This window comes from Carassius auratus, unplaced genomic scaffold (genome assembly GCF_003368295.1).
Source record: "Carassius auratus strain Wakin unplaced genomic scaffold, ASM336829v1 scaf_tig00019316, whole genome shotgun sequence".
Lineage (NCBI taxonomy): Eukaryota > Metazoa > Chordata > Actinopteri > Cypriniformes > Cyprinidae > Carassius > Carassius auratus.
In genome coordinates this window covers 124468-412825 of record NW_020524947.1, presented here as the reverse complement: position 1 = coordinate 412825, position 288358 = coordinate 124468, and the positions used below count along the sequence as shown (strand labels likewise).

At 38.5% G+C, this 288358-nt stretch overlaps 9 protein-coding genes and 5 long non-coding RNA genes across 22 annotated transcripts in view; 6 read left to right on the top strand and 8 right to left on the bottom strand.

The window, feature by feature from the left end:
• The window catches only part of LOC113076203 (uncharacterized), a 9262-nt gene extending 2751 nt beyond the window's left edge, over window positions 1-6511 (top strand). For 2 of the 3 annotated variants that reach the window (XR_003281136.1, XR_003281134.1), the window contains exons 5-9: window positions 173-346; window positions 2953-3037; window positions 3694-3851; window positions 4015-4100; window positions 5836-6511. This is a non-coding gene — a long non-coding RNA (uncharacterized LOC113076203). Of the gene's footprint in view, window positions 1-172; window positions 347-2952; window positions 3038-3693; window positions 3852-4014; window positions 4101-5390; window positions 5471-5835 lie in introns of all 3 variants that reach the window. The other variant, XR_003281135.1, reaches the window with a different exon arrangement.
• A 752-nt stretch (window positions 6512-7263) lies between these two features.
• On the top strand, window positions 7264-9015 carry LOC113076206 (formin-like protein 16). The gene is made up of 4 exons (XM_026248866.1): window positions 7264-7507; window positions 7621-7881; window positions 8011-8106; window positions 8545-9015. Exons 1-4 carry the CDS (start codon window positions 7378-7380, stop codon window positions 8826-8828), a joined length of 771 nt encoding a protein of 256 aa, XP_026104651.1. The 5' UTR covers window positions 7264-7377; the 3' UTR covers window positions 8829-9015.
• A 754-nt stretch (window positions 9016-9769) lies between these two features.
• LOC113076204 (protein ANTAGONIST OF LIKE HETEROCHROMATIN PROTEIN 1-like) lies at window positions 9770-11599 on the bottom strand. The gene is made up of 2 exons (XM_026248865.1): window positions 11127-11599; window positions 9770-10736 (listed from the first exon to the last, which is right to left on the bottom strand). Exons 1-2 carry the CDS (start codon window positions 11438-11440, stop codon window positions 10070-10072), a joined length of 981 nt encoding a protein of 326 aa, XP_026104650.1. The 5' UTR covers window positions 11441-11599; the 3' UTR covers window positions 9770-10069.
• Window positions 11600-13142: 1543 nt separating this feature from the next.
• Window positions 13143-15095, bottom strand: LOC113076205 (uncharacterized). Its single transcript, XR_003281137.1, has 3 exons — window positions 14550-15095; window positions 14219-14369; window positions 13143-13837 (listed from the first exon to the last, which is right to left on the bottom strand). It is a non-coding gene; the product is annotated as an uncharacterized LOC113076205 (long non-coding RNA).
• A 64598-nt stretch (window positions 15096-79693) lies between these two features.
• Window positions 79694-277554, top strand: LOC113076213 (zinc finger protein 271-like). Of its 4 annotated transcripts, XM_026248873.1 has the most exons (3): window positions 79694-80909; window positions 121351-121362; window positions 276581-277554. In XM_026248873.1, exons 1-3 carry the CDS (start codon window positions 79844-79846, stop codon window positions 276910-276912), a joined length of 1410 nt encoding a protein of 469 aa, XP_026104658.1. In that variant the 5' UTR covers window positions 79694-79843; the 3' UTR covers window positions 276913-277554. The 4 variants fall into 4 exon arrangements, with proteins under 4 accessions (XP_026104658.1, XP_026104659.1, XP_026104661.1 ...); XM_026248874.1 differs by lacking the exons at window positions 121351-121362; window positions 276581-277554 and having other exon boundaries at window positions 79694-80213; window positions 80289-81242; XM_026248876.1 differs by lacking the exons at window positions 121351-121362; window positions 276581-277554 and having other exon boundaries at window positions 79694-80520; window positions 80605-81242.
• Window positions 89814-95233, bottom strand: LOC113076218 (uncharacterized). Of its 2 annotated transcripts, none has more exons than XR_003281139.1 (7): window positions 95177-95233; window positions 94882-95024; window positions 94305-94475; window positions 94036-94103; window positions 91830-92041; window positions 91298-91378; window positions 89814-90023 (listed from the first exon to the last, which is right to left on the bottom strand). It is a non-coding gene; the product is annotated as an uncharacterized LOC113076218 (long non-coding RNA). The 2 variants fall into 2 exon arrangements; XR_003281140.1 differs by having other exon boundaries at window positions 91841-92041.
• Window positions 112006-116805, bottom strand: LOC113076211 (uncharacterized). Its single transcript, XM_026248871.1, has one exon. It carries the CDS (start codon window positions 115016-115018, stop codon window positions 113519-113521), a length of 1500 nt encoding a protein of 499 aa, XP_026104656.1. The 5' UTR covers window positions 115019-116805; the 3' UTR covers window positions 112006-113518.
• Window positions 155000-157878, bottom strand: LOC113076219 (uncharacterized). The gene is made up of 4 exons (XR_003281141.1): window positions 157686-157878; window positions 157143-157326; window positions 156675-156793; window positions 155000-155111 (listed from the first exon to the last, which is right to left on the bottom strand). It is a non-coding gene; the product is annotated as an uncharacterized LOC113076219 (long non-coding RNA).
• On the bottom strand, window positions 158460-159110 carry LOC113076220 (uncharacterized). Its single transcript, XR_003281142.1, has 2 exons — window positions 158942-159110; window positions 158460-158551 (listed from the first exon to the last, which is right to left on the bottom strand). It is a non-coding gene; the product is annotated as an uncharacterized LOC113076220 (long non-coding RNA).
• Window positions 178800-189735, top strand: LOC113076212 (uncharacterized). Its single transcript, XM_026248872.1, has 5 exons — window positions 178800-178960; window positions 185678-185731; window positions 185901-185966; window positions 186975-187049; window positions 187138-189735. The coding sequence occupies exons 2-5, from the start codon at window positions 185714-185716 to the stop codon at window positions 188449-188451; spliced, it is 1473 nt and encodes a 490-aa protein (XP_026104657.1). The 5' UTR covers window positions 178800-178960; window positions 185678-185713; the 3' UTR covers window positions 188452-189735.
• LOC113076214 (uncharacterized) lies at window positions 181943-184008 on the bottom strand. 2 transcript variants are annotated; one of them, XM_026248878.1, is made up of 5 exons: window positions 183569-184008; window positions 183278-183357; window positions 182667-183116; window positions 182205-182537; window positions 181943-182149 (listed from the first exon to the last, which is right to left on the bottom strand). In XM_026248878.1, exons 1-5 carry the CDS (start codon window positions 183728-183730, stop codon window positions 182068-182070), a joined length of 1107 nt encoding a protein of 368 aa, XP_026104663.1. In that variant the 5' UTR covers window positions 183731-184008; the 3' UTR covers window positions 181943-182067. The 2 variants fall into 2 exon arrangements, with proteins under 2 accessions (XP_026104663.1, XP_026104662.1); XM_026248877.1 differs by having other exon boundaries at window positions 181943-182537.
• LOC113076209 (protein ALP1-like) lies at window positions 239597-243112 on the top strand. 2 transcript variants are annotated; one of them, XR_003281138.1, is made up of 3 exons: window positions 239597-240131; window positions 240216-241789; window positions 241877-243112. XR_003281138.1 is itself a non-coding variant. In XM_026248869.1 (2 exons), the coding sequence occupies exons 1-2, from the start codon at window positions 241473-241475 to the stop codon at window positions 242796-242798; spliced, it is 1239 nt and encodes a 412-aa protein (XP_026104654.1). In that variant the 5' UTR covers window positions 239686-241472; the 3' UTR covers window positions 242799-243112. The 2 variants fall into 2 exon arrangements, 1 of the variants encoding a protein (XP_026104654.1); XM_026248869.1 differs by having other exon boundaries at window positions 239686-241789.
• On the bottom strand, window positions 243506-245102 carry LOC113076217 (uncharacterized). The gene is made up of 3 exons (XM_026248880.1): window positions 244628-245102; window positions 244392-244548; window positions 243506-244059 (listed from the first exon to the last, which is right to left on the bottom strand). The coding sequence occupies exons 1-3, from the start codon at window positions 244770-244772 to the stop codon at window positions 243552-243554; spliced, it is 810 nt and encodes a 269-aa protein (XP_026104665.1). The 5' UTR covers window positions 244773-245102; the 3' UTR covers window positions 243506-243551.
• LOC113076216 (uncharacterized) lies at window positions 256466-259418 on the top strand. The gene is made up of 3 exons (XM_026248879.1): window positions 256466-257931; window positions 258063-258198; window positions 258660-259418. The coding sequence occupies exons 1-3, from the start codon at window positions 257744-257746 to the stop codon at window positions 259389-259391; spliced, it is 1056 nt and encodes a 351-aa protein (XP_026104664.1). The 5' UTR covers window positions 256466-257743; the 3' UTR covers window positions 259392-259418.
• Window positions 277555-288358: the final 10804 nt, after the last annotated feature.

The following is a 288358-nucleotide window of genomic DNA, read 5'->3' as shown; positions in this document are numbered from 1 at the left end:
ATTTTTTGGAAATGTTGTCAAATGATGCTGAAATTATCAATATGTGAATTATCAGTATGTGAACTTAATTCATGAAAACCTTAAGCTGTGGAATATCATGTATTAGTAATTTTGTCATCTGTTTTAATGTTTATTTAAAGTGTATTTTAACTTGCTTACCCGACTCATGTAGAATTCTGGCCTGATGCTTGGTCCAACCCTTATCTGGCTGTGGTGCCTCCATCAACCTGACGCTCTTTAGTAACCGGTCCAAGTCTTTGTATGGAGGCCACCATGAGTGGCCATCTGAGTACCAGGACTTTGCTACAGGACCGGTACTCCCTTCTCCGACGAACTCCACTATCAGGTACATGTTCTTTTTGTTGTTGTTTTATTTTAGCTGGAACAACCTAAAGCCCCATAAAGTGTAACGATTCTTATTACATTTCAGTTGTTCATATGCATGATTCAGTTACCCAAAATAAAAGTAGCAAGTCCAAAAAAAAAATAAAAATTAGTGTGTGTGTAAAAGAGGGACTGAAACAAAATTACGGTCATAAGGAACTAAGAAAGCTTTCGCCTCAATGTTCTCAAACTTGCAGAAATGTGTTGGTCCTGAGATGCCATCAACTAGATGAATACCAAGTTCTGAGGATGGAAGGGGATAATCAAAAAAAGGTTCATGATTGTTGAAGGTAGTGTAGGCCACGTAAATGTCCTTCGCTGAAATTATATTTTGCAGCTTTGCAACTTTCCCATCAATGTAAACAAAACTGTTGGCCTGGTCCAGTTTAAGAGTGTAAGAGCAGGTTTTTATTTCTTTGTACTGTGAAGATCCATGAAAACATTCAGGTAGAGGGCCAGCCGTGTGTTGTTTCTTAATTTGTGTTTCGAAAATAGAAATGACGTGGAGGTTGAGTAATTAATGACAGATTTAACATTTTTGGGTGAACTATCCGTTTAAAAATGTGAATTCCTGGTATCAAAAATCAATTGTTATGATGAAACTGGCAAATCAGAGATCAGAGACTAGCAGGATGCTAGTATTTATGTATGTAAGAATCTCTTTAATGTCTTCATTAAGACATTACTAACATGCTGCATGATGTTGTAATTGATCTAAACCCAAATACTGAGTGGTCATTTAAAATATATACTTACAAAGTCAAAGATGTTCTCAAGATGTGGCTCTTAAAAGAGCCGTTGTGGTGTATGTAGCTGCTGTAGACAAAAAAGAAGAACGCATACGAGTAAGATATGTCTGTACACATTAAAATGTTTTCACTTTCATCAGTGGTTATTGATTAATTAGGATGTTATGATGAATCTGGCAAATCAGATGCACGATGCTAGTTTTGTTTCCATTTCATTCATACATGCATTTAATAATTTTTTTATTTTTATTCCTTTATGTATTCCTTTAGTGTCTTCATTAAGACATTACTAACATGCTGTATGATGTTGTTGTAATTGATCTAAACCCAAATACTGAGTGGTCATTTAAAATATATACTTACAAAGTCAAAGACGTTCTCAAGATGTGGCTCTTAAAAGAGCCGTTGTGGTGTATGTAGCTACTGTAGACAAACAAGAAAAGAGAGAAAAAGAACAACGCATACGAGTGAGATATATCTGTACACATTATGTTTTCACTTTCATCAGTGATTATTGATTAAACATGTTGTGATAAATCTGGCAAATAAGAAATGACGTTGACTCCACTTACAACAATAAGACGGCAATCGACACTGAAAAAGAGAGAGAAGATAATTAATTTCACTGTAGTCTATTAAATCCCAAAGTTTATAGTCTCTGATGGATATGTATAATATTATTTAATAAAGCATGATAAGAAGAAGAATGCAGAGCAATGTTTCTGATGAGACCTTACAGCCCACTAACAAATAAGCCAAAGTAAAAATGCATTTTCATTCTTGAGAATCACCGATTTCTATAAAGGTGTCAAGGCTTATGAGTTTTATCTCTCTCTCTCTCTCTGTCTGTCTCTCTCTCGCTCTCTCTCTAAGTGCACGCGCCAGCGTGTGTTAGAGAAAGGGTTTACGCGCTCGCGGTTAAACCTGACAAGTGACAACGCACTACTTTCCATACAATTGTGAATAATGAAGATATTATTAAGAATAATTGTATGATTGGTCTCTTTTAAAGTAATGTTAACATGACATAACTCTAAAATGAAAGAGCGTCTCTCAAACGGAGCGGATTGGCTCTATCAGCAATGACGTCACACGGATGTAACGGCATTTCGGTGTTTAACGGCGCTGATGAGCGGCCTGTAACTATATATTAAACGACGGAAAATCGTCTTCGTGAAATGTGATACAATTAACGGAAAAGAAAAATTTCTATAAGTCCAATTTTTACTACAATTTAACTGGTTTCATGAGTTAAAACGTCTGCTATTTATTTTAGTAGTATAACCCTCAGAAAAACGAACTGTTCCCTCAGACGGATTGTTATTATAATTACAATTTATTACTTTCTTTCTTCATAGTTTTAAATGTCATTTACTTTTGTTGTCGGTCCATACTTTTAAAAAGTCATTTCACTAAATAGGTTAAGTAAAAAGTAATTTACCTCAGGAAAAGGCACTGCTGGGGATGTCACTCAAAGTTGAGTCAGGCTGTGCGCGCTGGGCACAGACCCCTGCTTATATAGGACCGCTGCCCGGTTTCGCGGGCTTGGCACGCGAGTAAGAATTTAAGTTTTAAGAAAAATAATTATTTTCATTTTTTTATATTTTTTTTATGTACAATGATATAATGACACACAGCGTTAACTTTGCATTAAACATAATAATAATAATAATAATAATAGTGTTTTCCTATTATATTCAAAGCAATGGTGTTACCAAAAATATAAGCCATATAATTTTTTGTTTTGTTTTACTTCTTTATTTTCTTCCCAGACTGAGAGTTCCTTTTTTTTATTATTATAAATTGGGCAACCCCATAGGTGGCGATGTACGCGCGCGAGTCGCCAATGAGCCAAGGGATGAAGAAGTCCTCAGGGCAAGATGTGGTGGAGTTATGGTTGAGAGGTAAAGTATGAAAGGTGGAAATGTATAGATTTATGATAGTATGTTTGTCATTGGTGAGATTGTTGAAAGGTTTTTAATAGTGAACTAATTTTAAACCGTTTTAACCGACCATATGTTGAAGCAACGCGTTTTGGAACCAACCGCGGTGCATGTTCAGTTAGCAACAAACAAATTTGATCCCAAATCAACTGCGATACACGTCACGTTAAACGCATGGCAAAATAAAAAAAAACAAAGAATATTATTTTATGTTCTATAATTGTTAGAAATGTAAATGTATGCAATACTATAAATCCATAAAATTCCAAACCTTGTGACCTAAAGACATGCATGTGCACATTATGCACAGTTTTTCGCTCAGCCTTGTGCAATATAGAGAATAATCATAATAATAATGATATTTATTGCCTTTTGCTATAAAAGTGACATTTTCTTGAACATTTCTTAATGAAGACATTGAAGGGGTAATTTAAAAATAAAAACTAGCATCCTGCATCTCTGATTGCCAGATTTCTCATAACACGCATAAATATAAACAAAGAGACTCAAGTTATAGCTCTTAAAAAAACCTGTGTGTGTGATAATGTCATATAGTTAGTTCAAAATTGCTTTGATTTAGTGACTTTACCATTTGTTTTAATGATGTTTATTTACAGTGCAATCTATTCTGCTTACCCGACTCATGCAGACTTCTGTCCTGATGTTTGGCTGTAGTCCTTCCATCATCCTTTTGCAACCGGTCTATTTATGGAGACCACCATGATCTAATCTATACAGATCTAGTTGTCTCTTCTCCCACAAACTCCTCTTTCAGGTATATATTTTTTGTTGTTGTTGTTTGTTGTTGTTTCAACAATGTTGACTGTATTTTTGTATACCAAAACAACTTGGGGGTGTCAAACAAACTTCCATTGAGTACCATTAGACCACTCAAGAAGAATTACCTCATATAACCAAGATTTAATGTTGTAAAGCAGATTTTGAGCGGATCTCCTTCATTCTGCAGCCAGCTCACCAGAACCTCTGGGTGCACCAGCTGTGGATATTACAGGCCAAACTTTGGGTGAGGATCTTTCTCCCACTGTTCACCACCAAACCTCTTCCTATATGTAAACAGTTGTTTAGCACACTGTTGTCTATATTTGAATGGGTAATTTTTAGGCTGCAACCAATTATCTTAATTAAATAATGTTCTAGATTAATTTGATAAAATGCCACATTTTATTTTCTTTATTTTTATTTTCCGCATCTACTTACAGATGTGAGTCTCAATGTTCTCTGCACACAACTGCTTACAATAGTGTTTCGATTGCTGTCTGTGTGAAAAAGTAACTATATGAACAAGTAACTAAAGTCAAGCAGTATTTAAATTGTATTTATTTACAGAGGTATATGAAGTCACACTTGTCTGTTTGTGAATATGTTGTGCAGCACAAATCCATGAATGAATGTTCTTGAAGTGAGTTAAACTTCAACAGATATCCCCTGCTAAGGGAGTAGGGAGCAATGAACACTTTGTAGGGACCATGTCAATGGGAACACAGGTTATGCACAGAGCTCTCTTCTAACGAGCTGATTATCTGAATCAAAAAGAGAGACTTACAAAAATATGTAGAGCTGGTGGGCACGGGGACTGGAACTGAGAACCGCTGCTCTAATTAAAGGAAAGTAGTATAGTAAAGTATTATCAAAGATGGCGACATCCATACAATTAAAAGTCTTCTGTTAAATCTGAACCAGCTGCATCTTTTATAACTCGGAGTAGATAGGATTATTTGGGTCACATACAGAGTACAAAACTTGAAAGTAGCGGAGAAAATGCTTCAGTAAAGAAATATTATTTGCAGTTTGCTCTGACAGATGCTTTGACAGATGTGTGTGGACCTGAGTCATGTTTCTCCAGAGCACAACTTACATTTGATGGTAGAGTCCTTGTCTAATTTTGGAAATAATTGAAGAGAATAGGAGTGCAATGATTCTGACTACAATTTACGTTGTACTAAAATATTTATTTTAAATGTAGGTTTAATATTCTATGTTATATTTATGAGAGCATTAAATGTAAAGGAGTATACATGTAATTACTACAGTTACTACACGTAAAACAATTGCTATGTTAAATGTACTATTTTCAGAATATACGGGTATATTAACGTGAATACATGTTCCCCATAACAGTTAACATTTAATGGGTGTTTTGTTTTTAGGATTTTTTATGTTTTATGCTTTAAAATGGCAAGCAAAGAGTTTTTTTGTTTTACAATGTCATGTTTGTATTTTAACCCTTTTTTTGGCTAATGTGTAGCACAACTTACATAAATACATTCACTATATTTGTTTTCTTTGACTTCAGTTTTCACATTGTTTGGAGGACAAAATCGGGAAGGATGTAGGGGCACACAGTTTGGGCACACATACACAGTTCATCTTTGGGTTTGTTGCTCTGTGCTGTTTGATTGTATGGTAGTCAGAAGAACTTTGTTCAGTTTTATTCATTACTGTCAGCTTTCACAGCGATACTGCTTAATGAGCAATTATCTCTATCAAACATGGACCTTAAAGGGATGGTTCACCCAAAAACATTATTCAAATAAATATTGTGACAATCATGTTCATGAATCTGATTTCAGTGGCACAGCTGTGTAGTATCTAGTACAGAGGTCGTTGACAGTATTGTGTGCATTGTACATGATGTTCACTGCCCAGTATTGTATTATTGTTTACACAGTAAGTTTTCAGTAACATTATTTCCTTATAAAATGCTCTAACATTTTTTTTCCTCTTCTTTTCTCCACCAGACACCCTAGGACAACATCCTTAGCACAGATCCACCTATAGCCCTCCATCATTCCCACATCCATCTTGCAACAGTTTCATTAAGTGCAGTCCATAACCAGTTCACAGTCTACACCTTGTCCATTGCAAATGTTATGGATTATTCTAATAGAGATCTTTCTATTATTTTTTTTGAGACAGTTATTATGTACTCTGTTATGTTGTGAATAAAGTCAGCCCCCCCCCCCCCCACCACCTCGATGCTTTCAGCAGTTAATACATTAAAGTGTGTCCTTAATGTTTTATTATTTAAAGATTGTTTTAAAGTTTATTACAGGCTCAGTTTATTTTTTTTCACTAGAAAATAAAGTGGAGTATTAACTGTCATAATCAAGTATGAGACTTTTGTCAGTATCATTAATTCTATGAGGCAATATGAATCAAATTAACATTTGTATAGGGTTTTCATCCGAAGGCTTCTTCCTTGTTCAGTTAAACATCAAGGGTTTTCTATGCCTTTGTCACCTTTTACTTTCTCATTGGAAATTATGAGCATCATTATTTGGAAGAAAATAAGAATATGAAAATGGCTTTGATTTCAATGTATTGAATGGAATCAAAGAACCACACAAACCTTTGACCTTCACACAGACATTGTATAAATTAAAGTGTTACTCAAATTATCAAGCTTGTAATGTTTGTGTTTGTGTTTAATGTGTGTTTATAGTTGTGGTTGTATTTGTATTTTATTATAAATGCATGTGTCTAGTTGGACGCGAGTGGAGCGATGCAACGCAATAAGATAATCACTGATATCGCCTACACACACTGGAAGCGGGCGAATTGACAAATCCTCGTCAGAAAAAAATATTCCTCTTTATATTTCTGGAATAGCTCTTTGCAACAATGGTCGCGTCTGTGTGACATTGTAGTGCTTTAAAAACTCTAGTTTTCCGCATTTATCTGCTTGCTCCGATCGGCGCTGCGTGGCAGCATGTAATTTGAAATGTTGAAGATTCGTCGTATAGACGTCGTATAGAGGTAAAGGAGACGGCTCATTAACAGCTAAAAACATTCGATCGAATGCGATGTTCACCAGATGCTACGATCTTTCATAGACGTCTCCGCGACGTACCTGTGCTATCTGGGTATACAGTATTCACTTTCAACTTCAACTGTAACGTTATGCTGTATTCACACCAAACGCGAATAGAGCGTCTGGCGCGAATGATTTCAATGTTAAGTCAATGCAAATGCGCGTTTACGCGCGTCTGGAGGTCTCGCGGCGCGAATGGGGCGTTAAGCGCGGCGCGGAAGACGCGAATTCGCCTCATTCGCGCGTCTAGTTCGCGCGAATGACGCGAATTGACGCGCGAATAGGGCGTTTCGCGCAAAACGCGCGTTAAGCGCGAAGGTGCTTTTTGTGCATTTAGCGTTTGACGCGAATTCGCGTCTGCCGCCCGAGTTGAAAAATTTGAACTTTGGCGTAAATTCGCGCCGCGTTAACCAATCAGGAGCCTGCTTGCAGCTGTGGTGGCAGGCCCGTCCGGAGTCATTCATTCAACATGGAGGAACGACTGATATTATCAGTTAGCAGTCATCCAGAAATTTATGACACAAGTTCCTATTTCTATAGAGACAGGAATAAAAAGGACCTTGCTTGGAAGAGTGTCAGTGAGGAGATTGGGCAACCTGGTAAGTTGTAAATACACATTTCACTTTTGAGTCACACGTTTATCGACCCGCGGCCTTCCCGCCGTTTTTTACAACTATTTACTTTTCGCTAACAAGATAATGTGTTTATTCAGAGGACGTGTGCAGGAAAAAATGGAAAAGCCTCAGGGACACCTACCTGAAGGAGAAGAGGAAGGAGATGGAGAAGAGGAGTGGGTCAGCAGCAGGGTCAGTGAAGAAGTGGAAGTACTCACAGATCCTGGGATTCCTTGAGCCCTTCGTCACCCCACGGGAGACCACCAGTAACATGGGGGGGTTCGAGACCCAGGTCACAGAGTACAACTACCCCAGGGACCAGGGAGAGGGAGAGCCGGAAGCAGGGGATACGGAAACAGGTGAGTTTCAATTAAGCCAATTTACAAGGCATATATACTGTCATTGTTTAAAGATGAAGAGTATAATGTAATCTCTCTTTGACCATTGTTACCAATGTCTTGTATTAACATATAGTATTGTCTTTGCAGAGCCTACAGATAACGAAGAGGCTGATCCGAGATCCCCTGCTGCTTCTCCTGTCTCCCCAGTCCCTGGTTCTTCACCCCCTGCTGCTGTACCCACAGGTGTGTGAAGGCAATAGTACAAATAATATTTAAACATGTTATGGGCAGAAAACATCAGTACAGTATCCACTCATAGCTTTAACATTCACATAGTCAAAAAAATTGCGAATTAGTCCTTTACTAATAATCATTGTATTTGTCTATGCAGACTCAATTCTATTGCAATGTGTGCCACCAACCATCTGCATACATACTTTTTAACTAATGCTCATTTACATGTTTATCTTCCTGATGTTTATATGTCTGAAGTATAACTTTAATTATGTCAAATATGTTAAAGCAAGTTCAAAACAATTTCACCCTTGTATTTAAGCACTGGCTATGTATGTCACTCACATAGGCACAGATTATTCCCCCAATATCTAGACAATTTTGTTATTTCAATTATCACCTTTCTGTCTTCTCATTGCACTGTGTGTTGTATTTTTGATTTCACAGGCCAACAGAGGAGGAGAGGCACCCGGCGGCCCCGTGATGGTCCGTCGGAGGTGGAGCAGACGCTGCTCCAACTCTTGAGGCGTCCTCCAGCCCCACCACCACCACCACCACCACTACCACCACAGTGTGCTGACGAGCACTTCCTCCTCAGCCTTCTGCCTTTTCTGCAGAGCATGCAGCCTCATATTAAGGAAACTATCAAGTTTCAAATTTATAAATTAGCGATGGAAAACAGCACCGTTGTGCTAAATTTGGAACAATCAGACCCCAACAGCCCACAGTAGGCTTTAAAAAATATGAGGCAGCAGGCTCTGCAGAAAACACAGAATGCCCTCCTTCCTCTTCTCCTTCATTTTGTTCCCTGAGGCTCTTCCACGTTCCAAGCGAGCTCCTTTTTTTTCTGTCTCTATATAGTTAAATGGTTGTACATTGCTTGTATTTTTTTAAAATTTATATTCAGATTATTTTATGTTTGGCCTGAATAAATTATTTTTAAATATGACCAAATGCCTGGTGTGGATCTATTGCACAACAAATCAAGTGTTTTATCACATTAAAACTTGATTTCAATATATGACACATTCATTTTGTATTGAATGCTATTTATTCCATATCTAAATCTTGATTATATGAAACATGTATTATAATGTTAAGACAACCAATATACTTTAGTGTGTCTGGACAGTGTTGTGTGAGGAAAACAAAGAAATCACAGGAAGGGTCAATTAATTTTGGAGGCTAGCTCTGTTTATCATCAAAACAAAAATAAATGACATAATTTTACAGTAATAACCTGAACACAGACCTATAGAATTATACATAAAATGAGGAATGAACTTGTTCAGCTATGTTAACTATGAATTTTTTTATCATTTTACCTGCTTTTAGCATTTTACCTTATATACTAATGTGGAAAACCTACCATTTGAAAAAGCTAATGACTCAGGGTCTAAAATTATTAAATGTGCATTGTTGTTGTTCGCCTGACAGCCTGGAACTGGGCCAGCAGGAGTAGAGCAGACAGATCGACAGACCAGACACAGTGCAGCCATGACCTGCAAACAGAGGAAGCAGAACAAAACATACAAACCAATAATATAATGTTATATAATAATAATAATATAATATATATATACATACATACATATATATATATATATATATATATATATTTTTTTTTTTTTTTTTGTGTGTGTGTATATATATATTAGTAATGGATGTAAAACTCTTTTAAGATAGTCATGCTCTTTATAGGTTTGTGGGTGGTTCTTAAAAGAGCCGTTGTGGGGAAGTCATCAGTAGGACTTCAAACACTACTCCGTCGGCTGCCATGCTACTGCTCCCTCCGCTGAGAAGTGTGCCATGAAGACATCCCTCACCCGGACTGCCTCTCTGGAGGAGAAGTTTGCTGCAACCCGACCCAGACCTGGCAGTGGCTCCTCTCCAGCTTGTCCCGCGCCCCTCACAGCAGGTGCCTCTCTCCTCTCCGAACACCTCATGAAGTTGTGGAGAACACATGTCGCCTTCACACAGTTCTCCGCAACTTCAGGGTGGACCTCGATGAGCCGCCGGTACATCCTCCACTGGCATTCTCCACCACCAGTCGGGCTCTGGAGAGACGGTAATTGAAGACACGCCTCTCCAAAGGAAGGGTGCGTCCAGGGAAAGGCCGCATGAGGTTCCTCCGCAGCGGGAACGCCTCATCAGCCACAAAGACATGGGGCTGGGGTCCTCTTTCATCAGCACCAGGTAGAGGCTGGTCAGGAGGCAGATGAAGTGTGCCAGTCCGGAGAGCCTGCCCAAAGGCGGAGTTCGCCAGGATCCCACCGTCACTGGTCCTGCCGTACCCCCCAACATCGATCACCCGGAAGCGATACTTCGCATCCACAACTGCAAGGAGAACAATGGAGAAGGTTCCCTTGTAATTGTGGAACTGGGATCCTGAGTTGGGGGGTGCCTTCATCACCACATGCTTCCCATCCACCGCTCCACAGCACAAAGGGAAGTTCCACCGCTCCTGGAATCCCTCTGCGATGGACCTCCAGTCACCAGTGGTGGGCACAGCCATGTAGTCCTCCACAAGGCAGTCCCAGATGGCAGTCACTACCTGGGGGACAATCTGGCACACCGTGGAGACACCCACCCTGTAGCTGGACGCTATGGTCCTGAATGAGTCCCCAGTGGCAAGAAACCTAGAAAACATGGTTATAAATATTATTATAATGTTAGAACATTATTATAAGTAACACTGCAATAGTAACACTTTATTGAATTTAAAGGAAGCCTAAAATCACAAATTAACAAGGATTAAACTGTGACTGAAAGACCAGGTCTAAACCAGGACAAAAGTAGGTCTCAATCAGCTCTAACCCACGATTGTACCAGAACAAAATGAGGTCTAAATAAAATTAAATCAGGACTTAAAATACAAACACCTACTGAGTATCACTAGAAAGAGCACCAACAGTGGTAATGTTATCCGTAGTTTGAGAAACATTGATAGCATAGCGTATTTAATCATACTGTATTTAATATATGTAATATACTGCATTTAAAATACATAACGTTTCACATTTACTAACCGAAGACAGATGGACAGGCGCTCCGCAGCTGTTATAGAGCGCCTGTAGTTGGTGTCCTGGAGAGTGATCCTCGCTCCGACGCGGGACAACAGGGCATCAAATTGGGCGCGAGACAGGCGGAAGTACCGCTGAAAGCGGCCGTCATCCAGGCGCAGCTCCTGCAGCAAATGATGAAACTCACCAAACTGGGAACGCCTCCGGAGGGTCTGGTGGACCCAAGTACGGTGACGCTGACCCCTACGCCGCTGTTCTGCTCTCCAGAGCAAATATAAAGCGGTAACTTTCTCGATGAATACTCGATCAACATCAGCCATCTTGCAAACAGACAACCGCTAGCACTTGCCCCTCCCACTAGAAGCGGATTTCGCCTCGAACGCGCGTCAATTTCGCTTCAAGCGCTTGTTTTTCACGCGCGTCTATTTCGCTCTAGACGCGCGAATGCACTCAAAATGGTCAAGCGGCAAACTTATGGAACGCGCACGGGGCCAATATACTATAAACGAAACGCGTCATTTTTGACCGCGTCAACACGCACAGTTTGAACGCGTTTTTTTGGTCCGTGTAAACGCGAACGTTTTTTACGTCTAAACGCGAAGTTTTTTGTCATGTTATTTAAAGACACGATCGTTTGTATCGCCTTAACGCAAAATTTTTGGTCGTGTATTTTTTGTTACGTGTTTCTAGACGAACGTTTTCGTCGTGTAAACATGACATTTTGGAACATGTAATATTTCTGAGTCTTATTTGATGTGCGACATACACATTTTTCTGTTTTAGTTAAACTGGTGATAATTTAGAGTCAATGATTAAATACATTCAATGACTGCATGAATTAACATTATATTATTTTGTAACATTAAATGAATTTGTCCTGTAGGTAAAGTGAGTGGTCTCTGTTATCCAACGACCATATTTCCCCTCTGGTTAATACATTCGAGGTGTCTATTTGGACCACTGCAAATAGCCTACTTGTTGGCAGAACTAATTACACTAGGCCAGTCTACCCTATATGTGGAAAAAGTCACCTCTTTATTCAGCGGTTTCTGTGGCGTAACGTGTTCTAACGCGGGTTCTATTCCCACTGACAGTGCTTTTTTTAAATAACTTTACAGTTATTAAACGCATTTGTTTTCAATAAATATGATTTGACTTAAAATTCAATTTAATTCATAAAAGTTACATTTAGGGTAAGGTTAGGGGTGGCTCTAGGTCTTTAATATCTCAATATGTTGCCATGATTTTAATAGTTTTATAAATATAATGATTTACTGTCAGTTATATTGCAGGATGTTTAATGCACAACAATACTGATGAGCAAATAGTAATGTTATCTGTCACTATTTATAAGTAAATAGCATCTTAATGTCTACTGAATCCACAACTGTTGCTATTTACACTTGGACTGGCTGCCCCACAGTTTATGTGGTCCGCCTGCTGTAGTGATTCTGTAATGTTTATGTGTGGTATGATTGTGTCTGTGTTTAAATGTTGAATAAAGATTTGTAAATTGTCATAGGCTACTGATGCTTTGTTTTCTGCTTTTGTATTTGCCTTATTGTTATAATTGTTAAATTTGTGATTGTTACAATATATTGTTGTTATTAGATTATTTTTATCTGATATATACAGTATACATACAGTATATTGTGTATTATTTCCAGTCAAACTGACATCCCGACTTCAAGCAGCATTCCAGAGTCTCTCATACCAGATTGATGCTGGCCCACTCACAGATTACTCCAATCATTTTGAAAAAACAATAGCCACGGTATTTATTTAGCCTTTGCTAACTTTATTGTTCATTGTATTTATTAAAGTTGAATGATTTATGGCATTTATTGTCACTATTATGTATAATTATTGACACCCCACCGTAGACCTCACTAATTATCAAACCCTGGCTATGGCCGTATCCAGTGTTGTATGTTATATACATATGTTAACATATGTATACATATGTGTATATAGCCTATTACATCACTTATGTCTTATAAGTTTTAACATGGATTTTTAGATAAATGTTTTAAACTATACACATTTTTTACAGATCTTTAATAAAAAGGGTTTCAACTTTTCATGCTTGTTCAATGAAACCATTATAATATGCACATATGTGGACAAGGCTGTGTATAATGGAACAATTGAAGTCGTGGTTATGGGGCATTAAATAGACCCTTCTACTTACTCAGAAAGCAGATGAACAGCCCATAAACATCTTTCACCCTCATTAGCTTCAAAACTTTTAGCTTGCTTTGAAGAGAATATTAAAAACAAGAATAAATGTGTGGGGTTTATTATATATTTTTGCATGATATGGTGGTCAAAACTTTACAAACACCTTGCAGAATATAAAAATTTTTTCACACAAATAAGTGTATTTTTGAAGATTTGTTTTAATTTAGTACTGCCATGAACAAATCATTTCACATAACTGCTCCTGTGTAATGGAATATTGTGGTCGACCAGAGAAACCCCTCACCAATGGAGCAATGTAAGCCTGGGGAAGTTGACAGAAGAATAAAATGAATTATAACACAAAACATTATATTAAAATTACAGTCAATCTGACTATTTAGAGCATAACTTGCGGTTGAGGCAATGTTTCCAGAATATCCATGAATTCAGACAGACTATTCAGGATACTATTTTCTGTTTCTGGACCAAGTAGTCACACTCTAGACCATGTCATACTTCTGGCCATTGTCTGCATTCTGTAATTCATAAACATAACTAGTTGTAGTAAAACTTGCAATCTTTATGTTGGCTTGAGAGAGAGAGAGAGGGAGACAGAGACCACAACCAGGAAATAACCATGCAATAAAATGTATGTGTTTTAAACATGGTTTCTGAAGCTAAAGTGTTCTGTGACAGTATAAAATTACCATGCAGCAAGCAAATATACAGTAACGTTAATACAGTTTTTAAACGTGGCTTCTTGTCCCCAGTTTATGGTAACACAGAACTTTTAACATAATTTTGACATAAAAAACACTGTTGTTGTAAGGCATGGCATTTATCTTCTATTATTTCATTTAGCATTTCAAGTTACTAGAAGTCAGCCATCTTGTAAATGTAATATGTTTTGGACATACCTGGTTATGATGATATTCAAATCATACTCCGTGTTATAAGAGAATGCCAACTGAACGCAGTCTATAAAAGTTCTTTGACAGTTTAATAAAAAATTTCTAAGAGCCATCGTAGAGAGCAATCGACTTTTCCACGTTACCGGAGACAAAAAACCTGCATGAGTACAAACGGGATGAGATGCCGCAGCATGACACAGCACCGACATCACAACCAACGTATAAATGCATCATTGACTCTAAAGTTTTACGCTTGCCTATGTACATGGCAACGTAAAATTACGATCTCATTCACGAACAAATGTTACGTGTGACGTTTGCATAGGTATTTGCTTACCTAACAGCACATCATCCCTCACGGAAAGAAATGTCGTCTGATGTTTATATATGTATACAGCAACGTGCCATCGCATCACAAATGCAAATTAAATCCTAAATAGAGCAACGCTATTGGCTGTTGTGCGGTCTGACGCGACACCCGAACATATACTTCGTATTTACGCGTACAAACTGTGCGTGTTAATGCGTCCAAATTTCACGCGTTGTATATAATAGGAATTGTCCCCAACGGCGTTCCATACAAACTAAGCGCGGTAGACGCGAATTTGACGCTCTATTCGCGTTTGGTGTGAACACAGCATTAGTGGATTGTTTGACAGCCTCCCTCTTGCGCTTAATGCAGCTCATGCTAGCTGTTAGCCATAATTTTAATAAACCATTGTAGAACCTTTTATAGACCGAGGTTGCCGAAATTAAGTAGGATTTATAATTTGCGACTTTCTCCCTCAAGCGACAGGCCTGTAAATTGTCATCTGCTCGTTATTGGCATTTGTTTTCCTTTTTTACATACATGCTTTTTATGCTAGGGATGTTTCATTCACAAACCGACCTGATACTTTAGATTTAACAAATCTTAAATGAACAAATACATTTTTTACACAGTGGATTAAAATGCTGATAAAGACAAGAAAAGATGGGACATAAAAATAAAAATAAAACATGTTTATTCTGTGGCACCTAAAAAAATAAATAATTTGGTGCCTAATTTTGTTTCTTAAAGGAGCCAGTTGCTAGTTGAATATTTTGTCTGGAGCCCTGTAGATATTAATTAATAGTCTAATTCTAGAGCCTGCAAGTGATTTTGTTTTTCCCCATTCAGGTGTTTTGTTGAAATAGTTGATGCTCGTATGCTTGTGGTATGAAAAAGACGACAACAGTGCCTTACGACAGTGGTTTTCAAATCTGGACCTGGGGACCCACAGCACTGCACATTTCATACATCTCTCTTTACTGACACAAGCTTAGTTTAGTTCATGGAGCTCTTTCCTGAGGAGCTGATTATCTGAATCAAATGTGTTTAACTAGAGTTAATGTACAAAATGTGCAGTACTATGGGTCCCCAGGACCGCAATTGTAAACCACTGCATTTATGAGCACCTCCTGTGCTTCTAAGCATTTTAAATGTTTAAAAAATATAGGAGTCTACCTGATTTTGAGCAGTGTAAAGGCTCTCCCCTATTCATACACAACCACATCACTTTGTGTTTCCCACAGGATTTTCATTTGTTATTGTGACTGTGGAGGCTGGACCTTGTTCTGTTGGGGGATCTGGGGGTATGGCCTTGTGTAAGAAATGACATACATTTTAAAGGTAAATTTGTCTATATGGTACACTTTGAGAGTTCAGTATTAAAAGTAAGTAAAATGTATTTATATAGCACCTTTCACAATGCCACTAGATATCACAGAAATTTGCTTTCAGACCATACTGTTAGTTTAAAGCTTGTGTTTTTTAAATATTCTAAAGAACCCATAGTTCTCAATGATAAGGGAATAGAGTTCCAAAGCCTTGGAGCCACAACACAGAAGCCACTGTCACCCCTTTTCTTCAGACAAGTTCTAGCAATAGTTTAAAGGTCTAAGCTTACCAAAATCTACACAGACATTTTTAGAAAACAATATATTTGTTTCAGTACAGAAAATTTTTAAAGAATGATTGTAAACTTTTTTTTTTTGAGTGTACAATCACAAGAAAAACAAGCAGAACAAATCAAGCAACAAGGCATTCATGTCGATCAGTTATATATTCATAATGAAGTGCTATCAAAGCACATTGCATACTAGTCCTCTATACTAGTCCCCATTCCCCAAGTAATAGTTCAAACATCAAATAAAACACACCAATAAAACCTTTAATTTATGGGGATGAACACCGAAACAAGCTTCATTATGAAGCTTCTTATTAAATGGATGTCAAATCTATAATTTGTTATGGCTGGAATACACTACACGATTTTTGCCCTTTTACACTATGGAGAAGTTGATGCTAGTTGTCAAATATCAAATGCGGTTTGTAGATTTGAGTTGACAGAATCCATAGAAAATCGATTGACTAAACTTAAAGTGACAAGCATCAGTTAATATTTCAATAATGTTTATGAAGTATTTACATAGACGTTCAATGTGGAAGAGCTTAAAGAGAGCACACTGAGCTTAATTGGAGAAGCAACACTTTTTAATAAATGTTATGTAATATTAATTAAAATGACAGGGCTTTGCTAAATAAATATGTATTAAGTTCATATTTGAATTTAAACAGTTATTATTAACAATATCTATGAAATTATACTTCAAGTAGTTGTCTTCAGAAACATTTTTTGTTATGCTGCTTGAAAGTCTCTTCACACCCCAATAGCAATCATTAAGTTAAGTGGTCTAAATGTATATATATATATATATATTCTGTGGAAAGCATAGGACCAAGAATTATTTTTGCCTTTCCCACCTGCATGTCACGATACATCATTAGCGTGCACACGTATGTGGATCACGACAGAGCGTGAATGTCAGGAAAACATCAACAACCTGACCTTCCATCCTAGTATTGTACTTCTTGTACTAACTGTGCTATAAAGTTCTCTCACCGTTGAATGACACGATGAATTGTAGTAATGTTGTCTCTGGTTGTCTGGTCTGCGTGCATTCAGGGGCGTGGCTTTGGATTTGCAGGGAGGGTGACACGTTTGCTTTCAGTGCTATCAGGCTAAAGTTAGCATTTTCCATGATCTCCTCCTGCACCTTCAAGAGGTCCAACTCATGCTTCGTTTGGGATTTTAACAAAGAAAAAAAGTCTATGTATTGACTCACCCCCCTTTTTTTAGTTATTGTAAACTCATAAAAGTTTGTGAATAAGTTTTAAGCTAAATCTCCTAACTAGGACACATAAGATAAAAATACTCTGCCTTTCCTTTAGAAGCTGGAGAACCACTTAAAAAGGAAGATTCACAGTTTGTGGCCACCATCAAAAAAAAAAAAAGTCTTGGGTGACTTATCTAAATTGTATATACCAGTGGTTTTCAACCTGTGTGCCACAGGTGGTATTGCAGGTGGGCCGCAAATTACTATTAAAAGAAATGATAATATTGTTAATATATGTAAAAGTATGTCTAAGTAACATAATAACATCATTTCATATATATATAATTAATTAACCAAAAATAAATATTAAACTGTAACTAAGGAATAAACCACCAATTTATATTTATATTTTTGCTACAGAACAACAAATTCAAACATGCATAAATGGCTGTCAACGTGTTCCCTCCTGGCGCTTGCTCCACTGACTCCACTTTCCTGTTTTGCTGACCGGTGCCAGCCCAAGATATTTTCTGTTCATTGCCATTTCATTCTGGGGCTGTGCGATTAATTACATTTACATTTACATTTATTCATTTAGCAGACGCTTTTATCCAAAGCAACTTACAGATGAGGACAGTGGAAGCAATCAAAAACAACAAAAAGAGCAATGATATATAAGTGCTATAACAAGTATCAGTTAGGTTAACAAAGTACACGTAGCATGGGATTTTAAATAATATAATAAATAAAAAGAAAACAGATAGAATAAAAAAAAACAACATAAAAATATTCATACCATTTGAGCGAGCGCGATTTCTAAATGGCTTTATAGCATGATTTTCCACGGCCCTGACCTCCAGCAGAATCCAATCAGAATGCAACGCGCCTAGCGTGAGAAGAACAGAACTGGGCATATGCCTACGTAACTTCACACACTGTCTGTGATGCATCTTTTTTCCGAGCCCATGTTAAAGGATCAGAGCGCTCACAATGCACGCGGTAAAAGGCTAGAAATAAAAACGTGCAAAAATAATTAATAATTTATATCTAGCACATGAGCATAGAGAGAGTTGTGAGTGCACAGGACGCAGTTTAAGTGAGAGGAAACATGTTTTAAGTGTGGACAATCTCTCCGGATGAGAGCAGCGTGTATCTGAGCAAGCACGTCTGGTTTTGTGACAGAGCAAAGGAAATCTGCGTGTGAACAGAGAGATTCGCGCTCGTGCATTATTTTAATGTGCTTTCGGGCTACAATAACGTGCTCTCGCTGCTGCTTCTGCACCACATACACATGCTGTATACACCCTGCAAACGGAGTACATGTGAACCTGTATAATGTATAACAAATACATTTCAACACCTGAGGCACTGCTACAATTAATGAGCTCTAGAACAATGAAAATGCAAAAAAGACAAAAAGTAACTTGACACAGGATTTATTTATTTATATATATTTTTTTATTTATTTATATTAGTCTTTTGTTACACATTTACTATAGTGATTATTTTGACTTATGTCATTTACTTATGCCATTTTTTTGATAAAGCTCTAATTGGTTTTCTAATTGGAAATATGTTTCAAAATCATCCTGAACGCATTTATGACTGTAAAGCATATCCGTGTGTGTCAAAATTGTGATTAAAATCGAAATCTCAAAATTTATCAAAGAAATCGAAAATTGTTTTTTTTATTCGTCCATATCGCACAGCCCTAGTTCATTCAATAAAGACAGTTAACAATCTAGCTTCTGAGTGCTAAGTTATTGACCCAACAATAGCGGGGTCAGTTAATTTTTTTTTTTTGCGGTGGGCTGCGCAAACATATGTGTTTGGTTGTGTGGGCCGCGAGTTGAAAAAGGTTGGGAACCACTGGTTTAGGACCACTACAATTATTATTATTTTTTTTTTTTTTTTATGTTTGTCTATATTCAAGGGAAGGAAGAAAAATGAGGAAATCTGGGAAAGACTGAACAAAGCAGCAGTGAGGGAAGGAAGTTCTCATCAGAATGCAAGTATTTTGAGAATGTGTGCAATTATTACATGTTGTGTTTTTATTTAAATGTAGTAATGCACAATGCTGTTTTTTAAAGTGTAATTTATTCCTGTGATGCACAGCTGTATTTTCAGCATCATTACTCCAGTCTTCAGTAGAGTCAGTAAGTTTAATTTTTTTTTATTTTTTGGGGAAGACAGCAAGGAAGCATTAAATTGATCAAATGTTCAAATAGGTTTAACAAGATGATCCTCCCTTTCAGCTGCCAGAGAAGAATACTGACTCAGGATGAAGAAGAGGGGGAAGAACACATCTGACATCATTTTCTCATACCTTTGCCATGTGTTATAATAAAAACAATAAACCTGACTACAGTAATATGCTAAATTTGATTAAGTTTCCAGTTTGCAAGAAATCTGAGTCTCTGACTCTTTCCTGAAGAAGATCAGGTGCTGAGAAGAAGCCTTGTTCTACATCAAAACACTGCATCAAGCCTCCTGTCTTTCCCTCAGAAGAGCCTGTTGTCTGCTGCAGGGGTAAGAAAGACACTCTTCCTCTTCTCTATCGGCTGTCCAGCTCTTAAGTCTGCCTCCTCAGCACTGTCTGAAAGAGTCTTCTCCACAGTCAGTAATCAGAGATCACATTTACTCCTGAGAACGTCAATATGCTCATTTTTCTGAACAAAAACTGTTTATTTTTTGCAAATAATACAGGAGAGATGCTAGAAATCTTTTTATTGTTCATTTTTCATTTCTTTACTCCTTTAAGTTTTTTTTTTAATGTTCATAGAAGCTCATGAATGGGGGTTCTTTGGTATTTCTAATGTTTATTTTCTGATAATGAAGCAGTATTAAAGCACATCACCAGACATTTGCAGCAGGTGATTCGTATACAGGACACTCAGGAAACAGTTTAACTTATTTCTGCAAAAAAAAGTGATAACAAAGTAACTACTGAAACGTTTCACATCTTTTTATCATGTCTTCATTTTTTTCACCAAATTATGGGGAGTTAAATCAATAAGAGTACTGAAAATTATTAATAATTTTCACTGATAACATTATTAATTATACCCATCCTCAATGTGACACTTCAACTTTTCCAATTGATCTATGAATTTATGTGTTCAGTTTTCTGTGCTCATAACTTGGTAACACACTGCATGGTTCAAGAACTGTTGTAATGTTCAAAATGTTTTGGCTTAGTATTTGTTAAAAGTAGAATAAATGTTGATTCATTAATAAATGAAGTGTGTTTTGTCTGTTTTCAATTAGAATGTAATGTCTTTTAATTGGTTTGTATTGCATGCAATGAATGTATTTACTAAAAAACACCAATAATTAAATGTCCCTTTAAGTTTTAGAAGTTGGTTTTGTTTATTAGTTACATTTTGAGGTAAAAGTCGGAGCACATTCTCAGGACCCAGACTAAAGGTGACATGTAAATATTAAAAATAAAGGTGAATGTGGTATTTTGGTCATTAGAACATACTTGGTATGGTCTGGTTCCCCCGATGTAACTGTGTTAGTTGGGACTAAGCTAGGCTGGTTTTTTCCCCTGATGAGGGGAGAGGGCCTAGGTTCAAGAGTAACTTGGATCGCTACACATACATTTGTTTCTGTGAATTGTGGGGACTTTCACAAATTTAAACTTCTATTAATTTTATACTGATCAATGATATATTCTATACCTTAACCAACCCAACCTTAAACTTACCCCTACTTAGCAGTTTGCATTGTTAGACTTTTAGATATACATCTGCTATATATATATATATATATATATATTAGAGGTGGGCATAGATTAATTTTTTTAATCTAGATTAATCTCACTGTGATCTTGAAATTAATCTAGATTAATCTAGATTAAGATTAATCTAGATTAATCTAGATTAAGATTAATCTAGATTAAAATGGCTCATTCGAATTCTCCTGAAGGCATTCAGAATATGTGTGTTACCCAAATAAAATTGACAAACAGTAAGTCTTTGAGAAGGGGTTTATCAGTGGTGCATTAGAAAATAAGCTTGTCTTCTGTTTCCAAAATGCATCACAAAGTGCTTGAAAAAGCTGTAAACTAATTCCACATTGCACAAGGTACAAACAACATTACTCCTGTTTCACACCAATGTTTAAGTTTTTTTTTTTTTTCAAGTTTGTAGGTGTCAAGGTACAGAAACCAAATAATAGCACTGGATAGTCTTCAATGAAAAAAATGAAATATACAATCAAACCTACATTTATTCAGACACCTTCAACATTTCTCACATTATTACAGTTTTGCTATGTATATCAAAAATTATATCTGGTTTCTGAATAATTTTTGGTTTGACTGTTAAAACTACAAACTAATTCAGTCAAGAGCAGTGAGTGATTTTCATTTTCATTTTCTTGGATTAACATTACAGCAGCCAGTAGCTAAATTAGGCGCGGTCACTTTAAGAGACCATGAACGCATCCAATATAATACACATCCCATTTTTTTCCTCAACTGTTTACTTTTACTTAAGAAATAACTGAGTTTCCAAGGTGGATGCGAGCGCGAGCCCTGAACACCAGAACACCGTGGTTTGAATTGGGCTCTTTCACATCTTTTTGTTTGTTCAAACTGCGATTTGCATTTGTTCGTTCGGGTGCAGGAAGAACTTCGAGGTGAACTTCGCAGAAGAGAGCTCGGTTCAGTGTCGCTGTCCGTGATACGCGTCTCTCTCTCTCTCTCTCTCTCTCTCGTGCGCACCTAACGGCACGCGCTACTCTGTTCAGCTTTTCCGCGTCTAGTTTTTGGATGCTTTAATGTTTAAATCGACAAGCGGTACGGCTTAACAACACGTGAGAAAGATAAGCTTTCGTGACGATGCGCAGCAGTGGCCCGTCAACTGTCCTGAGCATCTTATTAGGCTGTCCTCAGCGAGTCAGTTATATAAAATATCAAGGTGAAAGTCATCATAGCTTGCTTAGTATAGACCCAGCTCTCAACCCAACTTCGAGAATAGATTAACGGCGATATTTTTTTTATCGCCCGATAAGAGTCTCGCGTTAACGCAGCACGTTAACGGCGATAACGGCCCACCACTAATATATATATATATATATATATATATATATATATATATATATATATATATACAGTCTTGTTCAAAATAATAGCAGTACAATGTGACTAACCAGAATAATCAAGGTTTTTAGTATATTTTTTATTGCTACGTGGCAAACAAGTTACCAGTAGGTTCAGTAGATTGTCAGAAAACAAACAAGACCCAGCATTCATGATATGCACGCTCTTAAGGCTGTGCAATTGGACAATTAGTTGAAAGGGGTGTGTTCAAAAAAATAGCAGTGTCTACCTTTGACTGTACAAACTCAAAACTATTTTGTACAAACATTTTTTTTTTCTTCTGGGATTTAGCAATCCTGTGAATCACTAAACTAATATTTAGTTGTATGACCACAGTTTTTTAAAACTGCTTGACATCTGTGTGGCATGGAGTCAACCAACTTGTGGCACCTCTCAGCTGTTATTCATGATTCTTTAACAACATTCCACAATTCATTCACATTTCTTGGTTTTGCTTCAGAAACAGCATTTTTGATATCACCCCACAAGTTCTCAATTGGATTAAGGTCTGGAGATTGGGCTGGCCACTCCATAACATTAATTTTGTTGGTTTGGAACCAAGACTTTGCCCGTTTACTAGTGTGTTTTGGGTCATTGTCTTGTTGAAACAACCATTTCAAGGGCATGTCCTCTTCAGCATAGGGCAACATGACCTCTTCAAGTATTTTAACATATGCAAACTGATCCATGATCCCTGGTATGCGATAAATAGGCCCAACACCATAGTAGGAGAAACATGCCCATATCATGATGCTTGCACCTCCATGCTTCACTGTCTTCACTGTGTACTGTGGCTTGAATTCAGAGTTTGGGGGTCGTCTCACAAACTGCCTGTGGCCCTTGGACCCAAAAAGAACAATTTTACTCTCATCAGTCCACAAAATGTTCCTCCATTTCTCTTTAGGCCAGTTGATGTGTTCTTTGGCAAATTGTAACCTCTTCTGCACATGCCTTTTTTTTAACAGAGGGACTTTGCGGGGGATTCTTGAAAATAGATTAGCTTCACACAGACGTCTTCTAACTGTCACAGTACTTACAGGTAACTCCAGACTGTCTTTGATCATCCTGGAGGTGATCATTGGCTGAGCCTTTGCCATTCTGGTTATTCTTCTATCCATTTTGATGGTTGTCTTCCGTTTTCTTCCACGTGTCTCTGGTTTTGCTCTCCATTTTAAGGCATTGGAGATCATTTTAGCTGAACAGCCTATCATTTTTTGCACCTCTTTATAGGTTTTCCCCTCTCTAATCAACTTTTTAATCAAAGTACGCTGTTCTTCTGAACAATGTCTTGAACGACCCATTTTCCTCAGCTTTCAAATGCATGTTCAACAAGTGTTGGCTTCATTCTTAAATAGGGGCCACCTGATTCACACCTGTTTCTTCACAAAATTGATGACCTCAGTGATTGAATGCCACACTGCTATTTTTTTGAACACACCCCTTTCAACTAATTCAACTAATTGCCCAATTGCACAGCCTTAAGAGCGTGCATATCATGAATGCTGGGTCTCATTTGTTTTCTGAGAATCTACTGAACCTACTGGTAACTTGTTTGCCACGTAGCAATAAAAAAAATATACGAAAAACCTTGATTATTCTGGTTAGTCACATTGTACTGCTATTATTTTGAACAATACTGTATATATATATATATATATATATATATATACACATACAAGGATTAAAAACACTTTGCATTTTTTATTATGTCTTTACTGTGTGACCAAAAATTTAGTAGTTCAGCTGTTTGATCGCGCTGGTGCCTCGTGCACATATTCATTGGAAAACAGCAGCCATTCACTGACCACACACCAATGTGTCCATGAGCAAGACACTTAACCTCTAGCTGCTCAGAGGAATGTGACCTCTGACATATATTGCAATTGTAAGTCACTTTGGATAGAACGGTCAGCTTAATGAATAAATGTAAATGAAATGTAAATTTCTCCGTTTCTTCCTCTGCAAGTCTATGGCAGCACATAGAACCGCTTGCAGGAAAGTTGTGAGATTTGGTACACTGATAGAGGACAGTCCCAACATTAACCATAGCAAATTTGAAGTCTCTAACTCCAACTCTCTAGCGCCACCACTTGTCCAAAGTTTCAATGTTTCTATGCTAATAACTTTTGAACCGTAAGCCAGAAAATGAAAATTCATTGGTTCATGCCAAGTCGAATGAACTCGGAATGGGCTTAGTTTTTTTTGCTATTTTCAATTGTATGAAAAATCTACTTTTACAAACTCGTACTAGACGGTTAGTGCTATTTTCACAAAAATTTGCTCAGATTATCTTCAGACAATGCTGAATTCAAGTTGATTCGTCCAACCGTTCTCAAATGACACGTGAACACATTTGACGAAAAGCACGCAAAAATGCACGTGAGTCTATATCTTGGCAACAGTTTGGCATATTGAGACCAAACTTGGTGTGTGTCCTAATAACCATGACCTGAGACTACCTGCAATGTTTTGACGGAGCACCCCCTAGTGGTCAGGAGATATGAAAAATGCATATTTTTTAATGGTTTGGCCATAAATCACACAACTGGTCTCTTTAGATTCAAAGAGTCATGTCGAGTCGAATTATATCCAATTTTCCTGTGTCGGCAATTTTGAATTATGTTTTAAAATGCTGTATTTTTTGAACGCATTATCGTTTCGTTACGAAAATAATTACAAAAATCTTCAGCTCCATGCCCTGAAGGTACTCAAAAAGTTATAATGAAACCTTCGAATAAATTAGACTATTGAAATCAAAATGGTCTCCCTATATTCTTTGGGCCATACAGAGAACATCAATACGAATTATGCCAAAATTGGCCATACTTCCTGATTTTGATTTATTTAAAACTTACTTTTTCAAACTCCTCCTAGACCGTCTAGTCAGATTTTCACCAAATTTTACGCGAATCATCTTCAGACCCCACTGGCAAATAGTTATGGATTTTGTGTCGATACAAGGCACGGTTCTCCTTTAGCGCATCATCGAATTTGCTGGAAGGATACCAAAATGCATTTGAGGCTGTATCTCAGCAAGGCTTTACATATTTGCACCAAACTTTGTATGTGTCATTGTCACCTCACACAGACCATGCCATATCAATTTTGTAACAGCGCCACCTATTGGTCAAGAGTAATAAACCAATCATTAACTATTCATTTTTACACTTATAAAAATGCTAATAACCTTTTATTGAATTATCCTATTGCAATAAAACTGGTCTCAAAATATTCCCTGGCTTATGCTGACAACAAAGATATCAAATATGCCGGAGTAAGCTGGAACTTCCTGTCCGCCATTTTGATTTATATTGAAAATCTACTTTTTTTAACTCCTCATCAACCGTTGGTCTGATTTTCACCAAAATTTAGTCAGATGATCTTCAGACAGTTCTGACAAAATGTATGGATCTTGTGTCGATAGACAAAATGGTTTTCGCATACCACAGCCACGAATTTGAGGCATGATGCCAAAATGACCCTTGAGGCTGTATCTCTGCAGTGCTTTGGCATATTGATACCAAACTTTGTGTGTGTCATTGACAAGTCACACAGAGTACACAAAATTGATTTGATAACAGCGACACCTATTGGTCAAACTTGATAAGCCAAGTAATCATGCTTTTAGAGATTGTATTTATGTTTTTTTAGCCATTTCAATTACAATAATCCTGAGAAAAACAAGAAAATCCCACTCACTATCAACTTGCAAAACAATAAAAAAAATACTTTAATGGCAACGTTTCGATTGTTTGATCTTCATCAGGACTATATCAGTCTTTTTGTCTAAGCATCTATCTATGACCTACAGGTGTGTGATGCTGATTGATCAATTACAATAATCCTAAAATTGCTGTTATTGCTTATTAATGCATTTGGTATGATGCTCCATGCCATGCTTAGCTCCTCAATTTGCCGGTGGAGTGCTTGGCCCTGTAATTGCTGCTTGCAGCTATATTTGTTATTACTATTTGTACTTACAATGCACAAACCAGAAGTAATAATATATATGCAGAGAGGGGTTTGCCTTTCTATAAAAATATAAATGTTATTTCAATTTTCGTTTTTTTGTGTTTCAGAGGAAAAATCGCCAAGGACTCTAACTTCTGAGAGAAAAGCTCCATCAAGTCCTTGATGGTTCCACTATAGATCTGTTTCACCATGTTGCCAAACATTCTCTCTCCATTTGTGGAAGTTACCCTCTTCCACTGCTCCCAGGTGACTTCTGAGCTGCTCTCTGTCTCAGGGAATTCTACCTCCTCAAAGCAGCACTTGGCACAAACACAGTCCATACATGCCTTATTTTTTGGATCACACACCATCATAACCAGCAGCTCAGAACCGCTTTTTGTTTTCAACAGCCCTCTGCTGTAGAGCTTGTTGGCCAGCAGGTGGACATTTTCTTGGTCCATGCATGCACATGTGACCCGATCCTTGGCTTTTGGCTCAGTGACATAGAAGGGGCGTCTTCTAGCAAACTGCCTGTAAGATAGGTGGAGGCTCTTCTTCATTTCACTATTGTACAGCCCATGGAGCTCTGTGAGTGGCTTTGTGAGAATTCTTCGCTGTTCTTTTATTTTGTTTTTTTGTGATGGTATCTTTTTTCCCTGGTAAATGTCGACTATTCTCATCTCTAGTCAGAAAACTAACAACAGCCAGCTTTCTCTCTTTTGCTAGTTTCTTCTCCCCTTTTGGCTTGAGCCTCTCACTGTGCTTCAACCATTCTTTAGCCCTCGTCTCACCTTTTCCGGCCTTTTCCTTTTCTTTTCTCATCTTTGCAAGTTGTTTCATCAGATTTATGTTTAGCTTTAATTCATGCTTCTCAGCCTGCAGTCTTTTCCAACGTTTCTCAGCTTTCTTTTCTCTATCTTTTCTCTCTGGTGTGGAGGACATCTGTGGATGGAAATCCTCATTTTGAGGTGGAGCATCCACCGCCGCACCCTCCCATGGGCTCTCTTGCTGCCCTTCCACTCCTTCTACACCTGCTGGATCTGACAGATTGTGCTCTATGGATTGAGGTGTCAGGTCCAACATTGCCTTCTCCATCTTTCTTCTCTCCCTGTATCCTCTGGATGCAGCCTTCCACTTGTTTCTCAGATTATTCCTCTCCCTCTCTGATAACTCATCTGACTTCAAATATGGAATCTTTCCCTCATGCTTTCTTTTTTGGTAGCTGAAACAATAGTGTACAGAGTTGTTCATCAACAACGAGATAAACATTCTACACCAGTGCTCTTTCCTCCTTATCCTGAACCTACTCTCTTTAGAGAACAGCTGTTTCGGTGACCAATTTAATAGCATTGTAGCTCATTGTAGCATACATCCAGTTTATTTGATCTACCCTGGTCTCCTACTTTCTGTAGCTCTAGTGACTCTAGCTCACTGCTACAGAAGCTCTTTTTTCTTTACTTCTCTTTTTTCCTTGCAAGATACTCTGCTCTTGCTGCAGGGTCGGAGTTGACTTTCTGTCTATGACGAGCAGTCTTCTCTTTGCTTGTTAATCTTGCTATCTAGGAAATAGGTAAAATAGGTTAAAACTTGTTTTAAATGACAAATACATGTTTAGTCACATAAATAGAATGTCATTGTCATTGTGTAGTTTATTTATTTAACATTTTTCCTGTAGGATTGTACTACAACAACAATTTTTTTTTATCCCTATAAAAGGAATGGAAAATGGCTGAATTAAAAAAAAAGAAGATAAAATATACAAATAATTATGCTTAGGGGGGGTGAAATGCTCGTTTTCACTCATTATCCTGTTAATCTTGAGTACCTACAGAGTAGTACTGCATCCTTCATAACTCCAAAAAGTCTTTAGTTTTATTATAACTATAAGAGAAAGATAGTCTGTACCGTTTTTTACTGGAAAAACACGAGCGCCTGGAGGTGTGATGTGTGGGCGGAGCTAAAGAATCACGAGCACCAGTAGGCTTTTGTGTTGAGAGCGTTTGGAAGCTGTGACATTACCGTGAGGAAAAAAACATCATCCAAAACAAACCATGGCTAACAGTCAGATTCAGTGTATATTTATGATCCAGAATCAGATCCAGAGGCTGAAATTGAACAAGAGCAGCAGCAGCAACGACGTCTCTATGTGGTATGTATTGAAACTGTATATATTTGCTTAGCGGTTCCACTTTATGTAGTCTTTTTTTTTTTTTTTTTTTTTAAGGTGTACATTCGGAAAGTGCAGTTTTATGCCAACATCGCATGTTGTTTACTTGATGTGCTTGATGTGCTCCATCCACTGGTCCCTTAATGCTGTTTTTTTTTGGGGGGGGGGGGGGGGGGGGGGTAATCTGTGCAGAGTTGTCTTGCCCTGGCAACCAAAAACACACTTCTTTTGTGACATTTCGCTCTCGCTCTGATCAGTGAAGTCTGTTGTGCTCTCAGTGCTCTGCTATACGGGAGCACGCACTCTTCCGGCAGACGTGCCCTTAGGACCCATATAAGGAATTTCCGCTCCATCTAACGTCACACAGACCCATACTCGAAAAAAACTTTCCGAAACTTGTGACATACCGGAAGGAGTATTTTTGGAACAAAAACAACTTAATTTTTGAAACTTTGTCCATGTTTAGCATGGGAATCCAACTCTTTAACAGTGTAAAAAACTCAGTATGCATGAAATAGCATTTCACCCCCCTTTAAGGAGCCGTAGTCTCTCCTCTCCATGTTATTCCAAGTCCAAGCGTAATCCACTCATTATTTCAGCTTCAAAAGTCCACTTGATGTCACGGTGACGGATGACAAATGCAGCTGTGCACATGTACATTCTGACTCCAGTTAACTCGCATAATAACTTCGACTCTTTGCCCTTTTGAACTATAATAACGCCCTGACGTTATTTATTTGCTATCATCTCTGTGCTCTCTGCTCTGTGTTTAGTCTGAATTTGACCAATAAAACTTTAAGATTAAACGGTTCATTTATATTATTATAAAAATGGGAGAAAATGTAAAGCGCGGTTTGGCGGTCGAAGTCATTGTGTCCCTCCCTTCACATTGACTGCACATGCGCGTGCTAGCTGTATCAACCTAAAATATGTTTAATGCAATTTGAGCGTCATAGAAAACATTCATGTTACAATTCACCTTAGATTGTGTTGCTGAATTGAAATATATTAAATATAAGTGTGTCAAGTCTGCAGTCATTATAACCGTGCGTGCACTCTGCTTCTAACGGCAGAGAGAGCGAGATCGCTTTTTTTGGCTCACACTTTCCTTTTCCTAATTTTACAAGTTGTAAGTTACAAAACACTCAAGCAGTGTTTGATCACGGCAGTGTTTGTTCTCCGAGTCCGATGACTCCGATCGCACAGGTATTAGACACAATCTTAAACAGACCCAGGACCCGAGGTAAGAGATTCGGACCCGACCCGTACCCAGCTGATGATTTAAAATATAGACCCGAACACGTACAGGTCCTGAGTCGTCGGGTCTCGGGTGCACTGTGAAGACCTCTGTCCAGCATAACGCAAAGTTTTCAGTGACAGTCTCGAGTGTACACCAGCGTAGTTTCGGTCAAAACACGGTGGAAGAGTTGGGAGGTTGTAAAAAGAGTGCCAAGGGAATAATTTAAATTAATATATTAATTAATTAATTACATGAATATAACTGTCTTCAGAAACGATTCGATGGCAGTGGTTCTCAATTCCAGTCCTCGAGGTTAAAGCATGTTATAAGTTGTACAGTTTGTCAATCTCCGCTCAATACTAGTTTGCTGCTACCTGCCGTGGCGCTACCTTTGGGCACGGCCCACCCATTTTAGGTCCAGGCCCACCCATTTTGGTCGAGCCCTATGAGTAGTGAGTGATTTTCATTCTAGCAGTTCATCCAATAAGCAGCCCGAGGAAAGCTTTGATTGAAAGCTCCTCAGCCAATCAACAGCTTCTACCCCATGTCTGGACTCTGCATCGTTGTGTTAATCCATGTTATAACTATTCTAGTATCTAGTATTCTGATCAGTGGAGTGAGGAGGAAAATGTTACCCCTCCACTCTGCTCACATACTCTGCTGCGAGAATGAATGTTTCAAAGTGAGGTAAACTTCAACAGAGTAGGGAGCAAGGAACACTGTGTAGGGACCATGTCAATGTGAACAGTTCATGCACGGAGCTGATGATCTGAATCAGGTGTGTTAAAGAGAGCCGTATGAAATCTGCAGGATTGAGAACTGCTGACCTAAAGGAAGTGTTCTTAATAGCAATGTTGTTGCGTTTATTTAACAATTAACTAACTAAAATAACTTGTATCTTGTCATTATTTAAAAGCTGAAATGTGATGTTAATCTTTTTATTAAACCTTTTCAAAGCTTTATTTGAACATTTACATTTGAAATCTTGAATGCTATTAAACTGTTGTCAGTCAAGTTGTCATTTAAAATCCGGACATCATTGGCAATGTTATTGTTTTAGTGATTATGCAAACAAAAAGTAATTTTATTTGTTGTTTGTTGATTTTTTTAAATATAAATCTAGGTTAAGTGATTCATGTGAATGTATTTTTTTTAACCTTTCCAGCACATTATAACAATACCATGATAATACTGATGACCGTGATCATTTTAGTCACTATAATCGTGATAAGAAATTTTCATAACATTACATCCCTAGTGCTCTTTATCCTAAAAGTGTCTGAATTCTGTGCATCATAACTGAAGGCAGCAGGGTTTGTGGACAAAAGGTTCAAACGTCTCGCTACCGAACTACCTACAGTAGCTTAATTTGCGAAAGAAGAAGAGAAAGCACCCATTTGATAAATGAGCCAGTAGTTTAGAAATACCGTATTTTTCGGACTATAAGTCGCACCTATGTATAAGTCGCATCAGTCCAAAAATACGTCACGACGAAGAAAAAAAAATTCGAAAAAAAAGTCGAATTTATTTAGAACCAAGAACCAAGAGAAAACATTACCGTGTACAGCCGCCAGAGGGAGCTCTATGCTCCTTAGTGTAGGCTACAGGAGCACTGAGCAGCATAGAGCGCCCTCTCGTTGCTAGAGACGGTAATATTTTATCTTGGTTCATTTCTCTCGGTTCATGTCAAATAAATTTTGATAAATAAGTCGCACCTGACTATAAGTCGTAGGACCAACCAAACTATAAAAAAGTGTGACTTATAATTACGGTAATAACTTTAAAGAAATATAGTTTTTGATAAACGTACCCAACACTGGCTATGTGCTTGCTGGAGTCTGATGTGATTTGTGTCATGTGCAGGTGCGACGGCATGTGTACAAACCAATAGGGTAAGCCGAAATGAAATAGCAGTAACAAACCTATTTTTAAAATGTAAGGAGTAGAAAATACAGATAATTGCATAAAAATGTGAGGAGTAGAAGTAAAAAGTCGGCTGAAAAATAATTAAGTAAGGTAACAAAGTATTTGTATTTCGTTACTTGACACCTCTGGAAGTTGCAGAAGTGGAAGAAACTATCTTCCTCATCCTCAGGCTCAGACAAATGTTGTGTGGCTGACAAACTGGTGTTTTGACTCCCGCCAGAGCTAGAGAGGGCTCCCAAATATTTCAGAAGTGCCCCTGGATTTGAATAGAATCAAACTATTAATAACCTTTTACGCTTGAAATAATATTGCTGGTGCTCTTTATTATTATTGTCTTTTTTATATACATGCAAAACTGTAACCTGTTGATCCAATTACTTAATGTCCATGTGAATTTAAATATACTACATTCATTGCAATTATGTATAAAATATATGCTGTAGTAAATTTGTATAAAAAAACTAAATAGCACAGGTTTATTTCTAGCAATAGCCAAAAATACATTGTACGCGTCAAAAATATAGATTTTTCTTCTATGCCAAAAATCATTAGGATATTAAGTAAAGTTCATGTTCTGTGAAGACATTTTCTACAATTTCTTCTGTAAATATAGCAAAACACATTTTTTTAAATTTGTGATACGCATTCCTATGAACTTCATTTGGACAACTTTAAGGACGATTATATCAGTATTCCTTCCCAGATAGCATCAAATCACATGCGGGCCTCTGTAGGCAAATATGTGGTGTTCACGGCAATGTGTAATCTGAATGTGACCCTAAAGTGGCCCATGTGGTAAATAGTGAATATGTCCCAAATAGTACCAACCTAATGTGGCAGCCTTGATCTGATGCAAGAAGTTAGTAATTTGTCATTTTAACAAGTGCAATTTCTGTACTATGGTGGGGCCTGAAACCTGACTACAATTCTTCATAAAGAAAATTATTTTTGCAGGAAGGAGCTCAACTGATCAGACACAACTTTTTCTAAGATTTTAGACAAATGGAAGATTTGAAATGGGCCTGTAATTTGCCAGTTCATTAGGATCTAGTTGTGGTTTCTTAATAAGAGCCTTAACCGCCAGCTTGAATGGTTTTGGGACATGACCTAAAGATAACGATGAGTTAATGATATTGAGAAGCGGTTCTTCGGCTACAGGTAACAACTCATTCAGTAATTTAGTGGGTACAGGATCTAATAAAGGTTGTTGGTTTAGATACAGTGATAAGTTTATTTAGCTCTTTCTGTCCTATAGTTGTTAAGCACTGTGTCAGGGTTTGGCAAGGAGGAACTCAAGTGCAGACAGGGATCACAAAACAAAGGGTTTATTAAATACAAAAAGGGCAAAACAAAACCCACGAGGGGGAAAACAACGACTAGGGTGGACACTAAATAACTTTACAGGGCACGATAAACAAAGACTCAAAACAGGAGAACACTGACTACAAATAACACTCACGGTTATCCGCTGCTGGCACGGGCACGCCAGCTCTCTCCGCTGCTGGCACGGGCACGTCTCAGGAAGCCTCGCCGACTCAGGAGGAGACAGGGTCACAGGACCGGCAGGCCCCTTCTTCTTCCTCTTCCTCCTTGTGCAGAGGTCACAGCCGGGTCTGAGACGGGTTGGGGGAGTCCGGTCTCAGGCAGGGCAGACTCTGACGATTCAGAGGCTGACTCCCACGAAACCAGTCTCCCTCGCTTCCTGGGGTGATCGATGGTTGTGGAAGGTGCCTCAGGACTCTGGGAGGGATCTGCCTGTTCCCCCAGGGTTGCCACGGCCAGGACATCACCCTCTGGGATCGCTGGCAGCTGGGCCGACGGTGGGGACCTCGAGGGGGGAACCTGCGGCTCTCCCTGGGAGATATTCTCCCATAGCCGGGCATAGTTCCGAAGAACCCACTCACCCTCGGATGAGTATGGGAGGGTGACCCACTTCCTGTCGGTGGGGGATGACATCCAGCATTGCCTCCGGAACTCCGACTGTCGCTGAAGCTCGGAGGCCCTCCTGTCTGCCGAGTTCCCTTTTGGTCGGTTCATTCTGTCAGGGTTTGGCAAGGAGGAACTCAAGTGCAGACAGGGATCACAAAACAAAGGGTTTATTTAATACAAAAAGGGGAAAACAAAACCCACGAGGGGGAAAACAACGACTAGGGTGGACACTAAATAACTTTACAGGGCACGATAAACAAGATAAACAAAGACTCAAAACAGGAGAACACTGACTACAAATAACACTCACGGTTATACAGGATACAATATCTCAAATGGGTTACCAGGGTATACACATATAGGAACACATATGAGGAACAATGAACCGACAAAAGACAGAGCACACTAGGGGATCTAAATAGGAGAACTAATTAAGACAAAACAGGTGGCACAGATAAGACAATCACGACAAGACTAGGATAACAAGGGGGGCGGGGCAAGGGAACGAGACAACACAAGCACATGGCCCAGAGACAAGGCCATGTGCTCGTACACAAAACACGGGTCTGTCATGATCCTGCCTCAAGACTAGAGGAAAAGTCAGGACATGAAGGCAGAATCATGACTCACTGCAGTTTATCTTTGAGTGCGATGGATGAAACTGAAGTATTAGACGCTGTAGAATCTACATTTGTTATTGTATTTCTGATGTTATCTATTTTATCAGTCAAGAAATTCATAATGTCATTACTTTTAAATGTTGAAGGAATATTTGAATCAGGTGGCGTCTGGTTATTTTGTTATTTGTGCTAAATAAAAACCTTGGATTGTTTTGGTTATTTTCAATGAATTTGTGTACACTAAGTAGACATCGAAAACGGCTCTTTTACTGCCGCGGGTACCGCCGCCGTGGCGTGTGTAAAGTGCATTTGCAGCTTTTGACTGCTGAGTGCCGCTTTAACAACAAGTTATCAAACAAGCGCATCAAAGCACATTTTCGCAAATAGACTTCAGTTTTGCCTCGCTGATGTGTTACATTTGACTGCTTCAGTCAGGGAAAATGAAAGAAAAACACTATAGTTTAAATATTTAATATATTTAATATTTAATATTCACAGATGAAAATTTGGTACTTATGAAGTTATGTGCATTTTTTAGAACGAATTCAAGCAGGATAAATGTCAAGCCTGTTCCCGGAGTCTGAGCTTATATTTTCTAAGCTACATGGTATTAAACCATATTTTAGATTTGACACATTTAAAAGGTATGCAGTATTATTAATATTATATTAATTATGCGTTATATTATTCAAAATAAATTGTGGTTTACTTTGCATCGGAGCATTAAAAGTGGTAGCCTATTTTAGGGGGGGAGGCTACATGGATTAATATGCAAAATGTCAATATTTTCATATGTTATGCCTATATTTTAATTTATATTTTAAATATAAATATATTTTTTCCTTTAATAAAACAACATGCATTTTTGTTACTCGTTACCTGTCCTTTATTTTGACATAACTTATTGGGAAAAAGACATTTGTCTGTAAACTGAATGTTTAAATGTGAAGCACCGTATACTTTCGTTCCCATTATTTAGACCTAATTTGCCTAAAACAATAAACGAATAAAATTAAACCGGCACAATTAAATCTTTGAAACTCAAAAAAATTAATAAAACGTCCTCACGATTAAACTCAAGTTCTTTCATTATAATCAACAACATTTACACGATGTAAAAAAAAAAAAAGGTTTAGTAATTGACAACTTAAGTGATTTTAAAGGGAACCTTCTTTACTTGCTTTTAAAGTAGGGTAATATCATATGGCCTAAAAAAAAATCCCAGTGTTTTTTTTTATTTAGAAAAAAAAAATATTATTTATGATTTAAACTGATTTTTAAATCAATATTCAAATGACGAAGAAATAAAAAAAAAAAACAAGTTTTAATATAGTTCTTTATCACTCATGTAGCAGTCAAATTTATAACTGCAACCAGATGATTTAAAAAAACAGTACTGTTATTACCTTAATGCTGGAAAGACCTTTATTTTAATTTTTATTTTATACTAGCCCATCATGCATCTAACCATCAACTCAGCGTTAAGAGCTGTTCAGATTAAAACTGGCAGCTCAGCAGTGAGTCAGTGTCATGGACGGAGGACCTGTTAATATATTTTCTAGTTTATATTTCCATCTCGTTATGCCACTGGTTTAGATTTTTTTTTTTAAGAGCTTATTTGTAAATAGAGCAGTCACTGTCTGTGTCTACACCGGACGCGAAAGTTGTCATCTGTGCCCCACAGCAAAAGTGTGTCTAAACTTGATGACATCACACTATAGTGTCAAATCATCTGAACACAGTGTCAGAACATTTTGTCATAAACAGAACGAGCATCAGTTCACTGATGGGGATCATGTCCAGTGTATCCATCACTGTGTTCTGTTGTCTTTTGTGTCCGGTGTAGACCTGGCGTGCGTTGTTTATTGTTTTATGTTACAGCCCTGCTGGTTTTAATGTTTTTATTAAATATCTGTATTGACTGCATGGTCATATTATCGAATTATTTACTGGCATGCGACCTACAAAAGTAAAGCTTGGCGAGTCGATCAACGAGCTTTGCTGCAGTTTGTTTTTTGTCGGATGTGCCATGCTTTTTCGTCGGGTGAAACGTCTCTCTCACTCGCAGCAGGAAAGGACTGGTAAATATAGGGGGGCTAATGAAAATTAAGTTAAAGCACCTGGTGCAATTAGCAGGAGTGCAATTACTGTGATGAAGGGACAAGACTAGTGGAATTCTAGTGCCTACGGGGAAGTGCTTAAGGGGAATTGAGCCCACTAGTGGACACCCAGGGAAACAGAGATTAGACAGCGTGACACATTGTAATATGGATCATAATTCCTTTGTTTACATTTCAGCTCTTCAGCGACAGAACTGTTTGTGTCCGTTATGGAATAACTCACGGTCAGAAACTGCGTCTTGGTAGTAAAAAAAACACCATCGTTTTGCAGCGTACAGTGTAACAAACAGAATGAGGCGATCCACCGGAAAAAAGAATGAATGAAAGATAGGCGAAAGATAGATATTTGAATTTGCCGCTCCCTCGTAACGCACTCTGATGCACGTGTCAGCTGATGGAGGCAGAACTTACAGCGATCGCCTTTTTCTTTCTTTTATTTTTCAACTGTTTTTATATATGAGAGTATATGTGAGAGTGTGTTTTATGTTGAATGTGAATGTATCTGCATGATTACCATCTGTTTGAGTGCAAATCAGCCCAAATCAGCTCGCTGTTACTGCATGATCACGGCTATCAAAGTGAACGCATCTATATGAATAGAGAGAGTGTATTAATTACTTTATGGTGCATTAGTGTTATTTCCATCTGTATAAGTGGCCATAAGCACTTATTTGCATCGTAATTCATTGTAAATGCTGCATTTTTAATTGGCAAACAAAGTTAAATCTTTTTTTATTTATCTCATTATTCTTATTTTTCTCACTCAAATTATTCTTAATGTATTTTTTTTCCTAGTGCTCAAATCACTTATATGATGTTTCTGTCTAGTGTTTTATAATCGAAAAAAACTATGTAGTGTTATGTTTACTGACTAAATAGTTTGTAGAAGCCTTCAATATTATTTTAGGCTATAAATATATCTTTTTTTATATATTTGGGGGTGTAGACATAGTCACATAAAAAATTTTTGCAGGAGTCTCATTTTTCATGATATTTTATTCAGATTTGAAATAGAAACTCATGAGACATGTGGCTTTCAACCCATTACTTTTCTAGATTGCTCTAGGACTCATTTAATGTATTTTTATATCAAATAAAAAAAATATTTCAGTTTTGTAAAAAAAAATTCAAGGCACTTCAATGTCTATAACTTTTACTATTTTTGAGCATTATCAAATCTGGTTGATAAAAAGTAAAGCCCAAAGGGTCTTCTTTCCAAAGACACCAAAATTATGTTTGTAACACGCTGAAGTAGGAAACTGTTACAATTATAATTTAGGTAGAGCACTTTCAGCTGTAAGTCCCATAATGGGGGGTGCTGGCTAACAGGTTAAAATGAATTACTATTTTAATTCTGCTTATAATCCAAAATGTTACTAAATGTAACTATTAACATATCTATTCCTGCTCCTGAAATGGAATACATGTACTTTGTATCCTGATTGCGTAACTCCCATACATCCTCCCCAAGCCTCAAGTCCAATTTCAATTTAACATCTGAAATGTCTGGCAGCAACGTGCATTCTGGGAAACGGTGTAAGTTTAAATAACGTTTAAATAACTTATTTTTTTCGGCGTCCATGTTAATCAATGAGTGCATTCACACGAGACCAGGAGCAGCGCGAGAGTGTCAAGCAGGAGCGTTGCGTGAACAGCAGTGCAGCGGGGGTTTCGGCGTCTGGTCTATTTTTGCTGTGCCTGTGCTGCTCACGCTCAATTAAAGTGAAAGCACACTTTTGATGGACAAAATAAATGTGATTTAACACAAAACGTGCTCAAAATGCACAGAATAAGCATGTCAAGAGTTTTAACAACAATGCCAATGTCTAGCGTTTTAACAATTATGCCAGAAAAGAAAATTAAGTATAACAAATATGTATTTAACCATTTAAACTTTTAAAATAAATCGTTTTGGGTGAAAGTATGGTGTATTGTTATAAAAAATAATGTTAAAAGAATTATACCCATTGTTTGAAATGGTTATACTGTCTGCCGAACACGCTTTGCAGCCGCTGCTGTGATGATGTACTTATACGCTTCCAGTGTGAATACTCGCGAGAGTCTGCTGCTGCAGTGACGATGTAGTTGCGCGGACGCGATACTCGCGCACTGCTCACGCTTGCGGTGTGAAATAGGGGATAGCTTACTGCTTTTTTTATATAAATTAGTTAACGTAAGCAACGAAATGTAGTTTGCAAGCTAAAAATGCAGACAAACAAAATAAAGGTAATAAACACAGTAACTATGTAACCGGAATATTACAAACTACTCACATGTGGCTGTGGTGGGATATTTAGGTGTTGCTGTTCTGATGACATTGTCTGTAACTGTGCTAGCGTTAGAATGCTTGAAAAGGACAAGTCAAACTAACTTTAGTCACAATAGGAGATATAATATTGTAAGTTAAACAGCACAACAGCATTATAACACACAAAACTATCAAGGCACTTTTAAGTTAATAATGAAAAAAAAACTTACCAAAAAATGTGTTTTAATCCATTAGTCTCGCTGTAGTCAGTTATTTTTTTAGATTTTTTTTTCAGTAAGCTTCCGGGATGCTGTAGATAGTTCTACCAGCTGGGCTTTGGTTCTACTAGAGGTTTGATTGAAGACCAACAGCCAATCACAATTGACCTTTAATTTTCTGATTGGTTGATTTTGTGGCACACTTGTAACGCTGCTGTAAGTTGAGCGAGCGTGTGTCAAGAGTTGAGACCAGAATTAAGAGGTTGAGAGAGAGAGAGACTTGACAGGAGCGCAGACAATAAGTTTGTGAGAAAGCACCTGAGTAAACTGCGTGAGATGGGTTGTTTCTGCACGTTAATATGGATAATAGCAAATAAGCAAATACATTTATTGAGCACGGAATTGTTTGTTCTTTGCTCAAACGATTTTTTTTTGCGATTGTTAATTTCTGTTCAAAATATAATGTAATGTGCAAAATATAGTTCTCTGTTCTCAAAACTTACAATTACTCGCCCAGGATTGAGGCACAAAAATAACGCCATACAGGTAAACCGAAGGCTTGAATCAAGGACCAAGGTGGCGTAACTTTGTGATTCCCATATCCATCATGGCGACGTTATAGTGGAATATTGCTGGAACGTGATGAGTACGTCCTAATGACCAAATTGGCGTGTTGTGAGGACTTTACTATAAAGTACCATATTGGTCACAGCGATGTACCATATAACGTTCCAGTGATCTAACTTTGTGATTCCCATATCCGTCGTGGCGACATTATATCGGAACGTTACTGGAACGTGATGAGTACGTCCTATTGACCAAACTGGCACGTTGTGAAGACTTTACTGTAAAGTACCATATTGGTCACAGCAACGTACCATATAATTATTTTTTCCCTTATTTTCTTAAAAAATTACCACTTATTTTCAACATGATAACATATTACTAATTCATAATAACTTGGTTAAATTCTGGGAATTAATGCAAATCGAACAGTGGTTTGTCCAGCAAACGGCCGTAAGATTAACTTATCATCTTTCAATAAAGTTATCACTTCTTATAATTTCAGGAAAAATTGTTTCTGGCCGTGAAACTATTCTCCTGTCCTTATAAAATTTAGGTTACTGAAAAGCAACAAATAAGCTGTGTAGCTAAGATCAAACATTTCATTGACTCCGTGATGTGAGCATTTTAGACAGAAGCAATCATGAATATATATTGGATTTTAATAATTGAACTAATAATACATCAAACTACAATTCACACAGAGTAAACTAGTGTATAACATTACAAAGTGTAAAAAAAAATACAAGACATAACGGATGCAGCAGAGAGAGAGAGAGAATGAGAGAGAAATAGTCACGATCACAGAATAATCACCTTGAAAAGGTAATAGACAACCTTTAAGCAGCATTTAAATCTATAGAAAATAATACTTGCAGTGGGTCTCTTTGTGGCTGTTAAAGACGAGCATGTGTGTGTCATCCTTTTGGAGCTGGGCATCTTCTCTCGTGTTTTTAGGGCTGCTGCGGACTTGCGCGAAGTTTGAAAGGTTCACCGAACGAAATGATTCAGAGTTCATCTCCCTCGTGGGGAGAGGCAAATATGAGAATAAACTTAGCACAAAAAAGAAAAAAAAACAGAGATGAAAGCTCCCTAAGGAGCCATGAGAACAGCCTGTTCTCTCAGACGCAGTGCTGAGACCAAGTACTGGATAGTGATGTGTCGTTTGTGAACGAATCGTTCTTTTTGAACGAATCTTTTAGGTGAACGAATCGTTCTCGTTCACGCTATCCACTGACTCATATTTCTCGTTCAGTGAAGTTCCTCCCTCCACAGCAGCGCGGCGCTATAAGCAGCGCATGCGCAGCTCAGTGAACGGGGTATTTCATCCTGTCAAAGAATTGCTCAACCTCGAGCCAATAGCCTTCGAGTATGAGATGTGACAGAGTATGTGATTTGTTGAATGTAGTGAACGAATACGCCCTTCAATGAACGAGTTTCATATGAGTCTGAACTATATTTAGAGATCGTTCGTGAACGAAATGACTGAACTGGTACCCATGTCGTTCGTGAATGAGTTGAATGAGCTGATACATCTCGTTCGTGAATGAAATGACTGAACTGATACACACATCTCGTTCGTGAATGAAATGACTGAACTGATACACACATCTCGTTCGTGAATGAAATGACTGAACTGATACACACATGTCGTTCGTGAACGAAATGAATGAGAGTAAACCGGGTTAATCTGCCTTTAGCATGTCAATCTCGCAAAAATGCAAAGCTGTACTTGTGCACATACGCTTGTTTTGATATTTAGCAACTACGTTTAATCCCCGATTTATTAATGTAAATATATAATATACAAACTGTCTGACCAAACAATTAAAATGCTAATTAGGCAAGAAAACCTTGTGCTTTGTTCATCTGAACAACTTAATTAGACTTTATATATTGAATACGAGTATACGCACATTTTAATAAAGCCAGATCAGTTTTTGTAACAAGTGAATACGTTCGTTGACTTAAGACATAACACATAATACACTCTATTTTGCCACCTGCTGGCTTATTTTGTGTAATACGAAGAAATGGTCACTGAACGAATCAGTGAACGATTCTGAACGAATCATTTTGGTGAACGAACTGAAAATGAACGAATCTCTAGAAAGAATAATAATTTCCACCACTAGTACTGGACGAAGTGCGAAGAAAAAGGGACGAGAACTTCCTGGGTCAGTTATGGATTGACTGGTTCACGCCTCTGTTTGTGCGAACAACCAATGAACATCCGCGATCTGAAGCGGGAAAAAGTTCCTTTGTCTCTGGGGAAACACCCACTCGCTTAACTCATGGTGTTGTCAGAATTCAGCAGTTATATTCCAGCAAACTGATAATTCCAGAATAAATACATTTTACAAACATTTCCTATATGTGAATTATCCAGTCACAACAAGATGGTTAAACAGATACCAAGAATGGCAGATATAAATGATAGAAACATGAAGTCACATTAATATGCAAAATTACACATATTTAAAGTTTGATTAACACACAATAAAATTGCAGGTACTCCAATTTTATATGGGAAGACATCTAAGCATAAAAAGGAGATACAGTTAAATACATTTACAATACATTTACGTTCCTTTTTCCTTTCAAGAACTCCTAACGAGCTGGGCTTTCTTGTCTGTTTCTCCCAGTAGGGTTCATAAAGTTGTATGAACTGCTCATACGTTACAAAATAAAAAAATTATAAAATGTCACAGTACATGTTAAATAGTCTAAATGAACTTGTTAACAATATAATTAGAACTAAAAATATACAAAAATTTTTTTAAATAAACAATTCCTGTATAAAATTTGGTTTTATATTGTAACGCTATATTGGTCTATGACCGTTTATCACTTTTAAACATCCGTAGCACGGTCACTTTCTGGCCTAACGTTAGGTGCGATGTTTGTGGACCGCGTTTCGAGCTTCCACCCTGTCCATCTCTCCCCCCTGCATACCTGTGCCAGCTCCAGGTCTATCTACCACGACGGAGACGCCGGAGAAGGTGCGGCAAACGCGGAGGCATCGCTGTACGACTCAGATCAGCCCTCTTGCCGATTCGCCATCCGCGGTTCGCCTTGTTTCGACAGGGATCTGAGTTTGCTCGCAGTTTTACTGCTGGCCACTCTTCCCTGGATGGCCCTCTTCGATGGCTGCGCTCTATTATACCCGGATTCCTCTCTGTACCTGCTCGGATTTACAGTTTCCCTGGCCGTGGTGGAGCTAATCTTCACAACCTTCGTTCGCTGTGCCGAGAAACATAGCCAGCATCTGTTTCATCGCGGCTGAAGTTCGCTCTCATTAGCGCCCGGTCTCTGGTAAACAAAACTTTCATTTTAAATGACTTTTTTGCCTCTCAAACCCTGGATTTTTTGTGTGTTACTGGGACTTGGACAAAGCCCGTTAAATTATCTCAGTTTTCGGCTCTAATTCATCGTCCTCCTCAACAAAATAAGGACTTTCTAAGTGAGCTTGCTGCTCTAATGGGTGATCTAGTTATCAAACATGACAAAATATTACTGCTGGGTGATTTCAACATTCATGTTTGCTGTGCTTCCAAACCATATTCAGCTGAATTTCTAAATATGATTGAGTCTTTTGACTTTACTCAGTGGGTTTCTGGTCCAACACATCCTTGATTTGATTTTAACCCATGGTTTCTCTATTTCGAATATAGAAATCAACAGCACATCTTTCTCTGACCACATGCCTGTACTTTTTACTGTTCCTCTCACTGGACGCACACTTAAAAACCCATCGCTGGCACGTTTAACTCCATTGTCTTACCCAACGCTCTAGTGAAGATTTTTCCACAGCCTATCACGATGTATGTAACTGCCTGGAATCTGTCTCTACCCTGCATAACCTGGATGCTGATGCACATCTTAATCTTTTTAATTTCACCTGCGCAGATATCATGAATTCTATTGCACCTTTGAGGTACAAAAAAATCACAAGCCTGCACCAGTGCCCTGGCACACTGACACTACACGTACCCTTAGACGGGTATGTAGACAGGCGGAGCACCAATGGAAAAAGGACCATCGGCAGGTTTCGTATGAAATCTTGAAAAATGCCTATAAGGTGTCTCAGAAAGCTGCAAAGTCTGCAAAATGCAAACATTTTTCTGAACTTATTTCTAATAATTGCCATAAACCTCAAGTTCTCTTTGCTACTATTAACTCTGTTTTAAATCCCTCTGTGCATCCCATCTTAGAGCCCTCTACTGCTCTCTGTGACAATTTTGCAAAGTTATTTGTTGATAAGATCACAATTTTAAGATCTCAATTTTCTAACTCAGTGTATACACATGATGTTCCATTATGTTCTTCCATCTGGTCTGAGTTTGAGTCGATTAATAATAATTAATAATAATTCCTTACATTTATATAGCGCTTTTCTAGGCACTCAAAGCGCTTAACATAGTCAGGGGGTACCTCCTCATCCACCACCAGTGTCCAGCATCCACCTGGATGATGCGACGGCAGCCATATTGCACCAGAACGCCCACCACACACCAGCTTACTGATGGAGAGGAGACAGAGTGATGAAGCCAATCAGCGGATATGGGGATTGTTAGGAGGCCATGATGGTCGGAGGCCAATGGGCGAATTTAGCCAGGATGCCGTGGTCACACCTCCACTGTTTTCGAAAGACATCCTGGGATTTTTTTTTTTTAATGACCACAGAGAGTCAGGACCTCGGTTTAACGTCTCATCCGAAGTACGGTGCTTGTTGACAGTATAGTGTCCCCATCACTACACTGGGGCGCTAGGACCCACACAGACCACAGGGTGAGTATCCCCTGCTGGCCTCACTAGCACCTCTTCCAGCAGCAACCTAGTTTTCTCAGGAGGTCTCCCATCCAGGTACTGACCAGGCTCAGCCCTGCTTAGCTTCAGTGGGCAACCGGTCTTGGGCTCCAGGGTGATATGGCTGCCGATTGACCTGGACACATGTAATGAAATTGTTGGTCACTTAAAACCCCCTATCTGTCCACAGGATATTATTCCACCTTCTTTCCTTAGGCAAATTATGGACCGGGCCTGTTACTTTTCAGTGCAATGTGTTACAAAAAAAAAAAAAAGGTTTAACAGCAAAAGCCAATTCAATTATCAAAATATTAAATGATTTATTTGTGTGAGTGATGAATAGTGTCATGTTTACCATTCCAAAAGGGTGAACCTGATTACACGTCTGGAGCATTTGTATAATGTGAACAGCTCAGAGTAGTGTCCGGTTTAAAGTCATTGTATGACCACACCGCCATGTTCATAAACAAAGCTTCAAATACTTTCACTGAGCTGAGCCAGGGCTCTCCAAACTCGGTCACATTTCATGGTTAGACATTTATTGATTATTTAGCTTTTGCAATTAGTTAAAATATACATATTCTAACAAACAAAGGTAATTACTTCCGCTTTTGAAAGTCATTATGTATTACTAGTATACAATTTATGCAAATAAATATTTTGCACACAAAATGAGATAAGAGAGAAACTCCTATTCGCCATTTGATTAGTTATATGAGGAAGTAGCTGAATGACAAATCATTCTGCTTCTTAACATCTCTTATTGTAAGCCATATGTATAATAAAAGTAAAGGTAAGTGATAGGACGTTTTATTTTTGGATAAACATTTAACTAATAAATACAATCTCTCTTAAAATACCTTATTGGGTTATGATATTTAAAACAGTTTGGTTTGATCTAGCGCAGAACTAAAACTTAAATGAAATATTTCCCCCAATTATAAAATACATTTATGATTAGCTAGCTCCACACTGGAGAGCTGCTTTATAACAGGAAATCAAGTTATAATTCTAGCGACACTGACTCTGTATTTTCATGCTTAATATTGAAAAGCTATCTATTGCATAAGGACTGTTATATAAATATACGTGACTGGACTTTTCTTTACTGGAGTGCCTGGAGAACCTCAGAGTTCGTGCAAAAATCCACATCGCTGTAATCAAATGTGTTCTTAAGAGCTGATTTTACATCGCGGTCAGTTTTTGTTGAGTTTATGTAGTTATTGAGAGGAAGGCGTACATATTCATCCAAGGTTCGGATCGGCTCGGTTTGCTCAAACTGAAGTGCTATCTTCTTCTTTTGAATTGAATCAGGTATTTCATAAGTGTATTACAATCTTCCGCTACAGCGCCACACTGGTCAAACTGCATTATTGGAGGCTTTCACATTAGGCATACGAGATCAAACCACTAACGTTACTCAAAAACATTTGCCGACAATTTTTTTTTTCTTGTTGACGTTGTCGATAATGTCGACTAATTGTTTCAGCCCTAGTGTAACGTTTTATATATATATATATATATATATATATATATATATATATATATATATATATATATATATATATATATATATATATACTCAAGTCAATACGTTACAGAGAGTCGTGCGCTTTCACATCTACCAACCGCTCAAAATCATCTATAAACGGTGCAGTGAACAGATTACACAATACTAGACTGCAAAACAAAAGCACCCCAAAACAGAAACTCTAAGAGCAATTAAAGAATTTGACTTAACACAAGAAAAACTTTAGATTTTCTTACCTGACTGGTACCTCTTGCTCTCCTTCGCGCTGTCATCAAATGCATTGGAAATCATCACTTCCGGGTTTTTTTTTTATTACGAAATTAAACAATTTACGTTAGTTTAACGATTGATAATTAAGTAAAATTTAAAATTAAACCGTTTAAGTTGATTAAGTACAATACAATTGTGTTTTGGCGGAAAACTAAATATATTTGTGTTGTTTTAACAAAACATATCTGTGTAAAACGAACAATGCCACAAATCCAATTTTTTGAGTGTACAGATTTGACTGCTAAATAAAGAATGATGTACGGCTCCCATGAAAAAAAAATAGTGAAGACCTCTGACAGTCTTACAAAAATGTGTTATGTAGTAGAATTAGTAGAATAAAATGTTAAACTTTATGTTATGTAACATTATCACTGTTTACAATGTATCACTTGTATTTTTGGCTTGTTGTTTCTGATTGCACACCTAAAGGGAGAGGAAATCCAGATCAAATCCCAGAAAGTAAAATTACAACAAAATTAAGTTAAAACTAGTTTTGAACAATTTCTTTGTCATCTGAATATAGATTTTTAAGTTGTGAGGGGGGAGGGGGGGGGGGGGGGGGGGTTTAGATCCTTTATTGAAAAAAAAAAATTGCCCAGCCCTACTAGGTTATTAAAAAGCTGACTTTTCACAGCTCCTAAACCGGGGGGGGGGGGGGGGGGGGGGGGCAAACGTCGGTCCTGAAGAGCCGCATCCCTGCACACCTGAACAAGCTATTCAAGGTCTGAAGGGTTACTAGAAATCAGGTTAGTTTTAATTAGGGTTGGAGCTGAATTCTGCTGCAGCTGTCCTGAACCCTTCTTACCCAGCTATTCATAGTAGATAACCATTTTATCATGTGTCCATTTGTGTCATTTCAGATTACAACACCATTTTAGCGATCAAATGTAACTTACTCTGTGTTTTTCCTTGGTAGTCACCTGAGGGTCTCAAGACAGTAAAGGTGTGCTCTACGGATTAAACACAAAATATTATTCTGTTTTAGATTGTGTGAAGGGTTGTGAATGCTGCGGTCACACTAGACTTTGAGCTTGCAAAGTTTCCTTGGACGCAGCAACAATTATGATATGTCATACTCTGCAGTGTTGTTAAAAAAAAAAATCAACACACAACGCATAATAATCCATTTAAAAGGTAAAAACACACAATCTACTCCACTTTCTCTCAGCGCTGCAGTTTTACATTTTTTGCTGTGATGTATCAAACATACAGTTTCACGTGATGTGAATTCCCAAGTCAAGAGTCACCAAGATTGGAACTTTGGAATGCAGCGAAATGCGGAACTTTTCACACAACTTGCGCTTCCGGTTTGATGCATTCGCATCCATATTAATGGAAGTCAATGGAAAGAATATTAATCTTTATTCTATTTAATGTTCTTTTACCTTGTGTGTCACGTGGATGAGCACTCCAGCTGTCGCTATGATGGTCCGCCTGAGAGATGCCCACTGGAGCTGAGAAAGATGGAGTGGGTGAGATTTGCTTGTTACATTAAGCAAATTAACAAACTAAGGCCTGCCACACTCAGTAGCCAGAATCACGTTTTCTTTTATTGGTTAAAAAATCATGAGCCATGTGAAATCATGCAGATCAGTATAAAAAAAAATTGAGGGGCATGGGGTTGGTGGTCATGATGTTTGAAGTCCAGGGTTTTTCCTGGGTCAAAAACGTCTTCGGTGGAGGCTGACGATCAACAGTATTTCTGTTTCGTATGTCTCACTGTGCAGACGCAATTGACGTCACTTCCTCAAGCCCCACTCGCGGAATTGTTTAGATACTTGATCTATGTTTCTATCCATGTATGTATCTACTTTGCAGTTATTTTAATGTACACTGATACATTGCAATTGCAGTTTGAACTGTGATCTGTCATGCCATGTTAATGCCACAAAATTCACATTTACATTTACTTTTTTGGAAAACTTTTGTGTCTGCAGTATGTATATAGAGTGCCCAAAATGGTAAAAAAAAAATTAATAATAATGAGCCACTCCTTTTCTATTAAATAATAGAAGGATCTGTGAAGGGTGTCAAATTAAAAAAATTACTTGAGTGGATTTGTGTAATGACCTTACTCTGGCCTCTTCCTTGGTGGTTCCCTGAGGGTCTCGGGACAGCAAACGTGTGCTTTATGGATTGAACATGTGGTATATTTTGCCAGTTCTCCAAAGAATCGAACTCAGTCAGGGGTTTTTCTCTCAGAAGAAAAGACTTTATTTTAAGCAAAACAAAGCCGAGATCTCGTTGCAAGGAAATCTCTCGTATGCTATTTGGTTTTTCCCTTATATACACTATATGGGGCGGTTCCACATAGTCAACAACTTTATCTTTAGTCTACACATTTCATACATCCCTAGAGGAGAGGCCCTCTGCTTGATTTACGCAGGCCCTCAATGTATATCTGACCCTGTGTTTCTTATCAGTTTGGTACATTCCAGGGCGTAGGCAACTTTCTATTAGATTTTAATAGAATAATAACTTAAAGCAAAAATGGCTAGATTCACATTGATTATATACTTGATTAATTAAAACCTTACTACAAAAAATCTTCCACATATTCTCCCCTTTGAGACTTAATAAGTCTCACATTTGATTATTCTTATCCAGAGTGCTACTCCATAATCCAGTCATATTAGTTACACTACCTAGTGACTAAATAAGTCACATTGTATTATCACCAGTGACTAGATTATGAAATTCCACTCTGAGGGATTACTGGACCAAACATCTCTCTCCTAATTTGACAAGGAGCGAGTAAAAGATCCAGTCTCCCTAATTCCTTCTTTAATAGTACACAATGTTAAAAGCGTGAGCGTGCAATTGGTTCAGCACTTGCCTGTGGTTATCACAGTTATGTATAAAAGACATAAAATACATACATTACATCAATAATTGAATATCACAAGATTATAAAAGTTGATCTTCCGCTCAGATACCTTATGTATCGTAGAGAGCCTCCCTGGGCCAAAGTTCAACTGGCACTTATATCCAAGTTATGGTTCACCCTTAGACATCTTCAGCATCCTCAGAGTCAATAGAACTATCGTCAAAAGTTTGCTCATTCAAGTTCAGTTTGTTTAGCCATCCTTCACAATATTCCTCCGGACTCTTTTCAATGATCCTTTGTTGATTAATTGGGACTTTTATCACTCCCATTTGCTTAACAGTAGCATTGATGATTAATGATCTTAATAAAGGTAATACACAGCAAAATAATAATCCTCCTATTAATATGGCAACTCCTAAAAACATTCCTAGTTTAACAAACCATGCTCCCCATGCTCCAAATTTCACATCAATCCAATCCCAAATGTGTTGGTCTCTTCCGGCATTTGTTGTAATTTCATTTCTTAATTTTTTAATTTTTGTCATAACTTCACTGAAAGCTCCTCCAGGTGCGGTGTTATTTGGGATGAATGTACAACATTGATCTCCAAACATAACACAAACTCCTCCCTTGTCTGCCAAGAGCCAATTAAGAGCCTGTCTATTTTGCCATGTCATTTTACTTGTTGCATGCACTTGCATGCACTTGGTCGCCTAATAAGGTTAAGGCCTCATCAGTATAATTAATGAATCTTTGTTGATTATAATAGATATAATTAATCCACTCTGTATTTTTGTTTGGTGTGATCCAAACCAGGATTGACTCAAAACCTCCTTTTATTTCATTTCTTGCCTTGAATTTATTAGGAATTCCTCTTGGCTGTCCAATTGAGTCTAAATATACTTCGGGGTCTGGCTCGTATCCTCTTTTAATTCTATTGTCTTCCTTGTTCGTGCTCTGTTCTGTTCCCCATTGTGCCATGCTAACTCCTTGAAGTAATCCGTACTCTTACACATATACCTTTCCATCCAACTGGTAAAGAAGGCAATAATATTTCACCTCCACAGATCCAAAAGAAATCTGCTATTACTAATGATTGATCCACATAAATTTCTATTGGAGGTAAGGCTATAGTTTGATTTTCACATTTTTCAGGTGCTATCTTACTTCCTTTAGTTGTTCCGAATGCTAAAAGTTCTGGAGCTCTAGAAGGAACTCCTGATTTCCAAGAATTTTACTTATCTATATACCAAATAATAGCACATCTTCCTTTAAATTTACCCACATCTTGGGTTCCTTTTGGTTTATGGAAACACTCATATTCTTGTTTATAATCTATGCTATACCATTTTGGAATCTCTACTTTTTGTTTTTCAATTTTTATACTTTGACCGATATCTGAATACTGACACCAGGATCCCCAGAGTGGTCTAAAGAAATAATCTGTTAATTTAGGATTTCCTAAAAATCCAAGGCATTCAGCAATACAATATGGCCTGGTAAAATCTGTTAAATGACAAAAGTTTCTCCCAAATTGGGCACATTTTCGGTAGTCATATGGATTTGGTATGGCTATTACTTTGTTTAACGGAGATTTAAAAAGGCTAAAGGCTGCCCATTTATACCATTCATTATTTTGGGCTGTATCCCATAATGCATCAATTTGATTAACGTCTTCATCACCTTGAACATCATAATCAATGTCTCTACGATTTTTGATTAGCATTGGTTCTGTTGAGTTGATCACATTGTCACTTTTGTTCAAAGGTTGTAAAGTCAATTGAAGGGAAGTCAGGTTGCTTTCTATCGGTTGAGTTTGAGTCTGCATTATGACATTCATTAGGCATAGGATGGTCTTCAGACAGGTTGTCAGATTTATTCTCTGTCCTCTCCAGTTTGTCTGACAGGAGGAAAGAGCTCTCGTCAGTTTGCACTTCATCATGTGTCTCTGATTCTTCCTCATTGCTCTCTCCTGCATTGTCTGGTTGTCTGTTTTCCTTTCTTTCTGCCTTTCCTGTGGGAACTCTAGTACAGTGGTTTAGATGATACCAGGTTGTGCTTCCCTCCACTTGGACTGCTGTTGGAGTAGCTCTCACCACTGTGTAGGGTCCTTCTCTCCTGGGCTCATTCCACTTTCTCCGGAATACCCTCAGATAAACTTGGTCCCCTGGAACAACTGGACAGGCAGTCTCCGATCCCTCACTGGGCTCTTTTCTTTTTTCCTGTAAATAGATAGCTTTATGTATGGCAGTTATTTTCTTCATATAAGAGCGAAGTTCCATTTGTAATTGTTCTAGAGGCGGTCCTTTGTAGGGACCTCTACAATATGGCACAGGCATGGGTCGACCCGTAAGCATTTCATGCGGTGTTAAGTGCGTGTTCCTGTTAGTTTGCATGCGATAGCTCATTAGTGCGAGCGGTAATGCATCAATCCAATTAAGTTTAGTACTTTCACATATTTTGTTTATTTTGGCCTTGATAACTCCATTAACCCTCTCCACTATCCCTTGTGACTGAGGTCTATAAACGCATCCTAATCTCTGTTTTATTCTTAATTGTTGCAACACTTGTTTCACAGTTTTTTGTATGAATGCTGACCCATTATCTGAACTTATTTCTGATGGAATTCCAAATCTAGGAATTACCTCTCTTGTTAGGAATTTAATTACAGTTCCTGCTCCTAGATCCGCGGATGGTACCGCTTCCACCCATCTGCTAAACCTGTCTATGATAACAAGCATGTATCTTTTGCCTTGTACACGCTTTATCATATCCACATAATCACATACAAGATGTTTAAAGGGGCCTTCAGGTGTTGGAATATGGCCTATTGGTGTCACCATGCCTTTTCTTACATTGTATTTAGCACATACTTCACATGTGGACAAAAATTCATCCACCATTGCATATAAATAAGGAGATCAATATCCTTGCTGTTTAATTTTTCTTACTACTTCTCCCCTTGCACAATGGTCAAAACCATGTTCATCTGTAATAAGAATATTCAACAGTGAAGTAGGTGCAACAATGTGTCCTTCATGTGTACGCCAGATCTCCTGTGAGTCTTTTTTAGCTCCCCTTTGTTGCCACATTGATTGTTCATAGGGGCCTGCTTGTTGTTGTATTCGAATAATGTCATCCAATTGAGGATGAGGTTCGATAAGTACAACAGGTGCTAATACTGCTACTTGACACCCTGAAGCTTTTTTAGCTTCTAAATCTGCTGCATTATTTCCTTTGATGACATAGTCATTTCCCTTCTTGTGTGCTTGACATTTGATTATTGCTAGTCGTTTTGGTAGCATCATAGCAGAAATCAATTGCCCTATTTGTTCACTATGTTGGATGGGAGTCCCATCACTCTTTTTGAAACCTCTTTGTTTCCACACTGCTCCGAATAGATGACATACACCATGAGCATACGCTGAATCTGTAAAAATGTTAGCAGTTTGTCCTTTTGCTAACTGACATGCAGTTGTGAGAGCTTTTAATTCTGCTAATTGAGCAGAGCAGGGCTGTACACAATGTTGTGATATCACAGATTCAAATTCTTTTTTGTTTTTCTTCACTACTGAATATCCTGTATGATTTCCTTCGTGATCCCTAAAGCTAGAACCATCTACAAAGTAAGTTACTTCTGCTTCAGTAATAGGTGTTGATTCTAGATCTGGTCGTAATCTAGTAAATGCTAAGGACTCATTCACACACTCATGAGGTTTTCCTTCGAAAGCCAAAGGAATTAATTCAGCTGGATTAACTGTATGGCATCTTTTAATGGTAACATCTGGATATGTGAGTAAGGAGGAATAGGCTAAAATTCGAGCTTGTGTCAGAACAAATTTCCCTTGTTCTATTAATTCCATAACTTTGTGATGGGTATATATTGTTACTGGATACCCCATAGTTATTGTGGATGCTTTTTCATAAGCATAATACATTGCGGCTAAACCCTGTTGGTAACATGGTGGGTATCCCTGAGCTACATTGTCTAACTTTGTGCTGTAGTATGCTATAGGCTGTTTTTTCCTCCCACTACAGGTCTCTTGCATTAATACAGCTGATGCATAACCATCAACTCTATTTGCCACATATAGATGAAACATTTTATCATATTCTGCCATTCCCAGGGCAGGGGCCTGTTGTAATTCTTTTTTTATTGAATCAAATGCTAGTAAGGCATCTGTGTTCCATTTTAATGGATTTCTTAAACGTTGTAATCCTGCTTGTTTCATCATTTCTCTCAAAGGCCCTGTCTTTACTGCATAGTCCTCTATCCAATCGGCACCAAAGCCCGTCATTCCTAGAAACGTCATCATTTGTCCTACTGTCTGAGGTAACGGTGTTTTACTTATACCTTCTAACTGAGCTGGTGCTATAGCTCGTGTACCAAATGCAATTAATCTTCCCAAGTATTCCACTTGAGGCTGGCAATACTGCAATTTGTTTTTAGACACCTTGTGTCCTCCTTCTGCTAATTTTGTCAACACCTTAATTGAGTCTTTGTGACATTGTTCTAGTGAGGTAGAACAGATAATTAAATCATCCATGTATTGTAATAGTGTACCGTCTATTGCAAGGTCTTCTAAATCAGCCTTCAGAATCTTGTTGAATATATGTGGTGAATGTTTATATCCCTGAGGAAGTCTGGTATATGTATATTGCTTATTTGCATGTGTAAATGCAAATAAATATTTACTCTCTTCTGCAAGCGGTACACTGAAGTATGCAGAGCAAAGATCAATTACAGTAAAGTATTTGGCATCAGGAGGGACATTTGTCAGTAAAGTCTGCGGATTTGGTACCTCAGCTGGCATATCTTCCGTTATTTCATTTATTGTTCGTAAATCATGAACAAGTCGCCATCTGTTTTTGTCTGATTTGATTACAGGCATAATTGGAGTGTTACAGTAACTAGTAGTTTCTATCAATACCCCTGCCTTCACTAAGCCTTCGATTGTCTCCTTTATTCCTGCTTCCGCATCTGCCCGTAAAGGATATTGTGCTTTTCTAGGCAGACGTGCATTTGGCTTAAGTTGAACTCTTACTGGATTTGCTGATTTTATTAATCCAATATCTGTGTCATGTTGAGACCATAGTTCAGTTGGTACCTGACACTCCATTTCCTTAAATAATTCAGTCTCATTTGTGTTTATTAAATCAGATGCTGTAGTCATCTGTGTTACTTTCTTTTGGCTGATAACTACTTCCTGTGGAATTCCCAGCAAACTGGTTGCACACAGAATTTTGATGTAATTTTTGTCAGCTGAATGAAAAATCAATGGGTTTTCTGTGGATTCCCATTTGCTTTGTTCTGCCCTTTTCATCATTGGTCCTAAATCTTTTGCTTCCCAATTTCTTCCTACATATACTGCGATATGTGGGACAGAGTTATTTACATTGAACCATTTTTTGACGAATTCACTTTCTGGTATGTTTAAAGCTGCTCCCTCCTTCCCTATGATGATGTACTGGGAGACTATCTCAATCTGCTGTCCTTTTGTTTCTTTTTGCCATTTCTGTTCTATGTCTTCATCCCTTTCTTGATCTTACATCAATGTGCAATGAAATTCAGACTTTGATAGCTGTGCTTCAGGTATCTGTGCTACAATAAACTTTCCCCATTTATTGAAGGTCTGTCTTACATCTTGTTCTATCTGTCCTATCCAAAAAACATGTGCTTTTGGCTCTGCAACCGTCATTTGTATTTCTGTTCCTATTGAATCAATATATATCCCTTCTGAAGAACACCAAATTTGTAGTCCTATTTTACATAATGCATCTCTTCCTAACAGATTAATAGGAGTTTGATTTGATACCAGAATGGGCCTTGTTATACTTTGATCTTTTGTTTGTAGACACACTGGAGCTGTTATGGGAATCAATTGGATTTTTCCCGAGAATCCTATTGTCTTTGCAAATTTTCCCGACAAGGGGAGATGTGAAGCATATTTCAAATTAATGCACGTTAAATTTGCCCCCGTATCTACCAAAAATGGAAATGGTTCTCCCTCTATTTTAATCTGCATAATAGGCTCTTGATCAGCTTTTGTTGATAAAATTGGAAGCTGACTCTCCCCTTTAGGATTCTCTGGGCACCCCTAATAGCCTGGATTGGGACCTCCCCAAGGGTTTACGGGGCCCTGCACTGGACCCTGAGTAGGCTGTTGCCAGCTCATCTCCCTTCTACCCTGAGGTTGCTGTGGCCATTGTTGAGTTGGACAGTCAGCTCTGATGTGTCCGGGCTGTCCACAGCCCCAGCACAATGGGGGAGGCCTGTTTCTGCCTCTGCCTCTACCTCTGCCTCTTTGCGGTATGGGGTTTTTTCTCCATCCCATTTGTCCTGGCTGTTGAGTATAAACATTTATTATGGGCACAGAGTTCAAGTGTTCATTTGGAGGGACTGTTGTAAGTGGGCTTGACTGAATAGTAGGTTGTGGAGCAATTGCTGGAGGCATTAGAGTCATTTGTTCTGCTGTTGCATTTGTTACTGAAGCTTGAATATTTTTCTTATTTTTCTTTGTGAGTTCTTCAAGCTGTAATTGAGTTAGTTTACGTTGTAACTCTTTCTCTTGACTTTTAAGTTTTAGTTCATTTTTTCTTTGCTGTTCCACTGCATGAGACACATGGTCACAAAACTCTTTGTGTGTTTTAGAAGTTAAACCGACCACATCCTCCAGCTTGCTTTTTACCGCTGGCGGCATAGCATCAATCACAGCTTGTCTAAACAATGTTGACATTAATGGGTCTCCCTCGGGATCCCCCTCAGTCTCTTGTTTCCACCTTTTCAGTTGATTTTGTACATAAGTGGTTGGATTCTCTGAATCTCCAATTCCTTCTCCCTTCAGTGATTTAGGATTCAGTCTGATCGGATACTCCGCACGCAATGCCTGCCATACTGCTGGGCGGAATGCATCAAAAACAATCCTATCCATATTGTGAGAGTTCACTGCTCTGTTTAGAGTCGTTGTAAGAAGAATTTCATCCATCTTTGTCCCTCCAATAATTTTAGCCAGCAGAGCTTTAACATCTCCCACTGCCAATAGCTTTCCCATTGTTTCCTCTTCAAACACTTTAATGAATTTCCCTGCCCCCTCATGAATATCAGGAAGGCGAGTGACAAGCCCCTCGAGGTCCTGTGAAGCCCAGGGGACATACTGTCCCTGCTCACCCTTGATTAAAATTGGGAGCTGTGCGGCCAGTGGTCTAAGTGTCCCTTTATCTCTGCCCTGTTCCCATTTACCGTTATCAAATAACTCCTCTGCCTGATTCTCATCCTCACTACCATAGAACAACTTACTCTTTCCTCTTTCCAACTTATTTACCTCTCTGATCTTTTTCCCTGATTCTCTAATTTGAAATTTCAACTTTCTATTAGATTTTAATAGAATAATAACTTAAAGCAAAAATGGCTAGATTCACATTGATTATATACTTGATTAATTAAAACCTTACTACTAAAAATCTTCCACAAACACAATGTTGTTGCATTTTTTAGATGTATTTAAATGTTGTGAAATGTTTCCGATTTCCTTTATCCCTGATTATGCTTTTACCTTGTGTGTTAAGGTGAGCAATAATATCTTAATTTGTGCTCCAAAGATGAACGGAGGTCTTGATGTTTTGGAATGACATGAGGGTGAGACATTTTTGGGTGAACGCTCCCTTTAAGGCCTCCCTTAAAACAGTTTATACTACTGGGGTGTTGAATGCTTGAATCTGATTGGCTGTCGAACATTCTGAGGTGTGTAATTATTTTCTGTTAAATGCACGGCGAACGTAGTTCCAGGCAGCTCTCTCCTGTAACAAATTACAGGACTAGCAAAAACCAATCAGCTAATCAGATTCAAGCATTCAACGGCCTCGTAGTATTAAACAGATGACACATGAAGGCAAATGATGCCATTTTCATTTGTTAAATCATTTCTTTTGTCTTTTTGCGAGGACCTACTTGGGAATCCTTTTTCCAGCAATTTCAGGTTCTGAGTTTATGTCAGAAGTATAGCTGGCCTTCTTCCAATTGTTGGCTACATTCTGAAATGATGCTGAAAACAAGAAATGCAGGTACGGCTTCATTTTTGTTTATTAAAGCTATATGAGATCATGTTTTACAGTGTATATATATATTTTTTTTTTTTTTTGACTGCCGATATCTCAAGATATCAGGATGGCCTATATAAAGTGTATATATATTGTATATATGTGTGTGTATATATATATATATATATATATATATATATATATATATATATATATATATATATATATATATATATATATATGTATGTGTGTATATTAGTGCTGTCAAAATTAGCGCGTTAACGCATTCGATTAATTTGAAATATTTAACGCGTTAAAATAAAATAACGCAATTAACGCGGTTGCAGTTTTTTTTATTTCCAGTTGTGGCCTATGTATGTTCAACGTGCAAAGAAATATGGATAAGACCAAGGAAGGACTTTTAGACGGAAAGTTTCAGTATAAAACTCTGCCGGATTACTCTTCAGTCTGCCACAAGAAACATTATGACTGTATGACTGTAACAGTGCGTAAATCAGACCTTTCTGTAACGCTAACGTTAATAAGCTTAAACGAAAATAAAGAAATAATTGTGTAGCGGAGTATTTTTTGTACACAGTGCCGCGAACTGTCAATCACTCCTGTACGCGTGCATCACTGTCCTCCTCGCAGCTGCAGCTGCTTGCGCTCTCTCTCTTCATCAAGCTTTAAAACAAAAAGGGGACAAAAAGATCATATTGTCTTTGTGCACAGGCTATAGATTAATTAGATAAATGAATATCTAAATTTGTGCCTTGCCGTCTACGGTATTTTTTTAGAACTTAGAAAAAAGATGCTGCAGCCAATGAGCAGCCAGCGGGGGCTGCAGGACGACTCAACCTCCGCAGACAGTTTTTAATGTTTATCAGACAATACATACTCAAGATTTTGCTTTAGTATAACTCGCAACGAGTTTCACACACCTTCTCCGGCCACGTTGAGTTGTTTACACTTAACAGTGGGAAAAACGACACATGCGCTATTCACTTGTATAACTTAAGGGTGAATGGGTAATGTAGTTTCTGCTCTGGGTGGGATGAATTAGGAAGCTTGCATTGTGAAGGGCGCTCTGAAAATCGGCAGTGCAGGTAAAAGATTAAAACCTCTATTAAAACAGATGTCCAAATGAGCGTACCGGTACGCTACAAGCACGTTCTGGGCGCACGGAGAGGTGGCGGTACGCTCAAGAGCTATATTTGGAAGTGGCGGTACTGAGTACCGGTGCGTACTGGCCCACTTAAAGCACTGGCAATGACTATACTTTGGAATTTTTTTGCAGTCCACTTAGAATTCAACATGGAAATCATTTTTGTTTTTTATTGGCATTGATTGTTTTGAAATTCAAATGGTACTTACATGCCTGTGTTTTTATTTCTGTAATAAATATGGCTTTCAAGCCAACAGTTAATTTGGAGGATATTGATGGTTTATTGCAGGTATGTTGTTTACATGAGAAAATCTGTGTTACAAGTTAAAAAAAAATTCCAATAAACAATCATATTTTGAATTTAAATAGTTTCTTTGTCTTGAGTTTACATTAATTATTTACATTTTACATTTACATATCCAAAAAGTTTCAGTCTTTTAATTGCGATTAATCGCGATTAATTTAAAAAAATTGTGTGATTAATTAGTTAATTTTTTTTAATCGATTGACATCACTAGTGTATATATATATATATATATATATATATGTATTAGTGGTGGGCCGTTATCAGCGTTAACGTGCTGCGTTAACGCGAGACTCTTATCAGGCGATAAAAAAAATATCGCCGTTAATCTATTCTCAAAGTAGGGTTGAGAGCTGGGTCTATACTAAGCAAGCTATGATGACTTTCACCTTGATATTTTATATAACCTACTGAGGCCAGCCTAAAAAGATGCTCAGGACAGTTGACGGGCCACTGCTGCGCATCGTCACGAAAGCTAATCTTTTTCACATGTTTTTAACCCTTACCGCTTGTCGATTTAAACATTAAAGCATCCAAACACAAGACACAGAAAAGCTGAACAGAGTACCTGGTTACTGGTGTTCGGTGCACACGAGAGAGAGAGAGAGAGAGAGAGAGAGAGACGCGTATCTCGGACAGCGACACTGAACCGAGCTCTCTTCTGCGAAGAGAAAGGCGTCTCAAAACACTTGAACATCGAATTTGCGCATTTTCGCTCTAGTGCCGACAAATACATACAAAATATGTCAAAATATCCACCTTGGAAATTATTCTCGAAAAAACTGTCAGTTATTTCTTATGTGAAAGTAAACAGTTGAGGAAAAAATGGGATGTGTATTATATTGGATGCATTTCTCATCTCTTAAAGTGACCGTGCATAATTTAGCGACTGGCTGCTGTAATGTTAATCCAAGAAAATGAAAATGAAAATCACTCACTGCTCTTGACTGAATTAGTTTCTAGTTTTAACAGTCAAACCAAAAATTATTCAGACACCAGATATAATTTTTGATATATATAGCAAAACCGTAATAATGTGAGAAATGTTGAAGGCGTCTGAATAAATGTAGGTTTGTTTGCACCACCTAGCTTGATAAACCCCTTCTCAAAGATTTACTGTTTGTCAATCTTGTTTGGGTAACACACATATTCTGAATGCCTTCGGCAGAATTCGAATGAGCCATTTTCCATCCATCCATCCATCATCTTCCGCTTATCCGGGGCCGGGTCGCGGGGGCAACAGTCTAAGCAGAGACGCTCAGACTTCCCTCTCCCTAGCCACTTCTTCCAGCTCTTCCGGGGGGACCCCTCCAGCGTGTCCTAGGTCTTCCCCGGGGCCTCCTCCCGGTGAGACGTGCCTGGAACACCTCCCTGGGAAGGCCTTCAGGAGGCATTCGAAATAGATGCCCGAGCCACCTCAGCTGGCTCCTCTCGATGTGGAGGATCAACGGCTCTACTCTGAGCTCCTCCCTAGTGACCGAGCTTCTCACCCTATCTCTAAGGGAGCGCCCAGCAACCTGACGGAGAAAGCTCATTTCAGCCGCCTGTATCCGGGATCTTGTCCTTTCGGTCATGACCCACAGCTCATGACCATAGGTGAGAGTAGGAACGTAGATTGACCGGTAAATCGAGACCTTTGCCTTTCAGCTCAGCTCCTTCTTCACCACGACAGACCGGTACAGCGACCGCATTACTGCAGAAGCTGCACCGATCCGTCATATGTCATATGTCATATATCATATGTCAATCTCACGTTCCATCCTTCCCTCAGTCGTGAACAAGACCCCAAGATACCTGACCTCCTCCACTTAAGGCAGGAACTCTCCACCAACCTGAAGTGGGCAATCCACCCTTTTCCGACTGAGAACCATGGCCTCGGACTTGGAGGTGCTGATTCTCATCCCAGCCCCAGTGCACGCTGAAGGTCCTGGTCTGAGGATACCAACACGACAACATCATCCGCAAAAAGCAGTGACGAAATCGTATGGTCCCCAAACCGGACACTCTCCGGCCCTTGGCTGCGCCTAGAAATTCTGTCCATAAAAATTATGAACAGAACCGGTGACAAAGGGCAGCCCTGCCGGAGTCCAACATGCACCGGGAACAGGTCTGACTTACTGCCGGCAATGCGAACCAAGCTCTTGCTCCGGTCGTACAGGGACCGAACAGCCCTAAGTAGGGAGCCGCCGACCCCATACTCCCGGAGCACCCTCTACAGGATGTCGCGAGGAACACGGTCGAATGCCTTCTCCAAGTCCACAAAACACATGTGGACTGGTTGGGCAAACTCCCATGAGCCCTCCAGCACCCTGGAAAGGGTATAGAGCTGGTCCAGTGCTCCACGATCGAGACGAAAACCACACTGTTCCTCCTGAATCCGAGGTTCCACTATCGGCCGAATTCTCCTCTCCAGTACCCTGGCATAGACTTTCCCAGGGAGGCTGAGAAGTGTGATCCCCCTATAGTTGGAACACACTCTCCGGTCCCCCTTCTTGAAAAGAGGGACCACCACTCCGGTCTGCCAGTCTAGAGGTACTGTCCCCAACCGCCATGCGATGTTGCAGAGGCGTGTCAGCCAAGACAGCCCCACAACATCCAGAGACTTGAGGTACTCGGGGCGGATCTCATCCACCCCCGGTGCCTTGCCACCAAGGAGCTTTTTAACTACCTCGATGACTTCAGCCCGGGTGATGGACGAGTGCTCCTCCGAGTCCCCAGCCACTGCTTCCTCAATGGAACACAAGTCGGTGGGATTGAGGAGATCCTCGAAGTATTCCTTCCACCGCCCGACGATATCCCCAGTTGAGGTCAACAGGTGCCCATCTCTACTGTAAACAGTGTTGGTAGGGCACTGCTTCCCCCTCCTGAGGCGTCGAACAGTTTGCCAGAATCTCTTCGAGGCCAACCGATAGTCTTTCTCCATGGCCTCACCGCAACCGATAGTCTTTCTCCATGGCCTCACCGAACTCCTCCCAGGCCCGAGTTTTTGCCTTCACGACTACCCGGGCTGCAGTCCGCTTGGCCTGCCGGTACCTGTCAGCTGCCTCCGGAGTCCCACAAGCCATCCAGGCCCGATAGGACTCCTTCTTCAGCTTGACAGCATCCCTTACTTCTGGTGTCCACCACCGGGTTCGGGGATTGCCGCCTCGACAGGCACCAGAGACCTTACGACCACAGCTTCGAGCAGCCGCAGCGACAATGGAGGTGGAGAATATGGTCCACTCGGACTCAATATCTCCAGACTCCCTCGGGATCCGGTCAAAGCTCTGCCGGAGGTGGGAGTTGAAGATCTCTCTGATAGAGGGCTCGGCCAAACGTTCCCAACAGACCATCACAGTACGTTTGGGTCTGCCGAGTCTGTCCAGCTTCCTCCCCCGCCATCGGATCCAACTCACCACCAGGTGGTGATCAGTTGACAGCTCCGCCCCTCTCTTCACCTCAGTGTCCAGGACATATGGCCAAAGGTCTGATGTCACGACCACAAAGTCGATCATCGACCTCCGGCCTAGGGTGTCCTGGTGCCACGTGCACTGATGGACACCCTTATGCTTGAACATGGTGTTCGTTATTGACAAACCGTGGTTAGCACAGAAATCCAATAACAGAACACCGTTTGGGTTCAGGTCAGGGGGGCCGTTCCTCCCAATCACGCCCCTCCAGGTGTCACTGTCACTGCCCACGTGAGCGTTGAAGTCCCCCAGTAGAACGACGGAGTCTCCAGTTGGAGCACTTTCCAGCACCCCTCCCAGAGACTCCAAGAAGGTCGGGTAGTCCGCACTGCCGTTCGGCCCGTAGGCAAAAACGACAGTGAGAGACCTATCCCCGACTCGAAAGCGCAGGGAAGCGACCCTCTCGTTCACCGGGGTAAACTCCAACACATGGCGGCTGAGCTGGGGGGCTATTTAGCAAACCCACTCCAGCCCTCCGCCTCTCACCATGGGCAACTCCAGAGTGGTAGAGAGTCCAGCCTCTCTCAAGAAGTGTGGTTCCAGAGCCCAAGCTGTGCGTTGAGGTGAGCCCGACTATCTCTAGTCGGTACCTCTCGACCTCCCGCACAAGCTCAGGCTCCTTCCCCGCCAACGAGGTGACATTCCACGTCCCTAAAGCCAGATTCCGTGTCCAGAGATCGGGTCGTCGGGGGTCTCGCCTACGACTGTCGCCCGATCCACTATGCACCGGCCCCTTATACTCCCTCCTGCAGGTGGTGAGCCCACAGGAGGCGAATGAGCCATTTTAATCTAGATTAATCTAGATTCATTTCAAGATCACAGTGATATTAATCTAGATTAAAATTTTTTTATCAATGCTCACCACTAATATGTATATATATATATATATATATATATATGTGTGTGTGTGTGTGTGTGTATGTGTGTGTGTTTATATGTATGTGTACGTGTGTGTATATATATATATATTTATGTTTGAGAAACTTGAAATGATTTGAAAATTAATTGTATTAAAAATAAAAGTGTAAAATAAATATACTTTAGATGATAACTTCCTGATTCTGTAATTCTATTTCAGTATTTTTCTCAAATAAAGAAATTATTAAAAATATAGAAACAAAGAAAGTAAACATTGGTAATCTGGAAAGTTTGTGGAGATGGTCCTCACTGAAGAACACAAGTTCCTGATAATGTCCGGGTTTCAGACACACTGTCTCTGTTTAAATCTAGATTAAAAATGCACCTCTTTGGCCAAGCATTCAAATAATGCATCTTATAATTTTGGACTGCATTTATATCGGAGCAAATGCGTATTATTATTTTTTAGCTTGGGATAAATTAATTTTACTTGGCTTGAACAGCAGATATGCTAATGATGTCTCTGTTTCTGCTGGGATCTTCATCCCGTGGTAACTAGGATTTACACAAGCTCCAGTCTGGATCCAGAACACCTGAGAAGAGATGATGCTGACCCTCAGAGGACTGCAGATGATGCTAACCCAGAGACAACATACAGAACTACCACATTTTGGTATAAGTTTGATTGCATAATTGCTGTTAATAGTGTTAATCATCTGTTTGTTTATGTCTTCTATTGATTTTTCCGATTTTTCTACCGTATGCACATAAAATGACAGTCATCACTGAAAAGCTACTACTAAATATTAGTGATGCACCGAAATGAAAATTCTTGGCCGAAACCGAAAACCGAAAAAGAGAAAACCAAGGCCGAAAACCGAAACCGAAACACCGAAAGAAAATATACCAATTATTAGTACCATTGCATTTATTGCTATGACCGTGTAATAACTTTACTAAAATTAAGACATTGCAATTGCATAAATTAATATTAAAGTTTCAAAGATAATTACAATTACATAACTTATTTAAAAAAAAACATAAAAATACATAATTACAAATGATGCAAATATTTATTAAGCACATTGCAACAATGCACAGTAGAAAATAAAATTCAAACTAAAAATGTATCCCACTCATGTGTATATTTAATAATAATGTACAGGGCTACTGGCCTGCAGAAAGGTTTTAAAATGAACAGTTCTCTCATAAAAACAAAGTGCATTTAGGTGAAGTGCATTTGAAATTTTTCTATGTAGGACTAGAAAGTGCATTATTTCTCCAGTTGGCAAGACTCTTATCACTTCTGGGGATGGGGACTTCAGACAGATAATCATCTAGCTGTTGAGCAGTTGAGCTTGTCATCTGCCTGACATTTGAGAAATATTTGAGAGAGTGTATTTAAATAGGGCCAGGGCATAAATGAACATTTTTATCAAATTAAAGCAGAAATCTAGCAGAAAATCTAGCAGAAATATGGCTACAATCTGATATTATGTATGTATATATGTTTGTGTGTGTGTGTGTGTGTGTGTATATATATATATAGTAGCCTAAGAACAAAATAGCCAACGTATTATTATTATTTGAGGCACTTTCTTGCAGAATTCCACTGAACATATCAGGCAACGATGGTGCATGCCCCTCATCTGGTGCAGAGACGAGTCTTTTTTTCTGCGCTCTGATCTGTCTCCTGCGCTTGGCGCTTCTCCGTCTCCACGTGGGTCCTCCGCATCCAGCGCGGCCTGGATCATTTCTCGTGCGCGCTGCCTTATTTCCGCATCCAAGTAATGTTCTTTATAATGCGGATCAAGCACATTCGCGATGAAGTGCAGAGGATCCGAAAAGATCTCAGTGAGACGTGTGCTAACAGACTCTATAAGACTGTACTTTTCTTTGTTTTTACTTCGTGGTTCGTCTTAATCTCTTTGTTAGGAGACGTTTTAGTGCTGCGAATAAAGGAATACGAAGAGAGAGAATGTTCTCACTGGTGTTAAGTGAATGTCGCGTGGAGCTCGTGGTCTGCGCTATGCAGGTGCACGTGCAGGTTGCGGTTTCTGTTTGCGTCATCACAACATTTCGGCCGTGTTGTTTCGGTGATAAAAGTCTATCGGCCGAAAATCGAAAAGGCCATTTTCGGCCGAAAATTTTCGGTGGCCGAAATTTCGGTGCATCCCTACTAAATATTTTAGAAAACTTAATTTTCCGTAAAGTTGCTTTGCAATGATTTGAATCGTAAAAAGCGCTGTACAAATAAACTTGAATTGAATTGTGCTCTGGTGCTCTCATTCTCAGTGCCATCAAAATAAAAGTCCCGCCTCGAACACATCAGCCAAGCAGAATAACTTATCAGCTGATGCCGATATTTGAAAAATTGGCCTTGGTGATATATCGGTCGATCACTACAGGTAATCTGGGGAAAATCATTGTTTAATTTACAGCATCATTTACTCTTACCAGACTCGTGCAGGATTCTTGCTCTATGTCTGGTCCACCCTTTTTCTGGCTGTGGTGCCTCCATTGTCCTAACTCTCTTCAGCAACCTGTCAAGATCTTTATATGGTGGCCACCAGGACTTGGCAGCTGGTCCAGTCGTCCCTTCTCCCTCAAACTCCACGATTAGGTAAAAAAAAATTTTTTTTTTGCAATCCTGAAACTCATATTTTTTATTAACTCTTAAATGAAACTTAATTTTGAACAATGTATTTGAAATGCATGAACTATGAAACAAAAAGTGCTGATAAAGAATTACTCCGTATGTAAAAGAGGAATTGAAACGAATTGATTGTGATAGGGGACAAGAAAAATTTTACTCTCTATTTCCTCAAACTTGCAGAATCAATCAATCGATCAATCACCTTTATTTATATAGTGCTTTAAACAAAATACATTGCGTCAAAGCACTGAACAACATTCATTAGGAAAACAGTGTCTCAATAATGCAAAATGATAGTTAAAGGCAGTTCATCATTGAATGCAGTGATGTCATCTTTGTTCAGTTTAAATAGTGTCTGTGCATTTATTTGCAATCAATTCAATGATATCGCTGTAGATGAAGTGACCCCAACTAAGCAAGCCAGAGGCGACAGCGGCAAGGAACCGAAACTCCATCGGTGACAGAATGGAGAAAAAAACCTTGGGAGAAACCAGGCTCAGTTGGGGGGCCAGTTCTCCTCTGACCAGACGAAACCAGTAGTTCAATTCCAGGCTGCAGCAAAGTCAGATTGTGCAGAAGAATCATCTGTTTCCTGTGGTCTTGTCCTGGTGATCCTCTGAGACAAGGTCTTTACAGGGGATCTGTATCTGGGGCTTTAGTTGTCCTGGTCTCCGCTGTCTTTCAGGGCAGTAGAGGTCCTTTCTAGGTGCTGATCCACCATCTGGTCTGGATACGTACTGGATCCGGGTGACTGCAGGGACCCTCTGATCTGGATACAGACTGGATCTGGTGGCCACGGTGACCTCGCAACAAGAGAGAAACAGACAAATATTAGCGTTATTCTTCTAATGATGTAGAAAGTACGGTGTTATGTGAAGTGTTTCCGGTTCCGGTTTACCTAATTAATGCAGCCTAAAAATCCTTTAACGGATTTGGATATTAAAAGCATATTAGTATGTTATGTGTATGCCAGGTTAAAGAGATGGGTCTTTAATCTAGATTTAAACTGCAAGAGTGTGTCTGTCTCCCGAACAATGTTAGGTAGGTTATTCCAGAGTTTAGGCGCCAAATAGGAAAAGGATCTGCTGCCCGCAGTTGATTTTGATATTCTAGGTATTATCAAATTGCCTGAGTTTTGAGAACGTAGCGGACGTAGAGGAGTATAATATAAAAGGAGCTCATTCAAATATTGAGGTGCTAAACCGTTCAGGGCTTTATAAGTAATAAGCAATATTTTAAAATCTATACGATGTTTGATAGGGAGCCAGTGCAGTGTGGACAGGACCGGGCTAATATGGTCATACTTCCTGGTTCTAGTAAGAACTCTTGCTGCTGCATTTTGGACTAGCTGTAGTTTGTTTACCAAGCGTGCAGAACAACCACCCAATAAAGCATTACAATAGTCTAACCTTGAAGTCATAAATGCATGGATTAACATTTCTGCATTTGACATTGAGAGCATAGGCCGTAATTTAGATATAATTTTGAGATGGAAAAATGCAGTTTTACAAATGCTAGAAACGTGGCTTTCTAAGGAAAGATTGCGATCAATTAGCACACCTAGGTACCTAACTGATGACGAAGAATTGACAGAGCAACCATCAAGTCTTAGACAGTGTTCTAGGTTATTACAAGCAGAGTTTTTAGGCCCTATGATTAACACCTCTGTTTTTTCTGAATTTAGCAGTAAGAAATTACTCGTCATCCAATTTTTTATATCGACTATGCATTCCATTCGTTTTTCAAATTGGTGTGTTTCACCGGGCTGCGAGGAAATATAGAGCTGAGTATCATCAGCATAACAGTGAAAGCTAACACCATGTTTCCTGATGATATCTCCCAAGGGTAACATATAAAGCGTGAAGAGTAGCGGCCCTAGTACTGAGCCTTGAGGTACTCCATACTGCACTTGTGATCGATATGATACATCTTCATTCACTGCTACGAACTGATGGCGGTCATATAAGTACGATTCAAACCATGCTAATGCACTTCCACTGATGCCAACAAAGTGTTCAAGTCTATGCAAAAGAATGTTGTGGTCAATTGTGTCAAATGCAGCACTAAGATCCAATAAAACTAATAGAGAGATACACCCACGATCAGATGATAAGAGCAGATCATTTGTAACTCTAAGGAGAGCAGTCTCAGTACTATGATACGGTCTAAATCCTGACTGGAAATCCTCACATATACCATTTTTCTCTAAGAAGGAATATAATTGTGAGGATACCACCTTTTCTAGTAATCAACCTTTTTTCAGAAATCAACTGTTGTTGAGAGGTCATCCACTAAATGAATGGTATACAGTAAAAACTGCCTAAACTCTGTTGCCTTCCACCTATCAATTTCTCTCAGTGCCATTGGTTTCCTTGCAAACTCCATGGGCACACTTCTCCGAGCATTTAACAGTCTTTCTGACAATGTGTTTATTTGAAATCCTGACAGCCTACAAGTCAGAGGACCCATCTTCAGCCACAAGAGAAGAAGCCGTCTCATGATGGTGCATGTAGTCGAGGGGGAAACCAAAGACCATGTTTAGGGATGTTTCTTCAAGAGGTGATGGACCGTGATGATGATCAGCATCTGTCTTATTTCTGAAGCTCTCATTAGTTCTTAAAGGCATGTCAGTTCTTGGAAATGTCATTCTGTTTTCTATGTACAAACCATCCTGTGTGCATTTTTCACATTCGTGATAGCCTGTGTGACCTTTAACATTTTTCAGGAATGCATGGGCAGGTGCATCACAGACCATCGAAGAGAGTATTAAATTGAACATCACTCCATCGAATTCAAATCCTTTAGCTAATTCATTTACTTCAGAGATGAATTCTTGAAGGTACTCAGCTAGGGATGTAGGTTTACTTGTGCCACAAAATAAACCTATTGTCACTGTCCTCTTGTTTGATGTTTTGCAGTGTCCCTAGGATGGGCCAGAACTGTGTTGCTGAGCTCTTATAGAGTGGCAAACCATCAATGCTGACCTGAAGCTCAAACGTGTGAATGTTGCGCAGAATGTCAACAAATGTTGAGCAATGAATTCAATGCCACATGTGTAATTTTGTGTTCAGTAGCCCATGATGCCAAATCATCATTTAATGAATTTGGATCTGATTCTGATTCTGTGTCTGATTCACTGTCATCAGGAACACATCTTCAGTCTCATCAACATGAGAGAGACAGTCCATGAATGTATCTCCATCATCATTTTGACCTTGAACGGTTTTACTGTGCATCCAACCCAATTCTTTCCCCCAAGTTGTTGCCTGTATTGTCTGCAGTTGCTGATCCACCTTGTCCTTTGCTTTCCGTCTCAGTGTCCAATAGGATGGTTCATTTGAAGCCATAGTATTAAGACCTTAATACAAACAACCCTATTTTTTGTTGTTTGTTTACTGGCCTACCAAGTCATACGCATTAACATAATGTACATACCTTTAGTTGGTTGACGGATGGTAATGGATAACTTTCTGTAGTCAAATTAAACAAAGGAAATAGTTAAATGCAAAAATTTAAAATAACTACATAAAAATAAACAATTACATATATAAATTTTCAATTGAACTGATGCATTTTGTGTGTGCTTATATAAATAGTTTACAGTACAATATAGTATATCTGATTTAAATCAGAGATTGACAATCTGTAATGGAGGTTTAAACAGATTTAATTCTTAATCTTTCCCTGGAAGAGATAATAGGTGTGTTTGACTTGAAGCAGAGCTGTGCAGACCGATCGGAATATGACATCACAGTACCAGCTTCATATACTTTTGAATCGCTCTCACGATACTTTGTCATAGTTTAAGCGGTGCTGCGCAGACCAATTGAAGTTGAACATATCTGAAGTGTAAACTCTCACGGTCAGTTCTGGGTCTTGTGCAGTAATATGATGAGCAGGTGTTTAGTGTCATCACCTTACATTATTGAAATGCTATATTGACCTGGATTCAAGTTTAAAACTGGGAAAGAAGAAATTAAGGGTCATTAATGTTGTGAAGCTGCATAACATCTGTTCAGATGAACATTTGTGTAGTCTGTTTCCTCCTGAGGTTTATACCTTGTAGAGTTAAATATCTAAAAATGAGTGTCTGTGTAACCATTCTCAATAGATACTGAAACCATTTTAATGGTGCTTTTAAATAAAATATTAAATGTAATATGTGAGGTAAGCCATGGCTAGGTGTACATTCCACATTTTTAATATATGCTGTGGAGGTAAAGAACTACATGAACTGAAGCCATGAATCACCCCTTAATTATAATAATCGGGGTGATCAATATAATTGTCAAATTCAACACTGATCCAACAGCCCTGTCTGTAATTAACCACAAATAGCAGGTTCAGCGGTGTTTGAGAAGGCTTGAAGCTGAACTTTCCAGGAAGTTATATAGTTACGTAGACAGGTAAGTGTTGGTGTGACTAATTATTGAGTTGTCTGTTGCTCATAATTATGCTGTAGTTAACTTATAGGCAGGATGTACAGTAATTGCATTAAATACTGTATAGACTATTGAACATTTGTCTAAAACAATAGTGAATTTAACAAACATCTCAAGTTTAACATTTACAAGAGTGTAAATAGTACAGTAATGTTATTACATTTGAAGTACTGTACAAAATAATCATACTGTAGTTACTTTATTTGGAGTAACTTGCTCAACATCATATATATATATATATATATATATATATATATATATATATATATATATATATATATGTTTACATTTAATCGTTAAGTACAATCACTAATCTTGTAATGTTGAACACTTAAAACCTACAAGTAGTCAATTATCTTATACGCGTTTATCTCCATTAACAGGGATAGTTGGACAAACCGATTTAAAAGTGTATGATGGATTACGTGGTTAAAACCCTTTTTTGTGCTTTTGTTCTCGTTTGTTTCCAGTAAAGTATGTCACCTTTTGTCTGATCATTTAGAGCAATATTAATGTTAACGTAAAGCGCACAGTGTCATTCTGTGCACATAAGTAAAGAAAAAGTGTTTGTGTCTCCTTGAAAACATCAATGGAATATAATACATTTAATAAATAAATGTATGTCTACAAAATAATGTGATGTTTGCTTTTAAACATGCTATATACGTTCCTGTACAAAGAACAAATCACAGAATATGGATTTTAAATGATCGTTATTTCTTCAAGTATTTCCCTTTAAATTAATCAAGTAGCAGCTTCCCGTTCTCGACGGACATGCCGGCATATTTCCGGTGATAAAGATACGTTGTATAGATGTCATTTAGAGGTAGGGAAGACGTTTCATTTAACAGCTCAAAGAGACGATCTACAGACGATCAATACGACTATAAAAAAGGAATCCGATTTTTATCAGATGATGCGCTCTTCAGCTATCTGGGGTTAAAAATAAATAAAATAGAAATAAGTGTATTTCTGTGTGATTAATTTTGAGTCCTGATAAATTGAATCATTATGATCAATGTATCACTTATTCTATAGTTAAAACATCGATGCTTTTGAGCTTGAATATTTAACAAAGCATGCAAACAAACAGCCGCTTTTATCATGTGCGTGTGTGATCGCGCATGTTCCGGTGATTTATTTCTTATTAGTTTTCTGATAACTTCTCTTTGTTGGTGAAATGATGAGGTTGCATGACGTTGTTCATGAGAACGTAAAGTGCGTGTTTTAGTGACGCGCAGCAGAGCTTCTGGCCCTGACTGTGGAAACCCAGTGCTATTCTGGCCTCGGTGCTACTGGCCCGAGGCTATGAGCCCCGTCCGGCTTTAAAACCTGGCTCGCACTGGCCCGACAGTCGAAATGCGGCTACTGCCTTAGGCAGTGTGACAGTGGTTGGTGGGTGCCACCTCTGGGGACCACTGCAGCTCCGAGATCCCCTGTAGATTAGCCTGGGGCTGTGATATCCCCAGTTACTATGTGCAGCCGCGAAGAGGGCTGACAGGAGTCTTGGTGATGGAGACGCTGTGCACTGGAAGGGGAAAACAGGGTTTTCTGGTCTTTAAATAGTCTTTATTCATCCAAGGATGCATTTTTCTGCAGGTGGATAAAGGCGGACAGTGTAAATGAGCTGTTCTTCAGCACCCTGGCATCGTGCACACACCCAGGATACCTGACAAAGATGTCGATGAACTTCCCCTTGTGGTCAGTGATAGCCTGCAGCTGGACTGAGTGGAACAGCTTTCTGTTGAAGTAGCATGGGGCTTCACTTGCTGTGGCTTGATCCAGATGTGGCATCCGTCTATTGCACCAGCCACCATGCAAAAAGCTGAGCAAAAACCTGCCCCCACGTCCTCCAGGTCGTTCAGGGTCGGGAATACAAAATACTGACCACTTCCCTGCTGATTCTGTGCACAATGTCATGCACTGTGGCCTTTGGGATGTCGAAGGCCAGAGATACAACCCGATATGATGCTGCATGAGCCAGCCAGTACAGGAACACCAGCACCTCAATATCCTTTTCCGAGCCATGGTCAGAGTCTGTCTTCAAAGCAGCGATGATGGACATGATGGACTGTCGTGAAAGCCGGAGGCTGAGGCGATGGTCAGATCCATCTTCGAAGTATAGTCGTAGGACTGGCACAGCAGCATTCAGGTGGCAGTAGGTTATAGGGCTCACGATCTGTAAATGTGTATATACATTTATTTTTTTTGAATATTATGTATATATTATTTTTTTTGTATATATTATGTATATATTGTATCTATTTGTTATATTTATTTAGCGTATGTATATATTGTATTCATTCTCTTTTTCTCTTTCTTGCGCTCTCTCTCTCTTTCAATATATATATATATATATATATATATATATATATATATATATGCATTAATTCAAGTTTATTTTTTCATGTGTCTTGTTTGTCCTGTGTATTTTTAGTAATTCATAACAATAAACTACTTAATTTTGTTGATCTAAATCAACCTCTGTCACGGTGTTCATAGACATCTCTTCTTATTCTGAGGTAAAATTTGCAAGCTAAATAGGTGATTATACTTTATGCTATTTTATAAACATTGTATAAGCTGTCGACGAAGGCGTGATCTACAAGCAGCTGACCTATTCCTCCTCTGAGCTGTTGATCCTATCAACGTTAAAACGCAGATGAAAGCAGTAACAACTACAATAATTAATATTAATTAATTAAACAATTGCTGATGTTCGCGCAGTCGAGTGGGCTCTTTACATTTTCGCGCTGTTGTGAAGACGCACGTCATGTGACGACACCAACATTGAGGATGTAGTACGCCGAGTTCCATTCATACTACCCACATTCATACTATATAGAACGTACTGTTCTAACGGTCGAGTAGAACATTCAAATTCAAATGTAGTACCCAGTACGCAGTATACGATTTCGGAAGCAGCACAGGTCATTCTTCCTTTCGTCGCTTCGCTCCAGTCCAGTGGGAGGCGCTAAACACACACGTTTGTTTGACAAACACAATTAAACCTCAGAGGAAGAAGTTCAGTTTCACCGCGCTCTCTGTTGTTGTTATGTCGGTGTGCTGCCTTAATACAAACGGTTAGACAAGTTTCTAAGAATAAAAAAATACCGATTTTGAATCAGTTCAGTAAATACCTGTAATATCCTCGTCCTCACAGTCGTGACTGAGTTTTGAAGCGAGCAGCAATATATGGAGGAGTTTATCATCTGAACTGAGATCTGCTGCTGTGAAGATGGAGTTTGTGAAAGAAGAGAGAGAAGAGAACACGAGTGAACCAGAAACCAGCACAATAAAACACGAGGAACCAGAAATAAAACACGAGGAACCAGAAATAAAACAAGAGGAACCAGAAACCTGGAGAATAAAACACAAGGAAACAGAAATAAAACACGAGGAACAAGGAGGTTGGTGTTTATTCTTCATTCATTTTTAATGAATGTTTGTGGTACATAAGGTTTTTTTCTGGGTATTTTTGAGCCCTGGAGAAATTTTTTGTAGATATTTGTATGTGTGTGTGTGTGTATTCTTATTTTTTTTAGTTAGTTATTAAGCATGTCTGATAACACTGTAATCGGCACAATCTGTGCAACAATAAATATGCTGTGCTGCATGGACGTAGCCTACATGTTTGTGTTTTGGAAAAAACAAAGTTTATTTGTGGTTAGAGAAAAATGTATTTTAAGTCACTGAAATAAGGCCATGATACACATAAAGAACATTTGTTCACAAAACATAATAATATTCTGATCTCATGATAAATGTTATTTTGAATAATGTGTATTACCAGACAGTTGAACATTATTTTTTCTACTATCAAATGTGCACCAGCTACTGTTTGGTTACCCACATTCATCAAAATATATTTTTTCTTTTGTGTTCACCACAAGAAAGATATTAAAGGGTTAGTTCACCCAAAAATGAAAATTAGGCCATGTTTTATTAACTCTCAAGAACTCTTTAGGTGTATATGACTGATTTATTCCAGATTAATTCAATCTGACTTATATAAATAATTATCCCGGCTCTTCCAAGCGTTAGAATTGGAGTAAGAGGGTGTTTTTGTTCAATAGTCCAAAAGTAGTCAAATAAAGCATGCGCATCTGTAATAAAAAGAGATGAATAAAGGCTTCCTGTAGGGAATCGGTGTGTTTTTGTAAGAAAAGCATCCATATTTTAAATGGTATAAACACTTTTTCCTCACTTCTCCTGACTGTCATATATTCAAGCCGTTCTGGGCAGATGACGTAGGACACACATGCACTTGTGATTAGTGACTAACATGGAAGCGTGGATGAGAGCAGTGATGGAGTACACTTTTCTTTGGACTCGAGTCCGACTCGAGACTCCATTCTCTACACTCGTTACTCGACTTGGACTCGTGGACTGATGACTCGTACTTGGACTCGGATGAAGCTGATTTGTTAGTTCTTGTCACATGACCTGAGGTGCGCTTGCGGTATTCTGAAAAGTTTAAATGTTTTTTAACTCAATGCGGTGCGGACGCGCCTGGATGCTGCCGTTATGAGCGCGCATACGCTTCTATTATGAGAATGCATACCACGCGCCTACAGTACATTGGACATAACGAACTTGAGCGTGCAAAAGACGCGATATTTGAACGGCCCTTATACGTTGCTTTCTGACCATGCGCGTGCCGTCACACACACACATTCACTTGAAAACATACAAACGCACTCACGCTAAATCACTCGGTCCCTCACACACAAATGCTCTCTCTCTCTCTCACACACACACACACACACACTCACACTCATTGTAATATGCACGTTTCTTTTTTTCGCCAAGTGTATTTCTGTAATACAGTGTTAAAGGATTAATTCACACAAAAATGAAAATTTCCTAATCATTTACTCCTCCCAATGCCATCCAGGATATCCATGGCGTTTTTTCTTAAATTATGTTTTTTTAAGGAAAACATTTCATGATGTTTTTTTTCATATAATGGACTTCAATGCCTACCAACTCAGTTGGTTGCTATTGTTTCCTCCAAAAAAAAAAAAAAAAAAAAATTCCTATTGGGGACTCGAGACTCGACTCGGACTCTAACTCTGGTAATGGTGACTCTACTTGGACTCTTCTTTGGTGACTCGGACTCGAACACTGAGACTCGAGACTCGACTCGGACTCGACAGTTGGTGACTCGACTACAACACTGGATGAGAGACACCAAAACAAATCGCTGGTCACTAACTAGAAGCATTAGCCTAATTAGGAGGATTTCAATGTAAGCCAAGTAGAGACTGGTTTTCCTTTGCTAAAGTAAGGAAACTTTGTTCTTGTAAACAATATGTGTGAGAGTCTCATATCTCAGAGGCATGTGCTCGATGCCTACGTCTTACGTCAACCTCCATAACGGCTTGCACATATGACAGTAGAGCCGCGTTTCCACCACAGGAACTTTAGCCAGGAACTAGAGACTTTGGGCTGTACTTGTACTCGGTGTGTTTCCACCGCAGGAACCAGGAACTAAATAAAGTTCTGGTAAAAAAAATTGCCCCTCAGAAAGTCGCTGCTGGTGAGGTAGTACTTTTTCAAAGTTCTGGAGAAAACTGAAGATGAACAACGAGCCAAGCCAGACAACGAACAAAAGATTGACTCATTCACGAGTCAAGAACCGGTTGCATCGGTTTTCGGATCACCAGTAGTTCTTTCAGACAGTTCGATTCAATAAACCAGTTGAAGAAAACGGTTCACTGGTTCTTTTGCGCTCTACGTCATGGCGTCATTTGCGATGATTGCCCATGATTCAAGCCTTCGGTTTACCCGCGCTCATAACACTAGCACAGAATCAGTTCAGAATCAATCACCAAAAGAATCAGTTCAGAATCAATCACCAAAAGAATCAGTTCAGTTTAGACGCTCTGTGTGTCGGTTTGCTTCACGCTGAATCACACATGCGCAGTATCATCAGCTCCTCGGTTCTTTTTATCTGGCTCGGCTCGGTGTTCATCTTCAGTTCTCTCTTCACAGCAGTTCAGTCAGTGTACTGTTTGAGTGCATGCATTACTCCGGGATATTGGTTTGTTTGAACTCGTAGGGCGTGTCAGCCACATTAAAAAATTTACAGCTTAAGTCATTTGTGGATTAATGCGTATTAGAGATGCGAACCATTTGAAAGGATTCGGTTTGATTTGGTGAACTGAATGATTCGTTCGCAAACCGGATATCCAGACTGCTTTGTTTTGAACTCTCTCTCACAACAGTCACTGTGGAGAAGACAATGCTGAATAAAGTCATCGTTTTTGCTATTTTTGGACCAAAATGTATTTTCGATGCTTCAAAAAATTCTAACCGACCCTCTGATGTCACATGGACTACTTTGAAGATGTTTTTCTTACCTTTCTGGACATGGACAGTATACCATACACACAGCTTCAATGGAGGGACTGAGAGCTTTTGGACTTAATCTAAAATATCTTAAACTGTGTTCCAGAGATAAACAGAGGTCTTACGGGTTTGAAACAACATGAGGGTAATTTATTAATTACATAATTTTGCTATCTCTGTGAACTAACCCTTGAAGCCGCAAAAGTTATGAATAAAAAAGAAATATGAATCCTGCATGTTCTGTGCGTCTTTGAATGATCGAATGGTAGAGACGTGGGGGTTTGTTTACTACATAGACTGAAGCGTGTGACGCTTGCATTAATTTCAGCATCTGAGCTTCAGAGTTCTCTCTCTATTAAGCGAACGGAACTTTTCGATTCATGTCAATGTACGCACAGCGCACCTGTATTTGACGCTCTGTAAACTCTATGTGAAGGCGCACGTCTCACCGTCGCTTTGTCACACATGCAAAGAGAGAGAGAGAGCAAGAGTCTTACCACGCTGAATCAACATGCTACATGTAAACTATATTCTTTGTTGTCTTCTCCTGTCAAAATAATGGAGTTCATTTAGAATTATTTATATTTTTCGAACAAAAAGAAGATATGACGTTTTTCCAGTAGTGGGCGGAGCTAATGCGCAAATGGCAATTTCATTGGCTGGCATTTATCTATTACCGCCCCTGTTTTGATTTCAGCAAATCAGTTTGACCAAACGCATACAACATGATTAATATTCATGAACCCAGCAGCTCATCAATTCATAGTGCATTGTATATTGTTAGTATGGTAGTAGAATTATTAGCAGTATTATCTTTTAATAATAAATCATATGATCTATTACTTTTTTTTTTTACAGAAACCCTCAATGACCAAAAATATCTTAAGCATCACCACCAGTCTTAAGTTCAGTTAAAATGACAAATATGCGTTCATTAAAAGTTCATTTTTACATAAAGGCATTGTGCTACTAAATATTATTATTATTTAGTCAAATGTATATGATACTGCTACTACTGTTGAAAAAATTCATAACTTTATTTTTTTTAAAGAAATAAATCACAAAATATTTCTTCCATGTTTTAGTTTTAATAGTAAATCCCCTTTATTTACCAAAAATAAAATGTTTAAATTTCATAAATTAAAAGACAAATTAAATTTGGGTGAAACTTGTTTACTGATTTTTTTATAATTATATAACTTGTAGAAAAACTTTAAACACAATTGTAAATAAGTTTAAAGAATGGCATTGGTTTTATTTTTAGTGATAAAAAGTTTTAATTTTAATAATTGTTTTTGGTACCGAGAACCGTGGAAAAAATTAAGATAACAAACCTGGAACAACCTAAGCAAGCAACTTAGCTAAGGAGCTCACCCTTAATTGTTGTCATTTTTGGCTGAACTACCCTTTAAGTAAAAGTATTATCTTGCATAATCTAATATACATAAGGTATTGAGAGTAAAAGTAAAGGTATGTACGGTCTTATTCTGAAAAATAATTTTGAGAAGCAACAGGGCAGGATTTGTTGTGAAAACCTGGCAACCCTGATCTGAACACACGTGCTGGAGACAATACTTCTAATTAAAGGAGCGTCTTTACTGACGAGATGTGCAGGAAAATCGCATTCACTGATCATTATAACGCACACTAGAAGGACTACGTGAGAACCACTATGGATCATAAGTTTGCTCTGCAGCCTTTTTTTATTATTTTCATGCACACCGTACTATAATGTGATGCATGGAAAATACAGAGTTTTGGCCGTTACAAAGTCTCCATCCACAAACAGACGTACATCGTCTGCAGATATTGAAGGTATTTCATTGCACTTTAACAAGTAATCTGAACGGCCTATATATGTGCACTACTTTAAACGAGCCCTCACTAACTGAGTTTAATGCCACATTTATGTTAGAATGCATCTCATTCTTGTTTCTGTGGCGGTGCGTCAAGCTCGTCATGAGGCGCGTGGTCCAGAGCGCTGTATGACTGATGCAGCAGTTCAATTCAACTTTACTCCAAACATATGAACTTACCTGTTTTAAATACTTTATATTTAACGTGTTCGTTTATGCCCGATATTAGTGTTAAACTGTTGGACTTTAAATTAAATCAACTATTGATTTTCACCGTTGATTGATTTTTCCGAACATTAACCTCCGTGTGCAGATGCGGCAGATTTGTCACAGGACGAGTGATATGACAGTTGTGTCTGACTATATATATGAGCTTAGCTGTTTTAAATACAGTATTTTTATATTTAACGTTAGTTTCAGTATATTTTTTAAAGGGGGGGTGAAATGCTCGTTTTCACTCAATATCCTGTTAATCTTGAGTACATATAGAGTAGTACTGCATCCTTCATAACTCCAAAAAGTCTTTAGTTTTATTATATTCATAAGAAAGATAGTCTGTGCCGATTTTTCCCGGAAAAACACGACCGGCTGGAGGTGTGACGTGTGGGCGGAGCTAAAGAATCACGAGCGCCAGTAGGCTTTTGAGTTGAGAGGATGTGGAAGCTGTGACATTACCGTGAGGGAAAACCCATCATCCAAAACAAAGCACCACAACACACTTCTTTTGTGACTTTTCGCGACGCTCTCGCTCTGATCAGTGAATCGCTCTGATCAGTGAAATGTCTGTGCTGCTCAGCCTCGCTATACTGGAGCGCGCACTCTTCCGGCAGAAGTGCCTTAGGACCCATATAAGGAAATTCCGCTCCATCTAACGTCACACAGAGCCATACTCGAAAAAAACTTTCCGAAACTTGTGACAAAACGGAAGGAGTATTTTGGGAACAAAATACTCCTTCAAACGTACAACTTAATTTTTGAAACTTTATCCATGTTTAGCATGGGAAACCAAATTATTGGTGATTCCATAGGCTCTCTCGCACGCACCTGCGTGGTTTAAAACACCAGAAAAAAAGAGTTTCTCTCTTGCTCCACCCAAGCACGATAAGATCGTGTATTGTCGATCTCACAGAAAAATGACCATATTGCCCAACACTAATAAATATATATATATATATATATATATATATAGTGACGAAAGTGAGTATATAAATATATATATATATATATATGCCTTCAAATTAAGACGGTGTTTCAGATTAAGATGGTGTCATCTGGCGCAGCACCCCATCACTCTTCTTCTTGGTCAAATAGCCCTTGATACCTTCAGTGTGACTCTACAATTTTCATAGACATGAAAATAAAGAAAACTCTTTGAATGAGAAGGTGTGTCCAAACTTTTGGTCTATACTTTATATGTGTGTGTGTATTTATATATATATATATAGAGAGAGAGAGAGAGAGAGAGAGACCCGGTAAACATTTTAAAGCATCATTGTCTTTTCGGTCTGTATAAAACAAGAAATAAATAAATTTTACTAGGGCTGTGATGGTGGCAGATTTTTACCACTTTACCATCATCACAGCCCTAGACAAGACTGTTCAGCTTTTAATAATATACCAAAAATATATAATTTTTACTTTTTTATTTTAGAGTTCATTGAAGAAAAAGAGGAAAATGAAGAATCGAGTGAAGTTGAGGAGAAAAATAATGTCAAAACTGGTGGGAAAACTTTGACTTGCTCTCAAACCAAACAGAAAGATTTAAAGAAAAAAAGAGTTAAGGTATCTTTCACCTGCACTCAGTGTGGAAAGAGTTTCGCATGTAAATCAAATCTTAAGCATCACATGAGAGTTCATACTGGAGAGAAACCATTCACTTGCAATCAGTGCGGGAAGATTTTTACACAATCATCAAACCTTAAGGATCACATGAACATCCACACTGGAGAGAAACCTTACAAGTGTTCAAACTGTGACAAGAGATTCAGTGTGTCATTCAATCTGAAAACACATGAGAGGATCCACACTGGAGAGAAACCTTACAAGTGTTCACACTGTGACAAGAGATTCAGTCAGTCATCAAGTCTGAAAACACATGAGAGGATCCACACTGGAGAGAAACCTTACAAGTGTTCACACTGTGACAAGAGATTCAGTCAGTCATCAAGTCTGAAAACACATGAGAGGATCCACACTGGAGAGAAACCTTACAAGTGTTCACAATGTGACAAGAGATTCAGTCACCCAATAAGTCTGAAAACACATGAGATGTTTCACACTGGAGAGAAAGCTTACAAGTGTTCTCACTGTGACAAGAGATTCAGTCAGTCATCAAGTCTGAAAACACATGAGAGGATCCACACTGGAGAGAAACCTTACAAGTGTTCGCACTGTGACAAGAGATTCAGTGATTTATCAAGTCTGAAAACACATGAGAGGATCCACACTGGAGAGAAACCTTACAAGTGTTCACACTGTGACAAGAGATTCAGTCAGCCAATAAATCTGAAAACACATGAGAGGTTTCACACTGGAGAGAAACCTTACAAGTGTTCACACTGTGACAAGAGATTCAGTCAGTCAGCTGGTCTGAAAAAACATGAGAGGATCCACACTGGAGAGAAACCTTACAAGTGTTCACAATGTGACAAGAGATTCAGTGATTCGACACATCTGAAAACACATGAGAGGTTTCACACTGGAGAGAAACCTTACAAGTGTTCACACTGTGACAAGAGATTCAGTCAGTCAGCAGGTCTGAAAAAACATGAGAGGATCCACACTGAAGAGAAACCTTACAAGTGTTCACACTGTGACAAGAGATTCGGTGATTCATCAAGTCTGAAAACACATGAGAGGATACACACTGGAGAGAAACCTTACAAGTGTTCACACTGTGACAAGAGATTCGGTGATTCATCAAGTCTGAAAAGACATGAGAGGAGTCACACTGGAGATAAACCATACAAGTGTTCACACTGTGACAAGAGATTCAATCAATCATCGAGTCTGAAAACACATGAGAGGATTCACACTGGAGAGAAAGCACATCACCGCAATGTACGTGGGAAGCGTTCCATTAAGTCATCTGTTATACACAGTCACACAAAAACCAACCACAGTAAGGCCCCGTACACACGGAGACGCATTTAGCTGTATATGTAAATATTTTGTACGGTATATGCGTTTCGTCCAGACTGATCCAGCATTCGGGGGAGTGAAAACCCTATTTAAAAAAAAAAAACACATTCCCAGAGTTGATAAAACTGAAAATGACACCTTTGTGTTTTTCTGTACTGCCAATCCATATGTTTTGTAAAACAATGATGTCATCACCCCACGTCTTTACCATATTCAGACATCGCTAGGTCATTTAACACCAACAACAATGGAGGACTACATGTTTGTGCTCATGCTGCAGAAGCTACTGAGTCTGTAAGCTTGACTTAACTTACTAGTAGAGCAGCACGATATTGGAAAACAATTCACATCGCGATGATTTTTCTGATTATTTGGAACACCATAGTAATACTGTGTTTGACCCCCTTTCGCTTTCAGAACTGCCTTAATTCTACATGGCATTGATTCAACAAGGTGCTGAAAGCATTCTTTAGAAATGTTGGCCCATATTGATGGGATAGTTGATGGAGATTTGTGGGATGCACATCCAGGGCACGCAGCTCCCGTTCCACCACATCCCAAAGATGCTCTGTTGGGTTGAGATCTGGTGACTGTGGGGGCCATTTTAGTACAGCGAACTCATTGTCATGTTTAAGAAACCAATTTGAAATGATTCGAACTTTGTGACATGGTGCATTATCCTGCTGGAAGTAGAAAACATCCCCCACACCATAACACCACCACCACCAGCCTGCACAGTGGAAACAAGGCATGATGGATCTATGTTCTCATTCCGTTTACGCCAAATTCTGACTCTACCATCCGAATGTCTCAACAGAAATCGAGACTCATCAGACCAGGCAACATTTTTCCAGTCTTCAACTGTCCAATTTTGGTGAGCTTGTGCAAATTGTAGCCTCTTTTTCCCATTTGTAGTGGAGATGAGTGGTACCCGGAGGGGTCTTCTGCTGTTGTAGCCCATCCGCCTCAAGGTTGTGCGTGTTGTGGCTTCACAAATGTTTTGCTGCATACCTTGTTTGTAACGAGTGGTTATTTAGGTCAAAGTTGCTCTTCTATCAGCTTGAATCAGTCGGCCCATTCTCCTCTGACCTCTAGCATCAACAAGGCATTTTTGCCCACAGGACTGCGCATACTGGATGTTTTTCCCTTTTCACACCATTCTTTGTAAACCCTAGAAATGGTTGTGCGTTAAAATCCCAGCAACTGAGCAGATTGTGAAATACTCAGACCGACCCGACTGGCACCAACAACCATGCCACACTCAAAATTGCTTAAATCACCTTTCTTTCCCATTCTGACATTCAGTTTGGAGTTCAGGAGATTCTCTTGACCAGGACCACACCCTTAAATGCATTGAAGCAACTGCCATGTGATTGTGGATTACAGACTTGCTCCCACTAGACCCGATGCAACAGAGAGCTGCGCTGGACAAGACTTCTGTGTGTGTGGGAGTGTGTGTGTGTGCAGGATACAGGAAAACAAAATGATTCATGGGACTCCACAAATTAGAAATATCTAAACATAAAATTTTTTAAAAAAGGTTAAATTTCTTCCTTTTAATATTCCTTTGAATAAAGCAAGTTTGTCATTATTGTTGCTGTTTTCATTTCAAATAAATAAAACATTGAACCACAAACTAAGCGTTTGTTTTAAAAGAGAGAAAATACCTTATTTATTTTGGTTACAATATCAATTTTATTAACTTTGGTCAAGAAAAGTAAAAAGCCTTTAAATGTCAATGAGAATTTGTACCATTGTACTATTTTATTGCTTGTGTTTTAATTAATGGGCTAACAATGAACCACAAGCTACTATAGTTTTAAAGAAAGGGGAAATCAAAAGTCAAAAAAATGTTTGTGTTACAATGCGGATAAAACATATTCTCCTTATTAATTTTGTTAAAAGTGCAGAGTGTAATATAAGAGAATTTGTCATCCCACTGTTTTAGCCTGTTTCGTTATTAATAATAATAGGCTAATAATTAGCCACAAACTAAGCATTCGTTTGAAGTAAGAGGAAAATGTAGATTCATTATTCATATTTTTATTGTGTGTTAACAGATTTGTGAGATTCGGATGAACTGAGATGTATTTTAGAGATTATAAATGCAGTGCTCTTTGCTGGCCTTCCACCAAACCATATAAACCATGCACACAGCAGCCACTTGCTTTAGTTAAGAATAACTGTTCTGTGAATGTTGATGCTGTAATAAAAAACATTTTATTAGGAGTGTGTGCTGGGATTTCATAAATTTAATGGATAAAAAAGTAATGTACAGTAGGTAGACAACCAAAATGGGTCATCATTCGCGAAACTACTGCTAGACATGGAATAGTCTTAGGCTACAGTCTACAGTGTGTGTGTGTGTGTGTGTGTGTGTGTATATAAGGATTAAAAGCTAAATGTTTTCATGTTGGTTCATTCTTGGTTTAAAAAAATAAATAAAAAAATCTTCAGGATCCATATGCAGAGCGAAATCAGAATGGTCCAGCATTTAGAAATAATTCGTATTAACTCTGTTATTATTCTTGATTTTTCAAACTGATAACACTTTGCATTTTTTAATTATGTCTTTACTGTGGGACCAAAAATTTTGCAGTTCAGCTTTTTGATCGTGCTGGTGCCTTGTGAATTTGCCTACAAAAAACGACCCGTTTGGACTACAGCCCTCTAGTTCCTGCAGTAATGACGTCACTAGAACAGTTTTTTGACTAACCTCCGCCCATATGAATTCACAAAAAGGGGGGCTTGGCCTTGTTGCGCTCCGACGGAGAAGAAGGAAGAGCTGCTGTTTGTGTTTGCCGTGTCGTTGAAACGCTGTTTTCATCTCGGAGTCCAATCAGGGCCGGCAATGACCAATTTGCTGCCCTGGCAAGATTTTACCTGGCGCCCCATGCATCAAAGCCCATTTCACCCTGTCATTGTGTTCATGATTTAGCATATATATATATATATATATATATATATATATATATATATATATATATATATATATTAGTGATCGACCGATGTATCGGTTTACCGATATTTTTCCCAATATTTAAGCATTTTTCCATAATCGGGTATTGGTTTTGTAATATCGGATTCGCCGATTTACGGCGCCATCTTGTGGCCGTTTTGAGATTTCCGCCATTGCAGCCCGGGCGTCTGAGGTGATCAGTCAACAACAACTCAGTGCACAGGTAAAGTATATGTTCTACTTGGTTTGCTTTAATTAATCAACTTTATTTAACATAACAGACATGCACAAATGAGACCTGAGACATAAATTCCTGATATAGTTAATTTATGCAGCTTGTTTCTAAACAATTGAGACGAACTCATCGAGTTACGTAGTGTTCGTCATGTCCTGCTCCAATAAAGACGTATCTTTAAATGAATTAAATAAAACAGACATGAATGAGTGCATGTTGAAAATAAAAAAAATGTTTTTTTTATTCTTTTATTATGTGTTTTATGTTCTGTCGCTGTTATTCTGTTGTACTGCGGAGCTTCTGTCACGAAAACAAATTCCTCGTACGCTATGTGTAAACATACCTGGCAATAAAGCTCATTCTGATTCTGATTCTGAAAAGCGTTGAATTTAATTCTCTATCTGTTGTATTTGCTCACCATTAGTCTAGAAGAGAACGTTTGTTCTTGCTTAGCAACTGACGGATGATCTGGAGGCTTAAGCACGGCCACTGAATGAAACTTTTGACAAGATTATCTTGTTTAAACACCCTAGATTATATTTTAATTTACTACATAACAAATATTTCGCTAATACACATATAAATATAGCCTACCGCTTTGTGGAAATTAATTATTTATTATCTCCATGCGCGATCGCGGTTGATTAAGTTATAATCAAACAGCACTTTGTCAGTTGGCATTTCACGATTAAACATTAGATTAAATTTAGATCATAAAATGCCAACTGACAAGTGCTGTTTAACTTTATATAGTCTCGGGAAAAAAAGTTCGTTCATATTGCTCAGCACCTGGGTTGATGATCAGGAAGCCTCAAGCAATGCCACTGAATGAAACTTTTGACAAGATTATCTTGTTTAAACACACTAGATTATATTATCATTTACTACATAACAATTATTTCGCTAATACACATATACATATACCATATAACCATATACATATAAATTAATTATTTATTATCTCCATGCGCGATCGCGGTTGATTAAATTATAGTCAACCCAGACAGCACACATACGTTGTGCCAATGTCGAGCCGACCTACAAAATTCCATCGGGACGATATCGCTCAGGGAGCGTTTGCTAATACCCAGCCGGCATTTCAACGTTGATTCAACGTTGAAACAACGTCAGGTACCATGGTTGAATCAACGTTGAAAAACCTTTCGATTTTGCAAATTGGATCAACGTTGAAATCACGACGTTGATTCACCGTTGAAATCGTGACGTTGATGTACGGTTGAAATCACAACGCTGATTCACTGTTGAACTCCCGACGTTGAATCAACGTTGAAAAACCTTTCGATTTTGCAAATTGGATCAACGTTGAAATCACGACGTGGATTCACCGTTGAAATCGCGACGCTGTTTCACCGTCTTACCTGCATTATGGGTGAATTAGGGTCGTGCTGCAGCCCTGGGATGAAAGCTGAATGAGGTGTTGATTTTGAAAAGTTAATCAGCGTTGATAACACGACGTTGTTTCCCCGTCGTACCTTGCACCGTGTGTAAATACACCTAGATCCTAGTTGGCATTTAGATCAACAATGTACATGCAAGGCTAAAAATCAAATGACTGGCAGCAATGGCTTTACAAACAACTTCAATAAACTACCACATGCTCAAAATTGTCAAACAGCAGTTAAATTTTGGAAACAGATGAAAATAATCCCACACTTTATTATGCAGAGTATGCATGGAGGTAATGCTAAAAACAGGTAGTAGAACAATCCAAATACAATAATATTTAAAGGTTTTTGTGAAATAATTTGGCACATAAATGCATATTTTTTGCAGCACTTACAAGACAAACCCTTGTACCTTTATGACTGAAACCAGTGGATCTTTTATTTTGGTGGAAACCTACAGTTTCTGTCAAAAACATGTTTTAGTAATTTGTCTCATTACAAGAGTTGTGCACATTTGTGCCGTGAAAATGTGTTGCACAGTACGAGCAGGGAACCTTCCACCAGTTGATTTCTAATGGGAACCCCCCCGGACTGTGTCTTCTTTACCGTGGGGAATGCAGAATGAGATTTCTATCGCAGGGCACTCTAAAATGTTAGAACCAGCAGCCTTAGTGTATACAGTGTGGTTGTGCTTCGGGTGATCCTTGAAAGTGTCCCAGCGCTAGGTCCATTCTGACGCCGTCCCCTCCACTCTCTCCCACTTGTGCACTTTCTGTACCGTCCTGTATAAAAATTTACATTTAATCATTTAACAGACGATTTTATCCAAAGCGACTTACAAATAAGAACAACAGAAGCAGTCAGGTGTACAAGCGAACAACAACAGTATACAAGTGCCATGACAAGTCTCAGTTAGTCTAGTACAGAACGCATAGCCAGGTTTTTTTTTTTATATATATATATATAAAAAAGACAAGAAAAGAAGGAAAAGTGCTAGCATTAGTTGGTTAAGTTCTGGTGAAAAAGATGAGTCTTAAGATGTTTCTTGAAAATGAGTAAACGCTCAGTTCGGATTGAGATTGGGAGGTCATTCCACCAGCTGGGCACAGTCCAGGAAAAGGTCCTTGAGAGTGATTTTGGATGGCACCACAAGGCGTCGTTCACTTGCAGAGTGCAAACTTCTGGAGGGCACATAAGATTTAACCAGTGAGTTTAGGTATGTTCACAATGTTTGACAATAACTTTGATATTGTGAAATATATTTAACTGAAAACTGAATGCAAAATAAATCACACAATATTTTCACTTTACAGTTCAGTAACAGTGAGGTTGGAAACAAAGTGGACAACACTATTCATTAAACACTTATTTAATGTATTCAGATGAAAATGTACAATATTAACAAATTATTCACAAGCAGTGTTTTCAGAGCCCCCAGTTACACCGTTTTAATCAGAACACTAGTAATACAGTGTAGTAAAACAAGTCAAATCAAATTCAGTACATTTTTATTAAACTAAGCACAACCAAAACCTATCACAAAAGGTCAAAGCATCTCTAGCAGAAGTGACAGTGCAATGTAGCAGAAGAACAATTTCTTACCAATGTTTCAAGAACAAGCTGGATCCTCGATGACTCTACAAGGGGAAAGAAGAAATGTTTTACTGAAAAGTTCTTAAAAAGCAGGATTTCATATTATACCATTTCTTTAAACCACTGGTTCTCAAACTTTTTATACCAAGTACCACTTCAGAAAATATTTGTTATTAAATATTAAGTTGCACCATAATGACCAACATTACATTTCAGCAGCGTAGTAGGCCAAACTATTCAGCTACAGCTCTACAGTTAAAAAATGAGGCAGTTTTATTCTAATAAGAATATTAATTGTTGTCAGACACTTTACCATGGTAAATACAGTTTGAACATTAACACTACAACTGTGCTTACATACACAGGTAAATGAAAAAAAAAAGTTTAAATTAAAATGTAATTTTAAATGTAATTATGTAACAAAAGTTACAAAACTGTACTGTACTTTAACTGTAACATACTTAAATGTGCAAAAAAAAAAAACTTACTCAAAGATTAAGTTAAAATATATTAACATTAATTAGTTTAATTTAGTGATTCACCTGCATAACAACTAGAGGGGGCCTGACACTTTGAGAACCATGGCTTTAAACAATCCTTTTTTTTTTTTCATTTTCATTAATTCATTAAAATTATATTATTTAAATACCGACATTTGCACTTATATGTTGCAGAAAACACTTTGAAACTAATATAAGAATACAAACATATATAACACACCTAATGCATGGGATTCATATCAGGAAAATATGGGAAAATCTCTAAAAGACAGACATTAACACATAACTCACCAGCAACACATTAGGTGAGCATCTAACTTGATCAGCTGTGATAAAGCAATGCAAAAATAGACACACGGGTATTTATTTATCTGCAGGTTACATGTCCTTTAAACTACCCATTTGTAAACTCTGGTAATACTTTACTATTTTCAAAAGATAATAAAGATAAAGTTAGCGATTTTCTTACCTCATTTTGACAGGATGTTTTCAGGACCTCGCAGAACACCTGACCCTTCTTGTGTTCACAGTTTTTGTTCTCCATTGACATGTCACGACTCAAATTCGCTCGAAATAAATAAAAAATATACAGGCAAATATGAAATAATTCGGGACCGACCGAGCAGTCAGTTATAACGAGCAGCAGCTCACAGTTAGCCGCCTCACTCACAGAAAGACGACAATAACGGTCATATTTTTAAATGTAGAAAAGCGCGAACCGATTCGTTATCCAGTTTCCTGAATGACAGCCAGATTAACCAATCATGATAGAAGTAATAAAATAAAACTACCAATGGGAGTTGTTTCAGTGTGATAAAGCAGCGAAATGTATAGTTTTATTGTTGTTAATGATGATAATATTTAACATTTTAGAATAGGTATCATGACTAAAATATTTTTAAATGCTATTAAAATAATAATTAATTTAAATAATTTAATATAAATAATTTAAAAGCTTGTTAACCTTTTTCTACCATTTAGCATTAAACATTTTTAACGTTGTTTCATTAAAACAACTGACCTTATTTCAACCATATTTCAACGTTGAAAGTTGGTCATGTGCTGGATGTTTTTCAACCATTCAGCTTTAAACGTTGAATCAACGTTGTTTCAACGTTGAAACCACAACTGACCTTATTTCAACCATATTTCAACATTGAAAGTTGGTCATGTGCTGGATGTTTTTCAACCATTCAGCTTTAAACGTTGAATCAACGTTGTTTCAACGTTGAAACCACAACTGACCTTATTTCAACCATATTTCAACGTTGAAGGTCGGTCGTGTGCCGGCTGGGTAGGCAAGATGTCTCGGCGACGTCGGCCTCTGATCGGAAATGCTCTCCGGCCGATGCTGGGACGATACATCCCGGCCGCTCTGCAAGAACTTTTTAAAAAGTTACATAAACACAAAATAAAACCAGGTTAACAATAATTAAGGGTAACACTTTAGAATAAGGTTCCATTAGTTAATGTTAGTTAACTACTTTCGTTAACATGAACTAAGCAAGAACAATCCTTCTACAGCATTTATAAGTCTTAGTTCATGTTAATTTCAACATTTACTAATGCATTATTTAAATCAAAAGTTGTGCTTGTTAACATTAGTTAATGCACTGTGAATTACCATGAACTAACAATGAATAACTGTATTTTCATTAACTAACATTAACGAAGATGAATAAATACAGTAATAAATGTATTATTCATTGTTTGTTCATGTTAATTAATACATTAACTAACATTAACTAATGGAACCTTATTCTAAAGTGTTTCCTAATTAAGCAATTAAAATGTTTTAAATTGCATGATAAAAGTTCAAAAATATTTTCTGATAAAATCTTACTAAACAAGTCTAGTTTTGTATTCAGTTAACATTAACATTATCTTTCAACATTTTTAAAGTGATGCTTACAAATAAAAGGGGGCATGTAGGTCCACATAACTCAGAGAGTAAATATTGTTCATTTACAGATATAAGAGACGTTACAATAAAGCAGTTTGAAAATCATCAAATTTACCCTTATAGGCAAAATAAGGATAATAATTGTTTTGTGTGTCCAATGTTTTGTGTGTTCATGTACAGTTGTCGTCTGTAGTCTTTGTGAGCGTTGGTGTCATCTGAAGTCTTCACAAGTGAGTTTGGATTCAGTCTGGAGCTGCTGTAATCTCTAGAAACCTTGGGATGGCGATCCTGAGATAGAAACAGGAAATAAAAAGGAGAAAGTTTAGAATAGCTGCTGCTGTTCATATTATTTCAGACAAAATATTATTTATTTAATCACATATAACTGGAGTGCATGGTTATTAGATGTGTTGTGTGAATACTAAACTATGTATTTTAATTTAATTTAAACAACAACAAAAAAAAGTGTGTCCGAGCCCCAAATATTATTTGGAAGGCTATTTTCAAAGTAAAATACCAAAAGGTTTTGCTTCCTTTAGTGGACTTTGATAAATTCTTGGTATTAGAATTTAGTGACCTCACTACAGGCCATGCACCATAGATGCTGCTGCCTCAATTTGAGCTTATTTTGCTATATATATATATCTGATTTAATCACAAGTAGGTTTAATAAACGCACATCCACTTCCAATTCACCAATCAATAAACAAAAATCGACACACTGCCACTAATGCTCTCAAAAATCAGTTTATTGATGAAGTGTTTCACGTGATCCCTGTAAATGTATTATTTGTGGAACAGGCATCTCTTTAGAATGGAATATACATTTCAGTAGGTGGAACATTATATTTGTAATTTATAATTTATACTACCGTTAAAAAGTTTGGGGTCAGTACAATTTTTTTTTTTTACATCTTGGAGAAAAATTTCTGCTCACCAAGGCTGCCTTTATTTGATCAAAAGCAAGTAAAACAACTGTAATATTGTGAAATATTACAATTTAACACAACAGTTTCTACGTGAATATATTGTGAAATGTAATTTATTTCTGTGATCTAAGCTCATTTTTATTACTCCAGTCTACAGTGTCACATGATCCTTCAGAAATCTTTCTGATTTGCTGCTCAATAAACATTTTCAATTATTATCACTGTCTTATCAATTATCAAAAGTTAAAACAGACATTTCTGTTTCAAACACTGTACTGTTTTAAAACTTTATTCATCAAAGAATCCTGAAAAAATGAAGGAACACAGCGGTTTTCAACACTGATAATAGTCAGAAATGTTTCTTCAGAAGCAAATCAGAATATAAGAATGATTTCTGAAGATCACGTGACACTGAAGACTGGAGTAATGATGGCTGAAAATCCAGCTTTACCATCACAGGAATAAATGACTTCTCTAAATATATTCAAATAGAAAACTTATTTTAAATTGTAGTGAACTGTTTTCATTTCATATATTAAACTGTGGTTGCCATAAAAGACTTTCAAAAACACAAAAAAAACCATACCTTCCCAAACTTATGAAACAGTTGTGCATGTTCAAGTTTGTACTTACTAGTCCTGCAGTTTATAGCATCTTTGAGATGTTGTCTGACAGCAGCGGTGGGCCGTCAGGGTGAGCAGGGCTCTGCTGGCCCTATAAAAAAACAAAATTGTGTGAAAAATGCTTTTACAGACTATTTAGTTATCATTTACATTTGTGTAATGTTCACACATTGCTTGTGATTAGTTTAGTTGAGGTTGACCTGGAATATCCTACATTACAAAAAGTCTATGGCCAGCACTACAGATTGTGTTACCCTTTTGATGAAAGAAGTCACATCTGATTTGTTACAAGCATTAGTGACAGAATCATCAGCCAATCAAATTTTGACATTCAATGACAGCACACCCTCTATAAATCGGTATCGGCCAGTGTGGTCCAAACTAGCTATCAGTATTGGAAAAATCCACTATCGGTTGATCTCTAGTTGATAATAATGTAGTTGATAATACAAGACCAAATCAATACCGGTGGCTACTAGTGATACATTGAGGTCTAATGAAGCGAAATGATCGGTATTTAGGAGAAAATGAACACTACTTACAACAGTATTACCTTTAATCCATAGCCTGGGCAACCAGCTGTCAGCACGTTCACAACTGTCTGTAGAAACTCTCTATAGAACGTGACTTCTCTGTCGCATGACAACAGATGCACGGGCGAGATACTGGAGCTGATGACGCTGTTTGCCAGCGCAGCATCGTGATGTCTATCAGCTATCGGCGATGGACGATGGCATCGTCAATCAGGCCAACCCTAACCAGGATGACATAATTAAACAATTGTACACAACTGTTGTACACAGTTTTTATAATTTATTAGCTAAACAAATGCACAGCTTCCACCAATAAAAAAAAAGTTAAAGCAAGAGTACAGCGCCAACTGCTGTTACCCGGATGAGCCTGTGTTATTACATTTTACAGGTTTTTATCCTGGGATAACATGCATCGGAATGTCGCAACTGACCAATCAGAATCAAGTACCCACAGAGCCATGTAATAAAAGTAATTAGCTAATGGTAAACTAATCATTTACAAAACATGACTATGTGTTCATAAATGATTAATAAGTGATGTTAATATTTTTATCTATGTTCTGTAGATTAAGTTATAAATAACTTACAAAGCTTTCTGCACCCACAATCTAAAGTGTAAACTACTCATCAGTTGTAAATGTAAACTTTCCGGTTACAGGTTGGTTGATTTTGTGTGTGTTGGTGTGTGTGTGTGTGTGTGTGTGTGTGTATATATATATATATGTGTGTTTATGTATGTATATATATATATACACGCACACACAACTGGAAACCACAAAGTTTGTAAAACATTTACAACTGATGAGTAGTTTACACCTTAGATTGGGGGGTGCAGAAAGCTTTGTAAATGATTTATAATGTTCAGTGAGATAATAGTACAATGTTGACATTTCAATGATTTATAAGTGATTCATAATATATTAACTACTAACTATTAACCATTAAGGATCTGTTTGATTTTTTTCATGATGTTATTTTTTTTAAGATTGCTTATGAAAGATGTGTAAATCATAGCATATTACTTAATCATTAGTGAATGTATATTCATGTCACTTGTAAATTATTTATAACTTAATCTACAGAACATAGATAAAAATATTAACATTTATTTTATTTCTATTTTCTATTTTTATTTTATTTTATTTTTATTTTATTTATTTCTATGAACACAGTCATGTTTTGTAAATAATTAGTTAATCATAATCTAATTACTTGTAAATGACTTTTAAAATGAATTTACAAAAAGTACACAAATTATTAGTATATCACTTATTAGGCGCTTATGAATGTTTTGTAAATGATTAGTTCATCATTAACTACTCACTTAAAAGTGACTTACAACTGAACTTTATTATAAATTGTTACCAAAAAGTCACCCACACCTTGGAAGACCTGAGGGAAAGTAAATTAACAGCAAATTTTCATTTTGGGGTGAACTATCCCTTTAACCCACACTAATCTAGCCTACTGCTGAAGTTGTTGATCAGCCCCGTCATTGTTGTTGAGAGCCTGTGTGGGGCATAATATGTGCATTAAGGGGCGGTCACACTGCACTTTTCGTTCCACTGACTTCCATTCATACACATGCGAATGCGTCAGACCGGAAACCCAGGCTCATGCGAAAATTTTCGCATTTCGCTGCGTTCGAAAGTTCAAGTTTGGTGAACTTTGACCTGCGAATTCGCATCACGTGAAGTCGTGGGACCAGTAGATGATCAATACGTCACTGCGTGAGCTCTCTGTACAGAAATTAAAAAATGAAGTGCTAATTTTAGCCGTAGTGCAGCATCCTATTTTATATAATACATATTTAAAAGATAATTTAAAAAGAAGCTGTATGGTTCGCAGTGTCAATGGAAACAGGAACAGATGGCACATTTGAATGAGGACACGTTCTATATTTTTTTATTGTTTAGTGTGTATATTTATAGAGAGAGAGAGAGACAGAGTGCAATATAATAAGACGCTTTCGACACCATCGCCAAAGACACAGTAAAAGCACAGATTAACCCATGTTGTGATGAGGGGAAACCGTTATATCTTGCTCCCGCCCATATTCGCAGTGGCGTCCAAAATAATTTTGCACGTTCAAAGGCTAGTGTGACCGCACCTTTACACATATGGCTGCGTTAGCTGTAACAGAGATGTGTAAGATGTGTACAAGTATCTAACAGTTGTTTACTGAAGGCCCTGACTGAAACCCCACGGTACTCACTGTCTGACAGCAGGTTCACTCAGACTCTGATCGTCATCACTGAAGAGTCCAGGAACAAAACAAGCAATCTGACACAGAGTCAACAATATTTACTCTGCAGTTCCAGGTTCATTAGAAGGAAACAAGCTAGAGTAGAGGTGAAATGGAGATAAAAGACAGAATAATATATAACAATTATAATAATATGTAATATACATATTCTACTACTAAAAATATAATCTTAAAATAACACAATCTATATTTTTAGTTTTAGCTTGAGTGTGACTTACGTCATGATGTCAGGGACTTCTTAAAATTGGTGAAATGTATTCTGAAAAAGGCATATTCATGTATTTCATGAGCTTCTTCAGTTCACCTGTATTTCTAAGTCAGTATCTCCCTTCATAAATGTTGAAATCTTGGAGCTTCACTTCTGTTCTGTAGAGTTTCTTTCTGTCCTCCTGTAATCACAGAACCATTTGTATTAATATCTGTTTATCATGAAATATCGAAACTAATGTGAACTTGATTTCAGCCGATTACACTCTCACTGTAAGTGACGTCATCGATTCAGTAAATCAGCCTTTTCCAATAACATACTGACAAATCACCAGCAAAACATTCACAGAGCCATCAAAATATCTCATACACACACGAAGATTTGATTAAAAGCCCAGAGTTTCATCAACAAGAGCTCAATCTATAGAGTTAGCCTACCTGAAAACTGCTAAAATGCTAACGGACTTTTCCGAAGAAAATAAACCGTTTCTATAAAATAAATTTAATTGAAACATGTCAATAACAAGCAAGAAACGTGTCAGGAACATTTGTATGTAATATTTGTGTGATTTTAGCGACTAAACTTACCTAAAACAGTGTAAACCGCAGCGAGAGAAGGAGATTACTGTTTGCCAGTAACGGTTTTTGTGTTGACGCCCCGTTTCCATGGCAACTCTGCTCCCCGCTCGCGCAGGACTCAACGCGCACACAGCATTTACACAAACAAACATCTAGAGTTAAAACATTACATTTATAATGTACAGTCTCGTTCAATAATCATTCAATAATTAATTTAAAAATCATTTTGTTTTAATCAAATCGAAGATTTGATTAAAAGCCCAGAGTTTCATCAACAAGAGCTCAATCTATAGAGTTAGCCTACCTGAAAACTGCTAAAATGATAACGGACTTTTCCAAAGACACTAAACCGTTTCTATAAAATAAATTTAATTGAAACATGTCAATAACAAGTAAGAAACGTGTCAGGAACATTTGTATGTAATATTTGTGTGATTTTAGACACTAAACTTACCTAAAACAGTGTAAACCGCAGCGAGAGACGGAGATTACTGTTTGCCAGTAACGGTTTTTGTGTTGATGCCCCGTTTCCATGGCAACTATGCTCCCCGCTCGCGCAGGACTCACCGCACACACAGCATTCACACAAACAAACATCTAGAGTTAAAGCATTACATTTATAATGTACAGTCTCATTCAATAATACATTTAAAAATCATTTTGTAGTTCAGAAGCAACAGCAACAATAGCTCACCATATTATTTCACCGGATTATTTCTGGAAGCCTGTAAAAGAGTGAAAAATACGGTGAAAAAGCAGTCAGGACTTCTCTTTAATAATCCGCTTTTACATTTTCCCTCCGAGAAACTTCTGAAAACGCATTAAGGCGTTAACATTAATGTTAAAAAATCGCTGAAAATGAGCCAGACTCTTTAGCTGCCCATAGACTGTATAAACGCAGTACCTTTTCAGTGTCACAGAATTAACAAAGTAGTATTTTTTGTCTAATTGAGCTGAAGTGAAATCGTAACGTTACCTCAGAGCCACAGATGTCGCTGGGATTATCCTCTTCTCTCTCTCTGGGTGGCTAAAAGAGACGAATACTGGGCACGCGCACACAGATAAGCGCGGCATCGGCCCGCGGTCGTGAACCAACTCAGGGCCGACGACTGATGAGCTGGAGAACAGAGCACTGACCAAATGATATCGGCCTCCGCCAGGCCGATGTTTTATAGATGTTTTAGGTATAGAGGCCGACGTTTCGACATTGGGCCGACGTCGGCCAGACGTACATGTGCTGTCTGGGAAACAGCACTTTGTCAGTTGGCATTTCATGATCTAACGTTAGATTGAATCTAGATCATAAAAAGCCAACTGACAAGTGCTGTTTAATTTTATATAGTCTCGGGATAAAAGTTCGTTCATATTGCTCAGCACCTGACTGGGTTGATGATCAGGAAGCCTCATGCACGGCCACTGCATGAAATTTTTGAAGGAAGCAGGCTTACAGGGCAGAATGCTGAAAGACTCTGTTTTCTACACTAAAACCTAGTTCTGCTTAACTGGGAGTATTAAGTTACACTACTAAATAGCTATGCACTCCTAAATAGCCCTCCCGCCCCCACCAATATGTTAGAATCATTTTTGTGCTTTATTTTTTTACCCGTTTTTATTTTTTTACCTCATCAAAGCTTTTATTTTAAAACAAAGACACTTACACTTGCACAGTGCACTTAATTTTTTTGGACTCAGACCCCTCTATTTATTTGTGTATAAATATAAAGTTTTTTTTGTATGCAAGGAAGGAGTGATTGTTATAAATAAAATGTTTTTTTTTTCAGCTCATTTGTGTTGTAATAATTGTCAGAAACAGAAGTATAACAGTAAATAAATATCGGTTCTGCATATCGGTTATCGGGTACATAAACATGCAAATAATCGGTATCGGTATCGGTTATAAAAAATCAATATCGGTCGATCACTAATATATATATATATATACATACATACATACACACACACACACACATTACAGCAGAACTGTTTCCAACACTCATAATAAATCATCATATTAGAATGATTTCTAAAGGATCATGTGATAGACTGGATGTCACATGTGACACTGAAGAATGGAGTAATGATGCTGAAAATTCAGCTTTGCATCACATAAATAAATGATAATTTAAAGTCTAATAAATTGAAAACAAATTATTTTAAATTGTAATAATATATCACAATATTACATTTTTTCTGTATTTTTGATCAAATTTTTGAGTTTCCAAACTTTTGGCCTGTACTGTATCCCCCCCAAAACTGCACAACTGTAGAGTAAAACATTAATAAAAAAGTGATAATAAAAAATGCGTCTTAAAACTGACATGATTGTACAAAATCACAGTCTGGGCACTCAGAACTCAGAACAACTGCTAACAATAAGTTTAAGGTAAAAATAACTGCCATGAAATTATAGTATCTTACTCCTATGCAATAAATTGTTCTTTACCTCTGTCTTTATCCTCTTCTCTTCTTTTTGGCTCTGTATCTATCGCAGACTATGCTCATTTATAATGTGTCATGTAAATTCGGCCTTCCGTCACAATCAGGAAACTTTCACCCTGTGTAGAACTGGCGCGAGCTGCCAGGCCCGTTTCTACGAGCTGTGTGTTAACAAAAAGCAGTGCTGTCTATATTGGATGCGGCGTCGGGCACGCTACACAACAAATTACCAACAACTGATCGTGCGTGCGCTCTGTTTCTGACGCACTTCAAGCACTCGATGGGCAGGGGAAGATTGAAGAGCCGGCCTTTTTTTTTTTTTTTCTTTATTTGGTAGTATTTCGAATTAATGGTTTTTAAAAAGTAGCCTATTGTAAAAAAATATGTAAAAAATAAAATAAAAAATTCACTCGTTCACTCATTCTGGCGCCCCTATGGATGAGTGGCGCCCTTAGCATTTGCCTATACCGCCTATGCCGCGGGCCGGCCCTGAGTCCAATCATCTTTGTTTGGGCTTACCAGGGATGCTGTACTTGGAGATTAATGTTTAACTCGGTTCCCGAAAATTACAATCCACATGTAAAACTATGTGCAGCAAATTTTGCTGAGGACAGCTTGCTGAGGACAACTTTCTCAATCTCAATCAGTTTAATGCCGGATTCACACAAAGATTATTCTTGAAAGATGGAGCAGTTCCCTCTTTGTCTGGAGAAGGTGTTGTTTATGGACCACAACCGGTAAGTGTATTTTATTATTTAAGTTGGTGCGTTTAACAGTTTCTGTAACTTATTACACAAAGGGCAACGCTGTTTAGCTTTGTTAACTAGATGTTAGGGCTGTGCAAAAAAACCAATGCGATTTTCATGTGCATCTCGTTAGTAAAAACGCTCCTGTGACTATAAATACATCTCCTGCACACTTGCTTCTCAAAACTACTCCAAAACTAGTCCAATCGCGTTTGCAGGAGGTCAGCCTGCTCTAAGCTGGTGTCGAATCACAACACAGGAACCGCTGGCCCAATCAGAACACGTTAAGTATTTCTTAAGGAGGGACTTTATAGAACAAGGAAGACATCAGCCCGTTTTTATGACAGTGAAAACAGAGGTATACAGATAGGTGAATTGTGTGAAAAATACTGTTTTTTACACGTGAAACATAAACGCATGTTATATTGCACACTGTAAACGCAATCAAAGCTTGAAAAAAAGCGCGTACAATGGGACCTTTAATTATGACTTTACTGTGTGACCAAAAATATAGTAGTTCAGCTGTTTGATCGTGCTGGTGCCTCGTGCACATATTCATTGGAAACAGCAGCCATTCACTGACCACACACCAATGTGTCCCTGAGCGAGACACTTAACCCCTAGCTACTCAGAGGGATGCGACCTCTGACATATATTGCAATTGTAAGTCGCTTTGGATAAAACCATCAGCTAAATGAATAAATGTAAATGTCTTCTTCCGTTTCTTCCTCCGCAAGTCTATGGCAGCTCATAGAACCGATTGCAGGAATGTTGTGAGATTTGGCACACTGGTAGAGGTCCCAACATTAACCATAGCAAATTTGAAGTCTCTAACTCCCAACTCTAGTGCCACCACTTGTCCAAAGTTTCAATGTTTCTATGCTAATAACTTTTGAACCGTAAGCCAGAAAATAAAATTACTTTTTTCCTCTGGATCCTTGTCTCAACCCCACAATTCAAAAATCACAAGGTTTAGTTTTTTCGCTATTTTCAATTTTTCAAAAAAGATTCATTGGCTCATGCCAAGTCGAATGAACTCGGAATGGGCTTAGTTTTTTTTTGCTATTTTCAATTTTATGAAAAATCAACTTTTTCAAACTTGTCCTAGACCAGGGGAGCCCAACCTTTTTTGAACAAAGATCTACTTTTAGATTTATCAGTGTGCCGAGATCTACCACTCCAAACAGAAAGCCAGTCGCTACTCACAGTGCATCTGCAGATTTTAATATACTCAAAACAAACAGAAAAGTATCTCTAATCCATATATAATAAATCTGTTGTGAATCAGAAGGCAGAGACAGATCCATTTGCAGCAATGTATTAAACAGAAACTCTAGGCAAAGGTAAATATCTGCATAGATAGACAGTTTCAGGGATCAAACAGAGGCGAGTCGAGAACCAGGCTTGGGTCAGTAAGCAGGCAGCAGAACAATCAGAATCCAGAAACAGGCTAGGGTAAATTGGTAGTCTGCAGACAGAGAAAGTTAGAGATAGCAAGGGTCAGAGACACGGGCAGGCAACGATAACCAGAAACGTTCAGACATGTATAAAAACAAAAACATATAATAAAGTTATTTCTCTACCTTAGTGGAACCTCTGGCACTGGGAGGAGGCAGCTAGTTTCTCGTAGTCAGGGCAGTAAGAGCTGGTTGCAAGCCTTAAGCAGGCCAGAAGGTGGTCATCAGTCATTGTAGATCTGTACTTTGACTTGATGATTTTCATGTGAGAGAAAGCACACTCACACAAGTAGGTTGACCCGAAAAGTGCTGTCAAGTTGAAAGCACATTTTCTGAGGTTGTGATACTTTTGTTCAGTCAGTAAGTTCCAGAACTCTCCATTCATGTCAGATGTTGCCCTGGATTTGATCTCAATGTCATTTTGCAGTGTGAGAATCTCATTCTCAACAGCAGTGTTATCTAAGTGAAACAGTGATACAATTTTGGAGGCAATACAATCCACATCAATACTTGGACCAAATGGAAAACACAGATAGCTGGCAACAGGCTCAATGGATCCAAAATCTGTAAAGTGCCTCTCAAATTCTAACAAGATGCTCTGAACTTGCTCTTCAAAACGTGCACTTTCAAGCTGCACAAAGTCTTTGCCCTGACGCTGAAGTTCTGCCTGCATGTGAGGAAAGTTCCGTAGGTCATAACGTTGCAGCCTATTTGAAAGCAGTTGTAGCTTGCTTTAAAATGTGTTTACTGCACTGATCATGTTGATTACATGTTTGTCTTTACCCTGCAGCTCTAAATTAAAATCATTCAGCAGGTCAGTGAGATCTGTCAGGAACGCTAAATCCAATAGCCACTGGTAGTCCTCTAGCTGGGCATATTCTGCATGTTTCGATAGCTTCAGAAAATCTTTGATTTCTGGCAACAGCTCTGAGAAAAAATGTACGTCTACTCAGCCATCTAACATCTGTGTGCAGCAACAGGTCTGTGTGCTCTGCACCGGTATCCTCCAAATGAGCACGGAATAACCTTCTCTGTAGACTCCTGGCGCGAACGGAGCACACAATCTTCATTGCAACATCCATCACTACTTTCATGTTTAAAATCTTACCACATAATGCCTGCTGGTGGATTATACAGTGGTAATTAAGGAAGTCCGGTAAATATTCCCTCTGTTTGCACAATGCAATGAATCTGCTGGTACGCCCCACCATTGCTGGAGCACCGTCCGTTGTGATAGAGATGAGTTTGAAGAGGGGCAACTGGGTCTTGACAAATTCCATGAAAGCTTGGAAAATATCTTCGCCTCTTGTGTGTCCTTTCAATGGTAAAATGGTGAGCAGCTCTTCTTTTGCACCCATGTCTCCAAAAACCATTCTAATGAAAACACATAGTTGTGCCACATCAACAACATTAGTTGACTCGTCGAATTGGAGAGAAAAACATTCGCACTGTTCAACATCCTTCCTTAATTGCTCCTCGACATCCTCTGCCATTCCCTCACATCGCCGTGTAACAGTGCCACGGGATAATTGCACGTCCTTAATGGCACCTATGATGTCACTTTTATTCTTATAGTCACCAAAAAGTGCGTCTGAAGCCTCGACAAATGCTTCTTTCACAACTTCGCCGTCCTTGAAAGACTTCTTGTGTTTTGCAAGAACATGACTGACACGATAAGAGGCTATAGTTGCAGCCTTACCCTTGGTGTTTGGCCTGGTAAAAATGGACTGCTGTGCTGTTAACTGCCCCTTCAATTCCCGGACTTTTCGGGTGCGTAGAGCTGATTTAGCCAGAAAATCTGCGTCATAGCTTTTGTGCACGGTCTTGAAATGCCGCTCCAAATTGCCCTTCTTCGGTAAGGCCACGCTTGAATTGCAAATAAGACAGATGGACTTCGAATTTGAATAAACAAAAAAGTAATTCTCTTCCCAGTCAGAATGAAAATGATATGTTTTCTTTTTTTTGGCTTCTGCCATAGTTGTGTTTTATTTTGCTGACGTCGCGACTCGCAGCTCTCTCAACGTCTCCATAGTAACAGTGAGTAGTGGCGCGAATGAGGTGAACGTCGGGAGCTCACATATCTAAACACCCGACTATTTAAAAAAAAATGTATAGCCTATAGAAATTTAATAATTATGTAATAATGAAATTTTTAATAATTTTATTTAAAATAATAGTGTGTGTTCATGCAAGTTATAATGCTAGAGTGCTGGTTATAACATGACAATAAAGAAGAGATAAAAAGAGGGACCAGTTAAATCCTTTCATTTATTTATTTTTCTGAATATTTTTTTCTTTAATATGGGTTCTATTATATTATTGTTTTGAATGTTGATTCTATACATTAAAAATAAGTAATTTAAATTAACGTAGTGCACGGATAGTCCAACATTCGAACATTAATTCTGCTCAAATTATTCGATAAATAAAAATGATATTCGAATTTTCGCTATATTTTTACTTGCCATAAAAAAATAAAATAAAAAGTCCACTATAAAACCTAATTCGGTCACTTTCTGTGATTTTCCACGGCATATGTGAAGATGTATGCAAGCAAAACAATTATGAATAAGAACTGCGGTTTTCTACAGTATTTCAGATATTTTGTGTAGAATCACAGAAAGTGACAGAATTGAAGAACATTGTTGTGGCATCTCTCAAGCAACGAATAAACACTGCTAACTTGGAGAATGCAGTGAAAACTCCTCTTCTCGTGTCTGCCCTAGCACAAACATATCACGTTTCTCAATGAAAACATGAGAGAAGAAAACATTTTTTTTGTTGAACATCAAACATTATTTTCCTTGATGCGAGTGGAGCGGATGCAGTCGCCGACACAAACGATGAAGAGGATGCAATGCCCAATCGTCGGAAAAGGCTGAGACAGTTCTTCAGCGATGATTACAGAGAGTCCAGCTGAGACAAGTGGGAACAGTTCTTGCAGGAGCCATTTATTCCACCAGATGAGGATCCCATTCAGTGGTGAAACGAAAACAAGAAGCGCTTCACAAAACTTATTCACATAGCACACAGTTATTTGTGAGTCCCGACAACGTCTGTGCCGTCAGAGCGTGTTTTATCCGAGGCCTTATTGTTAACAGACTAAGGAGCCGACTTTCCCCCGATCATGTTTACATGCCTGTATATCTTAACAAGAACATAATGTAAAACAATAGAAAAAAAAAAAAAAAAAAGATTTGCTGACAGTTTCAAAGTTAAGTGTAAGCATTCTGTAGCCTTGCTGCAGGCTGCTTTAGGTTTTTTTTTTGTTCACTTTTTTTTTGTTCACTTTTTTTTTCTTTGCTTTTAATCTGTACTTTTGTTTGTTTGCACGCATTGTTAAAGGTTTCCAGCTACAAGACACGATGTGTAATGTTCAAGCTTATTGTGTGTAAGCTTGTTCAATAATGACGGAAACAATAAATGTTGCTGAAAAATAACGTCTGTCTCATTAAACTTAATTTAAATAAACGTTTTTTTGTGAGCTCAGATATTCGAATGTGATATTTGCGGAAAACGCCCATACTTAATTTGAATGGAAAGGTTATTTTCTTAATAACAAATCAAGCCATGTGTATTTGAAATAGTATGAGTAAGTTAGTATGCAATATCGAATTCAGCCCATAATTTCTTCGCTGTTATTTTTTCATAAATGGTCAAACTTTATGTATGTCAGTGAATTTTACAAATATTTAACAACCAATGAAAACCATTAAAACAGCTTGTGTTAAATCTTGACTTAACCTCACAGCTCAAAGCTCCTCGTAGCTCCGCCCCTCCTCCTCCGGCCAGCTGAACGTAATCAGTGATCTTGTAAGATTAAATAAAGAACTGTTTTTTTTTTTTTTTTTTATAAGTACAGCATTTTCTTTACTCAAGAAATACTATGTCTATACTATGTCCAGAAAAAGGGTAAACCAGAGTAGAATTTACTCTCGTGCGATCAACTGGAGAGCAGTCCGCGTTGGGCACCCTTGTCCTAGACGGTTTGTCCGATTTTCACAAAAATTGGCTCAGATCATTTTCAGACAATGCTAGCAAAAATTTTTGGAATTCAAGCTGATTCGTCCAACCGTTCTTGAATGACACGTGAACACATTTGACGAAAAGCACGCAAAAATGCACGTGAGTCTATATCTCGGCAACGGTTTGGCATATTGAGACAAAACTTGGTGTGTGTCCTAATAACCATGACCTGAGACTACCTGCAATGTTTTGTCGGAGCGCCACCTAGTGGTCAGGAGATATGAAAAATGCATATTTTTGAATGGTTTGGCCATAAATCACACATCTAGTCTCTTTAGATTCAAAGAGTCATGTCGAGTCGAATGATATCCAATTTTCCTGTGTCGGCAATTTTGAATTATGTTTTAAAATGCTGTATTCTTTGAACGCATTATCGTTTCATTACGAAAATAATTACAAAAATCTTCGGCTCTATGCCCTGAAGGTACTCAAAAAGTTGAAACCTTTGAATAAATTAGACTATTGAAATCAAAATGGTCTCCCTATATTCTTTGGGCCATACAGAGAACATCAATACCAATTATGCCAAAATTGGCCATACTTCCTGTCCGCCATTTTGATTTGTTGAAAACTTACTTTTTCAAACTCCTCCTAGACCGTTAGTCAGATTTTCACCAAATTTGACACGGATCATCTTCAGACCACACTGGCAAAAAGTTATGGATTTTTTGTCGATACACGGCACGGTTCTCATTTAGCGCATCATCGAATTTGCTGGAAGGATACCAAAATGCATTTGAGGCCGTTTCTCAGCAAAGCTTTGACATATTTGCACCAAACTTTGTATCTGTCATTGTCACCTCACACAGACCATGCCACATCAATTTTGTAACAGCGCCACCTATTGGTCAAGAGTAATAAACCAATCATTAACTAATAATTTTACACTTATAAAAATGCTAATAACCTTTTATTGCATTATCCTATTGCAATAAAACTGGTCTCAAAATATTCCCTGGCTTATGCCGACAACAACAATTCCCTGGCTTAACTCCTCATCAACAGTTGGTCTGATTTTCACCAAAGTTTAGTCAGATTATCTTCAGACAGTTTTGACAAAATTTATAGATTTTGTGTCGATAGACAAAACTGTTTTTCGCATACCACAGCCACGAATTTGAGGCATTATGCCAAAATGACACTTGAGGCTGTATCTCTGCAATGCTTTGGCATATCGATACCAAACTCTACACAAAATTGATTTGATAACAGCGATACCTATTGGTCAAACTTGATAAGCCAAGTAATCATGCTTTTAGAGATTGTATTTATGGTTTTTTAGCCATTTCAATTACAATAATCCTGAGAAAAACAAAATCCCGCACACTATCAACTTGCAAAACAAAAAAAATACTTTAATGGCAACGTTTCGATCGTTTGATCTTCATCAGGACTATATCAGTCTTTTAGTCTAAGCATCTATCTATGACCTACAGGTGTGTGACGCTGATTGATCAATTACAATAATCCTAAAATTGCAGTTATCGCTTATTAATGCATTTGGTATGATGCTCCATGCCATGCTTAGCTCCTCAATTTGCTGGTGGAGTGCTTGGCCGTGAAATTGCTGCTTGAAGCTATATTTGTTATTACTATTTGTACTTACAATGCACAAACCAGAAGCAATCATATATATGCAAGAGAGGGGTTGGCCTTTCTATAAAAATATACATTTTATTTCAATTTTCGTTTTTGTGTTTCAGAGGAAAAATCAGTGCTAAGACATTTCTTTGTTCCAGACCATTCTGAAAGAAGAATTTATGCAAATGCGTATAAAATGCTTTAAAAAATTGAACAGAGATGTCTTGAGGGTATTTAATAGGTCAGGCCCCAAAAAAGATTTTTCAAGTTACTAGTTGTTCATTTTGCTTTTGGACAGTGTTTTCTCTACTTCCTGTTGGCCTTCTGTAGCTAATCGTAGCTCCGTGTAGCTGTCTTTATTTTTTCTCTAGAATCTTTTAGATAACTATCACTATCTGTTTTTTTTTTTGTTTTTTTTTTAAGTGGTAAAATATAACTTAATTCACACCATATTTCTGATATTATCGATCAATCTTATCAGATTAACTTTGATCGTTCACTTTTATTTTATATCCGTGGGTGCAGTTAACCCGCAAAGTGTTAGCACTTGTTAGCTTGTCATTAAAGTGGGGGTGAAATGCTTGTTTTCACTCAATATCCTGTTAATCTTTAGTACCTATAGAGTAGTACTGCATCCTTCATAACTCCAAAAAGTCTTTGGTTTTATTATATTCATAAGAGATAGTCTGTACCGATTTTTCCCGGAAAAAAAACGACCGGCTGGAGGCGTGACGTGTGGGGGGAGCTAAAGAATCACGAGCGCGAGTAAGCTTTTGCGTTGAGAGCGTTTGGAAGCTGTGACATTACCGTGAGGAAAAAAACATCATCCAAAACAAACCATGGCTAACAGTCAGATTCAGCCGTTTATTTATGATCCAGAATCAGATCCCGAGGCTGAAACTGAACGAGAGCAGCAGCAGCAACAACTTGCTCCGAGCGGGGCTCGAACCCGGGTCTCCGATGGGAGGCGGACGCACTAACAAGGAGGCAGAGATATTTTAAGCAGTTTTACTCACCGCCTGTGGTTCCAACACACAATCGTGACCCTTTTTCGTTGGGATTGCATCATCCTTAAGAAATAAACGATACGCAAATCCGTCGTCAAACTGGGCCTTGTTTGTAAAACAAGCATTTTCGAAATGCAGGGAACAAACACAAACACTTGCACAACTCAGTTTATGCTCTGTAAAAATAAACTACAACCAAAAACACACTCCTTTTGTGACATTTCGCGATGCTCTCGCTCTGATCAGTGATTGTCTGTGCTCAGCCTCTCATTGCTCTGCTATACAGGAGCGCGCGCTCTTCCGGCAGACATGCCCTCAGGACCCACATAAGGAAATTCCGCTCCATCTAACGTCACACAGAGCCATACTCAAAAAAAACCTTTCCGAAACTTGTGACAAACCAGAAGGAGTATTTTTGGAAAATAAATACTCCTTCAAACGTACAACTTAATTTTTGAAACTTTGTCCATGTTTAGCATGGGAATCCAACTCTTTAACAGTGTAAAAAAACTCAGTATGCATGAAATAGCATTTCACCCCCCCCCCCCCCCCCCTTTAACGTTTTCCTTTCTCCTCTCTTCTCTCTCGCTCCAGTTTTTCACAAGTTCATCAAACAACTGCAGTAAGAATATTTCATCAAGTACGGTGAGTAATGGCTTCTCCTGCTATCGTTATTTGCACCTCTTGCCACATGTACAGTTTATCTATCTCTGCCGCTGATGAGAGATTCACATGTGATAAGGCAGCGTAGTCGTGGGTCAAAACACCGCTCTTCTGTTCCGATCAAAACATTAAACAGGTTCTCCCAACTCAGTGATGCACCCACTAAGAAACCTGATGATAGGCTAATGCTAAACGTACATACAGTAAGATTGTTATTCATGCCGGCGCTAATGATGTTTGACTTCGCAAGTCGGAGATCACTAGAAATAACTTTAAAGAGGTGTGTGAACTTGCAAGCACAATGTCAGACACTGTAATATGCTCTGGTCCCCTCCCTGCTTACCGTGGTGACGAGATGCATAGCAGATTGTCATCACTCAATGGCTGGATGTCTAAGTGGTGCCCACAGAATAACATAGGTTTCGTAGACAATTGGACGAGCTTTTGGGGCAGACCTGACCTGTTGAAAAGAGATGGTCTTCATCCCTCCTGGGGTGGCGCCACTCTTCTCTCTAGAAATATGGCAAATAGTCTTACTGTTTATACTTGACGAACTGGGGCCCATGTCAAGAAGCAGAGAGACTGGCTAAACCGACCGTCTGCTAGCTGCCTCACATCACAGAGGTCAGTTAATTCTCAGCACATATTTGTTTACAAAATCACTTTTGGTAAATAATTTGATCACTGATCATAATCTTGATGTGCTCTGTTTGACAGAAACCTGGCTAAAACCTGATGATTACATTTATTTTAAATGAGTCCACCCCCCAAGATTACTGTTATAAACATGAGCCACGTCTAAAAGGCAAAGGTGGAGGTGTTGCTTCAATTTATAACAATGTTTTCAGGATTTCTCAGAGGGCAGGCTTCAAGTATAACTCATTTGAAGTCATGGTGCTTCATTTAACATTATCCAGAGAAACAAATGTTAATGATAAATCACCTGTTATGTTTATACTGGCTACTGTATACAGGCCACCAGGGCACCATACAGACTTTATTAAAGAGTTTGGTGATTTAACATCCGAGTTAGTTCTGACTGCAGATAAAGTTTTAATAGTTGGTGATTTTAATATCCATGTTGATAATGAAAAAGATGCATTGGGATCAGCATTTATAGACATTCTGAACTCTATTGGTGTTAGACAGCACGTTTCAGGACCTACTCTTTGCCAAAATTGTAAATTCTACTTCTTGTTACAAGTATGGAAGAACCATCACTTCTACCACAAAAGATTGCTTTTTAAGTTATCTTCCTGATGTATCCAAATTCCTTAGCATATCCAAAACCTCAGAACAACTTGATGATGTAACAGAAACTATGGACTCTCTCTTTTCTAGCACTTTAAATAAAGTTGCTCCTTTACGCTTAAAGAAGGTTAAGGAAAACAGTTTGACACCATGGTATAATGAGCATACTCGCACCCTAAAGAGAGCAGCCCGAAAAAATGGAGCGCAGCTGGAGGAAAACAAAACTAGAAGTATTTCATATTGCTTGGCGGGAAAGTAACATATCCTATAGAAAAGCATTAAAAACTGCTAGAACCGATTACTTTTCTTTTCTTTTAGAAGAAAACAAACAACCCAAGATATTTATTCAATACACTGGCTAAATTAACGAAAAATAAAGCCTCAAGTCTTGACATTTCCCAACACCACAGCAGTAATGACTTTATGAACTACTTTACTTCTAAAATCGATACTATTAGAGATAAAATTGCAACCATTCAGCCGTCAGTTACAGTATCACATCAGACAGTGCACTATAGACCCCCTGAGGAACAGTTCCACTCATTCTCTATCATAGGAGAGGAAGAATTGTATAAACTTGTTAAATCATCTAAACCAACAACATGTATGTTAGACCCTATAACATCTAAGCTCCTAAAAGAGGTGCTTCCAGAAGTCATAGATCCTCTTCTGACCATTATTAATTCCTCATTGTCATTAGGATATGTCCCCAAAACCTTTAAACTGGCTGTTATTAAGCCTCTCATCAAAAAACCACAACTTGACCCCAAAGAACTAGTTAATTATAGACCAATCTCGAATCTCCCTTTTCTGTCCAAGATACTAGAAAAGGTGGTATCCTCACAATTATATTCCTTCTTAGAGAAAAATGGTATATGTGAGGATTTCCAGTCAGGATTTAGACCGTATCATAGTACTGAGACTGCTCTCCTTAGAGTTACAAATGATCTGCTCTTATCATCTGATCGTGGGTGTATCTCTCTATTAGTTTTATTGGATCTTAGTGCTGCATTTGACACAACTGACCACAACATTCTTTTGCATAGACTTGAACACTTTGTTGGCATCAGTGGAAGTGCATTAGCATGGTTTAAATCTGTGTGCTATTTGATCGCAATATTTCCTTAGAAAGCCACGTTTCTAGCATTTGTAAAACTGCATTTTTCCATCTCAAAAATATATCTAAATTAAGGCCTATGCTCTCAATGTCAAATGCAGAAATGTTAATCCATGCATTTATGACCTCAAGGTTAGATTATTGTAATGCTTTATTGGGTGGTTGTTCTGCACGCTTCGTAAACAAACTACAGCTAGTCCAAAATGCAGCAGCAAGTGTTCTTACTAGAACCAGGAAGTATGACCATATTAGCCCGGTCCTGTCAACACTGCACTGGCTCCCTATCAAACTTCGTATAGATTTTAAAATATTGCTTATTACTTCTTAAGCCCTGAATGGTTTAGCACCTCAGTATTTGAATGAGGTCCTTTTTACATTATGATCCTCTACGTCCGCTACGTTCCCAAAACTCAGGCAATTTGATAATACCTAGAATATCAAAATCAACTGGGGCGGCAGATCCTTTTCCTACTTGGTGCCTTAATTCTGGATTAACCTACCTAACATTGTTCGGGAGGCAGACACACTCTTGCAGTTTAAATCTAGATTAAAGACCCATCTCTTTAACCTGGCTTACACATAACATACTAATATGCTTTTAATATCCAAATCCGTTAAAGGATTTTTAGGCTGCATTAATTAGGTAAACCGGAAACACTTCCCATAACACCCTATGTACTTGCTACATCATTAGAAGAATGGCATCTACGCTAATATTTGTCTGTTTCTCTCTTATTCCGAGGTCACCGTAGCCACCAGATCCAGTCTGTATCCAGATCAGAGGGTCACTGCAGTCACCCGGATCCAGTACATATCCAGACCAGATGGTGGATCAGCACCTAGAAAGGACCTCTACAGCCCTGAAAGACAGCGGAGACCAGGACAACTAGAGCTCCAGATACAGATCCCCTGTAAAGACCTTGTCTCAGAGGAGCACCAGGACAAGACCACAGGAAACAGATGACTCTTCTGCACAATTCTGACTTTGCTGCAGCCTGGAATTGAACTACTGGTTTCGTCTGGTCAGAGGAGAACTGGCCCCCCAACTGAGCCTGGTTTCTCCCAAGGTTTTTTTCTCCATTCTGTCACCGATGGAGTTTCGGTTCCTTGCCGCTGTCGCCTCTGGCTTGCTTAGTTGGGGTCACTTCATCTACAGCGATATCATTGACTTGATTGCAAATAAATGCACAGACACTATTTAACTGAACAGAGATGACATCACTGAATTCAATGATGAACTGCCTTAACTATCATTTTGCATTATTGACACACTGTTTTCCTAATGAATGTTGTTCAGTTGCTTTGACGCAATGTATTTTGATTAAAGCGCTATATAAATAAAGGTGACTTTGACTTTGACTTTGTCATTATTCAACTAATCACAGGTTTATATTAAATTTCCATCTACAATCCATAATGTGTCTCAATATATTCTGCGCTAAAGCACATGCATTAAGTTTGCCGCAAAGCACAGACAGAAGTAGCCTAATAATTGTGAAAAAGAAGACCTTTTTAATTATTTATTAATAAACGAATGTTTTCTTGTCGGCTTCAAGATGAAATTCCCAGTGCTGTCTCTCTCCACATGGAAGCGTCTTTAGAGAGAAATGCAACCTTCACAGATTGCATTAGGCTTTCGTTTTGAATTGATTTCGTTCATAAGACATTTCAAGCTTTCTATAGATATATTTCTCATGTATGTGAGACACCCCAATTTTCATTTAATTATCAGGAAAAATTTCAAGTGATCGAGAGGGCGCCTCCCTGTCATGCATGTGCATTAATAATTTGAATATGAATAATTATTCACATATTGCATATGCATTATAAAGTACAGTATTGTTCAAAATAATAGCAGTACAATGTGACTAACCAGAATAATCAAGGTTTTTCATATATTTTTTTATTGCTACGTGGCAAACAAGTTACCAGTAGGTTCAGTAGATTCTCAGAAAACAAATGAGACCCAGCATTCATGATATGCACGCTCTTAAGGCTGTGCAATTGGGCAATTAGTTTAATTAGTTGAAAGGGGTGTGTTCAAAAAAATAGCAGTGTGGCATTCAATCACTGAGGTCATCAATTTTGTGAAGAAACAGGTGTGAATCAGGTGGCCCCTATTTAAGGATGAAGCCAACACTTGTTGAACATGCATTTGAAAGCTGAGGAAAATGGGTCTATCAAGACATTGTTCAGAAGAACAGCGTACTTTGATTAAAAAGTTGATTAGAGAGGGGAAAACCTATAAAGAGGTGCAAAAAATGATAGGCTGTTCAGCTAAAATGATCTCCAATGCCTTAAAATGGAGAGCAAAACCAGAGAGACGTGGAAGAAAACGGAAGACAACCATCAAAATGGATAGAAGAATAACCAGAATGGTAAAGGCTCAGCCAATGATCACCTCCAGGATGATCAAAGACAGTCTGGAGTTACCTGTAAGTACTGTGACAGTTAGAAGACGTCTGTGTGAAGCTAATCTATTTTCAAGAATCCCCCGCAAAGTCCCTCTGTTAAAAAAAAGGCATGTGCAGAAGAGGTTACAATTTGCCAAAGAACACATCAACTGGCCTAAAGAGAAATGGAGGAACATTTTGTGGACTGATGAGAGTAAAATTGTTCTTTTTGGGTCCAAGGGCCACAGGCAGTTTGTGAGACGACCCCCCAAACTCTGAATTCAAGCCACAGTACACAGTGAAGACAGTGAAGCATGGAGGTGCAAGCATCATGATATGGGCATGTTTCTCCTACTATGTTAGATTTTGCTGTATTTGGCTGAGCAGTAGTTTGGGTGGCTCGCCAATGTACTAGATTTCTCTAATACATAAAATAAGTAAGCTTGATCAAAGTTCTTGTGGGGAGAAGAATTTATTGAAGGTAGCAGTGTAGCAGTTCTTCAGCAGTGATGTTAGCATGTCATCCTTCATACAATCTTAACCCAAAGTACTGTCTGTGAGAACAGACCTTTATACCTGTTAACAAATGTGCTACAAACAATACAATAACACCCCATGGAGAGACAATGATAGTGTAACCTTTTGGTGACTTGAAAGGATCTCTCCCATGGAGAGCCCATTCAATGACTTGATGTTGACCTAAGAGGTGTGAACAAAGTACAGTTGCCTACAGTTGATTCCAAATACATCCAACCAAAGTTAATTAAAAACAAATAATCTTTCAATCCCCCCTTTGATCATTTTTGATCACACATAATAGAAAGAACATACAAAACAGTTATAATTTTAGTAGTCATGTACACATGCTGTATACAGGTTCCTTCTTGCAATACTTTTCAGTAATCATGAATACAGAATGCTGCATACAGGCTCCCTTACTTAAGATGACAGAATAAGAGTTCATGGTGAGGTTTGCATTATCTTTAATGCCTAAGTTATTTTTTTTATTTTAATGTTGCGATCTTGTGGAAGTGACGAATGTTGTTGTGTTCTGTGGATGTTAAGGCATGTTTATCTAGGTGGCCAGTGCAGTTTGGTCCAAGCGTTGGATATCTTTGCTCATCCTCTGAAACGCTGGGACACCTACAATCACACCAGAGAAAAGGGAAACAAATCTTTCCAAAGAAATAGTTTAAACAAAATATGCCTAATTACCAATATAACTGTCCCTATTTAATGTTGGCAGGACACTACAGTGTTTATCAGTGGTGAAATGTTCATGTCTTCATCCTCAGGCGACAAGCTAGAGCCTAAAAACTCTAGTCCCACCATATTTGGACTCTGAAAAACACTACTGCCATCTATCCCTCATCTCTAGGCAAATTCACATCAATCCACTCATTGTTTCCCTGTGCCTTAACTGCTGTGTCAGTTACTAAAAGATCCTCAATTGGTCTTTCCCATCTGTATTCTTGTTGCGACACATCAGTTTTTTTAATCTTTACCCATTTGTTGGGCACTAAACCATGGCTCCCTTTTGGAGGTGCCAAAACTTGATTCTTGGCATTGTGTACTGCCAGACTGAGTCTTTCATCAGTTTGGACAAGGCTGTCAGATGTTAGATTTTCAGTGGACATGGGCCGGCCTGTGACATGTTCAAAAGGGCATAGTCCATTTTCCTTGTGGTTTTCCTTAAGGCATCGGTTGTCATCATGTTTTTTTACATCTCCCATTAACAATGATGATTGTTTCCTGGCCAATTCAATTTGAATCTGTTTACTATGTAGAACAGTTTGTGAGTTTTGCTGAAGTTGTCTTAATGCCGCTGCATGTTTACCTCTCTCCTTTACGGCTTGTTTAGCAGCACCGTCTACTAGGACATCCTCTGTGGCTTCAGTTGTTGAGGTTTCATGGAGTCCATCAGCTTTTGGATAAGATGTCACTAGCTGGTGCTGCAGAGAGAGGTTCTTCAGTTTCCCTGTGGCTCCACAGCATTTAGCAGAGTCTGTTTTTGTTTGGCTGTCAACTGCTGAAACCTCTTCAACAGGTGGTCGTCATCACTTTGTCTCAAACTCAGCTTACAATCACGAATCCAGTGTCCTTCCTCGTTGCAATGTCTAAATCTTTCCTGAGTTTTCTCTCTTGAGTGTCTCTGATATTCACTTTTTTCGTATCCCATTGTCCTGTTGTTGTATGACAAGGTTTTGGATTGTAAAACTCTGAGATCGACTTCCTGTGTTCTTTCAATCTTTGCTGACCATTCTACAATCTGCATAAATGTTGTTCCAGTGCTGTCCCAGTCATCATACCTGATTTTAAGAGTTTTAGAAACCTCGGGTTTCAGTCCATTCACAAATATGGTTTTAAAAGGGATGCTAGTGTCTTCACAGAGTTCTTCAATGTTGTTGTTCAAACCAGCATGTTCCATCCAAGTTTGTCTGAAGCGTTCTTCAAATTCTGCAACACTTTCTCCTGTCTTCTGCACACAAGAGGTAATTTTAGCCCAATTAACCTCTGCAGGTTTCAGTTCAAATAAGAAGGTTTGAACCGCTTCCCATCCAGCTTCAATGTTTTCTTGAGATTCACCAATCCTTCTTTCAACACTTTCTGTAAGTCGTTGTTGGTCATTGTCTCTTAAGTTCACATTAACAATCATCACACTGTCCAGTGGATGTAAATTGTAGATTTTCTGCAAGCGTTGAAGAAATTGCCATACTTTCCGTGGTTGCTTGTACACATCTGGCAATTCTTTTGACCATTTGTCAACTTGCTCTGGAGTAGCTGGCTGGTATGTTCTGTATGGAACATATTTCTTTATTACCTTTTTTACTGTGCGAGTTCGTCGTTCACCATCTTCCTCATACTCCTCTTCATTTTCAGTTTCAGTTCTTCTGTTCTTAATAATTACAGGAGCAAGTCTAACCTTCAGTTTGTCCTTTGTAATTTCAGTATGTGTGTTGATATCTGCATCACTGTTATCAGAGCTGCTTGAAGCTTTTGATTCCAGTCGTTTGGAGAGCAAAGTTAACAACTTGTCATTCTGATGTAACAGTCTTTCTTTGTCCTTCTTTACAGTCTGTAATTGTTCAGCCAGTGCTCGAACCTTTGCTTTCTCTGCTTTTTTCTCATGTTGTAATTTGTCAGTTTCACATCTCTGTAGATGCTGTCGAATTTGTTTGAGCAAAATTACAGACAAGCCATCTCTGTTGGTGTATGTCCTTAAGCGCTGCATCTTTCCATAAGCCCTTTTAATGTCCGGCAAAGCCCATAGTCCACTCTCTGAGTACTTGATGCTGTACTTCTGGCAGATGTCATCATGGCACTTCCTCAGTCCCAGCCTTTTGTCCAGATATGCATTCAGATTCTCCAACATCTGATCAATGGTAACATTTGGAGGTTCTGTTCCATGTCTTTCTGTTGTTGGCCTCAATGCATGACTATTGCCTTTGTTTTGTGCAGACTCAGCCATGGCGAATACAGGAAAAGTGCCCTCAGAGGTGTGAAAACAGAACAAAAGGTGTTAGAACTGTTAAAGGTACTTATTCAGATTTAAATTCACAGCAGTCTGTTAGACTGACCATTTTCAGTTACACAGACAAATCATTAGTTTAAAAGCTCAGCTTAGTTTTCAATCTTCCATTTAAAACGAAACATTTACATTCAGGCTAATTTTCCTTGTTTAATGTCTGAATTGAGTTCTAGCTCAGAAGGCTGAATGCCTTTTTCAAATTTGTCCCTTAGACAATTTACATTATATATATATATTTTTTTTTTCTGTATTTTTATGGAAGGCAAACAAACTTATAGTTTCATGGTTTTATGCCATCATCTTCTAATTCGGTTTGAACATTAATTTAAATCTACATTAGTGGCTACTGAATTAGCACCCAGTCAAGAATTCCCAATTCTTGCAGCAACATCAGTCCCAATTCTATCTATGACTCCTACAGTCTCTGGAGAAATGGACTAAATTGTTTTTTTTTTTTGTTTTTTTTTTACACAATTCCTACAAACAAAAAGAGAAAGGACCAAGCTTATGCTTCTACAATCTCTTGATTACTGGTCTAAATTGTTTCTTTCACACAATTCCTACAGACAAAAAGAGAACGGACCAAGCCTCTGCTTCTACAATCTCTTTATGAACGGACTAAATTGTTTCTTAAACAATTCCTACAGATACAAGCAGAAAGTACCAAGCCCTTGCTTCTACAGTCTCTTGATTACTGGTCTAAATTGTTTCTTTCACACAATTCCTACAGACAAAAAGAGAACGGACCAAGCCTCTGCTTCTACAATCTCTTTATGAACGGACTAAATTGTTTCTTAAACAATTCCTACAGACATAAAGAGAAAGGACCAAGCCTCTGCTACTACAGTCTCTTGATGAACGGACTAAATTGTTTCTTAAACAATTCCTACAGACTCCAGAGAACAGGATTAAGCCTATAATTACACATCTATGGCTCCTACAGTCTCACGAGAACGGACTAAACCTCTTTCTTGAATGATTCTTATAGACTCAAGAGGACTGGACCAAGCTATAAACACTTTTTCTATAGCTCCTACAGTCTCAGGAGAATTAACTAAATCATTTAAAAGGTTCCTACAGACTCAAGAGAAAGGCCTAAGCCAAACATTTCTTAAACAGTGCTACACTGGTTATTATGGTTACACTACACACATCAAATGATCTGCTTACTTATGAAAAAGTGTTCTTTTAAGTTCTTTTAGAGAGCTGATAGTTTCACTCACCAAATTAGAATCTTTGAGAAAGGTTCAAGTTGATTCAAATAACTTATGTCCACAGATGCGGTCTGTTGATCTTCAACACAAAAACTGTAGAATTTCCAAAACTCTTTTGTTCACTTCTTGTTGCAATTGGTGAGTTCTCTTCTTGTCAGTCTCTCCTGGCTGGCTCGCCAAATTGTTAGATTTTGCTGTATTTGGCTGAGCAGTAGTTTGGGTGGCTCGCCAATGTACTAGATTTCTCTAATACATAAAATAAGTAAGCTTGATCAAAGTTCTTGTGGGGAGAAGAATTTATTGAAGGTAGCAGTGTAGCAGTTCTTCAGCAGTGATGTTAGCATGTCATCCTTCATACAATCTTAACCCAAAGTACTGTCTGTGAGAACAGACCTTTATACCTGTTAACAAATGTGCTACAAACAATACAATAACACCCCATGGAGAGACAATGATAGTGTAACCTTTTGGTGACTTGAAAGGATCTCTCCCATGGAGAGCCCATTCAATGACTTGATGTTGACCTAAGAGGTGTGAACAAAGTACAGTTGCCTACAGTTGATTCCAAATACATCCAACCAAAGTTAATTAAAAACAAATAATCTTTCAGTGTTGGGCCTATTTATCGCATACCAGGGATCATGGATCAGTTTGCATATGTTAAAATACTTGAAGAGGTCATGTTGCCCTATGCTGAAGAGGACATGCCCTTGAAATGGTTGTTTCAACAAGACAATGACCCAAAACACACTAGTAAACGGGCAAAGTCTTGGTTCCAAACCAACAAAATTAATGTTATGGAGTGGCCAGCCCAATCTCCAGACCTTAATCCAATTGAGAACTTGTGGGGTGATATCAAAAATGCTGTTTCTGAAGCAAAACCAAGAAATGTGAATGAATTGTGGAATGTTGTTAAAGAATCATGGAGTGGAATAACAGCTGAGAGGTGCCACAAGTTGGTTGACTCCATGCCACACAGATGTCAAGCAGTTTTAAAAAACTGTGGTCATACAACTAAATATTAGTTGTTGTTTGTACAAAATAGTTTTGAGTTTGTACAGTCAAAGGTAGACACTGCTATTTTTTTTGAACACACCCCTTTCAACTAATTGCCCAATTGCACAGCCTTAAGAGCGTGCATATCATGAATGCTGGGTCTTGTTTGTTTTCTGACAATCTACTGAACCTACTGGTAACTTGTTTGCCACGTAGCAATAAAAAATATACTAAAAACCTTGATTATTCTGGTTAGTCACATTGTACTGCTATTATTTTGAACAAGACTGTATATATATAAAAAAAAATCGTTTTACAGAAAGCTCTGCAAGATTCACATCGGGTCATATTGGTTTCCAGATTGACAAACTCTAAAGTATGAAATTGTGGACACAGGTACTGAATTGTAATATCTGTGTCCACAATTTCTCCTACAATCCTCTCTCGTTCACCTGGTTCTACCTCTGCTGAAGTACCACAGTCATCAACAAGAGAAAAAGTGGTTTCCACAGTTGTGCTCAAGACAAATCTGTGAGCTCGTACCAGCTACCTATTACCAAAGTATGGTTACCCCACACGGTTAAGGAGATGGTTTTAGCCTGGTCTGCAACCGTATATGTTGTCTGTGTCAGCCTCTGCCAGCTCCTAGTGACAGTTTGTTTCTGGGAAAGGAACTGCAACACCTTCACCTTCACAGACACCTTAAAAAAATAATAATTGTAAAAATTAAAGTAATATGCTTACAACCCTTCAAAAACAAAACATACAACTGCAATATTCATCATTATTTTTGCGATTACAATTTATAAATACACCTAACTAAATTATATATTTTTATTTTACACAATAAGTCTTACATCCAAAAACATACACAAGATAAAAATTTACAAACACCTATTTATACCCTTTTCACACATTACAAACCACATACAAGTTTTTATTTGAGAAACAGACAATGTTGCTAAAAAAGTAACAATTTCCTAGTGACTTTAGCACCAAAAATACTATAAAAACTAACCTACACCCACACTAATTCTGAAGACCATCATGGTCTTAATGAAGTGTACGGACTTCACATTTGAGCTAAAATCTGCAAAACATAGGTCCAAGACCAACATTGACTATTGTAGACTATTCATCATACACTTTTTTTTTATTGCAGTACTTATCTTATTACTCAGCACTATTGCTGCAAACACTATAAAACCCAAATGAATCCCAAAACCAACTTTACATACAAGATACAATTAACTCTAACCATAAGCAGATAACTAGAACTTTAACATTTTATTGTGTTGTACACATGAATTTAACATCTTTAAGTCAAAACATACTTTAGATTTAAAAAAAAAAAAAAAAAAACTTACTCTCTGGTACTCCTTGACATCTTGAAAAATTTCTTCCAGTGTCCTCTTCTGATCATCAGCAGTCAATTGATCAAAAGCAAAGGAAAGCTTCTGAACAACAGACAATTTGGACCTTGTATTAAACTTAATATCAACCTTATCTTTTCCTTGGGAGGACTTGCTCAAAACCACACCACTCAATTTCACTGGACTTCTGCAAAAAAGCAGCAATAAACACTACATATATACACATATACACACACACCACATTGCACAAATGTTCTGACATGTAAAAAATAAATGATAAAATATGAACGCTTTCATCACAATAAATATTCTATTAATAAATAAATCTATCAAATTACCAAAAAATAAGCTCAAATGCACAATACAGGGTCATTACCATCCATCTGTAATTATAATAAAAAAAAAATAATTAGACAAACTTTTAAATTATAAAAGACTTACTTGTCTTTTTCCACAAACTGAAATTGATTGTGTCGCTGAACATCAAACACTACAACTCTGCTGTTACGAGTCGCCTCCTGGACTAATGCCGTGAAGTAATTCACGTCACTTGAACGTGACTTCAAAACTGGAGAAACGTTGTGGATGAATCCTTCTACTTCACAACGCGGCTGTTTCCATTTTGACACCTACAACATCATAAACAAATTAAAGTATAGCATCTTTGTTGAAATCCATATTAAATGTAAAACTTGCCTCCAACATCCACAAAAAAATAAAAAAAAATAAAAAAAATTGCTACACCTAGTTTTCAAAACCAGTTAGCCTGTTACAGAGCAAATTAATTCACGAGTTTACACTTACATATAATTAGCTGAAGTATTATAATGCATATTTGGCGTGCTGTCCGGGAACGACTCCGAGCTCGGGAATGGCCCGAACCTAGAGTAATGTTTTCTCTTGGTTCTAAATAAATGCGACATATAGTCCAGTGTGACTTATATATGTTTTTTTCCTCGTCATGACGTAAACGTAGCAAGACGTTTTAACTTTTTTCCACAAACCCTGCTGCCTTCACTCATGATGCACAGAATCCAGACACTTTTAGGTTACAGAGGACTAGGGATGTAATGGTATGAAAATTTCTTATCACGATTATAGTGACTAAAATGACCACGGTCATCAGTATTATCATGGTATTGTTATAATGTGCTGGAAAGGTTAAAAAAGTACATTCACATAAATCACTTAACCAAGTTTTATATTTAAAAAAAACAACAAACAACAAATAAAATGACTTTTTGTTTGCATAATCACTAAAACAATAACATAACCAATGATTTCCGGATTTTAAATGACAACTTGACTGGCAACAGTTTAATAGCATTCAAGATTTCAAGATTGAGATATCTAATGTAAATGTTCAAATAAAGCTTTGAAAAGGTTCACATTTCAGTTTTTTACACTGTTAAAGAGTTGGATTCCCATGCTAAACATGGACAAAGTTTCAAAAATTAAGTTGTTTTTGTTCCAAAAATACTCCTTCTGGTTTGTCACAAGTTTCGGAAAGTTTTTTTCGAGTATGGCTCTGTGTGACGTTAGATGGAGCGGAATTTCCTTATATGGGTCCTAAGGGCACGTCTGCCGGAAGAGCATGCGCTCCTGTATAGCAGAGCACTGAGAGCACAACAGACTTCACTGATCAGAGCGAGAGCGAAATGTCACAAAAGAAGTGTGTTTTTGGTAAGTTTTGGCAAGACAACCCTGCACAGATTACCCCCCCCCCCCCCAAAAAAAAACAGCATTAAGGGACCAGTGGATGGAGCACATCAAGCACATCAAGTAAACAACATGCGATGTTGGCATAAAACTGCACTTTACGAATGTACACCTTAAAAAAAAAAACACACATAAAGTGGAACTTAGTCATAGACGTCGTTGCTGCTGCTGCTCTTGTTAAATTTCAGCCTCGGGATCTGATTCTGGATCATAAATAAACGGCTGAATCTGACTGTTAGCCATGGTTTGTTTTGGATGATGGTTTTTTTCCTCAAGGTAATGTCACAGCTTCCAAACGCTCTCAACGCAAAAGCTTACTGGTGCTCGTGATTCTTTAGCTCCGCCCACACATCACACCTCCAGCCGCTCGTGTTTTTCCCGGAAAAAACGGTACAGACTATCTTTTTCTTATAAATATAATAAAACTAAAGACTTTTTGGAGTTATGAAGGATGCAGTACTACTCTATAGGTACTCAAGATTAACAGGATATTGAGTGAAAACGAGCATTTCACCCCCCCTTTAAATTAGGTTAGACAAAAAGCTGTATTTTTGCAACAAGTTTATTGACTTGTAATAGCAATAGCGATAATCGGGTCCAGTCGGGTCTGTGTCTTCCTGGCGGGTTCGTGTCCAGCTTTCAAATAATATACGGGTCCGGGTCCCGGTAGGAATTTCTCAGATCTTCACGGGTCCGGGTCCAGCTTTTGAAATAATAGACGGGTCCGGGTCGGTTCTGTGTAGTACATTACGTGTCTCTTTCGGGTTCGAGCACAAATTTTTGGACCCCTTGAAGACCTCTACTGGACAGTATTCAAATATCTCCAGTTGTTCATATCGCGGTAATCTAATATGGTTTTAAAGACAAAAAGATTAAACATAACCGGGGGGAATATTATCATTATTTATCGTCAAACCGGTAATCGTTACATCCCAACTTGAAAAATAAACATTATCTAAAGTTTTTACAGTGAATAAAGGTAATCTTCAAAACCAGCAGATGATAAACACAAATATGTAGTTACTCCTCAAAGAACAATGTCACAGTTGTATTCTTGTATATCATTTTGTTTCATTATATAAATTATAGAATTGGGTTTCTTATGAGCTTCCTAAGTTTTATAAGTCTTACAATGCATATGTACTGTGAGATTCAGATCAACTCAAAAGCAGTAAATGTTACAGTGGTCTTTTGGGACCTCCCCGTTAGGACTGCATGATACATTGTTTCAGCATCGATGGTGCTCAGGATTTATTAATCATTCGTCAGCATCCTCAGTCATCTCTCCTTACCGTTTATATGGCAAGTAAAATCTTACTGTACTGTAATGTAACGGGCTACTGCTAGCAAGCGGCTAACCATGTCCCTTTAGTGGCTTTCGTTATTTTATTTGAATGCATTATTTGTTTTCTGTTCCTTTCTGAATAGACACCAACTCATCTATGCATATCACATCCCCTCCACAGCCTGGAATATAACATTTATTTCCATGATTATCCACGCTATCCATTTCTTCACAATATATCTGCAGAACTTCTGATGATTTGGCTGACATAAGCAAATGTTGGGGGTGTAACTATTAGTGATCCAGACTGTAACGTCACAGTCGGTGTCTGATTCTGATTCAACTATTCTTCAGTGGTCTTTTGCATGCACAAGATTTACACAAGGAGAAAACAATGGTGTTTGAGCCTCATATAATGTCACTTCCATTTATTTTTTCCATTTATCAATTAAAACAAGAAACGAATAAATTAAACCTGCACGATTTAACTAAATCCTTGAAACTCTAAAGAATGGACTGATTAATAAAACATCCTAACATTTAAACTCAAGATTTCTTATTATATTTAGCAAAATGCACAAAATTAAAAAAAAAGCTTCATAAATTGACAACTTCAGTGATTTTAAAGGGAGCCTTCTTTAATTGCTTTCACATAATTCAAGTAAAAAAAAAATTCAGCTGCTTTTAAATGCAGGTGTGTATCATATTCCTTGCTGTGTGCCCGATGCTGAGTGCGAAGAACAGCAATTATTCTTATTTGTTTACTTATTATTATTATGTATTAATGTTGGATAATTGGATATAAAATATTATTTACTTTGTAATGCATATGCAAAATGTGAATAATTATTCATATTCAAATTATTAATGCACATGCATGACTGGGAGGAGCCCTCTCGATCACTTGAAATTTTTCCTGATAATTCAATGAAAATTGGGGTGTCTCACATACATGAGAAATATATCTATAGAAAGCTTGAAATGTCTTATGAACTAAATCAATTCAAAACGAAAGCATAATGTAATCTGTGAAGGTTGCATTTCTCTCTAAAGACGCTTCCATGTGGAGAGAGACAGCACTGGGAATTTCATCTTGAAGCCGACAAGAAAACATTTGTTTATTAATAAATAATTAAAAAGGTCTTCTTTTTCACAATTATTAGGCTACTTCTGCCTGTGCTTTGCGGCAAACTTAATGCATGTGCTTGAGCGCAGAATATATTGAGACACATTATGGATTGTAGATGGAAATCTCTGTTCAGTTAAATAGTGTCTGTGCATTTATTTGCAATCAAGTCAATGATATTGGTGTAGATGAAGTGACCCCAACTAAGCAAGCCAGAGGCGACAGCGGCAAGGAACCGAAACTCCATCGGTGACAGAATGGAGAAAAAAAACCTTGGGAGAAACCAGGCTCAGTCGGGGGCCTGTTCTCCTCGGACCAGACGAAACCAGTAGTTCAATTCCAGGCTGCAGCAAAGTCAGAATTGTGCAGAAGAATCATCTTATTCCTGTGGTCTTGTCCTGGTGCAACTCTGAGACAAGGTCTTTACAGGGGATCTGTATCTGGGGCTTTAGTGGTCCTGGTCTCCGCTGTCTTTCAGGGCTGTAGAGGTCCTTTCTAGGTGCTGATCCACCATCTGGTCTGGATACGTACTGGATCCGGGCGACTGCAGTGACCCTATGATCTGGATACAGACTGGATCTGGTGGCTACGGTGACCTCGGAAAAAGAGAGAAACAGACAAATATTAGCGTAGATGCCATTCTTCTAATGATGTAGCAAGTACATAGGGTGTTATGGGAAGTGTTTCCGGTTTACCTAATTAATGCAGCCTAAAAATCCTTTAACGGATTTGGATATTAAAAGCATATTAGTATGTTATGTGTAAGCCAGGTTAAAGAGATGGGTCTTTAATCTAGATTTAAACTGCAAGAGTGTGTCTGCCTCCCGAACAATGTTAGGTAGGTTAATCCAGAGTTAAGGCACCAAGTAGGAAAAGGATCTGCCACCCGCAGTTGATTTTGATATTCTAGGTATTATCAAATTGCCTGAGTTTTGGGAACGTAGCGGACGTAGAGGATCATAATGTAAAAGGAGCTCATTCAAATACTGAGGTGCTAAACCATTCAGGGCTTAAGAAGTAATAAGCAATATTTTAAAATCTATACGAAGTTTGATAGGGAGCCAGTGCAGTGTTGACAGGACCGGCCTAATATGGTCATACTTCTTGGTTCTAGGAAGAACACTTGCTGCTGCATTTTGGACTAGCTGTAGTTTGTTTACTAAGCGTGCAGAACAACCACCCAATAAAGCATTACAATAATCTAACCTTGAGGTCATAAATGCATGGATTAACATTTCTGCCTTTGACATTGAGAGCATAGGCCGTAATTTAGATATATTTTTGAGATGGAAAAATGCCATTTTACAAATGCTAGAAACGTGGCTTTCTAAGGAAATATTGCGATCAAATAGCACACCTGGGTTCCTAACTGATGACGAAGAATTGACAGAGCAACCATCAAGTCTTAGACAGTGTTCTAGGTTATTACAAGCAGAGTTTATTATAGTCCTATAATTAACACCTGTTTTTTCAGAATTTAGCAGTAAGAAATTACTCGTCATCCAGTTTTTTATATCGACTATGCATTCCATTAGTTTTTCAAATTGGTGTGTTTCACCGGGCCGTGAAGAAATATAAAGCTGAGTATCATCAGCATAACAGTGAACGCTAACATGTTTCCTGATGATATCTCCCAAGGGTAACTTATAAAGCGTGAAGAGTAGCGGCCCTAGTACTGAGCCTTGAGGTACTCCATACTGCACTTGTGATCGATATGATACATCTTCATTCACTGCTACGAACTGATGGCAGTCATATAAGTACGATTTAAACCATGCTAATGCACTTCCACTGATGCCAACAAAGTGTTCAAGTCTATGCAAAAGAATGTTGTGGTCAATTGTGTCAAATGCAGCACTAAGATCCAATAAAACTAATAGAGAGATACACCCACGATCAGATGATAAGAGCAGATCATTTGTAACTCTAGGGAGAGCAGTCTCAGTACTATGATACGGTCTAAATCCTGACTGGAAATCCTCACATATACCATTTTTCTCTAAGGAGGAATATAATTGTGAGGATACCACCTTTTCTAGTATCTTGGACAGAAAAGGGAAATTCGAGATTGGTCTATAATTAACTAGTTCTTTGGGGTCAAGTTGTGGTTTTTTGATGAGAGGCTTAATAACAGCCAGTTTAAAGGTTTTGGGGACATATCCTAATGACAATGAGGAATTAATAATGGTCAGAAGAGGATCTATGACTTCTGGAAGCACCTCTTTTAGGAGCTTAGATGTTATAGGGTCTAACATACATGTTGTTGGTTTAGATGATTTAACAAGTTTATACAATTCTTTCTCTCCTATGATAGAGAATGAGTGGAACTCTTCCTCAGGGGGTCTATAGTGCACTGTCTGATGTGATACTGTAACTGACGGCTGAATGGTTGCAATTTTATCTCTAATAGTATCGATTTTAGAAGCAAAGTAGTTCATAAAGTCATTACTGCTGTGGTGTTTGGGAAATGTCAACACTTGAGGCTTTATTTTTCGTTAATTTAGCCAGTGTATTGAATAAATACCTTGGGTTATGTTTGTTTTCTTCTAAAAGAGAAGAAAAGTAATCGGTTCTAGCAGTTTTTAATGCTTTTCTGTAGGATATGTTACTTTCCCGCCAAGCAATATGAAATACCTCTAGTTTTGTTTTCCTCCAGCTGCGCTCCATTTTTCGGGCTGCTCTCTTTTGGGTGCGAGTATGCTCATTATACCATGGTGTCAAACTGTTTTCCTTAACCTTCTTTAAGCGTAAATGAGCAACTTTATTTAAAGTGCTAGAAAAGAGAGAGTCCATAGTTTCTGTAACATCATCAAGTTGTTCTGAGGTTTTGGATATGCTAAGGAATTTGGATACATCAGGAAGATAACTTAAAAAGCAATCTTTTGTGGTAGAAGTGATGGTTCTTCCATACTTGTAACAAGAAGTAGAATTTACAATTTTGGCAAAGAGTAGGTCCTGAAACGTGTTGTCTAACACCAATAGAGTTCAGAATGTCTATAAATGCTGATCCCAATGCATCTTTTTCATTATCAACATGGATATTAAAATCACCAACTATTAAAACTTTATCTGCAGCCAGAACTAACTCGGATGTTAAATCACCAAACTCTTTAATAAAGTCTGTATGGTGCCCTGGTGGCCTGTATACAGTAGCCAGTATAAACATAACAGGTGATTTATCATTAACATTTGTTTCTCTGGATAATGTTAAATGAAGCACCATGACTTCAGACGAGTTATACTTGAAGCCTGCCCTCTGAGAAATCCTGAAAACATTGTTATAAATTGAAGCAACACCTCCACCTTTGCCTTTTAGACGCAGCTCATGTTTATATCAGTAATCTTGGGGGGTGGACTCATTTAAAATAAATGTAATCATCAGGTTTTAGCCAGGTTTCTGTCAAACAGAGCACATCAAGATTATGATCAGTGATCAAATTATTTACCAAAAGTGATTTTGTAAACAAATATGTGCTGAGAATTAACTGACCTCTGTGATGTGAGGCAGCTAGCAGACGGTCGGTTTAGCCAGTCTCTCTGCTTCTTGACATGGGCCCCAGTTCGTCAAGTATAAACAGTAAGACTATTTGCCATATTTCTAGAGAGAAGAGTGGCGCCACCCCAGGAGGGATGAAGACCATCTCTTTTCAACAGGTCAGGTCTGCCCCAAAAGCTCGTCCAATTGCCTATGAAACCTATGTTATTCTGTGGGCACCACTTAGACATCCAGCCATTGAGTGATGACAATCTGCTATGCATCTCGTCACCACGGTAAGCAGGAAGGGGACCAGAGCATATTACAGTGTCTGACATTGTGCTTGCAAGTTCACACACCTCTTTAAAGTTATTTCTAGTGATCTCCGACTGGCGAAGTCAAACATCATTAGCGCCGGCATGAATAACAATCTTACTGTATGTACGTTTAGCATTAGCCTATCATCAGGTTTCTTAGTGGGTGCATCACTGAGTGGGGAGAACCTGTTAAATGTTTTGATCGGAACAGAAGAGCGGTGTTTTGACCCACGACTACGCTGCCTTATCACATCTGAATCCCTCATCAGCTGCAGAGATAGATAAACTGTACATGTGGCAAGAGCTGCAAATAACGATAGCAGGAGAAGCCATTACTAACCGTGCTTGATGAAATATTTTTACTGCGGTTGTTTGATGAATTTGTGAAAAACTGGAGCGAGAGAGAGGAGAGGTGAAAAGAAAACGTTAAAGGGGGGGGGGGTGAAATTCTATTTCATGCATACTGAGTTTTTTACACTGTTAAAGAGTTGGATTCCCATGCTAAACATGGACAAAGTTTCAAAAATTAAGTTGTACGTTTGAAGGAGTATTTCTGTTCCAAAAATACTCCTTCCGGTTTGTCACAAGTTTCGCAAAGTTTTTTTTCGAGTATGGCTCTGTGTGACGTTAGATGGAGCGGAATTTCCTTATGTGGGTCCTGAGGGCATGTCTGCCGGAAGAGCGCGCGCTCCCGTATAGCAGAGCAATGAGAGGCTGAGCACAGACAATCACTGATCAGAGCGAGAGCGTCGCGAAATGTCACAAAAGGAGTGTGTTTTTGGTTGCCAGGGCAAGACAACCCTGCACAGATTACCAAAGAATAAACAGCATTAAGGGACCAGTGGATGGAGTGGAGTTTATTTTTACAGAGCATCAACGGAGTTGTGCAAGTGTTTGTGTTTGTTCCCTGCATTTCGAAAATGCTTGTTTTACAAACAAAGCCCAGTTTGGCGACGGATTTGCGTATCGTTTATTTCTTAAGGATGATGCAATCCCAACGAAAAAGGGTCACGATTGTGTGTTGGAACCACAGGAGGTGAGTAAAACTGCTTAAAATATCTCTGCCTCCTTGTTAGTGCGTCCGCCTCCCATCGGAGACCCGGGTTCGAGCCCCGCTCGGAGCAAGTTGTTGCTGCTGCTGCTCTCGTTCAGTTTCAGCCTCGGGATCTGATTCTGGATCATAAATAAACGGCTGAATCTGACTGTTAGCCATGGTTTGTTTTGGATGATGGTTTTTTCCTCAAGGTAATGTCACAGCTCTCAACGCAAAAGCTTACTCGCGCTCGTGATTCTTTAGCTCCGCCCACACGTCACGCCTCCAGTCTGTCATGTTTTTCCGGGAAAAATCGGTACAGACTATCTTTCTCTTGTGAATATAATAAAACCAAAGACTTTTTGGAGTTATGAAGGATGCAGTACTACTCTATAGGTACTAAAGATTAACAGGATATTGAGTGAAAAAGAGCATTTCACCCCCCCTTTAATGACAAGCTAACGAGTGCTAACACTTTGCGGGTTAACTGCACCCACGGATATAAAATAAAAGTGAACGATCAGAGTTAATCTGATAAGATTGATCGATAATATCAGAAATATGGTGTGAATTAAGTTATATTTTACCACTTAAAAAAAAAAACAGAGTGATAGTGATCTAAAAGATTCTAGAGAAAAAATAAAGACAGCTACACAGAGCTACGATTAGCTACAGAAGGCCAACAGGAAGTAGAGAAAACACTGTCCAACAGCAAAATGAACAACTAGTAACTTGAAAAATCTTTTGTGGGGCCTGACCTATTAAATACCCTCAAGACATCTCTATTCAATTTTTCAATTTTCAAGCATTTTATACGCATTTGCATAAATTCTTCTTTCAGAATGGTCTGGAACAAAGAAATGTCTTAGCACTGATTTTTCCTCTTAAACACGAAAACGAAGATTGAAATAAAATGTATATTTTTATAGAAAGGCCAACCCCTCTCTTGCATATATATTATTGCTTCTGGTTTGTGCATTGTAAGTACAAATAGTAATAACAAATATAGCTGCAAGCAGCAATTTCACGGCCAAGCACTCCACCGGCAAATTGAGGAGCTAAGCATGGCATGGAGCATCATACCAAATGCATTAATAAGCGATAACTGCAATTTTAGGATTATTGTAATTGATCAATCAGCATCACACACCTGTAGGTCATAGATAGATGCTTAGACAAAAAGACTGATATAGTCCTGATGAAGATCAAACGATCGAAACGTTGCCATTAAAGTATTTTTTATTGTTTTGCAAGTTGATAGTGTGCAGGATTTTCTTGTTTTTCTCAGGATTATTGTAACTGAAATGGCTAAAAATCCATAAATACAATCTCTAAAAGCATGATTACTTGGCTTATCAAGTTTGACCAATAGTTGTCGCTGTTATCAAATCAATTTTGTGTACTCTGTGTGACTTGTCAATGACACACACAGAGTTTGGTATCAATATGCCAAAGCATTGCAGAGATACAGCCTCAAGTGTCATTTTGGCATAATGCCTCAAATTCGTGGCTGTGGTATGCGAAAAACTGTTTTGTCTATCGACACAAAATCTATAAATTTTGTCAAAACTGTCTGAAGATCATCTGACTAAACTTTGGTGAAAATCAGACCAACTGTTGATGAGGAGTTAAAAAAAAAGTATATTTTCAATATAAATCAAAATGGCGGACAGGAAGTTCCAGCTTACTCTGGCATATTAGGTATTCTTGTTGTCGGCATAAGCCAGGGAATATTTTGAGACCAGTTTTATTGCAATAGGATAATGCAATAAAAGGTTATTAGCATTTTTATAAGTGTAAAAATTATTAGTTAATGATTGGTTTATTACTCTTGACCAATAGGTGGCGCTGTTAAAAAGTTGATGTGGCATGGTCTGTGTGAGGTGACAATGACAGATACAAAGTTTGGAGCAAATATGTCAAAGCTTTGCTGAGAAACGGCCTCAAATGCATTTTGGTATCCTTCCAGCAAATTCGATGATGCGCTAAATGAGAACTGTGCTGTGTATCGACACAAAATCCATAACTTTTTGCCAGTGTGGTCTGAAGATGATCCGTGTCAAATTTGGTGAAAATCTGACTAGACGGTCTAGGAGGAGTTTTAAAAAGTTTTCAACAAATCAAAATGGCGGACAGGAAGTATGCCCAATTTTGGCATAATTGGTATTGATGTTCTCTGTATGGCCCAAAGAATATAGGGAGACTATTTTGATTTCAATAGTCTAATTTATTCAAAGGTTTCAACTTTTTGAGTACCTTCAGGGCATAGAGCCGAAGATTTTTGTAATTATTTTCCTAATGAAACGATAATGCTTTCAAAGAATACAGCATTTTAAAACATAATTCAAAATTGCCAACACAGGAAAATTGGATATCATTCGACTCGACATGACTCTTTGAATCTAAAGAGACCAGATGTGTGATTTATGGCCAAACCATTCAAAAATATGCATTTTTCATGTCTCCTGACCACTAAGTGGCGCTCCGTCAAAACATTGCAGGTAGTCTCAGGTCATGGTTATTAGGACACACACCAAGTTTTGTCTCAATATGCCAAACCGTGGCCGAAATATAGACTCACGTGCATTTTTGCGTGCTTTTCGTCAAATGTGTTCACGTGTCATTCGAGAACGGTTGGACGAATCAACTTGAATTCCACAAATTGTTGCTAGCATTGTCTGAAAATGATCTGAGCCAATTTTGGTGAAAATCGGACAAACCGTCTAGGACAAGGGTGCCCAACGCGGACTGCTCTCCAGTTGATCGCGCGAGAGTAAATTCTACTCTGGTTTACCCTTTTTCTGTCTTCACCGTTCCGGCGTCTCAGACATCAAAAATATAAAATGTTAACCTTTATAGACATAGTATTTCTTGAGTAAAGAAAACGCTGTGCTTATAAAAAAAAAAAAAAAACAGTTCTTTATTTAATCTTACAAGATCACTGATTACGTTCAGCTGGCCGGAGGAGGAGGGGCGGAGCTACGAGGAGCTTTGAGCTGTGAGGTTAAGTCAAGATTTAACACAAGCTGTTTTAATGCTTTTCATTGGTTGTTAAATATTTGTAAAATTCACTGACATACATAAAGTTTGACCATTTATGAAAAAAATAACAGCGACGAAATTATGGGCTGAATTCGATATTGCATACTAACTTACTCATACTATTTCAAATACATATATGTCAGAAATAGCAAGAGTAGTGTATTAGGACGCTAATCTGAATTCAGCCAGGATTTTATCTAGGCATGTTACATTATAAATATGGACTCGCTTGCATTCCGGCTTGTTGACTCAGCTCACTGGAAAGAGCCAGCTCTTTTGGGTCTCAAACTGCTCTTTTAAAAAAATAAATGTTTTAAATATGACTTTGACTATAGGTGTGAAAAAATTCGAATTAAATTATTTAACAAAATTATACTCACAATGTCTAACATGAAAAATGGCTTGATTTGTTATTAAGAAAATAACCTTTCCATTCAAATTAAGTATGGGCGTTTTCCGCAAATATCACATTTCAATATCTGAGCTCACAAAAAAAAGAATATTCGTTTATTTAAATTAAGTTTAATGAGACAGACGTTATTTTTCAGCAACATTTATTGTTTCCGTCATTTTTGAACAAGCTTACACACAATAAGCTTGAACATTACACATCGTGTCTTGTAGCTGAAAACCTTTAACAATGCGTGCAAACAAACAAAAGTACAGATTAAAAGCAAAGAAAAAAAAGTGAACAAAAAAAAAAACGTAAAGCAGCCTGCAGCAAGGCTACAGAATGCTTACACTTAACTTTGAAACTGTCAGCAAATCTTTTTTTTTCTTTTTTTTCTATCGTTTTACATTATGTTCTTGTTAAGAAATGCTCCTTATTCTGTTAACAATAAGGCCTCGGATAAAACACGCTCTGACGGCACAGACGTTGTCGGGACTCACAAATAACTGTGTGCTATGTGAATAAGTTTTGTGAAGCGCTTCGTGTTTTCGTTTCACCACTGAATGGGATCCTCATCTGGTGGAATAAATGGCTCCTGCAAGAACTGTTCCCACTTGTCTCAGCTGGACTCTCTGTAATCATCGCTGAAGAACTGTCTCAGCCTTTTCCGACGATTGGGCATTGCATCTTCATCGTTTGTGGCGGCGACTGCATCCGATCCACTCGCATCAAGGAAAATAATGTTTGATGTTCAACAAAAAATTGTTTTTTTCTCTCATGTTTTCATCAAGAAACCTGATATGTTTGTGCTAGGGCAGACACGAGAAGAGGAGTTTTCACTGCATTCTCCAAGTTAGCGGTGTTTATTCGTTGCTTGAGAGATGCCGCAACAATGTTCTTCAATTCTGTCACTTTCTGTGATTCTACACGAAATATCTGAAGTACTGTAGAAAACCGCAGTTCTTATTCATAATTGTTTTGCTTGCATACATCTTCACATATGCCGTGGAAAATCACAGAAAGTGACCGAATTAGGTTTTATTGTGGACTTTTTGTTTTATTTTATTTTTTTATGGCAAGCAAAAATATAGCGAAATTCGAATATCATTTTTATTTATCGAATAATTTGAGCAGAATGAATGTTCGAATGTTGGACTATCCGTGCACTACGTTAATTTAAGTTACTTATTTTTAATGTATAGAATCAACATTCAAAACAATAATATAATAGAACCCATATTAAAGAAAAAAATAATAAATATTCAGAAAAATAAATAGATGAAAGGATTAAACTGGTCCCTCTTTTTATCTCTTCTTGTCATGTTATAACCAGCACTCTAGCATTATAACTTGCATGAACACACACTATAATTTTAAATAAAATTATTAAAAATTTCATTATTACATAATTATTAAATTTCTATAGGCTATAAAAAAATTTTAAATAGAGTCGGGTGTTTAGATATGTGAGCTCCCGACGTTCACCTCATTCGCGCCACTACTCACTGTTACTATGGAGACGTTGAGAGAGCTGCGAGTCGCGACGTCAGCAAAATAAAACACAACTATGGCAGAAGCCAAAAAAAAGAAAACATATCATTTTCATTCTGACTGGGAAGAGAATTACTTTTTTGTTTATTCAAATTCGAAGTCCATCTGTCTTATTTGCAATTCAAGCGTGGCCTTACCGAAGAAGGGCAATTTGGAGCGGCATTTCAAGACCGTGCACAAAAGCTATGACGCAGATTTTCCGGCTAAATCAGCTCTATGCACCCGAAAAGTCCGGGATTTGAAGGGGCAGTTAGCAGCACAGCAGTCCATTTTTACCAGGCCAAACACCAAGGGTAAGGCTGCAACTATAGCCTCTTATCGTGTCAGTCATGTTCTTGCAAAACACAAGAAGTCTTTCAAGGACGGCGAAGTTGTGAAAGAAGCATTTGACGAGGCTTCAGACGCACTTTTTGGTGACTATAAGAATAAAAGTGACATCATAGCTGCCATTAAGGATGTGCAATTATCCCGTGGCACTGTTACACGGCGATGTGAGGGAATGGCAGAGGATGTCGAGGAGCAATTAAGGAAGGATGTTGAACAGTGCAAATGTTTTTCTCTCTTTTTCTGGATTCTGATTGTTCTGCTGCCTGCCTACTGACCCAAGCCTGGTTCTCGACTCGTCTCTGTTTGATCCCTGAAACGGTCTATCTATGCAGATATTTACCTTTGCCTAGAGTTTCTGTTTAATACATTGCTGCAAATGGATCTGTCTCTGCCTTCTGATTCACAACAGATTTATTATATATGGATTAGAGATACTTTTCTGTTTGTTTTGAGTATATTAAAATCTGCAGATGCACTGTGAGTAGCGACTGGCTTTCTGTTTGGAGTGGTAGATCTCGGCACATTGATAAATCTAAAAGTAGATCTTTGTTCAAAAAAGGTTGGGCTCCCCTGGTCTAGGACAAGTTTGAAAAAGTTGATTTTTCATAAAATTGAAAATAGCAAAAAAAAACTAAGCCCATTCCGAGTTCATTCGACTTGGCATGAGCCAATGATTTTTTTTTGAAAAATTGAAAATAGCGAAAAAACTAAACCTTGTGATTTTTGAATTGTGGGGTTGAGACAAGGATCCAGAGGAAAAAATTTATTTTATTTTCTGGCTTACGGTTCAAAAGTTATTAGAATAGAAACATTGAAACTTTGGACAAGTGGTGGCACTAGAGTTGGGAGTTAGAGACTTCAAATTTGCTATGGTTAATGTTGGGACTTCCCTCTATCAGTGTGTCAAATCTCACAACATTCCTGCAATCGGTTCTATGGGCTGCCATAGACTGGCAGAGGAAGAAACGGAAGAAGACATTTACATTCATTCATTTAGCTGATGGTTTTATCCAAAGCGACTTACAATTGCAATATATGTCAGAGGTCGCATCCCTCTGAGCAGCTAGGGGTTAAGTGTCTCGCTCAGGGACACATTAGCCGCATTTCCACTGTCGGGCCAGTGCGAGCCAGGGCTTAAAGTGGGCCGGGCGGGGCTCATAGCCTCGGGCCAGTAGCACGAGGCCAGAATAGCGCAGGGTTTCCACAGTGGAGCTTGAAGCACCGCTGTGCATCACTAAAACACGCCCTTTACACGCCTCTCAGAACAACGTCATGCAACCTCATTATTTCACCAACAAAGAGAAGTTATCAGAAAACTAAGAAATAAGTCACTGGAACATGTGCGATCACAAAACGAAGATGATAAAAGCGGCCGTTTGTTTGCATGCTTTGTTATATATTTAAATTCAAAAGCATCGATGTTTTAACTCTAAAATAAGTGATACATTGATCATATTGTTTTAATTTATCAGGACTCAAAATTATTCACACATAAACACACTTATTTCTATTTTATTTATTTATTTTTAACGCTTATGAAAATAGCCTGCTTATTCAGTCGAGTCTGTTTCTGTTTATTAGCCACAGTAGCCGTCATATTTAGAATGAATGATAATATCTCTATTTTTGTAAGCTCCCAAACAAAAAACATTATTAGGCTATATTCTTTTATGATAGGCAACGTGAGATAAACTCTCGAGACGAGGCTTGTGACAGATAATATAAGTTACTTAATAAATAGGCTACACGATTGTGATAGAGAATAAGAAGCTGACGTCTAATTTCTTCAAGTGGTCATATTTTACCATGTTTACTATGGTAACATGTTTAGCGTGCATATCTTTTTCATAGCTTATAAATATTTCTGCCTTGTTTAGTGATTATAATCCACATCAGATCAAGTTATTTCAAACACTCGCTGCTGACTGAAAGAGAGTTTTGAGCTCGACTTATTTAAAAAAAAAAAAGTGTTCAATGCTGATGTTAAAGCGGTTATCTTTCTGAAATGATCCGCAGTGCAGACTCGATATTTTTATAAAAGCTCCCAAACAAAAATAATTATTATATTTTGATGATATGCAACGTGGAGCTAAACTCTTGAAACCAGACGACAGATAAAATGTTACTTAATAAATACACAATTGTGATAGAGAATAAAAAGCTGACATCTGATTTATCCAAGCGGTCATTTTTACCATGTTTACTATGGTAACGTTACTGTTAAGCGTGCATAGTCTTTTACATCGCTTATAAATATTTCTGCCTTGTTTAATGATCATAATCCACATCGGATCAAGTTATTTCAAACATTTGCTGCTAACTACGAGTGAGTTTTGAGCTCAACTTATTTTAAAAAGTCTTTAATGCTGGTGTTAAAGCTGTTATCTTTCTGAAATTATCCGCGCTGACGCTCTCCAGACGCTGAGAAACTCCGCCTTTGTTCATAACCCCTCCTCTAGCCACAGCTGGCCCGCTTTGGCCCAAGGATTTCGTCGGGCCGAAAAAACCTGGCCGTTGGCCCCGCGGAAGCCCCAGCGAGGCACGATCAAGCCCCGGAAGTGACAGTGGAAACGCGACTGGCCCTGGCACGCACTAGCACGCCCGGTCCTAGCTCGATAGTGGAAACACGGCTATTGGTGTGTGGTCAGTGAATGGCTGCTGTTTCCAATGAATATGTGCACGAGGCACCAGCGCGATCAAACAGCTGAACTGCTAAATTTTTGGTCACACAGTAAAGACATAATTAAAGGTCCCATTGTACGCGCTTTTTTTTAAGCTTTGATTGTGTTTACAGTGTGCAATATAACATGCGTTTATGTTTCACGTGTAAAAAAACAGTATTTTTCACACAATTCACCTATCTGTATACCTCTGTTTTCACTGTCATAAAAACGGGCTGATGTCTTCCTTGTTCTATAAAGTCCCTCCTTAAGAAATACTTAACGTGTTCTGATTGGGCCAGCGGTTCCTGTGTTGTGATTCGACACCAGCTTAGAGCAGGCTGACCTCCTGCAAACGCGATTGGACTAGTTTTGGAGTAGTTTTGAGAAGCAAGTGTGCAGGGGATGTATTTATAGTCACAGGAGCGTTTTTACTAACGAGATGCACATGAAAATCGCATTCGTTTTTTTGCACAGCCCTAACGTCTAGTTAGAAAAGCTAAACAGCGTTGCCCTTTGTGTAATAAGTTACAGAAAATACACTTACCGGTTGTGGTCCATAAACAACACCTTCTCCAGACAAAGAGGGAACTGCTCCATCTTTCAAGAATAATCTTTGTGTGAATCCGGCGTTAAACTGATTGAGATTGAGAAAGTTGTCCTCAGCAAGCTGTCCTCAGCTAAATTTGCTGCACATAGTTTTACATGTGGATTATAATTTTCGGGAACCGAGTCAAACATAAATTGTAACCATTAATAAGAAGGTACAGCATCCCTGGTAAGCCCAAACAAAGATGATTGGACTCAGGGCCGGCCCGCGGCATAGGCGGTATAGGCAAATGCTAAGGGTGCCACTCATCCATAGGGGAGCCAGAATGAGTGAACGAGTGATTTTTTTTTATAATAGGCTACTATTTAAAAACCATTAATTCGAAATACTACCAAATAAAGCAAAAAAAAAAAAAAAGTCCGGCTCTTCAATCTTCCCCCGCCCATCGAGTGCTTGAAGTGCGTCAGAAACAGAGCGCACGCACGATCAGTTGTTGGTAATTTGTTGTGTAGCGTGCCCGACGCCGCATCCAATATAGACAGCACTGCTTTTGTTAACACACAGCTCATAGAAACGGGCCTGGCAGCTCGCGCCAGTTCTAGACACGGTGAAAGTTTCCTGATTGTGACGGAAGGCCGAATTTACATGACACATTATAAATGAGCATAGTCTGCGATAGATACAGAGCCAAAAAGAAGAGAAGAGGATAAAGACAGAGGTAAAGAACAATTTATTGCATAGGAGTAAGATACTATAATTTCATGGCAGTTATTTTTACCTTAAACTTATTGTTAGCAGTTGTTCTGAGTTCTGAGTGCCCAGACTGTGATTTTGTACAATCATGTCAGTTTTAAGACGCATTTTTTATTATCACTTTTTTATTAATGTTTTACTCTACTCTACAGTTGTGCAGTTTAATGTGTGTGTGTGTGTATGTATGTATTTATATATATATATATATATATATATATATATATATATATATATATATATATATATATATATATATATATGCTAAATCATGAACACAATGACAGGGTGAAATGGGCTTTGATGCATGGGGCGCCAGGTAAAATCTTGCCAGGGCAGCAAATTGGTCATTGCCGGCCCTGATTGGACTCCGAGATGAAAATAACAGCGTTTCAACGACACGGCAAACACAAACAGCAGCTCTTCCTTCTTCTCCGTCGGGGGGGAAAAAGGCCAAGCCCCCCTTTTTGTGAATTCATATGGGCGGAGGTTAGTCAAAAAACTGTTCTAGTGACGTCATTACTGCAGGAACTAGAGGGCTGTAGTCCAAACGGGTCGTTTTTTGTAGGCAAATTCACAAGGCACCAGCACGATCAAAAAGCTGAACTGCAAAATTTTTGGTCCCACAGTAAAGACATAATAAAAAAATGCAAAGTGTTATCAGTTTGAAAAATCAAGAATAATAACAGAGCTAATACGAATTATTTCTAAATGCTGGACCATTCTGATTTTGCTCTGCATATGGAACCTGAAGATTTTTTTATTTATTTTTTTAAACCAAGAATGAACCAACATGAAAACATTTAGCTTTTAATCCTTATATACACACACACACACACACACACACACACTGTAGACTGTAGCCTTAGACTATTTCTTTTTTTCTCCATTAAATTTATGAAATACCAGCACACACTCCTAATAAAATGTTTTTTATTACAGCATCAACATTCACAGAACAGTTATTCTTAACTAAAGCAAGTGGCTGCTGTGTGCATGGTTTATATGGTTTGGTGGAAGGCCAGCAAAGCACTGCATTTATAATCTCTAAAATACATCTCAGTTCATCCGAATCTCACAAATCTGTTAACACACAATAAAAATATGAATAATGAATCTACATTTTCCTCTTACTTCAAACGAATGCTTAGTTTGTGGCTAATTATTAGCCTATTATTATTAATAACGAAACAGGCTAAAACAGTGGGATGACAAATTCTCTTATATTACACTCTGCACTTTTAACAAAATTAATAAGGAGAATATGTTTTATCCGCATTGTAACACAAAAATGTTTTTAAAAGACTTTTGATTTCCCCTTTCTTTAAAACTATAGTAGCTTGTGGTTCATTGTTAGCCCATTAATTAAAACACAAGCAATAAAATAGTACAATGGTACAAATTCTCATTGACATTTAAAGGCTTTTTACTTTTCTTGACCAAAGTTAATAAAATTGATATTGTAACCAAAATAAATAAGGTATTAAAACAAACGCTTAGTTTGTGGTTCAATGTTTTATTTATTTGAAATGAAAACAGGGTAACACTTTAGAATAAGGTTCCATTAGTTAATGTTAGTTAATGTATTAATTAACATGAACAAACAATGAGTAATACATTTATTACTGTATTTATTCATCTTCGTTAATGTTACTTAATGAAAATAAAGTTATTCATTGTTAGTTCATGGTAATTCACAGTGCATTAACTAATGTTAACAAGCACAACTTTTGATTTAAATAATGCATTAGTAAATGTTGAAATTAACATGAACTAAGACTTATAAATGCTGTAGAAGGATTGTTCTTGCTTAGTTCATGTTAACGAAAGTAGTTAACTAACATTAACTAATGGAACCTTATTCTAAAGTGTTACCGAAAACAGCAACAATAATGACAAACTCGCTTTTTTAAAGGAATATTAAAAGGAAGAAATGTAACCTTTTTAAATTTTATGTTTAGATATTTCTAATTTGTGGAGTCCCATGAATCATTTTGTTTTCCTGTATCCTGCACACACACACACACACACACACACACACAGAAGTCTTGTCCAGCGCAGCTCTCTGTTGCATCGGGTCTAGTGGGAGCAAGTCTGTAATCCACAATCACATGGCAGTTGCTTCAATGCATTTAAGGGTGTGGTCCTGGTCAAGGGAATCTCCTGAACTCCAAACTGAATGTCAGAATGGGAAAGAAAGGTGATTTAAGCAATTTTGAGTGTGGCATGGTTGTTGGTGCCAGACGGGCCGGTCTGAGTATTTCACAATCTGCTCAGTTACTGGGATTTTAACGCACAACCATTTCTAGGGTTTACAAAGAATGGTGTGAAAAGGGAAAAACATCCAGTATGCGCAGTCCTGTGGGCGAAAATGCCTTGTTGATGCTAGAGGTCAGAGGAGAATGGGCCGACTGATTCAAGCTGATAGAAGAGCAACTTTGACCTAAATAACCACTCGTTACAAACAAGGTATGCAGCAAAACATTTGTGAAGCCACAACACGCACAACCTTGAGGCGGATGGGCTACAACAGCAGAAGACCCCTACGGGTACCACTCATCTCCACTACAAATGGGAAAAAGAGGCTACAATTTGCACAAGCTCACCAAAATTGGACAGTTGAAGACTGGAAAAATGTTGCCTGGTCTGATGAGTGTCGATTTCTGTTGAGACATTCAGATGGTAGAGTCAGAATTTGGCGTAAACAGAATGAGAACATGGATCCATCATGCCTTGTTTCCACTGTGCAGGCTGGTGGTGGTGGTGTAATGGTGTGGGGGATGTTTTCTACTTCCAGCAGGATAATGCACCATGTCACAAAGTTCGAATCATTTCAAATTGGTTTCTTAAACATGACAATGAGTTCGCTGTACTAAAATGGCCCCCACAGTCACCAGATCTCAACCCAATAGAGCATCTTTGGGATGTGGTGGAACGGGAGCTTCGTGCCCTGGATGTGCATCGCACAAATCTCCATCAACTATCCTATCAATATGGGCCAACATTTCTAAAGAATGCTTTCAGCACCTTGTTGAATCAATGCCATGTAGAATTAAGGCAGTTCTGAAGGCGAAAGGGGGTCAAACACAGTATTACTATGGTGTTCCTAATAATCAGAAAAATCATCGCGATGTGAATTGTTTTCCAATATCGTGCTGCTCTACTAGTAAGTTAAGTCAAGCTTACAGGCTCAGTAGCTTCTGCAGCATGAGCACAAACATGTAGTCCTCCATTGTTGTTGGCGTTAAATGACGTAGCGGTGTCTGAATATGGTCAAGACGTGGGCTGATGACTTCATTGTTTTACAAAACATATGGATTGGCAGTACAGAAAAACACAAAGGTGTCATTTTCAGTTTTATCCACTCTGGGAACGTGTTTTTTTTTTTTTTTTAAATAGGGTTTTCACTCCCCCGAATGCTGGATCAGTCTGGACGAAACGCATATACCATACAAAATATTTACATATACAGCTAAATGCGTCTCCGCGTGTATGGGGCCTTACTGTAGTTGGTTTTTGTGTATAACAGATGACTCAATGGAACGCTTCCCACGTACATTGCGGTGATGTGCTTTCTCTCCAGTGTGAATCCTCTCATGTGTTTTCAAACTTGATGAATCACCAAATCTCTTGTCACAGTGTGAACACTTGTAAGGTTTATCTCCAGTGTGACTCCTCTCATGTCTTTTCAGACTTGATGACACACCGAATCTCTTGTCACAGTGTGAACACTTGTAGGGTTTCTCTCCAGTGTGGATCCTCTCATGTGTTTTCAGATTTGATGATTGATTGAATCTCTTGTCACAGTGTGAACACTTGTAAGGTTTCTCTCCAGTGTGTATCCTCTCATGTGTTTTCAGATTGACTGACTGACTGAATCTCTTGTCACAGTGTGAACACTTGTAAGGTTTCTCTCCAGTGTGGAGGTTCATGTGATCCTTAAGGTTTGATGATTGTGTGAAAATCTTCCCGCACTGATTGCAAGTGAATGGTTTCTCTCCAGTATGAACTCTCATGTGATGCTTAAGATTTGATTTACATGTGAAACTCTTTCCACACTGAGTGCAGGTGAATGATACCTTAACTCTTTTTTTCTTTAAATCTTTCTGTTTGGTTTGAGAGCAAGTCAAAGTTTTGCCACCAGTTTTGACATTATTTTTCTCCTCAACTTCACTCGATTCTTCATTTTCCTCTTTTTCTTCAATGAACTCTAAAATAAAAAAGTAAAAAATTATATATTTTTATTATATATTTTATTATATATATTTCTTGTTTTATACAGACCGAAAAGACAATGATGCTTTAAAATGTTTACCTGGTCTCTCTCTCTCTCTCTATATATATATATTAGGGCTGCACGATAAGGGCCAAAATGATAATCACGATTATTTTGATCTATATTGAGATCACGATTAATTAGCACGATTATTCGTTGATTTTAACCAAAACTATTTTTTATTGTCACACAAGCTAATTACATTTACTGCCTTCACATCCATATTGTGCAACATTCCTGCTAATGTACAGATATGTGCATCAAAATAAAATAGGTCCTTAAAGAATAAATTAAAATAAATTAAAACAATAAAGAAAATGTAGCAAAACTTCAACAGGGCACTATTTTACATTTTATAATGTGTAAATATATTTTAGGAAGCAAAATATAAACTTAAGTTGTACCTGCATAATGGATGTGAATAAAATTAAAATATATTTCCCCTCTGCGTTTTCTGTACATCGCAGGTAGTGCCACCTTTGAAAAATAATTACGCGAGGGGATCACGTATCGTTTATCCAGAGTGTTGACCAAGAATTTGAAGCCTTCGTTTGTCACCGTGTTTATTGAGCACATGTCTTTAGCCAAATGAAATGCGACTGCATTCGTTATTTCACTGTGTCTTTGCGAGGTGGATGGGTATGGTGATGCGCTAAAGAGGCTCGCTTCGATGGATGTCTGAGTTGATGTTGTGGGATGATTAGTCTTTGCAACGCATTTCTTGGCCCTCATACAATCATCGTATTGAACTTTATGGTGTTTTTTTAAGTGGTTAAAGAGGTTCGTTGTGTTGCTTTGTGGTGCCAAAACAACTTTATGGCACTCTTTGCATATGACCTGTTCTTGTTTTGTGTCACTTGCCTGAAACCCAAAATGTTTCCACACAATGGATGATGATCCGATTCTCGGGACAAGCCCCTCGGCCGCTCCCTCTGCTACGTTAGACATTTTTTCTTTGTTAAGATAGATTATAGCCTGCTATCTGTTGTGGTATTTTCCTCACGCTACTCTGTCTTCTGTCTGTGACTGTCAACATCTGGAAACTGACTGAGCTGCTGCGCGGTGCAGGGAACAACTCTGATTGGTGCATGGACGCACGTGATCAGACAGCGGCTTTACAGCGCGCTAGACTGGCTTAAAAAAAAAACCTTTAATACAAAGCGTGAATGAATGACGCATTTTAAATATCGCTCGATTACGCGAATTTGATCGTGGGAAGCCAAAATCGTGATCGTGATTAAAATTTGATTAATTTTGCAGCCCTAATATATATATATATATATATATATATATATATATATATATATATATATATATACACACACACACACACACACACACACATACATATACAGTACAGACCAAAAGTTTGAACACACCTTCTCATTCAAAGAGTTTTCTTTATTTTCATGACTATGACAATTGTAGAGTCACACTGAAGGCATCAAGGGCTATTTGACCAAGAAGGAGAGTGATTGGGTGCTGCGCCAGATGACCTGGCCTCCACAGTCACCGGACCTGAACCCAATCGAGATGGTTTAGGGGTGAGCTGGACCGCAGACACAAGGCAAAAGGGCCAACGAGTGCTAAGCATCTCTCGGGAACTCCTTCAAGACTGTTGGAAGACCATTTCAGGTGACTACCTCTTGAAGCTCATCAAGAAAATGCCAAGAGTGTGCAAAGCAGTAATCAAAGCAAAAGGTGGCTACTTTGAAGAACCTAGAATATGACATTTTCAGTTGTTTCACACTTTTATGTTATGTATATAATTCCATATATAATTCCACGTGTTAATTCATAGTTTTGGTGCCTTCAGTGTGAATCTACAATTTACATAGTCATGAAAAATAAAGAAAACTCTTTGAATGAGAGGGTGTGTCCAAACTTTTGGTCTGTACTGTATATATATTTACTTTTCCTGTGAACACAAAAAGCCTATTTTCTCTTAAACACTGTCTTAATCTGAAGGCATATATATATATATATTTATATAGTCACTTTCGTCACTATATATTTATTAGTGTTGGGCGATATGGTCATTTTTCTGTGAGATCGACAATACACAATCTTATCGTGCTTGGGTGGAGCAAGAGAGAAACTCTTTTTTTCTGGTGTTTTAAACCACGCAGGTGAGCGCGAGAGAGCCTATGGAATCACCAATAATTTAAAGGGGGGGTGAAATGCTATTTCATGCATACTGAGTTTTTTACTCTGTTAAAGAGTTGGATTCCCATGCTAAACATGGATAAAGTTTCAAAAATTAAGTTGTACTTTTGAAGGAGTATTTTTGTTCCCAAAATACTCCTTCCGGTTTGTCACAAGTTTCGGAAAGTTTTTTTTGAGTATGGCTCTGTGTGACGTTAGATGGAGTGGAATTACCTTATATGGGTCCTAGGGCACTTCTGCCGGAAGAGCGCGCGCTCCCGTAGAGCAGAGCACTGAGAGGCTGTGCACAGACAATCACTGATCAGAGCGAGAGCGTCGCGAAATGTCACAAAAGGAGTGTGTTTTTGGTTGCCAGGGCAAGACAACCCTGCACAGATAACCCAAAAAAAAACAGCATTAGGGGACCAGTGGATGGAGTTTATTTTTACAGAGCATCAACGGAGTTGTGCAAGTGTTTGTGTTTGTTCCCTGCGTTTCGAAGATGCTTGTTTTACAAACAAGGCCCAGTTTGATGACGGATTTGCGTATCGTTTATTTCTTAAGGATGATGCAATCCCAACGAAAAAGGGTCACGATCGTGTGTTGGAACCGCAAGCGGTGAGTAAAACTGCTTAAAATATCTCTGCCTCCTTGTTAGTGCGTCCCCTTCCATGCCAGAGACCCTGGTTCGAGCCCCGCTCGGAGCGAGTCGTTGCTGCTGCTGCTCTCGTTCAGTTTCAGCCTCGGGATCTGATTCTGGATCATAAATAAACGTCTGAATCTGACTGTAAGCCATGGTTTGTTTTGGATGATGGGTTTTCCCTCACGGTAATGTCACAGCTTCCACATCCTCTCAACGCAAAAGCCTATTCGCGCTCGTGATTCTTTAGCTCCGCCCACACGTCACGCCTCCAGCCGGTCGTGTTTTTCCGGGAAAAATCGGTACAGACTATCTTTCTTATGAATATAATAAAACTAAAGACTTTTTGAAGTTATGAAGGATGCATTACTACTCTAGATGTACTCAAGATTAACAAGATATTGAGTGAAAACGAGCATTTCACCTCCCCTTTAAAAAATATACTGAAACTAACGTTAAATATAAAAATACTGTATTTAAAACAGCTAAGCTCATATATATAGTCAGACACAACTGTCATATCACTCGTCCTGTGACAAATCTGCCGCATCTGCGCACGTAGGTTAATGTTCGGAAAAATCAATCAACGGTGAAAATTAGGGATGCACGATAATATCGGCACAACATCGGTATCGGCCGATAAAAGCTTAAAATGACCATTATCGGTATCGGCCGATATGAATATTTCTGCCGATGAGCCAAACCGATATTCTCCAAGTGAAATAATTGACCTGTTTTTCAGATGTGAATGTCTGTCTACATTTGTAAAATAATAAATTTATGGTAGAATCAGTACAGAAGAGATACATGGATTTCTCTTCAGTAAAATTAAAGTTTAAATATATCAGTATATATTTGTATATATATCGATATTGGTATCGGCATCGGCCAAAATTATTTAGAAAATATCGGCATATCGAATATCGGCCAAAATCCAATATCGTGCATCCCTAGTGAAAATCAATAGTTGATTTAATTTAAAGTCAGAAAAAAAAAATTTTTAAAGTTAAAGTTAATTAGAAGTATTGTCTCCAGCACGTGTGTTCAGATCAGGGTTGCTAGGTTTTCACAACAAATCCTGCCCTGATGCTTCTCAAAATAATTTTTCAGAATAAGACCGTACATACCTTTACTTTTACTCTCAATACCTTAAGATAATAATGTAAGGTAATACTTTTACTTAAAGGGTAGTTCAGACAAAAATGACAACAATTCGACAACAATTAACGGTGAGCTCCTTTGCTCACCCTTAAGTTGTTCCAGGTTTGTTATTTGAATTTTGGGGGTTTTAAACATATGGTATTTGTAGTTACTAAAAATGGTTTACTTAAGTATCTCAATATTTCTTCTAATTACGTTTTCATAGCGCTAAACAATTCCTCTTTTCCTTCTTTCTCTAAATCAGATTGGACCCCTGTATTGCAGGGGTCTCTGAGGAGGTGCTGGCCATTCACCAAGAGACTCACCTCTTGAAGACCCCAAAACACATGGAGGCAGCGCTGGAATCAAACTGATGTTGTTTTCCTGATGTTAATCCTAAACTATGCTGTAAATGATTGTAAAAAGTACTTTCAATTACAGAGCAATTTGTTTTAATGTGTAAAAAATATATTTAACGGATGAGAAAAAAAGTTTTGTGAAAAAAATGTACAAACTGCATTAAACTTATTAACAACTAGTGTTGTCATGGTACAAAAATTTCAGTATTCTGTACCGATACCAGTGAAAATCCACGGTTCTCGGTACCAAAAAAAATTAAAACTTTTTATCACTAAAAATAAAACCAATGCCATTCTTTAGACTTATTTACAATTGTGTTTAATATTTTTCTACAAGTTATATAATTATGAAAAACAGTAAACAAGTTTCACCCAAATTTAATTTGTCTTTTAATTAATGAAATTTAAACATTTTATTTTTGGTAAATAAAGGGGATTTACTACTAAAACTAAAACATGGAAGAAATATTTTGTGATTTATTTCTTTAAAAAAAATGAAGTTATGAATTTTTTCAACAGTAGTAGCAGTATCATATACATTTGACTAAATAATAGTAATATTTAGCAGCACAATGCCTTTATGTAAAAATGAACTTTTAATGAAAGCATATTTGTCATTTTAACTGAACTTAAGACTGGTGGTGATGCTTAAGATATTTTTGGTCATTGAGGGTTTCTGTAAAAAGAAAAAAAAAGTAATAGATCATATGAATTATTATTAAGATAATACTGCTAATAATTCTACTACCATACTAACAATATACAATGCACTATGAATTGATGAGCTGCTGGGTTCATGAATATTAATCATGTTGTATGCGTTTGGTCAAACTGATTTGCCGAAATCAAAACAGGGACGGTAATAGATAAATGCCAGCCAATGAAATTGCCATTTGCGCATTAGCTCCGCCCACTACTGGAAAAAACGGCATATCTTCTTTTTGTTCGAAAAATATGAATAATTCTAAATGAACTCCATTATTTTGACAGGAGAAGACAACAAAGAATATAGTTTACATGTAGCGTGTTGATTCAGCGTGGTAAGACTCTCGCTCTCTCTTTCTTCGCATGTGTGAGAAAGCGACAGTGAGTCGTGCGCCTTGACACAGAGTTTACAGAGCGTCAAATACAGGTGCGCTGTGCGTACATTGACATGAATAGAAAGGTTCAGATCACTTGATAGAGAGAGAACTCTGAAGATCAGATGCTGAAAATAATGCAAGCGTCACGTGCTTCAGTCTATGTAGTAAACAAACCCGCACGTCTCTGCCATTTGATCATTCAAAGACGCACAGAACATGCAGGATTCATATTTCAAACAACTTTTGCGGCTTAAACGGTTAGTTCACCCAGATAGCAAAATGATGTAATTAATAACTTACCCTCATGTTGTTTCAAACCCATAAGACCTCCGTTTATCTCCGGAACACAGTTTAAGATATTTTAGATTTAGTCCGAGAGCTCTCAGTCCCTCCAATGAAGCTGTGTGTACGGTATACTGTCCATGTCCAGAAAGTAGGGCTGGGCGATATATCGAATATTAGCGATAGTATCGGAATAATTTTGACGATGATATAAAATTTTAATATATCGGGAATATCGAATATTTCAAATTCAAGCATACTTTCTCAAAAGAACGCGCCGAATGTCCAAAAAGGAACATGTAACTGCTGACTGCTCTACGCCCCTCTACTACGAGAGTTTAAATCTCCGAATCAGAGCTCCACTGTTACAAGGATACATTTTCTGTCCTGTGTTTGCTTATATCTGGCAACAATGCGCACGTGCTCACTCCTCATTGCGGAAGAGCCGCCGCCGATAATCTGAAAACACTAACAAACTGGAATTGAGCAATCTAATGAAAGCGTCGTTCAGCCGGTCTGTGTTCTGTCGTGAAATCTCAACTGTATTGTTTGCATTTGTGATCCCAAAATAAATGCACTTACTCGACCGCTGAAGTTTGAATACAGAAACATAGGCTATGGCCAATTGGAATTACTATTGGGGAATTTCACTGATATGTTTAGCAGTTTCCATAATATAGACAGAGAGAATGCAAAAGTCTTTGGTATTCATTTATATATTTATATATAAGAAATAGCTATGTGCTTCAGCAACTAGCTCCCCATCTAAGAGGGTTTTTAATGTCAGTAGGAACATAGTTTCATGCCACAGAGCTTCTCTTAAAACCGCAGACAGTTGACAGACTTGTGTTCTTAGCTTAAAAACTTGTTAAAAATTTGTAAATAAAATACTTATCCCAGTTGCATAGTATAAATTGTGAATTGCATTCACTAAAAAGTTGACAGAATGCACTTTCTGTCCTTAATTTGCACTGCTTCAGTTACATATAGGCCTACATTTATTCATTTAATAAAAAGCAGTGATCTCTTGGTCTAGATTTTTTTAACTGCTTAAATAAGCTGTTTAATCTAAATTGTTTTTTTGTTTTTTATGGGCAAAAGAAAATCATGTTTTTTTATTATTTAAATGCAAATGCAAACATAGAGATATATATCGAATATCGTAAAAATTGACAATATCGAGATATCTTTTTTTTATATATATATCGCCCAGCCCTACCAGAAAGGTAAGAAAAACATAATCAAAGTAGTCCATGTGACATCAGAGGGTCGGTTAGAATTTTTTGAAGCATCGAAAATACATTTTGGTCCAAAAATAGCAAAAAAGATGACTTTATTCAGCATTGTCTTCTCTTCCGTGTCTGTTGTGAGAGAGAGTTCAAAACAAAGCTGTCTGGATATCCGGTTCGTGAACGAATCATTCAGTTCACCAAATCGAACTGAATCCTTTCAAACGGTTCGCATCTCTAATATGCATCAATCCACAAATTACTTAAGCTGTTCCCTTTTTTAATGTGGCTCACACTCCTTCTGAGTTAAAACAAACCAACATCCTGGAGTAATGCAGTAAACTGACTGAACTGCTGTGAAGAGAGAACTGAAGATGAACACCAAGCCGACCCAGATAAGAAGAACAGAGGAGCTGATGATACTGCGCATGTGTGATTCAGCGTGAAGCAAACCGACACACAGAGCGTCTGAACTGAACTGTTTCTATGATATATATATACACACACAGAGAGAGAGAGAAAAATGTCTACAAAAAAAATTATCCAGGGCTCAAAAATACCCAGAAAAAAAAGCTTTGTAAGCCTAATGTACCACAAACATTCATTAAAAATGAATGAAGAATAAACACCAACCTCCTTGTTCCTCGTGTTTTATTTCTGGTTCCTCGTGTTTTATTGTGCTGGTTTCTGGTTCCTCGTGTTTTATTTCTGTTTCCTCGTGTTTTATTGCCCAGGTTTCTGGTTCCTCTTGTTTTATTTCTGGTTCCTCGTGTTTTATTTCTGGTTCCTCGTGTTTTATTGTGCTGGTTTCTGGTTCACTCGTGTTCTCTTCTCTCTCCTCTTTCACAAACTCCATCTTCACAGCAGCAGATCTCAGTTCAGATGATAAACTCCTCCAGATATTCCTGCTCGCATCAAAACTCAGTCACGACTGTGAGGACGAGAATATTACAGGTACTTACTGAACTTATTCAAAAACTGTATTTTTCTCTTAGAAACTTGTCTAACAGTTTGTATTAAGGCAGCACACCGACATAACAACAACAGAGAGCGCGGTGAAACTGAACTTCTTCCTCTGAGGTTTAATTGTGTTTGTCAAACAAACGTGTGTGTTTAGCGCCTCCCGCTGGACTGGAGCGAAGCGACGAGAGGAAAAAAGACCCAAGTAGGGGTAACTGCAGCCTGGAGCAATGGGCGTGGCAAAAGGTTTCTCATTGGTGGAAAGAAAGGTAGGGGGCGTGGCAAAAGGTTTCGCGAAAACTGGCTGTTCTGCCTAAAGGCGAGCCATACTCTTAATCGCCTATCGATGAATAGAAAGCGATAAATTAAACACATAATCCTATAAAACCAATTGAAATTCATCCAATGTAAAAACAGCGTTAATGATGTAAATAATATTATTTTAAATTACTTTCGAAAGTACTTTAGAAACGGCTTACTGACGTCACCACCACCGCACTTTTAAGTCTTAGTTTATCAATAATCAAAAACAGATTACAATTATTTTTGAGAATACAAACGTTTCTAAACACAGTTTGTCGCACTTGCTGTTCTTAAATTAAAGTCATTTAAAGTCAGCATTATTTGTTAACATTAGTGAACTAACAAGAACAAACAACGTATAGCTGTAGGTTTATTAACTAACATAAATACCGTATCAAATGTATTGCTCATAGTTAATGTTAGTTAATAAATCAGTCAACAAGTGAAACTTTATTGTAAAGTGTTACACTAGAAAACCAGGTTTTGCCTGATAAAGAAAAATTAGTAAAAATGTAAAACTAATAAAAACTAATAAATAAAAAAAGAGTTTAGTAACCTTGTTTTAAGTCACATTAACCAATTAAGCAAACAGACACAGCTTTGTCCACTAAAACATTTATTTAGCTTTCAGTTTCAGTCACCAATTCAAGTAAAAAGATAGATAGATAGATACCCAGATAGCAAACTGACATAGAATCAACGTAGAATCTACGTTTCTCGCGGCGTCGAAACGACGTTGATCTCCGACGTCGATCCAACATCGTTTTGCTCATCGGGTTAACGCTGATCCGACGTCAGGCGCGCCATTCAAAACTAACGGAAAATCGACGCAATTGGTTGTCTTACCTAACGTTGAATCGACGTCGATTTCCAGTTAGTTGAAACGACGTCAGAGAATCAATACGTTTTCAACATAAAATCGATCTAATTGGTTTGCTTACCTAACGTTGAAACGACGTTTATTTCATTTGGGTAAAACTACTTTACTATTAACATTTTCTGCTTGTTTTAAAAATCTCACTCCTTACTACTAAATAAATGAGCCTGTATAAGTTAAACTTTATTAAACACATCACATTCAGTCACAATTTCTTCATTATTTATACAATACAGTTTATACACAGTGACAAATACATGTGTAGAGCACAACCCATCTAAGTCTTGCAAATAAAATGCTTTTACACAAATACACACACAAATAGGTATAAAGTATATTATGTGCTAATATAAATTGTGTCAAGTAACAAATTAAAAGCTATATTCACTGAATAAAAAATAAAAAAAAGACCAAATGTCTTTGACTTATTTTCAGTGGGTCACAAAAGAAGATGCAAGGCAGAACCTTACAAACTGACAGCCTCAGTCACAGTTCACTATCATTGCTTTTCTAAAAATATTATATATCTACACATATAAAAAAATAATGGTGACTGAGGCTGTCAGTCTTTGCTTTTGTGTTACACAAAATAAAAGACATATGAGTGAGATGATGATTTATAAAGAAGACAGAGGTACATAGTAGATCAATCAGTTTTCATTTGCAATCAAAACTAGAGTTGTTTTTAATATCAGGGATGTGACCTTATTAGTTCAGGTTTGATTGTGTAGACCACAATTGCACTCTAAAAACGGCTGGGTTATTTTTTAACCCAAAATGCTGGGTTGAGTCTGTTGGGTCATTTTGTTGGGTTATTTTATTTCTTTTTAAACACTATTGGGTAGTTTCAATTCACCAGGAGTTGGGTTAAACATGCTGGGTTGCGTCGCTGGGTTGTTTCAGGCCAGCGCTGGGTTATTTAACGCGCCTTAAAGATGTTTAAATCGCTCCCCAACTGTCATTTTGGAAGAACAACGGGGCAAAGCCACGGCTTTCAACTGTTTTAAGGTAAGTTTATTTAATTTTTTCATTAATAATTATTTTCAATTGGCAGAATTATAACTTTTTTGTGGCTACAATACTGTTAAACGTCTACAGGCCAACATTATTTACGTTAAATGATGAACTGTTTACCTCAAACGGCCAACCTACGTTACGTGACTCGCATAATCGTGTTAAGGTATCTGAGACGACAGATTAATAGTTTTATTAAGTTTCAGACAGTGACGGATGGCTGAAATATGCGAATACCTGTGAAAATAGAGGAAAAAGTTGTTTCGCTTGTCAAAAAATCCTATTGGAATTTCACTTTGTCCTATTGGATCCTACTGGATTCTTAAAATCCTATTGGACATTCTGATTGATTTTAATGGAATTTCACTTTGTCCTATTGGATCCTACTGGATTCTTAAAATCCTATTGGACGTTCTAATTGATTTTAATGGAATATAACTTTGTCCTATTGGATCCTACTGGATTCTTAAAATCCTATTGGACATTCTGATTGATTTTAATGTAATTTCACTTTGTCCTATTGGATCTTACTGGATTCTTAGAATCCTATTGGACATTCTGATTCATTTTAATGGAATTTCACTTTGTCCTGTAGGATCTTATTTGATTCTGTTAATTACTTTTTAAGAGTAACTTAACTTTTTTAGAGTAGCACTGTGTGTGTGTGTGTGTGTGTGTGTGTGTGTGTGTGTGTGTATTTGTAACCCATAAAAATGCAGCCTACATATACACAAATATATATATATATATATATATATTAGAGCCCGACCGATATATCGGCCGGCCGATATTATCGGCCGATATGAGCTAATTGCATTTAAATCGGCATCGGCGTTTATAACGGCCGATGAAACATGAGAAACAGTCTCATATTCTTCACTCATGTTATGAGTGTTGCATAGTTTGCCCACCAGAGGGCGGTCTGCAGCTCCAGAGTTGCAACAGCGCCAGAAATCCACAAAGAAGAAAGCGATCAGCCAAGCCACCCAGGTGAGTCTGTTGTTCGTCATGTGAAATGATTGTAGATTTAGTTCATACACTGTATATAAAAACGGTGTGGTAGTTCTAGTTAACGGTCCTATCATTATCACTTCTAAATATTCTGTAACATCACTTACAGCCGCTAATGCATTGCTATATTAGATTAGCCACAAAGCTAATACCATGTTTATCAGTGGAAGAGCGCGAACGTTAATAAGAGGTCGAACTATAAAGTTAGCGTTTAGTGCTTATTCTATTGCGGTGTGTTTCCCACATAATGACCGCGTAATGGGCCTTTCACACAGGACGCGGTATGCACAGCGCTTGGCCGCTGGGTTTAGCGTTGCCCTTCAGATACAACGCGATTTGCCCTGCTCTGCGCTATGGCGTAGGCGGAGTTTTAAAAACTTTTAGCGGGAGCTCTTTCATAGTCTGTTGTTCCTCTTTTCGGTCAGCAGCAAACATGTATCTGTCCCGTTGTAAGAAGCGAGCGATAGCGCTAGTCCTGCTGATGAGAATTAAGAGAGATTCAAGGAAGAAGAGGCTACCCTCAGGCCCAGGGAACAATTTGGTGAATTCAGGCTGGTTACGTTACTCTAACGCTAATATAGCTTCCTTTTTAGCAGGCCCCTTAAATGCTTGCTATTAACTTGTTTGAAGGTGGTTCTTCTCAAAATTGACAGCGGTGTGTTCATGGCACTAACGTTAACCATTTTGATTCAGACTGCACAAAGAGAAGAGGAGAAGATATACGGGTCCGTTGTGAATGTGTCTGTGAGAGCAAATATAGTGTAGTTACAGTAACTACAGTAGGTGAGTCAGAAATGATTAAATCAGAGGGGACATGTAAATAAATGTGAGCTGAACAAGCGCTTTTTTCTTTTCTTTTTTTTTCTTACATATTGTTTCAAAGCAGCTTTACAGACATAACAGGAAAATGTTGAAATAATATTGTTAAATATAAGGAGGTTAATACCTATTGCTTGACAAATAAAAAAATATATATATATTTCTCATTTTTGCCTATGTAGGAGATCCCTGTTTATTATTATTATAATTCTAATGATGACATGAGTAATGATACATGGTGATATTATTAATACACATGCTTATTCTTTCCCTGTCTCTTTCTGCCCTACAGATGGCTGAAAAAGGTGAATGATGTAGCAGCAAAAGTGTGGGACTACTTCTGCAAATACTTTAACTTTAACTTTAGTATTATAATTTATTTACAGTACACACACAGACTGTTAAAATCAGCTTCAACTGGAAGAAAGTAAAAGTGTTAAATGTTTAAAATCAGACTGTTTTTTGATCGTTAAAAAATATATACTTTTGATGTGCAATTGTTTAGTGATTGAGACCGTAATCTAAGGCTTTTTTTTACATAAATCCCTTCTGGAAAATGGTTTATACAGCCCACATACATAGAACAGGCAGATATTTTGCCATTGAATGTTATGTAAGTGCAGCTTATAGGAAATGGGTCTAATATCCAGTTTATTTTCAAAATCAAAATATCGGCTTATAAATCGGCTCTTTTCGAGTTAATATCGGCATCGGCCCCCAAAAATCCATATCGGTCGGGCTCTAATATATATATATAAATAGTAGTGGAAGTTTCAATCAGTTTAAAATAAATAACATTAAACTTTATGGCTTCTTCTATTGAACAAGCTGTTGTGCCGTTATTGGTCGAGGTAGGGCATCTGGTAGGTGCTCACAAAGAACGGTATTTGGAGAATTAGGAGATCGTGGGATTGGATACTGATCCTTACCTTTTTCCTCCGTTTTCACGGACCTCATTAAATCGCCAAATCTACCCGACTTCATTCCACACAATCTGTACCACTATGTGGTAAATGGGGTTGGTGTTGATATCAAAGCTTTTAAAAGTCTGGATGCTTACCAGTTCTTTGTAACGTAACGTAACCTGTTTTTAGAGGACCTGCTCGTTCGTGGCTACCCACTTAAGTTACCGTTGTTCATTGGGTGTGCCAATGGAACTTTCTAATGCAGTTGATCTATAACGTTTTATACCAAGTACCACCTCAGAAAATATTTGGCTGTTCAAGTACCACCACAATGACCAATATTAAAATTACAGTAGCGTAGTAGGCCTAACTATTCAGCTAACGTTACTGCTCTGCACAGTTAAAAAACGATGCAGTTTTATTCCTAATAAGAATATTTATTGTTGTCAGCTACTTTAACATTGTAAATACACAGTTTGACCATTATCAAACTGTAGTAAAAAAACATAAAAAAAAAAATTTTATTACACGAACGAACACGAACTCGTACTCGTTTGGCTTGCGGTCCGTCCTACAGCAAAGCTCTTCTGCCGTCCGTCATGGCATTCACAATTCGTGCGAGTAGAGGGTGACGTCACGTGCAAAGGGTCTATACTGTTGTTCTCTTATTTGTAGAATAGGGTTTGTGCACCTCAGAATATGAAATGGTGTAACTGTTGTGTTGTGTTTGCTGGAGAGAATTAGTTAAAAAGAAACATTGTTAGTACTAAAAAAAATTATCTGTGACTTACAATTTACAAATATGAATGTGTGACTATTCATTACAACATTTCCACTGTCACAGGTGCTCAGGTTTCCTATAATAATACCTTCACAGAACATAATAGTAGTAGTAGTAGTAGTAGTAGTCAGCTATCCATGCAAAGAAGTCAGTGTGGTGTACTGTAGGTACAGCTGTCCAGGCCAACATCTGATGTGCTGATCTCTTCAACGGTCATCACAAACCTGCAAAAAAAAACAAAATGCATCATACATTACCAATATAACAGGGCTGTACAATCCTGTTCCTGGAGATCTACCTACCTGCAGAATTCAGATCTGACCCTGATCCAACACACACGTCTGTAACTGTTAACTGCTTTCACTGATGTGCTGTGAAGTAGATTTGCTGAGAGTTCCTCCCTGAAAGTACATTGATAACACAATGAAACTGTATTTTCGTAGAGGATCGTTTAATAAAGTGACAATATTACTGTAACGGCATCAGAAAGGGGGAAGCGGGAACCGGCGGACAATCAAACATAGCTTTAATAATAAAATAAAGACAAAACATCGTGCCAGCCCCTTGCAGACGACTGTCATGCACAAACACAAAATAAAGTCCAGGCCTGGTCCTCTCTCGTCCTTCACTGTCGTCGCTCCTCTTTTGTATCCCTCCCATCTCCTCCGTGGGACTCGAGACTGGTGAGTGGAGCAGGTGTCCCTCATTTCTAGGGTTGGGTATCATTTGAATTTTATCGATTTCGATTCCGATTCTGCTTAATGATTCCGATTCTTATCGATTCCTAGTTTAGATTCCAATAAGATAAAAAATCCAAGTCAAACATTTATATGTCAAACATGTATTCTATTTTTTACAATGTATTCTGTTGCAGCTGAATAACATGAGCAAAAATCAGCAGCCTACAAAAAACTGCAAGAGGAATTTTGCCTGTGCGTTAAAAAAAATACCATAGCAAAAACAACTAGATTATTATACATTTCAAATATTAAAGTGTTAAAGTCAAGTAAACAGTCAGTAATAAGATATGAACAAACAAATTAATATGCAATATCATAAATAAATACAACTAAACAAAATTCCGGGTACAGACACTGTAATTAAAAATTAAAAAACACCTCATTGTCTTATTTTTATAAATAAAATAAAGATTAATCAATTAAAGTTATTAAATATATTCAGTCAAGATCAGTGAATGTTTTTCTTTTGTTCTTTGATTAACATTAATGACAGGCAACACCATTATTAGGCTGTCTCTTTAAGCAAAAACACTGTACATGTGTGTTTTCTTTCTCATCTGTTCATCGGTTTACGTTCACGTAAGACAAAAACGGTTGTGTTTATGGTGATATACTGATGTAGTTTTCTGTATATTGGTCGACAAATATGAAAGAAGTCAGTTTCGACTCTGAACAACCTTTTCTACAGTGGAAATACACGGAACAGTCCAAGAACGGACACAAACCGGGAACCAGTAGTGGAACCGCTGCTCTCTGTGCACACACATGCTTGCGCTTCATGCACGCTATACACAAACAGGGCGCAAATTATTTCCGTTCCTGCACTTAATCGTTTTTAATCAAATTGGAATTCGAACGCTGGAATCGTTAAGCAGAATCGGAATGCACGCGTCTTATCGAATACTCGGTTCTTAGAAATTTGGAACCGGTTCTAAAATGGAGCCGGTTTTCGATACCCATCCCTACTCATTTCCCAATCACTCCACCGGCCTCGCTCCATTCCCAAGGCTCTCGGCCCCACCCCATTCATCACAATTACTTTTTTAATGATCTCAGTAATAACATTGTTAAATAAAATTAGCATTGCTAACAGGCGAGTGCTTATGAGAAAGGCGTGCAACAGCTTTTTATGTTCATTTACAGTCATTTACATTTGTATCATAAATACATAGGAGTACAAGCAGAAAATGTAGAAGCACACCTTAAATCACCCTGAAAACTTACCTTTTAGGGCAATGATTACAATATAAGGATTATTTAGCAGCTTTGCATGTTCATCTATAGTTTCCATCATCTGAAATCTTTGTGAGGTCTGGCATCTTCTGAAGTCTCCACACGCAAGGCTGGAGAAACAGGAAAACAAAAGGAGAAAGATTAGCATAGCTGTTCATATTTCAAACTAAATATTTATTTCATCACATTTAACAGAAGTGAAACATGAGATGTTTTCTTTGTGAATACATGTTAAAATGTCATTGAATGTTCACAGTGAGCTTGATTGACAGGTGATCTGACCTATCATAACGCCAATACTGCTATCTTGCCTGACAATATATATAATGTGCATCTAAGAGCCTTTCTTTTTCTCAAAAATCGGTCATGCACCTGATAATCAGGTGCGCCTTATGTGTACACTGAGTTCCAAAATCTGTAAAAATTTTGTTGTGCGACTTTGGTAAGCACTCCCTTTACCTGACTGTTGGACCATTTCCCGCTGACACAGGGACGTAATACGTACACTACGTACGCTGGCAGCGATCAACCACGATGAGAGGGAACCCTGCATGTTTGATGAAGAAAGCTGTTCAAAAGCTGTTGCCCAGCTGTTCAATTCAGACACAGAAGATGAGGACTCTGATGGATCTGTGGGAGAAGACTGATTAAAACATAATGTGAGTGTATTGTTAAATAGTAGAATAAAGTTCAACTAAACTCACTGTTTTGAGACTGTGCCTTATAATCCGGTGTGCCATATGGTGCAGAAAATACAGTAGACAGGAGAGTAGATTAACTTCAGTGGACTTAAAACTTGAAAAATGTTGTATAAAGCTGTGTGACATCTTTTATTTTGTGCTTCAATTAAATATGAATCAATCGGGTTCATGTGTGCTGCTTGAACTGAGCCACTACAGCGATCTGTAACACATTAAATCAGCACAAAACACTATTTATTGTTTGAATTTCTAAAAAAAAAAAAAAGGGACCAAATTTAAAAACTGAAAACTTGTTTCATACCAGAAGTGACCTTCTCTGTATTCCTCTGTCAGTGTGTTGTCAGTTTCCTCTTTGGTCCACGATGTATTTTTTGCTGTGTGAGAACAAGGTGTGTACTGTGTGAGCAGCATGGCGTGTCAGACATAGCAACAGTATTTAAGGAGGGACGGTTGTTTTGCGAAGGGTCAGTTGATTGCTACGATCAAAGCTGATTTTTCAGCATCATTACTTCAGTCTTTAGCGTCATATGAACCTCCAGAAATCATTATAATATGCTGCTCTTTGCCAAAGAAACACTTCTGATAAATATGAATGTAAAAAAAAAACAGCGCTGTTTTATATTTTTGTGTAAACCGTTTATAACAGCATAGAGTTTATTTATTTATTTTAAAGCTTGATTGTTATATAGACCCCAGACTTCTAAATGGTAATGTAGACTACATTTTTAAAAATAAATTCATATTTTTATTCAGCAAGGGCACATTAAATTAATCAAAAGTTAGTGTCAAGAAGAATTTTCTATTTAGCAAAGAATTCTCTCTCTCTCTCTCTCTCTACATATATATATTCATATATTGAGCAGCACAACTGTTTTCAACATTGTTAATAATCAGAAATGTTTCTTAAGCAGTAAATCATCATATTAGAATGATTTCTGAAGACTGGAGGAATGATGCTGAAAATACAGCTGCACAGCACAGAAATATATTACATTTCACCAAAAACTGCTATTTTAAATTGTAATATTATTTCAGAAATTGGGAAGGATAGTATTAGTGTATGTTTGGGGTAAACCTGCTAGTCATATGGATCTGTGTGCCTTGGAGATGTTGTTGGACAGGTTTGCTCATCATGGGATGCAGAAGATCATCAAACACTAGAAGAATCTAGAAATATAACAAGCAATCTGTCACAGAGCCAACAATATTCAGTATACAATGACAGTTTTATCACAAGAAACCAAGTTACTAGAAATGTAGAAAAGAGAAAGAATATGTATTTAATAAATATCCTGAACAGTTTTTATCAATATTTGTCAATCATTAAACGAGATCAAAATGCGTTTGAACTGTGACGCTGATGTAATGACGTCGCTGATTAACGGTAACGTTAGTGTATATTTAGGTTAAATAAAAAAGCCTATTTTCAATCATCCATTGAAAAATGACCAGAAAATATTTTACAGAACTGTCAATGCCTATCATCTACACATAAATGTGTTATTAAAATCCCAAACTCTACATAAAAGCTCAGTCTATGGAGTTAGCATAAGTTACCTCCTCTGATAACGGTTAAGATGCTCACGGACTTGTTCGAAAACCATTTCTATGAAGTAAATTCAACAGATGCTGGTCAAATACAAGCAAAAGAGATGTCAGGAACAGTGGCATATGATATTTATGCAATTTTAATTCACTAAACTTACCGAAATCAGTGAAAACAGCAGCGAGACACTGAGCGTGCAGCTCGCCAGTGTTGTCGATCGCCCGTTTCCATGGCAACTCCCTCCGCTCCAGTGTTTGAATCTGAATGAACGCGCTCCAATGTTCAGCGCGCACTCCTTAAAACACGCAGAATTTACAGAAACACTCAACCCCCGATTACCTCATTACAAAATCGGCTTGTGTGTGTGTATAATGTGAGACCAAATAGTTGACTTGAACCTCTAACGCTGGCACTAAAATTTCCACTTCAGACTTTAAGTAACTTAGCATATTCAGTGGCAGACGGACAACCCACGAGGCTATATAAAATAATGAATACAAATACATTTAGTTACTCTTTTTCTTTCTGTGAGAGTGCTGTGTCGGTTGATGAGTCAACGTGATTTCGACGTTGAATCGATGCTTTATTTTCCACTAAATAACGTTCTGATGTTCCGACCAAATAGTGAACGTTGATTCAACATCGAAATTTGATCGACGACCGATACTGACCTTTACAACCAAAAATCAACGTTGAATCAACGTCTGCTTGCTATCTGGGTAATTAAACCACTCATTCATTCATTCATTCATTCATTCTGTAGTAGCAGTCCATAGAACAGAATCCAGCAAACTCTTTGTCTGAATAGAAAGCTGTGAAGATGTCCTTCTTTCCTAGCAGTATCTACAGCCATCACACATCTGCTGAGCTCCAGCTCCACTCTGTATGTCTTCCTCACATCTGGACTGACAGACTTCCAGTCAACCATACCTACACAAGAGAAAAACAAATGTTGAGTGATTCAAACAAGAAGTAACCAATAAGTAGAATAAAATATTCAATAAAAAAAGAAGTGCAAGTGTCTGAGAGTGCAAGTCTGCAGCCAGACCCTTCTCCATTATATTATAATACAACTGTACTACTGACTCTTCACTGAGTTCCAAAAGTACATATGCTTCGTGTGCATGGTTTCTAAAAGAATGGAATGGAATCACAAAAAGTTGATTGCCACTCATCTATACCACAGGTTATACTAATATTTACACTTATTCATTTAGCAGATGCTTTTATCCAAATAGACTTACAGTAGGTGGCCAGCCTTTCTGGGGCTTACCGCCGCGGCAGTACTGCGGTGGTAACTGTAATTCAGTCGCGTGTTAAAATCATTCGCGAAACTACCGCCAGGTGGCGCAAAGGGACGGATTGCGAAATGAATGTAACTGTAAAATGAGATAAAAGAAGGAAGTAAAACAACAATAACATTATGATATAACATTGTAACATTTAAAAAAAAACTGTTTTTTTTTTTACAATTTGTTAATTTTTAAAATGTAGGAAAGTCTTAGACTACAGTCTACTAAACAAAAATTTAAAGAAGACCTTAACACAAAGGATCATATGCATGCTATTTTTATTAAACAGTAAATAATATTAAGGCCTATATATATATATATATATATATATATATATATATATATATATATATATATATATATATATATATATAAGCTAAAGGTTTTAATTTCATTTTCATTTCGATTCATTCTTGGTTTCAAAAAATTTTCAGGTTCCATATGCAGAGCAAAATGGGAACGGTCTAGCATTTAGCAATAATTAGTATTAACTCTGTTATTATTCTTGATTTTTCAAACTACCAGCATTTTTGAATTATGCCTTATGTGTGACCAAAAATTAAGTACTATTTGTTTCAGCTGATCGTGCTGGTGCCTCCCGCACATAATGGAAACAGAAGTCGTTCACCAGACATTCGGCGTGAGCACTTTGACATATTGTTAATTATGATTTTTTTTTTCATCAATACTGAAACGCACAGTATTTGCGCATCAAATTTGCGCATCAGAATGGACAAATTTGTTTTTTACGGGAGAAAAAAAAAGAAATTCAAAAAATGCCAGCGAATGAACATGTACAAACTGTCAATAGTCGCAGTATCAGTATTGAAGGAGAAGTGCTGGATTTTTTTTTTTTTTGCCCTGCAACTCACTTGAAGAAGTTCAGATAAATGGAAACACCATACACTATGTAAAAATCAAGAGAGAACTTCATATTATTAAATTCAAAAGTGCTTTCCATATTTGGGTCAAAATAGGCTACATTTGTAAGCGCACATTTTCTGAAATGTTGCGCGTCAGGTCATGCAAGCCTGCATCTTAAACCCTCTGTCAAACTTTCTGCGTCCGCGAGTCCGCTATGGACCGCTAGGTAGGCGTGATGTAAAAATCGTCATTGGAGAGTGTGTGCAGTGGCTCTAGCAGACGACCGCGTGGACAGGTGCACCTGGTCAGTAGGCTTCAAAAACAAAATTGCACATGTGCAGCCATCTGCAATCTCATGGCGGAGCAGCCATCCTGGGTATGCAGTAGTAACCGAGTGTGACGCTCACTCCCAAGTCACGTGACATGAAATGCACTTGGAAAACAGTAACTTTGGAATATAATATTTAGAACAGCGTTTAAAAAGCTCTTTAGTCGTTACCAATACAATGTAGTAAAATTTATGGAAATAAAATTTATTAAACTAATAGATTAGTTAGTAAGAGATAAGTGACATTAACCTCAACAATGGGCAGCATGAGGCGTGAGAGTACCGCGGTACGCCACGAGAGTTCCACGATTCGTATCGTGGGTTGTGTATCGCGATCTTTCGGTTCGGTTTGTGATATCGTTACACCCCTAATAATTATATTACTTGTAGAAAAACTTTAAACACATTTGTAAATAAGTATAAAGAATGGCATTGGTTTTATTTTTAGTTATAAAAAGTGCAGGTTTTTTTTATTAGCATATTTTTGGTTTTTGCTTTGGTACCGAAATTGGTACCGAGAATCGTGGATTTTCACTGGTATTGGTACTGAATACTGAAATTTTGGTACCGTGACAACACTAATTTTGGAACTGATGTGTGAATGGTGTCTTGCTGGTAAAAAGTTGTAGCGCCATTTCTTGTGTGAATAGCACATTTGTGTATTTACTGGTGAAGTTGTTCTGGTAGTTTAAAGAAATTTACTGGGATTACTGGAAGCCTTTTGACAATGGCACGTCTACTACTGGAGAGTGTCTTTCACTTGGATGGATGTTGTGAATGGTTTTTCTTTACAATGGAAAGGATCATGTGATCATTTACCACTGTTATTAGAATGTACCAAACTTTTTTCATTCATTCATTCATTTATTTATTTATAATGGGACCATGCACAATTTTTAACATAAAATTCACATTTCATGCATTGAACCGGATTAAGCCAAAGGCTAATTTTCGTCCGTAGTCCCCGGGCAGGTCAACACTTACAAAACACAAAAAATACCTATACGTTAAAATACAATAGATAGATACACACATACTGTCAAGGCCATAAATGGCTGTAAAACAACTAAATCAGTCAGTCAATTTATCTACAACAGTCTTAGTGGTTACATAGTTGGTTTGATTTTAAAAAAGATTTTAACTTAAATTTAAAAAGACCATCAGTTTTACACCCTTTTATGTCCTCTGGTAGGGCATTCCACTGATTAGTGGCTTTCACTGTAAAAGATGATAGTCCAAATGCAGAACGACGAAAGGGAACTACACAATTACTCATATGCGATAGTCTGGTTGATCTCACAAACGTTTCACAGCGAGGATGAATAAAGTCACGTAATACAGAAGGAGCCAGACCGTTTAAAATTTTGTGAACCATACACATGCTTGAATAAAGTCTAAAATTGTCAAATTTTAAAAAATTATACGCCTCTATGATCCTAGAATGAAAATGGTTAAGTTTTTTATCTAAAATTTTTAACGTCTGTTCTTTTGATGTGGCCACTCCTAAAGTGCCTGCTATCTCTGATTGATTTGTTCGAGTTGCATTGAGAGCTCCTTTGAATGCATGATGTGTCACAGTTCGCAGGTCTGTGAAATCCTGTTCTGTTGTTTTGTGTGTGTGAGCCTTGCTGTCACGTGTGTTGCTGGGCAACTCGCAAGTGCTGATTAGTGATCAGCCCCAGCTGCGGCTCGTCAGCACTGCTATTTTATGCCTCTGTGTTTGTTCGTTCATTGTCAGATTGTTCTGTTGGCTCATGCTGTGTTCCTTGCAGTTCTCTGCTTTTCGTCTCCTGGGTTCCAGTCGCTAGGGTTTGGAGTGGATGTTTATTTCATCTTGGAGTTCCTGCCTCTGTTCCTAGTAGATGTTTATCTGTCCATGTGTTCCTCATTGGATTGCATTCGGAGATCTGCCCATTGTAGTCCCTGTGCTGCCAAGGACCAGCTGCACCAAGACTTTCCTGACCAATCACATTGTACATTATCTCTGAGAGTTTTGTCCTAATTAAAGGAATTATTCACTTGCAATTGAATCTCGAGTTACCTGTCCTGATATAATAATCTGATCAGGATGGATTCACTAAGTGGTGAGTGGAGAAACATGATTGCTAATAACAATGCTCGTATGGATCAACAGGATGATGGCTGCGGGTCATGCGGTGCAAGCCTTGGTGGCACAGGTGTCAGAGGTTACTGCCCAGCTCCAATGTTTAAGATCTGACATCAATGGAGCGCCCACTGTGCCTACCCTGCTGTCTGTTTCCTCTTCCGCGGGGTGACTGGATCATCACATCGAGCCTCATCATCCACCTCCTCAGTATGCTGGTAAGCCACATTTATGCTGAGGTTTTGTGATTAAGGGGGCTTTCACACTGGCAGGTTAGTGCGGAACGGGGCACGGTTTGCATTAAAAATCGCTAATTTGAAAAATGTCATCGGACCTTGGTGCGCACTGGGGTACTGAACCCGAGACTACCTGGAGAAGGTGGTCTGAGTTCGGTTGCTCCCGAACTGTGGCACGGTTCGCGTGAATGTGCATGCAACACAGACACTTGTTCAGGAAGTAAAGTATGCCCATGCATAACACTTTCAATATCATTGTTTTCTCAACACACGAGAACCATGAGTGGCAGGATACGAATTTTGATATGTGCTGGATATGTGCTGAATTACACCATGGAATTAACATAAACGCAGTTGTCAATCACTATGCTGTGTATAATAGAACCAAAATAACAAAAAAATTACGAAGCGGCCCGGAAACTAATGGATCTGCAACAGGGTAATCGTTCAGTTACTGACTATTGCATTGAGTTCCGCACCCTAGCAGCAGAGACAAAATGGAACGAGGAGGCACAGTGGAACAACTTCCTTTGGTTTGCTGACCGTGTCCAATGGGAGATCGTCAGGTTGGATTTGCCCACAACTCTGGATAGACTGAATGAGTTGGTGATTAGAGTGGACAGCCGTCTGAAATGCTGTGATCAACAAAGACGTGCATGTTCTTACCCAGAGGGGGAGTTCGCCAGTGACACGCTCAGTCTCATTTCAGATCTTGAACCCATGCAGGTGGGCAGATATCGGCTCACCAGAGAGGGTAGGGATCGTCGATGGACCAATGGCCTATGTTTATAATGTGGAGCAAGCCGGCATTTTGTTACAAGCTGTTAGGTAAAAGCCAGAACCCTTCAGTAGACGTGAAGTTATTGACAGGTGGAGTCTCCTTCTACAGCTACTCTCCTTCTGGTCAGACTACAGTGGGCCAACGCTTTCCATGTCTGCCAGGCTATAGTGGACTCAGGAGTGGAGGGCAGTTTTACTGACGCTTCACTGGTGGCTCAGTTACTTACTCCGGTGGTCTTGCTACCTCAGCCTATCTCCGTCCAAGCACCAGGTTATGCCATCAGTAGCCCAGAGAGTACCCATCAAACTCATCACCTCCAGTAACCATACGGAGGAGATTAGATTACTGTTAATCAATTCCCTCTGGCTCCTGTGGTGTTGGGTAATCCCTGGTTGTCACTTCACAATCGCCACATAGACTGGCAACAGAAAACTGTTTTGTGCTTGGAGCAGTTTTTGTCATGCGTCTTGTTTGGTGTCTGCCTGTTTTTGCGTCTTGTTTGGTGTCTGCCTGTTCTTACGTATTGTGTTCTGTGTTTCAGGAGGAATCCATGGACCTGTCTAACATGCTTCTTCAGTAAGTGTTCAGTAAGTCTCGAGCTGCATCTCTGCCTCGTCATTGTCCCTATGAACGTGCCATAAACGTATTGCCAAGTATGTCTCCGCCTAAGGGCAGATTATACTTGCTTTTTGTTCTGTAAAGGGAGGCCATGGAAAAATATATTTCTGATTCTTTGGCACCCAAGATCATCCGCCCTTCCTCATCTCCTGCGGGCGATGAGATTTTCTTTGTGGGTGACAAGGATGGTTCCCTGCGACCTTGCATTGACTATCGGGGAATGAAAAACATCATGGCAAAGAATGCATATCCTTTGCCGGTGATGTCTTCAGTTTTTGAGCTGTTGCAGGGAGCTTCCTTTTTTACAAAGTTGGACCGCCATATTTGGTTCGCATCAGGGAGGGGGATGAATGGAAGACCACTTTTAATACCCCCCCCCCAATTTGAATATTTGGACATACTGTTCGGGCTGTTCAATGCTCCCGCAGTCTTCCAAGCACTCATCAATGATGTACTGAGAGACATGGTTGATCACTTAATATATGTTTACCTGGATGACATATTGATTTTTTTTTTCTCAGTCTCTCCAGGAAGATATTCAGCATGTCAGACGAGTGCTTCAGAGGCTGCAAGAGAATGGGCTTTTTGTCAAGGTGGAGAAATGTTTCATGCACTTGCACTTATTTTTCACAGTGTTTGGCTACCACCAAACACAACTACGATATTGCTAACAGAGAACTATTGGCAGTTAAGTTGGCCTTGGAATCATTGGTTAGAGGGGTCGCATCATTGGTTAGAGGGGACAGGGGTACCTTTTATCATCTAAGACTGATCACAATAACCTAGAGTACATTAGAACCGCTAAAGACTTGAACTCTAGGCAGGCTTGGTGGGCTCTTTTTTCCGTCTGTTTTGATTTATCCATCTCCTACCACATGGGCTCCAAAAACACCAAGCCCGATGCTTTGTCTCGTGATATTTGGTGTAACAGATATGCAGGTCATCAATTCATGGGTTAAATTCAGGCATATAAAATGAAACCTTTTTACACTAAATGCCTGGCCTGGCACAAGCCTGGCTGGACTTAAATTATTTACGATACCCGTGCAAGCATCAAAGGAGACATGAAACCCCACACATTCCACACACAAAAAGAAACCTTTCTTAAAGTTCCTTACCTTCGTCATTTTAATAATAATAAGTATTTTGAATATGTTTGTGCGTACAATGGTTAATCCTTGTTATGCGAGGATTATAATTTTACTAGCTTATAAATTGGAAATGTTTCTCCTCATTTTAAGGTTCTCAAATAGAGTCATGTTTCTGTAACCCCACTCCTGACCAGGTCATAAAACTTTATGACCCCACTGATAAACAGGACAGGAAGAAGCCAAGTCACTGGCATCTTCTCTCAATGCATTCTAAACTATTACTTTTTTTATGTATTCTAAATGTATTAAGTATTGTTTTTTTGTACATTAGATGTTTTCCATAATCAAAAATTGGAGTATCCACAATTTTATCGTGTGTTAATCTTTAAATGTGTGTAATTCTGCATTTGAATGTAACTTTGTGTTTCTATCAGTTATATATGTACTGTTTGGTGTTTTTGGAATTGTCATGTTGTGACCCAACTATCCACCTGTCACGGATGAGACAGGAGGCAGACAGGATGGTCAGTTTGCTAGTTTTATTCACAGAATGCTCCGAACCAGACGGGGAATATCAGAGTGAAAGCGAGTATGGCCTAATATTGACTTAACTGAACGAACTCTGATCACAGGAAGTGAAAGTGGGATCACCGAAGGAGGACTGAAGGCAGAAGAAGACTGGCCGATCTTTGAGGGTTCTCAGAAGATTTGCGGATTCTCAGGTGAGTGTCGAAGTAGAGTCTGTAAGCCATGTAATGACGAGATCAGACGGAGACTGAAGGTTGAGAGTGGGTATATAAGGGTGAGCAGTGATGAAGGATAGCAGGTGACGGTGATGAGGATGAAGAAATGCAGGTGATGACAATTAATATTCAGGGGATGACGAGCGAGTGGGTGGAGGGAGTGATGATGATGGTGTTGATGGTGAGATCCTGACAGTACCCCCCTCTCCCGAGGCGGCTCTTGACGCTTGAGAAGAGGGGCGTTGACGGCGGCGAGGTCTACCACGACCTCTGGGGGCAGGACGATCAGGATGGTCTGCATGAAACTGGGTGAGGAGGGCTGGGTCCAGGATGTCTTCACGGGGTACCCATGAGCGTTCCTCGGGGCCATAATCCTCCCAGTCTACTAGATATTCCAGCCGGGGGCCTCGTCTCCGCGAATCCATGATGGTGCGGACACGGTAGATAGGCTCCTCTTCTACTGGAACGGGAGGAGGAGGTAAGTCCCTAGGTCCAGGATCTGAAGGAGGAGAAGTGACAGGATCAGTGAAGGGTTTTAACAAGGAGACGTGAAATGAAGGGGAAAACTTGAACTGAGGTGGAAGGTTGAGCCTGTAAGTGACTTCATTCAGCTGCCTCTGCACGGTAAATGGTCCGATGTATCAGGGACTCAGCTTACGGCAGGGCAGGCGAAGGCGAATGTCACGGGTTGAAAGCCACACCTTCTGACCCGGTTGGTACTGGGGAGGGTCTGTCCGTCGACGGTCGGCTTGGGTCTTGTGCCTTCGCACTGCCTGTTGGAGGTGAACGTGAGCTGAGTCCCATACCCTCTCGCTCTGATGGAACCAATAGTCGACAGCTGGAACCTCCGAGGGCTCTCCAGACCAAGGGAACAGAGGAGGTTGAAAACCCAGGATACATTGAAATGGAGTGAGCCCGGTGGTGGATTGCCTGAGAGAATTCTGGGCGTATTCAGCCCAGGGGAGGTAGCGGCTCCAGCTGTCCTGGTACTGGTGGCAATATGACCTGAGGTACTACCGTCCTATCTCCTGGATCTTCCGCTCAGTCTGGCCGTTCGTCTGAGGGTGGTATCCTGATGAGAGACTAACAGTCACCCCAAGTAGTCGGAAGAAGGCTTGCCATACTCGAGATATGAACTGCGGACCTCTATCTGATACTATCTCTTCAGGAATTCCAAAATTTCTGAAAACATGGTGGAACAACGCCTCAGCGGTCTCAAAGGCGGTAGGGAGTCCAGGTAAGGGGATCAGCTTGCAAGCCTTCGAGAACCGATCCACTGCTACTAGAATACAGGTGAAGTTATTAGATTTAGGAAGGTCAGTCATAAAGTCTACACCAAGATGAGACCACGGACGACGGGGTATAGGAAGAGGTACGAGTTTACCCTCCGGGAGTTTTCGGGGAGTATTAGTGATGGCGCAGACTGAGCACCCTTGAACAAACTGGGAGACATCTTGGGAGATAGATGGCCACCAGTACCGTTGACTGAGGAGCGAGAGGGTGCGCCTGCTACCTGGATGTCCAGAGCCCGGAGCTGTATGGGCAGAGTCCAGAAGGGCGGTGCGGAATTGTTGAGGTACAAAGACGAGCCCCTCTGGACCTCCCGGCGGAGCAGGGTGGAGACGGTTTTCCTGGGATATCTGATCGTCTATGTCCCAGAGGATCGGACAGGCGAACACGGCTGGAGGGAGAATGGGTTCAGGGCGGTGCTCCTCAGACGCGGAATGATGGAGGTGAGAGAGAGCGTCAGCTTTTCCATTTTTACAGCCGGGTCGGTAGGTAACAACGAAATCAAAACGGGTAAAGAAGAGAGCCCAGCGGGCCTGACGGGGATTGAGCCTCTTGGCTTCTTTGAGGTATTCCAGATTACGATGATCGGTGATTACTTGAAATTGGTGATTGGCTCCCTCCAGCCAATGTCTCCACTCTTCCAAGGCAAGCTTGATTGCAAGCAGTTCCTGATTTCCGATGTCATAGTTTCGCTCCGCCAGGGACAGCTTCTTGGAGAAGAAGGCACATGGATGGAGTCTGGAAGGTTCACCCTGCCGCTGGGAGAGGACTGCTCCTACTCCAGTAGAAGACACATCAACCTCGACGACAAATGGCAGATCTGGATTAGGATGGGCGAGGACGGGAGCGGTTGAAAAGGCGTCTTTTAGTTGTTGGAAGGCTTGGATGGCTTCGGAGGAGAAGGATAGAGACTTGGTCTGGCCCTTCAAAGAGGAGGTCAGAGGAGCACTGATAATGCTGTAGTTGTGGATGAATCTTCTATAAAAGTTGGCAAATACGAGGAATCTTTGAAGCTCTTTCACTGTAGTGGGCTGCGGCCAGTTCCGGATAGTATCCACCTTCCTCTGGTCCATTTGCACTCCATGCTGATCTATGATATAGCCCAAAAACTGTACCGACGTGGTGTGAAATTCACATTTCTCCAATTTCAGGAACAACTGATGGGCTCTCAATTTCTGCAGGACCAGAGTGACATGGCGTCTGTGTTCAGGAAGTGATGATGAGTAGATGAGGATATCATCCAAGTAAACTACAACAAATCTATTGAGGTACTCTCGGAACACTTCATTCATGTAATTTTGAAAGACTGCAGGGGCGTTGGACAGGCCGAAAGGCATTACTCTGTACTCATAGTGGCCGGAAGGGGTGACGAAAGCGGTCTTCCACTCATCACCCCGACGGATACGGATTAAGTTGTATGCACTGCGCAGATCCAACTTGGAGAATATACGGGCCCCACGTAGTTGTTCTAGGGCTGCTGGGACCAGAGGAAGGGGGTAACGAAATTTGACAGTTTGGGAGTTGAGATGGCGGTAATCAATACACGGTCTCAAGCCTCCATCCTTCTCAGCCACGAAAAAGAAGCTGGAAGCGGCAGGTGAAACCGATGGACGGATGAACTGCTGCTGAAGGGCTTCTTTCACATATTCCTCCATGGCCTTCTGTTCCGGGATGGAGAGAGGGTAGATACGGCCTTTAGGTAGAGTGGCTCCAGGTAGCAGGTCGATGGCGCAGTCCCATGGCCGATGAGGTGGTAACTTGGTCGCCAACTGCTTGCTAAACACATCCTGGAACCCCCTGTACTCAGCAGGAATCTCTACTTGATGCTGGACTTCTGGACTCTCAACTGAAGTCGAACAGACTGGAAGTTTGGATTTGAGCACGGAAGACGAAGAAGAGGGAGAAGATAAGGCTTTCGGGTTCCTCTTGACCGGAGCTAGACAGGTATGTATACAGTTTCCTCCCCAACGAAGAACCTCCCCGGATTTCCAGTCAATGGTGGGCTGATGTTGGATCAACCAGGGGCGTCCCAGGATGAGCTCAGCAGTAGACTCCTCCAGCACCAAGAATGAGATCTCCTCTGCATGTAAACAGCCAATGCGGAGCGTTAATGTGGGAGAGACATGACTGATTCGACCTCGACCCAGCGGCTTTCCTTGAATGGTTTGAACTCTGAGTTCTTGAAGGCTGCGGTGCTTGCGGACATTCAGTTTTTGGAGGAGCTGGGTTGAAATGAAGTTCCCCACTGAACCGGAGTCGAGGAGGACTTGCCCTGAGACACAGATATGCGGGGTTAATAGATGAACCATGGTCCGGTTTAAAGCTTCCACTTTAGGAGGAATCTGAATGGAGCTTACCGCAGAACGTTGAGGTCGAACAGGGCAGGAGCAGATGAGATGATTGTCGCTCCCGCAGTACAGACAGAGGTGAAGCTGGATGCGTCGCTGGCGCTCAGAAGGAGTGAGATGGGTGGAGTCCACTTGCATAGGTTCCGGTGCTGGAGGAGAAGCAATGGGAATCGAGGACGGAGGACTGACAGCGGTTGATGGATTGTCACAGGCAGATAAGCGTTGTGAAACTCGAATGGTCTTTTGAATGAGATTCTCAATGCCCATGGAGTCATCATAGACTACCAGTAGCTGACGGATGTTCGGATTCAGGCCGTGGCGGAAAGCGGTAATCAGAGCCGACTCGTTCCAGCCACAGGATGCCGCCAGGGTGCGAAACTGGAGGGCATATGTGCTGACAGAGGAATTTCCTTGACGGAGATTGTAAAGCTGATCATGAACTGAGAGATCTGAAACTGCTTGGCCAAAGACTTCCTTAAAATGAGATATGAAACCTGACAGGGATTTTAACACGGGGGAATCTGAATTCCAAAGAGATTGTGCCCACTGGAGAGCTCTGCCAGAGAGTAGAGAAATAATAAAGGCCACCCGGGCGGAATCATCGGTAAACTGATGCGCTTGCATTTGGAAGTATAGTGAAACCTGAAGCAAAAAACCACTGCAATCCTCCGCCTCACCACTGAACGGCGCTGGTCGGGCCATGGGACTCGCAGAGGCAGCCGGCGAAGTAGCGGGTGTTTGCGGAAGTTGATGTTGGCGTGCAGAGTGAATGATTGCTTCGGGGATGGTGGAAGGGTTGTCCGGTAAAGATGAGAGGATTGACTGGCGCACTGCTCGCACTAGTTCGGCAAACGGGTCTTGAGATGGATTCCCCTCAGGCTCCGTAGGATTCTGCATCTTTGGTCTGATCTTCTGTCACGGATGAGACAGGAGGCAGACAGGATGGTCAGTTTGCTAGTTTTATTCACAGAATGCTCCGAACCAGACGGGGAATATCAGAGTGAAAGCGAGTATGGACCAATATTGACTGAACTGAACGAACTCTGATCACAGGAAGTGAAAGTGGGATCACCGAAGGAGGACTGAAGGCAGAACGAAGACTGGCCGATTTTTGAGGGTTCTCAGAAGATTAGCGGAATCTCAGGTGAGTGTCGAAGTAGAGTCTGTAAGCCATGTAATGACGAGAACAGACGGAGACTGAAGGTTGAGAGTGGGTATATAAGGGTGAGCAGTGATGAAGGATAGCAGGTGACGGTGATGAGGATGAAGAGATGCAGGTGATGACAATTAATATTCAGGGGATGACGAGCGAGTGGTTGGAGGGAGTGATGATGATGGTGTTGATGGTGAGATCCTGACACCACCTGTATAAAAGGTGTGTAAAAATTTATTAATCTTGAATTACGAACTTGCTAGAATATCACTGCTTCCATACGGAAATGTAATATATGTACACATATGAAATATACATATATTAAATATATCCACATAGAAAGGGAAAACATATATGTACATATATATCTGCCCATGTATAAAACCTATTAGATAATGGAACAATTTCATATATTGACATATAAAACTAGCCCACATATTTTATGTATGTATAATAGTGTTTTTTTTATATATATGTCACATATATAATTTTCAATATACATGACATATATTTATTTGTATATTTGTTCAATATACAAACTAAACATATAAGAAGAGCATATTGCTTACATAAATGTGACATATATATGTCCCTTATATATGTTTTTATATAGTCTTAGTATATATTTTATATTTAAAATAAAATATACATATAAAATATAATTTTGATTAATGTATATGCAATATATATATTACATATAATAAACATTGTGTGCACACATATTTTAAATATGTTCTTATATTATGTATATTACTTGCAAAATATCTTAAATGAATGCATGATTTAAACTAAACAAATGTAAAAAAAAAAAAAAAAAAAACGTTTCATTAATTTCGTTCATATTTTTAAATATAGGTTATGGATATGTACTTATAAACATGTAATGCAATGAACATGACATGCCTAAGCCTTAAATGTTAAGTGGTGCAGTTATCAAAAAATAAGTAATACAGTAAAACAGGTAAAATATTAACATTTTATTAAAAAGTTTTTAATTTAAAAAAGAAAAATTGTTAAGCTGTGCAAAATTAGAAAACTACTGAACACTCAACACAACTTTTTTATACAAATACAATATTACAACAAAACATAAAACAGGACAATCTATCAACAGGTACGATATAGCCTGATAATTCTTTAAGTTTTACTCTTTTTGGATGTCCGCAGCTCAGTAACCTTTTGATTAATAGCCACCCCTAGTTGGCCCCTGGTGGTTCCTGGAAATTTCTGGATCACTGCATCTATATAAAAGACAAAGAAAAACATTTTAATTTTATAACATTAATATAAGGACAGCCAAATTATAATCACCTAAAACACTAAATTTACACAGTACATACATTGGTTGGTAGATAAAAACTAAATCTTACTGAAATGTAAGCATTATTCAGAACCCGGTGTAAGTGTCATCACACTGAAACACCAAGCTGAAACTAATCAATTCTGATGGTTTTACTGTCACATTTGGTTTTACACAATTCAAGCTCGATTAACCAAGTAATATACATACTCATTATTGCATCAATTTTTATTCTGTCCAATGGCTCTTTTGTTTCCCCAGGGCTTGCATTTTTGGACTTGCCACCTAAGAAAGAGCAAAACAAAGATTAGAACGAAATCAGAATGAACTCCACTGCTATCTAACTACTCAACCATACATTACATTTTTCATTCTGCTTCAGTAAAATGGGGATAATGTAAATACAATTTCTACAGTGTCCCAACTTTTTTGGAATCAGGTTTGTGAGTATAAAAGGAATGGAATAATTTACAAATTTCATAAACTTATATTTTATTAACAATAGAATATAGATAACATATCAAATGGTGACAGTGAGCCATTTTAAAATGTCATGCCAAATATTGGCTCATTTTGGATTTCATGAGAGCTACACATTCCAAAAAAGTTGGGACAGGTAGTAACAAGAGGCCAGAAAAGTTAAATGCACATATAAGGAACAGCTGGAGGACCAATTTGCAACTTATTAGGTCAATTGGCAAAAAGAATTGGTATAAAAAGAGCCTCTCAGAGTGGCAGTGTCTATCAGAAGTCAAGATGGGCAGAGGATCACCAATTCCCCCACTGCTGCGGTGAAAAATAGTGGAGCAATATCAGAAAGGAGTTTCTAAGAGAAAAATTGCAAAGAGTTTGAAGTTATCATCATGCCAAATATCACCATCATCTACATTGCATAATCTGGATCTGGAAGAATCTTTGTGTGTAAGGGTCAAGGCCGGAAAACCATCCTGGATATCCGTGATCTTAGGGCCCTTCCCGGCTAAAACTCTATGGGTCAAAAAAGAAGCCATATCTAAACATGATCCAGAAGCGCAGGTGTTTTCTCTGGGCCAAGGCTCATTTGAAATGGACTGTTACAAAGTGGAAAATTGTTCTGTGGTCAGACGAATCAAAATTTTAAGTTCTTTTTGGATAACTGGGACGCCATGTCATCCGGATTAAAGAGGACAAAGACAACCCAAGTTGTAGTCAGTGCTCTGTTCAGAAGCCTGCATCTCTGATGGTATGGTGTTGCATGAGTGTGTGTGCCATGGGCAGAATACACATCTGGAAAGATGAGCACCATCAATGCTGAAAGGTATATCCAAGTTCTAGAACAACATATGCCCTCATCCAGACGTCGTCTCTTTCAGGGAAGACCTTGCATTTTCCAACATGACAATGCCAGACCACATACTGCATCAATTACAACATCATGTCTGTGTAGAAGAAGGATCCGGGTACTGAAATGACCAGCCTGCAGTCCAGATCTTTCACCCATAGAAAACATTTGGCACATCATAAAGAGGAAGATGTGACAAAGAAGACATAAGACAGTTGAGCAACTAGAAGCCTGTATTAGACAAAAATGGAAAAACATTCCTATTCCTAAACTTGAGCAACTTGTCTCCTCAGTCCCCAGACGTTTGCAGACTGTTATAAAAAGAAGAGGGGATGCCACACAGTGGTAAACATGACCCTGTCACAACTTTTTTGGAATGTGTAGCTCTCATGAAATCCAAAATGAGCCAATATTTGGCATGACATTTCAAAATGTCTCACTTTCAACAACATTTAATGCTATTTATATTCTATTTTGAATAAAATATACATTTATGAGATTTGTAAATTATTTCATTCCTTTTTTAATGACAATTTCTATAGTTGTCCCAACTTTTTTGAAATCGGGTTAAAAGTCCAACTTAAATTATTTATAAAGCATCATATTTCAGTGTAAATTTGAATGAGTGTACATATATCTGTAAATATGCAAGAATTAGTATAATAGAGTAGTTTTATTTTTTGACTTTGACCCCTTACCCAAAGACTTCAGATATTCAATATTCAATCTACATAATTAGAGAAAAATTATAATAATTATACAGACACCTGCACACACTATGACCAATTACGTACCTCTGAGATTGCTCTTTAGAAGTGTCTCAATATCAAACACTCCAAGGAGAAGCATCCGAGCCATGGTAGTAGGGCTGTTTGCATGGCTAGCTGACCATAACACATTTTTTGGTACATAAACTCCTGAGCCCGGGTGAATTTCAAGCTGTGGGGAGAGGACAAACATGCATTAATGTTAGAATTATATTACAAAATAAAACATTGCTTTAACAAAAAATTTTTAGGGGGCCTGATACACTTTAGCTTTGCATCACATATTTTCTAAAAGTGATGAAACAATGCATTTATGCAATGTGCAAAAAATATATATTCATAAATTTAATAATACATCTTAACATCTTTGTTTTCACATTTTCATGCAACGTCAGTTTATGCATTATAGTCCAAGCGTCCATTCTCGTTTAAACTACCCTTTAGAAAGGCAACCAACAGTTTGAAGGTCCAAATCAATGCAGTTTCAAAGCATAGTCAAGCATTTGTGGTTAAAAAAGTATATAAATGTTTTTATTTTAAAAAATTGCATGGTTTGACCCTTATTCCTTGGTTGGGATCGTGTCGAGCCTTTGAAGCCTTATTAAACTGCATTGATTTGGACCTTCAGTCCATTGGTTGCAATTGCAGTCAATTATATAGAATTAAATAAATGTGATTTATTTTCGATTGAAGAAAGTAAGACATGAACATTTTGAAAGACATGGAGATGAATAAATTATGAGGAAATTTTAGTTTCAAGTGACATTGTAGTTTAGTTTCTTTTTTCTTGTCTTCACCACCTGGCTACTGTTATAAAATGTTGAAAGATTGAAACAAAATGCTATCAATAAATAGAAAAAATAAAATATAATAAAAATAAAGACTGCAAGTGACGTCGCTAGCAGAAGCACAAGTGTCTGAGAGTGCAAGTCTGAGAATGCAAGTCTGACAGTGCAAGTGCAAGTCTGCAGCCAGACCCTTCTCAAATCTTGAGCCACTGTCTTGCAGTGCGACAACTACAGCAACGACAGACCGACACAGGGAACATGTTGAAGCTATAGCCAATAGCTTCATTTTCGTTTGCTCAAAGGGTTTGAATTGGACTGGTGTTGTGTCCTCTGTGGTTGTACTTTTTCTAGGGTGGACTGTCTCTCTGTGGGGAAAAAAAGGGGAATACAAATTGTAGAATCTAAAACAAAATATAAAACTAGGGCTATGGCAATAACAACAACATAGGCTGACTACATTAAAATTGAGCATTGAAATTTTACTTTATAAAGATGTTATTCTCACATAACAAACATTTAAAGATATTAAAACGATGCACTGTAATATTCTGGGCCTACTGTTAGTTAGCTTTTAAACATTAACATTAAAATGCAACGCAAAAAAAAGCAGTATATATAGTAAAGTTACATGATGTAGTAAAAAATAAATACTAACGTTAACTTACCTGCAACTTTATGCACCGTTGCCTCGTACAAAGGCCATCCGCCTTTAGGTTTTTTTTTCAGTCCACCTCTCCACTCAATTAAATATACAGAACTTTCATCAAGTCCGTCTAAGAAATCATTACAACTGAATTGTTTTATATGTGACGTTGGAACAATGCTCCAACTTTCCTCAGTTTCATCTATCCACTCAACAAGGGCGAACATTGTTCATCCGTTGCTCTATCCTGAATGCGTGTAATTTGGCGGTCTTTTGACTGCGTTTGAATTTTGGCGCGCCTAATCCTCGCTTGTTAAGTCTGACGTCACGTGTCAGCGCTTCCGTGTCAAAACGCTCTATCAGATACCACGAGAAAACAACAAAAGATGCTTATTTAAACTCATGATGTGATATAATACTACCGAGAAAGTTATAATCCTAAACTTTTAAATCCATACCGAAGACCCAGATAGCCAGAAAATGAAAATATAAATAAATAAATATAAAAATTATGTGTGTTTGGGATGCTGTGAGCACGGAGACTGTAGTGTGTACACCATAAGTTTGAAAGCGTTTAAATTAAATGTTTAATACGAATAAAGAGTGCTCATAAACGGCTGCTGATGTAGTATTCTCAACTGAAGATACTTAGACCTGGTAACAGCGCGTAACGTCATCAACCGAAAAGGGGTGAAACGCATCCTAAATGCAGACTGAAAGTGTTTCTATTATTCTGTATTTTTTGGTTCAAATCTAAACACTGTTCAAAAATCAGCTAAGCATGCCATGTTTATTATGTAAGTCTTGGTTTAGGTCACAGTAATGTAAAAAAAAACTAAAAAAAAATATATATATATATATATATATATATATATATATATATATATTTGATCCAACAAAGTTATGCAATAAGTAATTTGATGAAAATTATTTAAAATTAGGTTAGGAATTTTTTCATTGCAGATGTTTATACACAGCGGCATTCTAATCCAATCTGAAGCAATGCATTACATTACAATAGATTAAAAATCATTATGCATATATGTTATTACGTAATCCCTGTGTTTACATGTGTGGGCATACGTATATGCATGTGTGTACATGTGTATGAGGGAAGCTGGATTGATGTAGCTATTGCTACTGCAGCTTGTCCACATCTCTAAGGGAAAAGCTGTTCCATAACCTTTTAGTCTGTGTTCCTGGGGTCTACCTGAGCAGAGGGTGCAAAGTGCTGGATGTTTGTAGCCCATGTAAGAAGACATCTGAATAGATGTCACACAGAATTGACAGGGTGTCGACAATACTTTCATCTTCACAACCCTTTTTGTCTATTTTGTCTGCAGCCGTATAGCCAGAATACCACACAGCAATAAGTTATGATGTATTTATTATTATTATTATTATTGTGCAGCAGTATAGAGGCTGATCAGCAATCTGGGGTTGTGATACGTGGATAGCAATTGTAGACATTTCAAAAGTACTGCATTACATAAGTGATTTGCAAAGGACCACTGCATCATTTGGCTTCTAGATATTATGGGGTTGTATTACTATAACCCTCTATATGACTCAAAGACTTATTTGCATGACAAGTTATAAGTAGCCTATGTCATGTAGTTAGGTGTTTGTGTGTGTGTGTGTGTGTGTGTGTAAGAGAGAGAGAGAGAGAGAGAGAGATATGCAATATTATCTAAAAGCCAAACAAACAATGTAATGCACTGGTAAGGTTTTGTTTGTGGTTAATACATTTTCCCCCCCAAATTAAAAGGAAGTGTTGCAAAACAACCTACCAATACAATGCTTTTCCTAATAGGCCTAATGTAATTTTAACACAATGTTCCTTTTGTACTTTAGTTATGCTAAGTATTCATATATACTGAAATGTATTATTGTAATATGTTATTTGTTTGACGGTATAAGAACAAACAAAAAAAAGTAACTATGGATGGGCGTAATTTATTATTGTCAAAAAATAATGCTCATTAAAAAATAAACAACAACAAACTTCTGTAGGTTGTTACTCGCTAAATAATTAAGACAAGGCGTGAATTTAGAAATTCGAGTCAAGTTCGAGTTCTCGCGTTGTTGCGCAAGCCGCGCAAACCAATCGACTTATGATATCAAAGTATCACGAGAGTCAGTCTGCAATCGCGGTACTTTGATTCCCGCATCGCTAGACCGCTACAGGTCAAACACACGTGTTCTGCCACGATTACTGGATTAATTTAAACTAGAGCTTCCAAAGACCATAGACGTCGGTTTGCGCCTGTTAACCTTTTGCTACAGTGATATGAGATGAAGTACAAGAAGTATCTCTTGGAGAACAAAGACATTCCACGAACAACACAGCATCGCTGGAGAAGGTATGTAAATGTTAAATTGTATCAAGATTATTACCCAATATAGCAGATGGACTTGATGGGTCTGTGGCAAATAGTAGCCTACTTTTTTTTATTTACAATCTACAGAATTTTTCAGAGAAATGTATCACAATGGAATCATATTGAAAAGTGATATTAACACATGCAGTTTGAATAATTAGAACAGTGTTAGGCTAAGGCTACGGGGTTTTTTTCTCTAAGTTAATCCACTATATGCACGGAGCGTTCTTTGGAACTTCCGCATTAAGATAAGTCAGCCCGTGAACTTCCGGTGGAACGTCATTTGATGTTGTGGTACTTTTAGGTTAGTGGGCGGCACCTTCAAATCCAACTCCTTGAGACTCTAGTGGTTTATAGATACAGTTTGAACCATAACTTATTTATTTAATTTATTATTTATTCAATATCTACGTGAAAATAAAGTAATAACTTAGGTTAACGGAAATGAAAAAGGCATTTAAATTTCAGCGCTGTGAGGGAACGTCAGCTGAGCACTGTTGTGTCCCTCAGTGTTCGTCCTCAGCGAAATTCAACTCAGTTATAAGTTTTCATACTTTCCCTTCAGACGTACAACAGCGAAAGAAATGGATAATAAATATAAAAAGAGACAATTTTATTATATCTCACCATACACGCGTGTGTAGTCGGCACTTTGTGCCAGAAGAGCTCAAGGAGCCTGCTGAAGTCGGAGGGAGGCGAAGGCTGAAGTCTGGTGCCGTACCTGTACTGTTCCCTTGGAATAATTACTCTCTTGGAGAAAGAAGGCTTGGAGTTTGGGAAAGGAGAACGAGACCAGAGAGTATGGAAACTGGGGAATATTATGAACGTATATCTACCAACGACCACGATTACAGCGCAGCACCGCAGCCCGCGTTTGTTGACTTGGTTCTGGAAGAAAACGAAAGGCTTCGCGAAGAAATCGACCATGTGAGGCAGCAGATGGAACAGATGTCACTCAAACAGCGTTTTGGGCTTCAGCGATTTACCGGTTCTGACAGTGACATCCGTTTCTATACCAGGTATGTAGACATATTTAATTTAATAAAAACGCATTATACTTTAAGAACACTTTAAATATCTTGCATTTAAAGACTGATATTATACAGTGATCATACTATCTTTACTAATTACATTTAAAAATAAAATATTATTTAATATTAAAACACTTTATAGGCTTAATGTGCATCGTGCATTAAAGAAGTACTCCAAATAAAGTTTAACTGTAATATTTATATCCTAAACTTTAAGCATTATGTCAGTAAATATCGATTTTTAGTATACTTAGTATGAAATAAATTATTTTAAAAACATTTTGGTTTAGGTTTTTTTTGCACTACGGTGTCCAAACCACAAACATTGAAGCTTAAATATAAATAGACCAGTGCAAGTCACTTCCTACTTCAGGTTCACCTCTGACCTGGTGTGTATAAATGTAATAATATGTATGGTGCTATATGCAAGAAATATCAATGCTTTGACATTTTCACTATTTACAGGTTTTCATCTTATGATCATCTGATGCGGTTTTGGCAGGTTATTGAACCATCACTGAGATTCATGGTTCGAGTAACCAGAGCAGGAACTGCAAACATTGAATCTGAAAAGCAAAGTGCTTCCATGGTAAGTCTGTTGTCTGTGCTATTATGACCAAACTCTCCGGCTACAGAATTTATGCATCCTATCATTTACTTGTTCAAAACATGGTTGGACTTTTACTTTCTGAAGCCAGGATGTTCACATTATGACCAACACTAGTACTTTTAGAATTTAATGTAGAATGAATGGAAATAAATTCCACACCATCAGATATCTGTTGTTGTAACTGTACTGTACACCTACTAGTTTTGACAATTACATATACAATTTAATACAATTTTGTTATGATCTGTCAGTCCTTACAGGCAATAGATGAACTGTTCCTCTTCCTGAACTACCTTGCCCTTGGTCTGAAGCAGAGGGACCTAACTGAGCGGTATGGGGTGCATCAATCTACTGTAAGCAGAATCATTCTGACCTGGAGCAATTTCCTGTTCTCTGTTCTTGGTTCACAATGCATTTGGATGACTCAAGACAAAATTAAGGAACACTTGCCATCAGAGTTTGAAGACTACCCAGACACCACCACAATTCTGGACTGCACAGAGCTCCGGTGTCAAACACCCTCCTCCCCTTTACTTCAGAGTGAGGTATACTCAAACTATAAGTCCCACTGTACCCTGAAGGGTATGATTGGCATGGCCCCCCATGGCGCTGTAACCTTTGTTTCCTCCCTTTTTGCCGGCTCAGTAAGTGACAAACAGATCTTTGTAGAGTCAGGTATTCTTACTCTGCTTAGGCCAGATATGGCAATTTATGGTCGACAGAGGCTTCCTTGTGGATGACTGTGTGCCCTGTAAGGTGTACAGGCCTGCATTCCTCGCTGGGAGACCTCAGATGCCAAAGCACGAGGTCAGGGAGACCCAATCTATTGCACATCTCAGAGTGCACATTGAGCGCCTAATTCGTAGACTTAAGGAATTTAAATTCTTTGATACGGTCATCCCCTTAAACATGTTTGGGAGCATAAATCAGCTTTATGCAGTTGCATGCCTACTGTTAAATTATCAGAGTGGGCCACTTGTAAAAGCTTGGGCTAAGTAAAAGTGCCTCTTGTTTTTATCCTCTCTTAATCCTTGTAAATATATCTTAAACATGCCTCTAGATTTCTTCTCTGTATATATCATTCATCTCATAGTTTAAAGTTTAAACTTAAAATCTATTCACAAAAAATCTGATTAACTGTAATAATTACTTTTGTTGTTTTTACATTATTTCTATGTTTTGTACTCTTTGTTAATTGTATTTAACTTTTCAATATTTGTTAACTAATGAAGTATAAATTCAGAACACACAAACAAATAACATGTTTATTAAAATACATAATTTAATCAGTTAACAACAGATCCTGTACATTTGTGGAAACAATTAAAAATAAAGCATGGGGCAAAAAATATGTACAAATTGATGGAAACTGATTGAATGGCTTGAAACGTTTCAAGCCAAAAGTGTTGGAAGATAAAAGTAAAAGTAAAAGTAATCAACCTTTTGCTTCATTGTTTTAATGACTCCCTCATCTCTGTATATTCTTTGTATGAACATGTCGTCTTCAGTAAACACAACAAAATCACACCACTTCATCCCGGAAATGAACAGTTGGCCCTGCACCTGCCAGTAGTAAGTGTGAGACTGTTTGAGCTGTAGCACTCCACCAGAGACCCTAAGGTAGGCACAGTCCACATAGCTTCTCAAATTTGGGCACTTCACTTCTACCAGTCCAAACACAGGATCAGCTTTAGGGTTGTACACCAACCCATCTGGTGATGAGCCAAGCCAAGGTGCATCGGGGTGGATGATAAAACCACAAGGGTAGTGATTTACCTCCTGAATGCAGCAGTATTCCTCAATAGCTTTGGGCTCCATCTGAAGGCCCCGCTTCATTTCTGCAGACTGATAGCCTGACTTCAAAATTCTCACCGTTAGACTCGCCGCTGAGGACTGCCCTCTCACATGGCAAACTTCTCTAGACATAAATTGATACACATAAAAATAATTTTAGTATTTATATTAGATGACAATAAATGAGTATTAAGAAATGAGTATAAATGAGAAAACAAAATGTGCTGAATGTGCCAGTATAATTTACAGTTACCTGAATCTAGAGGAGGTTAGACGTGGCTTTCTCAATAAATGCCATTCCCTCATTGTGCTTTGTTGTCTTGTGCCCATCTCAGTTTCGTGTGCCATGACTTCTGTTGTTGCTAGAGAAGTCATGTGCATCTGCTGATGGTGAGTCAACACAAAACAGCACTCTGAGGGACCTAGACAGTAGCCATCCAGAGGTAAGTTTGGTCGTGGTGGTGCAGTGCTATGTGGACAGGTCTTTGGTGGGCTCCATGCTGGAAGTTGATAGGACAGTAAACTCCCTTCTTGGACTTTTCCAAAAGCGCTGTCAACTAAAGGCACATCCCCTGAAATACCCATAGTGGCTATTAAAGGAGCAGATTCTTTCGACATGCCTTCGTAAATATCCTTCACCCGTAGAACTGACATGTCTGGAAGGCAACAGGTCAGGTTACAGGCAGCTTTATACAGGTTGCTCCTGAAAACACATAAAAGACATGCACACAGTGTTAATTAAAGGTTCATGTAATGTGTAGATTACAGTGATCATAAACAAGTCTGAAAAAAAGTATTTTACAGTTTAATACATATTTTCAACACATGCATGTAGTAAAACAACTTCCCATTTCTACACCTTACCTGATGCCTTCTGCCAATCTTCTCTCCTTGGGCCTAGCTGACAATACCACCATTTCATTTGTTGGACCAGGCTTAAAGCCCTGTAAATTAATGTTGTATAAGAACTTATTTGTGCTGTATTTAGTTTACTTTAGCTCCATGATTTACCTATTTTCATAAGAAAAGATTCTGCACTATCTGTGTTATTGGAAGTTGATGTGAGAACAAGAACAAAACTTAACAAAGAAGATGTAGGATTATATTATAATGTGTAAATTAACAATTAATTGTGATAGTGTTGAGCAGCATCACCTGGGTCCTGGGTTTGTGCCATTGCTGCTCAGACCCTGTGCAGCTGTGAGTCGGGGGGACAGCTGCCGCTCCCTGTTGGCTGTAATGTGCTGTTTGGAAGAGCAATGCTGCAATGTGATTACATAGAGCAAGCCCTGCCACACATGAGCACTGACAGGCCATCAGCTCAACAGGTTTAGTGTGTTTGAGGACAACCTGTAAGCGAAAAAGATATCAATAGTATATTTTCTGTGTTTTAGGATTCAGGCAATCATAGTCACTAATTACTGGAATAAATAATCATTAGTTGAATTATGTTGGTTTGCACTGTATCTAGTGTTTGAATCTTCCTTGGGCTACAGTGTCAAATGTTGGCAAGCTAACTAACTCTACTCTCTGGGAATCTTAATAGGCCGTATTTGTAATAAATTACTGTGTATATACTTGTTAGAATACACAGTGTGCAGTTGATATAGTGGTACAGTGAACTATTGTCCTGACAGCAACAGTTAGGCTGTAAGCCTTTGTAAACTCCAAACATTGGTCTATTACAATCATTATCTGCATAATTTTATATATATATATATATATATATATATATATATATATATATTTATATATATATTTTTTTTTTCATTGAATTCCTAGAGAGCAGACACTGCCTTATTACATTTTATTACATTGAATCTGATCTCATTCCCCTACACTCAAGTTGTGTGGTCTCTCATTTTTCCTCATAGACCTGAAGCATCTTGCCCTCACAGAAACCTCTCCTGCCTCGTTCTTGTCAGAAACTGAGAAACAAAACAATTACAACACTAGGAATATCAATACACATGCACTTGGATTTTTGCTCAGCAGTGGAAACATCTTATACTGCCTGCTGTTATTTATAGTCATACAGATAAGAGAACATCATTCAAAAGGGAAAATCTGTAACCTGTGGCATTTCAAGCGTTTAATAAAAATGCATTAAATGCCTTTTTCCCGTTTACTGGACGAAGCCTTGGAGTTTTCCTGAATAAGGCGGTGTACATCATTGATGTTGACTTGAGGTAAATCCTGAAGGCAGCGAGTGTAGAAAGACATCTTCACGGCCGCTTGATTTTGCACATTTGACCGGAAATGACTGAGCTGACTTATCTAAACCAGGAAGTGGCCGTGCATATAGTCCATTGCTTGGTCGATGTCATCAGATCAGGAATTTGCTTTGTAGACGAACCCACCATGTTGGATTCCGTGGACCTCAAAATGCTGTTGTTGATGTGCTACAGGTAAAGATTAAAGAGTCAAGAACACAGTTAACTTTCAGGATCAGATTGTTAGAATGTGATGCATTGTGGCACACATTATTTTAACACCATCTTGTTTTTCAAGACCGCTTTTGACTTTTTCTTAACCAAAGCTTGCTATGTATTTAATTACAATACCACACTTAAATTTGCTCAATGTAAAATGTAAAAATACATTTACAAACTGTGTATGAAAATATGGGTTTATATTAGCTTTTTAATTAAGATAAAAAGACAATGCCTTCCCAGGCTGATATATGCAAAACCCCAATACCTATCTTAATCTATGTAATTTGCATTTAACTGTAGCACTTGTCCTAAACAAGCATGCCCCAAAACACTTGTGTGTTGTATTCAGTATTTGTGTGTTTTATACCATTGTCAGATGAATTAATGTAAACGACAAGACACAACCCATACGTTAAAAATATATATATATATACTTTTTTTTTTTTATCACAGGTTTACATTTATACACTTGTTCATATTGTGTAGTTATTAAGATATCAAAATCGAACGTTTTAGGAAAAAACCTCTGGCGCCTAAAGGGTTAACTTTTACACTGTTAAATTAAACAATACTCTCCCTGAATGATTGAATTCACACTTGAATAGAGTAACTCACTGCTCATACGTGCACATACTTGAATGCAAATGCTTTAGATTCTTTTTGAATGCTCTATTGAAATAGGCACAATAAGCTTTTAAAATTTCAACTTCAATTACTCTGATGGTTGTCCAAATTTCATTTTTTCCTCTTTGGAATTTATGGTAAATCATTTTTGTTGTTTGTCTTGGGTATTACTTTAGTCACCATGTTGTTTTTATTTGCCTTTCAGCAAGACCCAACTTTGTTTGACATTCGTATCAACCACATGAGCGATACTTCGCAGGTATGGAGAATTTCAATTACAAAATACTCTCTTATGTGTTGTAGGTTATACATCTGTTGTTAGTCATAAATGTTACAAATTATTGCTTGAAGTAAAATGTTTATTTATCCCCCTAAAACACTGCAATACATTTTCAATAAAACAAAATATGTATAATATTTCAATACAGCAGAATCAGACTGCAGAAAACCAGAATCCAGTTGTGACCACCAGCCCTGCACAGACATCCAGTCAGGTGAGGAAAAACAATGCACACAATGTTCCAAACAAATTATGTCCAATGAGCTTGATCCTGGATTAAGTGCTTTCTACTGTTGGCTGTAGGGGGAAGGTGGGACACAACCTAACTCTTTTGAGTTCGGCTCAATTGCACAAAAGATTTGAGTTTACAGTGATAAATATAACAGTTTGTGTTAGGCATGATGCGAAGAAGAGTAAAACACACTTAGCTGTTATAAAATTACTGTAAACCAAGGCTTCACAGGGCTGTTTTTTTTTCTACGATTGTTTAATATACATAGAAAGGTTTCATGAAATGAAACACCAATAAAATTAAATGAATGAAATTAATAAAAAATATTAGTGCTCTGCCAAACAAAGTAGTTCCTCAGAAACAACAAAGTGGTTGCCAAGTGGAGCGGTGATGTTGTAATGCAGTCAGCAGTGGGTTACAGGGTGTTTTATTACTACTTAGAACACGGCTCAAACTATTTAAATCAAGAACCAGAACTGACCATTTTATAAACCGATATTTACACTGGCAACATACAAATTAACATCTAAAGCTTGTTTCCAGAACCTACTATTCTCATTCAATTACACTGAAAGTGACAGTAGTGCAAACATCACTGTATGACTTACACTGTGGGTAGGATTCATTGTAAAAGACAAAATATATGTCTATTTACTGAAGATGGTTACGCCAGTCTATAATAGATAAAGTAGATACCCACACATTTTTCCATCCATATCTCTAGAGCCCTGAAAACGTAAAATAAAACCGCACATTGTAATGTCTGTATGTTAAGTATATTTATTTAATATTTAAATATAAAAAAAAACTGTGTTGCAGGTTGATTTTAACTTGTGCCCCTAAATTTTCTGTTTGTGCTCTTAATTTTTTTTTAGTAAGGGCTACAGTGCTCTTAATAAGTTAGTCTGGGGCCCTGCCTTATGTGTAGTATCATGGCAGGACTTCTTGTATTTTATGTTTGAGAATTGATTTGTTGACTTGAACTTTCAGCAACAAGTTGCAAAGGAGTCAACTGCACCTCATGGTTCAAGCATCCTACACAATAAAGTGGAAGTCAATGTGCAGGTAAGGATAAGGTGCCATACAAACATTTAATTTTCTGTTATGCTTTCAGGTTTTAACTGATGTTTTTAAATAAATCCCTTTTGTATAGGTACTCTTCCATGAGAAACAGAAAATGGCTGACTACCAAGAAGAATCAAGTAATGACAATGATGACATTCAACATGACAAAGACATTACGGAGAATGAAATTATGGAGAAAACCCTCAGCAATGAAAGCCATGTATCTCCTTTATGGACGATGTCAGAATACAGTGAGAAAGCACAACATGAACAAAAAAGAAAAGAGCAGGAGTTGCTCCTCCTAGCTCTAAAATTAAAACAAGATTTGACCGATGAAGCACTAGAAGACATGTTTCAGGTCATAAATGCTATCACTGGTAAACACTCAGTGTCAACTACTAAACATCACTTCTACAAAAATATGCTTGATTATAAGGACTACATTATTATCAAACATTTCTGTTCAGATTGTATGGTCTTAATGCAAACAAAAGATGAAAAAGTAGGTTGCAGAATTTGCGGCAAACAAGTTGATGCAAAGGAGCACATGAAATCTGGAAACTTTTTTATTGTTCTCCCTCTAGAAGCACAACTACGAAATATTATCGAACAACACAAGTTTTCGCAGTTGACCGTCAATAACAAGGATGACGTAAATAGTCACTTGGTTGATGTATGTGATGGTGTGCTCTATAAAAAGACCTTGAAAACCTTCACAACTTTAAATGATTGCCCCAACTTTTCAATCACCTTTAGTTGTGATGGGGTACCTTTATTCAAATCCTCTTCGCAGTCCATATGGCCCCTGTTGTGCACTTTAAATGAACTACCTCCCGATCTGAGATCTGACCATATTATGTTAACAGCATTGTGGTTTGGAGCTAAAAAGCCCCCAATGAACATCTATCTTGACCCATTTGTGAATGAGTGCATTGGTCTACATGGGCGTGGCTTTGATTGGGTTACATCTGATGGTGTACATGGTACCAGCAAAGTATATGCTTTAATACTTGTAAGCGATTCTGTTGCCCGTCCACTCCTACAGAACTTTAAGCAGTTCAATGGGGAGTTTGGATGTTCTTTTTGTCTTCAGAAGGGAACACTTGTTGAACGTGGTCGGGGAAAGGTCAGGGTTTACCCCTTTGAGGAAAACATAGAACTGAGATGTCAAAGTCAGACTTTAGAGCTAGTTATGAGAGCTGTTGAAACAGGCACACCTTCAGCAGGTGTGGAAGGACCTTCGGTGTTGTCCCTTTTACCTGGATTTGATATAATTGAGGGATGTGTCCCTGATTTCATGCACAGTGTCCTCCTATCACTTCGCTATGGTGTAACCCTGAAAACCACCAATCTCCTTGGTATTAAGGCAGGTCCATACCACAAATTGACAAACTACTGTTAAAAATAAAGCCCCCAAGTAATGTCTCCAGAACACCTCGTTCCATAAAAGAAAGACGTTACTGGAAAGCCCATGAATGGCTGATGTGGCTACTGTACTACAGTATCTACATACTTAAGGGGATTCTACCTGAGAGATACCTTAATCATTGGCTGAAACTTGCGAGTGGCATAGCTTTGCTGCTAACCACATCGATTTCATCTCAGCAGTTTTTAGAAGCGCAGGACCTTCTTCGTCAGTTTGTATCCGAGATGGAGCCCCTTTATGGTATAGGCAATGTCAGCTACAATGTTCACCTCTGCCTTCATCTCTCTAGAAGTGTCCAGAATTGGGGGCCATTATGGACCCATTCTGCCTTTCAAGTTGAAGCCTATATTATGGAGTTGATCGAAATGGTGAAAAGCACCCAGTCTGTGCCCATCCAAATATGCAATGTTTTCTGGATGAAAAAAGCACTTCCACTGTATGCCAGTCAAACACTGAAAAATCCCTCCTCAGAGTGTAGTGCTGTACTTGGTCCATTATTGAGGGGAAAACAAGAGCGAAAGCATGCAGTGAGATGTTTGGGAGTTACAGCTTTTGGACCGCCCAAGAAAAAAATGATGGCACATGATGACTATATTGCTTTGCATAGTGTTGGTGATTGGGTAGAGAAGCAGGTTGTAGAATATTATGATCGAGTGTTTGTCAATGGTGCGATCATTCATTCCCAGGCATACCACCGTTCAAAAAAGAGGAATTCAAGTGTAGTTCGTATAAAAACTGACAACGCATTCTTCTCTGTTAAAACATTCAAAATGACAGATGTAGGAAATGGCAGTACTTGTTATGCTATTGGTCGCTTTTTTGAGGAGGGGAAGCACAGTTTTTCTGCTTGTGTTCAAAATCCTCTACACTTTCATCCAGTCAAGAAGGTGCTGTCTCACCTAACTGCTGTACATGCCTCCGCAATTGAACACAAATGTGTGTACATGCCTTTAGAACAGCACAGATGTGATTACATTATGACTTTTCTTAACCATTATGAAGTAACCATTTAATTTTTTTTTTTTTTTAATAATGTCTGGCATCAGTGACATCAGTTTATGCAGCTCTGCCAAACTTTGTTGAAAGCACCAAAATCATATTTTCTTTGAATGCTAGTTGAGAACCCAGGTTTACATAGCTGCATAAGTTAGATAAATGATTTTTGAAGACAAACACAACTGTATATTCTGTATGCATCTGCATATGTAGTGCATGTATGTACTTTCTTAAATATAGATATTGATATATGGCTATTGATGAAAAAAAATAAAATGTGTGTTTTCAAATAGAATTTGTGTAGTATTAATTTATTTTTATGATCTGGTTAAGAAGAGGTAAATAATACAATTTATAAAAGATTCAAAAAAGGGATAGAAATGAAATGTGGATGTGTAGACTTGATAAAAGTTCAAACTGTTCAAATAAGGAAAACATGTGAATAAGGAAACCATAGGCATGTGAAATGTATGTTGTTTGAATAGTTTGGCATATATAAATTAAACATATCGGTTACATATATGGTCAAAACATACAGTATTATATAAATAATAATCATATAAATCATATTAATATATGTCAATATCTTAATTTAATATGCCAAATGTATATGTTATAAACCTATATCAACATATATCTAGAGATATGTATATATGTGATAGCAATATATTGTCTTATATTTAGCATATATGATGGTGTCATTAGCGATATAGGGACATATATGTCATATATTACATTTCCGTATGGGTGAGATCTGACAAGCCTAAGTTATTAGGGTGGGTGTTTCCACAGAGACAAAGGAACTTTTTAGTATACTCAGTATACTTTGCAAGTATCATTTTCCTATGGAGATTTAAATGCTGCTTAAAGTTTGTCTATGATTTGAGTCGTTGTTGGCGTCCAAGGGTTACTGTACTTGTGAGTTTGCATAACTGAGCTCATTCTGTGACCATTCTCTCTCTCTCTCACCTCCCTCCTCTCTCATTCATTCTCTCTCTCTCTCTCTCTCGCTCTCTCTCTCCCCCATTTGGATTCCGTTATGTCTTGTACAAAGTTATTGTCTGTAGTGTCGTACGCGTATTTACTCTGTGTGATTTGTAGTTTGATGTATTATTAGTTCAATTATTAAAAACCCATATATATCCATGATTGCCTTTGTCTAACACGCTCACATTACGAGTCAATGAGATGCCTGATCTAGCTACAAGCTATAAATTTAGAAACTAAATTTATCATAATGATAGGATAATGTTTTCATGGCCAGAGAATATTTTTCCTTGAATTATAAGAAGTTATAACTTTATTGAAAATTGATAAGTTAATCTTACGGCCGTTTGCTGGACAAACCACTGTTTGATTTGCAGTAATTTACAGTAAGAGATATCACTATAATTGATATGAAGAATGGAATATTGACATATTAATGAGTAAATTACAGTGCCCTGTAATGAGTTATTGATGAATGCAATTGAGCTATTTTTCATAATCAATAAAATTTAGTGTAACTGTCATATCAGATATATATTAACCATATTCCTGATTAATTATTAAAATTCCCTATATATCATTTGAGGTAATTATTATGTACAGCCCAGTGCGGCTACATTGGAATTGGCAGTTGAAATTTGTTATTCTTTATGTGGTTAAAATTAAGAACAAATACAGTCAAATATTGAGCCTATAAAACGAGCCTTGTGGGACATTTTAAATCTATACATATTAAATATGAAGAGAATTATAATTGCCACGATCACCAGCTGGCGTGCCCATAAACTCCTACAGAGGGCACTCCACTCAGGACTCTGGCATCTTCTATTTCCATTCCCAACTCCATTTCCCATAATCCTGTTCTTAGGGCTAATCACAACCATGGTGTTCCCCATTACCACTCCCCTATATAAACTGTGTTTGGACTCTCAATCATGGCGAGGTCTTGTTTAGTTCTGTCTGACATTTCTGAGCGGTTTTCCCTGTGTTTGTTCCTTACGTGTTTGACTTTAGATTGTGTATACCCACTTTGATTCTCTGCTGCCTGCCCCGACCTCAGCTTGTTACTGTTGCAGATTCTGGAAATCCCTGACATAACTGACACCGTTTTCTCTGATCATTGCCTGTTTGACCATTCTCTTTATTAAACCACTGCATATGGATCAAAATGTCTTTGACTCCATGATAAAATAAAATAGGCTACAGGTTACATTGTAAATTTAGCTTTGTGGTAAATTATATTTTGAGATCACTGTCACTGCACTCATAAAACTAACATGTTCATGAATTAGCTACTTTAATGCACTGAATTTTGTTATTAGAAAATTAAGCTGTATTTTTACATTATGTACTGTGGGGCTTTGTAAGATCCTCTCTGTGTGGTGTAAACAAAGCCCAAAATTAGATTACCTCATGTTGGAAAGTTAATGTGTTGGTGTATTTTTGGAAACACTCTTTAAGTCTGCATGGTTGAAATCCTCAACTATGTTGAGAAAAGCATCAGGGTTGGCTGTCTGCTGCTCACTGTTGTGCGGGTATAGTTCATTTAGTGCAACATTCCTGTTGCTGTTGTTCGGAGAAATGTATACAGCAATGAGCAGTATGGCAATATATTCGCTCGGTAGATAGAACGGCCGGCACCAACTAACTAACATAAACTGTGTTTGCAGACCACAACAGCATTGTGGCTCCATACATCATTGATGTACCGTATTTTCCGGACTATAAGTTGCACTTTTTTTCATAGTTTGGCTGGTCCTGCGACTTATAGTCAGGTGCAACTTCTTATTTATCAAAATTAATTTGACATGAACCGAGAGAAACGAACCAATAGAAAACATTACCGTCTACAGCCATGAGAGGGCGCTCTATGCTGCTCAGTGCTCCTGTAGTCTACACTGAAGACATAGAGTGCCCTCTCGCCGGCTGGAGACAGTAATGTTTTCTCTTGGTTCTTGGTTCTAAATAAATGCGACTTATAGTCCAGTGCGACTTATATATGTTTTTTTCCTCATCATGATGTATTTTTGCACTGATGCGACTTATACTCAGTATACTCAAGCACAAAGCCCGTCGCTGCAGGTTTTTCCTCCCACAACGAGAGCTCTGTCTGCTTGATAGCATGTCAGTTGATCGAGCTGAATAGCGCCATCTGGAACGCTGTTGCTAAGCCATGCTTCTGTAAACACAAAAACACTGCAGTCTCTTACAGTCATCAGTCAGTTGAACGTAGTAATCGGATGTAGTCCAATTTATTGTCTAAAGAGCATATGTTAGCCAGTACGATGGTGAGGGTAGCTTGCTTGTGTGGGTTAGCCATTAGACTAGCCCGGATACCTCGGTGCTTACCCCTCTTTTGCTTCCTCTGACACCGCTTGTGGCACCTGTCCTGTGGGCGAGATGCAGTAGTGGGGGTCATTGATGATGTAGGCCTTTGGAGCAGACTGAGGTCCGGCAGATCTTCCACGATTAACTCTTAAAAATGTGGTTCTGCCGACAACCAAGCAGAAACTCACAGCTGTAAACACGCTTAAGGATAAGCGATGAAGACGTAAAAAAACACTGCAATTCACAAGACAGAAATCAAGAAAACACCATTCTGTCGGGAGCGAGACAAGCCGCTGCATGTGGACATGTGGTCATCTAGGTTAAAAAAAAAAAAATCTCAATGAAAGCTCTTTTTTGAGATATCAACTTGAAATTTGAAACATAATTTGTGATTGATTTTCAGTTTTGGAGTAAAACATGTTTTGTAAAATATATATTTTATAAAAAATATATTTAAATTATTATATTTTATATTTTCAGAAACTTAAACTTCCACAACTTTTTTTTGTTATATAATATTTATAACTTGAAATACTTTAAGTGGACCAAAGTGGACCAAATCATTCAAAATGTATAACCGTTTAAGTTGGAAATGTCATTTTCACATCTCTGTTCAAAAAGTGGAACCGACAGTTAACAGTAGGCACATGAGAGTTCATACTGGAGAGAAATCACGTAATCAGTTCGGGAAGAGTTTCAAACAATCGTCAAACCTTATGGTACACATAAACATTAATTCACACTGGAGAGAAACTATACAAGTGTTCACACTGTGACAAAAGTTTCATTCTGTCATCACATCTAAAAACAGGAGAGGATTCACACAAAGGTTTATTCTTGTATATCATTATGCTTCATGACATAAATTATATCATTGTGTGTTCTTATGAGTTTCATATTATGTTCAATTGTCTCTATAACATATGTATCACTAGTAGTTTGCTTACTCTTTCATGAAGGAAAGTAGATTTTTACAAACTGTTCTTGTTCAGGAAGCTGAAGAAGAGGCTTTAACTCTTTTGAAAGACACCAAGATTTATTGTTAACTTGTTCTTCTTTGTTGTTTTCAAAATAAATCCTCCACTTATGATTTAATTTTAGAAAATGCAGATGCAAGATGTCATCTGGATTTGTAAATGATTCTTCTGCAAGTATGGATGGCATCTGAACCCAGTATTTAAAGGAGCTCTGGGGCTAAAAATTTAAAGACTGTAGTATTGATAAGCTCTGATCTGGTGATCGTTTCTACTTTTACTACTGGAGAAATTATGAGGAACCACTTACAGTTTATTATTGTTACACAAAAGTTATCAAGCTAATTGTACCTTCTCAGCTGTTTATATATGCGATAATATCAAGGCATTTGTCTATAATGTGTTTTCATTATTTGCAATCCAAAAGTGAGGTATCTCTTGCACTTTAGGGCTGTGCAATTTATCAAATTTTATTTTCAATTTCGAGTTTGGCTTTAAGGTAAAGCGATATGTTGGAGAAAATCTCATGTGTGAGTATAGACGGTTTCATCGGCCGCACGCGCCTGGCCCTAAGTTAACTTCTGGTCTGTGTTGTGTATATCGGTCTGGATAAGGTGATGAGTAGACTGAAGTTGGGCTCAGGTGGTTGTGCTGCGGGATGTGTTTCCCATACATTTATTTATTAGTGGAGACTCGCCACGATTTTAAAACGATTTTCCAAAAGGCTTCATTGAATAAACATGAGCACGTACTGGACGTTTAATAATAATAATAATAAAGAGTCCTAACATTTATATGTTTAAATATCAAAATGAGACACAGGTGTTTTTATATCACTGTATTTATGAAGGAAGACTTGCATGTTATATGCCTGATAACACAGCGTTTGGGAGCGTAGCTCTGCTTTTACAGCTTTAAAGCATGTCCTGCTGGCGAAGAATGAATTTGCATTTTCATTAAGTCCACGTGATTTACGCAGCAGACACATTTAGTTTATCAAAAAAACATCTGCTCTAGAGGGACTTGGCTGTTGTTATTGATTCTATTTGGAAGTCTACCGGAAGTTAAGTTAGGGCCACAAAAGCGCGCATGCGCAGTAACGTTTGTTTATGTTGTTGCCGTTGAAAGAGTCTATACTAGATCTACACATTAGTTCTTAAAGTGACAGCAGCCTAATAAACCTTTAGCCATCCGTATCATTAATGATTCAAAAACAACAAAAGAAGAAGAGAAAGTCCAATCTTTGCTCTTGACTGAATACCTTTAATAGATTATAGAGTAGATCTGCTGAAGTCTAGAGTGAGCTCTTTTGTTGTGGATGTGTTATCAGAGCAGCACAGCTCTAGTTTCTGAACTTCATCTCTGTAACGGAGTCCTGCTCTCCTGAGATAAGTTCAGTCACTGTAACATCTGGAGATCTGATGATGAACGAGAGCGAGTGGAGGACTCAATACACAAGCTAGTGCTGCGTGTGATGCTGGAGGAGAGCCGTGTGTGGACTTTATCCGGGAGCAGATGAATGAGAGAGGCATGAATGGTGTTGAAGACTGAACTGTAATCTCTGAAGAGCAATCTTACAAAGGTCTCCTGAAGCTGGAGTAGGTTGCGTGCAGTGTGAAGGACTGTGCTGATGCTGTAAATCTGTTTGCTCTGTATGTAAACTGCTGCAGCTCAAGCTGGATTTGATATACTGGGAGACCAATCTCTCAAAGCAATTCATGATTACTGCCGTTAATGAAACCGGACTGCAATCATTCACTGTTATTGGTGGCTGCTTCTATAAGAACAGGGATTATGTCGTCAGGGATTTGGATTTTTTGCCAGCTGTGTTTTTTCCTTTTTGTCTGTTTGTGCTTGTGAGGTGTATCCCGGGTCGTGTATATGCACTGTGGATATCTGTGGCATCTCAAGCATCGACGACAGATCGCTGTTTTTCAATGGAAAGCTTATAAAGACTGTATTTGCTACATTTGTGTAAGCAGTACACATACAAACATGAACATTAGAAACACTATACATACCAGATCCATCATAATAATGAGTCAAACACATCCACAGCTGTAAATCCCGGTTTAGTTAGAAAGGTAAGGGTCCACTGAACGACAGCTCATGAAGCACGTTTAGTCCAACGAAGCAATAACGTTGTAATATGGATCATAATTCCTTTGTTTACGTTTAATTTCTTCAGCGACAGAATTGTTTACGTCCGTTATGGAGTAACTGTGTCTTAGTAGTAAAAACACGGCATGGTTTTGCAGCGTACAGTGTCACAAACAGATTGAGGCGATCCACCGGAAAAAAGAATGAATGAAAAATAGGCGGAAGATAGTGTAACGGTGGTGACCACCCTAGCTTAAATTTTTTAAGAAAATGTTCGGGCGCCAGACAAGATAAATCCTGTCAAATTATAAATTAACCCAGAACAGCAAAAACTAAGAAACCACCAGTTACATTAATAATAAACAGTCCAAGGAATATTTCATAAGAGAAAATTATTTCATAAGTCCAAGAAAGAAAAAGAAAAAAAAAATCATGACAAAAGATCATATAAAAAAAAAAAAACAAAGTTCACAGCTTTTCAGTTCACACGTGAACTTGGCTTGCCGTGTAGAAAACCGCGTCATTCTATCGTGTCCAAGTTCATTCATATAATGACCATAGAGAGAGAGAGAGAGAGAGAGAGAGAGAAAAACTGGTTCAGATTTAAGAAACTATAACAATAATCAGACAACAGTCTTAGAGCAAAAATAACATTTGCATAATCATGAAAAAAAAAAACATAGCTACAGAATGCACTGATGGGAATTTAACGTGAGTGGGTATGTGTGAAGTAATGTAGGAAATGGGGTAGCGTACAAGTAGGCTACTGACCAGTTTTTCAAATGTGAAGGAAGCTGAGGTTGCACGTCGTCATCAGACACTAGGACAGGAGGATAAACGGGCAGCTTTTCGTTGGACACTTCACCCATATAGACGGTCTGGAAGCGTCACGTTTAAGTTTAGTAAAACTCCATGCTGCTCAAACATCATTTACAGGGAAGCAGCCGTACCTTTTCTGTTCACTGGAATCCATTAACTCTGAAACATGCAACAGTAAACCTTCCACGCAAACTTTGATGACGCGCCTCTCTCAGGTACGTCACATCTCCTTTATATCCTCCATCCTTCCGCTGTTAATTGAAAACTCCACCTTGTAACGACAGATAAAAGAGGAGGAAGCAATTGCAGGCGATCAAATGTAGTTTATTGGGAAAGAGAGTCCAGGATGTTGGCAATGGCAAGGAAGGTCTACGGTGGCGTGAGATGAGCTGGGTGGTGAAGTCGGCGGTGCAGGTGAAGGTGGTCAATGGTTGAAACCAGGAACAGACCGGAACACTGACACGAGGACGACAACACTTAATCCACTCCAGCACACGAACACGGAAGACGGTAATCCAACTAGGACACGAAGACATGAGAGAGGATCTGACAACAGAGAGAGAGCGAGGTGAGTATAAGTAGCTGAGGTGTGATGAAGATCAGCTGGAGCGAGACAATCAACACCCAGGTGATGACAATCAACTAAACGAGCACATGGAGACAACGTAAGTACAAAAACAATCACAAAACATGACACGGAGGAAACACTGGATTTCCTACCGTGACAGTACCCTCTCCCCTAGGACGTCACCTGACGTTCCCAGCCTGCTTTACCTGTAGATTGTAATCATCTATAAGGTGGTGATCCAATATGTCCCGAGCAGGAACCCAGCTTCTCTCCTCCGGACCGTAACCTTCCCAATCCACCAAGTACTGAAAACCGCGTCCCCTCCGTCTAGAGTCCAGAATACGATTAACCGAATAGGTGGTCTCCCCATTAACGAGACGAGGCGGGGGGGGGAACCGGAGCAGGCGGATTAAGACGGGAAGAAATCACCGATTTAATTTTGGACACGTGGAACACGGGATGAATCCTCCTGTACGCCGGAGGAAGGCTAAGACGCACGGTTACCGGATTAATAATCTTGGTAATGGAAAACGGGCCAATAAATTTGGGAGCAAGTTTGTTAGAAACGGAACGCATAGGAATATTCTGGGTAGAAAGCCACACTCTTTGACCGACGACGTAACGGGGAGGCTTCGACCGGTGGCGATCGGCCTTAGCCTTGGTGCGCGACCTAGCCTGGAGCAGAGCTCTGCGAGCTCTGGTCCAGGTGCGGTGACACCTCTGGACTAGTGCGTGTGCGGAGGGGACCGAAACCTCGGATTCCGTACTGACAAAATTAGGTGGTTGGTACCCTAAACTACACTTAAATGGAGACATGCCCGTAGATGACACTGGCAAAGAATTGTGTGCGTACTCCACAACTGAGAGTTGCTGACACCAGGACGAAGGATTATTGGAAACCAAACATCGCAAAACCCTCTCGACATCCTGATTGGCTCGTTCGGTTTGACCATTGCTCTGGGGATGGAACCCGGAAGAAAGACTAACAGTCGCTCCTAACAATTTACAAAATTCTCGCCAAAATTTGGACACAAATTGGGGACCCCTGTCAGAAACCACGTCTGTCGGGAGGCCATGTATGCGGAAGACGTGGTCAATGACAGCTACCGCTGTTTCCTTGGCTGAAGGTAATTTGGGCAAGGGAATAAAATGAGTCGCCTTCGAGAACCGGTCCACTACGGTTAAAATCACCGTATTGCCTCTAGAGGGCGGGAGGGCGGTGATAAAATCTAGCGAAATGTGGGACCAGGGTCTTGAAGGGACAGACAGCGGTAAGAGTAACCCATCTGGAGGTCGATTGGAAGTCTTACCAATAGCGCAAACTGAACAAGCCAAGACGAAATCGTGGACGTCACGAGCCATACCAGGCCACCAAAATCGTTGCTTGACTAGAAATCTAGTTCTACTAACCCCTGGGTGACAAGCAACACTGGAACAATGACCCCACTGGAGAACGTCTGACCGTAACCCCTCCGGCACAAACAATCGGTTCGGTGGGCAACGAGCCGGGGGCGTTACCCCTTCTAAGGCGGTCAACACCTTCGATTCGACCTCCCATCTGAGCGCGGAGATAATGATGGTCCCCGGTAAAATGGGCTCGGGAGTAGCAGTACGATCGGAACGCTCAAAAAGACGGGATAAAGCATCGGGTTTGATGTTTTTGGAACCCGGCCGGTAAGAAAGTGTAAAATCGAAACGACCGAAAAACAATGCCCACCGAGCCTGCCTGGAGTTAAGTCTTTTGGCGGTTCTAATGTATTCGAGATTCTTATGGTCCGTCCATACAATGAAAGGTACACCCGACCCCTCAAGCCAGTGACGCCATTCTTCCAGTGCAAGTTTGACTGCCAACAACTCTCGATTGCCAATGTCATAATTAACTTCTGCAGGAGATAAACGGTGAGAATAATACGCGCACGGATGCACCTTTCCGTCTGAGGATGCGCGTTGGGATAACACTGCTCCTACCCCCACCTCTGACGCGTCGACCTCCACTATGAATTGACGTGAGCGATCAGGGGTGACGAGAATGGGAGCTGAAACAAAGCAGCTTTTCAGTTTGGCAAACGCAGCCTCAGCTGCGTCTGACCACCTGAACGTCAAACTAGGGGAGGTCAAGGCGGTCAGAGGAGCGGCTAGTTGGCTGAAATTGCGAATGAAACGCCGGTAAAAATTGGCGAACCCCAGAAATCTCTGCAGGGCCTTGCGAGACTCTGGGGATGGCCAATTTACCACAGCCTTAACCTTCTCAGGATCCATGCGAACACCCTCAGTCGAAATGATGTGTCCTAGAAAAGAAACAGACTGTGCATGAAAAACGCATTTCTCCGCCTTGACAAACAATCCATTCTCTAGCAACCGCAGAAGCACTCGTCGTACGTGTTGCACGTGTTCCTGGAGAGACGAAGAAAAAATCAATATGTCATCCAGGTAAACATATATGAACAGATCGACCATGTCTCGCAACACGTCATTAACGAGTGCTTGAAAGACTGCCGGCGAGTTGGTTAGCCCGAACGGCATAACGCAGTACTCAAAATGGCCTCTAGGGGTGTTAAAGGCAGTCTTCCACTCATCCCCCTCCCTGATGCGGACCAAATGATAAGCATTACGTAAGTCCAATTTAGTGAAAACGGACGCTCCCTGCAACCTCTCAAAAGCTGAAGACATAAGCGGTAAAGGATAGGTATTCTTTACCGTTATGTTGTTCAGCCCTCGGTAGTCAATGCAAGGTCGCAAGGATCCGTCCTTCTTTCCCACAAAAAAGAACCCCGCCCCCGCTGGAGAAGAAGAAGGGCGGATAAACCCCGTTGCTAGAGAACTGGATATATATTTCTCCATGGCCGCCGTCTCTGGAATAGACAAAGAATATAACTTGCCCTTAGGCGGAGAAGTACCTGGCAATAACTCTATCGCACAGTCATAGGGACGATGAGGAGGAAGAGAATCAGCACGAGACTTACTGAACACCTCCTTCAGGTCGTGGTACTCCGCGGGCACGCTAGCCAAATCCACTGCTTCCCCCTGAAACACAGACTCAGAAACATTAACACCAGCAGACAAAAGACAAGACAAATGACATTCCTCGCTCCAGCTAACCACAGATCCAAGGCGCCAATTGATCCTGGGGTTGTGTTTCTGAAGCCAGGTGTGACCGAGAACGATGGGGGATTGAGGTGAGTCCGTGATGTAAAATGATATCTCCTCAGTATGGTTGCCAGATGTGGTGAGGGAAACAGGTAAGGTGGTCTGAGTGATGACTGGTAGTCTGTGTCCGTTGAGAGCAAAGGGTGCAATGGGGTGTTTGAGGGAGGTGAGAGGAATGTTAAGCTTACAAGCGAACTTGAAGTCCATGAAATTACCCTCTGCCCCAGAATCCAACAAGGCGTGATGCTCGAGTGCGTGGGTGGACCACCGTAGACTCACCGGAAGGAGTGTCGATGTAGATGAGGTCTTCCTGGCAGAGATCCCACCCGATAGTAGCCTCCGTTTTACTATCGGGCTTGGTCTTTTACCGGACAACGCTGGATGTGATGTTCTTGACTGCCGCAGTATAAACATAGTCCCAGGGATCTCCGCCTGATCCTCTCCTCCCGGGAGAGCCGAGCTCGCCCCACCTGCATGGGTTCATGATCTCCCGGTGGGCTGACCGCAACATCTGAGCGCTGATACTGAGCCTCCGGTCTGTTCGCGAGAACTGTTCTCCCCCTCCGTCTGGTGGCTTGATCGAGTCGATTGTCAACTCTGATGGTGAGGTCAATCAGACTATTGAGAGAAGTGGGGAGCTCGACGGCGCGGATCTCCTGTTGGATGCGGTCAGCCAACCCATGCAGGAAGTGATCCCACTGCGCCTCCTCGTTCCACTTACACTCCGCCGCCAGGGTGCGGAACTCAATCGAGTAATCGGAGACAGACCTTTCCCCCTGACGTAGGTCCGTGAGAAGGCGAGCCGCTTCCCTCCCGGCGACGGAGCGGTCGAAGACCCGTCTCATCTCTTCCGAAAGGGCGTGGAACGAGGCACAGCAGCTGTCTTGGTTTTCCCACACCGCCGTCCCCCAGAGGGCAGCCCTTCCCGTAAGTAGTGATAAGACGAATGCCACCTTCATTTCCTCGGTGTAGAACGTGCGGGGCTGCATGGCGAAGTGCAGAGAACAATGAGACAGAAATGATCGACAGAACTCTGGCTCACCCGCATATTTCTCCGGGATGGGGAGGCGTGGTTCGGGCTGGGAAATCCCCCCGGAGACGATCGGCGGTGTGGGTGGCATGGGAGGCGCAGCGGGTGACGGTTGTTGTTGGTGTTGCGTCTGGAGAGCGAGCTCGGACACCTTCGTCACCATTGCTTGGAAGGCTCGACCCATCTCATCTATCGCCTTGTCTTGGCGATCCATACGACCCACAGCTCGTTGCAGAAATTCTTCCAGATGAGATGGGGAGCGGTCGCCTGCTGCTTCCATGATGGTCAGATCCTTCTGTAACGACAGATAAAAGAGGAGGAAGCAATTGCAGGCGATCAAATGTAGTTTATTGGGAAAGAGAGTCCAGGATGTTGGCAATGGCAAGGAAGGTCTACGGTGGCGTGAGATGAGCTGGGTGGTGAAGTCGGCGGTGCAGGTGAAGGTGGTCAATGGTTGAAACCAGGAACAGACCGGAACACTGACACGAGGACGACAACACTTAATCCACTCCAGCACACGAACACGGAAGACGGTAATCCAACTAGGACACGAAGACATGAGAGAGGATCTGACAACAGAGAGAGAGCGAGGTGAGTATAAGTAGCTGAGGTGTGATGAAGATCAGCTGGAGCGAGACAATCAACACCCAGGTGATGACAATCAACTAAACGAGCACATGGAGACAACGTAAGTACAAAAACAATCACAAAACATGACACGGAGGAAACACTGGATTTCCTACCGTGACACACCTAAATCATTTCAAGTGAAAACGAAAGTAAACTAAAAGGTACGGTGGCCGAAGTTTTCCACTGCCACACTCTCCCTCCTTTGAAGAAAACAACCCATGGTTGTTTAAAAGAAAGAATTTATTAAAAACTTAGAAATTCTTCTTCCTCATCAGAGGCTTCATTTATTTTTTTATTTTTTTTATTTTTTTTACTCTTTTAACAACATATAATACACACACCAGGAAAAAAAATACAAAATGCAGTATAGACACATATCCCAGACAGCACACGTACGTCTGGCCGACGTCGGCCCAAGCGCGAAACATCGGCCACATTACCTCTAACATCTATTGAGTGTCGGCCAAGCGTAAGCAGATATAATTCGTTCAATGCTCTGTTTTCGCAGCTCATCAAACGTCGGCTCTGAGTCGGCTCCCTACCGCTGGCCGATGAAGTGCTAATCTCTGCTTGTGCTCAGAGAGAGGTAATTAAGTTTTCGCTTGAGGTAATAAATAAATCAATAAATATGTATAAATATACTACCGAAGTACATATCATGTATAACCCTGATGTATGCAACTTCTGTTTATATTGTGTCGGTTGGTCAGTATAGAATACTCTCTTATTTCAAAGGTGGAATCCTCAAATATGGCTTTTAGCAGATCATAGATGTTATTTGTAATTTATCAGGATAAAACTATATAGTATTCACTTTCAACTTCAACCGTAACGTTAGTGGATTGTTTGACAGCCTCCCTCTTGCGCTTAATGCAGCTCATGCTAGCTGTTAGCCATAATTTTAATAAACCATTGTAGAACCGTTTATAGACAGATGTTGCCGAAATTAAGTTCAGTTTATGGATTTATAATTTGAGACTTTCTCCCTCAAGCGACAGGCCTGTAAATTGTCATCTGCTCGTTACTGGCATTTGTTGTCTTTTTTTACATCCATGATTTTTATGCTAGTGACGTTCCATTCACAAACCGACCTGATACTTTAGATTTAACAAATCTTAAATGAACAAATACATTTTTTAGGTCATGACTGCCACCATTTGAGTCAATGATTCAAAGAGTTTCTCATCAGAAAATATTCTCATCTGTTACTACCCAGTAATTAAAATGTTTGTAGTAACGAACATATTTTCTTACCCTTTTTTTTTTTTTTTTATCAGCCGGAGTAGAGACAGTCTGGGCAGCAGTAACAGGACAACAATAATTACAAGCAGAGATGGGTTTCAAGATCTGGTACTAATTTAGACCTTTAGACACAACCACATATCATCCAAATCATCTCCAAGTGGATGGCAGCAAGGATCCAGGATCAAGAGATCATTCACCATGAAGACTGTTCAATAGGAAGCAGTTTATCCTGGGTGAAAAACTAAACCTGGTTGTTTCAGCATCACTCAGGCAAGACTAAATACATTGATTTCAGTTGGTTATGTGTTTCAGGTCATCCTGACCATTCTGCTATTCTGGACGTAAGGCCATGATGGAACTACATTTCCCGTGGTTGAAAGATTTGTACAGCAGTATCCAGTATATTAAAATATAGCAGTATCCAGTATATTAAAATATAGTGTATTTTAAGGAAACATCTTATAGAATGATTGTAAACTTTTTTTTTTTGAGTGTACAATCACAAGAAAAAACAAGCAGAACAAATCAAGCAACAAGGCATTCATGTCGATCAGTTATATATTCATAATGATGTGCTATCAAAGCACATTGCATACTAGTCCTCTATACTAGTCCACATTCAGCTAAGTAACACGTTCAAAAATCAAATAAAACACACCAATAAAACCTTTAATTTATGGGGATGAATACCGAAACAAACTTCATTATGAAGCCTCTTATTAAATGGATGTCAACTTATCTATAATTTGTTATGGCTGGAATACACTACACAATTTTTGCCCCGATTTTCCACTGATTTACACTAAGTTGATGCTAGTTGTCAAATATCAAATTCGGTCTGTAGATTTGAGTTGACAGAATCCATAGAAAATCGATTGACTAAACTTAAAGTGACAAGCATCAGTTAATATTTCAATAATGTTTATGAAGTATTTACATAGACGTTCAATGTGGAAGAGCTTAAAGAGAGCACACTGAGCTTAATTGGAGAAGCAACACTTTTTAATAAATGTTATGTAATATTAATTAAAATGACAGGGTTTTGCTAAATAAATAATCTAAGTCATGTATTAAATTCAAATTTGAATTTAAACAGTTATTATTAACAATATCTATGAAATTATACTTAAAGTAGTTGTCTTCAGAAATTTTTTTTGTTATGCTGCTTGAATGTCTCTTCACAACCCAATAGCAATCATTAAGTTAAGTGGTCTAAATGTGTATATATATATATATATATATATATATATATATATATATATATATATTCTGTGGAAAGCATAGGACCAAGAATTTTAATTTTTGCCTTTCTACCTGCATGTCACGATACATCATTAGTGTGGAAACGTATGTGTATCATGACAGAGCGTGAATGTCAGGAAAACATCAACAACCTGACCTTCCATCCTAGTATTGTACTTCTTGTACTAACTGTGCTATGAAGTTCTCTCACCGTTGAATGACACGATGAATTGTAGTAATGTTGTCTCTGGTTGTCTGGTCTGTGTGCATTCAGGGGCGTGGCTTTGGATTTGCAGGGAGGGTGGGACGTTCGCTTTCAGTGCTATCAGGCTAAAGTTAGCATTTTCCATGATCTCCTCCTGCACCTTGGTCCAACTCATGCTTCGTTTGGGATTTTAACAAAGAAAAAAGTCTATGTATTGACTCACCCCCTTTCTTTAGTTATTGTAAACTCAAGTTTGTGAATAAGCTTTAAGCTAAATCTCCTAACTAGGACACATAAGATAAAAATACTCTGCCTTTCCTTTAGAAGCTGAAGAACCACTTAAAAAGGAAGATTCACAGTTTGTGGCCACCATCAAAAAAAAAAAAAAAAAAAGTCTTGGCTGACTTATCTAAATTGTATATACCAGTTGTTTTCAACCTGTGGGCCATGGCGGTGGTATTGGAGGTGGGCTGCCAATTACTATTAAAAGAAATGATAATATTGTTAATACATATAAAAATGTCTAAGTCATAACATAAAAACATCATTTCATATATATAATTAAATAACAAAAAATTTATATTAAACTGTAACTAAGGAATAAACCCCCAATTTATATGTTTGCTGTATATGCTACAGAACAACAAATTCAAACATGCATAAATGACTGTCAACGTGTTCCCTCCTGGTGCTTGCTCCACCGACTGTCTACCCGCCGCCCGTTTTGCTGACTGGTGCCAGCCCAAGATATTTTCTGTTCCTTGCCATTTCATTCTAGGGCTGTGCGATTAATTACATTTACATTTATTCATTTTACCCAAAGCAACTTACAGATGAGGACAGTGGAAGCCATCAAAAACAACAAAAAGAGCAATGATATAGAAGTGCTATAACAAGTCTCAGTTAGGTTAACAAAGTACACGTAGCATGGGATTTTAAATAATATAATAAATAAAAAGAAAACAGATAGAATAAAAAAAATTATTTATAAAAATATTCATACGATTTGAGCGTACGCGATTTCTAAATGGCTTTATAGCACGATTTTCCGCGGCCCTGACCCACAGCAGTATGCTATCCAATCCAATCAGAATGCAACACGCCTAGCGTGAGAAAAACAGAACTGGGCATATGCCTATGTAACTTCACACACAGTCTGTGATGCACCTTTTTTCCGAGCCCATGTTAAAGGATCAGAACGCTCACAATGCACACGGTAAAAGGCTAGAAATAAAAAAGAATTAATATCTAGCACATGAGCATAGAGAGAGTTGTGAGTGCACAGTTTAAGTGTGAGGAAACATGTTTTAAGTGCGCACACTCTCTCCGGATGAGAGCAGCGTGTATCTGAGCAAGCTACAATTGCTACAATTAATGAGCTCTATGAACAATGAAAATTGACCCAACAATAGCGGGTTCAGTAATTTTTTTTTTTTTTGCAAACACATATGTGTTTGGTTGTGTGGGCCGCGAGTTGAAAAAGGTTGGGAACCACTGGTTTAGGACCACTACAATTAATTTTTATTTTTATTTTTATGTTTGTGTATATTCAAGGGGAAGGAAGAAAAATGAGGAAATCTGGGAAAGACTGAACAAAGCAGCAGTGAGGGAAGGAAGTTCTCATCAGAATGCAAGTATTTTTAGAATCTGTGCAATTATTACATGTTGTGTTTTTATTTAAATGTAGTAATGCACACTGCTGTCTTTTAAAGTGTAATTTATTCCTGTTATGCGCAGCTGTATTTTTCAGCATCATTACTACAGTCTTTAGTGTCACATGATCTTCAGAAATCATGAAAATATTTCAAACATTTCTGATTATTATCAATGTTGAAAACAGTTGTGCTGCACAATATATTGTGGACACTACAGTTCAAAAGGTTGGAGGTTTGGGAAGACCGCAAGGTTTTTTTTTTAACTTCAAATTCATAAAATAATCCTGGGTAAAACAAAATAATCACACACAAATTAAGTAGCACAACTGTTTTCAACATTGCTAATAATAATAATAATAATAATAATGCTAATAATGTTTTCAAGCAGCAGATCAGTATATGAGAATGATAATGTGACACTGAAGACTGGAGGAAAGGCTATTGAAAAATTCAGTTTTGATCACAGAATTAAAGTGTATTTGAAAAATAATAGAATGGTGTTATTTTCAAATTAAGATGTCACACTATTATTGTTTTGTACTGTAATTTTGATCAAATAAATATAGCCTTGGTGAGCAGAAGAAACGTCTTTTCAAAGGTTGTGTGCATACATTAGCAACATTAACAAGATGATCCTCCCTTTCAGCTGCCAGAGAAGAATACTGACTCAGGATGAAGAAGAGGAGGAAGAACACATCTGACATCATTTTCTCATACCTTTGCCATGTGTTATAATAAAAACAATAAACCTGACTACAGTAATATGCTAAATTTTATTTTATTAAGTTTCCAGTTTGCAAGAAATCTGAGTCTCTGACTCTTTCCTGAAGAAGATCAGTAAAAGAAGAAGAAGAAGAAGCAGAATTTTCAGAAGAAGCCTTGTTCTACATCAAAACACTGCATCAAGCCTCCTGTCCTTCCCTCAGAAGAGCCTGTCTTCTGCTGCTGGGGTAAGAAAGACACTCTTCCTCTTCTCTATCAGCTGTCCTGCACCTAACTCTGCCTCCTCAGCACTGTCTGAAAGAGTCTTCTCCACAGTCAGTAATCAGAGATCACATTTACTCCTGAGAACGTCAATATGCTTTTTTGCAAATAATACAGGAGAGATGCTAGAAATCTTTATATTGTTCATTTATTAAGTTTTTAAGTACTGATAATTATTGATCATTTTCACTGATAACATTATTAATTATACCCATCCTCAATTTGACACTTCAACTTTTTGAATTGATCTAGGAATTGATGTGTTCAGTTTTCTGTGCTCATAACTTTGGTAACACACTGCATGGTTTAAGAACTGGTTTAATGTTCAAAATGTTTTGGCTTAGTATTTGTTAAAAGTAGCACTGAATAAATGTTGATTCATTAATAAATGAAGTGTGTTTTGTCTGTTTTCAATTAGAATGTAATGTTTTTAAATTGGTTTGTACTGCATGCAATGAATGTATTTAATAAAAATCCCCAATAATTAAATTTCCCTTTAAGTTTTAGAAGTTGGTTTTGTTTATTAGTTACATTTTGAGGTAAAAGTCGGACCCAGACTAAAGGTGAGACGTAAATATAAAAAATAAAGGTGAATGTGGTATTTTGGTCATTAGGACATACTTGGTATGGTCTGGTTCACCTGATGTAACTGTTACTAAGCTGGTAGTTTTTTTTTTCCCCCTGATGAGGGTAGGGGGAGAGGGCCTATTTAAGAGTAACGTGGATCGCTACACATACATTTGTTTCTGTGAATTGTGGGGACTTTCACAAATTTAAACTTCTATTAATTTTATACTGACCAAACGAAATATTCTATACCCTAACCAACCCAACCTTAAGCTTACCCCTTACAGAACGCTCTAGCGGTTAATAAACAGAACTACTTGCGTCTTGCGGAAGAACATCGTAGCCGGATCTACTTCTCTCTGTTTATGTCTATGAAGAATCACAAAGGTACTGGGTTACTCCGCCGCGGTATCCCTGAAGCAATCTAAAATAGTCCGAATATAAACACTTATTATAGGTTCACCCTAGCTTGATTTTTTTTCACAGATTATCTGTCTCATATTCTACTGTCAGGACATAATGACATGTTTAATAAATATGTAAAACATTTTTTATTTTACAAAAGTTCCCCACAGCACCTTTAATTAGGGAACCGCGTCACTTTTTTCTAGTACCGTTAACGCAATTATTAGCACTATATGCATTATATACATGTACGTTACGTTTTCTAAATAAATAAATGTTATTTAATTATTTATTGTCGGTTACAAATTTGTCGCGTGCCAAGCCCGCCAAGTTTCGCGGTCTTGGCACGCGACCTTGGCAGTTGGTATATAAGCTGGGATCTGTACCCACCGTGTGCACAGCCGGACTTACTTCTGAGTGAACCCCACGTAGGCTCTAAATCTTCCTGAGGTAAATGTATTTCTATTTGCCGTTACTGTTTTATTTAAATTCAGCAACATATAAATAAACCATTACATTACCCCTCAACAAAACAAGAAAACAAAATATAAAGAGAGGATACTTATAAAATTGAAGTAAGGGTACTGAGGGGAAAAGTTAGTTTCGCCTTCACATATGAAAATCAATAAATTGTGAGAAATTTTACGGATTTATTATTTTTCTTCAATGAATATACTACCTTTACTTCCCACATTAACTGTTTTTACTTTTTTCCCCGTGCTATATCTAACCACCCGTCAGCACCGTTATGTGCTGCCGTTAAATACCGTTATGTCTCCGTGACGTCATTTGACGCAATATCAAACGAGAGAAGCAAAAAAAAAAAAATTTATCCGAGAAGCAACTAAACAATCAGAGAGGCTTCGTCGTTTAAGGGTCATTTGTGTCACGTTGATATAACTTAGATTAACGTTACTTGGAAAAAAATAAACAAATTAATTATCCTTAATCTTCACATTGTTTGAAACGCTGTCTCAAGGGCTTGGCTGTGAGCGCGCAAGTTACCCTTCTCTGACCTGTCGCGTGCAAATAGAGAGACAGAAAAGGATTGCTTTTAATTGGCTCCAATCGGCTTTTAATTTAATTTTAATTCAATTTAATTCAGTTCATAATTCAATTCAGGACGTTTATAAAAGTAATCCCAGCAGTGGCAGGGATGCATGCATTTTTGTAAGTGATTAATCTATCAGTCATCCTGCATTTCTGATTTGCCATACTGAATTGTCAATAAAGATCAACTAAAAGCAATTACATCTTAATTCCTGCAGAAGTGTAATATCCCACTCATTCTGTCATTTTTCTTCTTCCCCCCCTCTGTTTGTGTCTCAACAGCTGCTGAATACATCCCAAAGGCTCTTTTAAGAGCCATAGAACGGAGCTGACTTTTGGTTTGTAAGTATGTTTTGACCCCACATGCATTTTAGAGTTACATTCTTTACTTTAATTGCTTAAGTAATGTCAACAATGTAACACCTTTTAGAGGCTCACTCACATTATGTCATTTTTCTTCATTTTTCTCCCCTGTTTGTGTTTCAACAGCTGCTGAATACACCCCAAAGGCTCTTTTAAGAGCCATAGAACAGAGCGGATTTTTTATTGCTGACTTTTGCTGTCCATTTCCGGTGGGAAAGGTGTGGAAAGTTTTGAAAATAACTAACATGCCTATTTTGTTAATACTGACTGCTAACGTTAACTAAGATGCACATTACAAATTAGCCCACTTACTGAGGCACAGGATTAAAAATGTTTTATCTAGTTAGTTGGCCTAATATCTAATTTAAGCTAGATTCAACTTGGTCCTTAACTTGTTTTTGAGCCCCTTTGCTCCTAGTCTTAATACCACCCCTTATGAAAATGTACCCTTGTTTTATTATAGTAAAAGTAAAGTAACCATATTTTTCTGCCATTTTGATATCAACAGTTTTATGGTTAGACTAATTTTGGTGTAACAAAACATGAATAATTTGTAATTGTGGTTTAACTACATTAAACATATTTCTGTTCTTTGTTTTTTTGCATGAAAAGCATTGCTATTTTTTGTAAGGGACAAAAAACATCTGTAAATTAGACTATTTGTTATTGTTTATTTTTGCAAAATTAAGTCTGTCAATTCTATTTTCAGTGAAATTTTAATGTGGTATATTGCTTTTCTCTCTGCTTTATCAGGCTCCTGACACTTAGCAACAATCCTGTCCTTACAGAAAGGTATGTCACAGACGTACAGATGTGCCTGTAAGATTTTAGATCGCCACATAGGAAAAAGTTTAAGAAATCACTCGTGCTGCAAAATGCAAATGTACAAAACACATTGTCACTCAAATTTATAAATTGCATTTCTTTTCATTTTTGTTTTATAACTATTCAGCATTCCGCTTGTTCTTAAAATCCCAAATACAGTGTAACATGTAATACTTTAATAATTGACTAAATAAATAGTTATTTATTTATATAAAAATAAATATTTCCAGTGAAATTCAGTAAATAAGTTAATTAAATTAAATTAGTTATACCATTATAATCTTGTCCATATATATATATATATATATATATATATATATATATATACGGACAAGATTATAATGGTATAACTAATTTAATTTAATTAAACCCTCCAAAAACACAACTGAAAGGATTTCAAGGTTATAATGGGATACAACAACGATAATTCCAATTGGAATAATGCCAAAAACAAAAAAGTTATTTTGTAATGGTTTCATGGAAACTGTACACTGTAAAAAAAAAAAAAAAAATCCGTAAAAAAAAGGAAAATGTACTGGCAGAAAATTACTGGGACATTTTCGGTAACCTTTACAGACACTTCCTTCAACATTAAAACAGAAAATTATGTAGATTAACATTTTCTTCCGTACCATAAAAAAAAAAAAAAAAAATCCGTTATGCAGAGATTTTTAACAAATTATAGCATAGGCCTTTATTTTGTAGCAAATAAATCCAGCACAATATGTAAAAACTGAACATGGTTTATTTTTACCTCATGTGAACATTCTTAATTAGCTTTTATTTGCCTTAAACAGGTGAAGACAAGAATATTATGACATCAATTATTTTAACAATGTGAAAAGCACCATTGAAAATGCTTGTATTATTGAACACGTTTTATTTTTAAACAGCAACATGCAGAAAAAGGAAAATATGAGCAGGTACCTGTACAATATTGGTGTTGCACCAAATAATGGTCACAAAGATAAAGATTTTCAAATACATGTGGTAAAAATTGGGTAAAAATTAATGACAGGGCTGTCATTATTAACAATTGCTACAGACTTATAGTCAATAGTCATGTGAAATGACATAATTTTCCTATTGAACACATTATTTAAAAGCACAACATGTGAATTCTGACATCAGTTACTTTCACTCATACCGTTCCAAATCCATATGAAAACTGTCATTAATCACTCATCTTCAAGTCGTTCTAAACCCGTAAGTCATTCAATGATCTTCAGAACACAAAATTAACGTAAAATTACAGTTGAACTACTGATGCCACATGCACCATTTTCACGATGTCCTTATACTATATTTCTGTGTCTTGATCGTGGTAGGGCACTTGCTGTCTATGTAGGGTCAGAAAGCTCTCAGATTCCATAAAAATATCTTAATTTGTGTTCTGAAGATGAATGAAGGTCTTGCAGGTTCGAAACAACAAGAGGGTGAGTAATTAATGATCGAATTTTTGTTTTTGAGTAAACAAACACTTATTATTTTTCTACTAAATGGCAACATAACAAAATGCTTTATACACCGTTTCACATGTTCCGTTAGATATGTTCCTTACATTTGAATGAATTCCAGCGTAGGTGCCATTCTCCTCCGGATGTTTGTAGGTTTAAAATAAAACATAGAATGTGTAGCTCGGCCACAATGGGGGTGGAAAGGTAACTTGTATGACAGCAATCTGGAATCAACAATAACAATAAATAAAGAAATTATAAACAATACATTGTAAATTCAGAAAGCCACTCCAAACATTGATTAAATCTTTCCTACAACAACTTCACAAACCAAGTTAACTGAATAAACGACTCAGGATTCCACATTTTTCAGACCAGTCTAATTCATCAAAGTTCACAGTTTCACCTTGTTGTGCTTTAATAGCAGTAATCACTTCAGGCCATCTCATCTCAGCAGCACTAAACTTACAGAAAAATGTGGGTGACTAATTTCTTGTCAGTGTTGAACATCCCTAATAGTAAATAAATATGGAACAATATGGATAGCAAAATTCAATTTGAAATATGCAAAATGGCAATGCAATACATAAATGCCAATGTAGTTTTGTATTTTAATTAACATTTTACCATACATGTGTCAAATTTACTGCAAAATTAGTTTTCTTTTTTTTTTTTTCGGCAGCAAGATTAATTTTTAATGAGCCAAAAAGAATACACGTCATATACACGTTATAACTGAAAACACAAAAATGGCCCTGATCAAAATTTTACGTACCCTTGAATGTTTGGACTCATACACAAGTTGCTGCACACAGGTTTACATAGCTGCCAGACGTATTAAATGCAATAACAATATCTGCTGAGGTATCCAAAACTGCATGTACAATGCACAATTAAATTAACAGTTCAGGGTATGGACAATATAAAGTAGTGTAGAATGGAAGTTACGGAGAGTTTTCAGATGAATGGAAAAGGTAAGATTAGGATTGAAAAAGAGGTGGGAGCATTATATTAGATTTATGGGTTAACTAAAGATAAGATGAGGAAGAGATTCCAGAGATTTACCTTCCATTTTTAGAATGTATTGTGTATGTATTACCAGTAACACTTAATAATATAATAACTTAATAACTTTTATTAATAAATTAGTAACAAACATTACGTAATGTTTAACTAATCATTACTTAATATATTCACATATCTAGAAATCAGAGGTATGCGCTTGTTAATGTTAACTAAAGAAATGATTAAACGTTACCAAATGATTAACAGATCATTATTTACCGTATTTTCCGCACTATAAGTCGCACTTTTTCTCATAGTTTGGCTGGTCCTGTGACTTATAGTCAGGTGCGACTTATTTATCAATTTATTTGACAAAAAAATGAGAGAAATGAACCAATAGAAAACATTACTGTCTACAGCCGCGAGAGGGCGTTCTATGCTGCTCAGTGCTCCTGTAGTCTACAACTGAAACAACTGAAAACTGTTAACTGGAATATTAACTTAAAGACAACTGAGGAAGACTGAATGCAAACAAAATGCCCCCAAAACGAAAATCCTTTTCTGCAGATTACAAACTGCGGACCCACTTTATATTAAGTGGCCTTAACTACTATGTACTTACATTTTAATTAATGATTTAGTACAATGTACTTATTGTGTACATACATGTTTTTACATTGTATTTATATTTTAAAAAAAACTACACGTAATTACATCTGTACTTAATTTCTGTAATTACATTTATAATTACACTGTTGACCCATACTTTACACCTTAACCCACCTTTAAACTTACCCATACCTCCAACCCTCTCCCTAACCTTACCCCTATCCCAACTCAATAGCAGCAAAAGTGTTTTACAATACAATATGAACACAATAAGTACATTGTACTTATTTTTTTATGTAAATACATAGTAGTTAAGGCCACCTAATATAAAGTGGGACCCAAACTGCAGATAGTAAAATATGCAGCCGCAAATGGTAATCGAGCAGCAGAAAGAAAGTTTGGAGTGAGTGAGAAACTTGTGAGGGACTGGCGTAAAACAGAGGTTACTTTAACTCAAATGAAGAAAACGAAAAAAGCTAACCGTGGTCTGAAAGCAAGATGGCCAGAGCTGGAGGAATGAGTCCAATATCTGTTCTTGGTCTTGGATTTTAAATAAATTAAGTTAATAATCCAGTTAACTGTTGTCAGTTGTTTTCAGTGGTAGACTACAGGAGCACTGAGCAGCATAGAGCGCACTCTCGTGGCAGTAGACGGTAATGTTTTGTCTTGGTTCTTGGTTCTAAATGAATGCGACTTATAGTCCGGTGCGACTTATATGTTTTTTTCCTCATCATGACGTATTTTTGGACTGATGCGACTTATACTCAGGTGCGACTTATAGTCCGAAAAATACGGTAATATAAATGAAATGTTTATAAGTGTCATTACACTTTCAATTCATATTATCATGCATTTATTATTTTATTTTTTTAATATTCAAATGATTTTGACAGATGATTTACGATGTTTAAAAGCTTCATTAATAAATCATTAGCAAACATTATATAATGCTTAACGGATAATTTGTTAATTGAATGTTTTTGACAGAATTTATACAATGATTTTATTTGTTGATATACTTTTCAATGCTTACAATATAACTTAAACTTCAGTTCACATATTGGCTAATACCCATTTTTACATCAACAAATGTGCGAAAATAAAGCTCGATTAGAAAAACAAATGTTAAAAACCTACTTTTGCGAAGTTTTTTAATGATTTACAAATGAAAGTAATTATAAAGTGTTACTCAACTGGTTCTTCCCTCTCTTGATAGTTTTTTTTTTTTCTTTTCTCCTAAATATTTTTTTCTTGTAGTGTCAGTTCTTAGGAATGGTGCCCTAACACACATCACAGAGGCCGAAATAGAAACGGCTATACAAAACTGGCTCAGGTTGAGCAAAGATAGACTTGGAGGGCAGCGAAGGCAGAGACCTCAGCTGTAAAAGTGAGCCAATCAGTGAAACTACAGCTCTGGTTTTGAATGGTGCTAAGGCAGTGCAATACGAAATCTAGGTGGTGGTTTCAAAATCTAAAAAAGCTAGAGATTAGTTTCCTTGCAGTCCTACTTTAAATACCGAGTCACACTGATGCTGCTTAGTTCATCACACATTTTAAAGGTGGCATTATTTTTCCAGCAAAGATAGCTACATAATTACATTTAATTTTCCTTAAATGCACCCTGACATTTACATTTCATGAATTTATGGCCTACTGTACACAGATGAGATTACAATAAAATGAATAAAATGCATTTTTAAAAACAAGGGAATTTTATGGATTCGACATTTAGTCATTTACATCATCTCTTGCCAGATCATTCAGGTCTCAGTAGATATCAACAGTTTTTTGTTGTTGTTGTTGTTTAATCTTGAATTTCTGCCTCCCCAGAAAAAAGGAACAATATAATTTTACAACCATGTGGCATTAGAGGTGAATTGAAAAAATATAAATAAAGTAAAGTAAAAAATATAGGGCCCTATAATACACCCAGCACAATGCGATACAAGGCACAGCCCAAGTGTGTTTACAAGTTTCATTCCGGCACCGTTCGCATTTTCCTGTCCAGCACGACATCGTTTAATTAGCAAATGCATTGTGCATGGGCGTGTTTATTACACACAGGGATGCACATCACACAAACACGGCAAATATTAAAAACAAAAGGATTATAAAATAATATTATTGTGTAGGCTACATAAATATAAAAATATAATGATGGATAGTCATTGCATGTATTAGAATTAATCAAGTCTGCTTTAAACGCAATATATGTTTTTTTTCCTCATCATGACATATTTTTGGACTGATGCGACTTCTACTCAGGTGTGACTTATAGTCCGAAAAATACAGTATTTGCAATTCAGTCTAGTACTACTTATAATGATGAATGAAATTTGCTAATTAATTGAACAAACGTGCCAATACAAACACCTATATATCATCGTATGGAACTATTTGAAGGCCTGCATCCAATGCAGACGGCTGAAAGATTGACTGGCCACTGAATAGGTAATTTTCTTTTACCTCTGGAAGCTTTTGTGGATTCCTGCTTGTCCCGTAGATGATCTGCTCACGTGATTTAACTTCATGCACGAGCAGATCAGTTTCTTCGCTTGAGAAGCTTTCAGCTTTTCCACCAACAAATTCGACCTTGTAAATAGCGATCCGCCACCGCGTGAGCGCATCCAGCTCTTAGAGGGAATGGGAGATGAAACTCTGATTGGTTTATTGAACGTTACGCCCATTACTTAGTAAGAGAATAGAGACAGCCCAAAAATGCGCCCCGGCGCACGGACCGTTTTTCCGTCGTTAAAATGGCAAAAGTGGATTCGGACACACCCTGAGTGCACCTGCACCGTGCGCTTTACCCTTTGCATTTAGATTGTTAAAATAGGGCCCATAAACTTCTAAATTATAAAATTTCTATTTGTGGTTAAAATATATAAAGTTGTGGCTGTCAAAACTTGATTCATAACAGATTTATTTAACTATAGAATTAATATATCCACAAAATGTACTTCTCTAGTCTTAGTGAACTAGGTGTATATAAAGCGATCTATTATGCCACACCTACCGGCATCAAAACAGCAATTATTGTTTGAATTTACTGGAAAAAAAAGGCATAATTATAGAGATACTATGTTTCTTATCAAAAATAACTTTATATACAACTGGAAGTTTCCAGTGAAGTTAGACTCATGCAGTGGTTAAAACTGCTTTATTAGTTCAGTACAGTGTTTACCGATCCGAAAGACCCGTAAATGCTCTGTGACTGTGACATGGTTTAATGTGTGTACATTGAACATTCAAGTCATTCTACACTGAAGGGTGGAGCAGAGTTGCCATAGAAATGGGGCGGCAATAATGTAACTGACAAACAGCAAAGCATGCTACTGATTTCACTGCTTTCAGGTAAGTTTAGACCCTAAAATCACACAAATATTACTTACTGTTACTGACACTTTTCTTTCTTGTAATTGAAAGTTTTCTATAAAAATACTTCATAGAAATAGTTTTGAAAATATCTTTGAAAATGTCCATATGCATCCAATTTCAGATGAGGTAAGCTAACTATTGTGTAATGCATTCCAGACTTCATAATCATCGGGAAGGAGGCGGGAACCGGCAGACAATCAAAGTGACTTTAATTACAAAATGAACACAAAACAGAGCAGCAGCCCCTCACGGACGTCTGCCGCGCACATACAAAATCAAAACTAAAATCCAGGCCTGGTCCTCTCATGTCCGTCACTGTCATCGCTCCTGTTTTATATCCTTCCATCTCCTCCGTGGGATTCGGGACCGGTGGGTCAGGCAGGTGTCGTTCATTTCCCAATCACTCCACCGGCCTCGCCCCGTTCCCACGGCTCGCCCCTCGCAGGCCGGGGGGTACTCCAGAGACTGTGCTCTACTCCCCACTCCCTCCCTCCCTCCGGGGGGGGACCACTTACGGTGACCTGCGGGAACCTGGGGGTAGGACAGACGAGGCGAGAGAAAAGGACATGGAAGGATGAGGAGCAACAGAGGGGAGAGAGGAGAAAAAAAATTCTGGTTCCCAGACGCACTGCTGCTCGGCCCTCAACCATCTGGGTGATCTCCTCCGCGGTGCCTGGCGGTGGCACTGGATGGCCCTCGGCGGACGGCACAACACTTCTCCGCCGTCCGGTGGATGGTGACCGCTCCTCCGGTTTTGGGCAGCCGGCAGGAGTCCCCCGTTCCCTGCTCCTCCTCATCATGGTGGACGGCAGCAGGCTTCAGCTCTCTGGCGAACGGCGGCGACTCCTCCGCTCCCTCATGGACTGCAGCCGCCACTCCACATCACGGCCGGCAGCGAGCTCACCAGTCCCTGGAAACTCACTCCAACCCACCGCCTCGAGCGTCCATGGTGGCACACTTCCTCACCTGCTCGAAGGCACAGCGGATTCACCACAGCGGCGAGGGATCTTCAGCAACATGTCCCTCCTTCTCCCGGGCTTCGGCACCAATGTAACGCATTCCAAACTTCATAATCATCGGGAAGAAGGAGGCGGGAACCAGCAGACAATCAAAAGGACTTTAATAATCAAAATAAACACAAAACAGCGTGGCAGCCCCTCATGGAAGACTGCCCAAACAAAATCAAAACACAAAATAAAATCCAGGCCTGGACCTCTCTCATCCTTCACTGTCGTCGCTCCTGTTTTATATCCTTCCATCTCCTCCGTGGGACTCATTTCTCAATCACTCCACCGGCCTCGCCCCGTTCCCACGGCTCTCGGCCCCGCCCCACTCGTCACATATTGATTGGGACAGATTTGTTTGTTTGTTTTGTTTGTTTGTCTGTTTATTATAGAAAGAATGTTTATGAAAGTTTTTGTCAGCTTTTTAAATGTTTTGCTGGTAATTTGTCAATAGTGGATTTAAAATTTGTTAATGGATTTAACCTAAACTTATGTACTGCATGGTTAATCAGTAACTTATATTACAAGGCCATGAATATTGGTTCAACTGATTCTCCACAATAGATGAGAAGCTCCAAGATTTCATAGCTAATATTCCTAGATTCTTCCATGATGATGGCCTGCTGTATCCAGCAGATTTGGAGCAAACCTCCTCTCAGCCAACATCTTCAAGATGCTATTAACCATATGACTAGTAAGTCAAATCTCAAACATACAATACTTTTTGAACGTTTGAGGTTGGTATGATTTTGAATTTGAAGAACAGGGTTAATTAAAATGTTGTCATTTAGGAAACATGAAAGTTTCTTCTGTAGCTTCTGAAGGGTAGTACTAAATGAAAAAAAAAAACGTATTTAGGCAAAATAATAAAAATGTAAACATCTCCATTCTGTTCAAAATGTTACATATGAGTCACATCTAAGAGCATGTTTCTGAAATGTTTTTCAGACTGTCCTGGAGCAGCCCAGCACTGTATTCCTCATCTAACACACCCGATTCAACTCGTCAGCCGAGAGACTTTTGAGATCTGAGGTGGATCAGAAAAGGTAAATAGTTGAGAAAATAAAATGCGTGTGAGATCCACATCATGTTCAGCAGTGACAGCTCTTTATCTGCCAAAATAACCTGATAATACAGCTTCTGTGATAGCTGTTGATCAAAGAAAAAAGAGGAAATCAATAACTTTTATAGCTTAAATGATTAATATGTATTTAATTTTAAATGTAATGTTTGATAACTTTATTAACTACTTGCTGAAGGTACAGTAGGTAGCTAAATGTGACATAATAGGTTTGTTAAGATTGTTTTAAGTACACTTAATTTACTAGTTTTTTTTTTTTTATTACATGTCTAATAAATGTAAAAAAAAAGGTAGCTCTGAATTTTTGTAGGCAATGATTAAATATAAGGGGGAAAACAGTTTTATAGAGACAGTAGTGTTGGTATCAGATATACTGTCCTTTAGTGATAAAAAATGAAATTTTACAAATATTAGAAATGTTAATTATAAATATTAACAAAATACTGTCTTTTTGTTGTTTGTACTTTAATTTGAAGATTGAATGTGAAATTTAGGCAATATAAAATTATATTCAAAAACTTTAATGTTAGGTGGGATTAATCTGGGTCAGATTGCTTCCTCCTAATATTTACCCATTGACTAGCCATTTAATGTTACACTACAATATAGAGCTATCAGTTTTAATATATATTAGACTTAAATATACATAAATTGAATAAAGTTATCAAAACAAAATAATAAATTAAATATAGATGAATCCTTAAAGGTGTTGTATGTAAGATGTTGACTCTGCTAAAGCATAACAATAGCATAATATGTTTGCAGATATTTAATAAACATGCTAAGTTAACATACTTGTTTATTTGAAAATTAATGCTATAGTCAGTTATTCTCCTTTGGAATATCGGACTTTGTTTTGGTTTGTGGAACCCACCCACTCCCAGTTTATCCTGTTTTATTTCGGTGCCATATTTACACAGCATATTTAAGTTTATTCATTGTCAAGTGCACTTGTTCCTGTTTGTGCCGTCAATCTGGCAACCTGCATGAGCATCAAGTCTGAAGGAGGGGCCGGTGTGAAAAAACCCATATTTTGAATTTGGACTGCAATGTAGTTCAACCACTTTGTCAATCCTACATACAGCACCTTTAAAGCTATACAAGTTATTGATTTATTTTTCCTTTCATTTGTTTGTCGATTTACAGACATCACAGAAGATGGGGTAATTAGGTAATATTTGGTTGCTTTTATATATATATATAAGACCTCTAACACTAGCTTGCTCTATTCTTTTTCTATTCTGTTTTCTTTTTATTTATTATATTTAAAAGTCTTTTCTACGTGTACTGTGTTAACCTAACTGAGACTTGTAATAGCACTTCTATATCATTGCTCTTTTTGTTGTTTTTGATTGCTTCCATTGTCCTCATTTGTAAGTTGCTTTGGATAAAAGCGTCTGCTAAATGAATAAATGTAATGTAAATATTTATGATAGAGCATATATATATATATATATATATATATATATATGATGAAATAAATCATATTTTGTCTGATATAATATGAACAGCAGCTATGTTAATCATTCTCCTTTTGATTTCTTGTTTTTATCTCAGAATGCTCAACCCAGGGTTACTAGAGGTTACGCCAGCTCCAGTTTGGATCCAGCCACACTTATGAAGACTTCAGATGATGCCAACACTCACAAAAGACTTCAGATGTTGTACATGTACATGGACACACAAAACTGACAAATATTATCCTTATTGCCTTTAACGACAAGTTTGACCATTTTCAACCCACTTTGTGTTATTTCAATGTTTCTCAATATTTACTCTTTCTCTGAGTTATGTGCTCATATATGTCCCCTTTCATTTGCAAACAATACTCGAAAAATGAAATGACAAGTTTTGATTAAAAAAAAGAAAGAAAAAAAACTTTTTGCAGTAACAAAATGACAAAATCTGTGTTTTGTGTCATGTAGCAGAAATTTGCTGACAAATAAACTGGATACCTCTGAGAAAGAATAAAAATTGGCATTCATATATTATCAACATTGATTGTAACAATACAAAGTGGATTGAAAATTGTTGAACATACTGTTTAATAAAAATGTTGAAGGATATTGTTTAACTGAACACGACTAGAGACTTTAGTAAGATTTTAGAATTTGTATCATATAGTTTAAATCATTTAATCCGCTGTAGTTATTGTTTGCCTAGTTGGTATTTTGTTAATGTAACTCTTGTATTATTATAACTCAATTTTTGCCATGAAGACAGTCAGATTCTGATGTTGCAATATAAATCAACAAGTACAGAACACATGACTTACATTATTTTTGAGCTACTGTCATACTTTTTTGCCAGAAGATGCTCTTCCCTCTATGAGTCTCAGTCAGTCACTTCTGGCTGATTAAAGGATATTTTAAAATTGTAAGTTCATACTGTAGTTTTAATGCTATGGTCCTACTAATGATTATATTGTATACAATATAATATACGCTCACAAAGACTATAGACGGCGACAACTGTACATGAACACACAAAACAAATATTATCCTTATTTTGCCTATAAGGGTAAATTTGATGATTTTCAACCTGCTTTATTGTAACGTCTCTTATATCCGTAAATGAACAGTATTTACTCTCTGAGTTATGTGGACCTACATGTCCCCTTTTATTTGTAAGCATCAATCTGCAGGATGATGCAAAATTAAATGACGAGTCTTGACGAAATGACACAATGCAGCATCTAAATGAAAACATACGTTTTGTATCAGTTTTGCAAATAAACGGTATCTTGGAGAAAGAATTAACACAAAATGGATTGAATTTTTTACTTACCCTTTAAAAATGTTGAAAGATAATGTTAATGTTAACTGAATACAAAACTAGAGACTTGTTTAGTAAGATTTTAATCAGATTTTATTTTATTTAATCCCGAATTATCCACTTTTGATCAAAGCATCTGGTAAATGTTATTGTATTTGTACATGTAATATGAAATAAATGAAAACATTAATAAAGTTGCATCTGTTCTTGAGAGTGGTGTGTATTGTTTTATTATAAACCAGCGGCAGAAGCCGCGGGTGGTCCGTAACGATGAGCAAAACGCCGGTGAACCGCGTCCACGCAGAGCGGCCGGGGTGTATCGTCCCAGCATCGGCCGGAGAGCATTTCCGATCAGAGGCCGACGTCGCCGAGACATCTTGCCTATTAGCAAACGCTCCCTGAGCGATATCGTCCCGATGGAATTTTGTAGGTCGGCTCGACATCGGCACAACGTATGTGTGCTGTCTGGGATTGATATCTTCACATCGTTACAACTTAGCATATCTCAATTTGTACAGGACTCACATCCACAAGACTTATGAATTAAAACACACACACAAAAAAAAATATTAAAGGTCCCGTTTTACGCGCTTTTTTGAAGCTTTGAATGTGTTCACAATGAGCAATATAACATGTGTTCATGTTTCGCGTGTAAAAAAAACAGTATTTTTCACACAGTTCACCTATCTGTATACTGCTGTTTTCCCTGTCACAAAAAACGGGCTGATGACTTCCTTGGTCTATGACGCCTCTCCTTCAGAAATACGTAACGAGTTCTGATTGGGCCAGCGGTTCCTGTGCTGTGATTCGACAGCAGCTGAGAGCAGGCTGCCCTCCTGGTAACGTGATTGGGCTAGAACGTGCTGGAGATGTATTTATAATCACAGGAGCGTTTTTACTGACGAGATGCGCATGAAAACCGCATTTGTTTTTTAGCACAGCCCTAACATCTAGTTAACAAAGCTAAACAGCGTTGCCCTTTGTGTAATAAGTTACAGAAACTGTTAAATGCACCAACTTAAATAATAAAATACACTTACCGGTTGTGGTCCATAAACAACGCCAAGAGGGAACTGCTCCATCTTTCAGGAATAATCTTTGTGCAAATCCAGCATTAAACTGATTGAGATTGAGAAAGTTGTCCTCAGCAAGCTGTCCTCAGCAAAAATGAACTGCACATAGTTTTACATGTGCATTATAATTTTCGGGAACCGAGTTAAACATAAATTGTAACCATTAATGTCAAAGTACAGCGTCCCTGGGAAGCCCAAACAAAGGTGATTGTACTCAGAGATGAAAAAAACAGCGTTTCAACGACATGGCGTCAAACACAAACAGCTCTTCCTTCTTCTCCGTCGGAGCGCAACAAGGCCACGCCCCCTGTTTGTGAATTCTTGTGGGCGGAGGTTAGTCAAAAAAACTGTTTTAGTGACGTTATTACTACAGGAACTAGAGGGCTGTAGTCCAAACGGGTCGTTTTTTGTAGTTGAATTCTGTTAAATATCTCGCTTGGCATTGAACTTTGAGCTTTAGAATTTTACGGATATTATTTATACTCTAACAACAACATTACACACTAACTAAAGTTTAAAACATGGAATCACGAAGAAGGGGACCTTTAAGGCCTATACATCCTAGGCCAAATACCAAGGCCAAATACATCCTATACTATTACATATCTTCAATTGTCTCCTTAAACATGTCACTATCTCCGTTCTCTATGAAGGATCTAAAGGGATTCCAAACATCTTCAAAAGTCTTACCCTTTCCTTTAATAATATATGTTATTTTCTCCATTGACATATTCAGTACCCTCTCCCTGAGCCACCTTTTTATGCTGGGTGGTTCTAGATTTTTCCATTGTAATGCAATGAGGCGTTTAGCTTGTAAGATACACATAGAAATAAAGATACATTCCTTTGATTTAAGCTTAGGATACAAATGCATTAGAAAAATCCTTGGTTCAAAAGGAAGACTCACATTTATTATTTTACCAATCATATTATGCACTTCTTTCCAGAATTTCGATATTTCTTCACATTCCCATATACAATGGAAATAGGTGCCTTTACAAACATTACACTTGGGACATGTATCTGGTACATTTTCATTAAATTTGTTTGATAATACTGGAGTTATGTATACTCGCATAAGCTAATTATATTGTAACAACTTTAATTTGGTATTGACTGTTTGTACTTGAGCATCTTGACAAATCTCACTCCATTCATCTGGTGTGATCTCCTCATTAAGATCCTTACTCCATGCTCCTAAACGAGAGCTAGAAGACTCCGGGGAGCCCTCTACCAACATATTATACAGAAATGAAATCCGACCTTTATCATAACAATCTTTGGTGACTACTCTTTCCAAAACTGTTAATGGTGGTATATTTCCAGTACTTTTTTGAAATGATAAAATGAAACTTCTTATCTGTAAGTACCTAAAAAAATGACTTTTAGGTAGATCAAAAGTATTACACAATTCTTGTAATGACATAAGATTGTCTTCCTTATATAGATCTTTTATACTTTTAATACCTTTTTCTGCCCATGTCTTAAAACCTACATCTACTTTTCCGTGACTAAATTTAGGATTTCCCCATATTGGACAGTAGCGAGATATCGCACTTGTATAGGAGATATTCAAATATCTCTGTGTCTCACACCATACCCTTACCATATTTAAAACCATTGGATTCGTAACCTTACCCTTCATTTTCTGTAAAGTTTTACGATCTGAATCGTATAAATATGATTCCAAGGGTATTTTATTTGGAATAGTTTTTTTTCCATTTCTACCCATACAGGTTGTTCATTAGATGTTGAGAAGAAAAACATAATAAATCTTAACTGGACAAATTCTTAGATGGAGCACCCAGTGTCAGAAATCATGCCTTACGACCATCTCTCCCATGCCTGTTCAAGCCGTCACGTTAGACTCAGAGTCCACCAGCATCCCAAATCTGCCCAAGGAGTATCACGATCTCGCCATCGCCTTCAGTAAGGTACAAGCAAACACATTACCACCACACCGCAGTCACAATTGTGCCATTGATATAATTCCAGGTTCCTCACCTCCCCCAGAACAGCTACGGACTGCACGGTACTACACCAAATTGGATTTGCGCTGCGCATACAACCTCATTCGCATTAGGGAGGGGGACGAGTGGAAAACGGCTTTCTCAACCACCAATGGACACTGTGGTCAGTCCCCTCACGTCAATGGTCAAAAAGGGAACCCATCGGCTACACTGGTCAGAGGCTGCTCTCCAAGCATTCCAAGAACTAAAGAGACAGTTTGTGACTGCACCCATACTCCACCATCCTGACCCATCTCTTCCGTTTCTCGTCGAAGTGGATGCCTCCAACACTGGTATCGGGGCTATTCTCTCTCAACGCCAGAGTTCTACCACTAAACTCCACCCATGTGCCTTTTACTCCCGCAAACTCAATGCTGCTGAACGTAACTACGACGTAGGGGACCGTGAACTCCTCGCTATGAAGGCGGCCTTCGAGGAGTGGAGACACTGGTTGGAGGGGGCCAACTTTCCTTTCACTGTACTAACAGATCATAAGAACCTTGAGTATTTGCGCTCAGCCAAGCGCCTCAATCCACGACAGGCAAGATGGTCATTGTTTTTTTCCCGATTAGACTTTTCAGTTACTTACCGTCCGGGCTCCAAGAACACAAAGGCAGATGCGCTATCCCGTATTCACGAATATGAACAGATCTCATCCGAACCTGAATCCATACTCCCTTTCAAGGTAATCATTGCACCCGTACAATGGGACATCATGACGCTTATCCAGCAACACAACTCTCAACATGCACCTCCAACAACTTGCCCTCCTGATAAGGTTTACGTACCACCCACTCTACGCGATCAAATACTCAACCACACGCACTGTCTGCCCGCATCCGGCCATCCAGGTATCACGGCTACCATTCATCTGCTTCAGAACCGGTTCTGGTGGGAATCATTACCCCAAGATACCACTACCTTCATCCAACAATGCCAAACCTGTAATGCACACAAGACTCCACGTCAATTGCCAGCCGGATTACTCCAACCACTCCCTATCCCACAACGACCTTGGTCCCACATTGCAATAGACTTTATCACTGACCTACCTGTCTCTCAAGGTAACACTGTCATTCTTACTGTGATTGATCGATTCTTCAAAGCCTGCCGCCTTATTCCTCTGCCCAAACTGCCTACTGCTCTGCAAACTGCTGAACTGCTCTGTAACTGGGTCTTCCGTCTCTACGGACTACTTGAAGATATTGTCTCTGATAGAGGCCCTCAGTTCACATCTCGTCTCTGGAAAGCCTTCTTCCAAGCCCTCGATGTAAACGTGAGCCTGACCTCCGGTTACCACCCTCAATCTAACGGGCAGGTCGAAAGACTCAATCAGGAACTCACCCGGTTCCTGAGATCTTACTGTAGTTCCAACCAAGAAGATTGGGCTCGGTACCTCCTTTGGGCTGAGTATGCACAGAACTCCCTGGTCAAGCCAGCTACTGGTATCACCCCCTTTAAATGCATCCTAGGCTATCAGCCTCCCATGTTTCCCTGGTCCGGGGAACCCACCGACGTGCCCGCCGTCACAGACTGGTTACAACGCAGTGAGGAGACCTGGAACCAAGCTCATGTACATCTTCAACGAGCCATCCGCCATCAAAAGGAACATGCTGACCACCGTCGGCGTCCTGGGCCCGTATAACAACCAGGACAATGGGTGTGGCTCTCTACCCGAGATCTCCGCCTTCGACTACCTTGCAACAAGTTGAGTCCTAGGTACGTGGGTCCATTCAAAATTACACGCCAGATCACTCCTGTTTCATTCCGTCTTGCATTACCTAACACCTATCGCATTTCTCCCACTTTTCATGTATCTCTGCTCAAGCCCGCTGCTGCCCCCGGAGAGGAGGGAGAGGGGAGGACCCGTGAGCAGAGTCCCCAGGCCGTCCAGATTGAGAGTGAGGAAACTTACCAGGTGCGAGAACTTCTTAACTCCAGATGTCGTGGACGCATCCTACAGTATCTGGTCGACTGGGAGGGGTACGGTCCGGAGGAACAATCCTGGGTCAATGCTGACGATATACTAGACCCCAACCTCATCACTGAGTTTCATCGTTTACATCCGGAGAGACCGGCCTCTCGACCACGCGGTAGACCCCGACGTCGTCTACCATCTCGCGCCAGGAGTCGCTCGCAGGGAGGGGGCTCTGTCACGGAGACGAACCCCGTGATTCCTTCTACTGGCCAGCAGAGGGCTCCATCTCCTGAATACTGACACTCACGCACCCACACACTCACTTAAACTGAATCACACTACATTACCCATCTACCCCGTGTCTTGGACTCTGATCACCACACAGGTGCAGCTCATTTGTACTGCTATATAAGCTGCACACTTACATCAGGTCAACGCGAAGTCTTGTTTTGCTCCGGCTGACATTTCCAAGCGTTATTTCCCGTGTTTGATTTCCCGTTTACCAGTTCTGTTTGTTTATCGTTTCTTGAACCATTGCTGCCCGTCTCTTTACCTTGGATTGTTTATTGGACTCTGAACATTGCCTGTGACCCCGATCTATTGCCTGTGTTTGACGACGATTCTGGTTATCTCCACTGTTGTGTTTGCTGGTTTTGACCCCTGCCTGTACGACCTCGAGTTGTTTAATAAAGCTTGCAAGATGGATTCCCAGTCTGGTGATGACTCATTACAACTAGGAGGTGTTATCCGAATATTCTGAAATAGGTACAAAGATTTTGGTAAAATATTCATTTTTAAAATATTAATTCTTCCTATTAAAGACAACGGTAAAGAAGCCCATCTTTCAACCAGCGTCACTGTATTCTCAAAAATTTAATTATAATTTTTTGTTACTTTGTCTTCCAGTTTTGGAGTAATTTTAATTCCCAAATATGTGAAAATTTCCACATTATTAAACATAGCTACCTTACTGATAGGACTTTTCCTTTCTTCTTCATTCAGCAACATAATTGAAGATTTGGAATTATTGATCCGATACCCTGAGATTTTCCCAAATGTCTCTATAATTTGAATTAAAGCCGGAATGGTTGAGTCTGATTTCTTTAAAAATAATATAACGTCGTCAGCAAATAACGCTATTTTATGTTCACTGCCAAACATTTCTTTACCTTTTTATATTACTTTCTTTTTTTTACTTTCAATTGCCAAGGGTTCAATAGCCATCAGAGAAAGGAGAGGGGAAAGAGGCGATCCCTGTCTACATCCCCTAGAAATATTAAATGATTTTGATATAAAATTATTAGTTAAGACCTCTGTCGAAGGATTCTGGTATTACAATTTAACCCATTTTCAGTATTTGTCTCCAAATCCAAACCGAATTAAAACATCAAACAGAAAATCCCATTTCACCCTGTCGAAAGCCTTTTCTGCATCTAGTGCTATTAATGCAGTATCTTTTTCCCCCTTTTTTGATGCAGAATATTTAGCACTCTTCTTACATTATGACATCCTTGCCTATTTATCATAAAACCATTCTGATCCATCCTTATGATGTAAGATGCTACAGTTTCTAATCTCCTTGCCAATATTTTACTCAGGATTTTAGCGTCTGAGTTGAGTAAACTTATAGGTCGAAAATTTTCACATTTATTGTTAGGTTTTCCTGATTTAGGCAATAAAATAATTACAGCTTCATTCAAAGACATAGGAAGTTTATTCTCCGCAAAGGCTTCTACTAGCATGTCTAACATAGGTCTTACTAATTTATCTTAAATTTTTTTATATATATCTATGTGGAGACCATCAGGTCCCGCCGCCTTGCCCGCTTTCATCAGATCGATTGCCTCTACCACCTCTTGTAAACTAATGTCTTTTCCTATTTCATCTTTATGTTCTTCTGGTATACTAGGTAACTCCAAATTACACAAAAAAGTTTTTGTATTCTTGAACCTGAAACACTTTCACAATTTCATATAATATGATCTAAATGAATTATTAATTTCTTGTGGGTCAACAATGATATTACCATCTGACTCTTCAATCGAATCTATAGCCCTCTCCATTTGCTTTTTTTTAATTTGCCACGCCAACACTTTACCTGTCTTTTTGCCTTGATCATAAAACGTTTGTTTCAACTTTAATAACTTAGCTACAGTTTTATTTGCAGAAAGTGTATTATATTTAGATTGAAGCATTAATAGCTGTTTATGTTTATCCGCACATATCGAATCACTATGATATATTTCATTTTCCAGCTCTTTAATCTCTTTTTCCAAATCTTGTAACTTGTAACTTTTTTACTTTTAGAACTACAAATGCAGTATATTGTGGACCGTTTCTTTAAAGCAGTGTATTTTGTGGCTCTCCCTAAATTGCCCACAGCTCGTCAGACCGCTGACCTCTTTGCCCAGCATGTTTTCCATCTTCATGGCAGTCCTCTAGTTATTGTCTCAGACCGTGGGCCCCAATTTACACCTCAGGTTTGGAAAGCCTTCTGCGCTTGGTGCTACTGTAAGTTTGTCTTCTGGTTTTCATCCTCAGACTAATGGGCAAGCAGAGCAGGCTAACCAAGAGTTGGAAGCAGCATTATGGTGTGTGGTGATAAATAATCCTTTGTCTTGTAGAACGCACCTCACTTGGATTGAATATGCTCACAATTCCCTGTCCAGCTCAGCTACTGGTATGTCTCTATTTGAGTGTTTTTTGGGATATTTGCCTCTTTTGTTTCCAGTACAGGAGAATGACATTGCTCTTCCATCAGTTCAAGTCCATATCTGTCACTGTCATAAGATGTGGACGGAACCCCATTGATTGTTTCATGTGGGAAGCTGCAGCTCATTCCACCAGCCTACTTAATGCCCTGTCTTTCGTCTCTTGTTTGTCAGATCGTTGTTCGAGGTCCTCCGTGCTTCATGTCTGTCTTCCACTAGCTCTACTTCGTTGTGTCTTGTTCCAGTTCGGTTGCTCTTGGATTAACCAGTCATCATCACGGATTACTCGCTACCACCACCTCCACCAGCGCACTCAAACACCTCCTTGGCTGTCTGTGCTGCCATTGAGGTCCCTGCGTCACCCACCATCATCTACTTACCTTTACTCAGCTTCCTGTTTCCTGTCCTTACTTTCAGCCATGACAAAACGATCTGACCATCAATGGAAGCAGTGAGTAACCCGTCATCAGCCTTGGAGGAGTTTCTCAGCGCCAGTGCTCGGTGGATGGACTCCCAGGAAAGGAATCTTAACGACACTGGTTGCCCTGTTCAGGCTTTGGTGACGCAGGTGTCCGAGCTCACCCAGCAACTACAACTTCTATGAGTTCCCACTGCGCCGCTCACACCGCCTGTTCCTCCCACACCACTGGAGACCCCCTCCCAGCCGGAACCACGTCTCCCCATTCCGGAGACCTACTCGGTTGAGCCAAACTTTTGTAGAGCTTTCTTAACTCGATGCGATATGAATTTCTCTCTTCAACTTAGAACTTTCTCCAATGAACAAGCCAAGGTGGCATTTGTGTTGACCCTGCTCACTGGGAGTGCGGCATTATGGGGAACGGCGGGGTGGGAAAATCAAGATCCATGCTGTGCCTCGTTCCAGACACTCTCTGCCGAGATGAGGCGGGTTTTTGATAAGGCCGTTGACGGGAGAGAGGCGGCTAGGATGCTAGCTGAATTGTGTCAGGGTGAAAGATCCATCTCAGACTTTTCCATCGAGTTCCGCACTCTGGCGGTGGAGTGTCGATGGAACGAGGAGGCGCAGTGGGACATGTTCCTGCATGGGCTGGCTGACCGCGTCCAGAAGATCTACTAAGATGGTCAGCTAAGATGACTAAGATGGTCAGCACAGATTCACAGATTCACAGATTCACGACTGTGGAGCACTTCTGGACTCTGGGCCTGAAGGTAATTTCGTGGACAATACACTAGCATGCAGACTTCACATTCTCCTCAGACCCCTCACGCACCACATCACGGTTCATGACCTCAATGGACAGAGACTACCGGTCATCTCTCACATAACTGAAGACATCACCCTCATCACATAAGGCAACCACTCAGAAACCATCTCCTTCTACATCCTTGACTCTCCTCTTGCACCAGAGTCCTCGGTCACCCCTGGCTCCTCCTGTGCAACCCCAAAATAGACTGGCAGTTAAATTCCATCCTGGCCTGGAGTAACAAATGTCATGAGTCTTGTCTAGTGCCTGCTTGTCCGTTTCTATGTCTGTGTTTCAGGAGGAGGCAGTGGATTTGTCTAACATGCCCGCGGAGTACCTTCACCTGAAAGAAGTTTTCAGTAAGTCTTGTGCTGCTTCTCTCCCTCCGCATCATCCCTATGACTGTGCCATAGATTTACTGTCAGGTAAGTCTCCACCTAAAGGCAAATTATATTCACTTTCTGTCCCAGAAAGGGAGGCTATGGAGAAATATATTTCTGTTTCTCTAGCTTCGAAGTTCATTCGCCCTTCCTCTTCTCCAGCAGGGGCGGGGTTCTTTTTTGTGGGGAAGAAAGACGGATCGCTGCGACCTTGTATTGATTACCGGGGACTGAACAACATCACGGTAAAGAATACTTACCCTTTGCCGTTGATGTCTTCAGCCTTCGAGAGGTTTCAGGGAGCGTCGATTTTCACGAAATTGGACTTACGTAATGCTTATCATTTGGTCCGCATCAGGGAGGGGGATGAATGGAAGACCACTTTTAACACCCCCAGGGGGCACTTTGAATACTTGGTCATGCCCTTTGGGCTCTCCAACTCCCCAGCGATCTTCCAGGCATTCGTCAATAACGTGCTGCGAGATATGATTGATCAATTCATATATGTCTACTTGGACAACATATAGATTTTTTTCTCTTCTCTCCAGGAACATGTGCAGCACGTTCGATGAGTGCTTCAGAGATTGCTAGAGAATGAGCTTTTCGTCAAGGCGGAGAAATTTGAGTTTCATGCAGTCTGTTCCATTTCTAGGGAATATCGTGTCGACTGAGGGAATACGCATGGATCCCAAGAAGGTTAAGGCTGTGGTAGATTGGCCAAGTCCAGATTTCCGTAAGGCCCTACAGAGGTTTCTGCGGTTCGGCAACTTTTATCTGCGTTCTATTTGCAAATTTCGGCCAACTAGCCGCACCTCTGACCGCCTTGACCTCCCCCAAAACTACGTTCAGGTGGTCAGACACAGCCGAGGCTGTGTTTGCCAAACTGAAGAGCTGCTTCGTTTCAGCTCCTATCCTGATCACCCCTGATCCATTCTGTCAGTTTGTGGTGGAGGTCGACGCGTCGGAGGTGGGGGTAGGGGCGGTGTTATCTCAACGTTCTCCCTCAGATGACAAGGTGCACCCATGCACATTTTTCTCTTATCGATTATTCCCTGCCGATCGCAATTATGATATTGGTAACCGAGAATTGTTGGCAGTCAAGATGGCATTGGAGGAATGGCGCCACTGGTTAGAAGGTTCAGGGGTTCCTTTTATAGTATGGACCGACCACAAGAATTTAGAATATATTAGTACTGCCAAAAGATTGAACTCCAGACAGGCTTGGTCGGCACTTTTTTCGGACATTTTGACCTTACTCTCTCGTACCGCCCCGGTTCCAAAAATATTAAACCCGATTCTTTTTTCGTATTTTTGACCGTTCCGAATGCCCGTCCACTCCAGAGTGTATTTTACCTGAGACATTAGTGGTCTCCACACTCACATGGGAGATTGAATCGAAGGTCAAGACAGCCTTAGAAGGAGTTATGCCTCCACCCGGGTGCCCATTGAATCCATTATTTGTGCTGGAGGGATTACGGTCCAATGTCATCCAGTGGGGGTATTGCTCTAATGTGGCTTGTCGTCCATGAGTTAACCATACTAAATTCTTAGTCAAGCAACGATTCTGGTGGCCACTTATGGCTTGCGAAATTCACAGTTTTGTTTTGGCTTGCTCGTTTTGTGCCACTGGTAAGACTTCCAATCGACCCCCTGATGGGTTACTTCAACCGCTACCGGTCCCTTCGAGTCCCTGGTCCCACATCGCACTAGATTTTATCACCACCCCCCCGCCCTCCCAGGGCAACACGGTAGTTTTGACCGTGGTGGACCGGTTCTCAAAGGCGGTCCACATTATTCCCTTGCCCAAATTACCCTCAGCCAAAGAGATAGCGTTGACCGTCGTAGATCACATCTTTCGTTTACATGGCCTCCTGATAGACGGGGTTTCCGACAGGGACCCCAATTTGTGTCCAAATTTTGGCGTGAGTTCTGTAGATTACTGGGAGCGACTGTAAGTCTGTCCTCAGGGTTTCATCCCCAGAGCAATGGTCAAACTGAGAGAGCCAACCAAGATTTGGAAAGGGTGTTGCGATGTTTGGTTTCCAAGAATCCTTCCTCCTGGAGCCAACAACTGTCAGTGGTGGAGTACGCCCACAATACTTTACCAATATCAGCTACGGGCCTATCACCGTTTGAGTGTAGTGTAGGTTACCAGCCACCTATTTTTCCCAGTCTGGAATCCGAAGTCGCGGTTCCCTCCGTTCACGCCTTCGTCCAGAGGTGTCACAGCACTTGTAATAGAGCCCGCGAGACTCTACTCCAAGTGGGGGCACGCACCAAGGCTAAAGCCGATCGCCACCGGTCTAGGCCTCCCGTATACGTCATGGGTCAAAAAGTGTGGCTTTCTACTAAGAACATTCCTCTCCGTTCCGTCTCTAATAAGTTGGCTCCCAAATTTATTGGCCCGTTCACTGTCACCAAGATCATTAGTCTGGTGGAAGTCCACCTCAAACTTCCTCCAGTGTACAGGAGAATTCATCCCGCCTTTCATGTATCTAAAATAAAGCCTGTATTTCATTCTCCTATTAATCTGCCTACCCCGGTCCCCCCCCTCGTAGACTCGTAAACTCGTAGATACGGAACCTACGTATTCGGTCGATCGTATTCTGGACTCTAGATGGAGGGGACGTGGATTTCAGTACTTGGTGGACTGGGAAGGTTACGGTCCGGAGGAGAGAAGTTGGGTGCCTGCTAGAGACATCCTGGATCACTCGCTTATCGATGATTACAATCGACAGGTAAGGGAGTCTGGAGACGCCAGAAGGCGTCCTTAGGAGGAGGGATACTGTCACGGTTCATGAATGCACTGTCTTCTACTCGTCTCATGTTACGTCATGTTGATTGTTTCATGTGGGTGTTACCAAGCGGCAGCTGCAGCTCATTCCACCAGACTACTTAATGCCCTGTCTTTCATCTCTTGTTTGTCAGATCGTTGTTCGAGGTCCTCCGTGCTTCATGTCTGTCTTCCACCAGATCTACTTCGTTGTGTCTTGTTCCAGTTCGGTCGCTCTTGGATTAACCAGTCATCATCACGGATTACTCACCACCACCTCCTCCACCAGCGCACTCAAACATATATACATATACATATATACATATACATATGTGTGTGTGTGTGTATATATATATATATATATATATATATATATATATATATATATATATATATATATGACTTACTATCTTTGACTTACACAATGCCAACTGAAAAGTCAGTAGAATGTACATTGTACTTGGAGATACATTGGTAGTTTATTATTATTTATTTTTTACTTGTTATTGTTGTTTTATATATACATTTTTCATTATTATTATTATTATCATTTTCATTTTATTTTATTTATTTATTTATTTATTTTATTATTAATATTTTATAATTAGATTTCTTTTTTTTTTTAAAGATCCCAATCTTGTTTTGTTTACAAGAGGTTTTTTGTGTTTTTGTAGGATTTCATGGGCTGACTCATTTTTTGATACAGTTCTGGTATCATTGTTCAATGTTTCCAAATTTTTCGATTTGCTCAGTTAACGCTAGAGGGACAATTCTGGTTCACTTAAATCTAGAATTGATTTTTGGTTAATATCGGTCTCTTTATCCAATTTTGTCAATAAAGTTGAAATCTTGCCTTCTCCTTTGTCTGACCATAAATCTATCATTCTATCTTTCGATAGCCCTTCTAATTACTCAAGAATGTATAATTCATATTAGAAACTTAACTCTACTTTATTAGAAGATGCGGAAATTTGTCGGTCTGTCATATCTAGGATTACTTTTTTCTTAACACAGCTCAAGCCGAAGAAAATTTTGGTTCTAATTGGGAGCTGCTAAAATATAATATTAGATTAATTTATCTATAAAAGAATCCACTCATGATAAAATTTGTGACATCCCAGTCAAATATCTAGGTGTAATTATATAATTTTCTGATCTTAATATATGAATTAAGATCAGAAAAAGAGTAATAATAAGTAATAAAGTAATAAAAAGAGGAATAATACAAATAGTAGATATAAAAATAAATCTCTTTTTTTCCACAATTGGTTTGATAAAAATAAAGTTTTAGTCAGCCAACTTTTAGATGATCATGGTGTTCTTTTTACTTATGAACATTTATGCAAGAATTCTCTTTTCCAGTCCCCCCAAGAGAATATGTCTTTGTGTTTGGTGCAATTCCTGACTGTATTATACCATGAATAAAATCTGGCCCTAAAAGGCTCATTAGACTCTCCTCTTTTTGACAACACTAACTTATTTGTTGACCAAAGTCTTTTCAATACCATGTCAAACAAAGACATTCGTTCAATTATTAATAGATCTCAGATTTCTTTACCTGCTTGTGTGAGTTTTTGGAATAATATATTTAGTGATATAAAATGGGAAGATGTTTGGCTTCTTCGACAAAAATTAATCTTACCTAATAAAGTTGTTGAAGTCTCTATTAAAATTATCCATAATTGTTATCCAATAAATTATAAACTTGCTGAATTTAACAATAGTATTTCACCCAATTGCTCCTTTTGCCTTCCGTATGAAGAAATGATCAACCATTTGTTTTGGGACTGTACTTCCTGTAAAGTCTTCTGGATTGATTTTTCCAATTTTGTTAAAAAATATTTATATTCAAACTTTTGTTTAACCCCTAAAATTTTGTTTTTTGGTTGTTCTTTGAATTTAGACCCTTCTCACTGTAAATTTATTATTAATTTATTGCTTTATCTGGCTAAATTTTACATTCATAAGTGTACATTTTCAAAGAAAAATCCCTACTTTTTTATTTTCAGGAAAGATTTTGATCTGTATGTAAACTCTTTAAGAAACTCGAATAATTCTATTGCATGTAAGACTCTTTCATGGTGTAAGTTTTATAAGCTAACATAGCTTGCTTTTGGGATATTGTTTGTAACCCTCATTGTCTTTTGTTCTAACTTTATCTTTGTAATTGTATTTGTTGTTGTTGTTTTTTTCTATTGCATAATAAAAAATAAAAAAAAAACTTCTTGCCAACTTTCTGGTCTTTCTTCTTCTCGTCGCTTCGCTCCAGTCCAGCGGGAGGCGCTAAACACATTCGTTTGTTTGACAAACACAATTAAACCTCAGAGGAAGAAGTTCAGTTTCTCCACTCTCCCACGCTCTCTGTTGTTGTTATGTCGGTGTGCTGCCTTAATACAAACTGTTATGTTTCTAAAAACAAAGTACAGTTTTTGAATCAGTTCATTAAATACCTGTAATATTCTCTTCCTCACAGTCGTGACTGAGTTTTGAAGCAAGCAAGAATATCTGGAGGAGTTTATCATCTGAACTGAGATCTGCTGCTGTGAAGATGGAGTTTGTGAAAGAGGAGAGAGAAGAGAACACGAGTGAACCAGACACCAGCACAATAAAACAAGAGGAACCAGAAACAAAACACGAGGAACCAGAAACCTGCAGAATAAAACACGAGGAAACAGAAATAAAACACGAGGAACCAGAAACCAGCACAATAAAACACGAGGAACCAGAAACCGGCACAATAAAACACGAGGAACCAGAAATAAAACATGAGGAACAAGGAGGTTGGTGTTTATTCTGTGTGTGTGTGTGTGTGTGTGTAAGCATATTAATAACTTAATAAAACTTTTTCATATATATATTTAGTTATTAAGCGTGATACCACTGTAATCGGCACAATCTGTGCAACAATAATATGCTGTGCTGCACGGATGTTGCCTACATGTTTGTGTTTTTGAAAAAAACGATTATTTATGGTTAGTGAATTTTTTTTTTTTTTAAGTCACTGAAATAAGGCCATGATACACATACAGAACATTTGTTCACAAAACATAATAATATTCTGATCTCATGATAAATTTTATTTTGAATAATGTGTATTACCAGACAGTTGAACAGTATTTTTTCTACTATCAAATGTGCACCAGCTACTGTTTGGTTACCCACATTCTTCAAAATATCTTTTTTCTTTTGTGTTCACCGCAAGAAAGATATTCAAGGGTTAGTTCACCCAAAAATGAAAATTAGGCCATGTTTTACTCACTATCAATAACTCTTTAGGTGTATATGACTGATTTATTTCAGATTGATCCAATCTACTTATATAAATAATTATCCTGGCTCTTCCAAGCGTTAGAATTGGAGTAGTTTTTGTTCAATAGTCCAAAAGAAGTCAAATAAAGTAGGGATGCACCGAAATGAAAATTCTTGGCCAAAACCGAAAAAGAGAAAACCAAGGCCCAAAACCGAAACACCGAAAGAAATTATGCCAATTATTAGTACCATTGCATTTATTGCTATGACCATGTACTAACTTTACTAAAATGAATACATTGCAATTGCATAAATTAATATTAAAGTTTCAAAGATAATTACAATTACATGAATTATAAAAATACATAATTACAAATTATGCAAATATTTAAGCACATTGTAACCATGCACAGTATAAAACACAATTAAAATAAAATTCAAACTAAACATTTATCCCACTCATGTGAATATTAATATTAAATAATAATGTACAGGCTTACTGGCCTACAGAAAGGTTTTAAAATGAACCATCTAGCTGTTGAGCAGTTGAGCTTGTCATCTGCCTGACATTTGAGAAATATTTGAGAATCAGAATCAGAAAGAGCTTTATTGCCAAGTATGCTTACGCATACAAGGAATTTGTTTTAGTGACATAAGCTTCCAGTACACAGAGACAATAACACACATACAAAAAAAAAAAAAGATTTACAAATTGGCAAATAAATAAGTGTATAAACAATTGTGCTATAAATGATAATGGAATAGGATTGAGTGAGATGCAGGAATGTTCAAGGATGGAGGGTTAACAAATAAATATAAGGATATTGCACGTTTATAAGCATTAGTAGGGAACATTTAACTGTTCATGAGGTAGATTGCCTGGGGGAAGAAACTGTTTTTGTGCCTTACTGTTCTGGTATTTTCTGGTATTTGTCGTCTGCAAACTTTAGGAGCTTGACAGAGGGGTCTTTAGAGGTGCAGTCGTTGGTGTACAGGGAGAAAAGCAGAGGGGAGGAACACATCCCTGAGGGGCACCAGTGTTGGTGGAGCAGCTGTTTGATGTGAATTTCCCCAGTCTCACTAACTGTTACCTATCTGTCAGAAAGCTGGTAATCCACTGACAGATAGAGCTAGGAACAGAGAGCTGGGTCAGTTTGGTCTGAAGGGCTGTTGGGATGATGGTGTTGAAAGCCGAACTAAAGTCCACAAATAGGATCCTCACATAAGTCCCTATTTTGTCCAGATGTTGCAGGATGAAGTGCAATCCCATGTTGATTGCATCATCCACGGACCTGTTTGCTCGGTAAGCAAACTGCAGGGGGTCCAGTAAGGGTCCAGTGATGTCCTTCAGATAAGCCAGAACCAGTTTTTCAAACGACTTCATGGCGACAGACGTTAGAGCCACAGGTCTGTAGTCGTTAAGTTCTGCTATCTTGGGTTTCTTTGGGATGGGGATGATGGTGGAGCGTTTGAAGCAGGAAGGCACTTCACACAACTCCAGGGATCTGTTGAAGATCTGTGAAAAGATGGGGGCCAGCTGGTCAGCACAGATTTTCAGACAGGCTGGTGTAACACCATCTGGGCCTGGTGCTTTTCTTCTTTTGTTCTTCTTGAAGACCTGGAGCACATCATCTTCACAGATTTGAAGAGCCGGAGGTGTGGAGGGTGGGATTGCAGGATGTGTTAATGGTTGTGTAGGGAGATGGTCAGCATGGGTGTTGGGGGTTTCAAATCTGCAATAAAACTCATTCAGGTCGTTAGCAAGTTGTTGATTAGCCTCAGTGCAAGGGGATGGTGTCTTGTAGTTCGTGTTGGCTCTTAGACCTCTCCACACTGAAGTTGAATCGTTGGAAGTAAACTGGTCTTCCAACTTTTTAGCGTAGGTCTTTTTAGCCGCTCTGATCTCTTTGTTCAGTGTGTTCCTGGCCTGATTGTACAAGACCCTGTCCCCATTTCTGTAGGCATCCTCTTTGGCCTGACGAAGATGTCTGAGTTTTACTGTAAACCATGGCTTATCATTGTTGAATGTTAAATAAGTCCTGGTAGGAATGCATATATCCTCACAGAAACTAATATAGGATGTTACGGTCTCTGTGAGTTCGTCCAGATCGGTGGTAGCATCTTCAAAAACACTCCAATCAGTGAGGTCAAAACAAGATTGTAAATCCTGCTCTGTTTCGCTGGTCCATCTCTTCACAGTCCTTACTACAGGTTTAGCAGATTTAAGTTTTTGCTTGTAGGACGGTATAAGATGAACCAGACAGTGATCAGAACGTCCCAAAGCTGCTCGTGGAACAGAGTGATATGCATCCTTTATTGTGGTGTAACAGTGATCTAATATATTACTGTCTCTGGTGGGACATGTAACATGCTGTCTGTATTTTGGCAGTTCACGGGAGAGACTGGCTTTGTTAAAGTCCCCAAGAATGATTAAAACAGAGTCCGGGTGTTGTGGACGGAAGCAAGAGTCCGGGTTTTGTGGACGGAAGCAAGATGGCGCCAGTGTGTTGGTCGGCTTGCCGTCAGCTCCGTCAACTTCTATGTTTGTTTATGTTGTCACTCACGCTATGTCGGTACTGTCCCGTTGTTGCTACAAGGTCATATGATCGGAATACTTTGCTGGATCTCAGAAACGCACTGGTGACCCCTGTTCTTTACGACGGATGTCACCCTCCGCTGATTTACCCCATCGCTGAGTGCGTCATTCGGCTACCTTGCTGTATCTCTAACCGGAGGAAGCGTCGGAGGCGCCGAGGCAAACGTGGAGGCGTCCGAGTGAAGATCAGGAGAGGAGCGAGTGGTTCTCCTGTAGAATCAGGTCTTTGCCAGCTCTCTCAAGCCATCCTAGGTCGGAAGGATCTCTACCTGGCTCGACGTTCGTGGGATTCGAGGTACTCTTGTCACGTACACATTACCCTGCATCATCAAGCCCTGATGTCCGTTAGCTCTGCTTAACCTAGATTGCCTGTCCGCAGCGGTGGGGTGAACTCGCTGAACATCCTCTCTTTGGAATACTCTCGCTGCCCCCAGTCTGCGGCCTTTTTAAATGCAAAAGTGGCCCTGGTCAATAGCAGGTCAGTGTCTAACAAGACTTTTATTTTGAATGACTTTTTTTCCAGTCACAATCTGGATTTTCTGTTTTTAACCGAGACATGGATTAGCGCTGGAGTTGGCCAGTCGTCTGTTTTTAGTGAACTTTGCCCAACTAATTGTTCATTTATTAGCACGCCGAGGTGCGTCGGAAGAGGAGGCGGTGTGGCTCTTGTCTTTAGGAACAATTTTAAATTACGGACACTGTTTTCAGGGACTTTTTCCACTTTCGAACTGCAATGTGTAGTTGTAGAATCTGTTATGTCACCATTGGTTTGTGTACTGATCTATAGGCCCCCTAAGCCTGACAAAGACTTTATAACTGAATTCTCTGACTTTCTTTCTCAGTTTTTGTCACTGTATGATCGTCTCCTTATACTTGGTGACTTTAATATTCATGTTTGCTGTCCGGATAGACCTATGGTTAGCAAATTCTCTGTTGTAATAGAGGCCTTTGGCCTTACGCAACATATAGATAAAGCTACTCATAAACTGGGACATACACTTGATTTAATTTTATCATATGGTTTTAATGTCGATAATATTGTGATTGAGGAGGCCACTTTCTCTGATCATAAGCCTATTACATTTGACATCTCCCTTTTCAGTTCCCAGCAAACTGTCAGAGTTCAGGATCATTACTGTCGCCAGATACATTCTCTTACTGCAACTCAGTTTTCTGATAGTTTTTTGAGTGGAAATGTTGCATCTATTATTGCAACAGAGGCATCGTTCTCCTCTAGTCCAGATGAAATAGTCAACCTTTTTCACTCATCTTGCTCTTCCATACTTGACTCAGTAGCACCTTTCACATACACTCGCTCCAAACTAAAATCTCATTACTGGTTAGATGAGAATACACGCTCTCTTAAGGGCCGTACACACCGGGACGAATATCGGCGCGCGTTATTCGCCAGCGTTTTCCAACACGTTTTTTGTGTTCACACCCAAGCGATTTTCGCTGACGATGAGCCGAGTGAACATGCAAATTCATTCCCTGACATTAGATGGCGCTTAATGTAAAACAGAAATACCCCTGTACACAAGGTGGCGCTGCGCAACTTTACGCTTCTTAAACTCGCTTTTCACTCAGAAGAAGAGTGCAAGTATTTACGCGCTTGTCAGAATCATACAAAGAAAACATGAATATTTCAAGCACCAGTAACTCTAGCTCCAGTTCCAGCGATGAAGAAATTATTGTTCTGTTGAATGAGGAAAGACGCCGGAAAAGACGCCGATTTTGGGTACATCCCATAGTTACGAGAAGAGAAGAACATGGGGAGTTTTATCGACTGGTACAAGAGCTGAAAATGTATCATGAGCGTTTTCGGGGGTATTTTAGAATGTCCGTCAGTGAGTTCGAAAATTTACTTCAACAACTGGCTCCCTTGCTGACGAAAGAACAGACACACTACCGTAAACCAATCGACCCAGAACAGCGTTTGGCCGTGTGTTTACGGTGAGTTCGTTTACATAATTCTTCACTTCAAAGAATGTTGTAAAAACATATGTGGAGCGTTGTTAAAAATTAGTATTTCTATTTCAGTTTTCTAAGCACTGGGGACTCGTACCGCTCTATTGCGTTCAGCTTTCGACTTGGTGTGTCAACTGTGGCTTCGATAGTGAGTGAAACCTGTGATGCATTGTGGCACTGCCTCAGAGATGAACATTTGCCAGTGCCTACTGAAGAGATGTGGAGGAGTACAGCCAGGAGATTCCATGAAAGATGGAATTTCCCTAACTGCTTGGGAGCCATGGATGGGAAACACATATTCATCCAGGCCCCTGCAAACTCTGGTTCTCTATACTTTAATTATAAAGGTACATTCTCCGTTGTATTGCTGGCCTTAGTTGATGCAGATTACCGCTTCCTGGTGGTTGATGTGGGGAGCTATGGCAGCAACAGTGATGGAGGAATCTTTGCCAATTCTGTACTGGGAAAGGCACTCAGAAATGGAACTCTGAATGTTCCCCCACCAAGTGAACTTCCAGGTGCTCCTGAGCTGGGAAAAGTTAACCATGTCATTGTGGCGGATGAAGCTTTTCCGCTGAAACCATATCTCCTCCGGCCATACCCTGGACGCCGCCTCCCCACAGACAAGAGAATTTTCAATTATCGTTTGTCTCGGGCACGGCGCATCTCTGAAAATGTATTTGGCATCCTCAGTCAACGCTTCCGGGTTTTCCAAAGAACTTTACAGGTTCAACCAAGTGTTGTTGACAAAGTTGTCAAAGCTGCTTGTGCGTTGTGCAATTATTTGCGCCCGAACGGAAATGACCAGAATCGTGCCACAGAGGATGACCATGATTGTGAGCAACCACTACAAGGCTTTGAACATTGTAGGGGGCAGCGGGCATCTGTGGAGGCCCAAAATGTCCGAGAACTGTACAAAGAGTACTTCAACTCACCAGCAGGAGAAGTTGCTTGGCAGTATGACCATGTGAACCATGCTCTGGGGAACAGATAATATCAACCTATAAATTTGAGCCATTTTAATTACATTTTCCATTGAGAAAACTGCTAGTGTATGTGTATATATACAATTTCTGTGAACTTGAATACACTATCAAATCTATTGCATCTGATTCTTCATTAATTAATATGGCAGCACTCACCACAGCAAATTAAATATTTTTGATATAACATGTTCTATCAAAGTTAAAGCATAGTTTTTTTTTGCAAAAAGTAAAGTATTTGGTCACTTCAACATATACTTATTTACAACTAAATGTAAGTTGTATTTTTGAAAATGTGTATTTTTAATAAACATTTTTACTAGCATTTTCTTTAAAATGTTCTCATTCCCTGCACAATGCTGTGCCCAAAATGGTTATGTTCCTGTAGATTGATAACTGTTGCCTATAAATGCAGTGACTCCATAATTAGCCACATAGCTATTTCAATAAGAGGTCAAGAATACTTATGTACAAATATATGCCAAATCCCAAAATATGTTACATTACTTTCAAGTCACTTATGCACAATTTCTTTTGGAAAAATGAAACATTTTTTAATGAACTACAAGTTGCAATAACAATCACAAACATAAAGTAAAAAAGGGCGTCAGAAAAGGTTGTGCAAATAAGTCACAATGACTGTAGTGCAAGTGAACAATAGTGCAAATAAACATTTATGAAACGGCCATTTTCAACTAAATTTCTTGAATGTAAAAAAACAAACAAAAAAAATACAGAATTAAAATGTATACAGTAAACATCTATTAGGGTAGCCAAGAAGTTGTAGAGCAGCCATAGTTTGTTGGGGTCTGTGGGGGGACCTGATGGTAGGACACCGGTGACTGCTGTGGAAAAAAAGCAGAAGAGGCCTGGCCAAACTCAGCATCATGCAACAGCTGATGTATTTTTAATTTGACTGAAGACTGTACGGCTGGGGACAATCTCCTTAGTGCTGGTATCAAGCCAAGAGCAAACAAGTAATTTTCATCATTTTGTTGCTCTCTTCGTTGCTCTCTGCGCTCCTCTTTCTCTCTTCTGCGTTCCTCTTTCTCACTTTCCCTGGCTTCTTTGGATAAAAGGTACCGGTCCAACAAGTCTGGTGTCTCTGGCCGTTTTCTTTTGTTGAAAGTAGACCTGGTCACAGTTGGGCTGGAGAAGGATGATCCTGGAGACGTGCTTGCTGATGCTTCTTCTCTGTCGCTGACTTCTTTTTGAACCACCACTTGCTCAACCCCTTCATTCATATTTTCAGGAGAAATATTGCTGTGAACACTGTAAAGACAAATTCAGTTTACATCAGAAACAATAACTCACACTGTGGGCCATGCCACACTTCATACCCATCTTGACAAAATACTCCAGAGCTTAATGTTTAATTACTAATTTAGTTTAGATTCATACAAATTTTAATGTACCATATGTCAGGCAACAAAATTTCAGCAGAGGTTACCTATACACAGAACATAAACTAATATATTGAACTAGAGGTGTGATCGCATGGTGAACAGGGAACATGCAATGATATCATGTTAATCAATGTTTAATGTCAATGCATTATAGCAGAGCTCACACAGCTATGTATTGTAATGTTCTAATAATATTACCTTCGAAATTCAGTTGATGTTGCGAGGAACTCCATGACCTTCATAAATTTCCACGTCTTCTTGTTTTTAGCAGCCTGTCCACTTCGGCAATCATCTTCGCGCTTTTTTCGTGTATATGTATCTCGCAGGCTTTTCCATTTGTGTTTTACCTCCTCCACTACAGCACACAAACGATGGCGATTGTCAAACGTTTGTAGGAACGTACATGAAAGACAATTAAATTAAATGAAACTCACCATCAAGGCCCATTTGCTGTGCAATACCACTCCATAACAGTTCTCTTTTATCAAGATTTTTGTAATCGCTGTCACGTTTGTCATATAGTTCTTTGTGTTCCGACACCAACGAGACCAGCAACTCTACATTCATCTTGCCTTGCATCTTCTTCGTCTTATTTCTTCCCGGCAGTGTAGACGCTACTTGGCGTATATCTTCTTCGCCGTTACGTATGTGTGCTCACAGCAAGACAGTTTTGTGTTTGAGCGCCCCCAAGTTGTGTTTTACTGTAACTTCAGAAGCTCCAGACACGTGTGCAAAAGTGCCATTCTCATTGGTCGTATAGTTTTTGACGCGGTGCGTCAAACCAAAAAAACGAACCCGAAGCGTTTTTTAAAAAATGACTCTTTTACGCGTGGCGTTTTTCGCGTCGGTGTGCACACTCACATTGGCGCCCTTTGTTTAGTCACGAGGCGTTAAACGTCGGCGAATATCGCGCGCGGAATTCGTCCCGGTGTGAACAGGCCTTTAGGCAGGCCTGTCGTAAAGCTGAAAGGAAATGGAAAAAGGATCATCTCAATGTTTCTTTTCAAATTTTTAAATCTGCATTAGCTTCTTTTCAGGCAGCAGCAAAAATAGCCAGAGCAAATTACCTCTCTGATTTGATCAGTAAACACTCAAACAGACCTAAAATTTTATTTAGTACAATAAACTCTGTTATCAATCCCTCAAATTCCCCAGTTGTTGATGTATCTACTGATACCTGTGAGGGATTTCTTAAGTTTTTTAGTAATAAAATTGAGAACTTTAGATCAGTGTTTACTCCCACCTCATCTGCTACTCCACCTGGTTGCTCAGGCGTTCTGGCTACTTTTAACCAATTTCAGCCCATCTCTCTCATTGAATTGAGGAATTTAGTATCACATATGAAACCTACTACTTCATCTTTTGATTCTATCCCCTCTTCTATTATAAAGGAAGTTTTTGATGTAGTCGGTCCCTCCATTCTGGTCATCTTAAATCTATGTCTTGCATCCGGCACTGTCCCTACATGTTTTAAGCATGCGGTTGTCCAGCCCCTGCTCAAAAAACATGATCTCGATGTTAAACTCCTAAATAACTACCGTCCCATTTCCAAGCTTCCTTTTATCTCAAAAATTTTGGAAAAAGCCGTTCTGTCACAGCTGCTCCCCTTTTTGACCACTCACAATATACTAGAACCTTTTCAGTCAGGTTTTAGATCATTTCATAGTACTGAAACCGCTCTGCTCAAAGTAACCAATGATCTTCTCCTTACACTAGATTCAGGTGATAGTGCCATCCTGATATTATTGGATCTTAGTGCCGCCTTCGACACTATCGATCACAACATCCTCCTTACTCGCCTTGATCAGCAGGTGGGCATTAGGGAGACTGCATTACTGTGGTTCCGTTCCTATCTCAATGATAGGACTTTCTCAGTATCTATTGGCAAGTTCTCCTCATCCTCTGCTTCTGTTTTATATGGGGTCCCTCAGGGGTCCATCTTGGGTCCTATGCTTTTTAGCCTCTATATGCTCCCACTGGGTGACATCATAAGGAAGTATAACATCTCTTTTCATCTCTATGCAGATGATTCACAGTTGTACTTGCCTCTAAAATCTAGGGATTCCATACAATCTCTTCTGGACTGTCTCCAAGACATTAAAACTTGGATGGTTAATAACTTTCTCCAGTTAAACAGTGACAAGACAGAGGTGATTGTTTTTGGTTCTCCCAAGGCAAGATGCACTGTGGTACAACATTTAGGTAACTTCACTCCATTTATCAAACCCTATGCTAGAAATTTGGGTGTCATTCTTGATTCAGAACTCTGCCTTGACAAACAGATTAGTTCTGTTGTTAAAAATAGTTTTTACCAGCTCAGAATGATTTCCCGCCTGAAGTCATTCCTATCTTTTAACGATCTTGAGACAGTTATCCATGCCTTAATTACATCACGGCTGTATTATTGCAATTCCCTCTACTTGGGCCTCCCACAATCATCAATTAGACATCTGCAGTAAGTACAAAACGCAGCAGCGCGTCTTTTAACTGGCACTAGGAGGCGCGAGCACATCACCCCCATTTTGGCATCTTTGCATTGGCTCCCAGTTCCTTTTAGGATTCAGTTTAAAGTTTTATTGTTTGTTTTTAAGGCACTTAATGGGCTCGCCCCGACATATATCATCGACCTTGTACAACCATACTCGGTTCAAAGGTCACTGAGATCCTCAAACAAAGGGCTCCTACTTGTGCCACGCTCACGGCTTAAACAGAGAGGTGACAGAGCCTTTGCAGTTGCTGCCCCACGTTTGTGGAACCAGCTCCCCCAGGATATTAGATCTGCCCCCTCCATTGCTACATTCAAATCCAGGTTAAAAACTCATTTTTATTCCTTGGCTTTCCTTGTTCCCTAACCTGGTACCTCTGTTTGTTTTCTGTATTTCTGTGTTGTGTGACGTGATATTGAAGGCTTATTTTTATTAATGTTTTATATAATTATGATTATTCAATCTATGTGTTTATATTTTTATTGTCTTTTTAGCTATTCATTGTACAGCACTTTGGTCAGTTTTGCGCTGTCCGGTATGGCGTCATTCAGCCAGGTTTCCGTGAAACACAGAGCAGCAGAGTGAGAGAAATCCTTATTTGTCCGAGGGAGCAGAAGGAGTTTGTCTGTTTTGTTGGGTAGAGAGCGGAGATTTGCCAGATGGATGCTAGGCAACGGCGTTCGAAATCCGCGCTTCCTGAGTCTGACGAGCGCTCCTGCTCGCTTCCCCCGTCTGCGCGTCCTGAAGCGCTTGATCAGCGCCGCCGCTCCTCCGATAACAACGTTCAGTAAAACGTCTGAATAATTTAAATCCGGTAAAAGATCTTGTGGTGTGTTCTGCCGAATGTTCAGCAGTTCATCCCTGGTGAAACTGATCGTGTTTGTTAAACAAAAAACAGGAAAAACGAACAAAAACAGCACAAACACTGGAGAGCCAAGCACTGAAGCAGCCATGTGCGGCGCCATCGAGTCACGAGTCATCCTCGAGTCATACGAGAGAGTGTATTTAAATAGGGCCAGGGCATAAATAAACATTTTTATCACATTAAAGCAGAAAGTGCAGAGGATCCGAAAAGATCTCAGTGAGACATGTGCTCTATAAGACTCTATAAGACTGTACTTTTTTTTGATTTCACTACGTGGTCCGTCTCAATCTCTTTGTTAGGAGATGCTTAAGTGCTGCGAATAAAGGAATAAGAAGAGAGAAGTGGTGTGAAGTGACTGTCGCGGGGAGCTCATGGTCTGCGCTATGCAGGTCGCGGTTTCTGTTTGCGTCATCACAACATTCCGGCCATGTTGTTTCGGTGATAAAAGTCCTTCGGCCGCACTTTTAGGCCATTTTCGGCCGAAAATTTTAGGTGGCCGAATATTCGGTGTATCCCTAAAATAAAGCACATGCACTTGTGATTAGTGACGAACATGAGGCGTGGATGAGAGACACCAAAACAAATCGCTGGTCACTAACTAGAAGCATTAGTCTAATTAGGAGGATCTCAATCTAATCCAAGAAGAGACTGGTTTTCCTTCGCTAAAGTAAGGAAACTTTGTTCCTGTAAACAATATTTGTGAGACTCTCATATCTCAGAGGCATGTGCTCGATGCCTACATCTTAAGAATAGACCCATCTGAAAAATCAGTGGCCACTTTAAAAAAAGCAAAAGGCTTTATTTTTTTCTGAAAAAAAAAACAAAACATAGATTTGGTTATTTACCCTCATAGTTAAATTTGAAGTGCTTTCATTCCTTTTTGTGTGAGGCTGTAGAAAGTTTCAGGATCCATTGCTGCCTGCCAGTCTTCTGATGCCGCGTTTCCACCGAAATTACCCGGAACATTTTTACCAGGAACTTTTTTTCCCAGGAACTTTTTTCCCCCCAGACCTGTTGCTTTCTGCGTTTCCACCGCGGTGTAAAGTACCGGGTAGATTAGGCAAATAGACTGGTGACGTAGGTCTGCGCGCGTTTCTCAATACAAAGTACTGCTGATTTGTTTGTTTTTTTAAAGTACGCTGATTTTGGACGTGCATCCTCGGTAGTTAGTTCAGACTTTGTGCATTCGACTCGGGAGTGTGATGTCCGCGACGACGCAAGTCCGGTAAATCTATAAACAGCAGCGTACTTGATAACTTCAGTCAGCTCGTCTTGGCTACTGCAATTTTCCTATTTACAATAAAACGAAATGGGATATAAAATACCACTGCCTCCTTTGGTTTTCATTTAAGCATAATAACAGCTGCAGAAATGTACTTAGTTCAGGGATATGTGTATATGCAGCCATTACAATGAAACGAAATATTATATAAATTTGCCTTTTTTATTTTCATTTTAACATATAGATAAATTGAATACAGACCAAAGAAAACCTGTTAGATTTACCCCGCAGCTGAATTATATGTTATGTTTAACCACTAAAGACACATCAGAGCCAGCGGCACATATCAGAAGGTCTAGCCGATTTGAGGCTGCATCTCGGCGGATACATGAGGACTGAGCTCTCGCTGATCGAGTGGAGCTCACCGTCGCAGAGATCGGCGAAACACATTTTTTAAATAGGCGCTGTCTTTATAAATAAACAACAGATTTGCGTTTTAAACAACTACATTCTCGCCTGAAATACTTTTAAAATTACATTTCATGACACAATAACAGTAATATTTGAAAATGATCCAAATAAATAGTGGTTGAACTCAACCAATGCTGCGTGAACTCAGATGGCTTTGGCTATTGTTATTTTCCCCTCAGTATATTTACAATAAAACGAAATAGGATATAAAATACCACTGCCTCCTTTCGTTTTCATTTAAACATAATAACAGCTGCAGAAATGTACTTAGTTCAGGGATATGTGTAACGTTATATACATCCATTACAATGAAACGAAATATTATATAGACTTGCCTTTTTTATTTTCATTTTAACATATAGATAAATTGAATACAGACCAAAGAAAACCTGTTAGATTTACCCCGCAGCTGAATTATATGTTATGTTTAACCACTAAAGATACATCAGAGCCAGCGGCACATATCAGAAGGTCTATCCCAGGAGAGGCTGCTCTCTGCGGATACATGAGGACTGAGCTCCCGCTGATCGAGTGGAGCTCACCGTCTCAGAGATCGGCGAAACACATTTTTAAATAGGCGCTGTCTTTATAAATAAACAACAGATTTGAGTTTTAAACAACTACATTCTCGCCTGAAATACTTTTAAAATTACATTTCATGACACAATAACAGTAATATTTTGAAAATGTTGATCCGAATAAATGGTGGTTGAACTCAACCAATGCTGCGTCAACTCAACCAATCAGGATGTTTAGCGCCAAAGTCCCGCCCCCGAAAGTTCCTGAACTTTAAAAAAGTACCACCTCGCCAGCAGGGACTTTCTGGGGGGCATTTTTTTACCCGGAACTTTTATTTAGTTCCTGGTTCCTGCGGTGGAAACACACCAAGTACCGGACCAAGTCCCTAGTTCCTGGGTAAAGTTCCTGCGGTGGAAACGCGGCTTGAGATCCAGAACTTCCTGAGGGTCCTTGTTTCTTATAACGCATGTACTGGGTTCGCAATGAATATATAAATTTCCTAGGCCTACATACAAATGAAGGGTATCTTCCTTAATTAAAAAAAACCTTGTGACTTCATCTATGCTTACACTATTGGTTAACGGATGTCACACTGTGGCCTGTGAGTTCACTTCATCTCATTCACTGTCAGAGTCAACGGTTCGTGCTTGATAATGATGGCTGCGGCTGCAGTAAACAAAATGTATGTTCGGGCACCATAATACGTAGCCATAATCATTCGTATGTAGGCCTAGGAAATGTATATATTTACAATTCTTATTTAAATATAATTAATATTATTTTATTGCTTTTGTATTAGTTGTTTTAAGAGTAAAAAAAAAAATTGGTCAGTCTTAATGCAAATTTACAATCAGCAAGTCGGTCGGACTAAAAGCAAAAATAAATAAATAAATTGAGTCGGTCCTAAATTGACAGGGTCGGTCGGCCGGCAAACAAGAATATTTTTAAGGATGGCCTGATCTTTAGATCTGGTGCTGACTCCGGCCATGGAGTATTTCATCATTTCGATGACATTGCTGGTGGCAGAGCAGATGGTTTGGATGATGATGATGCTGTCGAAGTTGTGCTTGTCTTTCGTCGGGCGGCAAGGACTGCGGTGCAGATGCACTGCTCTGCAGGGCCGTGCACAGACCTTTTGAGGGGCATGTGCTGAAAATGAAAAAGGGCACCCCCCTCCCTTTTTTATATCAATTATATATATTCTCTTTTTTAGCTATTCTGTTTGATTTTCTAAGCTTATTTGTATGATTTGGTTTACATGACTATGAATGACATTGAGAAGAGGGGAAGGTGAGCAATGAGTCAAGTATTTTTGACAAACTTTTTTGAAATATAATTTAAGTAATTATGTCCAACTCAATTCCAAATTATAAGAAACTATAGCCATACCGTTACTATAACATATCCAACATGTATCCGCCTTCCTGGCAAAAATTTGATACTGTGGTGGACCAGGGATGTTGGTCTCTTGAAGGTCTCTTATTCACTACACTTTCCCTAAAATAAGCCAGCAATGAAAAAATAAATAAAAATAGTGTGAAAAGTACAGTTGCAGTGAAAAGCATTTCTGAAGGATCACGTGACACTGAAGAGTACTGAACTGGAGTAATGATGCTGAAAATTCAGCTTTGATCACAAAAATAAATTACATTTTAAAATATATTCAAATAGAAAACAGTTATTTAAAATTGTAAAAATATTACACAATATTACTGTTTTTGCTGTATTTTGGATCAAATAAATGAAGCCTTGGAATGAATCATGAATTACATTCTGCATGATAAAATATAAAGATTTCACAGTGATATTCTGTAATTTTATTTTAGTTACTACTACATTACTGTAGTAAAACCATGTTTTACTACATTTTATACATGTGAGGACGAGTGGAGAGTATACCATAACATGATTATCCTAAATGTTAATAAATTAAGTGTATCAGCAATCATAAATCAAAGAAGAAATTTCTTAGAATCATGTTATCTTTGTGTAAGTTCCAGTACGACCAGTAGCACCTGTTATGATTTTCCGATGGTAAAACAAATTATATGTTGTTGTATTACTTATCAATATATTTAGTTTTTGACCAGCGAATGTGTGCAAATGTGATTTTTTTTTTTTTGTCCGTCATTAAAACGGCGACGGCGCCTGCCGCTGCCGGCATTTTATTACATTTTCATCTACAGGTTACAAACTAGTTTTTGTAGCTATATAGACGGAGCGCTCAGTTTTCCCTGTGGTAAAATGCATTTGGCCAAAATCGCATTTTATAAAAGATGAAATGCTACTATATGCACAGGGTATTTAAGTGTTGGCTATGTATTGGCTATGACTAGCTTAGATGGCAAATTCTAGCCCTCTCTCTCAGGCGACGTCCCACATGTCTCAGTCAGTGAGTCAGTCAGACATCAAATAAATAAAATATGAGCCTTTATAGACATAGTGTTTAGTATTACTTATTCAAACAAAAAGATATTTATTTACCCTTCGCAAAACTTTGTTCAGCTCAGTTGTTGTCTACTGTACTGCGTGTTGAATCAATGAATATTGAGGGGGCGGAGTTATCAGCTTACTGACAGCTTGAGGATCGAATAAGATTTACCCAAGCTCGTTTTAAGAACTTTCATTTGCTAAATATTTGTAAAACAGACAGACAGACATGAAGGGTGACCAATAGCATTGATAAAAAGAAAAAGAAAAAAACACCACCAAAAAAAGGGCACTTCGGAGTGTAAGGGCAAAAAGGGCATGTGCTCTGCACAGGTTGAGCCCTACCTGTGCACGTGCCTGGTAGGATGGAGGTAGCTGTGGTGGATGAAACTGGTGCTGCTGTGGGATTTGTCGATGGGGTGAAGTCAGGAGTCCAGATCAAAGTCCACTTTGGCACACCGCATTTCTCTAATGGGATAAAGAGAAGAATTCTGAACAGTATGATCTGTTCTTTTGTCAGCATTTTCTACAGAACTATAATTTTTCAGTTCTTTCCAAACTAGCATTGAAATGTATTTCTCAGCTTTCTGCTGCTTCACGCCTGTGTTATAAAAAGTAAAATAAAAATTCCTATGTTTCTGAAACTTGTCTTTTTGCTTGTTTTTCGCTTTTTATATTCTCTTAATTTTTCAAAATTTTCCAAGCTCTCTTTTATATTGTTAAGTGCTGTTATGCTAAAGGTACCTTTTCTTTTTTGGAAAACCATAATTCTCAACCCAGGTATGACTTCCATAATTATTTTCCATATTTCATTTTCATATCATTGTAAATTGGACTCTCCAAATCATCAAGATGGATCTTAGATTTGAGATTGAGATTGCAATCGTCCTCTTTACCTCACACTTGGTCGTGACCACCGTGTGGCTTCGCACTTACTTGCACAAAGTCTTATGTCTTATCACGATAATATTGTCATTCTAAGACCAGTTTCAACTAATATAATGATAATGGCATAATAACTCAGGAACAAATTTTCATTGATCAATAAACTTTTATTTTGTTTTATGACAGATTCGGAGCAAGAAATAACATGTTGACTTTGTGTGGCTTAAAATTAAATAATTTTGTATGTTATATTATGTTTATATGCCAATTATGGATGCTCATATTGACCGTTTAACCGTTAACTGAAAGTAAATATTTTGACCGATGAAGGGGCCGTTCCACTGATCTATATATACATGATCAGTGGGCCGTTCACATATCGCATATTTTGGGTGCTCAAGTTCGTATATTTTAAAGTTGACGCGCAGTATGCGCGCTCATAATGGAAGTGACGCACTCTTTTTTTTTTCAGACGTGTCCGCACCGCATCGAGTTAAAAACATCTCAGCTTTTCAGAATGAATTAAGAACACCAGGTCATGTGACAAGAAACAACTCAATCAGCTTCCCTCGGGGTGAAATTCCAGAAATTCCCTGTTGTTTTTGAAAAAGGGTGTGCACCCAAACTCTGCAGAGTTTTTTACTTTGCTTCGTAAATAAATCTTGTAGCAGAGGGGCAGTTCACATATCGCACCTAAAAACGCTAGGCGCGCCGCTTTCTGATTTTTTCCAAAAGCCTTCGAGCACTTGCGCACCTGAGGTGTCTGCCGTTGCGAAGCAACCATGACGGGGAAAAAACGAGCCCGTCGCACTGCGTGCGTGTCACTTCCATCTTGTCGCTTCTTTCCAAGCGCGAAAGACGCGATATGTGAACGCCCCGTTACAGCAAATGTTTTTCGGTGGTGGGAATACATTACTGAAATTCCCTTGTTGTAGTGGAGATCGGAGCTGATGGATGCTTAGCGTAGCGGGGACGCTGAGAGGAGAAAGCTACCTGTACATATGCAAGACTACGCCACCCTGTTAACCAAGGAAATGCTAAGGATTTTAGCAACACAGGAGCGTGGTTTTCGAAGGAGAGCTGGAGACGTGAATACAAATCATATACAAAAAAAGCTTAATTTCGGTATTTGAGCAACAATCTTAAAAGCATAACATTTAAAAAACAAAAGACTGTGGGACCAGGTTATCATTCACAACAACAACAAAAAAGAGGAGGCCGAGGCTTGCCAATGGCAGGGCACTATTTTTAATGGCCTACATTTTTTTTGTGTGAGTACAATGCAATATCACTTGTGACGCAAACATCCACAAGCAAATGAAAGGAGCTTCCCAAAGCTGGTCACTCTAGCGAGACGTTATCTCTTTATTCCCGGGACATCTTTATCTTATGATTAATTTATTTATCGACTGTTGCTACAGGCCTATGCGTACCTGTGAAAACTCGTTGCATGTGTATCTGTGAAACCATGCTATAGCTCCACGTACCCATGAAAAAAACGTTCACGTACCGGTGACCTGTGGGGTGGCTTGGAATTGCAACATAAGGTCTAGGAATATCAAACCACAGTTTACTAAATTAGAAACCCAATTTAGTATTTTTTTCAATATGAATGGAATTCGAAAATCAGTCTCACCGTTTGTAGCACGCGTTTTCTAATCCGTTGAGAAACCAGCAGTGAAGGTCCACAAGCCCTCAGACGTCAGTCCCCCCTTCCCTGAAACCTTTTTGGGGTTTAGGGCTAAACCCTTTGTGGGTTTAGGGTGATCAGCCAACTCACATCCTCAGGTCCCGGATGATCAGCTGTGGAATCCCGTCACTCATCGCCAAGTTTTTAGTGGAAATTCTAATTCAGTAACAATTTGTTTTTGTATTGCTTTAATTCTCTGCAGAGAATGATCTGGTTTACACACAGCTTGAGTCTGTGTGCAAGAGATAACACACAGACTCTCACAGTCCACTTTTTATAGTATATAAAAAGGTACATTGAAGGACAGGTTAGGACCTCTGAGCCAATTATGTTGCTCAGTGCACATTACTTAATTCATGTACATCTCATACACCTCTCCCTGGTATAGACTAGGGCTGTCACGTTTGTGATAAAATCATTTTCGATTTTTAAGACATAAGTGTTCATTGAATCGATTGAAAAAAAAGATTTTCCCATGTCTAAAAAAAAAGACGTTTCCTTTTTCAACGTCAAATAACGGACAAATGTAAAGAGAGTGCTGGAAATGCACAAGTCAGCAATATTTCTTATTTATTGGCATGAAGTACAAACAGCAACAGGAGTGAAACATTCTCGAAAAAATATATGTGCAGAGGGGAAGGCTGGAGGCTTCAACTTGGCTGCATTTATGATTTAGGCAATTCAAAAATCTCCAAGATTGTTTTAAATAATGGTTCAATCCATTTCAAACAACTTGAGAACAGGCCTTATGTTTTTTTTTTATTGAGCGTAATTCTTTATTTTCTTTTTCTGCTTGTTTGTGAATTCTGTTACGTGTATATTTTTTAATTGTTTAATTATTTTAAAATGAATACTGTACATATTTGGTTAAAACCGATTCCCTATTTTACTTTTCCAAACTTTTTTTTTTGCAATCGATTTTCGAACTAAAAGTGACAACCCTAGTATTGGGTAGTATGGGGTAACTAATTGTTCCTGGTACATGGTTCCTCTTTAGAAGTTGTTTTTCAGCCTAAAGCATTTACGTGCACAGGTTATACAAAGAACTCCGTGTCCCTATGGACTATATATACTACCTAAATGAGATTAATGCAATCAATGCCAAATTAACAAAACAAAAAATTTCCATAGCAATTTGTTTTTTTGTAAACATTTAGGTCAAATAGAGTGAAGATAAAATATTTGTTTTTTAAAAACAAAGATAAAAGAATGACAAAGATACACATTACAACTACACATAATATACAAAGAGTAATGAGGTTTTTTTAAATATACAAATACAAACAGTGCTTTATTTTCTGGTACAATAGGTGTATTTAGCAGGAGGATTCAATAAATTTAATGAACAAATATAAAAATAAAACACTATATGAACTGATTCCTAAAGCAACTTTATTAAATTTCTTCAGTCAAGAGCAGTGAATGATTTTTATCTTTGTATTTTGTTATTTTATCAACTTTAAACTTAAGTGGTTTTAAACCTGAATGAGTTTCTTCTTCTGAACATAAATGCAACTTTATTAAATTTCTTCAGTCAAGAGCAGTGAATGATTTTTATCTTTGTATTTTGTTATTTTATCAACTTTAAACTTAAGTGGTTTTAAACCTGAATGAGTTTCTTCTTCTGAACATAAATGCTATTTTGAGGAACATAGAAAACCAAACAGTTGCTGGTCCAGAATGACTTCCATAGTTTTTTTTTTCAAATTCAGTCTGGACCAGCGACTGGTCACCCACATTCTTCAAAATATATTTTTTTGTGTTCAGCCAAGAAATAAATTAATTTTTGGGACAATGTGACAGTGAGTAAATAATGAGAAATGAAATTGTGGGGTGATCTGTCCCTTTAATGACAGTCACATGTTTAATAGGCCTACTGTCCCTTTAAGACCTGCAACCATCTAATATAAAGGCACGTATTTTCTCTAAACTGTTTATTTTCATTTTAGACATGACCAACTGGGTCTACATGTAAACCTTGTGTGTTTTGACAGTATTAGCGCAAAAGATAACTTGGTTCAATAATCAGGCGCTGTTTGACAGGCTTATGCGCACATGCTTCGGGTGTATATGCTCAGAAAAAGCACAGGTCAGACCAGCATGCGAATGAAACCTTTAAAAGCACACGCAGATAACGAGAGAGTAACTCTAGCACTGAGTTAACACTGCTGTGAATGCATGTGGTGTTGTACAGGATATGACAGAGGCATCAGAACAGCAGCTGATAAAATGTAGCACCATACGATATTTCTTCAAAAGCAGATCGTGGAGACATTTTTATCGTCCATGATCAAAAATCGTTATATCGCACACCCATAACGCCAGTGTGCATTTTCATTTTACATTCAGTGCTATTCGCGAGAATCACGACAGCAAACTACTGACTTGTCTATGCAGCTTGAGTTTATCAGCTCTATGTTACCAATGTAGTTTGTTAGTTTGTAGTAATAGGCTACGTGCACAAGCGTAGTGACGAACTTCCGCTATTGTCAGAAGTCGGCATATCGGTTTCCGGTTTACTTCACCCGCATCCGCTATAAATAAACGAGATGAGTGCTGCTGCTGTTGTACGAAAAAAGAGATATAATGTGCGTGACACATCTAAGTTTCTAAAAACTGGGTGGATCTAAGGAGCACTGCTGTGTGCCACTTTGCTCTGCTTCAAGTCGTTATAACACCCATTTGAGCTTCCACCACTTCCCGAAGGACACCAACCTTCGTGCGCAGTGGCTGCACAAAATTAGGAGGGCACGATTTTCGGTGACCACCCATACTAAGGTATGCAGCCGACATTTCCACGAGAAGGAAATTCACACTACTGCTAAGGGTAGACGGGTTTTAGCAGTAGGTTCAGTTCCATCGTTATTCGAGTGGAATAACTACACTACGGCTTCACGGGCCGGTGTTTGGGAGCGCCGATCTCGACCACCAAGTCCAGAACCTGACCCGCCGGGGCCTGATGAAGACCTCGAGCAACCAGTCATGGTCCCGATGGTCATGGACCACGACTACGGGGCCAGTCGTACTGTATGTGTGGACCGGGACAGGTATGAAAATGCGTTGAAGGAAATCGAGGTGCTGAGAGAGCAGCTCCAAACATTTCATCTTCATCACTCCTTTGGACTTAAACGGTTTGCCTCGTCGCCTGAAGACATCAGATTTTACACCAGGTGAGATAGTTCAACATGTAATCATAAATATTTACTGAATGACTGACCAAGTAATTGTTTTTTCTCTGTCTTAATCATTCTTGAGCACTTATGACAAGTCAACTAATTTTAATTGTAATACTGTATTTTAGATTCCCCTCATACGAGCATCTGATGGCATTCTGGAACCTGATTGAGGCACCAACAGCAAAAATTGTTAGGGTCACCAGGGCAAAGAATACCTATGCTACTACCACAACAATTGAAAGCCCTTCAACCAGACCAACTGTAAGTTTTCTTTACTCTCTTTCACACATGTACACATAGCAAAGCATGAAAAGGATGGTTTTGAACTGACACTCATTAATAAGGGTGTAATGACACCCTCATTTCATGATTCAATACATATAGATTTATTTTATACGAATATGCTTGCACTCTATCACATGGCAAAAATGGGAAAAAAAAGTGTATATATATATATATATATATATATATATATATATATATATATATATATATATATATATATATATATATATATATATATATATTTATAGAGAGAGAGAGAGGTTTAATGTACTGACACTAAAACTCTGTGAACTGGATTTTTTTTTTCCACAGTTATTTTCATTTTGGGTGAACTATAGACAAAACGGGTTTTCATGGTCCACGTTAGATATTGTTGTTGCATTTTTGTATTGCGATATATTGGTACACCCCTACTCATTAAACTCCTCTTCCCCCAGAAACTGCTGCCGATCGATGAGTTCTTCCTCTTCCTCACATACATGTCCACTGGCTGTACCCAGAGAGAGTTGGGTCATAGATTCAACATCCACAGAGCAACAGTCAGCCGGATCATTGTGACCTGGGCCAACTTCCTCTACAGCTTACTGGGCTCGGTCTGTATATGGATGTCTCCTGCAGCTGTGAAGGCCAGTCTTCCACCCGAGTTCAATGGCAGCTACAGCGACACAGAAGTAGTGCTTGATTGTACAGAGCTACGGTGTCAAACCCCTTCTTCCCTTCTCCTTCAGAGTGAAGTTTTTTCAAACTACAAGTCCCACTGCACCTTTAAGGCTATGGTGGGCATGTCCCCTCATGGAGCACTGACTTTTGTGTCAGCACTCTTTGAGGGTTCCATGAGCGACAGGGAGGTGTTTCGTCAGTCAGGGATTACATCACTCTTAACACCTGACATGGGCATAATGGTGGACAAGGGATTCTTGGTGGATGACCTTGTACCTGGGCCTGTTCATCGTCCTGCCTTCCTCTCCAAGAGGGCCCAAATGTCAGAGGTGGATGTTCTGAAGACGCAGTCCATTGCCCGTTTGAGGGTGCACATTGAAAGGTTAATCAGAAGAGTAAAAGAGAATAAACTGTTTGATACCACTATCCCTCTCTCCATTGCCGGGAGCATTAACCAAATCTTCACCGTCGCCTGTCTCCTCTCAAACTACCAGAAACTCTTTGGATGAGCATGTCTTCCTCGGCTGAAACTACAAAATCACACCAATCCATAATTAGCATCTGCCCCTGTATTTGCCAGTAGTAAGCATGGTTTTTTTTTTAGCTCTAATTTGCCTGACTCCATTTTCAGATATAGGCAGTCAACATAGCTTTTAACATTCGGGCATTTCATCTCAATCAGCCCAAACGGACATGGCTCTGAAGGGTCAAAGATTATCCCGTCTGGAGATGCCCCCAGCCAAGGAGCGTCAGGGTGAATGACCAAACCACAGGGGAAGTGGTTGACCCTGTTTAGTCGACAACAATCACCGATAGCATCTGCCTCTAATTCGAGGCCCCTCTTCATAGCCACTGTCTGACGGGTCCCTTGCAGTATCCGGTTAGCTAGACCTTCTTCTGTCTTCTTTTTAACCTGGCAGATCTCTCTGAATTGTGAGGCAGTCAGTCTATGCCTCCTTAGCTGATGCCATTCAGTACACAAACTTTGTTCTCTAGTAGCACGTTCATATTGGTGTGCCATGTCCCAGGTGACCTCCAGACTCCTAAGGTGAAGCTGTTGTGGTTCAGTGCAGACAAACATGCAACTGGATGGCTGTAGGCGGTAGTTATGAAGAGGCACAGATGGCTGTGGTGGGGCAGCATGGAAGGACAGGTTTCGCTTTGCTATTGCAGGTTGTTGGTAGGACAAGGGACTACCAGCTTGAACCTTGCCCAGGGTAGAATCGACCAGGGGAATCTCACAGCTGATGCCCATGCTGCAGATCATCGGTGCCTCAGCTTTAGAGAAATCTTTATAAACCTCTGTCACCTGGAAAGTAACAATACATTGATTTGCAATACAGTAAATATAATAATAATATAACAATAAGCATACCAGTAACTTTCCCTGTAATTTCTATCCACAATGTGTTATGCATGGCATACAATTCCATAATGAAGGACCCTTATGAGAACATTATCCTATTGATTTCAATTCAATTTCAGTTTTTTTTTCTTTGAAGCAGAATATTTTTTAATATTTATGTTTCTATAATTGATGCGGAATTAATTAAAAAAATAATAAATTATAATTAAATAATTAAAAGGAACAGAAATCATGAATTATTGTTATATAGATTTTGGTTGATTCATCGTACTGTACAGTGAAATTTGCTATTGTTATATCCCTACTGACCTGAAGGACAGACAGATCAGGTAAATCTCCAGTCAGGCCTTTGTAGAGTGTGCTCCTGTGTAAAACATAAAACTTTCATGAGTGGGAAGTATAACCACAGGTAATTTATATTCCAACATGCAACATATTGTAATAAATCTACAATTTTGAGCCTTTACCTTACACCCTCGGTTGTTGCTCTACACTTTGTATTTTATATTTCACAAATATAGCCAACAGGTCTATAATTATAGTGCAAACTTACCAAAGTTCTGGGCTTGTGCCACTGCTGTTCCCCTTCAGTACAACTTAGCACAGGAGGCACAACTGGCATATTCAGTTCAGAGTAATGTGCTGACTGGAACAGCAAAGCAACGCAGTGGTTGCATAATGCTGCTCCAGCAACACGTGTGCAGCTGTGTTGCATAAGCTCCACAGGAATCGAATCTTTCAGTACCACCTGCATAAGTAAAATGTCAAATTAAATACTTACTTATCATAGCTTGTTCAGTTTAATCATTTGTTTAGGACATAATCTTGTTTATATATATATATATATATATATATATATATATATATATATATATATATATATATATATATATATATATATATATAAGCAGTCCAAATTAGGTTGGATTAGATTGTTGTATAATATGCCAACTGTATTAGATCAAAATCTCAAAATTGTTTATTTAAAACATGATAGCCTAATACCTATAACACAAGATTTCATCTTAAACAAATGACATGAGTTGAAAACTTGAATAAGAATGCATTTTACCCGGAGGGGACCAGCTAGGCAAACTTACCTGCCTACAATAACTGTAATCATTAGATTTGAGTTATATTAAACATGAATAACCTTAGCCAAGTCCCCAGGAACATCAGGAACACCGGGTTATAATAAGTAACAAGCTTATAACATGTACAAGCATACAGTAACTCGAATGGGGACCAGCAAAGTCAACTCACCTGATAAACTATAAATTAATAAACATGAATTACCTTTGCTAAATCCCCGGGAACATCAGTAACACTGGGCTATTAAAGTAACAAGCCTAGAACTGCTGTTTTATCAATTCTAACTTCACCATACACTCAAACTGTGAGGTTTCTCTTCTTTCCTCATGGACCTGTAGCACAACGCCCTGACAGTGACTTCACCTGTGCCCTGAACTTTATTAGAAACTGAGAGGAGAGCAAGTTAATACTGATATTACAATTATCACAAAAAAAAAAAAAAAAAAAAAAATTAATTTAAAACTAAGAAATACAAACTTCTATACTACTAACGTTACATTAAACACTAGCTTTGCCGCTAAGGCGCGATCTGCATGCACACCACATTACTAAAATAACGTACTTACCTTCGTAGTTGTGCAGATAACTCGATATGTAGAGTTTAAAGCCCTTGTCCCTCTTGCTTGTCGGAGCAGGGGACCAGGCATCAACAATGCGATGAACATCGCTGACACTTATTCTTGGAAGATCCTGGAGACATCGAGTAAAAAATGACATTTTCTGCGACGCGCAAGTAAACCGGAAACAGATATGCCGACTTCTGGCGACAGCGGAAGTTCGTCACTACGTTTGTGCACAGAGGCTATAGCGAAAAAATTTGTTGTTTGAACAGCAGAAAAAAAAGTGTAAATGTAAAAAAAAAAAGGGACCAAACTGAAACTGTTGTTTGTGCCAAGAGCCAGTATGAAACATTTTGCTGGTTATTTTAGCTTTTTCTGAGCAGCTTTCAGCGGGTGAGACTGTTAGTATTAAAAGATGAATGTGAATGAATGAGACAAGAGCGGGACATGCTTAATATTAAAAAGACAGAATTAATTGAACTCAAAGCCGCGAAACAGAACTGTGCAAAAAATTTAAAGCGATTTTCATGCGCATCTCGTCCAGTACATGCGTTCAGATCAGGATTGCCAGGTTTTCAAAACCAAACCTGCTCAATTGCTTCTCAAAACTAGCCCAATCGCATTTCGTTCAGGGCAACACACTTTTTGGTGGGGTTACCTTGGTAAAATTCGAGTTTTAGGGGCTTAACATCACATTATTGGGATTGGGGTTGCTTCGACCCGCGGGCATGACAAACAACCGCAGACTTGGCAACACTGGTTGGCCTTTACTACACAGTCGTAGTTAATTGACAATCTACAAAAAATCGATTTCAAAATCGCAGGCGATTCATTACTGATTTTGAAAGCGATTTTGTATAGATTGTCAGTGAACTACGGCTCTGTGTAGTAAATGCCGTTCCACTGGAACCAGTGTTGCCATGTCTGCTGTGGTTTTTCATGTCTGCGGGTTGAAGCGTCCCCAATCCCAATAATGTGAAATTTATCCCCTAAAAGCCCAATTTTACCAAGGCAACCCTGCCAAAAAACATGTATTTTAACCTCGTGACGTAAACAAAGAATTAGTGAACATAAGAGTTCAATCAGAAGAAAAGATCAAAATTATCCAGTTGCGGCACACTTTTTAACTTTGAATCACGATGTAACCTCTTTACGCTTTTGTGGGATTGAGAAAGTAACTTTGCCACCTAGAGGTGGAGACATTGAATTACTTGTACAGAGACGTGAACTGTTTTGGATTTACACCTTTCAAACTGTATCACCTATGTGTATTAGAGTTGTGACGTTCGCGAACGAACCGATTCTTTTGAACGGCTCATAAACATGAACGATGGGAGCCGAGTCACGACTGGAGAGGAGCCGTTCTTTCTATCGTTCTTTTTTCCTATGCGTGTTCATACAAATGAGCTCCTCCAGGAGACAGAACAGTTATAGGGGGAGGGGCGCACCCAGCGCAGGCCAACCCTTTATAGCGTGATGATATTAGTTATTAGTTGTGCATGCATTTACATTGCATTTTGTGTTCATTTAAAACTTATTTTAAAATCATTAAAAATGTTCTTTTGTGATACTGTACTTGTATAGAAATGTTTCACTAAAAGCTGTTTTCCACAGACATTCATTGCAGCCCACTTTGTTATTGTTCATTGACTTGAAGGGGCTGATGTCCTATTTGCAAAGTTTACAGTAGTAATAGTATGTAGACATTTCCATTTTATTTATTCTAATTTTATCTACTTAAAAAGTAGGTGATTTTGTGAGTAGGTATTGTATGAATAACATAAGTCAACGTAGTTTTACACACACACACACACACACACACACACACACACACACACTTTGTACTAAAGGTAAATCAAAATAATGATGTCACTGTCTAAGCAGAGGGATTTGTGCAACCCTATGGAATATAGTCGACACATGAGAAATGAGGTAATAATCAATATTTCAGAATAATTCAAACTCAGATATTGGTGTGTGATATCTGAGCTTTAATTATTTGACTACAAATCTCACCTCATAATACCTCCCAGTGATTATTTCCAGGATAAACTGAGATGCTCCCAAGCTGGCTTCTTAAAACTGACTAAATATTTAAAAAGAGCCAAAAGAGCCATTCTTTTGAACGGCTCTTTGAAAGGAACGGATCGCGAAGATCCGGATCCCCTCAAAGAGCCATAAATCCCATCACTAATGTGTATGAACGATGAAGCATTATTTAATGTAATTTTATAGTCATGCAATTGTTTTGAATGAGGTGTTGTTTCTACTATGTATTCATGATGAGTTTGAGTGACTATGGATCCTGACTGATTGTTATAACTGTTTAGAATTACAATTTGATGCTGTTTGATGACGATGTGTTGATTGTTTGGATGATTTTGTTAACCTATAGGGGGATTTTGATTGTTGTAACTAGAATAATTTGAAACGGTTTATGATGTGGTGCTAATTATGTATTCCTAATGAGCTTAATTATTCGCAGATGGAGATAAAAGAGATGAATTTGAACATTTGTATACTCCTGATGAAGGTCGTGTGACCGAAACGTTGCGCTATTAAACATTTATTTTGCAAGTTAAGGGTGTACTCACACTAGCCAGTTTGAACCGTGCCCGAGTGCGTTTGACCACCAAAGCGCGGTTCGATTGACTAGTGTGAGTGCTCCGAACCATGCCCGGGCGCGGCTCAATTAGCTGGCCCTGGCCCACTTGGAAGAGGTGGGCCAGAGCACGGTTCAGTTGGACTCGGGCGTGGTTCGCATGCAGTGTGAGCGCTAACCGTGCTGGAGCACGGAAAAGGACGTGTTGCGTCACGGTTTTGCGACGCTCCAAAACCAACTTGGCAGGGAAAGGGTCGCTTTGGTCTACGGCAGAGGTGCAAAACGCATAAAAACTCAAAACTGCAAAGTCCTTGCTGCACTTCAGCTGGTACCTTGCAAACATCCTCATACGAGCAGCACGATTACGTGAAAATTTTCGCGCCACTAAGGCGACACATCGGTTTAACAACAGGCTGTGAAAGGGCTGTGGACCAAACGACATAAAATTATCCACAAAGAAAACAGAGCGATGGACTCCATTGTGTTCAGAGAGCGCCGCTCTTCCTGTTTATCCCGAAACCGTCGCACCATAATGACGTAAGCGTGCTCCGGCACGAATGCTGAAACCCTATATGTGAGTGCAGGCCAGTGGGGGAGTGGGGAGCGGGGACAATCGTACTCGGGCCCGGTTCATGGCAACCATGCCTAGTGTGAGTATACCCTAAGATAGTGTGGGGGAGTTCCTTATATATTGGGTTGAAAGCCAAAATGTTCCCAAACTGGCGACGTGACATTAGGTTTTGGGATGAGATCGAGTGCCTTCCATCATTTCAGCCGGCCTATTCAAAACAAACGAAGTACCGTAAAGCTACAACGGCTCGTGAGAAAATTACAGTTGTAACCATATTGTATCATTAATTTATTTAACATTGAATGCACAGTGACAAATTTAAAAAACAAGAGGGCCACAGCCTCATAAAAAAAAACCTGAACACTGCGGTTGCTAGCAGGTATTACAATATTGCGGTTATCGCGACAGCCCTAAAAGAAAAGAAACATGATGAGCTTTCTTCTGCTCATCTTCAACAGGAGGAAAAGAATGAACAGAAAATCAGCTAATAGATGCCTTACAGACATGATAAATATATCTATAGCAGGGTCGCTACGGGCCAAATGGGTGCCCTTAGCAGAATAGTATTCTTTTGCCCCCCCCCCCCTTCCAAAAAAAAAAGAAACTACTATAAGGGTTCAAAATAAAACTTTAACAAAGTAAATAAATAAATTGTCATTAAATTGCATTAATTATAAATTGCAGTTGTAGCACTAGACAATTACCTATGGCTATGATTTTATTAAGCATGGCATGGAGCATCACACGAAATTAGGGTTGACACCCGTCCCTTAAAATACGGAATCATCCCGTATTTGAGAATAACATTTTGAATCAATATGGGACGGGGTTTGTCCCGTATTTTCGGAGTTCCCGTATTTCAGAGTCTTCAATGCAGCATCTCATGCTGATTGGGCAGTACTCGCTGTCATCTGTGGATTGATTGGTTTGTTTCAGGTTCATGACCAATCAGAGTCAGAGGAGGGCGGGTCTCTTGTCAGAGAGTAAATTTAAAAGAATGGCGGAGGCTGCTCCAGATACCCCGCCGCGTCCATCGCTGAAACAAAAGTGGATGCTAAAGTACCAACGAAAGTGGGAAGAATCAAATGCTTGGCTGGAAAGTGTCCACGGAAATGAGTTTCAAGCACAATTTGTCTGCGAGTTTTCTCTGTTGCGCACGGTGGCTTGTCAGATGTGTGACAGCATGCCTCGGAAGAACAACATTCATACACTTTACAATAAGGTTCATTTATTAAACATTAGTGTATTAAATAACAATGAGTAAGAAATACATTTGTTACAGTATTTATTCATCTATGTTAGTTAATAGAAATAAAGCTGTTCATTGTTCATGTTAGTTCAGTGCATTAACTAGGCTACTATTAACAAGATTATAATAAAGTATTATTAAATGTGGAAATTAACATGAACAAAGATGAACAATTGCTGTATAAGTGCAGATCATTATTAGTTAATGTTAATGTAGTTAACTAATGAACCTTATTTCAAAGTGTTAGCAATTTGTTTATTACGGTTAAGGTGTACAGTCAGACACATAAGCATATTAATAAGAGATAAGATAGATATATTTAATAATAAAAATATAGTGCCTAAGTGAAGCAAATAATTGCATTATTCAATAGGCTATTGTAGAATTAACAATAGACTATATAAAATAGATGAACTTACCAATAAAAAAAAAAAGTGAAATGTGAAAATTTAGAAAATGTTTGTAGATCGGTTATTTATTATGTGGTTTCACTGTTTGGATGGTGTTACTGTCTGCAAACAATGACATATTTTATCCAAAAACTGTGTTCACGCTGCCTTAATTACTAAAGTTCATTAGCTTTAATATTTTTATGAAAACATCATTTAGGTTGTGATTTACCACCACTCGCACGTCATCGGACCTGTGGGCATCGTGGCCCTCAGGTGTGTCCCCCCCACCCCCAAGGCGTCCCTTATTTTTCTGTATTGAAGGTGGCAACCCTACACGAAATGCAAGAATGATCAATTAAAGCTATTTTAGGATGATTGTAATTGAAATGGCTGAAAAATCTAAAAATGCAACCACTAATAATGATTAAATGGCTTATCACTTTTGAACAGGTGGTGCTGTAATCAAATCATTTTGGTGTGTTCTGTGTGAGATGACAATAACACAAAGTTTGGTGTCAATATGCTACGTTTTTGCCTATCGACACAAAATCCATAACATTTCGTCAGGACAGCCTGAAGATCATCCTATTTAAATTTGGTGAAAATCGGACCAATGGTTGATGAGAAGTAATAGGCTAATGCAATAAAAAGTTACTAGCATTTTTATAAATGTAATTATTAGGGCTGGGTATCGATTCAGATGTTCAAGATCGATTCGATTTCGATTTTCGATTCGATTTTCTATTAGAGCTGTAATCGGGCCTTAAAAGTTAAGCCCAACATGCCCAGAGCCCGACAGATTTCGGCCCGAACCCGAGACGTACATTTTGATTGACAGCTTTTTAAAAGCCCGAACCCATTTACAACCCGACATTATTCAAATGTACGCAGCACACAGCTATATTGCCTTTTGTCAGGAATGAGTCATTTATACATGGTTTAACATAATTTATACATGACTAACGTAATAGGCCACTTGGAAGTTTGAACAAAGAAATAAAATAAGTCCTCTGTAACATCGTAATATCTAAGTAAAAGCCCAACCCCAGGCTTGTTTAGCATATAAATAGGCCAACGCACCAATAAAAACAAGTCTTTCTTAAAAAATTTAATTAAGATTGGTATTTGGCAATAACAAAATTAATTAAGATAAAGGCTCTGCCGGATTTGCTTCGCCATAGCAGCTGACATAATAAAATAATAATGCCAACATTAGCTTATATAGCCTACTGTCTACATTTTGCATTTAAGAATCAAATAATATTTAGTTATTATTTGAAAAACATTTACTCACCAAGATTAGGTAAGTACTACATGTTTTTGTGGAGGAAAATGATTGAATCCACTGTAGATGGCTTCAGCGCGCTCCTGCGCTCACTGATGGTGCGTCACTCATTATTCTCATTAACAAGGTCAAAACTTTTCCAAACCTCAGACTTTGCTTTAGTTGCTGGTGCTACCAAAACGTAATCGTTAGAAGCAAGCCTCCGTTTCAACTACTCAGCATACATTTTCATACACACTCTCATTTACCGCACAAGCCCGGCCGGATTGGTTCGACTGGCAATGGGCTTCTTCACACTGCCTGAACATGTGCAATTGTGCTTTTGAAGACTACTGACCACGCGCACCTGTCCGTGTGGTCGTCTGCTCAGAGCCTCGGTACACACTCTCCAATGGCGATGTTTACATCATGCCTGCCTAGCGGTCCATAGCGGACACACGGACGCAGAAAGTATAAGAGGCTTTAAGATGCAGTCTGTAAGACGCGAACGGGAGCATGACCTTACTCGCAACATTGCAGAAAATGTGCGTTCACAAATGTAGCCTATTTTGATCCAAATTTGGAAACAGGTTCTTTCCAGAGATGTTTTGCCACATTTCTTTAAATTAAGGATGATTGCTGTGTAGTATATGGTGTTTCCATTTGCTTTAACTTCTTCAAGCGAGTTGCAAAAGTTTTGTGTGTGTGTGTTCACAGCAAATGGTGGACCGCATTTGAATTCGTGACGGGCCGCGGGTTGAGAACCACTGCTTTAAGCACTGAATGAATGAGTTTTCTCTGTTGCGCACGGTGGCTTGTCAGATGTGTGACAGCATGCCTCGGAAGAACAACATTCATACACTTTACAATAAGGTTCATTTATTAAACATTAGTGTATTAAATAACAATGAGTAAGAAATACATTTGTTACAGTATTTATTCATCTATGTTAGTTAATAGAAATAAAGCTGTTCATTGTTCATGTTAGTTCAGTGCATTAACTAGGCTACTATTAACAAGATTATAATAAAGTATTATTAAATGTGGAAATTAACATGAACAAAGATGAACAATTGCTGTATAAGTGCAGATCATTATTAGTTAATGTTAATGTAGTTAACTAATAAACCTTATTTCAAAGTGTTAGGAATTTGTTTATTACGGTTAAGGTGTACAGTCAGACACATAAGCATTATATTAATAAGAGATAAGATAGATATATTTAATAATAAAAATATAGTGCCTAAGTGAAGCAAATAATTGCATTATTCAATAGGCTATTGTAGAATTAACAATAGACTATATAAAATAGATTAACTTACCAATAATAAACAAAAAAAAGTGAAATGTGAAAATTTAGAAAATGTTTGTAGATCGGTTATTTATTATGTGGTTTCACTGTTTGGATGGTGTTACTGTCTGCAAACAATGACATATTTTATCCAAAAACTGTGTTCACACTGCCTTAATTACTAAAGTTCATTAGCTTTAATATTTTTATGAAAACATCATTTAGGTTGTGATTTACCACCACTCGCACGTCATCGGACCTGTGGGCATCGTGGCCCTCAGGTGTCCAACCCCCCCCCCCCCCCCCCAAGGCGTCCCTTATTTTTCTGTATTGAAGGTGGCAACCCTACACGAAATGCAAGAATGATCAATTAAAGCAATTTTAGGATGATTGTAATTGAAATGGCTGAAAAATCTTAAATGCAACCACTAATAATGATTAAATGGCTTATCACTTTTGAACAGGTGGTGCTGTAATCAAATCATTTTGGTGTGTTCTGTGTGAGATGACAATAACACAAAGTTTGGTGTCAATATGCTACGTTTTTGCCTATCGACACAAAATCCATAACATTTCGTCAAAAAACATTTCGTTTCAACTACTCAGCATACATTTTCGCATCTTTCTCGCGCTTATCGAAACACATTACATGACTGCTCATTTACCGCACAAGCCCGGCCGGATTGGTTCGACTGGCAATGGGCTTCTTCACACTGCCTGAACATGTGCAATTGTTCTTTTGAAGACTACTGACCACGCGCACCTGTCCGTGCGGTCGTCTGCTCAGAGCCTCGGTACACACTCTCCAATGGCGATGTTTACATCATGCCTGCCTAGCGGTCCATAGCGGACTCACGGACGCAGAAAGTATAAGAGGCTTTAAGATGCAGTCTCTAAGACGTGAACGGGAGCATGACCTTACTCGCAACATTGCAGAAAATGTGCGTTCACAAATGTAGCCTATTTTGATCCAAATTTGGAAACAGGTTCTTTCCAGAGATGTTTTGCCACATTTCTTTAAATTAAGGATGATTGCTGCGTAGTATATGGTGTTTCCATTTGCTTTAACTTCTTCAAGTGAGTTGCAAAAGTTTTGTGTGTGTGTGTTCAGCAAATAGTGGACCGCATTTGAATTCGTGACGGGCCGCGGGTTGAGAACCACTGCTTTAAGCACTGAATGAATGAATGTCAGGTTCGTTGGTAACATCGCATAAGGCGGCACATAAGAGGGTGACATCTAGTGGAGAAGATTTGTAATTAGATTAACGCTAATCTTACGTTCAATGTCTGCGGAAATAAATATGAAAAAAAATAGATTCATGGCCTTTGAGAATTGATTTTGAATCGACCACATTTTAAAAAACGATTAATCAAAAAATCAATTATTTTTTCCCAGCCATAGTAACTATTAATGGTTAATGATTAATGGTTTATTACTCTTGACCAATAGGTGGCACTGTTACTGAATTAATGTGGCATGGTCAGTGTAAGGTGATAATGGCACATATTGGCAAATATTTTCAAATGGATGCAGAGATACAGCCTCAGATGCAATTTTGGCATCTTTCCATCAAATTTATCGCTGCGCTAAACAAAAACTTTATTATATTGACACTATTATAGAGGACAGGAAGTATGGGCAATTTTGCCTAAATTATCCAAAAATTATTAGAATTTTTTAGATATTTGATTACAACTTTTGACAACAAGGTGGCGCTGCCACCAAACTTTTTAAGTACTATATCAGGGCAGGGAGCCAAATATTTTTGTAATTATGTTTGTAACAATACGATAATTCATAAAAAAAGAGAAAAAAATACAGCACTTTAAAACATAATTTAAAATGGCTGATGGCTAAAATGGTTGACATGGGAAAATTGGATATCGTTCGACTCGACGCACTGAATCTAAAGATACCAGTTTTGTGATTATTGGCCAAACCATTCAGAAGTTAAATGCAAAGATATACATTTTTAATATTTCCAGACCACTAGGTGGCGCTGCATCGAAGCACTGCAGGTAGTCTCAGGTTGTTCTAACACACATCAAGTTTGGTCTCAATACGAGATATAGCCTCACATGCATTTTTGTGTGCTTTTCATCAAATTTGTTCATGTGTCATTTGAGAACGGTTGGACGAATCAACTTGAATTCCATAACTTTTTGCCAGAATGGTCTGAAATTGATCTGAGACAATTTTCGTGAAAATCAACTTACCGTCTAGGACGTGTTTGAAAAAGTATGTTTTTCGTACTGTGGGATTACAAATGTATAAAATTTTAAATCTAGGTTCCAATATAATAGTAGACTTTTTGGGGTAATAAAGCTGACATCCAAGAAGCTCAAATCAGGAAAATCAAGTGTCTGAGACATTAACCTTTTGTCTTTGTGTTCTTCCTTGAAGCTCAAGGCACAGCTGTGCCTTTTGTCTCTATGATAATGTGAAGGTATCAGTGATACTGTCAGGCACCTCTTTATTTAAATGACACTGTTATGCTGATAAGATCAAGGCTGGGAAGATGCCAGTGTCTGGTACTTTCCTGATTGCATTTGCATGCTTTGTTAAAATGGTCTCCACCTCTACTGTATGGATCCCTCCCACTTGAATGTATATAAAAACTACGATGTCTTAAGGACAAGTTAGACTGTTGATGATTGCAGCGCCACGCAGAGCATTCTCAATAAAGAATCCTGCTGAAGATTACCCAAGAGTCTCCTGGTCTTCGTTTCTGAGTTCCCAACAGTTTTGGTGCCGTGACCCGGATAGAGCTTCTCATCTGAATCCAGATTGAAACTGCAATCTCAACAAAGATCTGACTTCATTCCAGACTAAATCTTTCTTTACAACCAATGGTTGGTGAGTGTACCTCTATCCAAAAGAACATTTAAGACCAGAACAAATTTGTTAGCCTCTGCGCCGTCAGAGAAGAGTTAACAGACAGCTGTAGAGTTTGGTTAACTAAGTTATCCTCTAAAAAGGATATTTTAGAGTTGAAAATAATCCTCTGTTAGGCAGGGAAGATTACCATCACATGCTAATATTTTGCTACCCTCTGTGTCTGGCAGGGAAGTTTAGCGTAAAGTGCTAAAAGTTTGTGTTGTGAGATATGCTGTTCATATGTTCATTTATTAGTGTGTTACATGATTAGAATGTTGTCCCTGTTTTAAAATAAAGCACAGCAATGATATTTGAGTGTATTTTCCCTTTTCAGGAAAAGTGTCGAAAAAAGTATCAAAATCGCAATTCTTGACTAGGTATCGGTATCGAAACAATAATTTTGGTATCGTGACAACACTAATGCAGACGAGCTGAAGGCCACTGTCAAAGAAACCTGGGCTTCCATACCACCTCAGCAGTGCCACAAACTTATCACTTTCATGCCGTGCCGAATTGAGGCAGTAATTAAAGCAAAAGGAGTCCCTACCAAGTATTGAGTACATGTACATGAATGAACCTACTTTCCAGAAGGCAAAGTTGATGAATGAATGTTGAATTGGTGGGTTTTTGTTCAATGTGAGCCAAAATCATCACAATTAAAAGTACCAAAGACAGTGTGAATCTACAATTTAATTTTCATAGTCATGAAATATATAATTATGTAATATATACACAGTACAGACCAAAAGTTTGGACACACCTTCTCATTCAAAGAGTTTTCTTTATTTTCATGACATATATATATAAATTAGTTGTGGGCCGTTATCGGCATGACTATGAAAATTATAGATTCACACTGAAGGCATCAAAACTATGAATTAACATGTGGAATTAAATATGGAATTATATACATAACAAAAAAGTGTGAAACAACTGAAAATATTTCATATTCTAGGTTCTTCAAAGTAGCCACCTTTTGCTTTGATTACTGCTTTGCACACTCTTGGCATTCTCTTGATGAGCTTCAAGAGGTAGTCACCTGAAATGGTCTTCCAACAGTCTTGAAGGAGTTCCCGAGAGATGCTTAGCACTCGTTGGCCCTTTTGCCTTCTGTCCTGGTCCAGCTCACCACTAAACCATCTCGATTGGGTTCAAGTCTGGTGACTGTGGAGGCCAGGTCATCTGGCGCAGCACCCAATCACTCTCCTTCTTGGTCAAATAGGCCTTGATGCCTTCAGTGTGACTCTACAGTTTTCATAGTCATGAAAATAAAGAAAACTCTTTGAATGAGAAGGCGTGTCCAAACTTTTGGTCTGTACTATCTATCTATCTATCTATCTATATACTGTTTAATAACAATATCATGCATATGATCCTTTGTGTAAAGGTCTTCTTTTAATTTTTGATGAGTAAACTGTAACCTAAGACTATCCTACGTTTTGAAATCAACTCACTGTAAATTGTTTAATGTTTTTTTTTAAAGATGTTACAATGTTATATCATAATGTTATTGTTGTTTTACTTCCTCCTCTTATTTCATTTTACAATTACATCCATTTAGAAATCCATCCCATTGCACCACCTGGCGGTAGTTTAGCAAATTATTTTAGCACGCGACTGACTTGGGGTTAACGCAACGGCCCTGTTGTCCCATTTAGGTTGTCCACCTACTGTATAAACTGCCCCAGTTTTTCTTGAGCTGATCTCAAAGATCTAATACTTTTTCCATGTACACAAAAGGCCTATTTCTCTCAAATATTGTTCCCAAAGCCCATCTCCTCTGCCGAGATAATCCATCCACCTCACAGGTGTGGCATATCAAGATGCTGATTAGACAGCATGATTACTGCACAGACCTTAGGCTGGCCACAATAAAAGGCCACTCTAAAATGTGCAGTTTTATCACACAGCACAATGCCACAGATGTTGCAAGTTTTAAGGGAGCATGCAATTGGCATGCTGACTGCAGGAATGTCCACCAGAGCTGTTGCCCATGAATTGAATATTCATTTCTCTACCATAAGCCGTCTCCAAAGGTGTTTCAGAGAATTTGGCAGTACATCCAGCCGGCCTCACAACCGCAGATCACATGTAACCACACCAGCCCAGGACCTCCATATCCAGAATCTTCACCTCCAAGATCGTCTGAGGCCAGCCACCCAGACAGCTGCTTGCAACAGTCGCGTTGCACAACCAAAGAACTTCTGCACAAACTGTCAGAAACCGTCTCAGGGAAGCTCATCTGCATGCTCGTCGTCCTTGTCGGGGTCTCAACCTGACTGCAGTTCATCATCGTAACAGACTTGAGTGGAAAAATGCTCACATTCGATGGCATCTTGCACTTTGGAGAGGTGTTTTCTTTACACATAAATCCAGGTTTTCACTGTACAGGGCAGATGACAGATAGTATGTATGACATTGTGTGGTTGAGCGGTTTGCTGATGTCAGTGTTGGTGGCGGTGGGGTTATGGTATGTGCAGGCCAATGTTAAGGACAACGAACAGAGGTGCATTTTCTTGATAGAATATTGAATGCAAAAAGATACCTTGACGATATTCTGGGGCCCATTTTTGTGCCATTCATCCACGACCATCACCTCATGTTGCAGCATGATAATGCACGGCCCTATGTTGCAAGGATCTGAACTCAATTCCTGGAAGCTGAAAACATACTGGCCAGCATACTGACTGGAGATGTCCCCTATTGAGCATGTTTGGGATGCTCTGGATTGGATGGATCTTTTAGATGGAACTTGTTCAAGTTCCTGACAATATCCAGTAACTTCGCACAGCCATTGAAGAGGAGTGCACCAACATTACACAGACCACAATCAACAACCTGGTCAGCACTATGTGAAGGAGATGTGTTGCACTGGGTGAGGCAAATGGTGGTCAAACCAGATTCTGACTGGTTTTCAGACTCCACTCCCCCCCCCCCAATACAGTAAATCTGCACATTTTAGAGTGGCCTTTTATTGTGGCCAGCCTAAGGCACACCAGTGCAAAACTCATGCTGTCTGATCAGCATCTTGATATTCCACACCTGTGAGGTGGATGGATTATCTCGGCAGAGAAGAAGTGCTCACTAACACAGATTTAGACAATGTTTAAGAGAAATAGGCCTTTTGTGTACACAGGTAAAGTCTTATATCCATTGAGTTCAGCTCAAGAAAAATGGGGGCAAAAACTAAAGTGTTGCATTTATAATTTTGTTCTATGTATATATATATATATATATATATATATATATATATATATATATATATATATATATATATATGGTGGTAAAGTGGTAAAAATCTGCCACCATCACAACCCTAGTAAAATTTATATATTTCTTGTTTTATACAGCTTAAAGACCCTAGGGTCAAACTGACCGAAAAGAAAAATTATGCTTAAAAATGTTTTACGGGTCTCCCTATTAAATTAGTAAAACACATTACAGTAACATTACAGCAGACAAGACAGTAAATCTAATGCAAGAAAAGTAAATTGTGTATTTACAGATGTTCTCTCAGCTTTTAACAATATACCAAAAATAAATAATTTGTACTTTTATTTCAGAATTCATTGAAGAAAAAGAGAAAAAAGAAGAATCAAGTGAAGTTGAGGAGAAAAATCATGTCAAAATTGGCGGAAAACTTTCCCAGTGCGGTAAGAGTTTCACACAATCATCAAACCTCAAGGATCACATGAATATCCACGCTGGAGAGAAGCAGCACGCATGTGATCAATGCGGTAAAATGTTTTTATGGGCTTCACTTCTGAAGAAACACTTGAAAGTTCATGCAAAGAAGAAGCCACATTCATGTCATTTGTGTGGTAAGAGTTTTTTGCGTCTACAAAGTTTGAAAGAACATCAGAAAATACATACTGGTGTGAGAGAGTACATGTGCGTTGAGTGTGAAAAGACTTTTATTTCATTAAGGAGATTAAAACTGCACGGGAGGATTCACACTGGAGAGAAACCTTACAAGTGTTCACACTGTGACAAGAGATTCAGTCAATCAGCATATCTGAAAACACATGAGAGGATTCACACTGGAGAGAAACCTTACAAGTGTTCACACTGTGACAAGAGATTGAATAATTTATCACATCTGAAAACACATGAGAGGATTCACACTGGAGAAAAACCTTACACGTGTTCACACTGTGACAAAAGATTCAATCAATCAGCATATCTGAAAACACATGAGAGGATTCACACTGGAGAGAAACCTTACAAGTGTTCACACTGTGACAAGAGATTCAATCAATCAACAAATCTGAAAACACATGAGAGGTTCCACACTGGAGAGAAACCTTACAAGTGTTCACACTGTGACGAGAGATTCAATAATTTATCATGTCTGAAAACACACGAGAGGATTCACACTGGAGAGAAACCTTACAAGTGTTCACACTGTGACAAGAGATTCAATAATTTATCACATCTGAAAACACATGAGAGGATTCACACTGGAGATAAACCTTACAAGTGTTCACACTGTGACAAGAGATTCAGTCAGCCAATAAATCTGAAAACACATGAGAGGATTCACACTGGAGATAAACCTTACAAGTGTTCACACTGTGACAAGAGATTCAATCAATCAGCAAATCTGAAAACACATGAGCGGATTCACACTGGAGAGAAACCTTACAAGTGTTCACACTGTGACAAGAGATTCAGTCAGTCAGTAGGTCTGAAAACACACGAGAGGATTCACACTGGAGAGAAAGTACATCACCGCAACGTACCTAGGAAGCGTTTCATTAAGTAATCTGTTATACACAAAAACCAATCAAAGTAAGGCCCCATACATGCGGAGACACATTTAGCTGTATATGTAAATATGTTGTATGGCATGCAACGTCAACTGGCGGCCCGCGGGCCAAATCCGGAATTCAGGAATAGCCTTGTTAAGAGGAAGACATTTAGGGCTGGTTCGAATACCATTTTTTTGAGCTTCAAAGCTTCGGTAGTAATTAACATATTTTTCCCTCTAATAAAGGCAGGAATCTGTGTCTGTATGTCCGTTTGCATTTTTATTATTTCGAGAACCGTTCATCCAATCGGCTTCACAAGGGAGTGCAGTGTCGTATTTGGTGCAATATAGATGGACACGCGAGACGCGACACATTCAGAATTAATTAACTTTTAGTAAACTACAATCAGAACAGCGCGAGTGGGAAGCGGCGCACCTCACGCGGGCAGGGCTTATGCTCCAAGAATAGACACAGCACTAGTGATATAAAACACACACACACAGGTCTATTAAATTAAGCAATACTTTTAAGGTAGTCATATATTTTTCTGACTAACAAATTGGCACAGTAAGGATAGATTTAAATAAAGAAAAAGGAAATTTAAATAAAGAAAAAAAGAAATTTAAATAAAGAAAAAAGATTTAAATAAAGAAAAACCAAATTTAAATAGGTTAAAAAAATGAAATTTAAATTAAAGAAAAAACAAAATTTAAATAGGTTAAAAACGAAATTTAAATGAGAAAAAACGAAATTTAAATTAAAGAAAAAACGAAATTTAAATAAAGAAAAAACGAAATTTAAATAAAGAAAAAACGAAATTTAAATAAAGAAAAAACGAAATTTAAATAAAGAAAAAAACAAAATTAAGTTAAATTAAAAATGAAATTAAGTTAGATTAATAATAATGGGTAAAAATGCTAATACATTTTGTTTCTATTATTCTATTTTCCACAATGTCAAAGCAACAAAACACAAGCTCAGACATGCACTTCGGGTCATACAAACTCTGCTGTTCTACGCTCTAGCCAGAGAACACTCCCATTGCTGGAACACGCGTCGGTTCTATTTTTAGCATGCACGCATTTTCCGCACAGATGGGAGTTTTACTTACTCAAACATGTTCTGAGGGCAGAAAGGAAAATGATTGGTTTACAGATTCAACCAATGAAATTGAAGCAGAGGCGGAGTCAGGAAATTTGAACGTGTGGAAGGAATACTTCAGACAGATACATTACTGACGCTTTGTGGGAGGCATTTATTGCAAGGTAAGTTCATTTACCATATATTCTCATGAAAAAAATGAAAATCTCTAACATTTTAGATAATTAGACACAGCATTATTAACATAAAAGATAATTAGCAAACAAAGATACACAGAACAAATAATCATGCATTTTCACTTGACTACTTCATCAGTTAATTGCAGCAAAGCTGGTTATGAGGTAACTGGAGTAAAACATGCTTTTCCAATGTTTCCACGCTGTCTGTGAAACCGAAATGAGCGAAAAAAGTACTCATTCGTATCTCCTTGACATTACATCAGTCAGTTAGCGTTAGCATTAGCATTAGCACTGCTATCAGGGCAGAAGTACTCGATATAACTGTTATTTTTAATGAACTGTGTGCTGCTTTTAGGGCAGGAAAACTCCATATTCATATTGCTAGTATTTTACTAAACTATGTGCTGGTTTCAGGGCAGGAGTATTCAATATTCATATTACTGTTATTTTTAGTGCATTTTGTGCTGCACTCAGGGCAGAAGTACTCAGTATTCATATTAATATTATTTTACTAAAATATGTGCTGCTCTCAGGGCACGAGTACTCAATATTCATATTACTGTTATGTTTAGTGTAAGGTACTGCTCTCAGGGCAGGAGTACTCAATATTCATATTACTATTATTTTACTAAAATATGTGCTACTCTCAGGGCACGAGTAATCAATATTCATATTACTGTTATTGTTACCGGCCTCAGACCTAGGGGATATCTGGGCTGGCAGCAAAGGACACACAGGCAGTGAAGCACTGTGTAACTGTGAAAACACTGTGAATAAATAAAGAGACAGACAAAATGAGTGTCGTTCCTTTGGTGCATCAGTTCACTTCTCAGATCTTAAAACTTTAGTAATTGTGAACACTTCTTTAGTTACATACAAAAATAACTTCATCTGCACATTAACTTATGGTGTACACATAAGATATATGAATACATACACACTTGCATTCCATAGCCTGTTTCACATAAGGGCAATATATAATTTACATATTATGTGGAAAGAAGAGTGTGTACAAAATAAATCAATAAAGATTCACATAAATGTCACTCATTACTACAAAGATGACAAATGTGTCACTTAAACACACAGAATGTATAAACTAAAATCCAACACCATTTTACATACACCACTTCACCCAGATTGACTCGTGTCATTCATTAAGGGTGTGCGCAAAGCACTCAAAATGGCGATTGAATTGTTAATGCAACAGATATACTCAACTACTCAATTAAAACACAAAAATAACATGCACCCTTGCACTGCCAATACACTCAAACATCACCACAATGCTGTATAACAATACTTTTGAATGCATTTACTAAACAATAAAACGTTTGCATTTAGGATCCTCGAGTTAATTCAATTTGTATAAAACACATTAGAGCATGACAAAGTTACTCAAAACACTTCACAATTACGTTCCTAAACCTTCCTATAGTCATGTGAACAATCCGAAGAATGTTTAAAGTGCATATTATTTTACCTGTGAATAAATAAAGAGACAGACAAAATGAGTGTCGTTCCTTTGGTGCATCAGTTTACTTCTGAGATTGCACCCGGGAAAAAACTAGTCTCTATAGTGTGCTTCACAGGAGCGCTCAAGCGCCATCCACTGGCGTGGCGGTGAACTGATTCTGAACTATTGGTGTTCACATTAAAAAAAAAATAGGGAGGTATCAGTTTTCAATTAATTATTGAATAAACATTTGAACACCCTTTACATTATTTTTAGTGTATTATGTGCTACTCTCAGGTCACGAGTAATCAATATTCATATTACTGTTATTTTTAGTGTATTATGTGCTGTTCTCAGGGCAGAAGTACTCAATATTCATAATACTGTTATTTTACTAAACTATGTGCTGCTCTCAGGGAACAAGTACTCAATATTCATATTACTGTTATTTTACTAAAATATGTGCTGCACTCAGGGCAGAAGTACTCAATATTCATATTACTATTATTTTACTAAAATATGTGCTGCTCTCAGGGCACGAGTACTCAATATTCATATTGCTGTTATGTTTAGTGTGAGGTACTGCTCTCAGGGTAGGAGTACTCAATATTCATATTACTATTATTTTACTAAAATATGTGCTACTCTCAGGGCACGAGTAATCAATATTCATATTACTGTTATTTTTAGTGTATTATGTGCTGCTCTCAGGGCAGAAGTACTCAATATTCATAATACTGTTATTTTACTAAACTATGTGCTGCTCTCAGGGCACGAGTAATCAATATTCATATTACTGTTATTTTTACTGATCTATGTGCTGCTCTCAGGGCAGGAATACTCAGTATTCATATCACTGTTATTTTAATAAACGGTGCACTGTTCTCAGGGCAGGAGTACTTAATATTCATATTACAGTTATTTTTACTGATCTCAGGGCAAGAGTACTCAATATTCATTTTACAGTTATTTTTACTGTTCTATGAGCTGCTCTCAGCATAGGAGTACTCTATATTCATACTACTGTTATTTTTAGTGTATTATATTCTGCTCTGGGGCAGAAGTACTCAATATTCATATTACTGTTATTTTTACTGAACTATGAGCTGCTCTCAGGGCAGGAGTATGTGATATTCATAGTTTTAAGAATAATCAGTTTTTTTTATTTTTTATTATTACATTTATAAATCAATAGAAAATTTCTGCATTATTGAATGATCTTTTATTTTGTTTTCCAGTTACCTGGAGGAGCTGGCAGAAACAGGACAAATCAAAGGAGCTAACACTGAAGAGGCATCTGATGCTGCTGGGTGAAAAATGGTGTGTGTTTGGTTCCACCTGATAAAAGCACATAATAGCCAAGGGTATTTGAAGGGTAATTGGTTCTCATGGGGACGTTAGTGATTATCAACATTTACAGGGGTTAGTCTGTGATTTTATTGCCATCTGAATCCAGAATGTCATTTTTTTTTCTCCCACAATCCCCATGAAAATCTCCAGCCGAATCCCAAGGTCATGTGTTAATTTAATCGCTGTCCAAATCCACATCTCTGAGATTAAATCATTTAAAAATTATCAGTTTAAAACCGTTTTCACCACTGTTTAACACCATATACTATATATATATATATATATATATATATATATATATATATATATATATATCATCGTTATTTTAATAAACGATGTACTGCTCTCAGGGCAGGAGTACTCAATATTCATATTACAGTTATTTTTACTGTTCTATGAGCTCTACTATTTTTGTTGAAATACTAAAATGTTTACGAGAATACTTTTTCAGAAATGCTCCATCACAGTGATTGGATGCTTAATTAAGAACAAAAAGACCAGAAAAGCACGTAAACATTTGAAATAGGTCATTATTATGGCAGTAACAGGTATGCAACACAAATTTTAAATATTTATAGGCCTACAATTACATACTTAAAAATGCAAACCAAGTAGCTTTGTTTGCCTCGTGTAAATAAGAGGTTGCATTTACTTATTAATGCTAATCTCCACATTTTTAATAACACCATCATTTTGAGAGATAAAATTTAAGAAAACCATTTCAGCTATATTGGGTCTATTTTCCTTTTAAACCAGAGATTTAAATAAATAATAAATATTATATTATTACATTTAAATCTATTATTCCAAAAGTATGACATTTTATTTAGAGCAGACAACCATGCAACTGGCAATGTCTGCAGTGCGTTCCTAGGTTCACACATCTGTCTTCTCAAATCCATGAGTTATCACTGAGGTGTCATGTAAATAATTATTTCTATATGAATAACAATTGCCATCTGAATTGTGAAAGAAGTCCTGAGTTGAATTGGTGATACATAAATGTGATTTCAAAAGTTCCGGGTGTCAATCTTTGTGCAACCACTTAATGTTCTCATAGGCTGTTGCAGAGAAATTAAGCCCTGTAATTCTAAAAATAACCAAAATGTATATACAGTCTTGTTCAAAATAATAGCAGTACAATGTGACTAACCAGAATAATCAAGGTTTTTAGTATATTTTTTATTGCTATGTGGCAAACAAGTTACCAGTAGGTTCAGTAGATTCTCAGAAAACAAATGAGACCCAGCATTCATGATATGCACGCTCTTAAGGCTGTGCAATTGGGCAATTAGTTGAATTAGTTGAAAGGGGTGTGTTCAAAAAAATAGCAGTGTGGCATTCAATCACTGAGGTCATCAATTTTGTGAAGAAACAGGTGTGAATCAGGTGGCCCCTATTTAAGGATGAAGCCAGCACTTGTTGAACATGCATTTGAAAGCTGAGGAAAATGTGTCGTTCAAGACATTGTTCAGAAGAACAGCGTACTTTGATTAAAAAGTTGATTAGAGAGGGGAAAACCTATAAAGAGGTGCAAAAAATGATAGGCTGTTCAGCTAAAATGATCTCCAATGCCTTAAAATGGAGAGCAAAACCAGAGAGATGTAACCCCTCTCACCCGGGTCCTCTCTGACGCTCCTCGCACTCGCTCCGAGCGGGGCTCGAACCCGGGTCTTCCGGCATGGGAGGCGGACGCACTAACAAGGAGGCTAAATGGCTACAGCCACTAGCGTCTGTCGCTAGTGCGTCTCTTGAGATCGGGGAGTGAGGTTTACCTGCACAGCACTACTTGCTGGCCTCCGTTACACTCACCCCCCTAAACCTCACTCCCATCCGGGTCACGGCACCAATGTAACCCCTCTCACCCGGGTCCTCTCTGACGCTCCTCACACTCGCTCCGAGCGGGGCTCGAACCCGGGTCTTCCGGCATGGGAGGCGGACGCACTAACAAGGAGGCTAAATGGCTACAGCCACTAGCGTCTGTCGCTAGTGCGTCTCTTGAGATCGGGGAGTGAGGTTTACCTGCACAGCACTACTTGCTGGCCTCCGTTACAGAGACGTGGAAGAAAACGGAAGACAACCATCAAAATGGATAGAAGAATAACCAGAATGGCAAAGGCTCAGCCAATGATCACCTCCAGGATGATCAAAGACAGTCTGGAGTTACCTGTAAGTACTGTGACAGTTAGAAGACGTCTGTGTGAAGCTAATCTATTTTCAAGAATCCCCCGCAAAGTCCCTCTGTTAAAAAAAAGGCATGTGCAGAAGAGGTTACAATTTGCCAAAGAACACATCAACTGGCCTAAAGAGAAATGGAGGAACATTTTGTGGACTGATGAGAGTAAAATTGTTCTTTTTGGGTCCAAGGGCCACAGGCAGTTTGTGAGACGACCCCCAAACTCTGAATTCAAGCCACAGTACACAGTGAAGACAGTGAAGCATGGAGGTGCAAGCATCATGATATGGGCATGTTTCTCCTACTATGGTGTTGGGCCTATTTATCGCATACCAGGGATCATGGATCAGTTTGCATATGTTAAAATACTTGAAGAGGTCATGTTGCCCTATGCTGAAGAGGACATGCCCTTGAAATGGTTGTTTCAACAAGACAATGACCCAAAACACACTAGTAAACGGGCAAAGTCTCGGTTCCAAACCAACAAAATTAATGTTATGGAGTGGCCAGCCCAATCTCCAGACCTTAATCCAATTGAGAACTTGTGGGGTGATATCAAAAATGCTGTTTCTGAAGCAAAACCAAGAAATGTGAATGAATTGTGGAATGTTGTTAAAGAATCATGGAGTGGAATAACAGCTGAGAGGTGCCACAAGTTGGTTGACTCCATGTCACACAGATGTCAAGCAGTTTTAAAAAACTGTGGTCATACAACTAAATATTAGTTTAGTGATTCACAGGATTGCTATTTTGTTTGTACAAAATAGTTTTGAGTTTGTACAGTCAAAGGTAGACACTGCTATTTTTTTGAACACACCCCTTTCAACTAATTGCCCAATTGCACAGCCTTAAGAGTGTGCATATCATGAATGCTGGGTCTTGCTTGTTTTCTGACAATCTACTGAACCTACTGGTAACTTGTTTGCCACGTAGCAATAAAAAATATACTAAAAACCTTGATTATTCTGGTTAGTCACATTGTACTGCTATTATTTTGAACAAGACTGTATATATATATATATATATATATATATATATATATATATATATATTGTGCTGTATATGTTGTTTCATTCAATGTATGTTGTACAGATTATTTGTGTAAGAACAAAATGAAATGTTGATTGAAAATAATCAGTTTACAGGTCACATATTACAATAAAATAATCAAATATAATTAAGACTTCTTTCCTTTTTTAAACAATTACAATTACAAACAAATCCAGTGAATTAAATGCATGTACAATACACAGGAAGATTTCGCTGCAAAAGGTAGGTGCATCATTAAACTGCTGTAGTTTGAACATGCTCCCTTTAAACCAGGCCCTAGGTCGTCTTGCAAGATATCTTCTCAAAGCCAGTTTCAAGTCTCCAGAAGTGTTTGCAACGTCTTCCTGCATTTGAAATGGATAAAGAGTCTGGTTTCAATTTACAGTGATGATTATGAAAAAAATAAGTAAAAATATAAAAACAAAAACATTATTTTACCCTAAGTTTTAGTTTTGGACATTGAATGAACTTCATGAACATCCTCATTTTCATATATTTCCTGGACCAATTTCTTGTGTGGAACAAACTTGCAAACCATGAACATTACATATATGAACAACTCATTGTCCAGCATCTGAAATTTAGCAATGTAAGCAAACATAATTACTAGTAAAATCATAAAAATCACATTTCAACTCCCTCAAAATTGACAATTTCTTAATGACACATAATACATCCTTAAACCCTGCCATTTCTACAGCCTACTGTACTCTGTTTGGCCTCAGCTACAACTACAGTGATAGAGGGCAGATTAGAGTAGTAGACGTTTGAAGGACAGTCGATGACGTCCATAGGCTGGCATTATGCAAACAAACCTAACAGGTAACTGGTAACATAAAATGAGATTGGAGTTTCTGAAACAGCACAGTAGTTCAGAATCAGTTTTCTTACTTTTCAGAGACAAAACTTTATTTGTTGTGCAATTTGATCTGTAAACCTTTGCAGACCTTTATATAATTACAAACAGCTAAATTGCAATTCATGAAAAATAATATTTGAGGGGAAAATAATATGGGCACTTATATCAGCAATAATATGGGCACAAATATCAGCAAGATTCTCAAATAAAACTAGAGGAGCTTACAAAGAAAGTCCAGAAATGTCCTTTCTCCAAGAAGGGACCACTGAAGACTTCTGCCTTTTCCAAGAATGTTTTTCTGCAAAGAGAAGACAAACGACATGACACAGTCACAGCTGTAATAAAAACAAATGTATGGGCCCTGAGTCCAGCACATAGTTTAGTAAAATAATATTTATATGAATATTAAACAATCCCACCCTGAGAGCAGGATATAATACAATAAAAATAACAGTAATATGAATATTGAGTACTCCTGCCCTGAGAGCTGCATATAGTTTAGTAAAAGAAAAAATAATATGAATATTGAGTACTCCTGGCCTGAGAGCAGCGCATAGATTATTAAAATAATAGTAATATAAATAATTAGTATTCCTGCCCTGAGAGCAGGGCATAGATTATTCAAATAACAGTAATGTGAATATTGAGTACTCCTGACCTTAGAGCAGTGCATAGATAATTAAAATAATAGTAATATGAATATTGAGTATTCCTGCCCTGAGAGCAGCACATAGTTTAGTAAAATAATAGTAATATGAATATGGAGTACTCCTGCCCTGAGAGTAGCACATAGTTTAGTAAAATAACAGTAATATGAATATAGAGTACTCCTGCCCTGAGAGCAGCACATAATACAATATTGAATACTCCTGCCCTGAGAGCAGCTCATAGAACAGTAAAAATAACAGTAATATGAATATAGAGTACTCCTGCCCTGAAAGCAGCACATAATACAATATTGAATACTCCTGCCCTGAGAGCAGCTCATAGTTTAGTAAAATAATAGTAATATGAATATTGAGTACTCCTGCCCTGAAAGCGGCTCATAGTTTATGTAACGGAGGCCAGCGAGTAGTGCTGTGCAGGTAAACCTCACTCCCCAATCTCAAGAGACGCACTAGTGACAGACGCTAGTGGCTGTAGCCATTTAGTCTCCTTGTTAGTGCGTCCGCCTCCCATGCCGGAGACCCGGGTTCGAGCCCTGCTCGTCGAGAGTGCGAGGAGCGTCAGAGAGGACCCAGGAGAGAGGGGTTACATTTAGTAAAATAACAGTAATATGAATATAGAGTACTCCTGCCCTGAAAGCAGCACATAGTTTAGTAAAATAATAGTTATATGAATACTGAGTACTTCTGCCCTGAGAGCAGCACATAGATTAGTAAAATAACAGTAATATGAATATTGATTACTCCTGCCCTGAGAGCAGCTCATAGTTTAGTAAAATAATATTAATAAGAATATTGAGTAATTCTGCCCTGAGGGCAGCACATAGTTTAGTAAAATAAGAGTAATATGAATATAGAGTACTCCTGCCCTGAGAGCAGCACATAGTTTAGTAAATAACAGTAATATGAATATTGAGTACTTCTGCCCTGAGGGCAGCACATAGTTTAGTAAAATAATAGTAATATGAATATAGAGTACTCCTGCCCTGAAAGCAGCACATAGTTTAGTAAAATAATAGTTATATGAATACTGAGTACTTCTGCCCTGAGCGCAGCACATAGTTTAGTAAAATAACAGTAATATGAATATTGAGTACTCCTGCCCTGAGAGCAGCTCATAGTTTAGTAAAATAATATTAATAAGAATATTGAGTAATTCTGCCCTGAGGGCAGCACATAGTTTAGTAAAATAACAGTAATATGAATATAGAGTACTCCTGCCCTGAGAGCAGCACATAGTTTAGTAAAATAATAGTAATATGAATATTGAGTACTCCTGCCCTGAGAGCAGCTCATAGTTTAGTAAAATAATATTAATAAGAATATTGAGTAATTCTGCCCTGAGGGCAGCACATAGTTTAGTAAAATAACAGTAATATGAATATAGAGTACTCCTGCCCTGAGAGCAGCACATAGTTTAGTAAAATAATAGTAATATGAATATTGAGTACTCCTGCCCCGAAAGCAGCTCATAGTTGAGTAAAATAATAGTAATATGAATATTGAGTACTTCTGCCCTGAGGGCAGCACATAGTTTAGTAAAAGAACAGTTATATGAATATAGAGTACTCCTGCCCTGAGAGCAGCACATAATACAATATTGAATACTCCTGCCCTGAGAGCAGCTTATAGTTTAGTAAAATAATAGTAATATGAATATAGAGTACTCCTGCCCTGAGAGCAGCACATAATACAATATTGAATAATCCTGCCCTGAGAGCAGCGTATAGTTTAGTAAAATAATAGTAATATGAATATAGAGTACTCCTGCCCTGAAAGCAGCACATAGTTTAGTAAAATAATAGTAATTTGAATAGCATAAAATAGTATACATTTAAATATTGAATACTCATGCCCTGTAAGCAGCACACAGTTCATTAAAAATAACAGTAATATCAATATTGAGTACTCCTGCCCTGAGAGCAGTGCTAAAGCTAATGCTAACGTTAACTGACTGATCTAATTTCAAGGAGAGTTCTTTTGTCACTCATATCGGTTTCACAGACAGCGTGGAAGCATTGAAAAAGCATGTTTTACTCCAGATATCTCATAACTAACTTTGGTGTAATCAACTGATGAAGCAGTCAAGTGAAAATGCATACTATATAATATTTAGTCCATGATTACTTGTTCTGTGCATCTTTGTTTGCTAATTATCTTATTAAATGTTAGAGATGTTAATTTTTTTCATGAAAATACATGGTAAATGAACTTACCTTGCAATAAATGCCTCCCACGAAGTGTCAGTAACGTATCTGTCTGAAGTATTCCTTCCACATGTTCAAATTTCCTGACTCCGCCTCTTCTTCAATTTCATTGGTTGAATCTGTAAACCAATCATTGTCCTTTCTGCCCTCAGAACATGTTTGAGTAAGTAAAACTCCCATCTGCATTTTCCGCGTGGCTCGAGCGCGCATGAGACGCATGTCTCAGTGTGCAAACTCCAACCTGTTAAATGGAAGCCAAAATAAAAACGGACACGCCAAGCAGCTGAGACGCTCACACAGCCAGTGTGTTGCCGGCCTTATTTAAGGGAGAATGACAACCATTTCGTGGGGATCCCAGATGTGCAAAAAAATAAAATAATAATATTCGAATGTCAAATTTTCAAATCGAATACCAAC

Excerpts from the sequence above, each read along its gene's own strand:
- LOC113076206 (XM_026248866.1), top strand. The coding sequence starts at position 7,378 with ATGGAGGAACGACTGATATTATCAGTTAGCAGTCATCCAGAAATTTAT. Across the intron at positions 7,508-7,620 it reads TGAGGAGATTGGGCAACCTG|AGGACGTGTGCAGGAAAAAA; the intron begins GTAAGTTGTAAA and ends GTGTTTATTCAG. Across the intron at positions 8,107-8,544 it reads CCCTGCTGCTGTACCCACAG|GCCAACAGAGGAGGAGAGGC; the intron begins GTGTGTGAAGGC and ends TTGATTTCACAG.
- LOC113076204 (XM_026248865.1), bottom strand. The coding sequence starts at position 11,440 with ATGGCTGATGTTGATCGAGTATTCATCGAGAAAGTTACCGCTTTATAT. Across the intron at positions 10,737-11,126 it reads CGCCTGTCCATCTGTCTTCG|GTTTCTTGCCACTGGGGACT; the intron begins GTTAGTAAATGT and ends CATGTTTTCTAG.
- LOC113076213 (XM_026248873.1), top strand. The coding sequence starts at position 79,844 with ATGAGAGTTCATACTGGAGAGAAACCATTCACTTGCAATCAGTGCGGG.
- LOC113076211 (XM_026248871.1), bottom strand. The coding sequence starts at position 115,018 with ATGGCTGAGTCTGCACAAAACAAAGGCAATAGTCATGCATTGAGGCCA.
- LOC113076214 (XM_026248877.1), bottom strand. The coding sequence starts at position 183,730 with ATGGCCTGTCAGTGCTCATGTGTGGCAGGGCTTGCTCTATGTAATCAC. Across the intron at positions 183,358-183,568 it reads GGCACAAACCCAGGACCCAG|GGCTTTAAGCCTGGTCCAAC; the intron begins GTGATGCTGCTC and ends ATTAATTTACAG. Across the intron at positions 183,117-183,277 it reads AGATTGGCAGAAGGCATCAG|GAGCAACCTGTATAAAGCTG; the intron begins GTAAGGTGTAGA and ends ATGTGTTTTCAG.
- LOC113076212 (XM_026248872.1), top strand. Across the intron at positions 185,967-186,974 it reads CTGCACAGACATCCAGTCAG|CAACAAGTTGCAAAGGAGTC; the intron begins GTGAGGAAAAAC and ends TTGAACTTTCAG. Across the intron at positions 187,050-187,137 it reads AAGTGGAAGTCAATGTGCAG|GTACTCTTCCATGAGAAACA; the intron begins GTAAGGATAAGG and ends CCTTTTGTATAG.
- LOC113076209 (XM_026248869.1), top strand. The coding sequence starts at position 241,473 with ATGAATATTTCAAGCACCAGTAACTCTAGCTCCAGTTCCAGCGATGAA. Across the intron at positions 241,790-241,876 it reads CGTTTGGCCGTGTGTTTACG|TTTTCTAAGCACTGGGGACT; the intron begins GTGAGTTCGTTT and ends TTTCTATTTCAG.
- LOC113076217 (XM_026248880.1), bottom strand. The coding sequence starts at position 244,772 with ATGCAAGGCAAGATGAATGTAGAGTTGCTGGTCTCGTTGGTGTCGGAA. Across the intron at positions 244,549-244,627 it reads ACAGCAAATGGGCCTTGATG|TGGAGGAGGTAAAACACAAA; the intron begins GTGAGTTTCATT and ends TGTGTGCTGTAG. Across the intron at positions 244,060-244,391 it reads ACATCAACTGAATTTCGAAG|TGTTCACAGCAATATTTCTC; the intron begins GTAATATTATTA and ends TTGTCTTTACAG.
- LOC113076216 (XM_026248879.1), top strand. The coding sequence starts at position 257,744 with ATGGTCCCGATGGTCATGGACCACGACTACGGGGCCAGTCGTACTGTA. Across the intron at positions 257,932-258,062 it reads GACATCAGATTTTACACCAG|ATTCCCCTCATACGAGCATC; the intron begins GTGAGATAGTTC and ends ACTGTATTTTAG. Across the intron at positions 258,199-258,659 it reads GCCCTTCAACCAGACCAACT|AAACTGCTGCCGATCGATGA; the intron begins GTAAGTTTTCTT and ends CTCTTCCCCCAG.